Genomic DNA, 288358 nt, shown 5'->3' on the forward strand with positions numbered 1-288358 from the left:
ACTGCAATTACTCACTAATAGAATTAATTTGCCTCATATGGCAAATCTGAGGAAATGTCTATAGTATGCATGATTTTATGCTGTAAAGGTTGTCGGAACAAAAATTGTGGTTTTAACAGGTTTCGATCAGGACATTTTTGCATCTGTATTTTGGCCCAATTTATTATAGATTTGTTATAAGAGCTGAAGTTGAACTAACACATTTTTAAAAAATGAAATAAATAACCATTGCCAAAATGCTGTTAAATTCAAAATGAAAAAGCCAAAAATATATCCAGTGATGCCAGAGATATCAGCTTTTTTGTTTATGGGTTTCATCATCGCCTACATTGCCTACAATGCAATTTGAGCACCAACAGTCTGATCAGGGATTCAGAGTTTTGCCATAAATGACGAATGTGGGTTTAAACTGCAATATCACGCCATGATGAGAAGCGTCTGTTGAGATGATTTCCTTTTTATACCTGTATTTTTTGTTATATATATATATATATAAATGAAAAAAAATTAAAACTATATATATTTAGCAAAAACAAAATATACATATCATGTTGCAAACAAGTACACATCATAATACAGAAGAGCTGATAATAATGTAGAGAAAAGTGTTTTTTTTTATTTATTTTTTTTAAAGAGAGACAAATACCTTTTGAAATAAGTTGAAAATTATAAAATAAAAATAGAAAATCTCAAATGGTATTATTACTAAAGACATTGGAAAAAAAACAACATTTGCCATCAGGGGGTTTATCACCATGTTTTGCCTGCAATTGTAAATTGTAGCCACCGTTGGTCATCAAATGTTACAATATCAACAAATCTTAATCACTGCAACATTAAAATATGAATTGCAGAATTCTTATTTCGTTATTTAACTACGGTGGAGTATTGTTTACTTGTTTTTAATCCACTTAACAGGGCAGATTTTTGTTTCAGAATAGACATGTACATTATCCTCAGTTCATTATAATTGTTTTTACCTAATGCACTAATCTCATTAAAAGAATCTGTATAAATATCCTGTTGCTGTGTGTCTCTTTTGATTCTGTCCATATTGGTTTGTGACCAGAGAGGATCAACAATCAATACAAGTTCAGACCGATCAGCTTGTCAGCTCAGTGAACAAATCTCACGTTTCCTGTGTTGTTGCAAGATTACAAAAATATTCCACAGCCCTTCATTTCTTTAATTATTTTAACCTTATTTTAGTCATGCATCCAACACAATAACTTGACTCTGTGTGTGTGTGTGTGTGTGTGTGTGTGATATCACAGGATGTGTGATTGGTGAACATGAAATTGCTCCATCATAAGGCCAAGTTCAGTCATCTGTGTGATGCAAACTGACATTCAATTAACAGGCAATTCCGGCCAGTTGCCTTCCACCTCTCCACCCCCCCGTCTGCCTCCAGTAACCCCCGGTAACGGGGACTGACCCCTATGCCTCTGACGGGTTAAAAACATTTATTTATTTATTTAACAGGGACAGTGCATGGCTCTCAGCGTACCACAATTAGCTACGAGCTAAATTTCATCTGTAGTCCCTGGGCAGGAACAAATAACATCAATCTAACACAAACAAACAAGCCTTTCAAACAGCAACAACAAAGTTTCACACTCTTAGAATACACAATAGAACAGAACAACAGCAAGAGTAAAGTCACAGTATTAAGACACAACACGAAACAATGTTAAAATACAACACTAAAGAGATTGCAAAATAGTGAGCTAATGGCGCTGGAGGCAGTATTAAAATGACCAAAATTGCAAAAAAAAAAAGACACAAAATGACAGAAAAATAAATAAATTACTTAAAAAAGACACAAAATTACAAAAAAAAGACACAAAATGACAGAAAAAACTAAATTACTTTAAAAAAAGACACAAAATTACTAAAAAAAGACACAAAATGACAGAAAAAAACTAAATTGCTTTAAAAAGACACAAAATGACCAAAAAAGACACAAAATTACTAAAACAAACTAAATTACTTTAAAAAAGACACAAAATGACAGAAAAAAACTAAATTACTTTAAAAAAAGACACAAAATTACAAAAAAAGACACAAAATTACTAAAAAAAGACACAAAATGACAGAAAAAAAACTAAATTACTTTAAAAAGACACAAAATGACCAAAAAGACACAAAATTACTAAAAAAAAGACACAAAATGACAGAAAAAAAACTAAATTACTTAAAAAAAAACACAAAATGACCAAAAAAGACACAAAATTACAAAAAAAAGACACAAAATGACCAAAAAAGACACAAAATTACTAAAAAAAGACACAAAATGACAGAAAAAAACTAAATTACTTTAAAAAAGACACAAAAAGACACAAAATTACAAAAAAAGACACAAAATGACAGAAAAAAACTAAATTACTTAAAAAAGACACAACATTACAGAAAAAAAACGAAATTACTTAAAAAAGACACAAAATGACAAAAAAAGACACAAATTGACAGAAAACCCCCCAGAAATTACTTAAAAAAGACACAAAAAAGACACAAAATTACAACAAAACCCCACAAAATTACTTTAAAAAGACACAAAATGACCCAAAAAAAAAGACAAAAAAAAAAACCCATCATAAATGTGTTCTATGTGGTTCACTTGGTCTGTGATATATCCCCCATAACTTTCCTTTATGGATAACTAGGTCTGGGTTCTTGTGACTTATAGTTGGTGGGTGCATGATTGAGTGGATTTAAGCCATGATTTTATTTTAGATTTAAAACCAACGAATGTGCTGATGTCTCTGATCTCATTTGGTACTAAGTTCCAATAATTAGTGGCTCTTATAGAAAAAGCTGATCTGCCAAATTTAGTGCATGTGCTTCTTAACATGAAGACAAAAAAACAAGTTGAATCTATCAGATGTCCCTGTACATTGATGGCTCCTTGCTGCAGGTTGCCTGAGGGCAGATATAGAACTATAGGTTTGTAAGTAGTTAAACAATCTGAGTGTTTATAATTAGAGCATCTGCCTTTACATAACCAGCCACCAACCAGAGAGCTGGAGTTCCTGTAATGGAAAACTCGAACCGCTGGCATGGGTCCCAATGATATCTACATGGAGAATCAGGCCAGAGCTGAGCTCGAAAAAAAAACAAGACAAAAAATAAGAAAGCTTCACCGGGCTAATCTGGGCATGCTGAGAAATCACAGAGTGAATTCTGATGCATCATTAGTTTTCTAAAGACACTTACCGTGTGTGTGTATTCCCATCCCTCATTCTGTCAGAGGCAAAGAGGGAAAAAAGAGACTAGAGGGACATGTTGTCGACTGAATTACATTTAGGAGGAAGATTACAGTGTAAATGCACCGTTGGATTGGAGATGCTAGACCCCAAGTTAAATAGGCCTTTATTTCAGAGAAACCAGATATACAGGTGCATCTCAATAAATTAGAATATCATAGAATAGTTTATTTATGTCAGTAAATCAATTCAAAAAGTGGAAATCACACATTATATCGATCCATTACACACAGAATGAAACATTATTCTAAACATTATTAGAATCCTAATTATTTCAATCTTTTAGACTTTATTCTCGTAATTAATTAAATCTTTTCAACTTTATTTTTGTAATTGATTAAATATTTACGACTTTATGCTTGTAAATAATTAAATATTTTCGACTTTATTCTTGTAATTAACTCAATATTTTGGACTTTTCGTAAAAAAATATTTATTTTATAACTTTAATAAAAAAAAATGTATTCACATAAGGTAGGCATAAAGTTACCAATGGTGGCAAAAAAAGACATTGGCACAAAATTGCTTCTACTGTGTATCTTTAGTTGCATTACCAAACAAACATGCCATCACACTGTACAATAACAAATAATAGTCTGGTTCATTACATACTGTCTATGCACTTTATGTGTTTTTTATGCACACTGTTCATTGCACCTTATTTGTTTCATAGCACCAATATTTTTATTTTTATACTGTATATTCATATTTATTCTGCACTGGAATTCTATTCTACTCCTTAATACATACTCCTTCTTTAGACACTTTATTTTTATTGTATTTTTATTGTATTTTTTTATTTTATTGCTTGAAGTATGCCTAGGTTGTTCTTTTTATTTAATTATTTTATTTATTTAATTGTCATTATCTCTGTGTGTAATGCTGCTGCTACACTGTAATTTCCCAGCTTGGGATAAATAAAGTCTGTCTGTCTGTCTGTCTATCTATCTATCTATCTATCTATCTATCTATCTATCTATCTATCTATCTATCTATCTATCTATCTATCTATCTAATTTACTGTCATTTTACAGTAAAAAGTTTTACAGTGTAGTGTTGGGACACTAACTGGTTAAAAAATGAGAATAAAAACAGGTCCATAGAGAGCCACTTTTTGTCTGGAACATTCTTACTGAACACATGTTGGTGAATGACTTTGTTGCTAGGATGCCCATCACTCCATGTTGCACTTATAGCCGTCAGTCCCTGCCAATATATCCACATCAATGTTTAATGAAGCTTTTGATTGTTTTCTGCACTTGGCAACAATTCCCACAGGGCAAGAGGTGAGAAAGGAAAACGTCCGACCTTATCTTTCACTCAGCTGTTTGATCAAAATCACCAAGATGAAGGCAACGCTGGATGCATCACAGTAACAGATTGCAAAAGTTCCACATAAAGTTGATTGTATTTCTGCTTGATTGCTTCTTTGAGGCTTTTATCGTGACAATGTCTTGATGTAATTTATTTTGGGCCATATTAAGGACAATGACGGTGCGTAAAACAAGGTCACAAGGATTTGATACACTTGAAATGATAAAACATGACTCAGGGATAATGGAAGGAGAGCAAAATGAAACAGAATGAGGTGGTTGATAGATCTCCAGGGAGGAATAGCACACTCTGCAGCGACGCCAATGAAACTCTACCGGACTCATGCATCAGACAAACTGTAAATGAAGACATTTCAATGCCCTCTGTCACTTCCTTTTATCTCGTTCAGTTTTCTCCAGTGACGGAGCAATCTCCCTCTGCAACATCTTTCCGTTTCTTTGTATCTTTTCATCTCATCGCCTTCTTATCTACCCAGGCTCGACTTCGAAATATCAACTTTTCTCAGTTTTATCTCACTATCTTTTCATCCTCCCAACTCATATCTGCACCTTTCCCCCCAATTCTTTGCAGTGATTTATCTGCCTCTACCTCCATCGTCATCTTTCATCTTTTAACTCTCATTAACACAATCACGCTCTCACTGATGTGCACTGCCCCACATTTGTCCTTAACCTGTGGAAATTTATGCGGAAATTACTTAAAAAAGACACAAAAAAGAAACAAAATTACAAAAAAACCCACAAAATTACTTTAAAAAGACACAAAATGACCAAAAAAGACACAAAATTACTAAAAAAAGACACAAAATGACAGAAAAAAAACTAAATTACTTAAAAAAGACACAAAATGACAAAAAAGACACAAATTGACAGAAAACCCCCCAGAAATTACTTAAAAAAGACACAAAAAAGACACAAAATTACAACAAAACCCCACAAAATTACTTTAAAAAGACACAAAATGACCCAAAAAAAAAGACTAAAAAAAACCCCCCATCATAAATGTGTTCTATGTGGTTCACTTGGTCTGTGATATATCCCCCATAACTTTCCTTTATGGATAACTAGGTCTGGGTTCTTATGACTTATAGTTGCTCGACTTCGAAAATATCAACTTTTCTCAGTTTTATCTCACTATCTTTTCATTCTCCCAACTCATATCTGCACCTTTTCCCCCCAATTCTTTGCAGTGATTTATCTGCCTCTACCTCCATCGCCATCTTTCATCTTTTAACTCTCATTAACACAATCACGCTCTCACTGATGTGCACTGCCCCACATTTGTCCTTAACCTGTGGAAATTTATGCGGCATGCATCGTCCCACTGCATTACAGGATGAAAATGTTGGTAATATTAGCCTCCTATCTACGCATGCCAATCGCCTCTGGGTGTTCCTTGCTTTATAATAACCCCCGCATTGATTCACAGCTCACGACACGTGCTGTGTATTAAAGGCAGCTCACAAGGAGGCCTCAAAGGCAGCATTTTGTTCCCTGAACAGTTGCCCATTTCTGTTATTAAGATTATTTATCACATTAATAAAGTGAACAAAACAAGAATGCAAGTATTGACTGCTTGTACTTCCCATTCACCAAAACCTTTATGAAGGTGGATGCTAACATCAGCATGCTAACATGCTAATGGTTAGAAGGTAAATTAGTTTCGCAGGTATTTAATCATAAACCAAAGTATTGAATGAACAAACAGTTCAACCTGCTGGTGAAAAATCCAGGATCACAAAAGGATATCATTTTTAGGACAGAATGTGAAAAGTGAAGCCAGAAGTGCCTAAAACCTGCATTCTTTGTAATGGCCAGCAGGGTGCGACTCCTGTGTCCAATTTTCATGTCGAGTTCGAGGCTAGCATAGGGAATTTTTCATGGAAGCGCATTGAAGTAAACAATCAAAATGTAATAATATTACAGGTGAAACATGTAAATAAGGAATGAAAACGATGAGAAAAAGAAGAAAGTAATTAGATACAAATGAAAGACAAGTACCCGTATATACGTAGGTATTATTATTATTATTATTATTATTATTATTATTATTATTATTATTATTATTATTAGGGAAATCTATACAGAGAAAGGACATAGGTTGACAAAGTCAAAATTCTCATTTAGACCAGGATACTTAATTTTGTATAAAATTAACTTAATAAAATATCCAACGACAGTCTAGTCATTCTTGGAATTTAAATGCTACATATCTTTATCACAACATGCCGCGGCTCCTAAATGCAGCAACAACATCCAAATATATTGTCATAACAATAGTTTTACATGATGTGAAGGTAAAGCTATTGTGTAATGAAACATTATGGGTTTGTTTCTCCCGGTGTATCTTTTCTATTTCACACTACATTTGCATTTGGTCTCGCCGATTTAACTGCTCTGCATTAGGAAACCTGCGGGAGACTTAAATCTACCACAAAGAAGATCTTAAATTCTAACTGTGTTTTGGGAAAGCCAACAAGCATTACTGCCGGAATTGAATGCTGTTAAATAGGACTTTGGACAGAGCATAAGCACCTCTGTGAAATGTTAGCTTTTTATCGCTATACTTCCTCTGTTTCTTACCTCTCTGTGCATTTCTCTTCATACTATTTTATTCTATGCTTTCATTTCATTAAATCCCCATTTTACAGAGAATATACAACCAATCAAATTCTGACACAATCCTCAAACCCCTGACAAACTTTACTTTTGCTTTTTTGTCATTCTGTCACTCTGCCACTGTCACCTACATAATCGCTGCCTATTATTCTCGGCTGTGGCCGCTCTGGAATCATAATTAGGCTGCATTGATCGGGGGACGCTGTAAACAGATTGACGAAAACCAGCTTTGACAACTCCAATCCAGCCAGCTATCATCATTTGGGTCCACACGGACAATAAACCTCATCAGAGATCCCACTGAATCTGTTCTTGATAGGAGTGGCTCGCTACGGGTGTAATTAAGCTCCTAATATGATTAAATCTTTCACTTTTGAAACCCTGTATCCACTGACTGTCCCCACCCACCGGCACAGCCACGGAGACTGGGTACAGTGCTGCCAGGGGCATTGTGGGAATGTTCATTAGTCTTTCTAATTGGCTGTTGATAGAATATCTGGATCAGATATGAATGTTAGGAGGTTACCTGCCAGGAGAAACACGAGGCCTCATATTTAATTCCATTAATAATAATGAAGACATTGTTTTATCGTCACTGGAGTCATTAAATAGACAATAAATCAGTTTTTGATTGTGTTTGTATAGCCAAGAATCACATATCACAGATTTGCCTCAAAGGGCTTTACAGACTGAACAGGGTACGACACCCTCGGTACTTTGACTCTTGCAGTGGACAAGGAGAAACTCCTCAAAAAACATTAAAAAAGAAGATATCGCAGGGAGAGCAACAGAGGAGGGATCCCCCTCCCAGGGCGGACAGACATGCAGATGTCGTTGTACAGAACAGATCAACATATTAGAATAGAGTAGATAGAGTGTGAGGGGGAGAGAGACACAGAGAAGAACAGGATGAGCAATGAAAACAATAATAGCGCTAATCCAACAGTCAAGTTTTAGCCTGGGTATACCCATACTGCCTTGCACGCTCAAATTTCATTTCGAACCTCCATCCAGTCTGGAAACCAGGGCCGTTTCTTAGCCCTGTTTTAGGGATCCAATCACAATACGGGGAGGGACGGTAAGACGGTGACTACTTGACAGATGGAAGCTTGTAGTTTTGTAGTTTTCTTATGGATCCAACATGGCTGCAGCAGACGCGAAACTCTCTTTCGATCTTTAGAGCGAGAAAAAGGATGTTTTAGTCTTGCTTCCGACAGGATTTGGTCAAAGCCTAATCTACCAACTAGCCCGGCTACTAGCGCCGCTACTAGCCCCGCTACTAGCCCCGCTACTAGCGCTGCTACTAGCTTTCTTGCAGAAAGCGAGAACTGGAGAAGCAAAGCAGCAAGCAACACTCTCTCACAGACACACACACACACACACCAACACTGCCGGTAGACTGTGAGCTGAAACTACAGAGCAACCAGAGCCAGAACATGCTGCACACAACCGAGCATTTTAGTCTCAAAGTAGAGATGCTAGAGGGCTAGCCCGGCTATGTAAACATCCATTTCTGTCCATTCTGTCTGTGATATATCCCCCATAACTTTCCTTTATGGATAACTAGGTCTGGGTTCTCATGGCTTAATCTTGGGAGATTCAAAGTGTCACTAATTGCCACTTGTGGCCACTGATCAACAAAAGTTAAGCAAAGTTCGCAAAGTCTTGGTTGGATGTTCCTTAAAGGCGCCAGCTGGGACTATTTGGCATCTAACAGCTTTTATAGGGCGTTTATAGGGATCAAGTGGCCGTTTCAGAGGCATAGCATGGCAGATAGTTCAGATACAGAGTGGCACACTGCAGCAGTCTCTGTGGATCGCAGTCTTTGAATCTCCTTCCTCTCTGTCTGTGGAAATGTGTGTTGCTCTGCATTATGTGTTGGGCACAATGGTCCATTTGTCATCTGTGTGTGGAAGCAGAAGGCGTTGCTGTATGACTGAAGATGCACGCCGAGATGGAACATTGCTTGAGACTGCAGCAATGGGACATATGGATACAGTCATTTATCACTTGCACACACAGACACATGCAAGTCAAGCCTGAGAAGAAATTAAGATTATTTTTGTGCTCATACACTTTTATCTGTGCTTCCAGTCGTTAAAGAGATGACACTGAGGATGAACATTATGTCACTTTATGTGCTGGTCTGATACTGGCATGACGGCATTTCTGGTCACACATTTCCAGGGTCTTTGCCAGGAGCCATCGCTCGTTTCATTTTCCAAAACTCCACGAGTTCTTTCACTGATCAGGCCCTTCTCTGTTGGGAAATACCATGGCAACGGCGCTGGCAAGAGCTGACCTAGGCCATCGCAACAAACACATATGCACAAGGCACCAACACACACTGCTGCTGCTGCAAGAGTTCCCCACCAGAGTTGGGCAATTGACATATCCCCCATGGCCTCGGGGCCTCACTAGTCAGAACTGAGCAGTAATCAAAGCAGACACACAGGTCGAACTTTATTATAAAGCACTCGATAGCTGCTGCAGGAACACCCGCCGGTCCTCCAAAATACAGTGTACAGGAAGGAGCTGCAAAATCAAAAACAGCTTTTCAGGCAGCAGATACATTGTGGCTTCCCTTGGGCCTGGAAGCTTTTCACGGTCGAGTCAAAGATGGTATTGTTTCCTTTGGATATTAAGTTGAAGTTTCAGGACTTTTGTGCTGCCGGTGCGGAGGACTGAAACCAATGACCTGACGGAGGACTTTTGAATTCTCTCAGGTAGGATTCACCTAATTCCTCCAGCTCGATCTTTTAAAACTCTCTGTCATCAAGTGAGTTGTTAAGTTGAATTTGGCCACTAATCGCAGGGTTAACAAAGCCGGTTTTAGTTCAATAAACTTCTGCAGACCTTTAAAGTAAACACATTAATCAATATGAACTCATGAATTGGTTGAAACTTTGTCGTTGAGAGAGACAAAACTTTTCTGCTGCTGAAAGGCAAAATAAATATTGGCATATTAAAAGTCTCCACTGTCGTAAAAACAGCAGGGTTTACTTTGAATCGAAATGGATGACATCCTCAAAGGGAATCTGCGATGTGTTTGGTATTATTGGTGTGCTTTTGAAGCAGACTCACCTAGACAACTATTTGAAAGTACATTTTTGATCATTTCGCTGTGCTGTGCCCCATTGAAGTTGATTATTTTTTACACAGTGTGGAACCAACTCACTGCACAGCAGGAGAGAATTTTTCTAATCAATGCTGATTATAGTAAACATCACAGTCACCTTTTCAAATGTATCAGGCTTTCCAATAAACTGCACTATATTTATTTCTATTTTCAATCATCTGTGTTTCAATCATTGCATATATACTGTTTGCCAATGTTTCTTTTCATCAACATCATCAAAGGCTAGAAAGCATAAATGATGCTTCTGTTAAATGATGCAAAGGCTTTTCATCATGAGGAAATGCAATTGAACATGAATATACATTTGCATACTTTGAAACAAACACTGAGCACAATAAATCGGGCAGAAAAAAAAACGCTCATAAAATTAAGTACAGTAGGCCTTTTTAAATCAGTCTAACATGGTTGATGATTAAGTATGCAGAAGAGTAATACAGTGAAAGAGCTCAGCGGGACCCCGCTGTTGCACAGCTCCTCTGTGTGTGTGTGTGAAAATAAACAGTAAAATTTCCTTGAGTAATTCTTTTAGGGAGTTCTTTTTGGGAATGTATCAGCAAACGGTTCAAGCAACGGCATGAAGTGATTTAGACAATTTCTGGGTCAATCAATATTTGTAATAATGAACAACTTCCTCCCAATGAACTCTATGACCATATGATATGGTCCAGACATGAGGAATTATCCCACGGGCAATGAATAGCTTAACTTGACTCAGCAGTCACACTTACATTACTAGATTTCACTTGTGTGTGAACAGAACAGACATTTGTACAATTCCCTCTTTCACATAGTGGAATTTTCATTCAGCTTTTTCCTTTCTTTGGATATTATGGTGACTCACCATGAACTTGACTGTGGTAGACTGGAGTGAAAAGGTGAGGTAGGGGCTATGTCAGTAATGATTAAGATGCAGAACGCAGCGTTCTCAAAGATGACCTGGATTGCACCACCTGCCTGTTCATATCAGGCTAATGGTGCTTGTTTTGTGCTACGTCTTTGGCTTGAGTCTGCATCCCCTCATAGATCACATCCAATCAAATAATAGCCTTTACTGTGTGTAGTGATAAATATCTGGCAAAGTTAATGAAACCATGGCGGGCCTCTGGGAACAGACATGTAAAAGGCCCCACCACATTGCATCTCTTTGTAGTCATTATGATCTTATTGTGGTCTTTTTTTTGTGGTCTTTTTTTTTTACTCTTTCCAGTCATTCTTTTCATTCTTTTCTTTTTCATCTTTTTGGGGTCTCTTTGACATTTGTAGTGTCTTTTTTGGTCTTTTTGTGTCTCTTTGTAGTTATTTGTGGGGGTTTCTCTCTCTCTCTCTCTCTCTCTCTCTCTCTCTCTCTCTCTCTCTCTCTCTTTGCGGTTTTTAGGCATTTCTCCATGTGTCTCTTGATATTTTGCAGGTTGAAGTCAAAGCAGCCTGACATCTTGGGCCTCTGGGCTTTTGCCTGCTAGGCCCATTCTGTAATGCACCCATGAATAAAAGGGCTGTAAAGTGCCATAAAATTGCCCTAACATCAGTATATTGTAATTTGAGTAGTATTTCCTCTTCTTCTTCACAACAGCAACAAGAAAAGTGTTCAGTATTGCCCATATAGAATTGGTATAACACATCTGCAATAACTGTTGTATTCTCCCTCTATCTACAGCTTTTCAGCGTCCACACATCGTCCTCAATCTGTCGAGTCAACAACCAAACTCAGTGTGAAAGGCTCAGCCGGACAGGAACAGAGACTTGAATTTGCCACCATTACAAGCCGTGAGGACTGAGTGACTTACTGACCCCACTGGTCTGTAGTGGTCCCAACCATGGGGAAGACTGGGCAGAGTACAGTGGACTTAAACTCCCCAATGGAGGTCAAACAAGCAGTTCCCTTTGAGGAACTGGATGCTGTGGCGCCCCCTGGAGATAAAAATAATAAGGAAACAGAAGTGCCACCAGACAGGGGAAGCTGGAAGGGAAAGTTTGATTTCCTGCTGTCATGTGTGGGATACGCTATCGGCCTGGGAAATGTCTGGAGGTTCCCTTATCTGTGTGGCAAGAATGGTGGAGGTAAGTGTGAACGTTAGACTGACAGAACCAAAAGCATTCATATGGAAGTCCTAAATGATGTTTTGACCCATTACTCTTTGACAGGAAGCCATTCTCCAGCAACATGACCTCACATAGCTACCTATTAAACAACCCAGAACCACTTCCCCCTTTGTCTGCACTCAATACAACCCTCTGTAGCAGGATATATAACTTTTGTCTTCAAAATCACAAGCTAACAGCATATTTGCAGTTTTCACCAACATGTTAACGAAGAAGTGTGAAAGTAAATGGTCAAACTTACTACGACTCTGTCTTCACTGGCAATGGTTTAATTAGGTGTTTAGTCAAAGTTGCAACACCCTGCATGAGGACACTACACTAACCAACTACAACCAGCTAACACCATGCTAAGCTAACTAGCAAGCTGCTCAACCCACCAAGCAACAGCCAAATAAGCCTAAACTACCTCACAAGTGGTAACTAGCATGACTATTGAGCCACCAAATTAACCAAGAAATCTGTTAAACTGCATACCACATAATGAAACAATCTTCTACAGATCCAACAGCCTGTTATGCTTGTGTGCAGCCATCTAGCCTATGCTGTTTAATCCATCTTTGCAGACAGTCGTACTTTTCTTCTAAACTAACCACTGGAACTTTGTTTTTTAGCCTCTGGGGGGGAAGGGCTTGACCTGAGAATGGAGTTAGGCACAGAGCATCATACTTTGAAGTGAATTTGACATTGTGGCCTAACGATGGAATCACAACTGCAACCTGATATTACAAAATTACTCGAAATTACTTTCACACTTTACGTAGAACAGCGGATCGTTCTAAAAGTAGCACACACGTCATTATACATACAAAAAGTTGTTTAATTTTGTTTTTAAACGGGACATGAACCCCGTTCTCCTGGGTGAAAGTTTGTTCAACAGGGGTTTGTAAATCAGGAGATAAGCAATTTTGACTCTCACAACTCAAAACAACTTGTTTCTCTCAGAATTTGAGTCATTCAGTCCAATAATATTTGGAAAGTCTATAAGATGTGTACGATGAAATCATTTAATCTCCATTCAAGTTAGCTGAACTCTAAATTTAATAAGAAGTCTCTTTTCTTATTTATACTGAAGAGCTATAGAAGAGTCAGGTATTTTATAGACAGAAGCCAAACCTTTTTGGCTTCGCGTTCATAGGAATGAACAGGAACCCACCTCCAACACTGTATCCAGTTCTTTGTATACATCCATGCTCCACACAGACTGTTAACCTGCCTGCAACTAAAGCCCTTTGATGTGTTAATCCCAATGGCAATCTTCAAATCAAAATCAAATAGTCTTTATTGTCATTATATAGTTCACTATACAACAAAATTGAAAGTGCCACTGCATAAGGTTTTTCATCCTGCTAGTTCTGCATTTAAGGCTTCTGTACCTCCAATGGTAATCTTGTCCCGTTGCCTACACTGCAAAAAAAAGAAAAGTTGGGTGAACTCAAAATTTCAAGGCAACAAACTTCGATACAATTTTAAGTTGGACAATTAAACTAAATATTTTAAGTTTTGTTTTTGAGTTTGCTCAACTCTGAATTCAGATTTTTTAATTTATAATTTTACATTGTAATAACATTTAATCCTTACTTCTGCTAACTTCTGCAATGTGCTGAAGTGGCACGATTGTAACGCCGCTATGAAATGTCAGCTAATGTTGCGACCACAATTTTGAGTTAGCATTGATACGCTAATGGCTACTCTTGTAGCTGTAACAAGCAGCATCAGTTAGCCGCTAGCATCAGTTAGCCGCTAGCTTTCGCTAATGACCGAATTTCACCGCTTTCCCACATTTCACAACAAAGAAATAAGAGTTAGCAGAACTATTGTCCCTTGTTGTGAACCCCAACTTAAAGATATAAGTAACAACAACTCACAAACTTGTTTTTGAGCAGACAACTGGCTTCCTTTGTTGTGCTAACTTACATTATTGCCCTAAATGTCAATAATTTATATTTCCAAGTTTTACCAACTTAAATCACTGTTTTAGGTAAAAAATACAAGTTGGCTTTTTTTTGCAGTGTACAGATTCTGCATGCAGATTGAGATTAGAGTTCAGCTAACATGGTGCTGCGGTTGTGATGGTTGTCAGCTCATGCATGCCCTTATGGGTGGGAATCATGGCCCTTTCTGAAGCCTCTCTCCCCTCCCCCGTGACTCACCCAGATGCCCTTTTGATAACCACTGCCATGGTAAAAATTCACTGTGAAATTGTGCACTGGGCCCTGATTTCCATCTCCAACTGCTGCCATGCTGTAGTAAACTCTGCAGTTACGATACATATCTGAACGTCCTATAAATATTCCCCCTCTAGCCCTTTGACAATGTGTGGTTCTTGGAAATACTTTATTGCTTCCCACAGTGTCTTCTTTCCCTCTTGCCTCTTCAACTCCCAAATCCAGAAGCTTTTCATGTCATGGTGATAAATTTAATCTCCCACCTTCACCTTCTTTTTTCTTCTTTTCTTCTTAACTTGAATGATTATTCAATTATTCAATAAAACTAACGGATGAACATGTTTCATTGATTATTTAAATTAAGTTACCCTTTAGGAATACACTTTATAAGCAGAAGCAACCAATTCACTTTACAGAAACTTTTTTAATCAGCTGTAAAACTTTCTTTCTGGGCAAGTATATTCTCTGGAAGATGTGTGGCTCCTGCATACAAATTGTACAATATTTTGAACAAGACCAGTGTCTTCTAGCATTTCTCATAAAATGCTAATAAAATAATAATGAAGTAGATCCTCCAGCCATGATTTAACAATTAGAGAAAAGGGATATGTCACTCTTACCACAATATTACAGCAATATTTCATTTCTTTTTCAGTCTGTTGAAGGAAAAGAAACTTAATTTGATCAAAATTGAATATTCAGGTTTCACACAGTCACTTAATAATAATAACTTAAATTTATATAGCACCTTTCAAGAAACCCAAGGAGGCTTTACAATACAATAGGCATGATGTAACAAGTCGGCACTTTATTATGATGTTATCAATCAATCAATCAATCAAACTTTATTTATATAGCGCTTTTTATACATATAAATACAACTCAAAGTGCTTTACAAAAGCCATCAGCCCGTCCAAACATATAAAACACCAACAAACAGTATGACAGAGGTAAACAGGACAGGAAGACAGAGTGTTATGAATGTCATTAGTGTGTTAAAATGGATTATGAGTATGAATGACATGTTTATCATAGTATTTATTTATTGTACTTATCTGAAGTCTTTCTAATTACCATGTTTGTTATCTTACTGAACATGTTTTGTTTGTCTACGATCTGTCAGGAGCCTTTCTGATCCCGTACTTTATGACCCTGGTGTTTGCTGGGATTCCTCTCTTCTTCCTGGAAACGTCTCTGGGACAGTTCACCTCAGTGGGAGGTCTGGGAGTGTGGAAGCTCATCCCTATGATGAAAGGTTAGATGTTTGTCGTTTTTTTATCATTTAAGGTGACACACCACGGGAACAAAACATTGTTTTTTTCATGCATCGGTCAATTCATGCAACGAACATGTGTCAGTGATTTTATATATGCGTATGGCGTTTCTTTGACTGTGTTTCATTAGATGTTTATTGGGTCTTATTATGTTATCGTTGTGTACCTTGTCTTGTGTGTCCTGCTGCAAAACAAAACAAATCTCCCTTCAAGGGACTAATAAAGTGATTCTGATTCTGATTCTGAATTCTGAGATACAGAATTCAAAAATTTTGAAACGTGCTACCTCCAATGTTCAGGAATTTTGCACATATTTAATAGCATAATGGCTAATTTGCATATTTAAACATTTCATTTCAGAAAACTGCTGACTAAACCTTTCACAGAAAGACATTTAAAAACTACCTTGAATGAAACTCTCCATTTGACTTTTTGCTCAATATTTTCACTCGGCTTCCAGCTCTTTCTCTGTGCCATTACAAGGTTACAAGCTAGTGTTTAGTTCTGTTAACAAGTTTTTTCATTTAAGACTCTTCTGCAGACAGTTCTTGGTGGTAGCAATTATGCCACTGCCTCCGAGCTCAAAGAGCTGGAGTGGAGCATATTATCTCCTGCCAGCACAGACAGCAGCAGTGATAGCGAATGTGCTGCTGTGCCAACTGATACTCAAAGCCAAGGGCAAGTAAACATTAGAAATAGCAAAGCAACAATGATGAGGGTGAAGATTATAACTCACACACTGAGAGAATCTGCTCAAGCAGAAATCTGCTCTTGAGTTCTTTGTGGCACCTCTTACATATTGTATTACAATTTACTTTGCAGACTGACCCTAAAAAAAAACATTGTAATGTGAAATGCTGATGTCTGTGCCTCCTTCTTCTCCAGGTGTCGGTTTAGCTGCAGTGGTTCTGTCCTTCTGGCTCAACATCTACTATATTATCATCATTGCCTGGGCACTCTACTACCTATTCAACTCCTTTGGTTCGGTATGTTGTATAATCGATCAAATACCTTGTGTTGGTATTATTATTATTATTCTGATAATTGAATTATAGCTGATAAATACAGCCGATAATACAAAGCATCATCACACTCTGATACAGAATAAGGTGGTGTGTATCTTTTAAAGTTGCCATCTGCCAATAAACAGAATGAAATCAAATCAATAAAAATTACTTTATTTATCCCCGAGGGGAATTCAGTTAGTCTGGTAGAATCTCTGGAAGAATGAGACAGTCTGAAGGCTGTAGGAGAGAAGGATCTTTTTTTTATCTTTCCGTCCTGCAACAGAGAGAGAGGAGCCGTCCACTGCTGTTTTTTTGGTCCATAAAGGTTTTGTGTAGCGGATTATCTGGGCATGATCTGCAGCATAAAACAACACACTACCACCACTGATAAAACATCTGCAGCTACAGATGTCCAGAGATCTGAGCTTCCTTAAGAAAAAGAGGCGGCTCCGCCCCTTTTTGTAGAGAGCGTCTGTGTTTAGGGACCAGTCCAACTTATTATCCAGGTATACACCTAGATACTTATAACTTGGCACCACCTCCATGTCCACCCAATAGGTATTCACTGGCTGAAGGGGGGCTTGAACCTGCGGAAATCTCTGATCATTTCCTTAGTCTTTGAGGTGTTCAGTAGGAGATAGTTCTTGTGACTCCAGTCACTGAAGGCTTTTATCAGATCCCTATATTCAGATTCCTGTCCATTCCTGATACACGCCACAATAGCAGTGTCGTCGGAGTACTTCTGGATGTGGCAGGACTCAGAGTTGTATTTGAAGTCTGCTGTGTACAGTGTGAACAGGAGTGGAGCCAGAACAGTGCCTTGTGGAGCCCCTGTGCTGCTCATTAATGTCCCAGAAACACCGTTCCCCAACCTGACATATTGTGGTCTTCCTGTCATTTTCTTTAATGCGTCATTTCAAAATTTCACTTCAAAATTTGTTTAAACTTTAATGGAAACACGGCTAGTAGTGATGATTTGGATCAGAGCTATGGATTAACAAATCATCTTTTTTTGCTCACTACATCTTCAGGTGTGCATAAACTACAAACAGCTTAGTAACAGCTTTTTAAAAAACACAAAAAATTACATTATTGGTTACCTTATCAATATCAGCCACAAGAAGCAGGTAATTATTGGTAATTGTATTGGCTAAAAATGAAAAAATCCATATCGCTTTCATATTCCTTACTTCCTCAGCATTGTTTCAAAAGTTAGACACATACTATAGAATTTAGCAGCTTAAGAGCTAAACATTTCCCTTAAGAGTTGATGGAGACTACAAAGCTAAAAGGAGAATTAATACTATACTCACATTAATCGGGACACAAACACAACAAAGGCTTACTCCCTAATGTACTGTACATACTAATTAGGTGATAATATGTCAGTGTTGTGTTTATAGTTTGTTTCTGCTGCCCCCACGTGGCCAAACAACCAGTTATTGCAGGTTAAATATCAAATTATGAAAGTATTTTAAAAATGTGGATGTTGGCATAATCTAAATTAAGTGTTGATACCTGATTATTGAAGCTTTCATCACCTCCACTATGGCTGTCTTTCTCTGTCTCGGCTTTTCCTCACTCTTTGCTTTTGTATTCTTCTGCTGCTCATAGACGCCGGGTGGATTTAAAGACTTTGCAGGCATTGTGCGTGAAGCCCTTTTGGTGGGAAAAATTGAGTATTGCAAAGCAGGGATCAAAAAATATATATTTAATGTTTTTATCTGAAGGCCAGAAAAACGTTGCGTGGATCATTAAAAAATGAGACTGTGGAGGAGACATGTGATAGAAGTGTCTGTCTTTTTGTCTGTGAAGAAAAGCAGATATTTTTCATTATATTCATGCATTTGTTTTGTGTGCAGGAGCTGCCTTGGCAAAGCTGTGATAACCCCTGGAACACAGACAAGTGCTTCTGCAACTACAGTCTGACAGACACCACCAACCTGACCAGTGCTGTCACAGAGTTCTGGGAGTAAGATGCCCTGGACGACAATATGTTGCAGCTATTTCTGGAAGCTATTTGTGCTTATCTGTGTCTGACTTGTGTTCCTGTAGGCGCAACATGCACCAGATGTCCAGTGGTCTGGAGGAGCCAGGAGAGCTTCGCTGGCCCTTGGTGGGCACTCTGGCGTTGGCCTGGATCCTTGTCTATTTCTCAATCTGGAAAGGAGTGGAGTGGACAGGGAAGGTCAGACTCAGTGCTTCTCTTCTCTCCCTTTCCACTTTAAATCTTTAAACTCACAGGCCTCTCTCTGACCGCACATTGCTTCTGCTACATCACCCAGTCTGCTTTATCTGAGCTGCTTTCTCTCCATTTTTGCATATTCTAAGTTTTTAATCATGCAAACAGGACGGGACACAGAGCTGCCCGGGAGGCAGAACTGATGTTGCCGTTGACTGAGTTTATTCTTGATTGGTGGAGCTGATTAAAGAGAAAAAAAGATTAAGAGAAATCATGAACACAAAGTATGAGACAAGGAATAAATAGTCCAGACTGATCTCAACGACTATTGAACAGATTTCCATTAAACTTTTTTATATTTTGGGCCCAGGTCCAGAGCCGGCCCAAGGCATAAGCAAACTAAGTGACTGCTTAGGGCCCCGTGGCCACTAGGGGGCCCCCAAGAGCAATTCAAAACAATATTTTTTATTTTATTTATAAATGCCAAGATAAAGGTATGTTATCTTGGTAATGGATTGCTTATCAAAGAGATTTGTGTAGCTGTTAATAGCAAATTAGCTAGTTGTTTTTGCATCCGGCTACTATATATAGTTTGCTGCACATTGCAGTTGCAGTTTTTTGAAGCCAAAAAAAATAAACCAGATGAAACTTTTACTAAAATATATATAATATAGGTTTTTTAAAATATATTTTACCATTTGGAACGATGTGAAAATCAACCCTAGCTCGCTCTTCTCGTTGAATGTGCTACATTTTGAGATTAAAAACCATATTATGTGACACCCTGGACTTCATTTATTCATTGGTATTATTGCATTGGGCCACCCCCATTAATGTGTAAAGACATATCAGGCTGACAATAGGATCATGTAAACACTGAGGGTGCAGCCAAACAACAAAATGTCATAATAAACTGCTTTTATAAATGTTTTGGGGGAGAACATGATTGAAATGTCTCCCCAAAAAAAGAAAAAATCTGATGAATTGCCGTAAAATTTGGTACATAACTTCATTGAATTGTCAATAAATTTGACGAGTTTTAACTTTTCCATCTAGTGCCATCATCAGTTAAAAATGTAAATTCGGTCTTTAGACCAAACACAAGCCCAACTAATGGCATTCCCATCAGCCTTGTTTCTTTGATGATAGTTATTAGATGTTTATCTGTCAATCCTTTGGTCCATTATCCAATTTGTCTACTGGGCCATCACAAAAACAAGAGTAATTAGCTTTTAGTAGGTGTGTTTTGACATTTAGGTCTCTCTTTGGGCCAGAAAATGCAATCCGGTTTAACAAGATTGACAATGACAGTAATTATTGCTCATAGTTCACAGCTCACTTGAATATTATTCATCATTGCTGAAGCTATTGATTGGTCCTACGAGTAGAATAAAAAGGATTTCTCCACTAATCCAAAAGAATAAATCAATTTAAATATCTTCCTCTTGTCTGATTTACTGTGTTTAGACGTATTAATTGGCTCCAAAGAGTCAAACTATAACATACAATATATTTAAATATTTTTTTATTGGTTGATAGAGCTATGTCCTTCTACTTATTTATTCTTCTCAGATGCTGACAGGCTGTTTATTCCTGCTGTCATTCTGCTACCCACACCCCATCTTTCTCTCAATATTTCACAAATAGACACAGCTCCAAAAATGTAATATTTAATCCCAAACTGCTGGATGATTTAGAGGTGATAGCAAAAAAAGAGTTAGAAAAAGGGGGAAAAGCACTCTTTTTGCTGCCTGGGATTTTTAAATTACAGCAAGTCTAAGCGATGCATGTGAACAGAAACACATTTACACATTCACTGCCAGTGGATAATTGGATTTTAATGTGTGGCATCTGAGAGCAGTGAGAAAAATGAATTCCCCCAAGGCCCCCCGGTCTTGATGGACATTACCAATTAAGCATAATGATTATGCTACAGAGCTGCGGGCCACATCCTAAAGGCTTCGGCAAGGTCTTCTGGCAAAGAGAAGCAATGGAAATATTCTAGTAGATGAGGATGTTTTCACTCTGTGGGTTTTTTTTGCATCTCTTGTTGACTTTGAATTATTTAAGAAAAATGACTTTGCAATTGTGATTACCTTGAAAACAAAAGACGAAGCCCAGAATAGAAACATACCGCTAAGGTAATTTGAATACCTAAAAATATGTTTCTTTCTCTTTCTCTTAGGTGGTGTATTTCTCAGCCACCTACCCCTACGTCATGCTGTTCATCCTGTTCTTCCGTGGGGTCACTCTGCCCGGAGCCATAGATGGGATCCTCTTCTACATCACCCCAGATTTTAAAAAGCTCATGCGGTCTGAGGTAGGTCATGTTCAAACAGACACACTGCAAATAAAGAAAAGATGGGTGAACTCAAAATTTCAAGGCAACAAACTTCGATAACATTTTAAGTTGGACAATTAAAAGAAATATTTTAAGTTTTGTTTTTGAGGTGGGTACATACGATCTTAAAAATAAAGGACCTTGGGGACATAGGATCTTGGAAATAAAGTGGCCTGCACAGCAAAAAAAGAAAAGCTGGGTGAACTCAAAATTTCAAGGCAACAAACTTCGATAAACTTTTAAGTTGGACAATTAAAAGAAATATTTTAAGTTTTGTTTTTGAGTTTGCTCAACTCTGAATTCAGATTTTTGTCAACTCAACTGTAAGTTGTACTAACTTATAATTTTACATTGTAATAACTTTTAATCCTTACTTCTGCTAACTTGTGCTGAATTGGCACGATTGTAACGCCGCTATGAAATGTCAATTTTGAGTTAGCATTGATACGCTAATGGCTACTCTTGTAGCTGTAACAAGCATTATTATTGATGCACTAATTATTATTGCACTATACCTTGATTGTTTGCTTTTTACTCTTCCTGTAAGTCGCTTTGAATAAAAGCGTCTGCTAAATGACTAAATGTAAATGTAAATGTAAGCAGCGCCGCTAGCGTCGGTTAGCCGCTAGCATCGGTTAGCCGCTAGCTTTCGCTTATGACCGAATTTCACCACTTTCCCACATTTCACAACAAAGAAATAAGAGTTAGCAGAACTATTGTCCCTTGTTGTGAACCCCAACTTAAAGATATAAGTAACAACAACTTACAAACTTGTTTTTGAGCATACAACTAGCTTCCTTATATTATTGCCGTAAATGTCAATAATTTATATTTCCAAGTTTTACCAACTTAAATCACTGTTTTAGGCCAAAAAATACAAGTTGGCTTTTTTTGCAGTGCATGAACGTGTCCGTGTGTCTGACAGGTGTGGCTGGATGCAGCAACTCAGATCTTCTTCTCCTACGGACTGGGCCTGGGCTCGCTCATCGCACTGGGCAGCTACAACACTTACAACAACGATGTTTACAAGTAGGAACATGCAGCCACAAGCTTTTTACCTGCTGTTGTTTTCTGTCATCCCAACTGTTAATTTGATCCCAAACTGAAGACTTATCTTTTTAACTTCGCTTTTACCTGAACCATTTTTAGAGATTTTTCTGCTCATGCATCTTAGTGTTAAAACATCTTCTCTTTTATTTATTTATTTGCTACTATTTATTAGTCTATTTCTATATATATATATTATCATGCTCTAGTTCTTAATTATTTATTTATTCTTTTATCTTTTTTATATAGCTTTTTATTTTGTTATATTTTATATATATACACACTACTGGTCAAAAGTTTTAGAACACCCCAATTTTTCCAGTTTTTTATTGAAATTCAAGCAGTTCAAGTCAAATGAACAGCTTGAAAGGGTACAAAGGTAAGTGGTGAACTGCCAGAGGTAAATAAAAAAAGGTAAGCTTAACCAAAACTGGAAAATAATGTACATTTCAGAATTATACAAGTAGGCCTTTTGCAGGGAACAAGAAATGGGTTAACAATATTTTTGTCCTATTTTGTCCATTTTTGAATTCTTTTCATGTCTTTGTAAGTCATTTTGTGTCTTTTTTTGGTCATTTTGTGTCTTTTTTTAGTCATTTTTTGTCTTTTGGTTTTCTTTTTTTGTCATTTTGTGTCTTTTTTTGGTCATTTTGTGTTTTTTTTTAGTCCTTTAGTCTAACATAAAATGTGATTTTGAATCTTTTTTTTACTTTCAAAACACTATCATGCTCAATAAAGAATTTTAAATGTTGCAAATGTGCATTAATTTCAGAGTACACTGAGACATTAAACTGCATCATCTTCATTTTCACCATCAAGTTGGTGTGTTCTAAAACTTTTGACCAGTAGTGTATATATATATATATATATATATATATATATATATACTTTCCATTGTCATTATTGACTTTTACTTTTTATTTTTTATTTTATATATATATATATATATATATATATATATCTTTTTATCTTATTTTATTTTATTTTATCTTACTTTATCCTTTATCTAATTTATTTCTAACCTGCCTCCAGTGTTTCCTCACTGCTCCATGTTGAGATGGAGCTTCCTCAGTTCCTCAGTTTGTGTTTTGTTTTTAATAGGATGGAGGGATGAAGGTGGGTGGGGTGGAGGGTGTTTGTTTCTATGTTTCGTTATCTTTTTATTATCATTATTTTCTCCTTTCTTTTTTATGTAAAGCGCTTTGTGTTGCATCTCTCTTGTATGAAAAGTGCTATACAAATAAAGTCTGATTGAAGTCTGATTGATTTCTCTTTAGGGACTCCATCATCGTGTGCTGCATCAACTCCTGCACCAGCATGTTTGCTGGCTTTGTCATCTTCTCCATTGTGGGCTTCATGTCTCATATCACTAAGAAACCTGTCCAGGAATTAGCAGCATCAGGTACAGACCTTTATTGACTTGTTTGGCAATGCAACACAGCACAATACTTTTTAAAATTGTTGCCTTGGTGCTTCCAAAAGAGATAGTTTTTGTTTCTGTACAGGAAACTGAAGTCGTTCTCTATGTTTGGTTCAAAGCCACATGACATAAACAGTCATTTTTCCTTGCAGAACACATTTGCTGGTCTACCAATGCCTCAATCAGTTCGATAATTTGTGTTATTGTCTAACTTGGTGTTTTGTTTTTTTTTAAGTTAATTTTGATTCACCAGTCACACAAACTGAGGCGTTGGTGCTGTAGACCAGTAGTTCTCAACCTTTTTGAGTCGCGACCCCCAATTTAACATGCATGTTGTCCGCGACCCCCGCTCACTGAACAGAATCTAAAATGTTCAGATCACCCAAAAAAAAAAAAAAAGACCAAAAAAAGGAAACAAAATGACCACAAAAGACACAAAATGACCAGAAAAGACACAAAATGACCAAAAAAAAGACACAAAATGACCCCCCCCCCCCAAAAAAAAAGGAAACAAAATGACCAAAAAAGACACAAAATGACAAAAAAACCCACAAAATGACCAAAAAAAAAGATATTAAATAACCAAAAAGACTAAAACACATTAACACATAAACACTTTAACACAGTGAAGACAGAGCTGACTTCCAAAATGATTTGGCGACCCCCAGAAATCATCTCGCGACCCCAATTGGGGTCCCGACCCCAAGGTTGAGAATAGCTGCTGTAGACCAGTAACTCCTGTGTTCTGGGAAGTAAAATGACTGTTTTTGTCAATGTAGTCTGGTGGTTTTGAAGAGAGATGGCATAAGTTCTCCATCAGAAAGGGCTGTCTGAAGATAATAAAAAAAAAAGAGTAAATTAATCACAATACAATGTTATATTGATTCTTTGGACAACGATAGAATATTATTACGATTTATCATATGCCAATACAACACAATCAGTTACATTTACATCTTCTCATACAAAGCAACTAAAATATGATTTGACAATTTTATTACTGAGCTCTTCCAGATAATTAACCTGCAGTTAGAACTTCACTGCACATTTCCTTGAACTTACTGTAGTTGGCAAATCTGGAAATTTGCTTATTAACCCAGTGCAACTGAAATTCAAAAGGAAAATATATAGCATGATGCTGTTTGTGTTCTCTTTTCTATGTAAATATGTCCATGCTTATGAATTCCTGTAGGCTAATGTCACAATGTAGAGCATTTGTAATTTAAAAGTTGTGTTTTCTGTGTGACATTTAGGCCCAGGTTTGGCGTTTTTAGCTTATCCTCAGGCTGTCACCCAGCTGCCCATGTCCTCTCTGTGGGCCATCCTCTTCTTCTCCATGCTCATGATGCTGGGCCTGGACAGTCAGGTACAAACAATACTCACTAAACAGAGGCTTTTATTTATAAGATTTAAATTTTTTCTCATCCATGTCTCTTAATACTGTCATGTATTAGTTCTGCACAGTGGAAGGCTTCATCACAGCTCTGATGGATGAATATCCCCTGACACTGAGGAAGAGGAAGAAGGTCTTCATCCTCATTGTCTGCTTCATCTCCTTCATCATCGGCTTCTCCAACATCACGCAGGTACAGCTGTCTCTGCGTTGATTCTCTCGTGTAAAAAAATGTTTTTGGTTCCATTTTAAATCACAGCAGTTAACTTGTCCTGCAGATTGCATGACTAAGTAGCTATTATAAGAAGATGGTTGTCTGAGTTGTAAAAACAAATACACATACACCTGAACATTTGCACATTTGTCTGACACCAGGGAAAAGAGCCCCCTCCTGCATTATACACAATGACAAAACGATCTCACAACAACCTGCGGTGTATTCATCATGCATATTTTATTCAATAAAGAGAAGGGTATTAGTATTCAGCCTCCAAAGTAGTTATGTGTGTCTCTGTGTGGTGAAATCTCCCAGGGTGGTCTGTACGTGTTCAAGATGTTTGATTACTACTCCGCCAGTGGCATGTGTCTGCTCTTCCTCGTCTTCTTCGAAACCGTTTCCATATCCTGGTTTTATGGTAGGAAATCTCATTTTATTCTCTCTGTGCTTAAACCAAACCCTGAAGAGTAAAATCAAATGTAACCAGAGCTGGAATAAGCTGGGCCGGAGCTCGATAGAAAGGACGACACTGTGCCAAGTCACTGAATGAATCAAGCATGTCGATTTCCTATGTACTCTGTAGCAGTCCAACAGGAAATTACATCTATCTGCTCCACTTTCTGTGATAAGCCCTTCTGTCCAATCAGATTTCCTTCTCTTTCACCCTATAAGGCTTTGTTCTTGTACTTATTATCTCCATATTAATGCACACTCCTCTTCTTTGTCCGTGTCTCTTCATGCCACAGGAGCTGAAAGGTTTTATATGAACATTGAGGACATGATCGGCTATAGGCCAAGTGGCTGGTGGAAGCTCTGTTGGAAGTTCTTCACTCCGCTGATCTGCCTGGTAGGCAGGGAATGATTATTGATTTAACGTCCATAATGTGCATTTTTCTAGGTCGAACTCTTGCATGTCCTTCCTTCTCCCTCTCGGAGATCTATCGAGCTGCAGCAGGAGCCAATAGGCAGATAATTGATGGCATTGCTGAATCTGTTTCCTCTGCCATGTGGTGATTTGTTCTTCAACCTGTGGACTGTCAGGCCCCCAGGGAAATCACGGCAATGTCTTTATCTTCACTACTGTGGTGATAAAGGAAGTGTAATATTAAGGGATGCTATATAAATGGGAAAGGGTATTCTGCCAGAATTAATAAGTACAGCTTAGATACATAGATTAAAACACAGCTATATTTAATTGAAAAGTGTTCAGCCAGTTGGCCCACCATTTCTGTCTAGATAATATAATAATAATAATTAGAATATGGATTCCCATTTTGTGCTTTATAGAGCTAGGAAAAATAGGACCCTAGAAACATTGGAAACCTAGGACCCTGGGACAGATAATTGGGAATACAGTAGGAACACAGGATCTTGGGGATATAGGACCTTCGGAAAATAGGTATTGGGAACATAGGACCTTGGAACAAAGCACCCTAGGAACATAGGGCCTTTGGAACATAGAACACTGTGGATATATGATCTGTGTACATCGACAACTGGGAATATGGTTGGAACATAGGACCCTGGGGACAGAGGTTCTTGGAAATATAAGGCCATGGGAACATAGTACCTTGGAAATTTAGGTCAAAGGATATTGGGGACACAGGACCTTGGGTACATAAGATATTGGGTACATACGATCTTAAAAATATAGGACCTTGGGAACATAGGATCTTGGAAATATAGGACCTTGGAAATATGGAACCCTGGGAAGATATAGGACCTTGGGGACATAGGATCATGGAAATATAGGAACTTGGGAACATAGGACCTTGGAAATAAAGTGGCCTGGGAACATAGTAACTTGGAAATATAGGACCCTGGGGGGAACATAGGATCTTGGAAATATAGGATCTTAGGAACATAGTATCTTGGAAATATAGGACCTTGGAAATATGGAACCCTGGGAAGACATAGGACCTTGGAAATACAGGACCCTGGGGGGAACATAGGATATTGGAATCATAGGACCAAGGTAACAAAGGATATTGGGGACATAGGACCTAGGGAACATAGGATATTGGAATTATAGGACCTAGGTAACAAAGGATATTGGGGACATAGGATCTTGGAAATATAGGACCTTGGGAACATAGGATATTAAGGATATAGGACCTTGGAAATATGGAACCCTGGGAAGATATAGGACCTTGGGGACATAGGATCATGGAAATATACGTACTTGGGAACATAGGATCTTGGAAATAAAGTGGCCTGGGAACATAGTAACTTGGAAATATAGGACCCTAGGAACATAGGATATTGGAATTATAGGACCTAGGTAACAAAGGATATTGGGGACATAGGACCTTGGGAACATAGGATATTGGAATTATAGGACCTAGGTAACAAAGGATATTGGGGACATAGGATCTTGGAAATATAGGACCTTGGGAACATAGGATATTAGGGATATAGGACCTTGGAAATATGGAACCCTGGGAAGACATAGGACCTTGGGGACATAGGATCATGGAATTATAGGACCTAGGTAACAAAAGATATTGGGGACATATGATCTTGGAAATATAGGACCTTGGGAACATCGGATATTGGGGATATAGGAATGCACCACTGTGCGTAAGTTCTTGCATAACTGTCAGTTGCATAACTGTAGGCTCTCGTTTAGAAACCTGTTGTATTGAATGTGATACAGGTGCATAAAAAAGTATAATAATCTGGGCTTGTTGCATAACAAGTCAATTTAGATAACATTTTAACAAGATGTTTGCTGATCTTGAGATTACACGGACTAAATAACATCATTGTATATTGTAGGGGGTGTTTACCTTCAGTGCCATCGAGATGACCCCTCTGACGTTGGGGAAGTACGTGTACCCGCTGTGGGGCCAAGTGATTGGCTGGTTCATGTCTTTGTCTTCGATGGTACTGATCCCGGGCTACGTCATCTACATGTTCTGCGTCACCAAGGGCAGCATTAAACAGGTACCGACCTCTGACATGTCTTTCTAAGATTAATGTCTATTCTCTGCAGTTAAAGACTTATGTAGGATACTAGAGAGTACAGCTGATAGTTGAGAGACACAGTGTATATAGGCAGGAAGTATTTTGACTGCAGGAGGGAGCAGAAAAAGTGTTGGCTTTAGACAAACATCATTATCCTGTTTAGATCAGAAGGTATGTTTTGAAGGTGAGTGTGTTAGCTAGTGTTTTGTGTCCTGCAAAATGTAGTTTTTGTTGCTAAAAAGCCTATTTTTCCACTTCTCACTCTACTTATTTGAACATTTTCGTCCTCCTAACTAGCATTAAATGCAAATGTGACGCTGATGTAACTGTTTTTACTTGACCAGCGTTGGCGGAAGATGACAACCTCCCGGGAGGAAGAAAAGTCATCGGGGCATGAAGAATTTACACGCACAGGGAGCGTGGGCGAAGCTCCTGTCTAGCCAGGATTGTTCAGGTCTAAATAATTCCCCTGTCTGCCAGGACTTACTCTAGTCGACACTGACATTTGACAATTGGACAGATGGAGCCTTGTACAGCATTCCACTATGGTGTTTTTCTTCATCTTAAAATGTGCCAAAAAATCTGGCAAATAAAGGAAGAAGATGAGAAGGCACGTTTGATAAATATAGATAGATTTCCTTTCACAGTGATCTCTGACCACAAATGCTATAGATCAGCATTGAACCTGTGTAAATATACCGTATATATACCATTAATATATGACTGTAAATCTTCATCCTACTTGAATGTTTTCTCTGCTACTTAACAGAATCACTGTCTTTGTCTGTAAGCTTACCACAAATGTCTTGAATGTTGTTGTACAGAGGTATTAAAACATCTGGTAAAACTTGATATTCTAGGTGTGAAACTGTAATGCATCAAAGACTATTTGCTTGTTAAAGAACCAACCAGCCACTGTGACTTTTTTTCTCCAGCAATAAATATGTGGGCCATCAATATAAATTTGTTGTCTTTGCTTATCAAGACAGACCAAAATCAGAAAAAAAAGAACACATTTCTACCTGTAATATTATTGTGATTAAAGGTTGACAGTTTCTCAAGTTTTAGGCGGTATAATCTCAAGAATTAAGATAAAATATTTTGTTTTTTGTATTTTAAAAGAGTTGTTTCATGCTATAAATGGCTTTGATTGGTCAGTTTGGTGAATATGCCATAATAAACCGCACCTGATAGCCCCAGCATTGGTTAAAGGTTGTCCTGACTCTTAGTACCTTAACATGGATGGTGAAATACTGAATACAGACATTTATCACCATGCCAACAGGCGCCACAGGAATGAGTTCTTCAGCCAGGAAGTAAGTTAGCATTTTAGCACCCTGGGGTCTAACCCATGCTGAAATAAGGTCTGTGGTTAACACAAGCTGAAGAGATGTTCACGTTTTGTTGTATGACATAAAATACATATGTACATAATGTGACTTTTGGAGGTTTTACCTGTCCTTAAAAAGACAGTTTCTAACAAGTGACTAAATGAGACTACAGTGGTTGTTGAGGACATATAACACATCGAGCCGGACACTGACAGGAACTCTCTCACTAGTCCACCTCATAGCCTCTAGTCGTGTTTTTTCAGTGCTCTTGCAAACTCATATAGATTGTAGATTATTTTAATAAACATTTAATTAGGCTACAGTTTCGCTAGCTTGTCAAAATGGCTGGTTAGCTTGTCGGACATCACCTATGACACTAAAGTCATGCAACTGTGGTATAGTTTGCTATAACATAATGTTAGATTTTTACTTCTGTTGCCTGCATTAACGCTTCAGACATCATAAAAGTGGTGTTCATTTGTGAAGATTATGACAAGAACAAAGCGCATCAGCAACAGAAACGTGTATTTGCCACAGAGCTTATTTTCTGCAATGATCCTTAATCCAATGCAAAAATCCCATTGGTGAATTCTCAATAGACCCCATGGTGATGCTTCTTCCAAGTTGGCCTACAAAAATAAATTGTTTCGTTTGCTCTCTGTAGGTGCAGGAGTAAAGCCCAGGATGTGAAAAAAAATAATCCCTTAGACCCGCAATTACTTTTTGGCCACTTGGTGGCAGCAGAAACTAGCTGCAAACATTATTTTTTAAAGTTTCCGATTTACGCATCCAGCAGACAGAATGTAAAGTGGTTTTGAGTTTGTTTTGTTTTGTTTTTGACACTGGTAACCAAACTTCAACTTGTTGAATCAAAATGTACCATATGTACAACTTTCTGGTATAAAATTCCGAGGTAGCTGATAAAACTGGGTTTATGATGCGCTGTGTGGTTAAATGGCATTTAAAAACGAACATGTCCAAGTAAAAATAAACTGACATATTGTGGCTTGACATTTTTGATAAATAAACCTATTACATCCAAGAACCAAAGCAAACCATTGTGGTAAATAGACTTAAATCATCTTTAATAGCATGTTGATATACTGCAAAGACAGGTAGAGAGGGATTCAAAGCCAACTGAGGGAGGTGATGGTTCATTTGTTACACTCAGTTTTCCACCTGTCTTACCATAAATATGTCCACTTGTTGTATTTTTTTCTAACTAGTATGAGCAAACACAGTGTTGAAGAGCCAGACAAGATCCACATGTCATTCATGAAGCGGTGCACTGGTATGGCAGAGCCCTTTTTTCAGTAGTTAGCCACTACTGCGCTTCCATATCATATGCTGCACTCCCAAAAATGCTACATTGGTTTCCTTTCAAACCTAAAATATGATTTTCAGTGTGCCTCGTATTCATGTTTATTGCACACACAAGATGTCTATCTCCTGAAATGTGTTAACACATTGTCAAGTAGGGAAAACTCTGCAACTCTAAAGAAAGGGTTGTGAAAGACAGGGGAACAAAAATGGCCACTGTTTGGCAAAATAGAGGCTTCAATTTTGCTGTTGTAAATCCATTTTCTGTTTGAAGGGATGCTTGCTGTCATTCTTTTCTTTTTTTCTTTTAAAGATTCGACCACAAAGAAAAAAAAAATGTTGTTTTCATCTCCCACTAGTGTGCTCACAGCAAAGTCAGTCATGCACAAAATATTCAAAACTTTTAGCAGTTCAATAGGCCTCAAATCTGATGGCATGCATGAGAAAATAATCATATTCATATCTGAATGTTGATTGAAACAAATAAATAAGCATCCATCGATGTAAAATCCATCATATCGAAACTTTTGCTGTTATTTGCATGACGTAACCTTCAAAAGATTGGTTAAAAAATATTAAAATTTTCATAGTCGTTCATGTTGAAATTCTCCTCTTTGTGTTGTGAAATAATCACAAAAGCAATTACAGGGATGCACGGGGAGAGAGGTCGGATTTGTTTATGGGGAAGGGTGCTACTGTGAGGTCACTCACACACACACACACACACACACACACACGCACACATCATTACTGCCTGACTGTTTTTTCCGCAACCTCTGTCTTTCCGCTGGGTGAAATCATGAGTGGAAAAGGACAGAAAGATGAGATAGAGACCTCCCCGCAGTGGCTCTGTGATTATAAATCAACAAATCAGACAGATGGAGGTCAGACGGGAGCAGAGTTGACTGAACATCCATTCTGCAGTACCTGGTGGCGTTTATGTTTAAAAGATGGACACACTCAGGCTGGGGCAGTCGCTGACCTATTTCAGAATGAAGGACGTGTGACAGGGCAATAGCATTTGGAAGGGGCTAAAGGTAGCTCGCTTGTCCTTTCCAACACTGCTTCAATGTGGTATTTACAATCTAGGCTGGGGTGAAAGAGAAAGAGATCAGATAATGCATTCCTTTTGTCCCGTTCTTATTTAAAGCAGGCTAGCCAACAGCACAAACAATACCATTAATGCCAGCATTTGCAATAAAAGCTGTGTGTGTGTGTGCCCCGGTAGTTTTTTTTTTTGCCTTTTTGAAAATGTCAGACTAAAAGGTTAGGAGGGAAAAGGAAACAGTCACAAGGAGCCGAAACAAAAACCCGGGAGTTGTACTGACATGAAGAGACAGTGTTTGTGTATTTTTTGTGAGAGTCCTGCATTTTTCCACCGACTGAAAAAACACACAAAGGTGGAATACGCTTTACACGAATCAAAATAAAAACACAGATCTTGACATTTAACAGTTGTAGCAGAAGCATCTTCATGGAAATTCGTGGGGATTTTCCTGAAAAAGAAGAAGTGTTTCACAAACAACAGATGACAGCACAGTGTACATATATTACATGTGATTGTAGTTTTAGAAAAGTCCGAGAGCAGTTTCAGCAGCTTTTCAAAATGTGAAAAAAAAAAAAAAAAGTTTCTTCCATCAGCAGGTAACATGTGGCAAGGATTCCTGGGAAGCTATATTAAATATGAAGAGTAAAAGACAAACAAGAATCAACAGGACCATCCTGGGCTGACTTTTTGGTTTTGGCAGCAATCCGTGTGATTGGCTGCCTTTGTTTCCTCTCGTACTTCACTGTAAGATGATCTATGCAGAGTGACAATTGAGTGAGAGTGTTTTCTGATGATAGAGAGCCACAACACAACAGAGGAGCGGATGACAAACGCAGCTTATCGGAGGATGTTGTTTTTTTTGTCTTTTTTTTTATCCAGGGGAGCAGAGAAGAAGAGAGAAGGCTCTCCATCACATAAATAAATCAGCAGCGGCGCAAACGGGGGAGATAAGTTTTTTTTTATTATGAAATATCAGTTTTTGTTATTCATTTTTTTGTGCTCCTTGAGGGAGAAGCGTGAAAGGACTATTTTCTCAAAGCAAAGGAGGGTTTTTTTTTTCTTTTCTTCTAGCCCTAGCGTTTAGTCAAGTGCAAAGAAGTCAGTGTTAAGTGGAGGCTATGTATTTTGGCACACGTTTTCAGTAAGTGTCAACTATGCACGCACGCGCACATACAGCACAGTAGGCATGAGGTTCGGGATGATCAAAGCGAAACAGAAGCAGGAAGGTCCTCGGAGTCGTGTCCATCCATCACAGTCCATTTCTGTCGTTGTTGGTGGCGAATACCAGAACTAGAAGGAATCCATCCAGAAACTGAATATCTGTGTTTTCTCTAGCAAGAGTTAAAACTGACAAAAAGTTATAGAAATTTGTTAAAACTACATAATATTTCAAAATACATGTGGAATCAAGTAAAACTTTATATATGCACTTTATTTCTCCTTTTCTCTTTTAAAATTTTTCTTTTCGTTTATTTTTTTCCTTAAATATATGCATATAAGTGAGATTTCATTTTTTCATTATAGCTCTTTCATCTGTATGTATATATGTACATTATGTACTTTTAAATAGTAGTAGTGTGTGGACGTGTGTTTTGGGGGGGAAGAATACTAATTCATTTATTTACACCATGCTCCGAGAGCCACTTGGGGTCCGGTGTAGACTGAGGCGGGGGTCGGGGGGTATATACTGGTGTGGGTGGTTGTAAGGCGGAGGTGGGGGAGGCAGCGGGGGCTGGTGGCCGTCATTGCCGTGGGAGGAGTCCGGCGAGCGGACCGGGGTGGACATGGCCGACTGGCTGAGCTGGTGGTGGCTGTGGTGGTGATGCTGGTAGTGGTGGTGTGTGGGCGTTTGGCTGAGGAAGGCCTCCACGCGTCCGTGGCCGCTGTTGTCCAGCATGATGACCTTGACGATCTGCTGACACTGGATCAGCGTCTCGGGCCTCAGATCGGCCATGCTGACAGCCGGCTGTGGGTGCTGCTGGAGGTGGAGGTGGTGGGCGGGGGTGCTTGCCGCTGACTGCAGCTGCGGGTGCTGAGGTGGAGGCGCCGGCCCGTGGGTTAGCCCCTGCTGGGGCCCCTGCTGGAAAAGCAGCTCCCCCCGGTGGTTAAGAAGGGCCACGCTCTCGGGACTCCGAGCCGTGCTGCTGCTGAGCTGGTACGTCTGAAGCCTGTTGTGAATTGACACCTAGTTTAGAAAACAGCCAAGAGAACAGCATCAAATGTTATAAAACTGGTTCCTCCTCTACAATCCGTCAAGCCCTCTTTTTGTTTTTTTTTGGGGGGGGGGTGGGTGGTGGTGAACGCACAGCACACACACACACAGGGCATGCGTGGGGGCTCAGGTGTTGGGGGTCGGTGGAGGTGTAATTCATTGTGACTACTGCACACTCCCCTCCCTCCACCCCCACAGTGGGTAGTGGGAACAGTGTAGATTGGATGCTGGGAACACCGGTGTGTGACCAGGAGGAGGACAGTGGTGGGGAATGGGGGAAAGAAATTTGGTGCGACGCTACAGAAAAGGGGCCCGGTGGTTCCAAAGGGGACACTGAGGGCCCCTGTGTCTCCCTTCCAAACCACTGTGTGGCGCTATGGTGACAGCGGACACGAGGAGACTTGTGGGGTCGGGGTAACCAGAACATAGACGGAGGTCATACGAAGAAGAGGGAGAGGTGGAAGGAGAGGAGGTGAGCAGACTGACAACCACAGACGTCCACAGGCAACACTCATCAGAATGCAAACCTCCATATGTCACATTTATTTCAACTCCCTGTTTTCTGCAGACTCTTTTCTTCTGTCAAACTTTCTGCAGACGCTTTCCTTCCCTCAAAGTTTACTTTCTGCTATCTGCCTTCCTTTATCGTACCTTTCCTTGAATTCTTTTTATGTTGCCTATTTTAGGAAACGTATCACGTTTGCACTGCGCTTCTCAGAAAGCATATGCCAAAACAAAAATATAGAGTATCATAAAAATTCATGGAGTGAGCACAAGCCGAAATGCATACAATGTGTAGTGGACAAGAGTAAGGCGAACCACAGCACATCAGAGATGTTATTTTTTATATCTGTACAAGTTAACGGCATCATTTTTTTCACACAGATACTCTCCATTGACTTTGTATTGAAATAAGGAGCCTCCTTGTCAATTCCGTCTGTTAGGAAACAACAGAATAAAAGCTGCTATGTGCTGAAATGCACTACTGACGTGGTAAAGAGCCCAGAACTATGGTTTTTTTTATAAATCTGACAAACTGAAAAACTGAACTTTTAAGAGGACAAAAGTGGATACAGACATATACGGGCTTGAGACATCAGCAGCTACAATGGGGAAAACTGTGTCATCCTGAAATTTAGTAGTTAACTTAAGACCATTACTAAGTCATATATAAAAGTCATTTCTGTAAGTTTAGCTAAAGAATTTAACATGATGTAACTTGTGTTGTAGTAGAATGTGGATCATTAAAAGCTATGCTGGTGGCTTAGCTAACTAACTTATAGGTAACATACAGTCTAGCTTGCTAACATATAGCTAACATTAGCTTATTAACATATAGCTAACATTAGCTTATTAACATATAGCTAACATTAGCTATTAACACAAAGCTAGCATTAGCTTACTAACATGCTGCGTTCGATTGCACTCGGAACTCGGAAAAATCCGACCTCCGAGTCGGAAAAGTGCAATAGAACGGCCCTTGAACTCGGGATTCCGACTCGGGAATTCGGGAAGGTTTCAAGCAGCCCAAGTAGGTCGGAAGTAGTGGAAAACGTCAAAGCAAAATGAGGTAAACAGTCACTTTATCTTCAACATTTAGTCTGTTATGTGTCGTTTAATTTAGCATTTGTGTTACTAAAAGTGTAGGATTACTTTGTAGTGGTATTTGCACTCCCACTCTGTTAATTAAATAGTTTGTGTGAGCGTAGTAGGGACGAAAAAGCACAGTAAAAGTGTAAAAAATATTATAGTTTTTCCCCTATTTAAACTACATTAGTCTAGAAGGTGTAATACTGCACTTCTTTTTATTATATCCAGGAAATGTATAAGATTTAATTATATTTTTGTCACTTAAGTATTTGCAGACCACAATTCCACCCAGAGAGGACACAACCATTTAACTGGATGTTGTACCAGGTAGCTGATGTACTGATGAATAATTTTTAAATGCTTGAAAGACATCCAAACAAACATTAATTTGCTGTAGACGGCCATGTTTTCCAAGGTTGAGCAATGAAACGCTTTTACCTCGGAAGTCGGAATTTCCAACTCGGATCTTTCCGAGTTCCGAGTGCAATCGAACGCAGCATTAGCTATCATTTAGCTTGTGAACAGACAACTTGTTGTTTCTGGTAGACATAGGGTGCTAACATAATCACATTATATGTTTAAATCTGATAGTTTTGGCTAGAAACAGACATTTTGTTAGCTTGAATTTTGTGGCACCGCTCACAATATAATATGTTGGCAAGTATCCAGTATTGCGAATGAAGAGGACATTAAAATGGAGAGAAAACCTAAAAGTAAATTCTTCAAATGGCTTGTTTAAGTCAAGTCTCAAGTAAAAAAGCATGTTTTTCCGGTCTATGATTGCAATTAGGAATAGCAAATTGGCTAAAATCACACCATTATCTTGTAATGGAAACTAGGTATTTGACATTTAGTTGCATGTTGGTTAATGAATCAAAGCATTTAAGTGTCATATCAGTCAATGACAACATTTGAGGACTCAAGTCCAAGTCCAAAGTCTACTGCTCTGCTCTGTAAGTCTGCTGACTCCATACTTTAGTTCCTCAGATTGCTGTAAATTTCTTAATAAAGATCTTAGCTTTAAATTAACTTTTGACCTAATGTGAGTGTGTCAATCAGAATATAGTTTCCCCACCAAAACTCTTCAAGATGGAAACTGTGTGAATAAGGTCAATGGTAATTCACCTGCAGTATAATAGACCTTTTAATGTGAAGATAGGTAAGAAAGGGTTTACAGCCGCGTTCTCCCATTCTCTTACAGGAGCCGATATAACTCTTATGTGAAGGAACTCCATTAACATTTGCTCCTTTTCAATCTGCCAACCACTATTTCTCCTTGACGACTTGGCACATATACTTAAGAGAACAGTATCAATGAGCTCTGGAGCACTTTAGATAAAGAATGAGGGATTTCACTGACTTTCTGGTGTCTTTCAAAACTTTGATTTCAAAGTAGAAATAATGTATTTTTTTCCACTGATGACCAAAAGAATTTAAGTGCTGGTTATAAAATGTCCTTGACTGTAAAAGGTTAGTGTTAAATTGAGTGATTTGGTTGTTTGGTTGTCAAAATCCAGCAAAATTTCACATACATTATTATGGAGGACAAAAAATTACCCAAATATAAATAAAATGAAAAGAAAAGAAATAAATGTAAACATATATACAAAAATAAATACATATACATATATAAGCAAAACAAATAAATGATGAAATATGATAATGATGAAAAAGTACAACAAAATAAACAAATTCATAAATAAAGAATATGTTAAGAATAAATAAATGAATAAATGTTGAAATAAACATGGAAATAAATTGATGATTGCACAAACAAATTAAACTGTAAAATATGATTTGAACAATATGTATATGCAATTTACACCCTTGAATGTCTTAGAACTCTAAAACCACAATGGCTTTGTTTGTTTGCATGCATGCTGATATTTCACTGTTACTCCCTAAATGAAAATATCTGGAATTTATTACAGGTCACTGAAACAGAATGTTCCATTTGGTTGTTTTGGATTAAACCTCAGTATGCTGATATTATTCAGGCTTTGGGAGCATTCTTTGGACATATATATTATATGGGGCTTTCAAAATATGTGTTTAAATAGTGGCTTTTACTGCAGTTTGTGACACATGGCTGCACTCAGCTCTCTGTTTTACAAAAAAACAGCTAGCCAGTAGTTTGCAAGGGAGGGGGAGAGATATATACCTTAAAAGAAATGCCCACATTTACAAAGGAGAACACAGCTACTTAAAAAATATATATGAAGACTTGGATATTAACAGGTTTTTGGATATGTGCAAATACCACAATATTTTCAAGAAGGTGGTCAAAGGGAAAAAAAGTCAGTAGACAAAAACAGTGAAAGACAAATTTTGATCTAAAGAAGAAAAATGGCAAAAAGTCTCTAGCTGTTCCATTTTTCCGTATTTCAATGTAATAAACAACAGCTTACATAAATTATTTTGTATACACATCTGCGTGAATATTGCAGTGCAATAATATTCATTTTTATCAGCCATATAAACAGCTTATTCAGAATAAAGGCAAAATTCTGAATATTTCTTGTATGTAACTATAGCTTCAGACTCTGCAGCACCTTAGGCTTGGTTCACACTCTAGGTTTTTCACTGAAAATAAACGTAGGAGACTAGACAAAAAGACAGATTTAACCGTTTTTTAATATCTTAGTCTTATGAACACACAAACCAGACGATTCATCAAAAGACAGGATCGTATACTTGCTGTTTATACAAACAATCTCAGGGAGGTGATACCAGAGACTCAAAAAACTTGATCAAATGTGATTTCAGTTAAAAACAAATACGGAAACGGTCTGTTTATCCAATAAGAACCCAGACCCAGTTATCCTTAAAGGATGTGTTCTATAAGTGGACCACATAGAACCCATTTCTGATGCTTAAAAAAAAAAAAAATACGACCCTTAAATGTCAAAGATCTGTGATGTGACTGATACGTTACAATGGGCGTTTATGGTATTTATGATTATGATATTTCTTATTTTAAAACTAGACACATTTTCTGCTTTTAATGCAATATAGGACACCCTAGTAATGGATTAGAATTGTTAAATGGGTTTAAATATAGCCTCGTAACAAAAAATAAGCTTTTTAAAGCTACTTTTTCACATTTCTATTTCCAGTTACAGCCATATTTTGGAGAAGTCACATAACCATCACACCAAGGTGTTGAGTATGTGTCGCTTAGGGATTTAATGAGTTAAGGTGAAGCATAAAGCTGAATATGGGAGATTCTAGAAGATTTAAAGTGGTTGATACACTGGTGTCACCATGGGTTCTTATGGGTTATGTAAGCCGGTTGCACCAAAAAAAAACCAGACAAGAAACCCCAGCTGAGAAGACAGAATCAGCATGGCTGCACGGGACTAGTGCAAGCTAATGCTACAAGCTAACGCTAAAGTGACAGCACCCACACAAAATCTTGGAGGCTCCCATCCACTCTGTAATATTAATCTGGTGTCTGTAATCCCCTCACACTACAGGATCACCTGGGCAGATAATTGATTCAGACCAGCTTTGAATCAGAAACACCCGGCCGAGTGTCTGGACTGGAATCTTGTGATAATAAAAGCATTATGCGGTCATCACGATATTCAAGCCTGGAGTAGAAGCAGGATTCTCTGTGTGACCCTCCCGCTTTCTAAGATAAATGTGTTTGGACAGCTAACGGCTCCCCACCAGCCACTGACATTTACCACGGGGCTACATGGTCGAGGGGAAGACGGCTGGCGAAGGTAGCTCAGACAACCATGAAGACCGGCCCGATCATAGCGGCCTATTATTAAACCCAAAGGCTGCTGAGAGCGAGAGAGAGCCCTTGTATGAATTAAATGAGCAGATATTCCATTGCACAATAAAGAAACTCAATTTGTTTTAAATGTCTTTTGTGCAGCAATGAATGCATGTTTGCTCTGCTGCAATTATTGTAATTCTACAGACATTTATGGCTTTGAAAATTAAACAGCTCGGAAGCCTTTCAGCGCGATGTATATGTAATTACTTTCCCTCTAACCGGCACCTGAGTAAAGATTTACAGCCGAACATAACACAAGTGAGCCGTGTGGAATTTAACAGCCACTGAGTGTCAAATTGACCCTGTGTATTTGGCTTTTCACTCCAGCCCCTCAACTCCAAAGCCACAGAAATGACTAGGAAAAGGTCATCTGCTACCACTGGGATGGTAATTGCAAAGCCCGATGGGTAATGTAGTTCAGCTTGCTCTGCTGCTCGCACGAAATGTTCGCACGAGAAGATTCCCCTGGAGATCTGGCAGAGAGGTGGGGAGGTGACGTCTCCGGGTCAAATGAGCGTTAAATTTATCCGCCCGCATGTTACTCTGTTAATTAAGGTCTCGGTGCTGCATGTGAGCACACACACACACACACACACACACACACACACACACACACACACACACACACAGTGTATGCATTCCACACGTGTCCTCAGCTACTTTTAGCAGTGGCTGCTTTCTCTTTTTTTCTTGAAAGGCCCTGAAGGAGTCGCAATCTCTGCCTGAGCTTGTGAAACTAATTACCACCTATTCCTTTTAAGGCGTACATATAATATTTAAGCATCTAGATCTGATGCGTTTCCTGACTGCTATAATTTTATTAATTTCTCCAAACCGACTGTCTTTAATTTTTGCACTTTTATCTAATATTTAGTATGGTTGGGTTACCTCACATGCCCGCTGCTGCACTTCACCCAGCAGCACTCGTTCACTCATCCACTCTTCACCCGCTCCTGCTTGACGCCTCTAGCCCTGAAGATACTGTTTGACTATACCTGGGGTTTCATCCTATCTTATCCTGCCTTCATAATGACACGCTGCACTGACTTACCTGTAATTTGGGACATGGCCCTGTCACTAAGCACTTACCTGTACTGCATTGTGTCCACTTCTCTCATCTATCTCCTGGTTTCCTGGACAGAAGAAAAAAATAGAGGGCAAAGGGACAAAAGTGGCAGCAAAATATCCATGTTAAACAGTATTTTTTTTTAAATCTTTGACTGCATCTTTCAATGATTTTCTGAGCAGGAAACAGACTTTAAAACACTCTACTTATTTCAAGATAAGGACAATTTATCTCATTAATTTAAGGCTTTACGTTCAGACTGCAGGCAGGTTCAGATCTATCACTTTGCACTGATATTTGCAAGTGATCGGATCAAATTTGCACATCCAGATATTGCAAATCTACCAGCATGGCCAAATCAATGACGTAGGTGTCAGTAACTACTATGCTGTCACTGGCTCCGAATGACATCACCAGAGCAAGATGGCAGCGCCTGTATCCAGGATATTTTGGCTTCACATGCGGAGAATCGTTGTCCACTCATTATACAGTCTATAGTTGTGTATCCATCAATTAATTCCTATTCACATTTTGAAGATTCGCATGAGAAAAGCTCGATGGAAACACCAAAATTTGATAAAACTTTTGAAAATGCACATACAAGTTTTTATGTTTGCATGAGGTGGTTTTTGTCATTTTTGAAAATGAGTTGAGAACCTTTCAGTCACATGACTGATCAGCTGTTTCTGCTTTACTGGTCAAGACGAGCTGACATGAAAGAACAATTATGAGTTGCCCAATTGAATCCAATTCCTGAAGACTTCTCTCCATTTTCTGTCGTGGGTTGTCCAATTAGCAACCTCTTTTTTGTTGTTGTCTCTCTCGCGTAATCTCTATTTTTTCTACTGTTTACTGGCGGATTAGCCTACAGCAACACATTACACTGCCATCTTCTGATCAAAGTACATTTATGCAGCTTTGTTTATTTGCTCTAAGTCGGTTGATGAAAATGTCAATAATTTGCAGTTTCTTTAATGCAACATTTCAAAATTCAGCTTAAAAAATTTGCTTCGATTTTTATGGAAATATAGCTTTTGCACTTCACGTTTTACAGAAAATTAAGCCAGAAAGCGGGCTGGTGAACAGGGGCTCACAACCTACTGCTGGCAAACTACTTCATAGGTTAGCTAGCTAGCTAACTAGCCAGCCTTCTGGCTACTTTTCCAAGAAAAGTAGTCTGTTGGTGTTAGTGGCAGGCTATGGAATCCACTCGGGACAGTAGGTAGACAATCACTGTGCATCAAGGAGTGGTGCCATCTGCAAAGGACTAGTGGGAACATTTTGTGATGAAAGGTAGCTTGCCAATTTTGTAATACCTCTGGAGACATTTGTCAAACTCACATCCAATTTGAGTGGCTTCTGGACTGAGACACATTTGTAGAAATCTGATTGGAATCCCATTTCAAACCCCTCCAAAGTGGGTATGATGCAGTTGGCAAAAAAACTGCATTTTGAGGGATTTTCTTCATCCATACATTCTTAAAATCAAATCAATACTATTTGGATTTGCCAAAAAATGTATTTGGGGCTGGCAGTCTGAACAAAGCCTTTGTATAAAAAGTATAAAATGTCTCTTTTTCCAATTCATCGATTCATAAAAACAGCAGTGGTTCAACTTTGTTTCAGCCATGAGTGAATTAATGCAATTGAGGACAAGGGCTCTGCAGTGGGTCTTAAAATTAAAAAGCGAAGGTGCACACACACACTCACACACACCTGATGGGGAGCCCTGTTTGCCACGCAGCTCTAGCTGTGTGCCGTTGTTCTTTACTGCGTGTGTCTTGGCTCCCTGCTGCTTCTCCAGCTCCCCTGCAGAGACAAAAATGATCATCATATAATCACCACGACAGAGATCGAAATAGATAGACTAGAGTCAGAGTTACAATATTAACCAGTATAATTCTACTTTATTTCAAATGCTGAACACACACACACTGTTGTTGCCTTCCCCTCCCACTCTCTCTTCTAATCTCAAAGCACAACTCACCATCTCTCTAATTACACTTCACACTTGATGGTAATTGCATGTCATTTCCAATCATGATGACTAAATGTTGTTTTGCTCCAACACTGCACTGCATGCTAATTCTGAACTGCAGAACTGCCAGGTGCGACCTTAAGGGTACAGTACACAATGTCCTCTAATTCACTTTGGTGCAAGTGTGACAAAAATGTGACAAAGTAAACAGGAAATGTGCTGTTTTCTACTTCATCTCCCAGAAAAGGGGGTCAGATAAAGCTATAAATAGAAAGTGCAACATTTTATTTACCCAATGATTTATTTAAAGTTTCCTGGAAATAAGGATGTAACTGTACCTATAATTAGAACATTAAATTGTTTTTTTGTTTTTATTCAATTTTATATATACTTTTACGCACTTACACAAATCTGTAGTTGTTTTGTTTTATCGTGGTCACTCTTAGTTTAGTTAATTTTTATACATAAATAAAGTAAGTTTATGAGGTATATATATACTATAGAAAAGGTGTAGGCTACACCTACCCTTTTTTACATGAATAAGTCTGTAAAATGCAGTTTAAATACACCGAAACACCCAAAATGAAAGAATCAAAATAAAATATATGCATTTATTTTATCAGAAAAGTCCCAAACAAAACTTAATATACACTCTAGGGTTCAGACCTCAGACCTAATATTTATTGATTGTCACCTTTTTTTTATTTAGTTAGTTGTTTTTTTTTTTTGCATTTGCTCAAATCCTTTTTGTAAACATGCAAACACTCTAATTTGGAATAATTTCTTGATGCAGTCTTTTAAGTTCATACATTAATTATGCAGTTTTAAAGTTCACTAAATCTCTAAATTTGAACGCATGTATAAATAATATGTTTGTGATAATCAGCTCTGTTTATGATTCTTATAGCTCTTATAGTTCTGTAACTGATGCTGATATATCGACTGCAGAGAAGGGAACAGAAACACTGAACACTGTCCTTGGAATAGGAGGTTGGTTTAACACGAGTGTAGGACTGAATTAAAAATGAAGAGGGAAAGCCCAGCATAAGTGAGCCTGCCGCAGGCATGTTTGTTAATGAGCCAACAATACAAAACTTAAAGGAGGGAGGATGTTATCGTGTTTTTCTGTGCAAGCGCCAGCAATTATTCTTGATCCAAATCCAAAAAAAGTGTGAAATAACTGAAAACATGTCTTGTATTTTAGATTCCTCAAAGTAACCACCCTTTGCTTACTAGAATATAAGACATGTTTTCAGTTATTTCACACTTTTTTGTTAAGTACATAATTCCACATGTGTTCATTAGTAGTTTTGATGAATTAACAACGGCTCGTTGGTCTAGGGGTATGATTCTCGCTTAGGGTGCGAGAGGTCCCGGGTTCAAATCCCGGACGAGCCCAAAGCTTGTCCTGTGCTTTCTGTGTAAGACAACGGAAGGATAGAACTGAAAGTTGGCCACAGAAGTACTGCCAAAATCATGTGTTGTGACAGAAAGTGAGCCATGTTCTAGATTTCGGCAAGTCAACTATGTGTTTCACTTATTGTAAGTCACTTTGGACAAAAGCGCCTGCTAAATGACATGTAATGTAATGTCAATAGTCATGAAAATAAAGGAAACACATTGAATGAGAAGGTGTGTCCAAACTTTTGGCCTGTACTGTAGATAAGTTGCATATTATGTCTGAGCATCGTCTTTTTTGTGTGCTGGTTTGTGCACAGCAGCTGACTATCTTTGCTCCCCTCGACTGAGAGGAATAACTTCCGTCTGACAACCATTGCCCGTCTCCATATGTTGTTGCTGCTCTCCCCGGGCTGCCGGCCCTGCCTCTCTGTGAAGGCTAATGCAGTTGCGTCAAATCCCAGCAGGGATGTTCTCTTTGATGCCCACTGGCAGGAGCCGGGCTCTGGATACTCTGGTTCTCCATGTGGGTCTAAGTATGTGCATGCCTTATTGTCTGGAGAATTTCATATGCACGCAGACCCAAACAACTGAGATGCCTGGCAGCCTTCAGGAACACTGGCCTCTTTTCACCTCCAATTTACTGCCCTCATGCAGTCTGTTTGAGCTGCAGTGCACCAAAGGAAACAAATCGCAAAAGTCATCCTACACCTACACAAGTTAGCAATAATACAAAACAAAGGATGGCTTCTGACTCATGTGTACTATCTGTGGACCTATTGATTCCCACATAGAGCATCTAAGAATCCACTGTAGTCTCCCACTTTCCAAGATGTGAGATTATTGATTCGGTCCAAAATGTGATGCTGGTTGCATTTCCACAGGAGGGATACACACAAACATTTCACTTGATGGACACAGGCCAACACATGCACAACCACAAGACTCAAATAGAGAACGAGGATGCTTCTGTTTTGATAAACCCTGATGCTCAAAGCAGCTCCAACTGACAATTATTTCCACATTCTGTTGGCTTCCTTTACGCCATATATACCCATCATTTCCCCACTGTATTTGTCAGCCTCCAGTCTTTCATTGTCTCATCAAGGGAAAAACCCATATACACACAGACACTTACACTCGATCCGTATCTGCTCCATCTCCGACACCTCCGCGATTGATTCCTTCAGGTCTTCTACAAACTTGAGCAGCTCCTCAGCACTTTGGGCACAGAAGTTTAGTACCTGCTTCTTGTCTGAGCCAAAAGGTGAGAGGATGGTGATGCCATGAGGGTAGTCTGGGGAGCACAGAGGACAATTAGTTGTTGAGAGTAACAAGATTGTAATGCTACTGTTGTGAAAATGGCATCAAAATGCCTTGAAATGTAGATTTGTAAACTCATTCTGTTGTACTTTTGGATATATTTTTTATGAAAACAATCAACTTCTCCAGGACCAAACAGCGGCAACCTCAAGAACCTGCATTCTTCATAATGGCCAGCAGGGGGCGGCTCTATTGGTTGCAAAAAGAAGTCCAATTGTGGAGACAATAACCCTACTTCTCACTTGATTTATTACCGCAGTTAACATTTTTCCTAATGAGTTTATGGTCTCAATCTGTAGTTTCAAGTCTTTTGTTTTATCAAATGGGTATATTTAAGAGCATGGCAACCTTGTGACAGGTCCCTTGTCCTTTAAATAGCCGTGAACTTGTTTTTGGTTGTTTCCAATGGTTTCGTTTTAACATTTTAATATTTTGGTTGCCAAAAAAGGTCTTTTTCAGCATTTTGTTGTACTAAAAGACACTCTCAGAGAGTTCGCTGTTGATTTTGAACCACTGCTGCACCTTGCTAACCAAACTAGCTAGCTACCACTAGCATTAGTTGGTAACTTAGCATCCTCCTCCCCAGCTCCACCCTACTGTGCCTCTTCTGTAACCCCATTGTCCCTTCTGATTCCTAAAAACCAAGATGGCAACGGCCAAAATGTCAAATTTGAGGCTTCAAAACCATTAAAACCACAAACAAATGGATGACATCATGATGACTACAACCTGGGTTAGAAATTTACTTATTTGTCCACCTGCCACTGTGGTTGGTGGATTCCAAAAATCCATCCGCCACTCAATAGATAACAATTGTTCATTTTGGCTGATGAGTAACGCAAATCTAGCAGCCACTTGTTTATTTTACCAGCATTTTATTATAATTTTCAACCCTGACAGCGTCCACTTCTTGTACAGTCTATGGGACTGACCAAGTCAAGGATGATGAATTTCTGCCATCATAAATGTAAAAAAAAATTAAGCCCTAATGGCAATTGAAGAACTTTAATATTTAGTCTACACTGTAAAAAATGTTTGTAGAAATAACAGTAAAACACTGTCAATTTGCATCAGAAATAGGTCGTAAAATTAAACACTGTACATCACCGTAGCAGATACTTTTAATTACTGTCAATCAAAGAATAGTAAAAAACTTTAAATTCTACCGCCATAAACTGTAGAAAACACACAGTTTTGCTGTAAAAATATACATTTTTCATGTAAAGTTAATGGAGAAATACCACGATGACACAATTATCCTAAAAGTAATGGGATTATTCAGTATAAATTACAGTTTTTGCTGATATTTACATTTACGCTCACTGTATTTTTTACGTTGATGTTCTGGCAACCACAGCTGCCGGTATTTTGCCGTAAATTAAACAGATTTTTTTTACAGTGTATTTCATATTCCCCGCCATTTCTACTTGGGGGTACTTTTCCCTTTTGTGTAACTGTCCAAAACATTGAGTGTCTGCAGTGAAGAAATCGTGACTTACATTCATTTTCAAACAGGTGAAACTGCATGCCAAGCAGGCCCATAGCTTTGCAGAAAGTGTAGGCCGCTGAGCTCTTCTTCTTTGGACAAAGCTTCAAGATCTGCAGACATTGAGAAATATCAGTGATAGTAACAATGTTGAATGACAGAGAAAGCCCAATAAATGGCTTTGTTCAGTGTTCTTTCTGAACTTCTGAAACATTTTTGATTGTCACAAAGATTTCCATATCACAGAGCAATCACAAAGAAAGCTCAGAAAGAACAAATGATTAGATAATTTAAAATATATTCGAAGAGCAGATCGAGTCAACATTAATGTATACAACAATCTTCAAAGTGATTGTGCTCTATAAAAAAAACACCTTGGCAAGTTTATATCAGGATGTATTAGCGATGTTGTGGAGCTTTTTCATTGAATGACCTTCCAGATAGAGAAAGATGAGGCAGATCTGTTTTGCGGCGCGACTTTGGGGCATAATTTACCAGGCAAGCCGTATTAAACCAATACATCACATTGGCACTTTAAACACTTCTTGACATGTTCGAGCTGCTCGAACAGGGGCCAAATTCAAAGAAAAGTCCCCATTACTTTAATTCCACAGTAAAATCTTTCAAAGACGATTTTTTGCCCCGCATTCAAAGCTGTCAGGAGGAAAGGTCTCTCTGGAATATATATCATGCTGCTATGTTTTGGTGCCAAATGAACACAAATCTGCTGTGATGTTGGAAGATGATTTCTTTCACCTCCTCCATCAGTATCAGCCTTTTAACCTCATCCTTCTGCAGCTACCAATTACTTTTATGGTATGGTAGAAAAAACTAGTTGGGGGATCGCCATGCTGCTTCTTCTTTTGCTGTGTTTTTTTGGAGTGAGATCAACATTTGACATAATTATGAGAGTAGTTAAACACTTTGGATGGCTAACCCCTATGTGGCGCCTAATGAGCGCATTAATTATGCCCAACATTAAACCTTTGATAATTCTCCAATCTGCACGACTTTGGACCGAATGAACAACTTCTCTGTGCTGTGATAAACAACTTTATTACTGGCCCTTAAAGCTGCTCTGTAGGGTACAGATCTTTGCTCATGAGTGCACTGCAAAGCTGCATTTGCTTCTATCTATTATTAAAAGAAACGGCCCGAGTTATGAAACAACATAAAGGAAGAGAGGGAGCCCGCAGACGAAGTAGGTGATGGTGCATTGCAGCTGTCACAACAAAATAAGCAGCTTTAAAGATAGAATGGGTGCTGCAAAAAAAACAACCATTTCTGGATGGTTTAAAAGACATTGTAAACTACATATATATGACAAGTATGATTTATTACGCCGAATCTCTACTTTTTGTATACTAACCACAATGAGATCATTGAAGAGGAAGACTTCTCTCTGATGTGCCGCCTGTTTTTGGGCCTTGTTGACATCTGTCACCTCAAAGAGTCGACTACAGCACACCAGTCTTCTATGAGGGACAGACAGAACCTGCAGAGAAAGACAACTCAGTTAAAGGAGAGCTTCAATCATGCAGATGAGGTGACAGAGAGGCTTTAAAGTCATTCGAGGCCAACTGAAGAGACAGAGGATGAAGAAGAGACTTTCCCCTCAGACAAACCCAAAGAGTGCTGAAATTTAACAGGGAGACTTAAATACAAATGACTTTTGGCTCGACTTCTACACATTATTCTTGGAGGTTGAACGCGGAGACTGAAGCATCAGGAAAAGACCCATTAAAACAGTTTGCTGAGACAAATTAGTGACATTAACACTGACCTTAGTGTCCTAAAAACACTAATTAGAGTAACGGATAAGACTGTGTGTTGTTTCAAGGTTATCCAAATCTTCCCTCTGTTTTCCCTTGAGGAGCTCATCAACATAAATGCATGTTTACATTTTAGGGTTTGCTTTTCTGTGCTTAAATTTGGGGTGGTCTTTGCAGTTTACTTGCACTGAAGTTTCCAACCGGTTTCTCACCATTAACTTCAGATTTCAAATATTTGGCCAGGGCCCCTCACAGTCTCATATAGATGAACAAGGCAGCATTTAGCACCCGTATGAGACACACTGGGCTTTCCATTAACTCTTATCTGGGGCAATATCAGACATTTAGAGCAACGGATGAAATACAAAGAGCACAAAAGTCCACTTAGGGTGGCTGGGTCAAACAAATCCAAGACTTTGACCCAGGAGAATGTTGTCCATGTTCCATGTGAAACCAAAAGTTAATGTGGTTATTTTAATCTACCTGTAAATTAGCTTCTGTGCCGAGTTACGTTATGTTCTACATCATGTTCGATGTCACCTACGTCACTTACGTAACGATGTCAAGTACAGAAGAAGTTGCTTTATATTTGTCCGAACCTTAACCAGTAATTTTATTGCCTTAACCCAACTGTTTCCTAGCTCTGTCTCCACTGTGTTAAAGTGTTCATGTGTTAATGTGTTTTAGTCTTTTTGGTCATTTTGTGTCTTTTTTGGTCAATTTGAGTCCTTTTTTGCTTAATTTTATGCACTATTTTAGTCATTTTGTGTCTTTTTTGATCATGTTGTGTCATATTGTGGTCAATTTGATTCTTTTTTGGGTAATTTTGTGTCTTTTCTGACAAATCCCAAAGTATCAAGTTGTTACTTTCCAAGGAGTCTCTGGCTTGAAGCTGACTGTTACACACTCAGGAGGTCAGAATGGACCTTTAAACTGATAGCAAAGGACTTAGATTAAAAGTATCAATAAAATATAAAGTGAGTGGGGGTCGCGGACAACATGCATGTTAAATTGTGGGTTGCGACTCAAAAAGGTTGAGAACTACTGCTCTAAAAGAGCCTCAGGTTTGGACGTGCAAGGCTGCCTCTAATAAGTAAGTGACCTAGTATAAAGAGCGACAAAGTCCACATACGGAGGATTTTGAGGAGGATGGATGCGTCAAGAGGACATTCACCCAGGAGACCAACAAACAATCTAACAAAACATTATTATTTCGACTTCTACCACAATCCTTTCTTAAATTAAGCAAGCAGTTGTATGAGAATTCACAACATTAACCCTGTGTTCAAGTCTATCTGATGAACCTGCACAATGAAGAATAATGTTAAAGGGATAACCAGTATGTAAAAAGTGACCTGGAGGTCCTCATCAAGCATGCTGTGCTGGGTCTGTTGCAAATTTCTCCAATAAAACTTTGGATTCAAACTATATTTTTAGCCACATGCATCTTGCTGTTTACCTACTGGTTCTGACACCAGACCAAATCGGATTAGCAAAGGTGGTAAAGCTACACTTGGAGGTCTATTTCGTAAAGGTTGTTCTCTTTTTATAAAAATGCTGCAGTTGTGCTGCTTTGCTACAGGCCTGGCTTCTCCTCTTGGACTTAAGTGCTTTTCCCCGTTTAAGCAGATTACACTACAAAAATGGCAGCGACTGATCTAATCATGTTCTCGCCTCTTCACACTCTTGTCTCCCTGACTTGTCTCCATGTTGGATAACTGCAAGAACCCCAAACAGCAGCACAGTGACTGTCAGTCGATGTGGAGTTGATCCCCCCTCTTCATGATAAAATAGAAATATTCACGGCCTCTTTTCAGTTTTTCTGTCTGTGCATTTCCAATTTTGATTCCCTCTGCTCCCTGTGGACTATTTGCAATGCAGCGAGTACACACACAGCCTCTTTCTCTCTTTCTCTCTTTCTCGCTCTCATCACTGCAGGGTCCACAGACTCCCGCCCAGCTGGCCACAGCCGGCCTGCTTTCTCATTACACTAATGTCAGGAACATGTAAAGACATCATTAGCTTAAAATGCCTCTTGCGTGTTCCTGTTTGGATTATTAAGAAACAGTTTGACGAGAAAAGAGGTTAAATATGGCTTCAAATGTTATCCATATATAATATTTCGGGACATTTTATGTGTTTGAGGAGGAAAAACGTGACGTAAAAGCTACTTCATCTTACTCAAAGTTAACCCTTTGATGCACAACATGGGTAAAAAATGACCCGCATTCATTTCCCATGTTATTTATTGCTTGCTCTTTCTATCTTTTGATATCAACTTATTTCATGATTGAATATTGTAAATATTTTTTACATATCTTGTTTTTGATAACAACAGATCATTATTTTCATTTTGCTTCTCATAATTTATGGAGAAAAAAAGTTTTTGTATTATTACACAGCTAACTACTTGGCTAAGTAGCTTGCTAAGCTAACTACTTAGCCAAGAAGTTAGCTAAATCGTTAGCTTAGCAAGCTACTTAGCTAAATACTTAGCCAAGAAGTTAGCTTAACAAGCTACTGAGCTAAAAAAAGGATATGGCTCATTTTTCCACCCATGTTGTGTATTAGAAGACTAGTGACAGAAAAAGGGATTTTATTAAAAAATGTATAGAGGAAAACATAAAAATTAGGATGTATGATGATCAAAAACAAACTAATTGAGGAAAACCTGGAATACTGAATGATGAATTATTGCAAAGATATAGAACATTAGACCCATGTTGTGCATCAAAGGGTTAACTCTTATTATCAGAAAATCTTTATCTTGTGGGCTACTCCCGCTGAGCATCATATGTTTTAAATCCACTATAAAGGGATTCCTCTGACACCTGCTGCAATAGTATGTCTAAGGAAGAAACTTTATCTAAGTCTTCTTAAGGCAGACAGCTTGGACGGGCAGGAATAGTCACTTCCTGTCACAACAATCCATCATTGTTTTGGCTATGACAACACTCCCTCTGTCATCCTATGGCTACTCATCCATCACTGAGAGACACTTAAAGGGACAAGCCAAAAAAAGAAAAAAGACAGCAGGAATCCTTTCAATGTCACAGTTCCAATGTCACTTTGAAAGTTAGGAAGCAGGAAATAAGGGAGATTAAATTCGAAACTAATTAAAAGTAAATTCATCCAAACAGTGGTTTGTACTTTAGTCTCATCTTCCTGTCCGCCGATAAAGACTAAGATACATAGATTATAGTTAACCAATGCTATTATGTTTGCGTTTAGCACAGTAGGATGAAAAGAGAGGATCAAGACACACAACATTCAATGCGTTTTTCTTTATTTTCATGACTGTTTACATTGTAGATTCTCACTGAAGGCATCAAAACTATGAATGAACACATATGGAATTATGTACTTAACAAAAAAAGTGTGAAATAACTGAAAACATGTCTTGTATTTTAGATTCCTCAAAGTAACCACCCTTTGCTTATATATAATAATATAATATAAGACATGTTTTCAGTTATTTCACACTTTTTTGTTAAGTACATAATTCCACATGTGTTCATTAATAGTTTTGGTGAATTTACAATGTCAATAGTCATGAAAATAAAGGAAACACATTGAATGAGAAGGTGTGTCCAAACTTTTGGCCTGTACTGTATAATAATTTTGAAATATTTTTTTCCAAACTGGCTGTTTAATGTGAATACAACAGTGTAAAATAAAATTTCCAGACTCTAAGGAAAATAAATCAGCAACTTTTATTTATACTTCATGATTAAAGAATTGAAAGGCCTTGGTGCACTGACAAGATTAAAAAATAATTCCCTAAACTGTTTTTGACAACAACAGATCATTATTTTCATTTTGCTTCTCATAATTTATGGAGAAAAAAAGTTTTTGTATTATTACACAGCTAACTACTTGGCTAAGTGGCTTGCTAAGCTAACTACTTAGCCAAGAAGTTAGCTAAGTACTTAGCTTAACAAGCTACTTAGCTAAATACTTAGCCAAGAAGTTAGCTTAACAAGCTACTGAGCTAAAAAATGGATATGGCTCATTTTCCACCCATGTTGTGTATTAGAAGACTAGTGACAGAAAAAGGGATACTGTATTATAATTTTGAAATATTTTTTTCCAAACTGGCTGTTTAATGTGAATACAACAGTGTAAAATAAAATTTCCAGACTCTAAGGAAAATAAATCAGCAACTTTTATTTATACTTCATGATTAAAGAATTGAAAGGCCTTGGTGCACTGACAAGATTAAAAAATAATTCCCTAAACTGTTGAATCATTACAAAAAAGCCTTTCAGTGTTTTATGAGTGGGCACACACAGCACATTCCCACATGAATCTGTGTAATCAGTCAATTATGAAGCTAAATACATGTGCTTCTGGGTCTGTCTCAAAGTCATAAAACTTCCCATAGAAATATTCACACTGTGAATTAAAACAATGGCCACAAGTCGATGTTTCACCTCTGACTCTAAACTAAAGCAGTAGTTCTCAACCTTTTTGAGTCGCGACCCCCAATTTAACATGCATGTTGTCCGCGACCCCCGCTCACTGAATAGAATCTCACACGCACAGTTCAGATCACCCAAAAAAGAAACAAAATGACCAAAAAAGACACAAATTGACCAAAAAAGACACAAAATGACCAGAAAAGACACAAAATGACCAAAAAAGACACAAAATGACCCAAAAAAGAAACAAAATGACCCAAAAAAGAAACAAAATTACCAAAAAAAAAGACACCAAAATGATCAAAAAAAGACACAAAATGGCCTAAAAAGACACAAAATTACCAGAAAAGACACAAAATGACTAAAAAAACCCCACAAAATGACCAAAAAAAGACATTAAGTGACCAAAAAGACTAAAACACATTAACACATGAACACTTTAACACAGTGGAGACAGAGCTGACTTCCAAAATGATTTGGCGACCCCCAGAAATCATCTCGCGACCCCAATTGGGGTCCCGACCCCAAGGTTGAGAATAGCTGAACTAAAGGACATCCCAGTGTTGGGTCCAACCACTTACATTGTGCTGCTCATGTGCACTGACTTTTAACCTTTAACAGTTAAAAGAAGACTCTAATGATGGCGGTGGTTAATGACGTATCCAGCAGGAGTAATGACCTGAGGTAATGATCGTGCTGCTGATGAGACATTTAATGGCTAATAAATGTGCTCCGCTAACACGACTAAGGCTAGGTGATAGTGATAAGGCCTTGAATAATGACGGAGTGACTTGGCATGGACTCAGCAAAGAGTGTGTGTGTGTGAAATCGTTCATGTTTTTGTGCGATTAATCCTGCTTTCTGCTGTTCTAGCAAGCCAAAAAGGTTATAAAAGCTCCTGTGAAAAAAAATCTAGATTAAATGAGTTGTACAAATGTGTAATGGAAATGATGACTGTGTGTTTTATATCCACATTAAACAACTGCTGATCTTTCTATGGCGTGTGATAATGAAAACAGTTATTGAATCATCAGCTCAATGCCATCTGGGAAGGTTACTACTGACTGTGTGTACAATTTGTCTATGTTTGCGAGGACATATTTAAATTTTAGGCTTTGAGATTAAAGATGAGAATCAAGACGAGAATAAAGATGAGATATATAGACGCTTTTGGGATACAAGTCCTTACGTATTTTTTAGACCTGGTTTCAGAGTAAAAGCTGCTTTAATCAGAGAGAAATAGGATGGTGACCACGTTTTATAACTCTGCCTTAAACATTAGTTCAGACATTAATAGGCTCTATTTTCAAAAAAAGACTGCATTGTATAATGCAATAATATTGCAACAAGCTTCAGGACAGCACTATACTGTGTTTTAGTCTACTGTAGAAATCAATGAAATGCAGGATTTTACTGTAATTCAGTATGTGGTTTTATCACAGTACCATCCTGTAAAGTAAATAACAGTAGAGGAACTGTAAAATTAACAGCAGAATGCTGGCAACCCTGCTGCCAGTATTTTACTGTTAATTTACAAGACAATTGTTTACAGTGTACCCAAAACAATTGGAATAAGCTCACAACACATTCTCAAATGAATTGGTCTCATGCATACGAAAAATGGGGACAAAATGGGGTGAATGTCCTCATAAGTATAGAGAACACAAGTGTGTCTTACTGTTTTCATGCCCACAATGGACTGCTCAACCTTGGAGACGTAGGTGACGTGGTCTTCGTTGGAGCGTAACTCCCTCAGCTGTATTCTCTCATAGATCCCCACCACCATGTCTCTGGGGATGTCTGCTCCATCATCCACACCTAAAATGTAAAATAGGCAGATTACACCCATGTACACTGTAAAAAAGAATCTGTTTAATTTACGGTAAAATACCGGCAGCTTCAGTTGCCAGAACTTCACCGTAAAAAATACAGTGAGTAGCAAAAACGTCATTTAGACTGAGTAGTCCCTTTATTTTTAGGGTAATTGTGTCATTCATTCACACATCATGGTATTTCTCCATATATTTTGCATGAAAATGTTATATTTTTACAGCAAAACTGTGTTTCCTACAGTTTATGACAGAAAAAAGTAAAAGTTTTGTGCTATTCTTTGATTTACGGTAATTAAAAGTGTCTAATACGGTAATATACAATTTTTAATTTTATGCCCTATTTCTGATGAATTTGACAGAGTTTTACTGTTATTTATACAAACATTTTTTACAGTGTATACACACATCACGAGGTGGTTGCTTTTAATTTTACCAGACATGACTCGTCCATCAGAAGGAATATGGAGTGACGGCTGTTCTAACAGTGATAGAGGAGCCAGACTGTGTCTACTAGCAGGGTGTGTATCCATGCTACAGGAGAAGATAAACTCGTTACACAAACCATAGCTGTGTACATATTGTCCTTTTTGCCTCAGTGTTTGACTTGCAAAGAGTGGAATTGAATAATCAGTGCAAAAGAGGTCTCTTTCTCTCCTCATCTGTCCTTCTTTGACTTTCTGTCTCTCACTGTCTCCATTAAGCAGTGACAGAAGGCAGTGTGAGAGGAGGTTAATTGGCAAGTGAAAGGTTAACACCCATAGAAGATTTTCTGTCTGGAACACAGTGCGGTTCAAGGCCGTGGCATTTTCGACGCAGGTAGAGCTGCATGTCATTAGGCTGAAAGGTTGCCCTCGAGATGCTCCCTATTATATCCGCACAGCTGTACGGCTCTGTGTGGTACATTGAGTTTTCAATGGGGCAGGATGTGTTCGGAGAAAATGAAGCCACAACAAGTGATGGCGGTGACAGTGAGGCACCCTGGGACACCGCTGAGACATCGCTACACATTACGGAGTCAGAGAGAGTGGAGGAGATGTCCGGGGGGAAATGTGTGTAAAGTGTCAGATAAATAAGTTACTGTTTTTTTTTGCTGAATGTCTCTTTATTTAACATTTTCTGTCACTTTCCTTACACCCCACATGACTTCACTGCTTTCTGTTTCTTAGTACGTTCAGATACAGTATCTCAACTAGTGACGTGACATTTTGTGAAGGGATTCATGGTACTGGGTAAATCTCAATGACTTTGACCTGCTGGCAGTGCTAAAGTTTTCAATCATTTGAAATATTTCAACATGTACCACATGGATTGGTACATTTCTTTACAGGCATTCATGGTCCATAGAGCTGCTAGCATGGCTGTAGATTTGTTTTACCCATGTTTTCACCTTTGATTGGGCTTTGCCTCTTCTCTTATCCTTCTGTTTTCATCATCTAAAGCAGTAGTTCTCAACCTTTTTGAGTCGCGACCCCCAATTTAACATGCATGTTGTCCGCGACCCCGCTCACTGAACAGCATCTCACACGCACAGTCCAGATCACCCAAAAAAAGAAACAAAATGACCAAAAAAAGGAAACTAAATGACCAAAAAAGACACAAAATGACCAAGAAGACACTAAATGACCAAAAAAAGACTCAAAATGACCCAAAAAAGACACAAAATGACCCAAAAAAGACACATAATGACCCAAAAAAGAAAAAAAATTACCAAAAAAGACACAAAATGACTAAAAAAAGACACAAAATGACAAAAAAAAGGAAACAAAATGACCAAAAAAGACACAAATTGACCAGAAAATGATAAAAAAGACACATAATGACAAAAAACACACAAAATGACCCAAAAAAGAAAAAAAATGACCAAAAAAGACACAAAATGACAAAGAAAGGCACAAAATGACCAAAAAAAGGAAACAAAATGACCAAAAAAGACACATAATGACAAAAAACACACAAAATGACCACAAAAAAAGACATTAAGTGACCAAAAAGACTAAAACACATTAACACATTAACACTTTAACACAGTGGAGTCAGAGCTGACTTCCAAAATGATTTGGCGACCCCAAGAAATCATCTCGCGACCCCAATTGGGGTCCCGACCCCAAGGTAGAGAATAGCTGATCTAAAGTATACCGTTCTTTGCACAGAAGCTGGATTATCGGAATACTACAAGATCACACGAAATATTCCCCTTGGCAGGCTTCAAGTAATACGTTTTTTGATCGATCAGCGTGAGGGCAGCTACGACGATGATTTAGGTTCGTTCATTCGTCCAAAACGACAATGGCGGCTCCAAAAGAGTTTGATGAGTAGATGCTGCAATAGCACCAGTGATATTAGAGCTGGAGAGTCGTCCATAGTGGGAGCCATATGGTGGTTGGTCTGAAGTTAGCCTGTGATAAATGGTTATAGACAGATGGTTCGTCCAATCACCTGTTAAGTATTTTTAGAAAGTACCTGCCCTTTTCCAAACAGTTTCCAATGGCTGCTTGTCAGATGGTTCTGTGTAACAGACCATCTGGTGTGATGGGTTATAAAGCTGGCTTGTCACAAAGCCTATTGATGAACAGTAACCCACCATAAGGACCAAAAAAAAAAAAGAAGTGAACTGAACTCTGTGAAAATCTGATCCGCCTCTCTATCCCATAACTGAGACTTTACAATATCCATTTTTTCACTGCGCTGACACAAAGGATTAATTTATGGTGAAAGCTGGTTTATATTATGTTGCCCCATTGCGGAATAGCTTTGACACTGACAGTCTGTTTTAATTGAGATAATGAATGCTCTATGGTTCTTCATTACTATTGGTTTCTGGTGCATAATTGCATTTCACCTCAGCCAATTAGTTGATTGAGCTATTCTTCTGTCAGTGTGTACGAGAGACGTGAGTGAGAAGAAAAGAGACGCGAGAAACAGAGAGAATATAAACAAGGAAAGGCAGATGAATAAACAGACAAAATTATATTCTGACTGAGACAAAACAAGATAAGAGAATGGATAGAGAGACAGAGAAAACATAGTAAACTGAGCAGAAGACAAATAGAGAGGCCAAGAGAGAGTGGCATATTTTAATTTGCATAAGATGCCGAAATTGATTTTCCAACTTAATTTAATTGTGGGGAACAGTCTGGATGAATCTATTAAAGTTGTTCTGCATCGACCTCAGAGTTCCCTGATTGATTGCGCAGAGGGAGAGCGAAACTACGACGATCCCGTCTCGTCCTCAACGCTCCGTGAATGAGCATCTGTCTGCATGCCGGAGACAAGAATTACAGGTGCTTTCTGTCCGTGTCGCTATGAGTTGTGAAAGCATAAAGTAAGGCAGGCAGGGATAAAATGCAACCTTATTTTTATTACCCGAATTTATGCAGGGCGCCTCGATTTAATACAGATCCAAACACTGTTGGACACAGACTCGCTTTTACTGATTTATCCTTCTTTTTTTGGAGGATTATAGAGTATTACTCATTTCACATCACATTTTATCACGTCTATATTGTAGCAAGATTAAAACTATTGGGGAAATAGTCACAAAATAAGTTCTATGACTTCTGGAAGAGCACCTCTGCACCATCAGTTATAAATTAGCACTTTTTGGCATCTAGCGCCACAAAATAAATTTAAAGCCATATGCTATAATTATGGGATTTTTCTTGGGTCTTTCAGTTTCCTCATGCTGACTTATTTCAGTTTTTAGTGGTATCCAGTTGGCATGAATCAGCACACCAGCAGTGAGGGGAAAAAATAGCACATTTGCCACGTTTTGTTAAGCGCTAATTAGCAAATGTTAGCATGCTAAACATGTGAGCATGCTAGCATTGTATTGTGAGCACGGTAGCATGTCTGTAGACTCCTTTTCTTGTCAAAACTCTTAGCTTTACACCTTCTTATCCTTCTTTGGTTCTTGCCTGTCCTGCCCTGTTACTGTTCCTGGAAGATTAAATGATTTTTCTTGTCCCTTCATAGAGGAGTTCAGGGTCAGGGTTGGCTACGACATAACACCATAAGAGCTGGGACGGATTTAGTTTTGTGCTTCAACACACCTCAGTGAGACAGATACTTTCTGAGTCCACAAAGTAAGAGAATGATCTTAGCAGAATTACCTCCAAACCAACCAGATTAAACTCCTCAGAAAACCTTCTGAGGTGACACACATGCACATACAAACCTAAAACATACCCTACATCAGTAGTTCTCAACCTTTTTGAGTCGTGACCCCCAATTTAACATCCATGTTGTCCGCGACCCCCGCTCACTGAACAGAATCTCACACGCACAGTTCAAATCACCCAAAAAAGAAACAAAATGACCAAAAAAAGGAAACATAATGACCAAAAAAGACACAAAATGACCAAAAAAAGACACAAAATGACCAAAAAAGACACAAAATGACCAAAAAAAGGAAACAAAATGACCAAAAAAGACACAAATTGACCACAAAATGATCAAAAAAAGACACAAAATGAGCAAAAAAGACAAAATGACAAAAAAACAAAACACAAAATGACCAAAAAAAGACATTAAGTGACCAAAAAGACTAAAACACATTAACACATGAACACTTTATCACAGTGGAGATAGAGCTGACTTCCAAAATGATTTGGTGACCCCCAGAAATCATCTCGCGACCCCAATTGGGGTCGGGACCCCAAGGTTGAGAACAGCTGCCCTACATTACTTTATTAGCTTATTAATGCCATTTTACCACCCTCAATGTGCCACACAGATGCAATAAAATGCTGTGTCACATACCTCGTAGGTTGCGTATGAAGTCCTCCAACATCATCTTGCGGTCCGGTTTGATGTTTGGACTGTACATGTCCGTGTTGAGCAGAATGATGGCGAAGGCCAGGATGAAGATGGTGTCCGGGTTGTGAAACTGTTGCACCACATCGGGGTTACACATGCAGTAGCGTTGACTGCAGAGAAAGAAGACAGTAAAAAGTCAGAGGGAGAAAAAGAATAGAGGTGAAGGGTAAAGGAGGTGGAAGAGAGAGGATGAATGTGTGTTGTAATAGATGTGGGTCGTGACGGAGGACACAAACATGGAGGAATGACAGAAAAGGAGAAACCGAAAGATAGGATGGTAAAAAGAATGGGCGAGGCCAGTTCGAGGGAACGGTAAGTACAGAGAGAGAGATGAAATACAAAAATAAAAGGGACAGGAATAAGAGGACAAATAGGAAGGGGTAACAGATGGGAGAAAAGAAACAGAAAATGCATTATCCTTTGACACTAAACACATCCTTCAACACACTACATGCCAATAAATGCCTTGGCATAACCTGAGCATGAGTGTTGCACAGGAATAAGAGTTATGGCTTTAATTTTGCTTGTGGTTTCTCCTGGAGCTGTTTGCTGCCTCTTAGCAAAAATGAAGTGGGTGAGTCTTTCTATATAAACACATTTGGCCCACTGGATAAGAGGTTACATGTATCATGCTTTACCCAAGATAATGTGAAACCAAGCGGCAACCTCCAGGTCTGAAAAATTAAACCAATACAGAAATGTCTTAGACTGTATTCTTTTTAATGGCCAGCAGGGGGCGACTCCACTAGATGCAAAAAGAATATGGGCTGAAATTTGTGCCACCAGAAACTGAATTTGAATTATTTATATTTGAATTTGAATTGCTTAACTTGAATAATTGCAATAAAAAATTAATATGTTAATAAAAAATAAACATATAACTGGTGATTTCCAGGTCGCATCTCCTATCTACTGTGGATAAAATTTGTTTCATAAGTGAATTTGAGTTCATGAAGTTCATGAACAATTTAATTTTTGCTGTAGTGAATTTGAATCCAGACATTATATTTTTATGCTTTCTTTTAATTTATAGGTGCCTGTGATGTAATGTTTTTTTTTTTTTTTTTTTACAGTATTCTTGGTCTTGAATGTTTATTTACAGTAAATTATTTTTAAAAAAAAAGATATATATATATATATAAACTGTAGAAAGCCTGGCAGCAAAAGATTGCCAAATATTTACTGTCATATTAAAGTAAAGAAAACCTTTAGTTATTCTACAGATATATACATTTTAAGTACAGATATTAAGTGTATATTATCTTTATTTTTAGAGAAATTAACTGTTTAATAACTTAGAGTTGTATGCTGTTATTTCATGGTAAGTGTTTGGTAAGTTTTGCTGCCAGACTTTTTTTTACTGTTGTTTTTTATTTACAGTGTAGATTATAAAGCAGGGTGTACTTTTTACCACCCCAACTCCACCCTATCGAAATATGGTCACTTCTGGCTCCAAAAAACAAAATGGAGAGAGCTAAAATGTCTCTCAAACCAGTCTACGAGTCAATAAGACACACACACGCCCTTCTTTTTCTATGTGAGTCCACTGAGCCATATTTAAACATCCTCTAACATTTATGGGCCTGGTTGCTGGATTTATGCAGGTTGTTATTGTGCCGGAGAGAAGAAATATGTAGTTTGAAATATGAAATCCCCTTACCGAGGCACTTTTCTGCAAAAGAACGCGTCAGAGGCCATACTCAGTTTGATGTAAGTCCCAAAAAACACCTCTAAATGTAAGAGGTGGAGAATGGAAATGCCTCCGTGCCATGTGGTTATGGAAACCATGAATCTAACAGATTTGTAGACACCTACTTTGGGTGTTGCGTGTGTGTGTGTGTGTGTGTGTGTGTGTGTGTGTGTGTGTGTGTTTAAGAAAGAAGTACCCAGAGGAGAGAGATATCTCTTTCTCTGGCTCTGTGAAGTGTGTGGACACTTCCTGGTTGGGGGATGAATAATACAATACTACAACAGCTACTGTGTGTGAATAATCAGCAGTATACAGAATGATAAGGTGTGTGTGTGTGTGTGTGTGTGTGTGTGCACCCTGTGGGCTCTGTGTTGGTGTATATACTGTAATTGTTACTTTAATCAGTCATCATTTCCACGTTGGGGCTGTAGCAGCGTTTTGCAGACCCACTGAGCCGCATGATTGGAATCTAATGTCTCTGTGGGATTGAGTAAAGACACACACGCTGGTATGCATACAGTAGGTTCATACCTTGGCGCACACACACTGTTTTCTATGTGCTTTCTAACACTGCTTGCAGGATTATCAAAAGGGAAAATCAAAGCTTGTTTTTGCCTATTTTATAACTCAATAAGGGTGTAACTATTGTCCCTAAGAGATCACTAAACCAAGACCTCCAACTGTCCAACCAACAGCCAGATAGAAGAAGCTCTGAGGTGATTGAAATGTTAAAATGCTCGTTTGAGTTGCCTTATTACAGCGCACTCAAAGCATTTAAGCTTTTACAAGCAGCACAGAATGATTTGGTATTATTTCTCTCGGGCAACATACAAGCCGCCCTTCCTTATTGGTGGAGGTGGAGGTTGTTGGGGCAACTCGTAAGACTGCAGACATTACAGGGCTGAGGACAAAAATCCATTCATCTACTATGCATTTCCTTGTTAAAAAAAAGAAATATTGCTTATTTTATTTAATCATAACTGTCCTAAAGAAAGATGTAAGAAATGGTCATCAATCAGGGATAATCCAGTAAAAGAGAGTGTTCTTTGGAGTCAAAATAACACAATATTTATTGAGTTTAGTAGTTTGTTTTTCAAATTGGAAATTTGATTTTCCTTCCAATTATAACAATAAAAATAACGGGTTGGTGCATTAAAAAGCAGCAAGTTAATGTGGCTATTTTCCTTTTTTTTTTAATACTTGCAATATTATGAAAAGCTTGATAAGCAATTTAACCATTATTTGCTAGAAATATATCTATATTCTTTTTATATATATAAAGAAAATAACATTTATATTCATTGTGGATTTTTTATTTAAGAGCTTCTGATTTCATTGTGTGCTTTAAGCAGCAGTGTTTTCATGTGTTTGTGGCTTCCTAATACAGTATTTGTTTTAGCTTGGTCAACACAGGGCTTCTTATTCACATCTCAGCATCTGAAAACTGTGACTCAACAGCAACCAGCAGTTTAACTCTTGTCTTTAAATCCTAATGGACTGTAGCTGCATGCAGAGAAAACCTCTATTTCGGCTGCTTTCTGTCTGTGTGCTCTTACCCTGCACAGACAGTCACGGTAAAATGACAAACCAAAAAAAAAGGAGGGTAAAACAGCACATTATGCTACTCAGCGAGTGGATTTGGCATCATTCAAATTTGGCATGTGCTGCTGTCTTCCAAACCAATTTCGCTTTTGTTACAGATTGCTAAAGATGTTGTAATCCAAGAGTCATCATGTACTCAGTGAGGATGGATTTTGGTGCAAGATTATACAAGTTGCATGATCTTTATCTCTAATAACCATAATAGAAAATGCAGCAATTGTGTGTGTGACTGCAGGGTGAGTAAATAAGGATGTCTGGATACTACGCTGTGATGCAGACATGAAAATATAAACTGAATTTATCTGCAGCATTGGGAGCGGGCTCATATTTGCTCATTCATTAGCACACTGACGCAGCAGATACTGAGGCTGCTGGCTGCTTTTCACTTTTCCCCTCTTTTTTTTTTCACCGCTGCTTCAAATCCCCTTCTCTTACTTTGGAGATTTCTCTCTTTCTGTGTGTGTGTGTGTGTGTGTGTGTGTGTGTGTGTGTGTGTGTGTGTGTGTTTGGAGGCATATCAAAGCCCAGGAGCAGGGGAGGCAGGCACAGAGAGGCAGTGGCGGTTACGCAACGCTGGTTATTTATAAACCTTCCTCCCTCTCTCCCTTTCTCCCCTTCCTTCCTTCCCTTTCCCAGTTTGTGTCTCCTCACCCCCATCATCCTCCCCCCTCTCTTTCTCCTGATAACACACAGAGCCAGCCTGATGTCCAAACATTACCCGTGCCAGCCTCTCTGCCCACTGACTATGACAATGCCACCGTTTTTCTCCTCATTGGGCACCTCGACAACTGTGACAGGTGGTTGTTACTCCAGAGGGGCTACGGCAAACAGTTAGCATTAACACACAGAGCCACAGCTGCACGGCAAATTGTTTCCCTGTCACAAATTGTGGCAAGAAATTACACACTCGCTGGCGATTCACATAAGGGGGCTGCTGCATTGTCAACATTTTATTGTGGCTGAGCAGAAAGGAAAGTGGGCAGAAAGGCAGTGTGCCTCGACTGGTGAGATCATACATGTGTTATCGAGATTCATGCATATTTATGGTCACATATTGAGTCACATGTTCAGTCCATGATGCATTAGAAATAGTTGAGTTTATGTTTCCATGTGCCTCTCCTTGCGTGCCTGCTTGTCGATTTTGTCTGATTAAATCTAGTCATACACGCTTGTTTTCATGTTCCCTCTTTGTCTTTATGTCCGGCAGAGCTGTTCAGCGCTCCTTGAATAAAAAGCCCGAGCTCACGTCTCACGAATCACAAATTCGCTGTACCTTTCAGCACTGCTTCAAAACTTGATGTCGGCATATTTCATGATCAAAAAAACCTGTGAATCGCATCTTAAAGCACGGCAAGACAAGTATGGCCCAGAGGTAACACTTGAGTGACAGTATTTCATTTCCCTTTTTTTACATCTGCTCAAATATCAACACACCCAGATTTACATTACAGTGGAAAGTAAGTGACACCAGTAGGACAAATGAGGGCTGTTTTGCATAACCCATGAGATGATAAATATTCATATGCGACTCCTTTAAAGCAACTGTTCGCTCTCTGCACTGCAATGTTTGTGAATATTAATCAATTTGTCACACGTGGTCTTATTTCTGGTCCTTGCATGTCCAACCTATGCATATATATAAAGCATGGGTCTCAAACTCGCGGCCGGCGGGCCAATTGCGGCCCTCGTCACGATATTTTGTGGCCCCCACCTTGATATGAAAGTTTAATGTGAGTTTTATATGAATGACACTTTACTGTGTTGTGTGTGGAAGGTCCCTTTTATTACTTTTTTTGGGTAATTTTGTCTTTTTTAAATAATTTTGTCTTTTTTAATAATTTTGTTTCTTTTTTGGTAATTGTGTGTCTTTTTTAAATAATTTTGTCTTTTTTAATAATTTTGTTTCTTTTTTGGTAATTGTGTGTCTTTTTTAAATAATTTTGTGACTTTTTTTAGTAATTTATTTTTTTTCTGTCATTTTGTGTCTTTTTGGTCATTTTGTGTATTTTTTGGGTCATTTTGTGTCTTTTTAACATAATTTTTTTAACGTAATGTAGTGTTTTTACAGTCATTTTGTCTTTTTTTTTAATTTTGTGTCTTTTTTTGTCATTTTGATACTGCCTCCAGCGGCCCCCAGGTAATTTGAGTTTGAGATCCCTGATATAAAGGCAATGCAATGCACACTGCTGCAGAAATTCCAAATCTGGATAATCAGGAAAGAGTTAAGAGAACTGTTAGTGCTGAATCAAATAAATAAAAGGGAATGGGGATATTTTTGTCAGCCGTTTTTAGAGGATAAGGGTATTTGAACGTGTACTTGTGATGACAAATGGGTAATGGATAATCACCACTACCCAAGCTACATACATTATCCTCCAAAAATGGTAGCCCTGCCTAAGAATGCTCCCCAATTTCCATTCCCCATACGAGTGAGAATACTGCAAGATAAAGTGAGACTCTCACAGCAGCTACCACTTTTATAATTACCTGAAGGCCTCGATAAGCCGTTCCACCTTCTGGGCTTCTCCCTGGACACGAATGTGGGCCTGAAACTTTCTCAGTGCTTCGTCCAGCTCCATGCCTGAGAAGTCCATCTCATCCACCACACAACTGTGGAGCACAGCGAGGAAGAAGAGTGAGAGCAGTGTCAAGGAAAAAAGGGAAATATTTTAAAATTTATGGCAATATATCAAGAAGATGGTAGGGGCTGCCTCTCCGCTGGTGGCCTGAGTGGATCTGGGGATGTACACTTCAGATAACAGTCCACTCATCTGCTTCCCAGTCTCAGCACCACTCTGCTTACTGCAGGTATTAGCCACGCACGGACACCAGGGATAAGACCGGCCCTGGCTATCTCCTCTGTGCCACCGCTGCCAAGACACACACTCACAAATGCACACGTACACGCATACAATCCCTCGGAGCAGAAAATCCTCCTATTACCTGACAACCCCAGCTTAATGACTTTAATTAAAAAAGCAAAATATCCTGTCCAATGAGTTCAGGGGGATAAATACAACGTGGGCAATTTGGAGGTGAAATGAGGTTTTGAAGTGAAAGGTGACTTTGGAAACGAGTTGGGAGGTTTTAAAGTTTTCCTCGCTTTGATGTGAGGTGTTCTGTCAAGGTACAAAGTGGAATGATAATCGAACTATGAAATTAAAGTCTATTTTTTTTTTTTTTTTTGCAGCCGGATCGGCTTTCCTGTGGTACTCCAAACTTATCCACACTAGTTTAAAAAAAAAATATTTTGCCCATTGATGGTTATCAGTGGTGTAATGTAACTAAGTACATTTACTCAAGTTCTGTACTTTTACAATTTTGAGGTACTTGTACTTTACTTAAGTATTTCCATTTTATGTAACTTTATATTTTTACTCCACTACATTTTGAGGCAAATATTGTACTTTTTACTCCACTACAGTTAGCTGACAGTTTAAGTTACTTTACAGGTCGAGATTTAACACAAAAAACATGATAAAATTAAAGTTAGACAAAATATTAGAGCTCATAACAGTATATTAAGTAGTTAAAATGAGCCCTACCTTGAGAAAATAAGAACATTGCTTACATAAATGCATCAATAATAATAATCCAATAATATATTTAGAATGTATAAAACAATGAGGCCATTCTGCATAACGAGTACTTTTACTTTTGATACTTTTAGTACATTTTGATGCTGATACTTTTGTACTTTTACTTAAGTAAGTTTTGAATGCAGGACTTTTACTTGTAGTGGATTCATTTTACAGTATGGTAGTAGTACTTTTACTTAAGTAAGAGATCTGAATACTTTTTCCACCACTAATGGTTATGGACAGCATGTTGAAAAGAAAGGTGTCGCTGTTGATCTCAAGATACAGCATGTTGTGGTGTCAAGATGCTGCCTTCTGCTTCCGATTTTCGTTTTTCAGTCTGTTGTACTGCAAGAAATCACTGGGGTACATGCACGCACGCATTCACACAAACACACACACCACATCAAGATGGATTACTGTGAACAAAGCGAGTTAATGAGGTGAGTACTTGACTGTGACACATGCTGCTCCAGCAGAAAAGAGTCAGATAGCTGAGTGTACAGTACTGCTGACGCACAGTGTATCACAACATGACATCACAGGGAAAAACCTGCCCACACCAAGAATACCATGAACTGTTCCTATTACACATAATACTGCTAGCATTCCAAGAACTACACCTACAATATCTGTCCTACTCTAATAAAACTACAATTACTACTTGTCATACATCTAATTTTACAACGACCATCTCCTTCAACTACTACTACTGTACTACTATGTCTACAGCTATACTACTACTACAACAGCTACATCAACAAATATTACTATCACTACTACATGTCCTATGTATAAAATATTACTCTTATTACCACTGCTTCACTAGAAATACTACTGTGGCTATAGCTCTTACTGTACCAACTAGGATGATGTGAATTACCACAGTCACCACTACTACTGCTACATATCTCCTGATACTACTATTACAACAGCTACTGATCATTTTTGAACAATGTCGTTTTTTTTACTACTACTTTATGTACTCCAACAGCTACTAACATGATTCCTGTGTGAATTACATCTACTACTACTAATACTTTCACTAGTTCTACTACTTGACCTATGTCTCGTAGTATATCTACTACTTCTATACTTTCTTGACTTGGACTACAAGACACCTCTAAATAAGTGTGCAAACAATTGGTATGGGGTTTTCGGGCTGAACGTGGGGGAATAGTTTAAGCTGACCGGAAACGCTAATTTTGAGGCTGAATGCCCAACTGAAGAGCTCGGTACGTGAAACGTTGTTGGATACGTGAATATGCTGCTTAATAACTGAAAATTCAAATCATGCTTGTTAGGTGTAGTTAATACCTCCTATTAAAATGTTTGTTAATGTGTAACTGTTAACTGAATTATGCTAAGAATATATTTTGGCATATTAAACACCAAAGTTTAATTTTTTTATGCAAATATATAATTAATATGCTGTTTGCTATTGTGATAATTGATCGTTTGAAATTATGCTATTTATAATACTGTGCTGTACTAACATTTGATTATATTCTGTCATATGCAGATTGTTTTTCTTTTGGGTTTTTGGACTTTGATTGAGGCAGCGATCTCCTAGTCATCTCTGCAGCATCCAGGCGTCTCCAACCTTCCCACCAGGACGCCGATCAACAAAGATTCAGATAAGTGCTCAAGGCTCAAAGCTGACAAACACATCACCTGGTATTAAAAAAATACCGATAAACTATTGGGTTGGGATTTATTTGTTAAGCCTGTGGTCAAAATATACTTCCATTTGCGTGTTTGGCGTTCTAAGAACATTAGATGCACTTTTCTTCTTCTAGATTAACATACTGATAAACATACTACTACTACTAATAGTTCTGACTAACACTTCTGCTTGTGCTATATCTATTATTACTATCACTCCAGTCACTGCTACTACTACAAGTACTTCCATCTTGATTGATGCCTATGACTACTTCTGTAGTGGGCGTTGTGCTTCTACTACTACCATGAATATTGCTAGTACCCCATATTTTACTGTTACAGTAACCATAAATTATATAATACTTTTTAACAGCCCCCCCCCTCCTCCTTTTTAGCATGATTGTACACATTTTTGTGTTTTTAATGTTTGTTTGTTTCTTAGTGTTTTTTATATGAGCCTGTCAAAAACGAATTTCTGTCACTCGTGACAGACAATAAAGATCTATCTGTCTATCTATCTATCTATCTATCTATCTATCTATCTATCTATCTATCTATCTATCTATCTATCTATCTATCTATCTATCTATCTATCTATCTATCTAAAATACAATTAACCATCCTGGCACTTTGATAATAACTTGGAGAGTTAAAGTGCGTATTATTTTCAACCGGTGATTGTATTTAGGGACCATTTTCAACACAATGCTTAGAAAGGTAAAGCTTATAGTATCCAGTGACTCTGACTTGATCCTCCTCTTGATCAACTCTCGACTGCCGAGCCTCTCTCATCGCCCTCTTCATGACTCACTTCCTCGCTCCACCACCTCTCTCTCCCCTCTTCCCCGGCTGTCACTCCTTGTTTATGTAACGTCAGACGAGATGCTCTCTAGCCTAAGTACATCAGCCCTCTCCTTCCCCCTCCCATCTCCTTCTCATACACACTCAAACATAATAACGCATGGCCGAACACACATGAGCATTTACACAGATATACTGCTGCCATGCATACACTTCGTTCATCTGTATACAGTACCTGGCAGGGGAATAGACACACCTGTCTGCATAGCGAGGCTTAAATAGCATGTACAAAGCTGCAATGGCAGGTACACACACGCACATACACAATGCAAATACAAAGAAATAACAGGCCAGATGGAACCATATTTTGTGCACCAAATGAGTAGATGACAGGCTGAAAACAGATCTAATTTTTCCTGCTAAACAAGTACACCACATTATCAGTAAATGAGTCCTTGGGGTGCCACATTTCTTGGAACCCAAATCTATAACCACAATTTAGCTTAATTGACTTTAGACGTTTTAACTATTGTTGTTTATGCTTGAAGAAATTTGAAGAGAATGAGGCACCATTAGCTTTATAAAGGGAGGAGGGAGATTCAGGACTACAGGAGTCAACACAAACAAAATACAAATAGGCCTATAGACACAAGGCTTGGGCAGTATCACTATATTCTGGTATACCACAGTGTTTAAAAATACTGATGGTATGATTTTAAATTCCGGCAAAAATAAAGACACTGTTCTTTGATGGTGAAATGCTGTATCGAGATGAGGTATTGTTATGTACAGCATGCGCCACCAGAGATCAGTCTCTAGCGGAACTGGCATCATTTTATTCCACTACACTTAAGATAAAACCATTCCGACTACGATATAAACCTTGATGCAATATCAGCAGCGGCTGCTGCATTGATCCTATCCACTAGCTCATTACCTAGCTGCTAGCCGACCCATTTCTGCAGCTGCAGTATGCTCACCTGACTGGGAGCCATTTGAGCCAGCAGCTAACTAGCGAATGAATAGCTACTTAGCTAGCTTGCTGATTTTACTGTTCTTTCATGCTATACTGGTTACAGAAACGAACCAAACAGAGTTTTCAGTCATCTGGCAGTAGTGTAGGATAAATCCGTAGATAAATCTACACTGAAAATATATGTAACAAGAGCATGACCTGCAACAAGGTAAAATATCAGTTTTATGGGAAAGGAAAACTTCTTGGACAAGTCAGCATAGCATATCGGAAGTGGATGCTCTGGTTGATACGATAACATTAGAATAGGAACTCAATCTCCCAAGTGTACTCTTATATCAAGTGTTTGTCATAACAGGAAAGTACAGGACATTAAAATCTTAGTTACAAAGAAACAATGACGCACAAACATTGAGAGGTGAAAAAGCAAGACAAGGCGTTGCCTTGCTCAGTGTTGTTCTGATTTTTGGATGTGCCTGTCATCTGTTTTTGATATCTGCCAATTAAATCCCGCACAAGGCTGTGATTCGAATCTACCTGTCTCAAGTGTTTTTCTTTAAAGATTTTCTACAACATAAGTGGCGAGCTAGCCAGGAGGCTATTATGCAAAGTATGATTTCCTTTGCTGTAACAAGAGTGTGTGGATGAAGCTGCTGTTTATTGCTTAAGTGGTAGACTAGTAAGCTAGCTAGCTTGCTAATTCCACCATGCTTTTCATGCTACACTGGACCAGACTATGTTATCTACTGTCCACGCTGCAGTGACATCCAGCTGGTTAAATATCTGTAAATTTAACCCCAACGAGACTTGTCTAATTAGACTAATTGCATGTTAGACACAAAGCATTGTGACTTGTCACACATGCTGCAACTTCTGTCCCCAGCAGCTCTGTTTTTACATCTTTTTCCAACACAAATAACACAAATACCACCACATAACCATGGTGAGATGTCAGAGGTATGCTGGTATGAAAAAAAAAATGCCACCCAGGCCTTATAGACTCACATGCATTCACACCCTTCCTATATACAAGCACAAACAGAACTCACATGCTTTCACACACTGGCTGGCTCACACACACACACACACACACATCCAAGGCTCAGTAAATCAACATGAGTGATTTTCACATTAGGCTGCTATCCCTCACCTACTCTCCTGTGACTACACTTTATCGAAAGTGCACTCACACACACTTTGCACTCTCCTATCATGTTCCTCTTCAACATCACTTCCATTCAGAGCATGGCTGTATGACTGCCCTGCAGGAAAATAAGGAAAAATACACATCTATATATCCCAGTGTCACCTGTGCTGAAGTATATCTGCGATGTGAATTCTCGTTTGAAGCCTTAAAAGCATAATCCTGTAAATACAATGAATTTGGAGCCATGATGGCGTCCATTTAAAAAAAATATGGATATTAGATGAGGGCACCCTGGGGTGAACTACTTGGCAGAGTGCAGGGTCAGACATACACGACGCAGCAGAGGCTTAAAGTGTGTTCTTTGATAACTTTGACAAAGGGACGATAAAAGAAAGATCTGCAGTGTCTCCTCTGGCTGATATGCAAATTTGGGGGTAATTGGTGAATAGAAGAACGTAATAGAATTTAAAAAAAAGACAATTATTGAGATAAAGTAAGAAAATTGTTGAAAGATGTAAAGGAGAAAGTAAAAAAAAAGACATCTGCAGCTTCAAAGCAGATAACGCCAATCAGGTTAATGACCTGGAATTAAAGTTACAGGGTGAAGTGAGTCATGTGTGGGGCAGCGTCTTCACATTCATCTGATGAGTAATACAATAAGGATGCATCTCGCAACACATTGGATTTATATGTTTTTTTTTCTGCCCTTTTATTTTTATTCTGCGGTAAAGAACTGACTGTACTGCATGATGGCACCACATGAAATTAAGGAAGGTATTAAGGGGAACTTAAACATTTATATATAAAGTCAGTTCTCGTATTATGAGGAGTACTAACCCAGCCTGCGGAAATAATTGTATACTGTGTTCATGTGGCTCTGGAGGAGCATTTTATTTTTAGGTCTGAGAGAAAAGAAATCAGAATGAAGGTTATCTGAGCTTGGGCTTGATGGTCCTAGAAGAAAAGGTATTGGTCACAATAGACTAGAGCTGCAACAATTATTCGATTAATCGAACAATATTCAATTATTAAATTAATCGTCAACTATTTTGACAATCGAAAAATTGGTTTGAGCAGTTTTTTAAAGACAATAATTCCAAATTCTCTGATTTCAGCTTCTTCAATGTGAATATTTCTGGTTTCTTTGTTCCTTTATGACAATAAACTGAATATCTCTTTGGTTTGTGGACAAAACAAGAGATTTGAGGACGTCATCTTGTGGTTTGGGAAACACTGATTGATATTTTTCAACATTTTATTGACCAAACAACTACTCCATTAATCGTTTAAATAATCGACAGATTAATCGATAATGAAAATATTCGTGAGTTGCAGCCCTACAATAGACTTTAGGGGTCTGGTTTGTTTGTGGTGGTAGGAAAACACCCAAACTGTGAAAGCTAGAATCTTGGTTCACTTATAAGTGCAATAGAGTTCGGTTCACTGTTTTCAGGTTTTTCCTCATCTGTGCCCTCTGCATCTCTGCACCATCATTGCAGCCGGGGAAAGACTTAATCGATACTTTCTCCCTATGTTAAAGGCCTAATCCTCAGTCGGTGTTGTGCTCTTAAAATCTATATTGTTGGCCGATTCCACATAGTTGGCTTTTCAACTGAAATGAATGTAGATATGTTTGGTGCTTTTCCTGAATCAAGGTTTGTTGTCCCTTTTAAAGGTCCCATATTGTAATAAGTGTGATTTCTATTTCCTTTTTTATTTAAAAAGTAGGTCTAGCTGCTGTATAAATACTATGACATCATTTTAAATGCACATATTTAGAAACTGTGCCCTTTAAATTTCTGTATGGTTGTGATGTCATAACTATATTAAATATATTGCGGTATTATAAACGTTTGAGAAAGAAAGTAAATACAAATCCACAAATGACACATAAAACCTCCTTACATGCTTGAAACACACAGGCACAAACATGCACACACACACACACACACACACACACACACACACACACACACATAGCACCTCATCACATATACTTCAGGAAATCTCTCCTTATGCTCCATATAGAGAATATGATTTGATCCACACCGGTGGTTTAGATCTAATATAAAGATGGCACTAGCAAAAACCACAGGTAAAAATACCAAGACTAGGAGCTAAATTTTCTTTTTTCTACGGACATGATTTATGAAATCTCAAAAACAATATTTACATTATCAGATGAACGCTGAATTGCTCTTTGTTTCTCACTTCCTGTCTGATAGAATAACGCCAATTCAACAGCAACACAGTTTTGATATCGATGTGATGAAAGAAGCTGGAAAAACAAAAAGGGCAGGAAGGGTTTTTATTTTATTTTTGTCTTATCAGCTTGTTATCCTCCTCCTACAATTCTGTCTTGTGAGTCAACCTAGATTTTCAATTTGAAGAGTCATACAAGGGCTTATTTGTCGGGTCAAGACACTTCAATTTCAGCTGGTTTTCAGTTTGTTTACAAAGATGAAAAACATAATCAAATGTCAACGTCTGCAAAAATAATAGCTCTGACATAAGTGTATTCTCAAGTTGTAATTTAGGTTTCAGAGAATCATCTCAACCCCCAGATAGAGTTGAAAAATGTATAAAAACCTACGCATAATTGGCTCAGATATCAACATGACTGACAACCACTATATAAAGCTCAGGATTTTCCTTGTGCTAAATCCTCTATCAAATCCAGTCCTGTAGCTGACCCTGACCCCTGATCTCACAGAAAATGGAAGGATTAGTAGGGAGAATCACCTTCTGAGGAGCGGTAAATGATCCTTAAACGGTGTTAGGGAATAATGTGTGCTACTCACTCTAGGACGTCTCTGTTGAAAGGTTTCTTGCTGTTTCCGAGGAACTCTCCTATCATCTGTCGGCTCAGGCCCTTCCTCTGGAGCAGGAAGTGAGCCACGCCGATGGGTGTATCTGGGATGAAGCCTCGAGAGATGAGGAACTGAAGGCCCTTGTCAGGGTTTCTGAAACAAAAGAGAATAAAGGGTGAGTGCAAGGGAATAGCCAGTGAGTTATTAGTTTATTATTAAGATCCCCATTAGCTGCAGCAAATCCACAGCTATTCTTCCTGGGGTCCAACAGTATCAAATATACAGTTGAAAACACAAAACATAATAAAAAATAAAAATAAAACAAAACAAAAATTATTCACATATTAAGTAAAGTGTAACACATTTTCATGCATTCATTCCTAATCTTAGTGTAATTCTCTATATTTGGTATCTGACGAAATGACTTATGATGCAGCATAGCTTCTTTTAAATGCATGAAAATGTGTTACACTTTACTTAACGCCAACAATGAAACATCATGATTAGCTATGCTGCATTATAGATGCCTCTATATGAACCTCACTTTACTTAAAGCATACATTGATCATTTATTTATAGTTATGGCATCCTATGAGTCCTTATAACAATTGATTGTTGAGGTGTGTGTATAGAGGGGTATGAGTAGTTGTAATGTATTATAAGCCTCATCAGTCAGCCTGTAGTTTATAACCAGTCAAGAGCACTCATAAGACACTTGGATTTATAAGTCATTATAAGCTATATTTATAACTGTTGATATAGTGCATCATGAAGCTTTATATGTGTTTATGAGTGCAGTCATAATGCATTATGATTGATTATAATGAGCATTATAATTCACTATGAATGCGCTCATAATGCACTATAGATGTAGTCTTCATAGAAAGTGTTACCAATCCATATTACACACATTTCCACATATATGTATGCATCATTACAAAATCTACTAACACATAATACATATGTTGTATATACACATTCGTTCTACAGCATATACATTATAATAACAAATATCATATATCTATAGAAATATACTACATACATATAAATATACCATGTTTTCTTATTTTGATAAATACTGTTTTATTAAAATTTTGAATTGCTTTATGTTAGTGGTGAGTTTGATATTTTTAATATTTAAGTTAGCAGTGTTTTAAAACTGCACGGATGCAGTTTTATGTCCTAAACCCTGGTGGTAGTAGTGAGACTGTGACTGATGATTTGCTCTGTAACATACTTAACCACACTTAGCAGCAATAATCCACACCGGCACAAGAGAGCTACATCCCTTATTAGTTTATTATTTATTTCTTATGGTGGTGAGAACACTCTGGACATTTCATAATAAATAATAATAAGAAATGATACATTGCAGTAATGAGGGTCTTGGTCTAAAAAACTATCTGTTGAGTGCTTACTGTGCACACCTGCACAGTGCTGCTGAACAGACTGCTAAAAGTGATAAAACAAACTCATCTGTATTCATTCCCATGCTGAATTACAACATTCATTAACAACTACTAAACACCATGACATGCCGCTTAATTCAGAGGAAACTGCCAGACTCATAATGGCTGAGCTGGGATGCAGCTTTAAATCCCTGCTTATGTGCACACAGGCGTTCACGGGTAGACTGGTGGAATGTAAAGGTTTGATGAACTGACATGCAGGGCAGTTTTTGTTCAGAGATTCAGAGACTAATATGTCTCTTATTGCTAATATAATGACCTGGTAATACCAGTCCTGCTTCCATCATCCTTGCATCCGCCGCTATTAAGGCCTTAGCAGGCCAATGCAATGTTAACCCTATAAAGCCAAGTGTATCATATTTGATACATACGTTTTTGAGACCTCTAAATCATCAGTGTGATATTTTTTCCCTGAAAAACCTGATGAATACATGAATTGATGATTAAAAAAAACTGAGCAACAAATTTCACAAAAATACCAGATGTAACAAAGATGATTTGCTGGTTCCACTGGTGGATCTGTCATTGCTGTGTGAAAACTTCATATCAGCAGATGTATGATGTTGTTTTATATGGAAAAAAAATATTTTGTATGTTTGAGGAAAATGTTAAAAGGAAAGTCAAAGTTTTATTTGGTTAAAAATATTAGGTTTTATGTGATTATGTTAGTTCAAGAAAAGCAAATTGTGAGCAACAAATTGCACAAAAAGACCTGATATATCAAATATGATCCAAATTAAATTCATATATGAAAATTTATATTGAATTTAAAAAAATGTAAGCCGGTTCAACAAACACTCCAGTTTTGAAAATTTAGAATTTTCTGGCAGTTATTTCACGGTTCAGGCTTTATAGGGTTAAAACGTGGATGCATCTCTGCACCATCATTGCAGCCGGGGAAAGACTTAAGCAATACTTTCTCCCTATGTTAAAGGCCTAATCCTCAGTCTGTGTTGTGCTCTTAAAATCTATATTGTTGGCCGATTCCACACAGTTGGCTTTTCAACTGAAATGAATGTAGATTTGTTTGGTGCTTTTCCTGAATCAAGGTTTGTTGTCCCTTTTAAAGGTCCCATATTGTAATAAGTGTGATTTCTATTTCCGTTTTGATTAAATAGTAGGTCTAGCTGCTGTATAAATACTATGACATTATTTAAATGCACATATTTAGAAACTGTGCCCTTTAAATGAGCCCTCGTGACTTCTGTATGGTTGTGATGTCATAACTATATTAAATATATTGCGGTATTATAAACGTTTGAGAAAGACATGCAGGGCAGTTTTTGTTCAGAGATACAGAGACTAATATGTCTCTTATTGCTAGTATAATGACCTGGTAATACCAGTCCTGCTTCCATCATCCTTGCATCCACCGCTATTAAGGCCTTAGCAGGCCAATGCAATGTTAAAACGTGTGAAAATATATTTTTCAAAGCATGAAAATAAATAATTGTTCATGGATTTATCATAAAACACAATTTAATACATTTTTACATTAGGTTCATACTGTTTTATGTTAATGCTTAATGGTTAATTAGAATAAAAACACTAAAGGCTTTCAGAATTCATCCACCCGAGGGTTAAGATGAGCTTTAGTCAAAGTTTTGTTTGGATTTTTCATTAATTTATGACACATTCTTTACTTTAATGGATGCCAAGTCGCCTGAAGCTGATTTAATCAACACCAAAATTAATATAATATTTTGGCTGGAAGATTGTATATCAAACCAGAAAATGTGACATGTTTTGAAAACTGTTAACAGTAACGTTGGCAGCATACTGACTTACATACTTAGTGTGTACTGCACACTGCCCACTAGATTAATGAATGTTCACACTGGGGTATATTCAAGCAATATATCTCTGCATCCAGTCTGTTCTCATTCACTATTTGTAGTTATACCTACAAAAACGTATGAAGTTTAATCGTGAGCCAGGAGGCACAGCTTTTTATTTACTTTTTAATTATTACTATTGACGTTTGTGTTATGGCAGCGACCTCTTGTGGCCATAATTTTAAATCTCTTCTTAAAACCCACCTCTTCTCGTTGGCTTTTAACACCACGTAGAGTGTTGATTTTATGTTTATTTTATGTTTATTTTATGATTTTATGATTTTTTTGTTTTTATTGTATTCATGCATATTTTATTTTGTGCGGGCAGTACATTTTACATTTTATTTTATTTATTTTTATCCCATTTTTAATTTATTTTATCTCATAGCATCTTACTGATCTATTGTTTACTACATCTCTTTGTATTGTGTTATGTATTTATTGTTTGTGCAGCACTTTGGAAACCTTGTGTTTGCTAAAATTGTGCTATATAAATAAAGGGGATTGGATTGGATTGGATAGTAATAGTAATAGGAGGAAGTGAGACAACATAATTTGACAAAAACAGTCCTTTTAGGGCAGGTGTTGGTGGAACCAAAGGTCAACGTTGGCACAATACCTGCATACTGGGTGCCATAAATCCTCAGTTACTGTAAAAACACAGTGTGTGAGATGCTTATATTCATGTTAGTTGTTTGCATACTAAATTTTAAGCCATATTTACTAGTAATAGTATGTTAGAATACAAATTTGAACCCAGCCCATGTAACTTTTGTAAGAAGAAATAACTGTCTTTCTCTCTGAACCCCAGACAGTTTCAGGGCGTTTTTTTTTTTTTTGTTGTTGCTCTTTTTCCATTTTACTCACTGTGACCTTGTTATTCACTGGAGCAATTTAGTGTCACTGAGGAGCAGTGAATTACATGACTACAGTGAGTAAAATCTAATAAAGGGCAAAAAAAAAACGCCCTGAAACTGTCGCAGAATTGAATGTTTTCAACAGGACCTAGTTATTCTTAACAGTTTATTTTTGACAACGTTTTTAACAGGACATGTAGAATAAAGTGAATTTGAAGAAACATCATGATTTTAAACTTCATTTTGGGTACTTTTACTAATGGAAATGCTCTTAACCGATGATGTGTTCAAGGACCATCGGAAAGGTCAAACTTTGACGATAATGCCTGTTTTTACAGTTACGACAAACTTTACTTTTGCCGATTTTTTTCAGATATAATTTTTTTTTTAATCATATGCAACAAAAGAGGTTGGGGTTTTGCTGCTTCAACTATGGAAGCTACACTACCGGTCAAAAGTTTTAGAACACCCCAATTTTTCCAGTTTTTTATTAAAAATTCAAGCAGTTCAAGTCAAATGAACAGCTTGAAAGGGTACAAAGGTAAGTGGTGAACTGCCAGAGGTAAATAAGAAAAGGTAAGTTAACCAAAACTAAAAAATAATGTACATTTCAGAATTATACAAGTAGGCCTTTTTTCAGGGAACAAGAAGTGGGTTAACAACTTAACTCTATGGAGTCTTGGGCTATTTTGTCAATTTTTTTAAATTATTTTCATGTCTTTGTAAGTCATTTTGTGTCTTTTAGTGTCTTTTTTTGTCATTTAGTGTCTTTTTTTAGTCATTTTGTGTCTTTTTGGTCATTTTGTGTCTTTTTTAGTCCTTTAGTCCAACATAAAATGTGATTTTGAATCTTTTTTTTAAACTTTCAAAACACTATCATGCTCAATCAAGAATTTTAAATGTTGCAAATGTGCATTCATTTCAGAGTACACTGAGACATTAAACTGCATCATTTTCAATTAAATTCTGGAAAAGTTGGTCTGTTCTAAATCTTTTGACCAGTAGTGTACCTTTACATGATATTTCAACATTAACAAATTGTCACATTAGCTGCAGTTTAGCAGAAGTACCTCTGCATAGAGGGGCAGATGCTTGGTAAAACATACTAAACCATTGGCAGGACTGTCTATATACAGACATAAACTCACATGAGACTGCATGTGTCTATGTGTGAGTAGTGAATATCTATTTGGCTGGATAATGAGGTGTACTTGCACGCTCTTGCCTTCAGAAAATTGTCAAAACATCTCATTGGCTGCCATGAATCACTGTTTTTGAAAGTCGTCTCCTGTCCCGCGATCAGTCGTCTTGCTGATAGTTTTCAGCTGACTGCATGGCAGAAGTTACTTATGTATGAACAAGGGAGTAATATCAGAACTATTTATAACCCTATTAGACACAGAGGATAGTTGCTCTAGGGAGGCAACCACATTATTGCTACAGCTCCCCCCTCTCAAGTCTCTATACAGTGTTTAAAGCACAGCTTTTACATAACAGAGCAGTGTGTGTGTGTGTGTGTGCCACAACTAATGGGTTTATAAAGCGAGGGCGGGACAGAGGGGAGGGGAGAGGGGATAAAGGGCAGGATAGAACGAGGAGGCTGGAAGAGGACCAGACAGAGCAGATGTGCGGGAATGGGAAAGTGAGGACAGAGAGGGGGGACGACGAGTGCAGGCTGGAGCGCCTGAAAGCATCTGCTGTGACAGCCTCAGCACACTCTCTGCTGCTGGCTCGCCCTCTCAGCTGAAGGTGATGTCTCGCCAAACGAATTTGGCAGATATCAGTCATTTGATGTTTGTCCAACAACAGATGGATCGCACATGGTGATTATTATTCGTAATCAGGAGTGAATGTGAGGGGATGAAGATAGGGAAAGGAGAGGGAGGAAATGATGCACGAGATGCAAGATGGATTGATTCACATGATGAATGGTGCAGAACGAGACTGTCCTCATCAGACGATCACAAGCTTGGGCTGTTTGTTCAAATGCTGTAAATAAGCCTGTTTACAGCTTCAATGACATGGAACTTTTTGGATCGTGCAGATGATTGACTCTTCTTTGGAGCAAAGGACTGTGATGTCGGTACACAGTGTGCACTCTCTTTCTAGGAGACAGGACTGCTTACAGTCAATGTTGGTTTAACCAAGTAGTTTAGGGGTGTTTTCACACCCCAGGGCCCCATGTTTCAACGCTGCGGACTAGGGGTGTGCCATATCGTATCGTTCACGATAATATCGGTATATTTTTTTTACGGTAAAAAAAAATGCATATCATGATATTGGCAACATTCCTACTTCTTGGTGTAGTGGCGTAAGGTTAATATTAGCTAACAATTAAAGTTGTTTTAATCACAAAAAGCTACTTACTCTCTGTCGCTAAACACATGCAGCTTTCAAAAATAAGAGCACGGTGTGTTAACAGAATCCACCACAGAACTTACAAGAAGTCTGTCAAAATAAGATGCCTTAAATAAAACATACAAGAACCTTTATTCTCCTTTACAAAATGTCATTAAAATATGCCCCCGAAACCCCTAAATGGTTATTTTTTATTATTTGCTCATACTCAAGAGTCAAGAGTAAACATTTTTGTATTTGGCAACTGTTGAGATTTGCACTTCACACTACATTTTAGATTTTTATTTATTTATACAGACTAAAAAAAACATTTTCTATATCTATAAGTATATAAGTATTTTGTAATATCGGGAAGAATAGTCGTTATCGCAAAAATAGCCTGAAATATCGTGATATTCTTTTAGGGCCATATTGCCCAGCCCTACTGCGTACGCAGACAAACATTGCGTACGCTGTTTTTCCCGCACATGCCACATGTATGAAAAGTGAACTTGCCGTGAGAATGTGTGGACCGCTCCGCAACCTGTGGTGGCACCGCAAACTTTTGTTTGGCGGAAACTACTGTCTTTTATGCTCTATTTAAACGTGTTTCATGTCTAAACTCAAACTACACACAACTGGCTTTGTGTTTACAGATCATAGCTCTCGGAAAATGGAGGGGAAATGCCATTTTCCACCATCAATAACCCGTACTAAATATGAGGGGATAGATGTTTTTTTATTATTTGTTATTTATATTTTTTTTATCTATTATCATATTTTAGACTTCACCTGCGTACTGCTGCTTACTTGTGCAATGATAGTATGTTGAAGTCTATATGTTTTGATGTTAACATTGTATATTTTCTTAAGTCTATATATTCTGCTATTTCCACTATTTTTATATATACCAAATTTCCCTCCAGGGATAGATAAGATAGGATAGATAGATAGATAGAGAGATAGAGAGATAGAGAGATAGATAGATAGATAGATAGGATAGATAGATAGATAGATAGGATAGATAGATAGGATAAAGTACTTGTGATTCTGATTATGGAGCACATACATTTTTCACAGTTAACCTGCCTTAATTACTGTGTCAAAGTGCCGATGGCCGACTGTTTCCCCTTTGGTTTAACATGGAGATGTTAACGCTGCAGGTGCACAGCGGTCCATGACCACAGATCCCTCTCCCCGGAGAAAAAACATGATTTGGAAATCCTCTCAGAATAAGTCAGGTGTGATGCATATTTGATCCCGTATGTGATGTTTAATTGGGACAACAAGTTACCTGTGGCTTATTAACTGATGCGTAAAAATAAGTTTGGCACGCAGTACGCACTGGCTGCTCTAACGGCTCTGATGTGGATGGTGGAGTTTAGAAGGAGTGTGTGTTGACGGATACTTCTGCCATGGTGCAGATCTCTGATCCGGCTGGTTAACAGACACAGTGACACCTTGTTGCTGATCCCAGAGCTGAGGCAACAAAAAGCAAATTTTTCCTGCCTCCACCTGGAGATCACCACGTCCACCTCGTGCACAGTGGCAGAAAGTTGATTTGCAATTGTTTTGTCGATAATCAGTGGGCATGTAGGCGATTTATCAACATGGTCTCACAGGAATCCGTGAAATAGCCACGGATTTGCTTAACTCAAAATCTGTGGAATAGCCACGGAATCACTCAAATTTCCGTGAAACTGACACGGATTTCGCTACAATGCAAGTTAATGACATATCTCGTGGCTATTCCAACATACAAAGTGATTATGTACATTCACTGAGTGAATATTTAGAAAATAAAACATATATTTCTCGCTAGAAATGTGATCAAAATCCATTTTTATGCAGAAACTAAGTCAAAATATTGATTTTTTCACTTAAAATTAGAGAACTGTCGGCCATGTTTTTTGTTCTGACCGCCGGAACCTTAAAAGTCACGTGACTTGGAACAAACCAATAGGAAAAAATATCCATGGTATACAATGCAAGTCATTAACTTGCATTGTAGCGAAATCCGTGTCAGTTTCACGGAAATTTGAGTGATTCCGTGGCTATTCCACGGATTTTGAGTTAAGCAAATCCGTGGCTATTTCACGGATTCCTGTGAGACCAGGTTCCAATTTATAGTAATTTGCATGTCATCTGCGTATTCATTTTGGTGGCTCGTGCATGTGCGCTCAGTTCCAGCTGGTTGGGATGTATCAAGGAAAGGTGCTGAACCTGGCGTAAGCACAGTTTGATACATGTGGAGGTGAGTTTGTGTACTCACTTTTCTAGTTTTGGGAACTCTCTGTGTTTTTTGGCCCAGATGTCAGTCAAACATCGGACCAGCAGAAGTCCAAGTTAATCCTCTCCCAGTCATGTTGCATCAGTTACTCTGTGTACACCTCACAAAATGCCTGCATAGGTAGTCCACAATCCACTGCGTTTTGGTTAATTTCCTGTAACTGGATTTGATTACATTCACAGTGCAATCAAACCACACTAGGGTTTATTTGGAAACAGTTTTGGACCAGTTCTTTAGGTCCACACAAGAATACAATTGGAGTGTTTACAAGTGACTAAACTAAACTAAAGTTCGATTCACAGACTCAACTTTGTGTGGTGAAAGTGCCCCAAGTCTTTTGTGAAGGGTGAATCTCATTTGTCGATTTTGTGTCTTCTTGCTTTTCAATCCACCACCTTGTGACCCAGAAATGGATTTCTTGGTGTGTCCTTGTCACTTGTCTTTGCCAGGTCCTTTTGGCGACCATAACAGCTGTGACAAAGAAGTTTAAAACACTTCTGTTCACAACTTGAGTCTTGAGTCAAACATGCCAGGTGGACTAAAGGTTATAACACAACACTGATATAGCAGCTTTAGAATTTGTATTAGTGAATATAAAATTTTGTCAAAATAATAAGCAAATGAATCCAATAGAACTGCAAACAGAGACACCAGTGACATGTAAAAGAGATGTGATAATGGACAGATGATGTAGCGGTGCAACTCGTCATATTTCGCTTTAAAATGAAGACGTTTCCTTTTGTTAAAAGACTGTATCAGTCCGCTTCCTCAACTCTTTCTTTTTTTATCAACTTTTTATTCGTTTTTTCTTAGTAACATACATATAAGTGCCAGGGGGCACAAGAACATACAACATAACATAAACATAAACATAACATAACAAGGGGAGGATTGTGCATTAAGTAAAACAGCAGAGTCGACATAAGCACATCATACATAAAAATATAAAGATGCTGCTTGAAAATAGCGAGGTAATTAAAAATAAAATCTTAATAGAGTGTTTGATCTTATCTTTACGATCTATATGAAATCAGGTCTTACAGTTAACACATAGCTGAGCCATTTTGACCAGTTCTCTTCAAAAATATCAGTTTGGTTTCTTAGTTTAAATGTAATTCTCTCCATAACATATATATTGTAAATTACATCAATCCAATCATTTGTTGTCGGTTTGTTTTTCCTGAGCCATTTCCTGGTCAGAGCCTTTTCCCCCCACTAACAACACTCTCAAAAGGTATCCTCAACTCTTTCTTAAACAAGAAGACAGAAGGTGAGGAAAGGAATCGAGGATGCACCAAGTGGGAAATGGGAAAGTCATGTCGAGGTGGCAGTTTAGAAAACACTCATGAATTGTTTTTGTAAAGGTCATAACTAGAGGACAAATTACCTTTTTTTTTGTCATGTACGTACGAGGAACTGTGGTTGGAGCCGGTGATTCGGACAGAAAAGTGGGATTTTTTACAAGGATGAAGTGTGAAAAGAGAACAGAGTGCAACTGGAAGACACACATACACACAAACCATGGGAGTGAAAGCAAGAGACAGTGCCAGACAGGACCCAGATGTCTTGCTAAAATGACAACTCCCAAACACACTGCTCCATGCCCAGACATCTTTCTTCCTCACACACACATTTCCTGCCTCTCTCCTTGTTCCACCGATACATTCTTGGACTCTCAACCCCGTCATAAATACATACTAACCGCACCACCTCCATATCCACTTTTATTGTCCGTCTATTTTAGATCTATTTCAGATGTGCACAGTACCTCAGAGGTGTGTTTTATTGCCTTTGCAAGTGCTTAGCTGTCAGCACTGCATGTTGCCTATTCCTCCAGATGCACACATTTCTGTTTCATTACTAACCAGTGATAGATTGATGGCTGGTGAGCGCCCCTGTGCATTTTTCTGAGTGGTAACACGATTGTGTGGTGCGACGGTAAATGCTCCACAACCCTGAATCATCACAGTGAGGTGGTTCGGCTGCTGCAAAGTGCTGCTCTTGTCCATCAAGTATGCTTTTGCTGAAAATGCCAGAAAAGAATGATACAGCTGCTTTTCTTTTCTTGGTTTAGCTATTTTTGTTGTTGTTTTTAGCATTGGTTTGCGACCTTATCAAATGTATGCCAAGAGAACTGATTTTAAACAGAATGACTGTTGATTACAATCACAAACAATCACTCAATTATCTAAAAGTGGATATAATATTCTCACACAATTGATCTGTCAATGTTTACGTCAGTTGGCTCAACTTTGCATTTGTACTGCTACTATATAGAGTGGTAGGAGCTGCACATTTAGATATTTTCTCCATCTATTTTAATTACTATTTCAATTGCAAATCCATCAAATTTCAACAATTTATCCTTTATTTTAAGTAAATTATCAACTGTGAAAGGTTAATTTGTGTGTCAAAAAAGATGGGTTAAATGCAGAGGTTGAATTTCCCTGTTGTGGGACTATTTACTACGCAATGTTTGACCTGTGCTTTTTATTATTTTATCTATTTTCTTATCCTGCTGTATCTTATTTTATCTTATTTATATTTTCATTTCTATTTCCCTGTTTTAATTTCCTGTTTTTACTGTTTTAAATTGTGTCTTGCTGTTTTAATGTGTATGTAAATCACTTTGAATTACCTTGTGTTGAATTGTGCTATACAAATAAACTTGCCCTGCCTTGCCTTGCCTAATAAGGGAATTCTGAATCTGAATCTGTCATCTGGTTTTAAACAGGTCAAAGTAAAGCTAATGATGTTTAGATTTATCAATAATTTTGCCCACTAGCACCCTCAATCGCAAAATATATTACTGAAATCTTACAGCTAACTCAGCATATGTTTTTTAAATCATATTCTATGTTTTTATAAAATCAGTACTACTATACAATAGGGATAGGTACTGCAAGGCTTTATTAAAGGCGTAGTATAAACTCCAGCATTACAGTTTTTTTTTTGTTGGTACTTTGAATGTTTTGGTGTAATTTATTATCAATGCTGCAGCATCTCTGCTCTTTTGGACTGAGCTCCTCAAACTACGCTCATAACTGTAAGTGCAATAAAACCTCCTCAAAAAACAAACTATCGCTTATTCAACGCTGCTATGTTTTACACAAGCTTAGTTTGCCATGCATCTTTTATTTTAATGTATTTGAGCATGAAATGTATTTATTTGCCACATTAGATTGGTCCCCTAGGAAATTAAAATCAAAGGTATTGCAATACAAATGTAAATTTTGGGTCAGAAGCTAAAAATGTATTTTTAACTTTTTTTTTTTTTTTACTTTTTTTTTTTTTTACACATATATAATGAATGTTTTGGTGTATGCCATATTGTGTGGTCATGAATATTGAGTTGAAAATGTTTATTTATTAAAATAATTTTCAAAAAGCAACTATTCAGTAATGAAAAATAACCAATAAGAGTTTTGTTAAAGAACCAAACTAATTAAAGAGTATTTGTAAGAGCACTTGTATCAATAAAATCCTCACCATAGCCTCCTGCTCTACAGTCTTCCCATGCACCACCTGCAAAACAACTGCAGGAGAGAATTTAGAAATGCTTTCTCTGTTCACCATCTGGATTTCTGAGTTTGTAATTATGTGCTGGGTCATTTAGCACTGAGGGCAGAATGTTAATACAGGCACGGTTTGTGTATGCACAAACAAACAAGCACAAGCCCACCGTGTCTTCTGCAGAGCTCTCTCTCTCCTCCTGGCGTCAGGTTATGCCTCTCGAGGAGTTGGGTGGGCTTTGCTGATGTGCTGTGTTAATTAGCCTTCCCTGACATATGTATTCTCTCTCTCTCTCTCTCTCTCTCTCTTGCAGTCTATCTTCTCTTCTCTTCTAACTTCACCTACACATCTCTTACGCCACCTTTTATTTAATTCATAAAGCTCAGACGATGCTCCATTTTTCATGCAGGATGTGATACTAGGTTTTTTTTGTTGGTACTTTGAATGTTTTGGTGTAATTTATTATCAATGCTGCAGCATCTCTGCTCTTTGTGTCGGGACTGAGCTCCTCAAACTACGCTCATAACTGTAAGTGCAATAAAACCTCCTCAAGTGAAAAAAAACAAACTATCGCTTATCCAACGCTGCTATGTTTTACACAAGCTTAGTTTGCCATGCATCTTTGGCAAATTCTTGTAAACATAGCTGCTGGCGGAGGAAGGACAGGATAAATGATGGATACTGACTGCGTTCTTCATTCTTTTCTAGACTCTTCCGATTCCTGATTGGTCAGTAAAATGCAGGATGAATATTCAGTTATGGGGTTGCAAATTATTTGTGCATTCTAATAATTTACTCATTCTTTTATTTGAATGTATTTGAGCATGAAATGTATGTATTTGCCACATTAGATTGATATCCCCTAGGAAATGAAAATCAAAGGTATTGTCTATCTTCTCTCCTCTTCTAACTTCACCTACACATCTCTTACGCCACCTTTTATTTAATTCATAAAGCTCCGACGATGCTCCATTTTTCATGCAGGATGTGATTCCACTGTGAGCTGCTCTGATGTCAAAGCTTTCAGGACACATCTACTATATCTAACCCAGTAGTATAAAATGGGAAAGCCATGCATACAAAAAGAGAAATGTCATTAATGTCACACCTCGGCACATCCTCCCTCTCTCTCTGTTGAAGGTTTGGCATCAGCTCCCTTGTGTGATGCCAGTGTCCTTGACACACTCTCTCCTCACATAATGGAGTCATTGTTATTCCACACACACTCAAGGTGGAAACTTTATCAAGTGGTCTCTCTCAACCTTTCCTCCCCTCTACCTTTTTTTGTGTCTCTTTCAGTTCCTCTCTCTTGCTTTTGCACTCTATTTCCATCCCTCGCTGATGTATCTTTTTTTCGATCCTTTCTCTTTCTTGGTGCACACATGCATCCACAACTTCTGCTCTCTTTAATTTACTTTCTCCCCTACCTTTCTTCCTGCCCCCTGCTAGGGCGGTGCATACACCACCTGCTGCAAGACAAACACACACTCACACTTTGCCAAACTGTGTGCATATGTGTGAGATTTTTCAGTCCGCATGATCAAGCAATATCCAAGTTTTAGCCCAAAGCAAACAGCCCTGTTTAAGATGCAAAGGATACAACAGCGCAGGTATTAGAGGGAGGATATGAACTGGTGGAACTAATAAGCCTCAAGCTCGATTGCCCTCTCTCTCTATTTTTTTTTTTTTTTGGCTCGCCCTTCCTCATTCTGTCTCTCTCTTCCCCTGTAGCCAATTTATTAAAAGTCAGCTTATCTTTCAAGGTGTTTGATCAGGGGAATGAGAAGAGGGGATTGCAAATAGATAGAAAAGGCTGTGAAACTTGTCATGGGTTGAAAACTGGGGGCTTTCATTAAACAGTAATTATGTACAGTTCTCACTTCCCCTCTAAAGATATGCCATCAAAATAAACTGTTCAGTGTTTCAAATCAAATCTGAACAAACAGATACATGCTGCAGCCGATCCCACTCTGCCACTACAGCTGTCGGTCTGAGTGACACTATCAGAGTGGACATGTCTGAAAGAGTAATTGTGTGCAGGGAGTGGTAAACAAAGAGTCTGACCATGTGACGTGTTTTTATTCTTACTGGCAGGGGTTTTGTAGGTAGACTTGCTAAGTAGACTGAGACTGCTAAAAGTTTCATGAAAATGGCACAGTCCATTATGTCCTCTGCACATGTAAAGTAACATGGGAAGAAACAGACAGTCTAATATAAAAATCATATTTGGAAAGAAAGGTGAACAGATTAATGCTTCATGTCATATCTTGGATTATCTACGCTAATGTTTTCAGCTGAGATTTAGCAATTTTAATAGTTCAGTTTGTTTTTTTGTTTTTAGTTGTAATTTTTCCAACATTTGACTACGACTAAGCATCATCCTCCGATTTAAAAGTGAAGCCAATGTAGCATCTTAAACCTGCATTCTTTCTAACAACCAGCAGGGGGTGACTCCTTTGGTTGTTAAAAAGAATTCTAATTGTAGAGAAGTCTACGAGAAAATAATTCTCACTTGATTTATTACCTTCCTAAACAGTTTATGCCAGTTTCAAGTCTTGTTCAACACAACATGATGTTCATTTAGTAAACTATGGATCCATTTGGAGTAGAAAATGACAATGTGATTGACAGGTCGCTACAGTATTTTGAGTTTGTTAACGTTAATTGTAACATATTGGTCACCTAAAAATGTCTTGCTCAGCGTTCGGTTGCACTAAGACACTCCTCCTCCTCTCCACACTGTAAAAAATGTTTGTAGAAATAACAGTAAAACACTGTCAATTTGCATCAGAAATAGGTCATAAAATTAAACATTGTACATCACCGTAGCAGATACTTTTAATTACTGTCAATCAAAGAATAGTTAAAAACTTTAAATTCTACCGCCATAAACTGTAGAAAACACACAGTTTTGCTGTAAAAATATACATTTTTCATGTAAAGTTAATGGAGAAATACCACGATGACACAATTATCCTAAAAGCAACGGGATTATTCAGTATAAATTACAGTTTTTGCTGATATTTACATTTACATACGCTCACTGTATTTTTTACGATGATGTTCTGGCAACCACAGCTGCTGGTATTTTGCCGTACATTAAACAGATTTTTTTTTACAGTGCAGCTATGACCTCTCGTCCAAATATGGTCACTTCAGGCTCCAAATAACCAAGATGGTGACAGCCAAAATACCCAATTTGATGCTTAAACAAACCAATGATGTCACGGTGACTACATCCACTAAATTCTGACCTAAGCTTGAACTTTCAGTTGCTGAATCAGAACTATCCTTTTAGTGGTGTTTCTGTATTTTGACATTGATGTTAATGTGCATCTCTAACATCTCTAATGCTTCATGCTCTGCAGGAGCTTTTCCAAACAGATAGTTGATATCTGATGTTATCTAATTTCAGATATAATTACATTAAATGTACCTTTATTGCAATCTCTATATAACCCACCTCCCTCCCTGCCAAAAGCTGAATAACTCTCTTTTAGGCCATAATTTATTTCTTTAATTTTTATATTTTGTTCACTTCCCCTGGTGATTATTCCCCCTCCAGTAACTGCTCGTTCCTGCTCCTCTTGTTTTCAGTGTCACGCTCCAGCATTGAGTCAAAGTTAATCGGCTTTATTGTGCACTTTTATTGCGCTGCAGAGCTTGGCAGTGAGCAAAAAAGATAATGTGTGTTTATGAGCTCCAATCTTCTAAATTTGTATGAGATGGCTTAATTGGGGCAATATCTTAACAAAATCTTGTAGTGGTTTCGCACCCAAGGGAACACTGTGTATTTTCCGTCAAAGCAGGCTATTTTGGAAAGCAAGGAGAGCTTCTACAGAAATGGTTGAGGTGGCAGGGACAAAAGAAACTTGGATTGAAATGTTAACAAATTTTTCATTCCAGTTCCCAAGGTGCCGGTTCACACAGCGCTGAAGGAACTTTTAATTACATTCACGACTCGCAGCAGAATGACTAATGAGAATTTTAGGCTTTGTGGATCGTTGCCATTATTTTCTTGGATTCACCTCTCATGTATTCCAACTAATTGTTACCCAGCAACTCCATCAGTGGTTGAGCTCAACTTGTAATATATGTGAGTGAGCCTAGTGCCTTTATTTGAAGGCTGCATGTGGGGTGTTTAGGTCCTTAAGGGCACGCTCAGGGTGAAAAGCTAATAGAGCATATGGTAAATCTCCTCATTTAAAGATTCCTTCCAAGTTTGCTGTTGGCTGCTTTGCACATTGTCAGGAGTCATGTGGTTACAAAGATTTCTAAAAGGAGAGTGTAAATTAAAAACGACTGTTTTGCTGGGGCAAACAACCTAAAATGTTTCTAATCTCCCACATTAGATTTTACTGTGCCTTTAAAACTTGAAATAAATGTTAGAGACTGGTCTCCCCTCAAAAATGACTTAATTATTTAATGCATCATCTTTCTTCGTAACATCACGTTTACATACATTTATTTAGCATTTAAACTGTGTTTTATAACCTACCAGGATGTTTTTTGCTATTAACCTAGAGAGGTGGTTTTGTAGCCTAAATTCAACAAAACTGGAGCCTTTTTATATACAACGTCGAATCATACATGTTTGTATAATGAGCTGTGCAAACAGCTCATAAGGGTCATTTTGACCAACGCCCATATCTGTCGTTATGGCTGGTATTTAGGTTGGAGATCTTGTTGAAAGTTGTCATAAATTGACCATATGAATTATGTAATATGTAAAAAAGAAAATGTGTTTTTAGCACTCTGAATATGTAATTGATTTTTGAAAATTCTGATAAATAGCTAGAGATTATAATTCACCAAGTGTTACAATTTTTCTCCAAAATTGAGCGTGTTTGGCACCCATCTCATGGATTCAGTGTTTCTCTCAACAAATCATCACAACAGATTCAGTCAGTGCTGGCCCCCTGCACTGCCGTCACCATGGCAACACCTTTTCCTCCTATCTCTCGCTGCCATGTAACCACCTTGCACCTGTCTGGAGCGCGTCCTGGGAAGTTCTTATCTGGTTTTGACTTTGTCACTCTTCACTAGGCAGCGGGGGAGAACTGAATTCACAATGACTGAAAAGCTGCAACCAGCAAACATAAACAAGCTTTTCAAGCCAGACGTGTTTTTTCTTCTGCTGACAATTTGTGAAGCCACAGAGGAAAATGCAGTGGGAGTTGGGTCGTCAGATACAAGAGTCACATGTATCTGTATTGGTTCTTGCCACTTAAGTTGAACTTTTGAATGGCATGTCATACCTGACAAAAATGTTTGATAAATCACAGAAAACTTAGAAACTTAGAAACCATAACTTTAAGTATAGCAGGTCTGTCAGAGTTTGTTTTTTTCTACATTTTAAACGAGTGATACTTTGTTCTTTTTTCTCGCTCTACACAGAAACAAATCTGTATGGAGAGGATTAAACAATACGTTTGCCTACTCTAACATAAGCTTTAATTGTTAGCAAGCTAACTAGCTTACTCCGTACATTAGAAACAGAGCATTACTTACGTAGCCAAGGACCACATCAAAAGTTAACTAGTTAGCTAGCTTAGCTAGTCGTGGACATGTTATGTTTATAAAAAAAAGGAGCCCTGTTAACATCTATAGTATGCCCATTCTGTAGCATTCCCCAATATCAAAATAAAAGGTAACTTAGCAACTCTGTTCTGTTGTTTAATTGAATTTGCTGAAGTTACACTCCTGCAACCACAGCCAAAAAGGTTAGCCAAAATAACGTTAGCGCTAACTTTTTCAAAAGCTTCCTAAAAGCCTGTTTTATGAACAATGTCGGAAGCTAAATATACTAACTGTACATAATATGTAGTCGTCAAGTATACGTGTTTAAGAGCCCCTTTCAAGATTTCTGTTTAAAAATGAGTCAAACAACATTAAATGAAACATTAAAAAGTCATCTTTTAAACCGACTCATGGAGTCAATGAACCAATGCTAGCTTAAGTAACCAACTAGTTAAGGCTTTACCGACTCATTGAGCCAATGCTAGCTTAAGTAACCAACTAGTTAAGGCTTTGCCGACTCATTGAGCCAATGCTAGCTTAAGTAACCAACTAGTTAAGGCTTTGCCGACTCATTGAGCCAATGCTAGCTTAAGTAACCAACTAGTTAAGGCTTTGTCGACTCATTGAGCCAATGCTAGCTTAAGTAACCAACCAGTTAAGGCTTTGCCGACTCATTGAACCAATGCTATCTTAAGTAACCAACTAGTTAAGGCTTTGCCGACTCATTGAGCCAATGCTAGCTTGAGTAACCAACTAGTTAAGGCTTTGTCGACTCAATGAACCAATGCTAGCTTAAGTAACCAACTAGTTAAGGCTTTGCCGACTCATTGAACCAATGCTATCTTAAGTAACCAACTAGTTAAGGCTTTGCCGACTCATTGAGCCAATGCTAGCTTGAGTAACCAACTAGTTAAGGCTTTGCTGACTCATTGAGCCAATGCTAGCTTAAGTAACCAACAAGTTAAGGCCTTACATCTAGTTAGTAAAAGTTGATCTGCCAGCAACACTTGACAGATATCAAAAGAGAAGCTCGTATTTGTCTAAAATCAGGTCTTATTTTTTTTTTAACATTACAAATGAAGTGTAAATAGTAAATCTGCACCCTTTGTCATTATAAACTATATATAGCATGTGTGCTGGTTAGACTGAAAAGCTTGACAGGCATAGCAACAGTATCTACTGTGTGTGGGGCTTAGCAAACTGTCATTTCCATCATGTCTGAGAATGTCTGTAACTACTACATTTCCTTCATTTCTTTCCTCTTACAAATCAATCTTCACACAGCTCTCTGTCTCAATAATTCATCCTCTCTCTTTTTGTCGCTGTCTGATTTGTCTTTCTGAAAGAAAGTAGACACCTCAGATCTAGCTTGGGAGTTGGGCATCATTCTGTTTGTTCTTTCAGCACTTTGGGGATCTGTGAGGAAAAATGCTTTTCTTTGCTCTTTTGAGTCCAGAGGGCCCCATCAAACTTCAGGTATACTTGGAGGTGGGGTGGAGGTACAGACAGTTTCATAAATCTCACTGTACTTACATTATTCTATTGTTTACACTAAATCCACAGTCCCCTTTTTAACCTTGTCAAGAATTAGTATACTAAATTTTTATTATTATTATTATGTATTTATTTTATAATTTTCTCTTATATGTGTATCTTCATTTATTTGTTTTTGTTTTTTCTATTTGTTTTGTTTTTGTATTTTTTGACGATAACTTTGGTGTTTTCATTTATTTTGTACTTGCCTAGTCTATGGATGTACTGGATAAACTGACGTGTGCTCTGACAGCTGAAATAATTATGCATCCAAGGAAAATCCAATAAAAATAATTTTTGAAAGGATTATTATACTATTTTTTAATTTATGTCTGCAGAAGCAGATTTTAATTTTAATATTTTAATAAATTTGACACCTTACAAGACACAATCACATTGCTTGAAGCTGATTGACTGGCATGGCTCGTCATTTAGATAGTGTGATGCTGAAATGTCAACTTATCAACAAATGACATGAATTTCCCGGACTGGATTTTATATCTGATTATATGTGTGTATGAATAGATACTTTTGAAACCATGATACTTTCCCTTACTTTTTGGAAAAAAAGGAAGAAGTACAGTTAAGTCAGTAAAAAAAGACCAAAGCTTAAAAAAAATAAAATTAAAAAATGCTTCTGTCATGTCCAAATCTCTTTGAGATCATTCATTCTGGGCTTCATTGCAGTTATTCATTTGCTAATCAGTCAGCAATGATTCACAAGTAATACCACTAAAGGCCCTGCTTTAAAATTTAATCAGAATCATCAGAAGAATCAAAGTGCAGTGGCTACTCACACATTGAAGAGATTGAGGCCGATGCGGTAGAGTCGTTTTCGCATGACGTCAGTGGACAGCGTGGGTGATTTACAGCTGGCGGGGTTCTCACAGTGGTAGCGTGGCAGGCTGAGGATCATAGCCTGCAGGGCCTCCTTGGACGAGGCTTCGGATGTGGAGCGTGCCTCTGTGGACGTGCTGCTGCTGCTCATCTGCTCTGAGCTGTTATCTGCCGTCTCCGAGCTGCACCGCTTGACCTCCAGCGGCTCTACCATGGGCGAGCTCCCGAGCAGTTGTTGAGGGATGTGAGGAAGCTCTGTTGGCGGTGGCACCACCACCACAATCTCCTCTGGGCTTTGAGGAGCAGCCATCTTATCCAGAGGAGTTAGGGGAGGTTGTTCCTCCTCCTCCGCCAGCTCTTCTTCACTCGGAGGAGGAGCGGGGAATTCATCATCCTGCTCCTCGTCTTCTTCGTAGTACTGTGATTGTGGCGGTGGTGGGGGCTCTTGTGGCGGAGGTGGGGGATCTTTGGGTTCGGCTGGGAGCTCTACGGGGGGAGGAGGGGGTTCTTGTGAGAGGCCAGGGGCAACAACAGGGGCTGGAGTAGAGTTTGTTGTTGTGGAAGTAGATGTGACAGTGGTAGGGACTCCTTCTTGTTGGACGCAGCTGCCGAGGGTGACGGTGGACGATTCCATGACTGAAGACGAAACGCGGAAGTTCTGGCTGTCGAACTGCACCGTCACGTCCCGGAACGCCATCATCAGCTTGCTCGCACTTCTCGACAGGTCACTTGGATCCACCGGGCCTTGATGAATGGCCGACTCTCCCACACTACCTCCTTCTCCTCCACCTCCTGCTCCTGCCGCTGCACTGAAGGAGTCAGCACTGAACTGATAGGTGCCGCCTTCTTGCAGCGAGCACATGGTCTTCAGGCTCCAGTTGCTGAGTGCATCATCTATAGACTTTGCCAGTGACTGGACCTGTTCAGTGAATGAGTCTTCCAGGTCGGTCAGGGAGCCACCAACCGTGGCAGGCAGAGATGGTGAGCGCACCAATGGGATGCCTGTCAAGTTGCAGCCTTCTGCCAGGGCCCGTTCAGCAGAGAAACCCTCCGTGTTTTGCACACGGACCTTGCGCAGGGAGATGCGTCGCGGCAGACGACTCTCCAGTAGCGAATTGCGGATCTTCTCGAAGTTCTTGCTGAGCTGGTACTGGCGAAAGGCAGTCTGGATCTTGCAGGCAGCACGGCGAGAGATAAGGTGGCCGCCGTATTTGTGCTCTAACATTTCGATCTAGAAAGAAGAAGAAGAGAGAAGGATAAGGGGGAATAATGAATTGCTGGATTTTTTGTTGTATTTTTTACAACACAGGTTATAGGCTGCTATGTCTGTCAGGACAATCTGCAATTAAGGTTTCACATTGATTAGAAATTGCACAACAACAACAAGATACACTGTTATAGGTAAGACAAAATATTGCCATGGACTTCCACAAACCCCTGTATCACGTACGCTTTGTGAAAAGGTCACTACCCGTGTTTCAACATTTTTCATATTCTCCTGCCTGTCACTGTGGTGCATGGAAGATGAATATGGTATATGAGTTGAATAGCAGAGTGGAAAAACAGGTGGAGTGTGGGTGTGAAATGAATGAGCTGGACATTAAGAGGATAATATTGGTGGGGAAATAAACATAAAATGAAAACCCCAGAAGATAAAAAGGGTTGTAAAGTCCAATTTTGGGAAGCAGCAGGGGAAAAAAAATCCAAATATTAAAGTCTGTATTCGAATAATAATATCCTTGCGTGGTTTAGTTATTCTATTCTGCAAGGTGGCCTTGTAATGTGTGTACTGAAACTACATGGTTGGTCAAAGCCACAGCTCCAAAGAGAGAACACAGTAAAGGCTGACTCATGGCATTTGGACAAACGTTCATTTCCTCAGCAAATAGAACTCATAATCTCTCCGAATTCCATAGAGACGCAACTTTAAATTGTCTGAAACTGAACAAGCCATTAATCTTGCCTGTGAAAAATTGCTCAAATGCTGCGGGAAATAGATAGAGATGTAATATAGCCCTCCTCATCTGGCAGCAGCTCAAACACTAGATGAGACCTCTTTGAGTTTCCCAGAACAATCAGGGTGTGGGTATCTTTGGAAGTGCCCACAAAGCGCTCTTATCTCCTCCAGTCACTCTGAAATCCTTTTCATTCAGACTAAATCAATGAATATAACTCTGTTTCTGTTCTAACTGTATCAAGGGCAAGAGTGTGGAGGGGAGGGGGGATTCAGCTTTGAAAGAATAGCAGTGTCACCTTCTGTCATTTTACAAATGTACACGTTCTAAATATGCGGGGGAAAAAAGTGCACATTAAAAATAGCTTGGCATTATATTGTAGGAAATAGAAATCCTTGCTGCTCCCTCCTTTTGTACAAGGGTGATGTGGTACATGAGGATTAATGTGGCCCAAGTAAAATATCCCTCCTGTAAATTCCAATGCAATTGAGCGAATGGTCACCGTGGCCACGAAGGATCAAAATGTGACTTTCAGCTGCTAATCTCTTTTCGCTTTAGTCCTGGACAAAGTCACCCAACTACCTCCTGATAGGCTGTAATGCCTCGAGGGTTTGCAATTTGTGATAAGTGGTTAGTTCAACAAGATGCAGCCTCTGCCGTTGTCACTGGAGGAACGGAATCACATACAAAGCTCTTTAGAAAAGTGGAATGACACTGAAAATCCATCTTATCTACTCCATTTACATTTCACTGCAGAGCCTCTGCAAGCAAAGTGAGACGTACTGAGAATATTAAGGTGGTTTCTGAATAGGACGTTGGTTTGGAGCTCTACTGTATCTGCTGATGGCTACTTCTCATTTGCCGTCAGCTCTTGCAGACTGGTCGAACTCTGAATATTCATCACTTTTTAATCTGGATTGTTCTGTGACTGCGCTGTGAGCACTCTTGAAATGACAAGGTTAGCCTTATCGCCACAACCGAGCTCCAAAATAGACCTTGTGTAGGTTTTTTTTTTTAAGACAGGCACTGAGGTAATATGATTGACCTCATTACTCAGAAAGGTGTACCTCATCAAAACAAATTCTGCAAAGAGTTCCACTGCAGAGGTGCCCTTGGTAGTGAGAAAGGGCCGTCAGTGTGGCTGCGTTTGATTAAATGTGGCAGTCGAGCTTGTTTGTTTTGCCTTCTGCGTAAGCAGGGTCGGGGATGATGAATAAAGCATTTGGGTCACGTTGCTTTCTTTATCAGAGTGTATCTGATACACTTTGCCATTCAGATTACAGCCACCAGGACGAGCTGGGACATGATGGACAGAGGAAGGAGGGAGGCATGTAGAGGGATACGGCAGTGAGAAAAGCGGACAGGATTTAATGTCAATCTTACAAGGATTCTGTTGGGACTAGACATGTGCCAATATACTGGTTAAATAACCGTGGTGAAACATTCTGATGGTAGAAGTTCTCATACAAAATAACGGCACTACAGGGCATCTTTGCAAACATGTTATTACCATAGATTGTGTAAAGTTAGGAGGTGAACAGCTGCTGTGAAGATAAATGTTGGTGGCTCTGGCATTGCCTGACTCCTACTAACTCACAGCTCATTGAAAAATGACATGGAGCATGGATAGAGTAGAGGTTGGCCGAATGCAACATCTTGCCACCAGCAACCAGTGTAATTTTATTTGGCCCACGAGGCTATACCAAATTATTATATTATTATTGTACTATAAAAGCTGACCTGCCGGTATTATACGGCACATTTACCGCTAATAATCCCACAATGCCCTGCTGTTGTTTTGGCGCGTCAATCAGGACAGGACCCAGAAACGTGCTCCTCTGTGACAGTCGTCATAGCAACCTCAAGCTAGAGCTGTCTCCGAGCTACCCCTTCCCAAAAATGGCGAAAAGAAAGGCAGAATTTATTAACCTGTTGAAAAAGTTTATTTTGATATTTAAATCAGAAGGATGCAAATAGAAAAGAGGCATACGATTTTTATTAAATTTTTATTTAATAAATTAATGACATTGATGTGTTTTTTATTTGAAATTTGATTTTGTTTGTCTGCACTATTTAGTTATATATTGTATGTTTATAAGCGTTGCTGGTTCCATATTTAATGTTAAAGCAAAACATGTTTGGTATATATTAAAAGGTTTATTTGTTCAATGTTGGCCCGCAAGTTTTACATTTTGCCCATTGTGTATTTGAGTTTGACACCCCTGCATAGCTGCATCCACTACACTATTTTCCAGTAGTGTAGTGGATGCAAAGCTACTAGATTAAATTTTACCAACCAACCAAAAAGAGCTTTTGTATCAGCATCTACGGAGTTAAATTGTGGAATAAGTTAAGTGTGGAAGTACAGAAAAGCCAAAACATAAGACAGTTTAAAATCAAATATAAAGACATCATCTTTACAAAGTACAGAAACTTAGAAAAGCCTCTGTAACATGGACATATGTAGACTGTAATTTTGTAATATACATGGTAATTGTATTTATGTTTGTAATATTTATATATATATAGTAATTTATAATATACATGTATAGGTATTCACAATGTAATATAAATTGTTTATAGTATATGTATATATATAATTATTTGTAATATTTGTATGTGACGGTATGTGGGGTAGGACTAGATACGTTTTTTTACTTCTTCCTACCGCCTTTCGAGCTTGCAGAAAGTGTCTGTTTCTTTTCAATTTTTTTGCTTTTTGTTTTGTTTTTTATTTATTCATCTATTAATATTTAAACTTGTTTTTTTATTGCCTGCATGTTCGAAATAAAGACAATCAATCAATCAATCAATCAAAAAATTCTGAGCTTTGGTATCAGAGTTCTGGCCTCTACCAGAAAGTTTTACTCAACACTAAAAGGTCACCCATTCCATCAAAAAACAATGGCCGTCTTGCATATCAGAAACCAACCTTACTTGGCACTATTTTGTTTCTTGAAAAAGCCAGAAAATACAATCACACCCCGGTTGCCTGAAATATGTATTCTGTAATCTGAACCTGCAGGAACTCCGACACCAGAAATCGGCAAGTAAGCTAATAGCTTTGCATCTACTGCACTACTGGCAAGTATTTCATACAACTGAATGTCCAAAATCCCAAACTATCCCTTTGATTATGCACACCTTTAAGCCAAAATATATATTTTAAATGGGTTAGTTGTACAACCCCCCCCCTGTTGGATTGGTGTGCCATCAAATCCAAAGTTTCAGTAATTGAAGACTTGGAATGAGATTCAACAATCAGCTACCTTTCTTCAGAATCACATACTGCACCTGTAATCAGTGGCGGTTCTACACAGGGGCCTCCAGGGGCCACTGCCCCTGTAAAAAAGCACTCGGCCCCTGCTGTGGCCCCTGTGTCAAATTAATAATAAAATGAACAATTCATAACGATGAACGACGGAACAATTCTTACCTATTTCTTGTTCAAACAATATCTCATTGTACACAAAATGAACCCAGAATGTGTACCCAAAATAGTTTAATTGTGCAATAAAAGCTTGTGTGTATATATATATAAGATCATTCTCACTGTACTGCACTTTCAAAATAAAAAAATTGTGCACAAAAATGAGAAATGTCATTGTCGTACAAAAATAATTGTTATAGTTGGTAAGTCTCATTGTTTTAATCAATGTATTTGCATCTTCCAAATCTATTTAAGATTACTTGAGATTTTTAAATAAGCTAAAATAAATATTTTGAATGTTTAAATATCATCTTTGCCGTTTTTTAATGTGCTCCTCTGATTAAACACTGGCCCCTGTTTGGCCCCCACAGTAAAATTAATCTAGAACCGCCCCTGCCTGTAATAGTGACTGATATTCATGGCTACAATAATCGCGGCATTAAAATGTGATTTTTGCACATCAGTAGTTGGGACTATACGGAGAACTACATGTAGAGAAAAGACAGGATAAATACACGGCAGAGAAGATGTATGATCGGAGCACTGACAAAACAAGAAAATAAGTGGCTCGGGGTATTGAGGGGAAGGTAAGATATAGAAAGAGGTGGCGAGACAGATGACCGCGCCAAGAGTGGCACTAGTGAAAATCCCCCCCATTAGCCGACTGTCAGTTCTACCTCTGATCACTTCACTAAGCGCTGATGGAGAGAGATTATTCCGGAGATGCAGTGGTTTGAGAGAACGGGGATGGCACTGCTCTGTTCCACCAGGGGCTCTAAATCGATTTTGACAGGCAGATCAGCACCATGCTGACCTCATGTTCCCCTTTGAACGACGGGGAAAAAAGGTGGAAAACAAACCAGTGCAGAGTGGTACGACACTGCAAGATAGCACTGAGAGAAAAGGTGTCATTCTTATACAAAGGATGGATGGAGGTGACAAAAATATTTAAGATCAAGGACATAGAAAGGAGCAAAGATCTTTAATACCTCTAAAGTAATATAGGTTTTAGAAAATAGGAGCATAGGAATATAAATATGGGCTGTAATGTGGGTTGGAGGAGCAAAGGCAGATTTTTGGGCATCAGATAGTGATGGTGGCTGTCTTGGCTAGAAATATTGGACTTTCTCTGAAATATTAATACCCACAGGCTCTGGAAAGGGAATGTGTTTTAGTCTGAAAATGTTTGTGCTTTAAATGGAAATGTGTCTGAAAACAAAAGGTCAACACAACACATAGTACAACACACAGTGTGTGTTTTTATAGTACATAGACAGATTTGGCTATTAAGAGTCATGTGGCATGATTATTGTCCCTCTTCTTGTTTTGGAGCATTATGAAAGATTATAAACTCTCCTAAAAATGATCTGGCATAGCATGTCTGCTGTAAAAACCTTCCTTTTTAGCAACGTTGAAACAGAACAACAAACACATTTTCTCACACATCTGTGACATTAACTCAAATTATCAAGAGAACCCCATTAACGCACGAAATTTGTTTTGTTTTTTTGTTTTTTTTTGGCAGCATTAAGTTTGACCCCATTCAGTAAATGTAGGACAGTTTACTACCAATGGAGAGGAATTTCTCAACATTTTTGAAAATATTATTTTTTGCTTTTTACACCAAGAGTTAGATGAGAAGATTGATACTACTGTCATTTATTTATTTAGCATTTAGCATTTTGTTAATTGCCCATTTAAATGATATATACAAACATAAGTATAAAGAAAAAAAGGAGGGAAAGGAGCCTTCACTTTTCCAAACCATAGCTCCCACCACTTTCACAAATATTACAGGCAACACTTAAGCTAAGCTAACCATCTCCTGGCTGTCGCTTCATATTTAGCTTAGTGGTATTGATTTTTATCCTACTTTTGGCAAGACAGCTAATAAGCATTGTTTCAAAATGTCCTTTAAAAGACAAATCAATACCACAGGAACATGACAGTGTTTCTGTTCTGTTGAAATTATACACTGTACGCCCTCAGCTGCATTAGCCATTTAAAAACTCACTCTGACATGTATTTGCATGACAGCAACAATTTTAGATAAGCTACAACTACCAAAAATTCCCAAGTCTCTTAAATGTGCAGGAAAAGAGAGATGTGCATAAGTGAAACAGCAGATTATCAGATCCTGCAGAAATAAGGGGCAAATGCAAAGCCACAATTATTAGCCCTCATGCTCATGCACACTGTCTTACAGCACAGAAACATCTGCATGATTAATGAGATGATTATATAACACCAAAACTGGGACACAAGTAATGCTGACTGTATTACAAAATGAGGATGACAATAAAAGACTTGATGTCATCAGAGGATGGTGGTTAAGCTGAGGCATCCTTGACCAAAGTCAGTTGCTGAAACACGTCAGCAGCTCTGATGCAGAAAAAAGCAGCGAATGGAAAACAAAGATTACTTTGACCCTCTCTGACAAAAAAACAAAAACCAGAGTCTCATTAGTAGCAACCTATTGAACAATGTCATCACATTTTTGCATCAGCAGATTTTAAAACAAGCTACTAAACACACTGAACTGGCCCTGGTTTGATATTTCTTGCATGTCACTTGCATATTTAAGTGTAATTATGTGTATAAGCCATTAAATGTAACTTTCCACTGTTAAATGTTTCACTTTATGGAGATAAATGCCTTTTGTCATTTGTCATGGACACCTCAATTACTCAAGCGGAGATTAGCAGCAATTAAGGAGCAGCAGCAGTCGTTAAAAGTCAGCTCTCATCACCTATCACTTTATCAACTCGTAAAACAAAAGCCTTTGCAGTCAGCAAAGACTGAACCTGCTTTACTTACTTTCCCAACATCTCTCTGTTTGATGGACAACTTATAAGTAAATTTGCTAGTGCTATACAAACCAAGGCTTTGGCTGCGAAAGCTTAAATAGACTCCGAGCAAATAAAATGCACATAGCAAATGAGTCAGAGAAACACTTAAAAAAAAAAAGGAATTTCAGAGGAATTGAGTGTATCTATTGTAAGATCATGTTTAGTTTTGTCACTTTAACTATCTAGTTCAGTAGTTCTCAACCTTTTTGAGTCGCGACCCCCAATTTAACATGCATGTTGTCCGTGACCCCCACTCACTGAACACAATCTCACACGCACAGTTCAGATCACCCAAAAAATAAACAAAATGACCAAAAAAAGGAAACAAAATGACCAAAAAAGACACAAATTGACCACAAAATGATAAAAAAAGACACAAAATAACCAAAAAAGACACAAATTGACCACAAAATGATAAAAAAAAAGACACAAAATGACCTAAATAGACCCAAAATGACCAAAAAAAAGACACAAAATGACCAAAAAAAGACATTAAGTGACCAAAAAGACTAAAACACTTTAACACAGTGGAGACAGAGCTGACTTCCAAAATGATTTGGCGACCCCCAGAAATCATCTCGCGACCCCAATTGGGGTCCCGACCCCAAGGTTGAGAATAGCTGATCTAGTTGATGTTAAGAGTAACAAGTATTGAACTGTGGTAGTGTGTTTATGGAGTGCTAATTTTGCCGTGTTTGACCTTTGCAGAGTATTAACAAGCTCCCTCTCACTTTTCTTCCTTATCTTTTCCTTCTGATGCTACAAGCTGTAGTCTAGTTAGTCAGATTACTGGTGGAATTAATAGCTAGCACGTTTATTGTTTTATAAATTTGGGTGAATTTGACCACTGGACCATTGTTTATTTTCCCAACTCAGCCAATGTACCCACTGTACGTTAGTTAGCTAACTAGCTAGCTAGCCACAGATGCATTGACCACATTATACAGCATACATAGCAAGCAACTTGTTACTTGGAAACTCAGCGAGCTAACTCTGATTCGGCTAACAAGCAGCTAACTTTTGCGAATGTAAGGGGCCTTTTCTCAGCCTTGTTTCTATGTAGTTGAACGATCGCTTAGTCTGCTTAGTTCTGTAATTCACCTAAAGTCTCTCTTCTTTTTACTCGTCTCTGCATGTTTATGAAGCACATTCATACAGGGTATGCACATTTTTTTTGCTCAAGTTATTGTTTTCAATTCAAACCAAATTCACATGAAATATGGACTGGGATTTTTGTCTGAACTTTGATATATTTAGCAGTTTTAGTACACAATTGTTGCACTTCTAGATCAGAAAACATACAGATATAGCCAACTATCAAATTGTCCTTTTTATAAAATTCATCGATATGATGATATAAGGAGGAGTGACATCTCAAATCAGAGATTAAACAAACTCTTGAATGTTCACTTACAGAGACAAAGAATGATATTAATATGAATTGCACCTTTTGTTCTAGCTCCCCAGAGACTGTTCATTCAATTGTGCTGCGCTTTTGTGGGACTATTTTTGAATAACTTCCTGATTAACATTTAATACAATTTTGGACACTTATATATTATATAATAATAGGTCATATTTGAATAGTAACTACCCCAGCTATTTTCTTTTCTTTTGTAAACAATGAAATATGTGCTTTATTCCTGGTTATTGTATCGGGCAAGGATGTACACTTGTACACTTACTTAAAAAAAAAAGGAGGAAGAAGAAAATTTACAAATGCAAATTATTGTAATGTGCAAAACTGCCCATGGCATAAAAATAACTTGAGGCATAATTAAAAGACTCTAAATTTAAACCAGTTTGAAAAACAAAACAAAAGGTTGAACTCGAGGTTCAGCGCTCAGGAGTTTACGCTCAAATACTTCGTCATGAGATTCCTCCCCTGCAATCAAGGTATTGCCCTGCAGATCCAATTACCCTGACATTGATCTGCAGATGCATCAACCCCCTGCACCCCCAGCCATACAGACAGGAGATCAATCTAGCTGATCGCGTATCTCCAGCATTGTTGACAGGGAGATAGAGGGAGACTTTGAGATGTGAGATTAAAAGAGTGAGAATGGAGGTGAGAGGAAAGTACGAGTTCAGAGCTGAGGTTAAAAGAACCTTTAGTATTGTACAGGGAAGTGATGCGTGAGAGAATAAAGTAAAAACTGGGTAGAAATACAGCTGAATAAAGCTTGCATCTCACTGAAGTACATCCAGTGGCTTGGAAGATGGATTCTAGTAAACATCCTCCATAATGCTCCACTAGCTCATCTTGTAATTTTGTATGTTATCTTCTCTCCAACTGAGTTTAAACAAATATTGACGCAGACAAACACAATCCAAATGGCACTGGCAGTGTCACCTGTGAATGGATTTATCTTCACAGTCTGTGGATGGTGCCCTGAGGCTGAGAAACACTTAACACCAGGGCTACTATGTTTACCTATTGATCTGGATTGTTGATGAAGTGTGGCTGGTGGTGCCACACCACCATTACAGTGACAGTAATGGAAGTCAAGACTTCAGGGAGGGAGGTCAGAAACATTTGTGGCTCATTAGGAAACCAATTAATAAACATGAACACTGTAAAATTGTCCGAAAAACATGCAAGATGTGCAATTGTTATGTCTAGGGCTGTAATTAAGGAATATTTCCATTAGTCTGGCAATAACTGTTTATTCAATTAATTGTCAGAAAATAGGGTAAAATTACCAACGCAAATGTCCACAGCTGTTTAAACATCATGGTTTGTCCAACCGACTAGAGTTTATCAGCCTATCTTAGACCATCATTATCTATCACTATGGGCATGTATTCTGTCTGATATGTTTTTTTTTTTTTTTACAGAATATATGATGCAAATAACAACACTTGGGGGTGACTAAGAAATGAGGTTGGCTACTCATTTTTTATTCTATTATTTAAATGGTCAGCAATTCACTGCTACAGAACATACAGTACTGATGTTTATTTCGCTATTTATTTTAGTTTTATTTAGTCTTTATTTTCTCAGTTTTCATTTCTAGAATTGGTTGAAATTGTGATACAGTGTATGTGTAATATATATAATGTTAAATATTCTTTCCTAGAGTTATTTATTTAAGAAGCAGCCTTCTGAGTACCTTTACATAGTCATAGTGCAAAATCTGCCAACAGCAATTTCAGTAATGAGCAAATTTTTCCCCTTTAAAATTGGCATCTATCTCTAACTTTCATATCTGTCGTGCTCTACTACCAACAACCTGTAATCTTAAGGTAATTATTTTGAATGTTATAAAAACAGAGAAATTATCCAATCCGTCCAGTCGAGAATGAAATGCAAAACCTTTGCATTTCTGACTGAAAAAATTTAAGAAAAGTCATAAAAATTTAAGCAGCGGAGGCTCCTACATTTCCCATAATGCAACAAAACAGCATTCCATTAGATGCTTTCTCTATCCTAACTGCCAACATCCTTTCAAAGCCCACACCTCCAGTTTTAAATGCAAATAGTCTGCTAAAAATGTCAGGTCTAAAGCCCAAACATAGCCCTGATGACATCATTATGGCAAAACTACAGATATTTCTTCTAACTCTGTAAATCTCCCTTTCATAGACACAGAAGACATTACACAAATGTTTTCTCAGGCTGTGTAGTAGTGGATGACACAGGAGTGGGTTTTTACTCCTGTCCTGAAACAAAATTCAAAAATCCTGTATCGCAAAAAACATAAAAAACACAAAAAACACATCGGCCAGAGGTCCCACATTGGCCATGGGGAAGCTGCTTGGTCCCTGTTACTAACAGGAGTCTGTTTCTTTATATTTTCCCATCCCAGTCCTGTGAAAAATACTAAAATTGACTCCCAAAGGAATTCAATGGCCCACGGAAAATGTCAGCCTCTACTGTGTGGTCCTCTTTGTGGCGAGTTAACTGAATCTCTACTGCAAAATCGATAAACTAGTAATCAATTTATAAGAGTGAGCTGTAATGAAGTTGAAGAAAACTGATCAGGAGCACACAGGGAGCCCCACAAGTTAGTCCCAAACTCTGCTGCCTTACCTGGTTGAAGATCCATGGACTGAAGAATGTTGGTTAGATGGATGATAATGGAAACGGATGGCGAATGTTTGATGGTTCTTGAAATGGAGATGATTATGTAATGATTTCCAAGCCCCCTGATGAACGGCATGATAAGAACACAAACATGAGAACATGGAAATGCATGTTTAAACACAGTCACAGTTCATAGACACATCGGTTTCAGACAAAATCGGTTTCACTGGCTGTAATAAGATGAGAACAGATAACAGTCGCATGCTTTTGTTCTCCATGGAAATGGGAGCTTTTCATCATCCAGAGGATCTCATAAAGCAGCAGAGGAAAGACAAATTAAAAGGCTTTTCATTCATGCAGATACAAACGCAACTTGTTTGCACATTGTCTTTATTTTACCCTGATGTGTGCATGTGTATGTATGCATTGTTTGCAAGATAATACAGTGTATAAAACCCTATAAAAGATTTCAGTAAATGACAACACAGCAGGGACAAATTATGTAGTACTTTCAGGAAACACACATTTACAATCCGAATTTGGTGACAGACGAAACCGTGTGAAGATGTTGATGGAATGACATGGCAATGATGGTTTATGATAATGAAGAAAAGGAAGCTCATTATTAGTTGATCCACTTTGGAAAAGTCTAGGAGTGCCAATCAGGGATCAATACGACAAAAAACAAAAACCTCATCAAACACCAGCTTCTCCCCCAAACCAGAAGTCCTCCTCCGCAGACAGAAACATTACAAACATGTCAGACCACAAGACGCACAAAACACACAAGCCAAGTTACTGTACCTGCTCACCCAACAACACACCACCCATCCCCAACACAACCCTACCTGCTTATTTTTGAGGTCAAGCGAGAGCTCATAGTCGGAAGTGGCGGAGTGCGAGCCGGCCCCGTTGCGCTGCACCCTCAAGGGCGAGGCCGTGTGGTGCAGGCTGGCTCTCCTCCCTGCCCCACCTCCTTTTGCTCCTCCCCCTTCCTCCTCCTCTTCTTCTTCCTGTGCAGCCTCGACGTCACGCCGCTCGGCCTGTGCCGCCTCCTCCTCTCCGTCTTGCTTTCTCTTTGCCTCCACAACTTCTTCCAACGTTTCCTTCTCTTGCTCCACCACAATCTGCTCCTCTCTGCAAGGTGACGGGGCTTCTGGGACGTCCTGTGCCGCCGCCTCCTCGCTCGGAGCCTCGACTTGTTGGGGCTGAGGCTTTGGCTGAGGCTCAGGCTGAGGTTCGGGCTCCGGCGCAGACACAGGCTCGGGTTTGGGTTCAGGTTCTGGCTGAGGTTTGGTTTCGGGTTGGGGCTGAGTCTGAGTCTGTGGTTGGGGCTCCGGCTGGGGCTCTGGCTGTGATGGTTGAGTCTGTGGCTCTTGCTGCTGTTGCTCGGGCTGTGGTTGTGGTTGTGGTTGTGACTCGACCTCACTCTGCAGCTCCCCCTCTCCTCCCTTCCCTTCCTTCCCAATAGACGAGTCTGGAGAAAGGTCATCGCTGCAGAAAGGAGGAGAAAACGCAGAGTGAGGTTGCTGCTGCATCCGTGGTGAGCTCTGACCTCTTCTCCAGGCTGCCTGGGTTAGTGGTATGAAGTTGACCCTTTTTTTTTTTTTTTTAAGCATGATCTCTCTCACTCTGCTACCAACTGTGTGCAGGGCCAGTTCATCTGTCTACCTGCTCTGTTCTGTCTGCTTCTCTTGTCTGTCTAGACACTGACAGACAATGAAACAAGGTAAAAATGTACAGCACAGAACAGCTGACAAAACCACAGTGTACAAGAGTGACAAAAAAGATCAAGAGCGATTATTTATTTCAGCAAAAAAATCTTCAGAAGAGAAAATGTGAAAAAACAAGAAGGTTGACAGCCAGTAGTGACACACACCCAACACACACACACACAAACATGGGGACAGTCATGCAGCTAATACAAATGTCTCAACGCCTTTCAGACTGTATGTGTGCTCGTGTATGTGTTAGTGTGGGAGGTGGCTTTTCATGGTGTAATAAAACAAGAACGTGCAACACAGAGGGGAGGTGGGAATCTGTGCGCTGTGTTGTGGTTTGATCTGTTTCTGAAGACCCTCTTCTTTTTATACGCCCCCTTTCTTCTGTGTTGCAGTTTCCGTGTGGAAAAAGATGGGTCAGCCACTTCTGTCTGTCTTTCAATGTCTTTTCTCCCAGTGAATCGTGATAGCACTGACTTTAATCTTTCCTACTGGTCTCTGACAACACTTGCTTGTTGTTTCTATGCAGATGATGTTGTACATGCATTAAATATAAGTCTGGCTGTGCAATAGAGGCTCTTTTTTGTATTCTGGCATGCCTCATTTTCTTGTTAAATTACCTAAGATATGAAAAAAAAGCATAGTATGATTTCGATAAGGCAAATCTCCTGTGAAAGCTGGAGTCAGACAGCGAAGCTACAATATATGAGAACTGTTTAGCATGTCAGGATGCTGATGGTTGATAATTAGAAATAATCACAAAGCACATTTGAGGCTAATGGGAATGTGATTAGTTTGTCAGGTATTGAAATTCTGAGCTGATGATGGTGCTATGAAGTTAAGGGATTGCCAAAGTCATACTGACAAGGTCGTTTATGTTGGCAATCCATTTTGGTTGGATACAGAACTCAGCACTTTTTTAGTAGAGCCTGACAAATATATCAGTTGACAGATAATATTGACTGATATTGGCCTATCAAAGGCATATATGTATTGGCCTATAAACTATCCAATATCTGCAAATATAAGAAACTTTTTTACACAACATATAATATAGAAAATGTTGCGTCTCATTATTTAGAAATGGTGTTCGCTATCTTTTTCTTTAAATTGTTAACAGTTTATTTAGCTTTATTCCTATCATCTTTATTTTCATTTATAGAATTGGCTGATGATGTCATGCATGCTTGTATGATGTATAACAATGTTAAACATTATTCAATAAAGTTTTATGTTTGAGGAAGTGGTGAAAAACCAGTGGACATTCCACATAAAAGGGTCTATTTTCAGCTCAAAAGATTACTATATCGACTACTGTATCAGTTATCAATTAATTTTCCCTCTCTAAAATCAGTATCTGCATTGGTCTCAAAAAAACCATATCGGTCAGGCTCAACTTTTAAGGGTACTGACTGTTAACGTCAGATGATGAGCTGTCTGGTGTCCTAAAATTTACATTTCCATCCAACAAAGCCCACATTTTTCTCTTATTTCATTTCACATATTTCTAGTCAAAGCATGTCCCATGTGAAACCAACACTGACTTATTTTGCTAACTCAAATCTTTTCTTAAACCTAACCAAGTAGTTTTTGTGGTAGAATTCTGGGATTAATTATATTAATTAACCATATTCTGACCCTTGCATGACGTCCAGAATTAATATAATGAATCCCAAATTCTACCACAGTTTTGTTTGCATTCACAACATTAACCATGTCCTTAAAACCGCAACCGCAATCCAGGAGAAAATTAGCCTGGCATCAACTTATTCACAAGTTGGGGCAGTGCTTGGTCTGTGTCTTTCTCAAATTACATGGAAACGGTACACTAAAATGTGTTTCTGAAACCATTTGAGGCAAGAAAAAGACAACACAGTAACAGAATATTGAGTCATATTTGATCAGTGCTGCCTGATTTATAGTATGATCTGAGTTTTGTGTGTTGTACTCATCCAAACATAGCCGCTGATTGACCCAACCTGGACCGTAGCCAGTTAAATTTAGTCTGAATGGTAGTGTGACCAGACAGAGCAAATACAAATGAGCTTGTGAGATTCATCTGGTTTACAGGTTAGAAGAAACTGAGTTTCCCTCGAAACGTAATTGAGAATCCACTTTTGTTGCATGGAAATGTAATTTTTTAGAGATAGGGTTGTTGTGTTGGACCGACTGGACGACATTGCCATTACTGGAGTCATTCTGCTAGAATAAAATGCTGCAATATGCACAAACTTTCAGACAAGTATCCTCTTAAGCATTGTCACCTTCTACAGACATTTCATAAGGGCAACGCTAAGTATCAGGTTTTCCTGACGTATCCTTTTGAATCGGAGCCAGGTTTACACACTAGTTGACAGTGTGATAACAGCTAGGCATGTTATTACCCAGATTAAGATAAGACTTTTTCCCCCTGCTGTTGGATACGGTGATAAGACCGGAGTCATTGAGCATAAAATCAGGACACTCAGGCTGCCATATGCAGAGTGCTGCAGAAAAATATCAGCATGATTCTCCCCAGAGGGAGAGGAGGATTCAGAGAAACGACAAACTTTCAGTCTAAACAGAAATCTGGGTTTTTGTAGAAGTTGCAGAGACAAGTGAAGAGTTGGGAAGAAATGTAACCTCTACATAGCCACCTAATGTATTTGTATATTTGTGGCAAGCTGTCTTATATAAATGTGTGTATTAATAATAATGTGCATCAGTCTATACTGTGTATCTTATTTCCCGTTCTGGTCCAGAGTGTGTCTTGTGCGCATGCAGCCTCAAATCTTAAAAAAAGACTCAAACAGATTTGTGTGCAGCAAAATCCCTTCTGCTTCCTTTTCCTGCACAGGAGGCTCACTTCTCATTTTCATCACACATGGCAGCACATAAGCTTGAGGAGAAAGTATCTTTAGCGGGGATATGGCTGGATCTGCAACTTCTAAAATAGAGCTTGTATGAGTAATGAATAATGAATAGAGAAATAAAGTCTGCTGCTCCGACACTCAGCTTGCAGGTGAGCTTTTTTTTTCTTTCTTCCCCCCTCATGCCAAAAAATAGACCTGCCTGGAAAAACAGACGACTTCTTTGAGGAGGGGAGTCGTTTTGTTGCTCACAATGTTTCCGCTCATTGTTGTGAATCTAAATGTTCCAATTTGCATTTTTCCAGGAGCACTTGTACTGGTGAGAGCTAATCTGACAACCAATGGGCTACGTGCGGCTGGATTTAAGTCAAATACTGATAAGGGAAGCAAAAAAAAAAAGAAGAAAAAGTTACACACACACTGTGGATAAGGTGTTCAAAGGGGATAATTTGTGGAGAGAAAAAAAATCAGCATTTAAAATGACTGATAACATAATATATGCATGTGTGTATGTTTATGTAAAGTTAATGTAAACAACTTCGACGGTTTCACTTTCCTCCAACCTCTAAGTCTGTCACTCCCTCGCCGCCTATCAACTTTTCTCATCCTCATTCCTTTCATCCATTTTGTCAAGCTTCCTGTCATCCTCTCTGTCCAACGGTCCCTCTAATACACACACACACACACACTCACACAGCCTTCCTGCCACTCTGTCCTCCACCAGGTAAGGAGATTGAGCGGTTCCAGGTGTCATGGTGACTGACAGGGTAGAGCCGAGCCCTGCATGCTGCCTCTCTCTCTCTCCTCTCATCTTCCCATACGTCAGTGTTGAAGACGGATGAGAGCAGCAGCCTCCATGCGTTTCATCCAGAATATAATTATGGAGCCTGCTGATGTCTCCTGCTCTCTCTAACTGGCTGGTAATGTAGTCTGATGTGGCTTCAGGTGTGCTGTGTGTTTGTTTTTTTTAAGTGTATGTCCTGGGCAATAGCTTACAATACAACATTGATTTGGATGCATGAGAGTATCGGCTTTATTCTGCTTCTGGCTGCATGCAATTTCCATATGTGCAGACTTGGCAACTGCGTGTCATTTTGCAGCAATGCAGGCATATAGAGAGTCCTATATTTATGCTGAATGTGTGAATATAGTGTTTTCTCCCATTCAGTTTTTAATCTGCTTTCTATGTGTGCTTGCATAAGCACAGTTCCTTTGTTCAGTGGCAGAAGAAATATTATTTGATTCAATAAAAGCACAAATACTACAATGTAAAAATATGGACGGTATAAAAGAGGGCATAGCCACCATGTTGCACCCATTGGCTACTACTACTAATACTACAGTTTGTAAGTTGAGTTTGGCATTTTGGCTGTCGCCGTTTTGATTTATGGAGCCAACCTTGACAAAGACTGGATCTGAGGGAGAACCTGAGAATTCTGTGCACACCCACTTGTACCTGCAACCTTATGGCACATTGCTCTAAGCTAAGCAGTGCAAAGTCACTTTCATAATTTGATTAAAAATAAATAAATAAGTAAGCAGCTATTTAAATGCACATGCTGTCATATCCTGACTGATGGGTAACCAGGGTAGTGAACTGTCAATCACAAAGTAGCCCCACCCAGTGCTTTATCCTCTATTTTACTCTAAATGGCACCATCATTTACAAAGTGAACATCATGCTGTATTAAAAGACTTGAAGCTAGTGATTGAGACCATAAACTCATCAGGAAAAGAATTACTGAGGTAATAAATCAAGTGAGAATTTGGGTCATTTTCTCATAAACTTCTACACAATATGACTTGTTTTTGCAACCAGTACACTGAAAAAAGAAAATAGTTGAACCAACTTAATTGAACTGCTTCATTTGGCATCACCTAAATGAATTAAGTTCTTTCAAATTAATTTAATAAGTTAGATTAACACAACTGATTTTAAATTAATTTGAAAGAACTTAATTCATTTAGGTGTTACCAAATGAAACAATTCAATTAAGTTGGTTCTTTTTTCAGTGTAGAGTCTCCCCCAGCTGGCCAATAGAAATAATACAGGTTTTAGGCACTTCTGTAATTGGTCAGACTGAGTCATAAACGACTGAGCATATTCCTCAAAATGTCTAACTATTCCTTTTAAATATAGGGGCGAATAATAAAAAGAATCACGGTTTACGTTTAGAAGAGCCCATATATAGAAAAGAAAATGGTAACACTTTACAATAACCAACTAAGTGATGTTTATAGATGGTTTATAAACAATTATTAACCATTTACAAAGTGCTATACATATTTAATAAATGTTTTCAACCAATTTCTCAAAGGTATATGAATCATTTAAAAATCATTAACATACTTAATATGCTGTTAAAAATGTTAAAATGAGTGCAACTAAAACTATTAATAAACTATTAATTATAATTTTTAATGGTAAAGTAACTATAAACTTACATTAATATACCATCTATTTGTCATTTATAAATTATTTAGTTAGCTAAACATTAATAAATTATGTATTTACCATTCTAAAAGGCCTATATACGGTTTATAAATGATGATTAAACATTAATAAACTATCTGTTTACCATTTATAAATGAGGGTTATTGTAAAGTGTTACCAAGAAAATATTACAACCCTAACTTCTTGTTAAGAAAGGTGATTTAATGTATTCAGTAGTAAAAAAAAAAAGAAAAAAAAGCTGGTTAAAGAGACAGATGTGTCCAGTTTCACTGTTTCGCAGTGAATCACACAATGTATTCAACAACCTGTGAGTGGCTCCACTGGGAGCGATGCTAAAATACTGATAATATTGAGCCCCAGTGCTGCTGACTACAGCCACCCAGCATCTGTTGCACTGTGTGTAGGGGCGATGGCATCTGACAGGAAGACCACCATCTTTATGCAGGAGGTCCACTGATTATGTCTTCTTCAGTGTGAACCCGGTCGCTGCGGGCTGCTTCGACTTTCATTAACCTTGATCGCACAGCTTTTGCTGAGTCATCACCGTGGAGGTGTGCAGGAGCAGAGATGAGATATCGGGCCGTGTGACTAGTGGGGTTCAAAGGGTCTTTCCTCTGGTGGACTGCAGCCAAAGAGTTGCTGAAGAGGGCATTATGTGAGGAAAACTACATCAGCAGAAGTCATAGCAAATGAGATCCCTGAAGAAGCTGCTCGCTGATACGATTTCTTCCTCAAGGAAGTAGTTTTCTTTCAATCTTTGACAAGGATTCTATGTTTTTCCCGCGTATAAGAATGATTTATTTGTCGGCAACAAACTTTTTTTCTATTTTCTGCCTCCGAAAAATGCATCTTTCAAACTAAGCAGGAATCATTTGCCTTGTCTTCCTTTTCCCGCTTCCTATATTTCCTGCTATATATATGTATTTTCATACTGCTCACAGAGAATTAATCAGTTCATCAGGCATAACACAAGGGCAGACTAGAGAGCAGAAGCTTCTGCATAAATAAGCATATTCCTTTCTTCTGATGCATGCAGAGGGTAATATATGGGGTAAAAGTGCTGAATACATCACCCAGGTGTATTTGAAATTCATCAGTTTCTCCAAAGCAGGAAAAACATGACGTAGTGCCACGTGCACAGCAGAGAATTCAGTTTGTGACCGAGTTTTAACGTTCAAAGTTTCAAAGTACAACTAAGTTTCATAATGCTGCATTATTTCCCCTTAACAAGGAACAAATCTAAGTCTGAGGGGAAAAGTGGAAAGTAAAAGAAAAACAGCCACAAAAAAACACAGATACAACAGCACTTTTACAATTTCTCTTTGTACTGCAAATCATTTTCATTGCGGTTCATTTATGAAGCTCTCAGCCGAGGAGAAAAAAACTATTAAAATGCAAACTGTCTGCTTTAAATTAGCATCAAAAAGACTGGTTCTCTCTAATCACAAGGTCAAGTGAGTCATTTTTCTTCACTGCTGGCGATCATAAAGACTACATAACCTAATTTCCTCTTTTTCTTTATTAATCTATGTCCTTACCCCTCATTAACCTCCCTGTGAACACATATTTACAGCAGTTCAGCATTGGACACTCCAGTGACTTTCACTTGTTGTTTGTCACTTTTATAATATAACACGTTGGTATGAGTGGTCCGGGTTGCAGTGGGAGAAGTGTGTGTGTGTGTGTGTGTGTGTGTGTGGGCAGTAAGGAGAGCTGTCTACTGGGAGATGTGGTATGACTGTGTGGATATGAGTGTTGCACTCAGAATGAGGGGATGAGGGAGAGTGTGAGGGTGACACAGGTACAGAGACAAAGCTCTGCATGAGTGAAAGCATGACCACAGAACAGACCGAGATACGGGATGCTAAAGGGAATATCCACACATTTTACTCATAGGAGTGATATATTTTTGGCTGTATAATGTCCCATGTTGCTCGAGAGCAGTAGTTCTCAACCTTTTTGAGTCGCGACCCCCAATTTAACATGCATGTTGTCCGCGACCCCCGCTCACTGAACAGTATCTCACACGCACAGTTCAGATCACCCAAAAAAAGAAACAAAATGACCAAAAAAGACTCAAAATGACCAGAAAAGACACAAAATGACCAAGAAGAAACTAAATGACCAAAAAAAGACACAAAATGACCAAAAAAAGACACAAAATGACCAAAAAAGACACAAAATAACCCAAAAAAGACACAAAATGATCGAAAAAAGACACAAAATGACCAAAAAAAGACACAAAATTACCGAAAAAAGATACAAAATGACCAACAAAAGACACAAAATTACCAAAAAAATACACAAATTGACCAGAAAATGATCAAAAAAAGACACAAAATTGACCAAAAAGACTGAAACACATTAACACATGAACACTTTAACACAGTGGAAACAGAGCTGACTTCCAAAATGATTTGGCGACCCCCAGAAATCATCTCGCGACCCCAATTAGAGTCCCGACCCCAAGGTTGAGAATAGCTGCTCTAGAGCAACTTTGTAAAGTCCTATAGAAAGAATATAACCATGTTCATCAGTTTAGGATTTGAGAAATAAGGCATAACAGGTCTAATGGAAGATCCCTGCTGCATTATGGGAATTGTAGGAGCTACCATTTTTGAAGCTTGTCCCAAAAAGTCAGGATATCGTGAACTCTTCTTCATCAACAAATTTGAAATTTGTTACACTCTAATCCAAATGACATTTCCATACTTTTACGATACCACATGTAAAAAAAAAAAATCACAAGATCTCTGTTAATTATGCTTCCGATAGAATCAAAAGTACAGAAGCTGTTAAAAAAAGAAGCAAAAAAAGATAATGATCTATAATTAAATTTTCAACACAAAGCTGCACATGTTTGTATGAGTTTATTGTTCTTTTCTGCACAAGCTCTGTCTTACTTTAAAATTCTTTTTACCGTGGTAAAATACATGTTTTTTGTTTTGTACTAGTGGAGAGAGTGTCCTAGTTTTTGTACTTTCTATCAAAGTTTACAGTTATGGTCGTGTGACAACCTTACATAACATGTTACGATGCTAGTGTGTTTTCGCTCTCTGTCCAGACAAGTCCTCTCCTTGCTGGAAGTTCCAGGCTTCTTTTACGGCCTCTACATATTGTGCAGCGATTGGCTTGTAGAGTTGTAACATACCAAATCTAGTTTGCCTGGCATACTTTTTATTCTCAGGTTGTAGTAAAGTAAACAGACAGTGGAGGAATGAGAAAACGCCTCTCTAGTGACAAATCTTGCATGTATACAACTCAGTTTAGTCAAGGTCAGACATTTTAGAGGACAGAAACATAAGGAAAAGACATTTTTGATTGGAAGGTAAGCTACTTCAGAGTAAGACTACGAGACAAATAGTCGGTTTAGTATTTCCTGAGCAGGCATTTGCTAATTAGCACTAAACCAGTACAGCTTTAAATGTCATAAATCAAATATTTCTAGGTCAGGAAGAATCAGGGGATCTGTAGTCCATAGGTTTCATCCTTTGAGCACCATGAATGTCATTATAATTTCATGGCAATTTAATAGCAATACAAGAGGACAGACCTTTGAGAGAGAATACAGGCCTTAAATATAAAATACATGAAGCCGTTTCTCTCTGGAATCAGTTACATCCATCTGGGCCTCCTTTCAACAACAGAGCATATATCTTGTCCCTGTTTTCCACGATCAAGGTCAAACAGAAACATACATCCGCTACCCACACACATCTGCAGCAGCCTCGCTCCCATATGATCCAACATCTTGTTTCAAAGCAAACAATGAGGCCCACAAAAGGGAGCTAAGGAAGCATTTCACATGCTTTCTGCATATTGTATAATCTCCAGAGAGCCGGCAGCACGTTCTTGGCCACGTTGACTGAAGAAGCTTTTGTGTAGAATGGCCAACAGATATAGCCATGGCATGTATAAATCATGAGATAGACACTGAATGAGTCACATGGTTAACTGTATCTCTACTTTTCTTTTCTTTCCCCGAGGACAGGAAGTCGAAGCCTCTGCACTTGTGCGTGACTTAAAGCATGCTGGGGGAAAGGTCATTGAGAGAAAAATCATAAAATAGTGATCAGATAAAAATTTAGATGGCAAAGTAGTATTTTAATAGTTAAAAAACATGCATGCAGTAACTATGCTACTATACTAAACATGGCTAATTCTAACCTGTGATATTCACCTTGAGCAGACATGCAGTGATGCATGCTAGGTGGCATCCGCTTTCTGCTTTCTGCTCGCCTCATGTGATCAATCCTGCAGTGATGGATTGGTTATGGAGATGCCAATCAATACTGCGCTCACTTGGGCGGGACGACACAGCTCATAAATAGCACTATTTAGCAAAGAAAGAGGCAAAGAGAAGAGAAGAAACCTGGCATAAAAGCGAGGCAGTTTGTAATCCTATATTTTTTATACGTAATCCATACGTTCTGAGCACTGGGAGTTGACTGAAGAGGACTACGATCAATGTGTGCCTCTGAGAATCTCTTGTTAAAATCTCATACAGGCTCTTTTATAGAGGGCCAGAGATCGGTGTCATAGGGTGAGCACGTGAGACAGCAAAACAACACACGACGCACTCAAGTCCCTTGCCTCCTGCTGTAAAAGGGTAGGCTTTTAGTTATCGTGTTGAATTTTAAGACTGAACGAAGATAGACGCCCTAAAGGATTTAAGAACAAACTGCTTACACATACAGTACGCAAGCATATACACACAGACCCTTATAACCACAGGCGCTCCCATGCAATGTCAATGAAACATCTTTCCAGCAACAACAGAGCACAGGGTATAAAAACAGGTTGGGCTTCTGAAATATGCAAGACAGGATTTCAAATTGAATCTCTTCAAAAGCCGATGCCCCGGGATGTAGATAAAATGGAGGGAGAGATAGAAAGAAAAAAGAGGGAGACGGCAGCAGTGGATATTACATCGTAGATTTATGGTTGACACAAGGCAAGTATACAGATATATACACGACCCAAGAGTCATGGGCAGGACTTCAAGGATGGAAAATGACAAGCATTCACAACATCATTCAATGTCACAGAATGTCATTTAGAAATCTGGTCGGATATCATCCCTATCTGCAAAAAAAAATGTTTTTTATACTATTTTTTGGAGACATTCCCGATTGAAGAAGTTTGGAGATGGAGCGCATTTAAGCCCTGTCCCCACTGTAGGGAAAACAATCCACTCATTGACTTTGTATTGAATGAATGAGCCTTCTTGACAATCCCATCTATTAACAAACAACAGAAAAATGTCTAAAAGCTGCTGTGTGCTGAAATGAGCTACCAACAGGCTAAAGAACCCGGAGCTTAGTTTTTACAATCGGATGAATGAAAAAAACTGAACTTATAAGAGGACAAAAGTGGATACAGACGTATATAGACGGAAGACATCAGTAGTTAAAATGAGGAAATCTGTGCCATCCTGAAACTGAGTGGAATATGGATAATTCTGAAGTTTTAAGTGCCTTAGCTTGCTAACAGTAAAACTTCTCCTTTCTGGTATGGTGTGTGCTGCTCTGTCTTTATGAGATTTAGAGGGACAAAGCCATTGTTTTGTAAGTCAAAAGTCAGTCTTAAGTCCCAAATAATTTTACACCAAATTGAATGCCATTTAAAATTCCCAAACAGACAGCTAAAAATAAATAAATATGGTAAATCACATGCAGTAGTAGTTGTGTTAATGACATAATTCCTTATCATTCTATTCGTCAGTAGGTTGACCTCACAATGTCATGAACAGTGTCCAGAAGCCTACTTTAGATTGTCCTTTGTCTTACCTCACGCTTATTTCCCTTCTTCTTATTCACATCTTGTTACACATAAGAATCACAATGCTATTTTTATACCTCATGGCAAAAGCAGATTTTCATGGGCGCCTAACAGAGAGGCAGAAAGAAAAGGTTGTAACAACAATGCCTGAAGAAAGGATTCGGCTGCTGCTTCCCCTTCGTTGTGAGTGGAACAAACAATCGAGCCATCCCCCAACCTGATGATTTCACAAGTTAATTGCCTATTATGTGGTCCGTCAGGGGGAAATATCTGAGTTTTTTTCCTTATTTGGCTCACTTTATCTTTCACATATCTGAAAATATCCTCAGGCGGTTTCCCATTGCACAAATCTCCTGTTTAAATTTGACTCTTTTAAGCAACACAGTTCAATACTTCAAGGATCAAATGACAGAGATTCCATGATGCTTAATCACAGGAGCTTGGAAGTACTGGAAATGGTTTAGAAATATCGTCTTCTTCTACAAAGGTTAACAAACAAAACTACTGGGCACACAGGGTACGAGACTATTGATTCAGCCGCTCCCCAGTAACTTATTGCAGTCATCACGTTATTGGCTCAAAAGGAGGAGGAACTAATAAACTGTAATTATTAAGGACACTTCTTAGTGGGTCTGAAGAGAAAGAGATACTGAAAAATACAACATCATGAGTGTCAGATGAGTCAGCTAGTACAGCATTTTATTCATTGTAATTCACTGCAGAGTGGTTATGATCAAAGTGCAGGTTGTCACCCCACTTAAATGTTGGCTGCGTGCTCAGGAATGTTGGAATGGAGACGTGAAAGTAAAACAAAAGAGTTGGGAAAAGTCGCTGTGAAACCACGGGATAATTGTAAATTTGTGATCTCTTAGGATAGAGTTAGATAGGAAAAAAGGCATTACGTTTTTCAGAGCTTAAAGAATGGATATACATGGCTACCATGTTGTAGTGCACATGCACAATAGCAAACAACCACAAGGATTGTTATGAGGAAGAGAAGGAGCAGGAAAGCAACCAGACCGAATGTTATGAGGAAGAGAAGAGGCAGGAAAACAACCACGCAGATTGTTATGAGGAAGAGAAGGAGCAGGAAAACAACCATGCAGAATGTTATGAGGAAAAGAAGCAGCAGGAAAACAACCACACAGATTGTTATGAGGAAGAGAAGAAGCAGGAAAACAACCACACGGATTGTTATGAGGAAGAGAAGAAGCAGGAAAACATCCACGTAGATTGTTATGAGGAAGAGAAGAAGCAGGAAAACAACCACGCAGAATGTTATGAGGAAGAGAAGAAGCAGGAAAACAACCACGCAGAATGTTATGAGGAAGAGAAGGAGCAGGAAAACAGCCATGCAGATAGTTATGAGGAAGAGAAGGAGCAGGAAAACAACCACACCGATTGTTATGAGGAAGAGAAGAAGCAGGAAAACAACCACACGGATTGTTATGAGGAAGAGAAGAAGCAGGAAAACAACCATGCAGATTGTTATGAGGAAGAGAAGGAGCAGGAAAACAGCCACACCATTTGTTATGAGGAAGAGAAGGAGCAGGAAAACAACCACACCGATTGTTATGAGGAAGAAAAGAAGCAGGAAAACAACCACGCAGATTGTTATGAGGAAGAGAAGAAGCAGGAAAACAACCACGCAGATTGTTATGAGGAAGAAAAGAAGCAGGAAAACAACCACGCAGATTGTTATGAGGAAGAGAAGAAGCAGGAAAACAGCCACACAGATTGTTATGAGGAAGAGAAGGAGCAGGAAAACAACCACGCCATTTGTTATGAGGAAGAGAAGGAGCAGGAAAACAACCACGCCATTTGTTATGAGGAAGAGAAGGAGCAGTGTTGCAATGTTTGTTTCCTTCTGATTATGGTAAATCAAGTCTGAATGTAAATTCCCACAAAATCCCTGAATAACTATTTAAATTGTCCGTGTCCGGTTCACTGTTTGTTTCCAGTTAGGCCATTTCTGTCACAAGTGAGACCAAACTCCCTCTGCAACATTAAAGCTTTTGACAAAGATTGAACTCTGAACTCTTGTGAGTTCTTACTCACGCACTTATTAAATAAGAGAAAAGCCACCCACGGCACCAACAATGATCTGCAGCCTCCCGGGAGCTACTTTATGTCATGTGGGCGAGTGTGATGCACTGATAGATATTACACTTTCAAATGTAATGACATTACTCTTGGAATTAGCAAGTTTATTCTGATGAAGGTATTTACTGTATGAAAGCCAGTGAGCCCGGTTCAGTTGGCCGTTTACTGAACTCCATGCCAGAACAGTGATTTGTCAACATTTACTTAGGCATGAACACATCACGAATTATAATCCTGTGATTTATCTTGTTTTTTTATAAAATGGGTCATTCTGCATAATGAGGCTACTTTACTTTTGATATGTTAAGTATATGTGATGCTAATATGGGTAGGATTTTGAATGCACATTTTTTTTTACTTGTGACAGAGTATTTTTACAGTGTGGTTTAACTTATTTAACTTAAGTAAAATATCTGATTACTTCTTTTGCGGCTTTTGTTTACTTCTGTGTGAAATTGAAGACCTTGTTTGTTTAAAAAAAGAAATGATAGAATTTTAATATGGTAGACCCGCCAATATTATCATTGTATACTGTGCCATGTGAGAATAGAAAGTGACATGGCAGTGACGGAAAACACCACTATCAACGAATAAACAGCGAACAAAGAGGAAGAAGACAGGTGGAGATGAATTGGACACATTACTTGGCCTGTTTGACAGGAAAGAATGAAACACCCATATACTGATTCTACAAATGGCAGAGGGAGTTGTTAGACCGTCCAGGGGAATCAGAAGCAGCTGCTGAAGGAATGAGTGCTCAAATTTACGTTGGGAGCTGAAAGTTGCTTAAGAATATCCATGGATTCACTGTGATATTTCAGAGCGGGACAGTGAGAGGATGAAGTCGTTTTGGCAGCAGAAAAGACGGAAATACAAATGGAACAGAAAGACTCACAGAAATGTCAAGGGAAAATGATAATGAAACTGCTCACGGCGGTGGTGGCGACAGCCGAAACATTAACACCGAACAAGATGCCACGGGTGAGAAATTCCCAGAGTTTTGATGAATGACTTTTCTGTATGCAGGATTATCAATACAGTCCTGAAACTGATTGTCTAAGAGATTATAACCGAAACAAACAGAGGAGAGACAAGTGGAGGGAATGGAAATAACTTCAGAATGATTGAGACAGAAGTGTGGAAGGCAGGCTGAGATATGGAAATGGAAGATTGACAGTAGGATATGGAGGGATTCTAGCACCTCTGAAGAGACAACCAGTGAAAAATTCTGTAAATGTAAGACACAAGCAAGGAACAAATGTACAATTTGTCATGAAGCTAAGCTCCTGACTAAAGTTATGATCCAACTTTTTCTAAGGAAACCAAAACAATGAGTTGAAAGATGCTCCATAGCTGAGGGGTGCTGCAAAGTTGTGCGGTTATTCTCTGTGGGTTTGACACTGTAAGCACTTCCTTTTTTTCCTTTTAGTAATTTGACACATAAAAATACCTATTATTGCAGTCAACAAGGGCGAGAATCTTATATGCATTGTAATTCTTTTGATTGTGAAAGTGGACACCTCTAAGTACGTCAGTTCACACCTAGTGTTAGAATGTGTCTCCACTTGTGTCTTGAGTGACCACTTGTGATTGGATCTCACTTCCAGGCTCTATATGGAAACAAAGATGTTGATCATTTTCGTTTGCAAAGACCAAATGCATTATTAATCTGGCAGGAGAAAGCTGTTGTAATATCCTACACATTCATACATTCCGGTATGAACCTAAAAATTACAAGGTTATTGTCAACCTAGAATTCAAGGGACCTCTACACCGGCACCGTCTTTGCAGAGCTCCGGAACAAAAACACTGACACATCACCAATAATATGATGATAATAGTATCCAAAACACAAGATTCACTCTTAGTGATTTCTGAGAAATACATTCAAAAAGTTTAAAAATGCAAAAAATTGCCGAAATACACAGAGCAACCTACTAGACTGTAGACCCCCATTGTGGAAAAGTTCCGCCACACCTCAAATAACACAGGCTGAGTCTATTCCTTGGCGTGTTCCAGGCAAACCAAATCACCAAAGATGTTTGATGCACTCATATTATATCTCTATTCAAATATGATGCTGTGGGGAAAGCCAGCATATGAGTGCATTGTACAGCTTACACAGTGAATGACAGTAGGCAGTCCTTTAGTGTGGCCTAGGAAACATTTGCGTACACTGCTAAGCAATGTTTTGCCAGACCACCTCCAATGTGGTCTTAGCAATCAGATTTCAATGCATTTTTGGTGCATTCACACCGTCATGAGAAGTGCCCACTTGTGATTGAATACCCAATATGCATGTTAATGCCAGATTTGAACAGGGCCTCGGTTTGATAGATTATTGTCTTGTTTATTACTGCACAGTCAACCAAAAAAAGATTACATCCATTGGGCTGTTGATGGTGGCTGCTGACAAGACATTTCTCATGCAGTACTATCAAAATCATATAGGTATAGCTTGATGACTTGCTTTTTCGCTTTGTTTACGGATATAGACAATAAATTTGAGTTTGAGATGTTTATGATATATATTGAATCACAGTCCTTCATGAAACAATTGCTCTGCGGTGATATTCATAGTAAAATCGGATATTGTTCAAGGCATTTATACTGCACTCAGCAGTATTGTGACATGATATAAAAATAGTGCCAATATAACAAAAATGGAAAACATCAATCCACTTCCTTACACTGCAATTCACCTTCAGCCACCTTAAAAGCCTGCTGATCAGCTCACACACACGCACACACACACACACACACACACACTTCTGTCAGTAAAGGAGGTGTATTATACATAAGACCGTCAGCTCTCCAGTACATACAGAATGATCTGTTTGATCCATGTTTTAAGAAGAGATAACGGGACAAGACAGCACATTTGGCATCTGATAAAACACACTGTAAGCTCTTCAGAGTGTTACACTAGAGTGGGCCTTGACGCCTGTAAACACACACACACATACACAGACTCAGCTCAGCATAACCAGATACCTAATGCAGCCAAACACAACTGGGGCTCGGGGCTAGTCAGACAATAATACAGAGGAACCAGGGGACAAACATGCACACATACAGTATCTGATTAAAACACTATGAATGGTTTACTGTATGACCACAGGACAGTCTCTACTCACAAATCCATAACAAAGCAATATCATATGATACATCATCTTAGCACACAATGGACAGTAGGGTTGGGCTAACATCGTCCATCGCGGTGGCTGACTGTCATCGACCACAGAGCGAAGCATCGTGATATAATAGCCCCATCCACACCTACACCTGTTTGCGGTGGCATTTATTAGGTGGTTAAAAAAGTAACAATTCTGATTTATTGAATGGTGCACAGATTGATTTTACAAATGCAACAGAAGGTGCACGCTTGGGCTGTCACATAAACGGATCAAGTAGGGGAGAATAATTCAAACTGTTTCAAATGTTAGAGAACGCTCTTATTTTTTACAGTCTACGCTAATTTCTGTCGAAAGAATGAATAAGATGATTATGATTGTTAATGGTGGATATAGTCCCTATCGTGGTTTTGTGTCCAAATGATTAGATCTGTTTGGATTACATCTTGATGTTTCACTGCGGACATCATTATATGCCAATTTGGTAGACAATGCCCAACCCTAATTTTGCAACACCTAAACTGTTCTGAATGAGAAGTTGTTAATTAGAAAGTAACACTCCAATCAATTGCATGACTGCTGAAAAACAGGTCAGTAATCTTCCAACCATCCATCCTCTGTGTTATCCCACTTTTCAAAGCAACATGCCATTGAAAAACAATATTTTACAGAGGACATTTCATATTAATGAGCCACCATTTAACCTGTTGAACTATGTATTTTATTTATCAAGTCCTAAACAAGTCATAATCCGCTCTTCACCAAATGTAATGCCATTTTAACAACAATAATAATAATATATCGATTTTACTATATAAAAAAAGTGCTTAGTAGTTGGTTCTCTCCTGCAACTTGATTGGTTCAAAGTGAATCTGGGAAATAATAATTTGTCAACTTTCTGTGAATGAATAGCTTTAACATCAGTTGGTTCAAGAAATTAAAGGAAATTAATAGATTTGTTGCATACTTTTGAAAAATAAAATTCAAATTAATTTTGGCCTTGGAGGAAAAGTATAAAGTATTTTCAAGCCAAAAGGCTAAAGTCCAAGTCAAGTCACAAGTTAATGGTGTTATAGTCCAATTCCAGTTGTTAGTCATATTTATTTTTTTAATTAAAGTCTTAAGTCATCCAATGTGTGTTTTGAACTCTAAGTCATGTCACATCCACACTCCATTATGCCCTCTAACCATTTTCCTGTGCTATAACCACCACAGCACTACTTCCTGCTTTAGTACACAGGTCATTTTAAACAACAAACAACTAATGCTGTCGATTTCTCAGGAGAAGACAGTCTGCAGATTATGTGCACAGACTTACAGTGTGAATCTATTCATTTCCCTTCCTGCAGGGTTTATTTGTCACCACCGCTACAAAAGAAAAAAAATCGTGAGAGGAGGTTGTTTATTGCGACGACGGAGCGGTGGCAGAAGAAGCATGGTCTGGCATCGGGCTCACTATTCACCCGTTGGCACGCTCTCCATTATCTGTCACTGTTCTCACACTCACATGCACACACTCATATACTCCAAATCAGTCTCCCCTCATCGGTGAAATTGCTTTCAAGGGAAGGGTATAAAAAAAAATAAAAATAATGTTTCACTGTGTTCTTTCTTCAGCAAAAAAAAAAAGTTAGTGGCCAGGGTTGTGCTTCCATTGACTCTCCACTAGAAAGTGGTGAGATGCTATCCCATCACCGAGCCGATAAGAGCGGGAGAAAATTCAATTACATCTCAGTGAAATGTGAAAGGTTTTTCTTCCAGAGTGAGAGCCCGTCCACGCCTGTGTGGACCTTCACGTTTAATCTTTTCTCTGACATTGGTCCTGTTTGGAGGTGAGTAACCAGTCTGGTTGGCAATGTCAAAGCCAGTCTATATCAAAGTGGGCTTAGTGGGCTACTGTAGCAGCAAACTAATGGTGCGTTTTATGGTTACCAAATGGGCTGAAAGAGTGGAATCAAAAAGAGAAGGACACGTGGTCTGCAATAATAAGTCTGACTTTACCAACAATGTCCTTTACATTGTAAGGTCAAGACCAAGTTCTGCGAAGAGAAGCAACATTAACTTTTTGCGAGTCACTGACACAGGTTTCATCTTCTTTCTTTCTGCTCAAGGTTTCTGAGGGCAACTTCATCTCGAAGGTTTCTGCATGGTTCTGTTCAACATAAAAGCGCTTTTTTTTGTTGTTGTTGCAGACTGGCACCGCTGGGTCTGTTTTAACAAGTAACTTGTTTTGACCACCCATCACCTCTTCAAAACAAGGCTTGAACTGACAGGGAATGACACAGCCTGACATACACACTGCAAAGATGACTCACACACACACACACACACACACACACACACACACACACATACACACACATTGAAGTCATGGTAACGGCTGCACACTGGGCACAAAAGCATGACAGAGTAAAAAAAGGGATGCTCTCTGAAACATTTCCTTTCATCAGCACCCAGTCGTCTGAAGGGAGGTCATTCATTTTGGCGAAATGAGGTAACAGAAAACACATTTTTGGGGAGAATTATCTTTCTAACATAAGTGCTTATAAATATATTTTCCTTATTTCTTATACGGACTGAACAGAAAAAAATCCAAGGGAAAAACATTTTCAGAGGGGTCCCTTGACCTCTGATATCCGAACGAAATGTAAAAAGTCTCCTTTTTACTGACATGCCCACTTTATGCTCATCTCATGCAGTTTTTCTCATGCAAATGTGTTATTTTGGCATATTGTATTTGAATATTTCTGCATATCGGGGTCCCTAAAGCAGTCTTAATTGCATTGAATTGCATGAATTGGGCATGACTGGAAAGTTGAGACTCTTGTGGATTTCAAACTCGCTGTATAAAAATGAGCTGTTGTGACCTCTAGGATAATCACAGCTTCATGAAACTTTACAACCACAAATACAAACTAGAGACTTAGGACATTCAGAGGATTTATGGCTTTCATAGCTATATTGACAATAAGGGGGTTTCCTGAAAAGAAGTGCTCATCATCCAATTGCCAAAAGATTTAATTATTTTTGTTTCTATGGGGTATTTAGATCTTGGTGTCTTAATAAGTTATTTTGGAGGGATTTTTGACCACTTTTATCACTTGGTAAAATATTTTCAAAAATGGTCACATTTACCATTAAATCTGTTTAATTAAATTGTATCAACCTAAAAATTGCTGCAACAACTTGTGACACAATGTCCATGGGAATAGCCTTCATATACTTCCCTCATAATGTTGTAAATCCTTTTAGACTTTCACAATTTATTTATATTAATTCATATTTTGTTGTACGACTAGAAACACTTGACACAGTAGTGAGCTGCACAAATTAATCTTAAGGTTTCCCACTTTCAGATGATGTGCACCACTTATTTGTGGCATCTACTGTTGACCTTTTATTTACCCCTGAACATCCCGTCCCCAAGCCCCACCTGAATAAAAAATGGAGGGCGGAATTGAAAGGGGTTTAGAAAGACGGTATGTCTTTTTTTACAACATGGATACATGTCTCTACATCATTAAGACTCTCTCTCCAATCTAAACCTCAACCATGCTCCTTCCCTTCTCCCTTCACTCCCCCTCGCTCGCCTCCTTGTCGTGCCCGTCTCTCATTAAAGCGAGCGAGGCGACAGCAGCGTCAGGTCGCCTTGTCAGCAGTTTTTCGTTTCCTCCTACACCTCCTCCTCTCTACTCATTTCCTTGTTGATCTACCGTCGTGAGGCTGTCGGTGAGCTGTCAGGACAAGGACTCTACCCGGTGATGTACGCTGAACCTGACAGTGGCACCCACGCCCGGGACACCTAATGTCCCTTCACAGGGAACAGTAGGGAACAACCTGTACCTGTTAGATCGCAACCTGGTTCAGTGTGTGCGTGACTGGGCGGTGAGGCAGACTATATGTAAATCTCTCACTCTCTCAAGCTCCTGCAGTTCTTTATTTATATGCTGTACTTGCTTGCAGCGTGGATTAATTTAAACACACAGAGATGATCTGGCACCAACAGGAAACACAGATGTACAATATGGCACCTAGCTGTGCAAAGCCAATACACAATCATGGTTGTGTTTAAGTGCAGCTCTGAGATTCAGCCATCAAAGATTTGACACACCAGCTGGAAATCTGTCTGCAAGCCTCTATATTTCGACATATGCAACTCCAGATTTTTTACAGCGTTTTAAAGTGGAGGAAGCACACCTTGCTGGAGATACTCAAGGAAATAACATTTTTTTATGAAATACTGCACTGGACTCCTAAGTAAGGATGTTCAAATAAAGTTTGTTTGGCTCAGATACTTAAATATGATTGAAAAGTTTAACTGTGAGAATACAACTAATGAAATTTATGTGAAGCAATCAGCCAGAGAGACACTCAAAAAAAATCTGTAATTTTAATCCAGGTAACGGTCCGTTTTATTTAGTCACCTTTCGATGGTATCTTATCCCCTTTGTGTATGCCGTAGTGTTGGGGCTGTCTGCCACAAGCTATTATAAATTGCATTTGTATCTACTTTTATGCATTTATGTAGCTTTTTTTAATTTTTACTATATCTGGAAGGATTTTAGTCATTGGTCGCCTGGATTTAAAGTTATAAGAGAAACAAGTTGAGCAAACGTTGGCATCAGATGTCTAACGAACAGTGAAGGAAAACAGATTTTTAAGATGAAACTGCTTTATTCAGTGCTTTTACTGGTTTTAACCACCAGGTTAATTTGTTTTGGAGGAGAAGAGGCCTCTGCAACTAATATGGCTCCTGCTAAAAAATTTCCTGAATGATGAACTCATAAAGAATTCTAACTAAGCTGACTGCAGGTGACATAGGCTGCAGCTCGACCATTGAAATTACACCTGATTTGAATGTTATCAGACAATTGAATAGGTGTCATCAGTGGTTATAAGCCCAGTAGCTGAGTCTGGGGCAGGCCCAGGAGATCGTGGTTCATGTCCCATGTCAAAAAGTTATGTTATTAGAAGTAAGGTCAGTTATCGTCTATGTATCGCAATTTTTCCTGTTACTTGCAGGGCTTCGAATCCCCCTTGTTACACATTCACTTTTGGCATTTACATGCACTAATTTTACTTTTTAAACCATTTTCACACTTTTTTCTCATAAATCCGCTACTTTTTTCGCACAGATTTGCCACTTTAAATCTCTTAAATCTGCGACATTTTTTCTTGTAGATTTGCCACTTTAATCTAGTAAATTTGCAACTTTTTTCTCGAAATATTACCTGAAGTTACCAAATATAGTTCTTTGCCTGATAAAGGGTTACTTAAGTTATTTTGGAGGGATTTTTGACCACTTTTATCACTTGGTGAAATGATTTCAAAAATGGTCACATTTAGCATTAAATCTATTTAACTAAATTGTATCAACCTAAAAATTGCTGCAACAACTTGTGACTGACATCCTTAAAACACTTAACCAAGAAGTTTTTTTGCCTGAACCTTTAAGAAGTGGTTTGTGGCTAATCGTGAGGAAACTGCGTCATTTTAACTAATCGCTTTGTTTCCAGCGAGCGGTCATTGATCGGGCTGATAACAACCTGCCAGTAGATGGAGCAGGACTCTGCTTGGGTTGATTACCGCTGATAATTCCTATTCAATCGTCTGATAACATTTGACAGGTGTGAGATTACATTTTTGTGCGTTTAAAAGTTATCCAGTGCATCACTGCCTGCTTATTATTGTTTGTGTGGGAGAAGACATAATTTTCTCCAGTGATTCAGACTCAGCATTTGAAATTTCAGCACATTCAGGGGGGATGAGAGCACTTACCACCTCCGCTCACCAATTAACTGATTGGAAATCCTAACCCCCCACCCCACCCCGCCAAAAAAGATAACAGCACTCCAGCATAACGTGTGCATAATTTCCATTTAAAAGGTCAGTCTGAGCCTCACGTTTTCCATCTCTTTGTACCTTTACCGTTTCCTGCTGTGCACTGCGGAATGAAGCAGATTGTTCGTTCTACCCTCCATTTGAACCCACGGGAGATTTCCAGCTCACACTCCGCCCTCTCCGCTACCTCTGGGGCTCATGGGTAGTGCAGCTGAGGGCACCAGATGCCTACTTTTTCATGCATTTAGTGTGCTTTAACACATTGGCACTGGCTGCCATGATGTGGACTATGTGGGTGAAAGTGATGGTCACTGGACTCAAATTTGAAAACAGCAGTCATTGACTTATTTTCAGTGACTAGGTTGTAGGACGGAGAACGAAAATACGGGCTGACGGCCAAAACCAGAAAGGTCAGGACAAAATGTGCAGCCAGCATGTGGACAGACAGATGTCTCTTACTGCCAGGACTTCTGTTTCTCATTAGCACCCCCTGCTGTCCAGAGGGGAGTCACTTTGTCCATTTGTGGAGCTGCAGGCAATCTCCACAGAGGGACAGCTCCACACAAAGAACTGAAACGCAAACACACTCATCCCAAGACATTAGGCTGTTTCTTTCTTGGCTCACACTCTCTCCTGCATACACAAACACTCACCTACACACACAGGGGACATTTTATCGCAGCACGGTCAGGCAGGAGTTGAGCTATTGACTGGCCTGCAGAGTGGGACTATGGGTATTCTGGGACCCCTGAGATGATGGAGACTAATAAGATGGCAGACCATTAAAGACAGCCGGAGAAAGGAACAATGGAGGGGAAAGGGAAAGCATTAATACTACCTTGGCACATTGTGTGCATGTGTGCTTGCAGGTGCGTGTGTGTGTGTGAGGGAATGAGTGAGATAGCAAGAAAGAGTGATGCTTATTGTAGGTCAACGAGCCTATATATTATACACTGTGCTCGAAATCTTTATTATCTGGAAATCACAGGAGCTGGTTGTAGCCAGAACATTCATCTGAGCCGTTGGCAAATCAAAAGATCTGTATTCAGGCTGGGAACAAAAAGAGACGCCATCAGAAAAGAACTTCTCTCGTAATGATCACCTAATTTTTCCCTGAAAAATGGGAAACATTATCGAAAAATGTGCATTTATTGTTCTATTTCTTGCAGTGACTCTGCTAGCACATAATGGTTATGGCTGCATAGTAAACCGTCTTGCAGCATATTTCAATGGGTGTTATGGCAGTAGCTGTGCCTCCAGGGACAAGTTCCCAGAAAAGACTGAAACCATTGTTTAACATGGTGCAGGAAGGGATAAAAATGAGCGGAAAGTCCAAAAAAGAGTCAGAAAAACTGCATGCATTAGAGATTTCAATTTCATTTTTTTCACCGCCTGCCTCCGAACAAAATCAAAACCATCATGCTGTATTTATGATTTTTTTCATTACTTCCTGCGGCATATTTTTATTAACTCAGCAGCTGTGCCTCCAGGGACAAGCAAGTCAGTTAAATGACCGAAATCATTGTTTAACATGGTGCAATGTTGGTTATAAATGATCACAGATCAGAAACTGAGTCAGAAAAACTGCATATGTTAGTCAATTCATGTATTTTTCCATTTCCTGTCTCAGTAGAAAACCTAAATTATTGCTCAAATACCAATCTCTGTTACATAACCCATAGTTTCTGAAGAGCCAATGTGAAGCTCAATATGGTGGCTTCAGTCGTCGCCATTTTGGCAGTGTCTGACTCCGCCCACCTCCCCATCTAACCCAATGGGTGGAGCAGAGGCTGCCACACCCCTAATTATGCATTTTAAGCTTTAACTTAACTTAAACAGGTGAGTTATTTAAGTTGTTAACATGTTGTTAACATGTTTGTTTCTGCTTGAAAGTTGGGCATTTCATAGGGCTGTATGGGGATTAACTCACTTTTGGAGCCAGCCCCAAGTGGCCATTTGAGAAACAAATCCACGTAATTTTTCAGCCCCGAGGTTACACTTATGCTGACTTTAAAAGTAATCATAGCTGCCATATTACCAACATCTATTAGAATAACAAATAGTATTTAGTCTTTTTAATAAGTAAATACCAAAATATCTTGACTTAAGTCCCTGATATGATTAAAGCTTCAAGAACATTGGATCCTACATTTCCCCATATGTAACAATTATTTATTTATTTTTGTATTCACTCCTTGCCACGAAAAAAAACAAAAATATTTTAAATTCCAACATTTACATTATTATTACTATTTTTATTTCCCCCCCCAATATTCTATATTACTTGACTGACTGAGATAGTATCATTTGAATACATGGTATCGGAAACTATTAAAGTATTTCTACTTTTGATATCTTGTGGTCAAGATAACCCTGATGATTATGACATCATTAGGGATTATTTTCTTGATTTGACAAAGCTCCTTCAGAGCCGCAAAAGACATTAAACAACTGTCTTCACAGGCTGAGTTCAACTCACTTAAACATGTAAAATCGGCAGAGTGCCCCTTTAAAAATCGCATTATACCACATTACTATCAACAGCCACCATTCTGCCTTTAAAAGCAGTTTGTGTGTGTCAGAGAAGATCTAAGTACCGGGGCTCTGACATTTATACAGAGGCTGAAAGTTAAAAGACTGCTGAATCTGAGACACACTCAAGAGATGCTGCAGCAAAGTCATCAAAATGTTGTGCTTTTATTAAATCTCCTCTGTAATAAAACCCTCCGCTTGCTTCACAATGCTGAGATAAGCTGCAGACCGGAGAGCGAGGAGGAGGAGAAGCTCTCAGATCTGAACATTTGACGCTCACCACCGTACCAGTGTTCTGCTAAAGAGAGGGCTGACGTGACACAAGTGTGCAGGAATACGGCAGATCGACGTATAAAGTAGGCGGTCGTCTTCATGCGTGCCAAATCAAAGTCTACATGCATTGCGAACGGTGAATGACGTCTATGATCATGCGACTGAGCATGAGCAGATTCGGTATCACAGTTTTGTGGTAAGTGACTTGCATAAAGCACGCCTTAGGGTGAAAATAAATTAGTCGGTGCATCACTTTAATTAGAAATTACTCCAAGCACTCGCACTCTGTAAAAGCTCCTTTCATTCATTCACAATGCTGCCGAGTGCTGATTTCAATTTTCGGGTGAATTTAGGCTACTCAAACCCCAAAGGATGTGTTTAAAGAGGAATAAGCTAGAACAAAAAAACCAACAGCTGAATGGACGGACCCCTGAGGAGAATGACACATGAGTGCTCCTCTGATTGGCTAAGAGACAAACCCTTGGAGCCAATAGGAGGATGACAACAGAAATAAACAGGGAAATAAAACACGAGGCTTACTGGTTTTCACAATAACGGAGCACAGAAACAAATTCATACATGTGCACGACACTCAGACACGCCTAACGCCGAACAGACAGCCGTGTCTTCCCGCTGCGCCCTCTGTTCCCATGACAACAGAACAGCAAGCCGACAAGGTCACTTTCTCCAGCTGAGGCAGCATGCAACAGAGAGAGAGACAGGCAGAGGGAGATGAGGACAAATATTAAATTATGGGGTGAAGAGGTGAGGGGGAATTTGGCGAACTGTGATTGAGGATACCACACGTGTGAAATTTAATTTGGCGAGGCACAGGTGAGACTAATGCTGGGTGTCTGCCGGAGTGAGGACAAAAGCAGACGTGATCTTGCACTTTAAGTTTGTCTGTACAGTGTGTGTGTGTGTGTGTGTGTGTGTGTGTGTGTGTTCTTGTACTTCCTACATAGTGAGGACCAGAACACGCTTTTAACCAACAGAGTGAGGACATTTTGGCCGGTCCTCACTTCTTTTAAAGGCTTTTTTGAGATTTAAGACTTTATTTTAAGGGTTAAAGGTTACATGATAATGATAATTAACTGAAACGGTATTGTGTGGTTACAAAACTAACTAAAATCATAGTGAAAATGTCCTTCATTTTCATCTTTGTCAACTTTTTTCATACATAATGAAGATGGATAAGACAAAGGAAATAAAGGCAAAATTTACTGTGACCTCTTTTAATCTCCCACCCAACAAATACCCCATTACTAAAAACGAAAACTAACACTAAAACTAATAAAAACTAAACTAAAACTAGCAAACTCACTCCAAAAATTCATTAAAACTAACTGAATAAAATAAAACTAATGAAAAATCCAAAACTATTATCACCTTGCAAGGGAATTCACTGTTCCAATGAGGGTCCTCACAAAGATAGAAGTACAAGAATGTGTGTGTGTGTGTGTGTGTGTGTGTGTGTGTGTGTGTGTGTGTGTGATCCCGAATGACTAAAAAAAGCTCCAGGCCACACTTTCCCAACATGCCCCTGAACGTCCTCCAACAGGACGGATCAATCATTCTATCAGTTCCTGCGTGCGTCTCAATGCATCATGGTTCCTGTAGTCCCCTCCCCTCCCCCAACAGACAGAACCTCTATTTGTCTCCATTGCTCTACCAGAGTGACGGAGCATTTCCAGCTGTGTCCTTATTCATCCCACGTCACCTCAGCATTTGGCAGACAGCATGACTCCACTAATTAGTGCAGTTTATTAATAATTCTAGTGATTAATTAGAGAAAAAGGTGTCTTGGCGAGAAGACACAGCTGTCTCCCCGTGCCACGACCAGAGGTGAATTAATTTCCTGCAGAAACATCATTCTCACCACTGGGATCCCTCAAGGTGTCGACTTCTTCTTAAATACTTGTGGCGTCAACATTTTATTCATGTATACGCAATGTGTAATTATTTTATTATGATTATGAGACAGTGGGCCCCTGGTCACAGAGAAGACACACAGACTTTGACAGGCAGGTTTTGGTCTTTTTTTTTGTCTGTGGTTGTTAAGCCCTTTTTTGGAATTTTGCATCTCTTTGTAGTTGTTTCGGGTCTCTTTGTAGTCATTTTAGGTCTTGGTAGGTATTGCAACCTGTCTTTGTAGTTTTGGATCTCTTTGTAGTTGTTTTGCGTTTCTTTGTAGTTATTTTTAGTATCTTTGCAGTTGTTGTGTGTCTCTTTGTAGTGGTTTTGAGTCTTTGTAGTGGTTTTGAGTTTCTTTTTTGATGTTTTGAGCCTCGTTTTAGTCATTTTGGGTCTCTGTAGGTATTGCGAGTCTCTTTGTAGTTGTTTTTGGTCTCTTTGTAGTTATTTTGAGTATCTTTGTAGTTTTTTTGGGTCCCTTTGTAGTTGTTTTGAGTTCCTTTTTTAGTTGTTTTCAGTCTTATTTTAGTCATTTTGGGTCTCACTATGGTTGTTTTGAGTATCGTTGTAGTTTTGGGTCTCTTTGTAGTTGTTTTGAGTTTATTTATATTTGTTTTGAATCTCTTTGTAGTTGTTTTGGGTCTCTTTTTAGTCATTTTGGATCTCTTTGTAGTTTTCGGTCTCCTTGTAGTCATTTGAGTGCCTTTGTTGTTGTTCCAAGTCTCTTTGTGGTCATTTTGAGTCTCTTTGCAGCTGTTTCTTTGTGATGCTTTGAGTCTCTGCCTCGTTGGAACGTGTCTCTTTGAGTGACATTTTGTAGATGAAGTCCAGGGAGGCCCTTGACACTTTTGGCTCCTTGGCCTGCGCTCGTTGGGCCAGTCCAGTAATCTGTCCATGGGTATATGATCAAGGACGTTTTTAAGGTGCAGATAAAACTCATGACACAAGTCTCCTAAATCAAATCTGGCAATGACCCAAATGTGTTGTCCTTCCTTTTATATTCCTCTACAGTCATAAGCTTCACCAGGTGTAGTGTGTAATCCTGCTTTTCCTCTGCTTTAGCATTCTTTATAGCTTATAATAAAAGATAAGGTTGTAAACTTTAATTACACTGAAGGTTAAAAAGTGCAGATCGCCACTAATTTACAAGTCTAAATTTACCCACAAATCCTGCTTTTAAACTTTAAGATGAATGGTTTTACAATCAATTCCTCCCTCCAAAATTACATTTAATTTGATTGTCATGTGTTCATTAAGATTATCTGACCAAAAAAAAAAAAAAAGGTTGAGGAAGCTCATGAACCTGATAACTAATTTCCTCTCCGACAATCATTATGGAAGATTGTGTGAGCTAATTAGCATAGCATACCTCATTAAGGTGTATGTGTGTGCCAGCCATTTGTCAGGAACACAGCAGGAGGACTAATTTAAAAGAGGTTTTAGATGGTGAGCAAGATGTCAGTCTTTCTGGTTCGGAGAAAGCAGTCGGTCTGGCAGCTGAATCGCCGTCAGGCTCGAGTATCATGCCAAAAATATATGCTGTCACCTGCCAACGGCTGACTGGTGAGTTTATATTTAACTCTGTGACAAAAAGAGTCTTTACTGTCCTATCAGTGCCATCATTATGTGGATGACTCAGCCATGGAGGGAACCGTTATTACTTGAACGATTTACACAACAGACTTTTTGTTTTTGTGTCAGTCTTTCTGCTAAAAAGTTCAACTCAGCTAAATTTAAACAGTAGGCATGAGGACTCAGCACAGTTGTTTTTATGCAAATTGTGACACATTGCGATACATATTGTACTCACTTGAGACAGAAAAGTCTTTGCACGGCAATATCCTTTGTGTCTGGGATGCCATTCTAGAAATGTGCTATTGTTTTAAGGTGTATGCTGTGTTTTTATTTTGTGTATTTGCTGCTATATGTGAAGCAACTTACATAAGCAACTCAGAATCATTTAAATTCAGCAGGATGCAGATTCTCTACGAGGGGAGCTGTTCTGTAATTGTTGTACATCTGGCAACTTGCTCAGATTCTCTCTCTTCTCTATACTGTTGTGTTTATTCCCCTGCCGCAACTTCCACCAGCTCATAATACTCATTCTATTGTCTATTTTTTTCCTCCCATGCCTCAAACTCTAATGTCACTGCAGATCCAGCCTCTCCCTGCTGCCCTGCAGTCATTCAATCACTTTGCCTTCCCCGCCCACTTGCCCACCTGTTCCCCATTTCCCTAAATTAGCCGCGCAGCATATATACTTGACCATCTTACTTCAGACCTTGCAAGATTGTCTGGTTTGCAAATTCATCTAGCTTTTGAGCCTTTGTTTCTCCCTCCTGACCCAGGGATTGATACTTTCTGCCTCACCCCTACATAGATAAGTTTGCCTGTATTGACTCACTAACTGTTTTTTTACCCTTGTCTGAATTTTGACCTTGAAATCACCTTGGGTTGGAGGCATTGGCATACACAGTCACACCATTATTTTGGACCTTTTTTGGACACTATGGGCGTTTTCACACTTGAAAGTCCGTACCAAGGTCCGAACCAAGGCCCGTGTTCTGTTCCATTGTATACATTTGGTCCTGTTGGTTTTGGTTTCACACTGCAAAAGGAATAACGGACTTTACAAGACAATTCTACTGGACACGTCATCTCCCTGTGGACTTCCGCGGCTCATTTTGTTTTGGTTCACGCTGCGTTGATAGGCCGGCCGGCATCTGACCTCAGTGTTACTTCCTTAATGTGTTTACACAAAATGAATCCAGCAAGACACCTTTTACCTGTGGTCATACTTTTGCTGGTCTTTTGCTACCAGCAGCACCAGCTTAATGAGCAATATGTGAGAGTGCTTTCTATTCACAAGATGAGCCTCCTCATCATGAGAAAACTGTATCGCCGTCGACAGGAGATGAGGAGAAAACGGCTCGCAATCCTGACAGTTATGGCAAAGTCTTTTCCTGTACCTTAATTCGAGAGCAGAAGAAGAAAAAAACGTCCTGTCATTGATATGAAGGTCCGAACTATTAAAAAAAGTTGTTTTCACACTGCAAAAGGTTCGGACCTTGGTTGGTTTGGTCCGGACTGAGACCACCTCTTTTGGTCGGACCAAACTTTGGTCCTTTGGTCCGGTCCGCGGCACCTTTCACACCTGGAATTTAGGTTCGGATCAAACTGAAAAGTCCTAAAGTCCGGAACAAACGAGATAGGTGTGAAAGCGCCCTATGTTGACTAAAACCACACTAGATAAAACATGTCGTCGAAAGGTAGCAAAATATTTTACATTTACATTTACATTTAGTCATTTAACAGACGCTTTTATCCAAAGCAACTTACAGGGGGAAAAAGGGAAACAATCAAGGTATATTTTATTGGAAATATAGAGGGATAGTACAAAATAAATATTATTTTCCTGTATCAAACTATGTAACTATAGCTCTGCTACTCATTTGCATTAAACTGCATTTACCAAAAAAGAGTTACTCTACTTAAATCTTAGCATCGCTGATATTTTATATTCAATCCTTATGGCAGTAATGTGCCCTTTGTCTGGGACATTTCTGCTGTGTCATGCTCTATTAGAGCTAGATATTGCACCAGGGACCTTGTAAGTTTTAAGTGACAACTTTAACCAACCCTAGCCAACAATTTATTGGCTACTTTACTGGACAAGATAGCTGAGAGAGCAGCTGCACTCTTACACTGTCCGTTGTTGTTGTTGATAGAACAACACTGCACTTGTCACCATTTGCAAAGATTTCTGAAGTGGGAGTTCATGTGCAACCGTTATCATTGTAACACTTGAGGAATTATTTGGATGGGATCCCAAACACTAGAGTAAACTTCACACAGTGGCGTCAAACTGTGAACATAAATTAGTGCATCAGAAGTGTTATCAAGTGCAAGCAGATAACTGTTTATCGCAATGTTTTCCTCGTCCTAGTATACACAGTCTGCAAACTCTGGCAGTCAAACTTAGAGGTTTCATGAACGAGTGTGTATGAATGAGCATTTATATGTGAATCTTTTAGATTGAAATACTATACCATTGTACTCTTGTTCACCCTAAAGACTAAAGAGGCAAAAGTGGACTCTTAACGCACAAAAAACTTGCAGCAGTGGTTCTAAAAGTAACAATCCTACCTGCGGCTGGTCCACCAGACATCTTCCTGAGTATCATTATTTATAGCTCTTCTGCTGTGCCATTCTCCATGCTAGAATATTCTAATAATGCTTCCCATCCATTTATTAGGTTTCTGGGGCCCTGTGTGTTGACCACAGCAGTTCTCAGTTTTGCTGCAAAGCACAAAGTTACACCATAGGTCCCCGCTGGAACTGTAAAAGTAACGACAAAACTCCTGCATGCAATTTTAGCTCACTGCAGCAGAAGGTGGCTCACACTGCTAATTGAAAGGCTGTGGCTATCCCGCACAATCAGCCCCTTCCAGGAGTGATTATAAATCTGACTTGGTGACCCTGAATACAAATCCCCCATAGACCCAAAACCCTCTGGTGCCTCCTTAAAGCCAGGCAAGAGTGACCAGACTGTCAGGGTGAGTTTCCAAGCTCCGCAGGGTCCTCATTATATGTGACAGTGAAATCCTCAATTCTCTTTTTAGTTCACAACTTCCAACTTCCTCCTCATTTAAATGATCCCGCATACACCGAGTTATTACCTGCGTGTTTCCTGCTTCCTAAGTGATTGGATAAAGCTCTCCAGGTGCAGACAGATACAAACCAAGAGCTTCAAATTAGTACAATGAGTTCTTGTAGAAGCTCCCGCCGGTGCCCTTTTCCGAGCTGACCCCTCTGACTCAGCAGCTTGAATTACTCTCAGCAGAAAGAGCGGTGCAAATGAAATATCAATGATTGCACTTTGTCTGTCAGGTTCACTGTGTGAAAGAAGGTTTCATTACATCCTGAAGTGGAGGCAGTGCAATGAGTTGTCCTTTTTATATGTTAATCAGGCCTTGTTTGGTGGCGAGTGGATCCCCTCAGTCATGCAAAATAATAGAAAGTCCTCAAACCCATACGAATACATACAGGTAGGTGGTTGGTTCCTACTCTCTAACATGACCTACTCCACTGTTTCTGGAATCAGCGCAGCTACCAGTGACACGTCCTTGTACCTAAACATAACGTTGCAGTTTTAAACACATGGTTAACAGTGTGAAATGGTTATAGTTTGATTAGTTTTAAGCAACAAAACTACTAAAATAGATCATGGTTTGGTTAAAATACACAAATTGCTGTAAGAAAACAGCCAAATTGTGAAAGTAACATACTGTTTTCCATCAAAAAGGTATTATACTGTAGAAAACAATGCATTCTGGGCAATATTTGTAGGTAGCTTGTCGTTTCCCATAAAACATAAGTCTCTTCTTGTCCACATTTTAATGGCTGTATTTTACTCACTAACTCATTCAGTATATGGTTTATTAAAATGACTGAGGTTACAGTGAAGACAGCGCTTAATTCATAGTAATTGGCTATCAGACAGTAATATGCTCTATTTACAAAAAATGACTGCATTGTATACTGCAACAATATTTCAACTAGCTTCAGCTCTATACTGTGTTTTAGTCTACTGTAAAAATCAATGAAATGCAGGATTTTACTGTAATTCAGTATGTGGTTTTATCACAGTAAGATACTGTACAGTAAATAACGTGTTACAGGACTTGACTTTTGGTTTCACACAGAAGAAGAACAGAGTTCTCCTTGATCAAAGTCCTGTATTTGTTTGATCCACCTGTCCACCTCGGCCTCCTCCTTACGTAGAATTTGTCTCTTTTTACTTCTTCCCTATTGGCTTCCATCATAATTGCTACAGTCAATAGAGAGAGCCATCTTACAATTAACATTATGTTGTCGTTTTTGGCAGCAGATATAGTCTTTTCCCTATATCAGGTTACTAATCATAGAAAAAAGACACTCATTATAACTCCAGAACTTGCCTGAGAATCATCATGTTTTAAAAGTTTTGCCTGTTCATTCTGGCATAATTTTAACTGTGCCAATTTGCCAAGATATAAACAAATATAGGCTCACTTTTTGCTAGTTAGCTAGCTAGCTCTCCATCTCCACAAATACTGTCCACTTTCCAACCATCAAAATATTTTTGTAGTGGTGGGGAGGGGAGGGAAACAGCCCTGCCACTAGCGAAGAGCCCGCTTTTTGGCTATAATTTCCTGTAAAAGCTAGCTACGTAGCAAATGGCTGGCTAGTTAGCTAGTTTGCTAAGTTCCCCATGCTTTCACTGGTAACAGAAAATGAACCGGACAAAGCTGAACAAGCAAAGCAATGTGCCTCTCTAAGCTGTGTGGATAAATCATCAAGTTGTTGAATTGTACTAATTTAGCAGATGCTAGTTAGCTAGCTAGCTAGCCTGTAAATCTCAGGGCTCTGCAGAAACACACAGCATGTTAGACTACACAGTGTGTCATAAAAAAAATAATAAAATGACTTCTATCATCAGAAGCTTCTTTTTTTTTTTACACAAATATCATATACTACAGTGAAATGTCAGGAAATTATAATCGATGGTAAAAATTGACACTGCCAAAGCCTGGCATTATGGGAACTGTAGTTCCACAACATAGAGAAACTTTCAGCATTATTATCCACCAAATAGATGTGAGACGAATAAAAATAGTCTTAGAATGTCCCATCAAAATGGTACTTATATTCCTGTAACACTGATATGCTCCCTTATCCATTCATTTACAGATATGTGGGGGGAAAAATTCAGAGGGTTTAAGTCACGTGACTCTTATGGATTTCCATGCTGATCTGGTTTTGTGCACAGTGTTTTGTGTTTTCCTGTCGTCTGTAAATTATGTAACATATGCTGTGTGTACCGCAGTGACACACTAGCACACACACACACACACACGTACATTAACATACACGCACATAGATAGACAGGGAGCTATGTTCTGATCACTGCCAAGCCAAAGCATGCAACATGATAAGAACTTTTTTTTTTCACATGAACACAGATGCATTACATGTGTCAACAAGGAGGCTCACCAGTTTCCAGCATGGGAAAGACCCTACAGTACACACATCAATGCATTATGGTAGTTTTTTTACATTGCAGAGTTACACTTTTTTGTTACATGGTAATATTCATACATGACTCTTTCAAACTTAACGTGACCACAGTGGAGAGACAAGCCCGAATGAAGTGAACATGAGTGACGATGGATGCAATGAGGTGTGGGTGCTATGTGGAGTTATGTCGCTGTGATGTGATGTGATGTGGTGATGCCACGTGAGTAAATGATCAACAAATCACTGACAACAATGCGGAAATACATAAATCAACAGAATACAGCTTTCGAAAAGGAGATAAGACGCAACAAGAACAACAACAAAAAAAAGACAAAACCACAAGCTGCTTTCTGTCTCGGCCCCAGAGAGTCCTGCTTTGAAGTGGTTTGCTTCAGATATTGACCGGGGGGTGGGTGTGGGGGGGTGTTTTGAGGAGTTGGAGGGGTTGACAAGTTAGCAAAGACCTTCTGTTGTGCACTTCTGTTTGTACCTTTAGCTAATGGTCCCTAAGCACAAAGCAATCACAAAACACAACAGCACCAAACGGCTTCTATCAAGCAAAAGTTCAAGCTGCTGAACTACGATCGATTCTTGTCTTCCCCCTCCAGCTTTGATTTTTATAAAAGTCACTCCTGCTCCGTTCTAGCCTCTAGAATGTTATGTATTTAACAGACACTGTAAGAGACTTGGGTTTTGAGTCAGTCAACGTCTGAGAATGTATCTGATAAATGGCTTTATACGGCCTTTTTTTTTTTTTCTGCCGCTCTTTAAACACCGCTCTCTTCCCTCCCACATGTCTCTGTCCTTCAGTCTATCCATGTGGCTGATTTAATGCAGCACGAGCCTCTGAAGTGTAAAGAGTGATTTTGTTTGCTGGTCTGCAGCCTTCTGCCACTTATTATGTCCAGCACCGTGGGGGGACTATGATTTTCCATCAATGCTTATCTGCTATTTTCTGCCAAGCCCGTACAATGCAGCATAACTGTCCAGGAAAAACAAACCATTTTCGAGCAGATGCCTTAATTGCTACTGATGCCAGATGAGTGCCATTATTTTCAGTCAAACTCTGGTAGCACTTTGTTGAATAAAAACAGCAGGCAAAACAAAAAAAATTGTGCTGTCGATTCAGCTTGAAAGGAGCGCGATAATACCTTGTCAAAGGTGATAATTATTTATTTTTGTACTTGCTTATCCAATTCTATATTTTCTCCAGACTGCCCATTCAATCAACACTAAATTAATAATTATCATACCCCCTCAAAGCTGTCGTACAAAAGGTAAATGTATTACAGCAGCTAATTATAAGTTAGACTAGATTTCTTTCCCCCAGGATACAGGGTGCAAATTATTGCATCAAACCAACACCAGAGCTTTTTAAATTAGCTGACTTTAAAAACTTTTTATTGAAATAAAACAGACTTTTTTGAATTCATATGCAAGTGTTGGATTTCCAGCAATTGGTGCCAATCTGACATAAAAAGATAACAGCATAATCGTCGTGCTTTGTTTGCTAAACGCAATGTAATATTGTTCCAAATATTCAATTTGCAGCTCAAACGAGGGCTTGACCCTTTTCCAGAAAACAGGATATTGATGATCCTGATATCCTGATACAATGGAAATAACAAATCTGGCGTGTCTCAGCTCCACTCAGACGACAATCGCAGCCTCAACCGGACCCAAAACCCAAGCTGATGCAACTGAATCTCCCTATTAGAGGCTCATTGTGATCATCGAGGGGCAGAAAATCAAATCGAGGAAACCTGAAGCATTTACAACCACTTCAACTTAGAAAACACTGCTGGGGTAGTTGTGTTGCCTAAGGTAGCTACTGCAGCACTGCTACTAACAGGATGCATGATAAGTGGCTGCAATTAAAAGTTACAGAACATAAAAATAAAAAGATTGTTCAAAGTAAATAAATTAAGTGTGCAGATGTTTCGCGGATGCAGTGGTCTTACCTGGGGACACAGGCGGTAGAGGTCTCCCCCTCAGGGGCCTCGGGGGCGGGGCAGCAGAACTGGTGAAGCACTGTTTGGTTGCTGTGTGGAGAAAGAATAATAATCATCAGCACAAATTTATACTCCACAGTCAGCATTTAACCTTTCCGACTCTGCTTCGTGGCTGTTTGACCCATTGTTTGTCCTTTGACTTCATCTTATTGAGCAAGAAAACACAGTTTCATGCTGCTTCTTTTGAGTGCCAATTTGCCAAGATATAAACAAATATAGGCTAAAAAAGTGTTGTAGGCCAAAACACAACTCACTTTTTGCTAGTTAGCTAGTTAGCTCTCCATCTCCACAAATACTGTCCACTTTCCAACCATCAAAATATTTTTGTCATGGTGGGGAGGGGAGGGAAACAGCCCTGCCACTAGCGAAGAGCCCGCTTTTTGGCTAATTTCCTGTAAAAGCTAGCTACGTAGCAAATGGCTGGCTAGTTAGCTAGTTTGCTAAGTTCCCCATGCTTTCACTGGTAACAGAAAATGAACCGGACAAAGCTGAACAAGCAAAGCAATGTGCCTCTCTAAGCTGTGTGGATAAATCATCAAGTTGCTGAATTGTACTCATTTAGCAGCTTTAGAAGCTTCTTTTTTTTTTACACAAATATCATATACTACGGTGAAATGTCAGGAAGTTATAATCGATGGTAAAAATTGACACTGCCAAAGCCTGGCATTATGGAAACTGTAGTTCCACAACATAGATACATACACCAAATAGATGTGAGACAAATAAAAATAGTCTTAGAATGTCCCATCAAAATGGTACTTATATTCCTGTAACACTGATATGCTCCCTTATCCATTCATATACAGATATGTGGGGGAAAAAATTCAGAGGGTTTAAGTCATGTGACTCTGTGGGTCAAACAATGGGTTTGACCCATTGTTTTTCCTTTGACTTCATCTTATTGACCAAGAAAAAACAGTTTCTGCTGCTTCTTTTGAGTCCATGTGTACACAATGTTGCTGCAGTCAGTGTTTATTTATAGAGAGACTTTTAGGATTACCCTTGTGGCATAAAACTACTGGCCCAGTGTCGGTTGAGTTGGCAATGAGAAGACAATGGTTGCCTGGATTTGAGCCACTGACAGCTTTGTTGCCGGATTCACAGACTCACACTGGACCTCAGCACAGCCGGATGTATTTTAGCAATCTGGCCAAAGTTGGACCAACAGAGTTCAGATGTTGGCAAGAGTCATTGTCGGATTTGATCAACAAATGTAAAAACCTCCGGGCTCTGTAGGATATGAATACAAATCATTATACAAGAAAGATGGTTTTCATTAGTTTTTATTGAGGCAAGATATTGATGCTTATATTTGTTATTTAATTCTAATACTAATAAGTATTCTAATACCACCTCTGGCGAGAGCTGCTCAATTGTGGCCAATATTATAGATGATAATTTTTTTGTCAATATTGGCTTTCCAATTATTTAACACAATTACTCACTAACTTTGGAAACATGCATTTATTGAACTTTTAAAAGAAAACTTTACAGTGGATTTTCTTGAACCTTAAACATGTAATAAATACATAAATAAATGAATAAAATGTATTCATAATTCAACTAAAAAAACAATAATGTTTTTTTAAAAGAGATAAATAAATGAAATAACAAAGATAATATATATAAAAAGTAATTATATATATATATATATATATATATATATATATATGAATAAAATAAATATGAATAAATAAATTAAATAAATTAGACAAAATTTGTTGTCATGCACTGCCAAAACATACTGAAAAATATATTTAACATATTCCAGGCTGAAAAAATAGGGAGTCTGTGCAGTTAAAAATTGTTTGTTGAATCCAATTTGGAGCATAAAAGAGTGAGAGAGTAAGAATATAAAAAGGGTCGTGTTTGAGGGCAAATGTGTTTTAATGTGAAGGTAACTTTGTTTATTTAAAAGAAAACACCACAGGTCACCTTTAACTAGATAATATCAATGACTGAAGTGCAGCGTGTTTGTAGTGTTTGTAAAGCAGAGTGCAAACAGTGTCGTATTCTGACAGATACAAAAATAAAGGTTACACATGAAGTGAAAGGCCACATTTAATGTGAATTGCTTTGGTTTTGATTTATGTTTATCTGTGATTTTCAGTTGATCTGAAATTTTTATCAAGAGAGAAGTTGAAGTGGAGAGTGGGAGGGTTTGAGTGTTTCATCACCATGGAGAGAGACAGACCCAAAGATAGACAAAGACACACAAGGATACACAAGGTTTCATGGTTTCAGCACCACGGACAGAGACAGAGACAAAAACTTGGTTGTGGTTCCAAAAAATGTTTACTTATGGCAGATTTTTCCCTTGAATTAAGTTGAGAAACCCAAAACAAAGTTACATTTTGTTACTATTTGAAGTGTTAGAAAAAAACCTGACTATGAGCCCCAAAATATTATGTTTTATATGATAAATGACAATGCAAAACAGCAAATATTTACATTTAAGGAGCTGGAACGAGATATGATTTGGCATTTTTGCTTGGTCAATGACTTAAGTCTCTGAACAGCAGTTTCAGGGAGTTTTTTTTTTTGTTCCTGTCATGTTTTAGTCACTGCGGCCTCATTTTTCTCTGCAATATAGAAGCCCTGCACCTCTATGAAAACAGCATAATCATGGCTCGATGCAGGAAGAACATGAAAATGTCTTTCGTTCAGTATAACACAGCTAAATGTGTTAAAATTGGGAAAACTATTTGGGGGGAACTATTAACAGCCTTTCTTGTCCTCTCCTCTTGGCTCTGTGTAACCAGCCAGCAAGTTGGTCACAGTTTGAATTTTTGTCATGTGACTGAAGTTATTTAGGGCTTAATTGTGCCGGGGAGTGCATAATTTGATGATTTTACAATATGTGGTTAGAGCAAACTATTGATATTTAGATTCATTTTAATGTAGTATTGAAAGGTGAAATAACACTATTTTAAAATGTGATACTTTTCCTGACGGAGCATTCATCACACATTATTTTTATCAAGAGAACAAATCTTTCAAACCCACAGGCAGGTTGTGGGGTTCACAATGAATCAAGACATATATATACTAGTCCATTAGTTGACCAGTTCTTTCCTCCCTTATAGCAAAAAGGTATTCAATATTTTACTCAAAAGTTTTGTCCTTCAACTCACAACAGAATCGAGGTTATGTTTCATGAAGAATGACAAGTTTTAGCACTTAAAAAGAAGCGGGTGGTTTGAGCATTTCGACTTTCCTTTCCAGTTGCAGTAACTATGATGAAACATTATATCCAGATTTTATGAAAAACTAATGGTGATGTTTTAAAACCATGTCTTCACATTTTGGCAGGAGGAAACAGGAACGCGGCCGCTTCAAAGCGTCTTTAAAGACGTTCTCCTATTCTGCCGGAACGCGCTGTAGATAGAGTTGCAAAGTGAGGGCGATACTCAAATGTAGCAAGAAAAGAGCAAGGATATCAAATTTTAATGTGCATGTGAGAAAGCCATGAGAGCACTCGCTTCCCTCCCTTCATCAGTGTGTCCTCCCTTTCAACCTGGACGCTGCTTCACATTCTTGATTTTCCGCCTTCATCCATCTCATCCTTGAGTATCGTCCCTTCCCCCCGCTCTTCTTCTCTCCTTCTGCCCCTTTTACACTGATTCTCCATCACTCTCTACGACTCCCCATCCCCCCTGTTTCAGGTCCTACAGGCACGGTGTGTTGTGCAGCGAGCTATTTGCTCAATTACTCTTGCTGTCAGAAGATGTAGCCAGTAAAAAGAGCAGCCGCTTTCCATACGGCGTGTCCTTATCCCCGGACACGGGACACGGAGAAGGACGGAGAGAGGAGAGAGGTGAGACATAAAGATGAGAAAGAAAGAAAGGCCTTTATTCCCAGCAGCAATCCCTTATCGCCCCTCTGTTGCCTTTTAATCTTCTGCCCTGTAGGCCAGTAGTTCTCAACCTTTTTGAGTCGCGACCCCCAATTTAACATGCATGTTGTCCACGACCCCCACTCACTGAACACAATCTCACACGCACAGTTCAGATCATACAAAAAAGGAAACTAAATGACCAAAAAAGACACAAATTGACCACAAAATGATCAAAAAAGACACAAAATGACCAAAAAAGACACAAAATGACCAAAAAAGTCACAAATGGACCACAAAATGATAAAAAAAGACACAAAAGGCCCAAAAAGACACAAAATAACCACAAAATGACCAAAAAAGAAACAAAATGACCAAAAAAGTCACATATGGACCACAAAATGATCAAAAAAGACACAAAATTACCAAAAAAGACACAAAATAACCACAAAATTACCAAAAAAGAAACCAAATGACCAAAAAAGTCACAAATGGACCACAAAATGATCAAAAAAAGACACAAAAAAAGACACAAAATGACCAAAAAAAAAAGACACAAAATGACCAAAAAGACTAAAACACATTAACACATGAACACTTTAACACAGTGGAGACAGAGCTGACTTCCAAAATGATTTGGCGACCCCCAGAAATCATCTCGCGACCCCAATTGGGGTCCCGACCCCAAGGTTGAGAATAGCTGCTGTAGGCGATCTCCCCGCCCTCATCTCTTCCTGCTCCCCCTCCCGTCTGTCCCTTGAGAGAGGACAGAGAAAACAAGGAGACCTGCATGTCTTCTTATATACCTCCTTCAAGAGCGTGACTGCTGGTTCACCTCAGGAACACTTAAACCTGTTCTTTCTGCTGTGAGATGCAATAGTTTATCACAGGATTCACAAGGTCCTTTGAAAAACTTGAAGTTCGACTCTAAATGTTGATCCTAGAGGTGTCTTTTTGCACGGCTTCCTAAAAAGACTGAGACAGGAAACAGAGACAGCGAGCTTGAAAGGGAGGTTGGGGGGTATTTGAAAGCAACAATAGCAGACAGTACAAGGAGGGTATGACAGCAAATTAATTCCCATTGTTAATGGCTCCTCTAATTGTGTTCGCCTAAACGACCATGACACCGCTGTGGCCGTTTTTAATAGGTCGAGAACACAGGCGCTCTCTGCGGGGACACAGATTAGTGCGAGCGTTGGAAACAGCAGACAGAGCCACTTGTTCATGCAGATAAAGGGTGTTTATTCCGTCGGACAAAGTGTAAAAACATCTCGGTTAATAGACTAATCAATTATGTTGCAATAATGCAACTGTTTATTTACCTGCTGAAAATTTACAGCAAATGCACAGACACCTAATAAAGTCCCTGGAATGAGCAGGAGAGAGAGAATAGTACAATGGAGCTCTCTTTGTCAAATAACCAAAAGAATGTGATTTGTTTTGTGACACTGTTAGCGAAAAGAACAATTCTGCTGAACTGGAAACAAAAAAATCCTCCAGTTTATCAAACTTTAATGAATGATATAATGAAACATTTGCAGTTAGAAAAAATAAAATTCACCCTGAGAGGTAAGATAGATACCTTTTACACAATATGGCAGCCATTTATGGATTATTATACTAAATATAACCCATTGAAAAATTAAGAAATGTAAATTTTGGAAAACCTGACATCCTCCGAGTTGTATTATAATATTTAAATCTATTTTATTTGAAAACCTTATTTTTGTTTTGATATTTGATTTGACTACACCTAGGTTTTTTTTTTGTTTGTTTTGTTTTGTTTTGTTTTTGTTTTTTTTGTGGGTTTTTTTATTTTTTATTTTATTGCTTTTATTTTTCTACTATCATTCTGCTCTTTCGTGTTGATTTTAAGCATGAATGAACATGTACATTCTTTATTTTTGTATGTGAACGAAAGAAAAAAAAAACAATAAAGAAAAGTTTGAAAATAGTAAAACATTTTGAGAAATATGCTGATTCACATTGTTGCCAAGAGGTGCATGAGAAGATCAATACTAAGGTCTTATATGGACGCTTAATAACGGTATTAAGCCAGAAGATTAGATTAGCATAAAGTCTGGAAACAGGGCAAACAACATAATGCAGCAACCAGCTTCTCTAAAGCTCACTAATTAACATATTATGTATCTTTGTTTTATCTGCATAAAAAAAGTGTAGAATTAATACTTCAGGGGTTTATGTCTGGGAGTCGGGTCTATTTATTGGCCAACACAATAACTTCTCTGATTATGTGATGAGGAAGTTTTCTTTTTCTCAAGTCTTTACACCAAGCTAGCATGGATGTATAAAGTCGTGGAAAAAATGTATTAGACCCTTGTTTTCTTCAATTTCTTGTTCATAATAATGCCTAGTACAACTAAAGGTACATTTGTTATTTTTGTTGTTATCATAACAAAAATGTTGTTATCGGCGCTAATAGCCGCTAGCGACGCTAATAGCCCCGCTACCATAACGCCGGTGATCTCAGCGGAGCCGCCGAGAGACCTTTCGCCTTTCAACTTTCGCTCTAAACTATTTAAAACACCATCTACAGCTAAAGAGAGTTTCGCGTCTGCTGCAGACATGTTGGATCCGGAAAACTACAAGCTTCCAAGTGCCGAGTAGTACGCGTCATCGTCTTGCCGTCCCTCCCCGCTCTGTGATTGGATCCCTAAAACAGGGCTAAGAATCCTTCCTGGTTTCCAGACTGGATGGAGGTTCGAAATTAAATTTGAGCGCGCAAGGCAGTCTTGGTATACCCAGGCTAGTATATGTATGTAATTTACAAGGAATTGAAGAAAACAAGGAAGTCTACTTATTTCTTCCATGGCTGTATAAATAAAACTAAATATGGTACTGCAGACAGAAATTGTGGGAAAAACACAACATATTCAGCAGGCAGCACAATGTTGAAGTAAACCCGAAAGATAAAATCTGTTGCTCCAATTCTCAGTCTGGACTGACTGATCTTGGGGTCTGGTAGGTTAACAGGCTGCTACCAAGTGCCCAGGAAGAGCGATGGGTCTTAGTGGTGAAATGGTGGAATTACAATTTCCAGGTCCGTCACATGATGTCATTGGTCCAAGAACGACTTTTCCCATAGACTTGCATTGAGAAAGACACATCTGTAAATCAGCAGGTTTTTTTTTAGGACCAGTAACATTTGGAAAGTCTCTAAAAGCCCTGAGATTAAATCATTTTATTAACATTTAACTTCTAAACCACATGTAGCCATTGTCACATGTTCTACAGTCCCGATAGAGGCGGAAGAGCTACAGGTGATCCGGGTATTTTCTTTGCATGGGAGTTGGAGCTTTTTTATCTACATAGTCGCCCATAAAGTTGGAATAAAATATTTTTTTCCTCTTTCAATGGAAAGATTGTGACAATGTGATTTATTATTGACAGATAAAGTGTATATCCTCTCAATCTCTTCAAACATATTGCAATGAAAATGAAACCAAAAGAGGATTGTGTCTGAAAATAAAATTATTCCAACTTTATGGCCCACATCAAACACCGTATCCAGTTATCTTATACATCCATGGCTGCTCCATGTACCTTGATATGTAGCACAAATATAGTATTGATCTTCCCATTTAGCTCTCAAGTAAGCAAATGAGCGTAGTTGATTACATTTGATTATTTTGGACCAGTGTTTCTCGTAGTTGTAGTAACTTTGTGAGCATTTCTCCTTCTGAAATTTGACCTTTCAAAACAAAGGATTTCTAATACCATATATGTACGACTAATGTTTTGATGAGTACAAAATGGACAGAACTTATTCTACTTTAGTGATATAACATTTATCATTTACCGCTTTTATCTAAACCTTAACACCTCACACCTGTTATTTAAATTGTACACCTCTTAAAACGAACCTGGTCTCACAGAAATCCGTGAAATAGCCACGGATTTTGCTTAACTCAAAATCCGTGGAATAGCCACGGAATCACTCAAATTCCCGTGAAACTGACACGGATTTCGCTACAATGCAAGTTAATGACAGTCATAACCCGTGGCTATTCCATGGATATTTGTTCCTATTGGTTTGTTCCAAGTCACGTGACTTTCAAGGTCCCAGCGGTCAGAACAAAAAACATGGTGGACAGTTGAAAGGCGAAAAATTAATATTTTGACTTAGTTTCTGCATAAAAATGGATTTTGATCACATTTCTAGCGAGAAATATATGTTTTATTTTCTAAATATTCACTCAGTGAATGTACAAAATCACTTTGTATGTTGGAATAGCCACGGGATATGACTGTCATTAACTTGCATTGTAGCGAAATCCGTGTCAGTTTCACGGAAATTTGAGTGATTCCGTGGCTAATCCACGGATTTCTGTGAGACCATGTTGCTTAAAACCTACATGTCATTCTTTAAAGATGATCCTAACACCAGTCATGCACCAGCTTCCCTCTGCAGTGTGCATCCCATTCGGTCATGCTTCTGATTCTGTGTGCAGAATGATTGATGCAGCATGTAGGAATAATGACGGCGTAATCTCAGGCGCTCCAAACGTGCTGAGTCGACAACTCAAAAAAGCCGAGCTCATTTGAATTTAATCAATGGATATTATTGCCGAGGAAGTGAGGCGTGCAGCTGGGTTAGCCGAGACACTTGTAGACAGACATATCAATAAAAAAAGCATGGTCACATGTGAATCACTGATATTTGAGAAAAACACCTCACAGGAAAGTAATACGGGATAGAAAGAGCATGAACTCTTTTTTTTTTTAATCTTTTAAAGCTCCCTTCTTTTGATTCATCCTAACCATCCATCTCTTTCTGCTTTGATCTCCGGCTCATCACAATTTTCCCTCCATTATTTCTTGCCCTCTCTCTGCTCACTTTTACTATCACCTCCATCTTTCCACTCAAAACAGCTTGCGAGCGTTTTATAACAGTTTTTTGGTTTATGAGGGGACATTTTTAAAAGGCACAGCTGCATAACGGAGATAGCACGAACATGACCCCGACCGCATAAAAGTCAACTATGGTGTCATATATCAGGAATCTGTTCGTGTTGGAGTTGAACTGATATTAGAAGACTCACAGCTATCATTTCCTACACTGTAAAACTTTTTACTGTAAAATTACAGTAAATTACTGGCAGCAGTTTCGCCAGTAAGTTACTGTAAAATTTACAGTACCTCTACTGTATTCTAGAAATACAGGTCCGTTTACTGCCAAACTGTCTCGTAACGCAGAAAAAAAAATAGCATGACATTTAAATGTTTAACTCTAAATTATGTTACAACTAATCCATTTAAACTCTATATTAGGATTGCTGGAAAAACAACACACTGTGATTATTTCAGCCCAGACAAAAAATAAATAAAATAAAACTTGTCTTCTTTTCGAAAATAATGACTTTATTTTCCTGACATGCTCAGCTGAAAACAGTAAATTCCTGAAAAAAAATATATAATTTTGATCGTTGGAATGCCTGAGTAATCATGATAACTCCCACAATGCATTGTTTTCACAGCAATATACTGTACAATCATAATACAGCAAGTTACTGTTAGAATTTGACTGTAAATTTACAGCAAAGTCTTACAGTGTAATTAACACAGTGACAATGATCCACCCATTTCCATGTTCAGGATTCATATTTCTTCTACCAACCCTTGCCTCCAGTTTAAAGTGCACACACGCCTCAAAGTGTTTGATCAATGCGGGCTCTGAAGATTAAACTGAACTCGCATGACCTGCTTTCTGATCTTCCACACCACTGACTCAGTTCCCCTCGTGGCCTAAGCTCGCTAATACCACCTATAAAAAATCTATAAGCTTTTATAAGCTCTTCCACACACTAGGTCTGTTTGAAGGAGAGTGTAATCTGCACACCATGGTTTCATTGTATTTTGTTTTAACTTCTCGTGTCTAATGTGTTTGTCGATGCGCTCCTCCTTGTGTTGAATTCAGCTTTGCTGTGTCAATAGCTCTCCGGCTGATTCAACTCGGCTGAAGGCGGAAAAAGATCTGTGCACACTGAAGTGATACAATTTGAAGCTCGGGACAGAGAGAGAGAGAGAGAGAGGGGGGAATCAAAGCTCGCAATAATTGACGGATTAGTTTTCACAGACCATTTCCTTGGCAGTCAGGGAAAAAAATAGCTGTGAACATGTTCGCTCATTGAAATAACATAACATGCAGTATTAGAGTCTGCCCCTGAAGGCTGAACATGGTAAATACAAATACAGTTGACCTTGGAGGAGGCAAACATATTAACAGAAGTGGTGCAGCTGAGGTGTTTTGCATGGCTGCTTGCTTTTAAAGTGATTTTTGTGTTTGTTCCCATTATTTTATTTATGTTTGTTTTGATGGGGCATTAATGCATTTTAGAGTCAAGGTCAAACCAGGAGTGTACTACAGAGAAAGAAAACAATTACATATAGAGCCTTTTACAGTTTGTAAATGATGATGACGCATATGAACGCAGTCTTGCAGTGGAAGTGCTGCAGAGTGCAATAGCTACCAAAGCTACCAATGATACCTAAACAAAACCCATCAACTCTGCTGGTTCTGCACCTTGTGACCTCCTGGCCAAATATCATTAAGGATCGGATACAATAAACAATCATTGTGTGTCATCAATTTTGGGATATTTTGGCAAATACATGGGTTCACACGGACCTGTTGAAATAAAAAATGTTATAGCCGAAAACTGAACAACCAGACATTTACGCTACGTTCGGACTGCAGGCAAAAGTGGCCCAGATTTTTATCAAATCAGACTTGGGCTTCTGTTATATGTGGTCCCAAAACGGATGCAGGTCAGATGTAATGTTCCAGATTTTTACATCACTCTTGAACAAAAATCGTCACACTTCTGCACTAGCTGGGGCTAAATCAGTCGGAAGCTTACGATCCCACCACTCCTGGCTTCGACTCCTCATCCACACACACACCTCCTTACAGACATAGCAGCGATTGCTCAAGAGAAAGCTATTGTTAAAAATGTTGCTGTCTTTCTCCTCATCATTCTTCTTTTATCATGTGCTCACAACTTGAGCATGAGACCATAAACGATGACTTCAGCAGCCTTCGTGTTTACTTCCGTACACAGTATGATGCATGATGCATCTTTTTTATTGTTCTTCTGCGTATGACCCCAACCCGAACAAAAAAGTTGAGCATCAAGACCTGCGATGTGGGTGTAGCCTTTGATGCTACTAACAGTATTAAGTCAAAGATTAATGCTTCCTAACTAATTTTTTGAGGTCTTTAAATCCTCCTTAAAAACACACTTTTTCTCCCCTCCCTGGCTTTTAATCAAGTTTAAGTGGACATCTTGCAAAAACAAAAATTTTATTTGAATTTTTAATTTATTTTATTATATTTTTATTTATTTTATTCTTTTGTTGCACTGTGTTTATGTATTTTAGTATTTTAGTTTTTACCGTATTTCCTGCAACTGTGATATCTGTACAGCACTTTGGTCAACCCCGGTTGTTTTAAATGTGCTTTATAAATAAAGTTTGACTTGACTTGACTAATTTGAATAGCTGGGGATAAACTATTGCCAACATGCCTGCAAATATTTTTGCTAACCATCAGCCGTAACAGGGTCTATGATATAATATAATAGTAAAGTGGGTTAAAATAAACCCATTTTAATAAAAATGGCTTTTAAACCATACAACTCTGCCAGTTCTGTGTACTTATTCCACCTCGTAAAAGGTAAAAAGAGAACATCAAGATCATCACAATCCTTGGAATTAATTTAGGTCGGCTCGTATATTATACGCCTTTCACAAGTCAATTCAACTCGTGGCGGTATGACTGGAAGCACTTTGATCATGTTAAATCAGAAAAAAAGCCCCTCCAAATGTTTTTGTAATACTTCACTTCCATTTGGCAAATTGGCAGTCAATGTAAGTGCCAGTTTATCACTATGTTTTACAGGCTAGAAGTGTGTTAGGCTCTCAGAGAGAAATACATTCATGGTGCTGCGTCTATATCTTCTTGAGGTTAAAATGATGTAATAAACATGATGCGCGGTGGATTATAAGGCGGAAAATATATCCTTGAACTGAATCAGATGTCTCTTGTCTGAGCACTGCACCAAACACACACACACACAGATACACTCCTCAATATTTGGTCCTGAAAGCCGACCATATCAATTCCTTTACAAACACGCACAGTGAATTAAAAAAAGCTTCCTTGAAAGGTTTGCGTCAGCAGCACAGACTCTTGGGCCGTCCCAAGCGGCTTAGCTCGCCTTCTGCAGGCGAAACCAGAGATGGACGAGAGAGTGAGACCAGTTTTCCCGAGAGAAAGCTAACAAAAGAGGGAGAATCTTTTTTTTTTTAGTCCTTGTATTGGATCCCTTAAAAGAACTCCTGACGGTGCCAGTGTCAGGAAAAGCTGCAACATTTGAGCTATATTCACACTTTCTGTGTCTCATTGTGGCCTGCTTGACTCCCCTGCAGCACTTGATGGTAAATATATAAAAAAATTTCACCATTAAGCTCCGTATTTATGCTGCGTCATGTCTGTCAGAGCAAGACAAGCCTCCACCTCTTGAGATGGTGGCAACTTAGAAAGCTGGTGACAACTTCAGAGGAGGAAATGTGATGGGGAGTCATGTTTGTTAACGCATCTGACACGTTTGAAGATTGTGACTGAATATTTTTTCCATTGCGCGTCACCAATTTTGAGATATTTAGTCAATTACAACACAAGTTCAGTGGAAGGGAAAATTATACACTAAAATATCAACGATAAATGTCAGGTTTTGATGTCCCCCCCTTAAAAATCAAAGAAGAAGAAGAAAAAAATCTTTTGAGGCTTTCAACATTTTACACTCTTCTTCAACTCAACTCCCAACTGTTGGTCCCCCTTTAATAAAACTTAAAAGAGACGACTTTGACGGAGCAGAGAGGGAGAGAGCTGAGCCCGGGGGGAGAACCGGAGTGAACCACTTCCTGCCGCTCGCTTGTCGGAGAGAGCTCCGTCAGCTGAAGGGGTTCAAAAATGATGCTTATCTGAATTTACTTTTTCTGGACAAGTTTGTGTTAGAAACTAAAATATACTGTTCTTTAAACAAGTTTGGAAAGAATTTTAGATATCTGGGTTTTTAGTCTGTGCACAGTTGGCAGATATAGAGAAATAGCCAGGGAAGGAAAGTAAATAAAGAGTTGTAAACTAGCTACTGCCACTAAAATTATTCGAATAATGATTTTAAATGTAACTAACATAGATGCACTGGAGTTATTTGGTTCAGCAAAGGTAGCAAACTAATCTGATTTTAGCTAATTTTGCATTTGCATTAGTTATCATGTAAGTCATCTTGTGACCTTATTTGGACAAGAGGGTGGAGCTTAGTTATCAGCTAGCACTAGCATTGGTTGGCTAGCTTGGTTAGTAAGGTAAAAAAAAAAGAATTAACTGTACAACCGAATGCTCAATAAGACATTTTTAAGCTACTAAAATGTAATTATCTGAATTTACTTTTACTGGACAAGTTTGTGTTAGAAACTAAAATATACTGTTCTTTAAACAAGTTTGGAAAGAATTTTAGATATCTGGGTTTTTAGTCTGTGCACAGTTGGCAGATATAGAGAAATAGCCAGGGAAGGAAAGTAAACTCTGAAAAAAAACTGAAATAAAGAGTTGTAAGCTAGCTACTCCCACTAAAATTATTCGAATAATGATTTTAAATGTAACTAACATAGATGCACTGGAGTTATTTGGTTCAGCAAAGGTAGCAAACTAATAAGTACATCTGATTTTAGCTAATTTTGCATTAGTTATCATGTAAGTCATCTTGTGACCTTATTTGGACAAGAGGGTGGAGCTTAGTTATCAGCTAGCACTAGCATTGGTTGGCTAGCTTGGTTAGTAAGGTAAAAAAAAAGAATTAACTGTACAACCGAACGCTCAATAAGACATTTTTAAGCTACCAAAATGTAAGACACTGTGTTAGCAACTTGTCACAAGGTAGCCACGGCCTAAAGCATGCTCTGCTTTATTCTATATTTTACTCTTAATGGGAGCATAATTTACTAAATGAACATCATGCTGTATTGAACAAGACAGTAGTGATTGAGACCATAAACTCATTAGGAAAATGTTTGCTGAGGTAACAAATCAAGTGAGAAAAAGGGTCATTTTCTTGTTGACATCTATACAATCTAACTTCTTTTTGCAACCAGTGGAGTCGCCCCCTGCTGGCCGTTAGAAAGAGTGCAGGCTTAAGGGACTTCCACATTGTGTTAGTTGCAATATTTCTTTTTGCCAATATGTAGCACCAAAGATTAAGGCTGTTATTCGGCTGAGAGGGTTCAAGACTGAAACTGAGCTATATTTATTTCTACTTTATTTGTCCAAATTGTATGCATCATTATATCACGTCTATGGGTTTCTAGGAAGGTCACATATTGTACAAACTGCCAAAGAGTGAGGCAGTAGCTAAGTTTCCTCTAGCCTAGAAAGGAAGAGTTAGCTTGTTAACATCAACTAAGCTGACTAGGCTTACTCCTGCCAACATAATTACCATTATTTGTAACTCATATGCAGATGCAAAGTTAATATGCAAGTATGCAAATATTTGTTTAACTACTCAAGGTGTTTGTCTATGTTTTTCAGCAGGAATTACAGAAAAATATCTATCCTGATTTTCATGAAACTTGGTGGAAGGGTGTAGAGTTAACCAAGGAAGAACAAGTCAAAATGTGGATCTTTTTTGTTAACCCTTTGATGCACAACATGGGTCTAAAGTGACCCGACTGAGTTTTTAATTTTCTATATCTTTGCAATAAATGAATTTCATTATTCAGTATTCCAGGTTTTCTTCAATCAACTTGTTTTTGATCATCGTACATCCTAATTTTTTGTTTTCATTTCTTACTTTTGAATAAAAACCCTTTTTGTATCACTACGCTTCTAATGCACAACATGGGTCAAAAATTTTAATTATGGGGTGTTGTGTGTATAATTTTAAGAATTTAATCAATTTTGGAATGAGGCTGAAACATAAAAAAATGTTGAAAAAGTGAAGTGCTGTGAATACCTTCCAAATACACTGTATGTGTGACAAAATGATACATAAACATGTTAATAGTATATTAAATATATGAGGGCGGAAAGTAACTATTTGAAAGAAATTATTATTATTATAGTATTAGGTAATTTAATTTTAATCAAACCCATGTGTGTATTAATCAATCAATCAATCAATCAAATTTTTATTCAAGACTCAGGGTCCATAGGAGACAGATATTAAAAACAGGAACAATACAAATAAATAAATAACACAGCAGACAAAAATATGACAGAAACCAAAAAATACAAAAAGATGATCTATTAGAAGGGTTGTCCATATGTTGTGCATCAAAAAGTTAACATGGTGAGACAGGGCATGGCCTTTGGAAGTGCAGAAGTATGCACTCTTCTAGTTAACTAAGATTTTCATGTGAGTAAGCAGAAATATGGTGCTGTAAAAGGTTGCCACCATGATATAAAACTCCACCAAAGGACAAATGTCAGCTTGTAGCAGAACAAACAGAGAGAAAAAAAAATAGCTGTTACTAATTTTCCCATGAAAGCAGCAGTTTTTCCTACTGTTGTCTCTCCAGCTGGTGTCTCCACTATTGAGCAGTTTTAGCAGCTCATATCGAGCATCAACACTACACTGTGTTGCTGCAGGGCCATCTGCTGAAGACTTGGCAGTGGGTCAAATTTCACAGATATTGCCCATGCTTCACGCTGATGCTTGACAGCTATCAAACTGACATGGTTGTCATATATCAGCCAGGGCTCGGGCTGATGAGGAAAATCCCATCAACCAGATCGGCAACAGTGGCCATACATTTTGTGCTGAAGTAGGCTGAATTGCTTTCATTTAGGAGGGTGGCACAGAGCTTGAGTTTGTGAATGATGATGCTGGTGTGCTGCACAAGGAAGGAAGTAGAACAAAGAGGAAGAGAAGGCATGTAGGCATGCAGGCGGTGGGGGAGGCATGACAAAAGAAAGCTAATTTTTCTCCACATCATCCACGTAAGATAACTTCTTTACTCCAGTTCCCACACATATGACTCATTCTGACCTCATGTTATATCATTTGCTCTAAATTGAAACCAATGACATCACTGGTGGAGTCATCAGCTCCTCCCCCTGGCACTGCGTACCTGATGATGTAATCCTGGCATCTAGGGGGTTGACTGACAGGGCGTTGGTGATATAACCACAGTGGAGGGGAAGGGCAAGGAGCTTTAATGGTCATCTGAATGTGAAGAAAATCTAGTATGCGGCAAACATGAATGTCACGAGTTACACACCGACGAGGCATTCACATCCAGGTTAGTTATTTCTACCTGTGGCCTCCAGGAAAAGATTAAAATCTCTATTTAACCAAGCATTTAATACGAAGTAACGCCTCATCTTTTTAATATTATGCAACAAAACCTGCAGGGAAGCACACATAAGCAAGCATCCACAATTCAAAAGTGACACAATGAACAATGCAAATGAATGATCAACTACGCAGGGAAATTAGTAGCTAAATAGATGCATCCCCAGTTTTTTTTTTCTCGTGCACAGTACAATAAATCATGGCTGAGCCTTGGTTGAGGTTTTGTGTGATGTGTTGAGAAGACCAGGAAAGCCGATTGGACATGCCGTGCCTGTTCCGATCAGCTCTGCAAAGCCTCGCAGCCTTAGGTGGATGGCTTTGAACATTACTCTGGGTCGTAAAGTTAACCATACCTGACATTTCCCTAGGCTAGTGTGGGCCTATGCATGGGTGTGTGTGTTTGTTTCAGTGTACAGTGCAAGAGCGGGCATGGAGATTATGTTGGATGGAGAGCAATGGCAGACAAATGAACTCCAATTTACTGAATATGGGGAGTTTTGAAGCAAATCGCTTTGCTGCATCGCTTCTGGAGATCGCCGGAGCTGATTACGATCTACGATTACGATCTACGATTACCTACTCGTTATTTTTAGGCTTGTAAAGCGGTTGCATTGACACCATTTTAAACACATTGTTAATGTTGTGACGCGGAATTACTTGGTTAGGTTTAGGCAACAAAATGAATAGGGGTAGAACAATCCATCGAGCTCTTTTATATCAAATCAAATCAAATAGTCTTTATTGTCATTATATAGTTCACTATACAACGAAATTGAAAGTGCCACTGCATAAGGTGCATAGTTATGACAATCATAACACAAAACAACATGAGTAAAAACATTTTAAAAAATACCGAGCTAAACAAGGACAAAAACAAGAACAAGGACATGTGATGTAATAAATAAGTATAAAAATAAATAAATGGCTACTTAAAATGCTATAATTAGATTAGGTAAATTGAGTGTTTTGCACATATTAATTGTATTGCACATGTTCGTTTTATTGCACCTTTTAATTAATTTATCCTGTGTGGGTGTTGAGAGTTCTGACAGCCCAGGGAAAGAAGCTGTTTTTCATCCTACTAGTTCTGCATTTAAGATAAGATTTATGTATCAATCCAATATCATCAATGCAAAGAGGAAATATCAATACATATCATTGTCATTAAGATATGCTTGTTCTTGATATTAAGCTCCATTTCTTGCTCTTTAATAATACTTTTTTTTTAAAAACAACGCAGCATTCAAATATCAATTTGGATGTCCATGACAAAATATTCAGGTCAGGCTGTTTTTATCAATAAAGACTGAAAAACGGCCACCATTTATTGTCATAATTATATACAGTACCAGTCCAAGGTTTGGACAAACCTTCTCATTCAATGGTTTTTCATTATTTAATTAAATTTTCTACGTTGTATATTAATACAGAAGACATCAAAACTGTGATGGAACGCATTTTATATTTTAGATAATAGCCACATTTTGCTTTGATGCTCTCAAACACATTAAGGAGGCAAGGAATTCCACAAATTAACTCTTGAAAAGGTGCACCTGTTAATTTAAAACCATTCCAGGTGACTAACTCATGAATGTGACTGAGAGAATAACAAAAGTGTGCAAAGCTGTCATGAAAACATTTGTATGTGTGCGACTGTGCGTGTGTTTGGGTATGTATGCATATGTGGGTTATTATGTGGGTTAATTATATTTATGTTTTTGTAATACAAGACATGTTTAGACAAGGATGTTAACTTGTCATATTTAAGGAGAGTTTATAAGTGGGAGTTTATAAGTTTTACTTCTTCTCACTCCTTTTCGAATATGTATTCTGTCATGTTAAATGTTTTGTCTGACTCTTTTTTTTATTTATTATTATTTGTTTTCATATTCGAAATAAACTTAAATCAAATCAAATCAAAAAACGGTGAAGAATCTAAAATATACAACATATTCTGGTTTGTTTAACACCTTTTTTACTACACAATTCCATATGTGTTCTTTCATAATTTTGATGTCTTCAGTATTAATCTGCAATGTTGACAATAATAAAAATGTAAAAAATAAAGAATAACCATTGAATGAGATGGTGTGTCCAAACTTTTGACTGGTGTTGAAAATAAAATACTAGACATTTAAATCACAGCTACATATATTTCCCTCAAACTGTTCAGCCCCCAACATGAGCCTTACTTTAACTGCTCGCCAAACCCTTGTTGGACACACACAGATGCACACTGGTGCACATGGTGCAAAACAATTAGGATTGTCTGCAGAGGGATTTTCAGGGCTAAGCTCTCAGGAGGTGAAATCTCTGCGACAGATGGGTGGACATTTTTCCATAACTGCACACTGTTCCTTCTTTTCCCAGAGCTGCTGAGGTCATTAGCTCGCTGACCGGCGTGGTCGTAACACAGCGTTATGTGACTGTGAGGAATCCCACCACGTCAGTAGGACAAACACTGTGTATAGTGACACATTTTTAAATGATGCATCATTTCCCTATAAGTGTTGTTCTACGGTCAAAACATCTGTTTCACTGCAGCACCACATACGTTAGCAGCTGCTAACTGCCAGCTAATAGCACATTTTGTGCTGAAAGATTAAACGGGTTGTAATGCATTGCAGTGCCAATAAAAGAGTGTGAAATAAGTGGTGTATTATCAAGTGCTACACTTATCACATTTACAAGCTTTTTTTCTTACTTTCACAATGAAAAACGATGCCGTTATTAAACCGCATTGTTGGTAAGCAGCTGCTAAAATGTCTGGCTCCCTAAAATATAATGTCAGTCTATTATGTAAAATACAAGAGATTCATTTTTATAACAAACGGAAGAATATCATCGTTAAACATGACATAATTTAAACATTTTTTAGTAAATATAATAAAACTGTAAAGATGCAGAGTTAAAAACGGGGTTGATAGTCAGGATATCTTTATCAAATTGTCTGCTTATGAGATGAACACTGATATCATTCCTATTTTAAACATAAGATAATTTAAATCAACCAATAGTTCTTGGACACCACATGAGAAATAAGTTCTGAATGTCATCGTTAAACATAAGACAATTTAAACATTTTTTTAGTAAATATAATAAAACTGTAAAGCTGCAGAGTTAAAAACGGGGTTGATAGTCAGGATATGTTTATCAAATTGTCTGCTTATGAGATGAACACTGATATCATTCCTATTTGCAACCACAATTCTGAAATATGTAGATTGCATAGCAATGACCCGCACTGATTGCTCATTACGCCCACTCTTCATTTGCATGAAGAAGACATGAAATGCATAAATAAGACGTGTGAATAATTTACCTCCGACCATGACGGGGGCGAGTCACTCTGCAGCCAGTGTAACATGATTAACAGCAGAGCCGCTATGTGGGCGTGCAATATTTACATATAAAAGATGGTGTCAGCTGTGGCATCCGGACGTGTCAAGGACGCAAGGATGACACATCTGTCTTTCAGTGAGTCGGCATTGTGCCCAAGAGACAGCGGACTGCCAGTTGGAAGCCATGTTTGGAAAAAAAAAGAGCCAAAATTTTGTCATTTTGATTGAATTAGAGAGGCAGAGGACAGTGGAAAGAAGCTGTTTGCATTTTTGCCAAGTTATGAGAAAAATTGGGACAACATTTGGACACTTCAGCCCTGTGGGCCTTCTCAGTATGTTTTGTCCAAACCTTATTTTTAATCTGTCTAATTATGTCTGTCATTCTGCTTTTCTATCTACATTATGTACATGTTGCCCATAATCATCTTCTCCTCTAGTTTGGGAAGCATAGCGGACAAATGTATATGATCAATCAAAAGCTGCTGGCCAGAACTGACACACATAATTAGTAAATAGATCCTCAGAAATCCACTTTTATATCGTTGTATTTTTACATCAAGACTTGAAAAAAAAAACAAATCCTGTGCTTTTGTGTTAATTGTTCATTTATCTCTTGATGTATGCCAAATATACAAAAAAAATCAGTATCAGATGACAAAATCATGGTTTTTCTCTTCCTGTAAAACCAATTAAAACTGTTTGATAACTCATCCTGCTCTTAGCGGTGTTTACAAAAATGCATCCAATCAAATGAGACTTTGAGCAACTAGCTAGCCACACTGGTCGTATAAAACCACTGTTAACTTTTTTACTTTGCCAATTTTCAACCGGCTCTGTGTCGCTGCTGCAATACATGCAGACTTAAGCCCTTTACATACTCCACAAGAACAGAGAAATGTGTTCTTGAAAAAAGTTATTTCTGGCCAGGACACTTTATACTTCACAAGAAACTCTGCAGAACTCCTCCCACTGCAGCACACGTCTCATTCAAATTCAAATTCATGACCAATCAACCAATAGTTCTTGGACACCACATGAGAAATAAGTTCTGCCCAGATGATGTGTCAAGAACAGAGAAATTTCTTCTCTCTGCCAGGGCTGCATGAACAGAATTCTGCCCAACAACTATTGTGTGATTGGTCAGAAATTTGAATTTGAATTTCACATGCGGAGTTCTGCAGTGGAGTTTCTCGTGAAGTATGAAATGTCCTGGTCACAAATAACTTTGTTCTTCTGCTTGCCACCTGGAGAAAACGGACAAATTTCTCTTTTCTTGCGAAGTATGTATTATCCCTGTATCCTTGTATGAATTAGCCTTCAGGCTCCGTGTTGCCGGTGGAATGGAGGCAGTGCAGTGACGCAGAGCTGGTTTTCCCTTTCATTTCTCCCTCAACAACAGGTGAGGAAAATGTGTGTTGGGCCATAACCATAACAGTCCTCTGCATATTGCGCTAAACTCCTATAAGCCCAGCCGCCTTCTAGCATTCCAATCAGATGCGAAGGATTTGATTTGTGGCCCCTCTTGTAACTACACCGCCGAAATATACTGGGAAATACGTCCCAGTACAGAAGCTAAAGACCTTCTATCCTTCCGTTTCATGGGGACTTTAAAAAGAGATAGTGTTTGCTTGGGTTCCCACATCCAGTTTATTGTAAATTTACACCGTTTGCAAGGATACTAAGTAGAGCAAACTTATTTATTCATACTTGGCACACTATAATCTACTTTAGTAACGGTGATAGGTTCACTAAATTGGATCAAACCAACACCTCAGGCCAACAGAAGTGTCCAGTAAGCCAAAGCTGAAGTAAGTTATACCCTTCATTACCATACATCCACTCCATAAATGAAAAAGACAGAAAATGATCCGATATATCCTCTTACAACAGCTGTTCTCTTGTCCTTTTAACACCCAAACACAATCTTTAACACACACGAGCACACACACACACACACACACGGCTGGATTACAGACAACTGGGACTGTTTTTCGCCTTGCTCAACTTGTGCATGAAAACAGCTAATATTCTACCAGGGAGTCAGGAATCACCCGGCAGCTACATCCTCTGAGAAATGAAGCAATTTAAAAGCACTACGCACCAAATGTGATATTCATGATTTGGATTCCAGCAGCAGCCGAGCCAAGCCACCCTGTCATAACCGAGCAGACGTGATTCCCATTCAGACCGAGGGGAGGAGGGAGCTGAAGTAAAGAGCAGGGGTTTGCAGGAGAGGAGGTTCCAGCTCTCCAGTAATGGGGAGGACAGAGAGGAAGAACGTGTCCTTTCTTTCTCATTAAATCCTTCATCTCTCAGTCCCTCTCACTGTTGTCTTTGAGAGACAAACATGCAGAAAAGAAGTGGTTTTACTTGTCTTCCAGGCTCCAGAGACAAGAAAATTATTCATCTTAAAGGATCAGTTCACCCAAATCAAAAAAACAATATATCTTTTGACATTGTTTTGCTATTCAGGTCCACAGCTTTATTGTTTTAGTTCACTCTTATGGTATCTGTTAACCTTGTTTTGCAGCAGCCGGCAGCTGTTTTCAGCTAAAAGCTTCTTATAAATCCACTGTAACCCAAACCACCAGGATAGCAGAGCATTTATTAGTTAAGAAGCCAGATATTTCCTTTGGGAGTTCAGAGATGTCAACCAAACAAAATCTTGGTTGACGAAGATTCTTTAATCAATAGATTGGTGGATTCGGGAGCATTTTTTACGTTTTTTTCCTGAGGCTACCATGGTATTTACACTATGCTACACATGCCATGGTGTCTGTTCTATGCTGAGTTTTGGTGTTTTTTTGGTGTTTGGTGAGAGTTAAAAAATGCCAAACATTTGGCTGTGCTTGCCAGTGTCAGAGCCAGTCAGACGTCCAATCACAGTGGAAGAGGTGTGGGACAAATAGCACAAAAACTGTCACATCCCACAAACGCAAGTGCTGAACAACTACAATGGAGGAGAAACCAATACTGCTAACTAGGCCACTTGTCCTCCCAATGTGCTTCATGCAACATTTTGAACTTCATGGATATTCCATATCATAGTTGGATACTTTATTTTATCCCCTTTGGGAAATTCAGGCATCCAGTAGCAGCAACAACATAAATTGTACATATAATTGACAGATAATACAGTAGAGAAACAATACAAAATCCCAGCAACCAGCTGAGCTGCACCTCAGCTGGATAGAGAGCAAATCAGAGCTAATATAAAATATCAAACTTATTTTTATCTGGTAGCCACCAAAACGATTTCAAATGAATGCTAGCATAACAACTTTAGATAGTGATATTTCAGCCCCAAGTCCAAAAGAGATCAATTATTACAATTTTAACATCTGGTTAAATTACCCAACTTGTAGTAAAGGAAGAAAGAAATGCTTGTATTTTGACAATGCTTTTTTAAATTCACTGTGGGGAAAATGTGGTCAAGCTGGCTGCACAACTATGTAAGCTTTTTAAAGTCCAACCTTTCTTTTTTAAAGGTTAGCATGGCTGAAGTTTAGCCTTGTGCTTGATACACATTGCTACTGGGAGAAGTGACCCATGATTCACTGAGATCAGAGATAGCTTGGCTTAAAGATAATGATATAGGACCCGGAGTTCGAGGCTAGAGCAGCTCTATGGGGTTAGCTTAGCTGGTGCAAAGCTGCAGATCATTGATCTGAGAGCATCAGAACAAGGAGAGACTGCAGCATCCAGCAGGCTCACAGCAGGGCCACTCAGTAATGTATGCTGGGATGTATGTGCGTGTATGCTGGCGCTCCCCATCTCTATCTGTACATCCCAGCATGCGAGATGGCATACATTCTGCGCTCCAGCTGGTGCGAGGCCAGTAGGAGGGAAACGAGGGCATGGCGGGCGCAGAGGGAGTCGCGGCCAATGCGGAAAAACATGCGGGCTGCCAGGTGGCGTGTGGCATGTTCGGGTTTGTGTGCATTAGTGTTTTGTGTGTAAGAGCGGGAGCTTAAAATATCTGTGAGAGAGAGTGTGTGGGAGGCAGGAGAGCAGCAGAGAAGCACCTGGAGCTATATGAGAACCCTGGGATTTCTACCTTAGGCAACGGGATTGCTGCCTATCAGACACGCACGCGCCCCGATGCACACAAACGCACCATCTCGCCCACGCTGATTGTTGCTCTTGACTCCCAACCTTCACACTCTCCAACGGCAACCCCCAAAGCGTTGACAGGAAACCAAAGGACAAGGTGGACTGAACGTTTCAGCCCAGTCAGGAGATGGGTTAAGTCAGTAGTTCTCAACCTTTTTGAGACGCGACCCCCCAATTTAACATGCATGTTGTCCGTGACCCCCGCTCACTGAATACAGTCTCACACGCACAGTTCAGATCACCCAAGAAAGAAACAAAATGACCAAAAAAAGGAAACAAAATGACCAAAAAAAGACTCAAATTGACCACAAAATGATCAAAAAAGACACAAAATGATCAAAAAAGACACAAAATGACCAAAAAAGACACAAAATGACCTAAAAAGGACACAAAATGACCAAAAAAAGACACAAATTGACCACAAAATGATAAAAAAAAGACACAAAATGATAAAAAAAGACACAAAATGACCAAAAAAAAGACACAAAATGACCAAAAAAAGACACAAATTGACCACAAAATTATCAAAAAAGACACAAAATGACCAGAAAAGACACAAAATGACCAAAAAAAGGAAACAAAATGACCAAAAAAAAAACACAAATTGACCACAAAATGACCAAAAAAAGGAAACAAAATGACCAAAAAAGACACAAAATGATCAAAAAAAGACACAAAATGACCAAAAAAAGGAAACAAATTGACCAAAAAAGACACAAATTGACCAGAAAATGATCAAAAAAGACACAAAATGATCAAAAAAGACACAACATGACCAGAAAAGACACAAAATGACCAAAAAAGACACAAATTGACCACAAAATGATTAAAAAAAAGACACAAAATGACCTAAAAAGACACAAAATGACCAAAAAAAGACACAAAATGACCAAAAAAAAGACATTAAGTGACCAGAAAAGACTAAAACACTTGGGGACCAATTGGGGTCCCGACCCCAAGGTTGAGAATAGCTGGGTTAAGTGATGGAGAGGATCAAGGATGGGGCTGAATACTGATCCGGACTGCAGAGGTGGCTACTGTAGCATAAGAAACAGGAATAAGGACGTGGAGATGGGAAAATACACAGTGAGTTGAGATAAAGGGGAGAAAAGACAAGGACAGTCAAGGAGGGAAAAGGAATAATTAGGTAGTTGGACAACGGTATCATTTGTAGGCTGGGAGCAAGGAGTCAAAGAGGAACAATGGAGGCTGAGGGAGGAGGAGGTGCGGTTGACAGAGAGGGGAGGAAGACAGCCAGGATTGCTGAAGGCTTCCCTCACATCACACAAACCCCTTAAGAATCTTCCTCAGACTGAGTAACACAATTGCAACGCGTCAGACTCTCCGTCTGAGAAGTTTGAGCTCACACCAGAGCAGAAGTCTGCGAGGGATGGAAACAACTTTTCAACCACATCCACTGTTCCGAAGCTGAAGGCGGTCTGGATTTGCATTCTTCAAATTATGCCTCGTGGAAGAGATGAGGGAATGCACGGTGTGAGTGAGCGAGCATTTAATTTTTCAGTTGAAGCTTTGCAAATGGATTTTCGGCTTCCTTTCAATCAAGCGAAAACACAGATGAGCTGGGGATATGGTGGGGAAGTTGGAAATCAAGTACATCCCGGTATTCAGGGATTGTTTGTTTACTTAGTGGCTTACTTGCTACCTTACTTCACTAATTAACAAAAGAATCTGTCCATGGTGGTTTTTTTATGGCCCCATTATATTTTCAGCTCCTGCAAGGGTTAGCAGTGTGTGACCTAGTCTTCTCAAATAAATGATGTGGGAACAAAGCCTTTCAAACCTTGAACAGAATAAGTAAAAGTACTTATTATGCAGAATGGACCCACTCAGATTGTTTTATACACTGAAAAAAGAACCAACTTAATTGAATTGTTTCATTTGGTAACACCTAAATGAATTAAGTTCTTTCAAATTAATTTAAAATCAGTTGTGTTAATCCAATTTATTAAATTAATTTGAAAGAACTTCATTCATTTAGGTGTTACCAAATGAAACAAGTCAATTAAGTTGGTTCAGCTATTTTCTTTTTTCAGTGTATATTCCAAATTTGTTTTTGTATTATTATTATTGAAGCATTTATGTAAGCAGTGTTTTAATTTCGTAAAGATAGGGCTCATTTAACAACTAAATATACTGTTGTGGGGTTTAATTAAAAAAGGTCTTATCACTTTAAATTGATCATATATTTTAAAAAAGTAACAAGAAATGAAAAGAAACATAACTTAGGCTGTCAGCTAAATGTAGTGGAGTAAAAAGTCTAATATTTGCCTCAAAATGTAGTGAAGTGATGTTTCAGTTACCTTTCATGAACTTAAAAAACTACAACTGAAAAGGGTCAGTTGTTACACAAAAATCTGCAGTGTGCAGTTGTAGCTACTCATCACAAGGTTAAGGAGAGACTGGTTACCTTAAAACATACCCTGGTTTATCATCTATTTTACTCTAAATGGGACCATCATTTTTTTTTTAAAACATCATGTTGTATTAAAGAAGACTTGAAATGAGTGATTGAGACCATAAACTCATTAAGAAAATGTTTACTGAGGTAATAAATCAAGTGAGTAGGGCAAGTAGTAGGGTCATTTTCTCATAGTCTTCTGTATGATCTGACTTCTTTTTGCAACCAGTGTAGTCGCCCCCTGCTGGTCATTAGCAAGAATGCATATTTAAGGCACATGGACCCAAATGTTAACTAAAAGTGGCCCCGGATAACGTACAATACCATATTTAACTACCGCTAGCAGCTATGTTAGCTTAGCACAAAGACTGGAAATGGGGGGAAATAGCTAGCCTGGCTCTTTCCACAGGCACCAAAATATATTAACTAATTTGTTCAAACTGATCCAAAAACAAAGTGCAAAAACTGTCTTGAATTTTTTCTTGGTTATTGTACAGATTTAGTTAAGTTAGCTGGCTGGCAACAGTAGCTATATATTTACTGTAACACATACAATACAAACATTTTCGAGAATGTTGCACTTTTCCTTTAAGGTGTGACAGGCTGTGTCACTACTTCCCCCAAAATCTGTCAGAAAAGGGAGACACCTGTAGCATGCAGCTAACTTTACAGACGTCAGTTCAGAGTACCCAGAAGGGGGAACGCCACGGTTAAATATACAAACAAATATACATAACCCTCATTAGTAAATGTGTGACATGTCCCTGTCATCCTCCCGCTAATAGAAACATATTACTCCTCCTGCGGCATGACAGCTCAGCGATACACCATCTTGTCTGACCAGGATCAATGTACTAAATGGAAATTACAATGCTGCTTCACGTCTCCTGCTTCTCATGTGTCACTGCTTTTACATTAAGCAAATAAGATAATGTACAGTACGCTCTCTCTCAAGTTCTCTTCATCTCTCTCATTGTTCATCATTCTGCAGAACTGTCAGGGGGCCATGCTTGGTAAATCACCAATGGAGCCGCTTATTGAATCCCCCTCTGACATTTATTCTGTACAACTCATATCTCATCTATTTGTTTGTCCACGTCTGTGTGAATCCATGTTAATAATAATAAATAATAATATATTTTATTTGTAATGCACTTTACATTACAGGAAATCTCAAAGTGCTACAGGTTAAAAGCATAACAGTCTAATTATAAAAAGGGAAAAAAAAAAAAAAAACAGCTAAAAACAGAAAACATACATACATAATCTAAAAACCATCTAGATGGGAGGAACCAAAGGTTAAACAAAAGGTGAAAAGGTGAAACAAAATGACCAAAAAAAGACACAAAATGACCAAAAAAGACACAAAATGACCAAAAAAAGACACAAACTGACAAAAGAAGATATAAAATGACCAAAAAAAGACACAAAATGACCAAAAGAAGACACAAATTGACCAAAAAAGACACAAAATGACTAAAAAAAGACACAAAATAACTAAAAAAAAGGAAACAAAATTACCAAAAAAAAGACACAAAATGACCCCGACATTTATTCTGTACAACTCATATCTCATGTGTTTGTTTGTCCACGTCTGTGTGAATCCATGTTAATAATAATAAATAATAATACATTTTATTTGTAATGCACTGTACATTACAGGAAATCTCAAAGTGCTACAGGTTAAAAGCATAACAGTCTAATTATAAAAAGGAAAAAAAACAAAAAAAAAACAGCTAAAAACAGAAAACATACATACATAAAGCAGTTGTGTTTTACTTCTAGTATCCATGTTAATGTATACTATTCCTGACCCGCGCTCTTTAGGAATTATGTCTTAATGGCACGATAAATCAATCTGGATTAACAGAAACAATGCAAATGCAGCCGAGTGGAACAGATGGGGCTCAGCATGCTGCGTTGTGTAGTGCATGTGTGTGTGTGTGTGTGTGTGTGTGTGTGTATGTGTGTGTATGTGTGTGTCTTCATGTGACCTTGATAGTGGCGATCTCAGCACCATGGACAGCTCTGAAGCACATAGAGTGTGTGTAAAAAGATTTCATGTTTTAAATTTAATCAAATGGGATTTAATGTTTTTTTTTATTTTTACATTTTATCGAAAACGCTGTACACTGTAAAAAAATAATCTGTTAAATTTACGGTAAATTACCGGCAGCTGTGGTTGCCAGAACTTCGGCGTAAAAAAATACAGTGAGTGAGTTTTCTACTGTAAATTTAAATATCAGCCAAAACTAATTTAGACTGAATATTCTCGTTATTTTTAAGGTAATTGTGTCATTCATTCACACATCATAGCAAATCTCCATTAACTTTACATGAAAATGTTATATTTTTACAGCAAAACTGTGCGTTTCCTACAGTTCATGACAGTAAATGTAAAAATTGTGCTATTCCTTGATTTGCGGTAATTAAAAGTGCCTACTACGGTGATACACAATTTTTAATTTTACGCATCATTCCTGATGCAATTTGACAGTGTTTTACTGTCATTTCTACAAACATTTTTTACAGTGTATGATGCTTTCCCTGCAGAAGGCCTGTGAGGGTAAATGAATGCAGCTACTGGAGAAAAAACTTGTTCCAGTCTGCAATAAAATTGACAAAAAGATTTGTTTTCCAGCAAGACAGTGACACCATGCATATAGCCAAAGCTACACATGAGTAGCTTCAAAACAACAATCTTAATGTTCTGGAATTACTAAATCAAATCAGTGAGTCCAGGTCCAGTGTGGAGAAGGTGCAAATGAGTATAAAAAAACAGTTAAAATATGGCTTATTTTAGAACTATTTTTATTCAATATCAAGACTTCCAAGGACAGTGAATACTTTTTAGAAGAGCTGCATACACATGTATTTTATGTTTTATTTTATTACATTTTTATTTCCTTTTTAAAAGACCTGTCTTTTAACACTTTTATGTGAGTGTATATATGGATGATATAGGTTTTGTATGTGTGAATGTGCATTGTGATGTTGTGTGATGCAGTAACTTGCAGCCCAAGACCAATTTCCCTGCAAGAAAATAAAGTATATCTTATTTTATATGTGGTTGGAAATCAAAATTCAATCCAATCCAATTCATCACAATAATACACCTCCAAGCTTATCCTTTTTACCCAATGCTGCCACTTTTTACTAACAGTTGTGCATTGCACACAACAAGAAAGAGTCATGGTGAAGAGAAATTACAGGCCAAAGCGTGGCTTCGTTTTAGCAAGAAAGATGACAACAGTGCTGCTATGTCAGTAAAATTATATGCAGAAACATTGGGCTTAAAATCCAGAAATGTACTTGACATTCATGGCAAATGAGTGCTACTGCTCCCATTGTTTGGTTCTAAAATTTTCTTACTTGATTAAATACCATACAAATATTCTTTCATTCGAATTCGTGTTCAAACTCATCGTAATAATGTGGTTGTGTTGATGCTGAAAACGTGTGTATGTCTACTTTTTCCCACACAGAAAATTGACCAGGAATTAACAAAGGAATCGATAAAGAATCGAGCCGATAAGCAGAACCGATAATGGCATTCAATAGACTCTTATCAGTTCCCATTCCTGCACACTTACTAACTACAGCTAATCCTAACTGATAATGTTTATACTGTGATGTGAAACACAACCTGGATCCTTCTTTACATGTTAACATCACAAAAATATAAAGTGACAAAGGGTCCAGATACTGGAAAGATACTGGCTACATATATTCTCTTTACCACTGCCCAAAAATTCCTGAAGTGTCGCAACTGACAATTGTTTTCAGTATCGTTTGCTTTCTCAACTAACGTATCGTAACCATTTGGTCTGTATATTTCAAGTTAGGGGTGGGCGATATGGCCCTAAAAGAATATCACGATATTTCAAGCTATTTTTGCGATAACGATTATTCTTCATGATATTACGAAATACTTAAAAAGATATAGAAAATGTGCTTGTTATTTAGTCTGTAATTAAATAAAAATCTAAAATGTAGTGTGAAATGCACATCTCAACAGTTGCCAAATACAAAAATGTTTACTCTTGACTCTTGAGTATGAGCAAATAATAAAAATAACCATTTAGGGGTTCCGGGGGCATATTTTAATGAAATTTTGTAAAGGAGAATAAAGGTTCTTGTATGTTTTATTTAAGGCGTCTTATTTTGACAGTCTTCTTGTAAGTTCTGTGGTGGATTCTGTTAACACACTGTGCTCTTATTTTGAAAGCTGCATGTGTTTAGCGACAGAGTAAGTAGCTTTTTGTGATTAAAACAACTTTAATTGTTAGCTAAAATTAACCTTACGCCACTACATCAAGAAGTAGGAATGTTGCCAATATCATGATATGCATTTTTTTTAACCCTAAAAAAAAATACCGATATTATTGTGAACGATACGATATGGCACACCCCTATTTCAAGTTCATGTCTTCAAATAGCTTGCCAGAAAGTCAGTTGGTTTAATATGACATAATATGGAAAAAAGAAGCAAATCCTCACTACTGAGGCTGAATTACAGTATTTTAATTGCACCAACTCCGTATGAAACGTTAAATATGACAGTGACTCACAGCACATCACCAACGAAGAAGATTCAAACTTATCAAGGCTTATTAGAAACTCTCAGGAGGCTGCGAGGTGATTTATAAGCAACAGCTAATGTCTTTCTGTCTTTGATTATATCCCCCCTCTGGATATGTTCCTCCCAGTGTGACATCCTCCAGCTCGTGTCTTAATGAGGAACAAGCTGCAGTCTGTACAATCAAACCTCCATCGTAGGTGTTTCTTCTCTTCTTTCTTTTCTTTAAAAAAAAACAAATGTGACGGTGTGAAAGTGCTGACATTTGTCTCAAAGTCTGTGATGTGCCTTCGGGATTTGGCGCTTGGCTTGTTTTAAAATGTGTGTTTACAATGTCACCAACGCTCTCCCGGAACCTGTGAAATCTCTACCTCAGCCGAGCCCAAAAACAGATGCATTTCATTGCAAATTCAAAGTGTGAAAGAGAGACTACTAAAATGTTTAAGCATGATTTAACCAAACTTCCGTCCCACCAAGTAGTGACAGTCCACCTTGGTGCAGAATAACCACATAGGCCCTTTAAAATCAATACTCATTAAGCATTCAATTGATTTACCAGAGTGAATAATGTGAAAATACAGCAGGAGCTTGAATTACCTGTCAGAAAATTAAGCCTCAGCTTGTCAAGGGGGATGTGAAGTTAATCAAAGGCAAATCCAGCACAGGCCTCGTACAGCGTCTGGGACACGATTCTACACTATACTTCATAAAATCTTAACTGTATTGCTTCACTTGAAAATGTTTCTCCTAAAATTACAGCTGACACCCTTTACGTGGGTGATAACAGGCTGTGGCATCATATCTGATGGCCCCTGAGGGCATCACAGAGGCTATATTTAGAGAAGAAAATGTGCACTGCAAATACATCCATCTTATTAAGGTCACTGCATGTAATATTGAGATTTAAAGTGTGTTTACAATGGGGTCACATTGTGTCACCTGTTTGACATGTGGTTAATATTTAAATAAAAGGGAAACGAACAAATTAAACCTGATTTGCATGCCTTACAAGAATATTTTTGTTTGTTTTTATGAGGGAAATCTAATTCGCAGAGTCCTCATAATTCACAGTAAATCCCTCGTTAAGATGGAGATTGTTTTTGCAGTGCACACAGCGTGAAAGCTACTTACTCCGCTTTCCTTGCCAGTCCAACTGAGCGGCAGAGAGAGGTGGGAGTCTGCGGAACCAGAGACTTGCAGCAGGGGCTCCTCTTGTCCTCCTCGGCGGAGTCCGGGCTGGCTTGGCTCGCTTTGGGCGACTGCGGCGAGGTGGGGACGAGCTGCAGCTGCTGCGGGTGGTGGTGGGTGGAGGGTGCAGGAGGGGTCGGATGCTGCTGAGGCTGGGCGGACAGACCGGGGATCTGCTGCTGCTGCTGCTGCTGCTGCTGCGGTGGTGGAGGCTGCTGCTGCTGCGCCTGCTGGCCGAGGTGAGCCGCAGCTTTGGTGCTCCCCGGGTGCTGATGGAGGTTGGCCGGCGCCTGGGGACTGGCGCTGCGGTGAGTCGGGGGGTGGTGGTGGTGGTGTTGGTGGTGGTGATGTGGAGCCGGCTGCTGGACGTAGTGGTGGGGGTCCCGCAACTGTCGGTTCTCGCCGATCAGGTCCTCCACCTTGCGCTCGAGTTCGTCGATGCGCTGGCGCTGCGTCTGGATCAGGCTTTGCTGGTTCTGCACGATAGTGGTGAGCTCCTTCAGGTAAAGAACGGCTTTCATGGGATTATCCAGCAGGCTCTCCATCACTGACTGTAAATGTGGCCGTGTGCCCGGCTGCGGTCACTTCTTCTTCAGCTGGTTCTGGAGCTGCAAAACCGTCGATGGGCCTCTGAACAGAAACAGAAACCGGGATGCTCTGGCGGCCGTCTGACGCCTCTATGCTCTGCTGGGGCTAGGTAGTCTCTCTCTCTCTCTCTCTCTCTCTCTCTCTCTCTCTCTCTCTCTCTCTCTCTCTCTCTCTCTCTCTCTCTCTCCCCTCCCTCCCTCTCAATCTCTCTCTCTGAAATGGTGCTGATGCAAGCGGGGGATCAGCATCAGCATCACCGGAGTGTGGAGGAGGCGGGGCCGTAGTGGACCGGTGACGTCAACACGCAGGGGAAACAGAGAAGCTGTCATCATGCACGTTTTCACACGTAAATCTAACTTTTTTTTTTTTGTTTGCATCTCATAGCCCCAACATGTGTTTTGGGACGTCTCTTCCCCTGCAAGCTGGGTCCCGCTTCACAGACTAATTCTTAGTCAAATGAATGCCTTAAGACTTTTATTTATTTTTGCTTTTAAAATGACTCTGTTAATCCTACCATCATGTTTAACCCTTTGGAGTTTGGGCTATCTTGTTTGTTTTTGATTTATTTTCAATCTGCCTGTATAAAACCACTTAAAAATCTTTACCATGACGTGTTGGTATCATTGTTTTCAGCACAACCTCACCTATATGACCTGATTATTATTTTCATTTTCATTTTACTGGATCAACATTTTGAACCCAAAAAACCCAAAACAAAAACATACTAAAAACACACACAAAACCCCAAACAAAAAATACACATAAAAAACACAAAAAAACACACATAAAAACATATAAAAAAAATACAAAAAACACAAAAACACACAAAAAATACATAAAAACACACACACAAAACACACATAAAAACACAAAGAAATTACACAAAGTAGTAAACACAAAATATTGCATTAAAAATGCTGAATGCATACTGCAAAATTAGAAAAATCTCTGCAAAAAAAAAGTAAAATCTTGTCACTACACTTGGTAGAGGTGTTTTTTTGTGTGTTTTTTTTTACATTTGCTGAAAAAGGGTTGATGCATTAAATTGGACATGGACACTTCTGAAAAAGCCAAAACTTTAGAGAGATTTAGAAGAGGTACTGAGCTAAGTTTAAGGCAAAAAAAACTTCCTGATGAGGTGTTATAAGTATAGTTTAAAAAGTAAAAAAAGTTACGTATAGGCCAGAAGTGAAGTAGTTACAAGTTACGTAGTTACATAAAAACATTATTTACAAAATGCGAGGAACGGAAGTTCAGTGATGTTTAAAACACATTTTGGTTTCACATGCAACAAAAACCTCGTTCTCCTGGGTGAAAGTCGACCCAATTAGTGGAACTTCTGTGTTTTATACTCCACATCATCGTCATTCATGATAATTACGGCCACTAGAGGGCGGTGGAGGGCAGCCTAAAACGTAAATATATGCCGTATTTTGCTGCCTATATGGGGTCGTTTTTGAGGGGAGACCAGTCTTGTGTGTATGAAAACGTACTGATGAATAGGTGGCACCTTGTGTGTCAGCCTCAGCCACAAATGTATGAGTGTGTGTGTGAATGGGTGAAAGCTGAACTGTAGTGTTTAAGCACTCTATGACTAGAAAAAGCGCTATACAATTGTTTGCTGCATTTGTCTCTGTCCCCTTCCCCCTGATAGTTTCTGCTACTTTAAATATTTACCATGGCTCCTAATTTAATCTAACTTTTCTATTTCATCAACTAAAACTGCATAGGATGAATTTGCTGCTTTAGTCTGGGGTCCCCTAGGAACGCAATACATTATTGTTGTTCTTTTAAATTACTAATTAAAACAGAAACGGAAAACAATAAGATGAAATAATTAGGGACATAATAATTGACATAGTAATTAAATTTAGAATGATAAAACACAACTGCTGTCTGAGGTTTGACTGGGTGGAGGTACGGTGGCCCTGAAAGCTCAACACACAGCAAATAGAAAAAGCACAAGCAAATTAATAAACTTCCCCAATTTGACACATGTGCATAATTTAGGAAACAAATCCTGCAAAAACAGAAAACACTACGAAATATAGAAATGCTGCAAGTCATTTGAAACACTCAGTGCAATCAATGGTTTACTGTTAAGTTTTTTAACATTCTAATTGCAGACAGATACAGACATCATTTCAGATATTTACTGTTGATCTAGCTAGGCAAGAATCCTTGGCTTTCTTTTTTACCCTTTTATTTGTCTTTTTTTTATCTCTAACTCTGTTTTGGATTGAGCTTTTTTTACTATTTTATTCTATTTTATTTTATTGTTTTACTGTTTTTAGTATTTTATTGTTTTCATTGTTTTTATGTATACCTATTTGTGTGTGATTTATTCTATTTTAATAACTGTACAGCACTTTGGTCAACTGAGGTTGTTTTTAAATGTGCTCTATAAATAAACTTTGACTTGACTTGATCTGTTTATCAAATTGGAATTGGCTGTTTTATACAAATGTTTGACTATTTGTTTTGGATTTTTTCATATAAACTGACAATTTGTAGACCATTAGCTTCAGTGACGATTTTGACCACATTAACATAGTCTGGCCGAAAACATTTTTTACACTTTTCAAAGGATGGGGACCGAGCAATCTGCCCAGGAGATTTAATTTGGCGGGTCTGGGTCAGCAGATCAGGGACAACCAATCAATGTCAGAAGATCCACTTGTGTGAGCTACAACTGCCTTGGGTCAGCTTGGACAGGGCTGGGATGTAGGTGGCTTGCAGCTTTGTCCATAAGCTTTACAGCACTCCTTCACTGCAGATTTTTGTCAACTCAACTGTAAGTTGTACTAACTTATAATTTTACATTGTAATAACTTTTAATCCTTACTTCTGCTAACTTCTGCAATGTGCTGAATTGGCACGATTGTAATGCCGCTATGAAATGTCAATTTTAGGTTAGCATTGATACGCTATTGGCTACTCTTGTAGCTGTAACAAGCAGCGCTGCTAGCATCAGTTAGCCGCTAGCATCAGTTAGCCACTAGCATCAGTTAGCCACTAGCATCAGTTAGCCGCTAGCATCAGTTAGCCGATTTCGCTAATGAATTTCACCGCTTTCCCGCATTTCCCAACAAAGAAATAAGAGTTATCAGAACTATTGTCCCTTGTTGTGAACCCCAACTTAAAGATATAAGTAACAACAACTCACAAACTTGTTTTTGAACAGACAACTGGCTTCCTTTGTTGTGCTAACTTACATTATTGTCCTAAATGTCAATAATTTATATTTCCAAGTTTTACCAACTTAAATCACTGTTTTAGGTCAAAAAATACAAGTTGGCTTTTTTGCAGTGTTGAGCCAAGCCGTGCCAAAGACTTAGTGCTTGCTGAAATCTTTCTGTTTTCTTAATTTGCAGTGTGTTGGGCTCTCAGATCCACCATACTGAAGCCTGTCCACAACAGGGTTTCGTTCTCATTTCTCATCCACCTCAAGCACAAGCCTAATCACAGTAAAAGTAGGGGAATATATACTTATTCAATGTGGTCTTTTACAAAATTCGGTATAAATTTGTAACTGGTGTTGTAGATGGGATTCCAGCATGTGAATTAATCAAGCTTGAGCTGGGGATGTGCCTGTTCTCCATGTGAATGTGTGATGTGATTAGTTTCGCTCGTGGTGCTCTTTTTGTCACACAGCAGTCTTTGTGTGTTGGATGGTAGCACTTTTTTTTTTTTTGGATGTAGCCCTGCAGGGATGGGAAAGAATAGTGTGGTGGAGAATGTAATAGCTTCCTCCTAATGCTGCTCACTTAGCAGCACAGTCAGAAAATTATTTGATGAAATGTGGATTTTTTTTTTTTTTTTTGAAAGGGTAGTTTCCTTTTTAGCATATTCACTTTTACAGATTCCGTTGGAATGCAAACAAATCATAAAGTTTTGGGTGGGAATTATACTTTACTCCTGCTATGATGAGATGGCTGTTTGAATTTTTTGCAAATTGGATCAGGTTGCCTTTCAGTCTGTGCCTCGGTATCTCTGACTTTACCAAAAGGGAAATAAAAAACAAGTCAACCAGACAGATAGCATGCAAGCAGAGCAAGGAAAGGAAATGGGTTTTAGGTTTGCAGAGATGATCCCCCCTGATACACACTGAAGTGATATCTCACTGAAAGTGTGCTCGGCTCTTCTGGTTGCTGTAGTTTGATGCTTTCCAGATTTGCACTTTTATTCAGTTGTTGCAAATGTGCAGGAATTTATACCTTTTAGTTTGTGGTTGACAGAAAGCTGACAAATTCCCTTAAAAGGAAACCATTCATCACTTTTTGTTAAAATCTTAATTACCAGTGGTTTTGAAAGCCATAGGGTGCCTGCATTCAGAACGAGTGCATTACTGTTCATTGGTGTCAAAGTCTAATGAGGCGACGGGAAGTCTGCCAAATGCATCCAGAACAGGAGTGTCATAAACAATATGAGAACAGGGAAAAAGCTGAAATGGATTTTTATATATAATGTTAAAAGTTTCATAAAACTTTAAGATAGCTCAGAGGACATATAAATATCGTATGACCTTGAGACAGTGAAGTATTGGGACCACAGTGGCGAGCTAGTGTGGGTGCAGCCGGGTCCCTCCTTCCATACGGCTGCTTTACAAGCTGCATGAAGTGAAAAATGGCTTGCGCACCCAACCAGTGGCTGGAAGGAGACAGAAACGAGTTTTGCAGTGAGATTGTAAAAAATGAAAATGATGCCAAGCAGTGACTCTGGTGTTGGGTGACATCTGCAAGGTCCGGCTTTTCTTATAATGTACCTTCTGCTGGAGGAGGTGCAAATCACCTTTAACACCAATTACCTTCCGGAGGGGTCTGAGGCCTGAGAGGGTCACACATCCTTGATCTGAAACGACAAGGACGGGGCACAGAGTGTGATACGAATAATCAAGTTTTTCACCTCAGTTACCATGCATCTGCAAGATGAGAAAACTTCCTTTAAATAAGACTTACAGGATGCTAGAGGCTGTACGTGGGCCATGGATAGATTACCAAACAGGCCCAGGGGCCAAAAAAGTCATCAGGCTCGCTTCACCGAAAAAAGTCGCTCAAATAGACACATACCAAAAAGAAGAGAGACTCAAAATGACCACAAGGAAACATGAAACTTCTACAAAGAGATACAAAACAGCTACAAAAGCAACCTGGTCTCACAGAAATCCGTGAAATAGCCACGGATTTCGCTTAACTCAAAATCCGTGGAATAGCCACGGAATCGCTCAAATTTCCGTGAAACTGACACGGATTTCGCTACAATGCAAGTTAATGACAGTCATATCCCGTGGCTATTGGTTTGTTCCAAGTCACGTGACTTTCAAGGTCCCGGCGGTCAGAACAAAAAACATGGCGGACAGTTCTCTCATTTTTAGTGAAAAAATCAATATTTTGACTTAGTTTCTGCATAAAAATGGATTTTGATCACATTTGTAGCGAGAAATATATGTTATATTTTCTAAATCTTCACTCAGTGAATGTACATAATCACTTTGTATGTTGGAATAGCCACGGGATATGACTGTCATTAACTTGCATTGTAGCAAAATCCGTGTCAGTTTCACGGAAATTTGAGCCAATCCGTGGCTATTCCACGGATTTTGAGTTAAGCAAAATCCGTGGCTATTTCACAGATTTCTGTGAGATCATGTTGTACAAAAGATACATAAGAGCTGAGAAGAGACACAAAGGGACAATGAAAATAGGCGAAACAACCACAAAGAGACACAAAATGAAAAGAGAAAGACACTAAACACCTATCAGTGCTGTGTGTCTTGCTCCTGAGTCTTGTGCATGTCTTTGTCAAGGGTTATATTGTCTCATAATCTGCCCATGACTTGGGCACTCTAGTCATGTTTCCACTAACAAATTTATATGTGCATTTTTGAAGATTTGCATGAGAAAAGCTTGATGGAAACACCAAAATTCAATAAAACTTCAATAAAAAATCTGCACAGAAGTTTTTACGCTCAGTTGAGGTGTTTTTTTCTTTTTCGAAGAATAATTAATTCGCTTTTAACTCAAATGACTGATTATTTGACCCAAAATAACAATATAATTTTCACAATTTAATTAAACGTCTCTTTATTTTCTCTTGTTTTGGCCAAAGTTGTTCACTGAGCAACCTCTTTTTGGTTGTTGTTGTTGTTGTTGTTTTTTCCCGCCTCTCATCATCTTTACTTCCTCTATCTGTTTTTTCTCTTGCACAGTAATTTCTTTAAGTCCCTAATTCACATATTCTTCAATGCAACATTTCAAAATTTCACTTCAAATTTGCTTAAACTTTAATGGAAACATGGCAAGTGTTGCCTTTAGCTAAAAGCTAATGTAAGCAGAGAATGCTAACTTTGGGATTTTAATATTTGCCATGTTCATCATCGTAGTTTTGTGTGTTTGCATACTAGCATTGCTAATTAGCACCAAATACAAGGTACAGCTGAGGCTGAAGGGGATGTTATTAGTTCTGCAAGTTGTTATTGTACATATAGAGCAAAAATGACCATTCATGGTGCTGACCGATAGTCTAATCCAGCTATTCTCAACCTTGGGGTCGGGACCCCAATTGGGGTCGCGAGATGATTTCTGGGGGTCGCCAAATCATTTTGGAAGTCAGCTCTGTCTCCACTGTGTTAAAGTGTTCATGTGTTTTAGTCTTTTTGGTCATTTAATGTCTTTTTTTGGTCATTTTGTGTCTTTTTTGGTCATTTTGTGTCTTTTTTTTGGTCATTTTGTTTCTTTTTTGGGTTATTTTGTGTCTTTTTTTGGTAATTTTGTGTCTTTTTTGGTCTATTTGTGTCTTTTTTGGTAATTTTGTGTCTTTTTTGGGTAATTTTGTGTCTTTTCTGGTCATTTTGTGTCTTTTTTTGCTCATTTTGTGTCTTTTTTGATCATTTTGTGGTCAATTTGTGTCTTTTTTGGTCATTTTGTTTCCTTTTTTTGGTCATTTTGTTTCTTTTTTTGGGTGATCTGAACTGTGTGTGTGAGATTCTGTTCAGTGAGCGGGGGTCGCGGACAACATGCATGTTAAATTGGGGGTTGCAACTTAAAAAGGTTGAGAACTACTGGTCTAATCAATGCAAAGATTTCAACCTTGGGATGTTGCTGGAGCAAAAGTCAGGGAATCAAAGTTATCAACGTTTTTTGTATTCTCTGGGCACCATGAATGTCTGTACGCAATTTCTTCCAAATCCAATCAATAATTGTTGAAATGTTTTTGTCAGGACCAGAGTGATGCAGCAACCAACAGATGCCCCTAACATGTTCCTAAAATCACTCAAACTTTAGCTAAAAAAATTCCATTTAAGACCTTTAAAACCTTAGTGAAACACCTTCTGTTGACACTCCTCACTCCTGAAAAAGAAGTTTGAAAGTTGGCTGGCATTGTCAAAGTTTTGCCCTGTCTTCGGATCCTCCTCCAGAACTTTTAATTTCAAAGCTGTGTTATATCAATATAGGCTTACTCCCCAGAGTCCTGTTGTGTCTCGGGTTTGTTGTTAAGTTGAAAGTAGACCAGCTGTATTCTCTCTCATTATTCAGCCCTGTTTGATGCAGAATCTAACACACACACACACACACACACACACACACACATACACACACACACACACACACACACACATAGAGACTGCACGATTGTGAACCCAAAGCAACATTCAGAGAAACAGAAAGTTGCCTTTCAAAACAAAGAGTGTCTGGAACAAACAAGGACTCTTGTCTTTGTTTTGAATAGCCATGGCACTCAACACCTACATACATATTTGAAAAGTTTCCATTTGAAGTGATAGCTCTTACTCATTCTATCACTGCAGCATTTAGAATGATTTCTTGCTTTTCCCCTATCTTCAGACATGGCAATAAAAGAAAACGGCTCCATTCTTTAGCTCTTTTTGGGGCAGCGCTTCTCATTAATGTTGATGAATGGCTTGTTGCATGCACCAGACTTGACTCAGAATGTAAGAGATTTTACACCCTAAGATGACTCATTGGTTATGGATGTTTTATGTGTCATCACCATCCCTTTGGCATGAAAAGTTTGGTGGGGGGGAAACACAGTGAAAAGAGAAAGATTTATTAAAAATGAAGACGTCCTTGCTCATGAATGATGCCGAACAAGTTCATGTAGTAGTAAAAAAAAAAAAAAAAGATGGAGTGGGGAAAGTTAAAGGAATTTAACATTTTCCCAAGGACTTTGGAGCATTAATGACATTAAGAAATGCGATAAGAGCAGATGACACGATAAAGCAATTAATGTCAGGTAGAGATTAATTACTTGAAACGCTACACTTCATTAGTGACACTCTGCGGCGGTGCCAGTCGAGACGAGCAAGTCAGCCACTCATTGACACCATGAGCATCTGGTAAGAACAGCACTTTAAATGATTCACCCGAGTGGCAACAAGGGTTGTTTACTATTTACATGACATGCAGCTGTTTAAAAAATGTTGTTTTTTAATTCGAACATGAATTGAAGGTCATCTTTTAATATAAACTAGACTCATATACGAGTCAAACAGCTCTGTGAGGCTATACTTTGGAACAGCAGTGTTAAATATATATTTTACACACTATTATGTTTGCTGATGTTTCAGCAGGTACAATGATTACCATGTTCACCATTTTGATTGAGTGTGTTCGCATGCTAATGTATGCTAATTAGCGCAAAGTACAGATGAGGCTGGTTGCAATAATCTTTTGCAAATATTAAGTAAAAGTGGATTACCAATGCTATTGTATTTACGCTGAGAGAGACATGAATATCAAATTTCATGGCAGTCCATCGAAGTGTTGTGCATGATTACGCTAAATCGATCACATTCAATTAACATGTTTTCGACGTTATTTCAAAGTCTGTTACCCTGTTAAATCGTGTTTCCTTCCTCTTCAGAATCAGAGCAGAATCAGAATAATTTTATAGCCAAGAAGGTTTTCACATACAAGGAACTGCTGTGGTGTATTGGTGCCTAAGAACAAACAAAAATAATGTTACCCTAATGCCCCGCCCTGCTTTCTGGCTACTGTTGAGGATAAGGTTTTATTAAAAATTAGCTATGAGTAACACATCTCGACAAGGAAACAGCAGATATATAGCTTGTTGCTATTAGAGCTGGCAATTCAGACAACCCAGTTACCAGTGTTCCAGTTTAACAAGTGACCCTGTTAACTGGCGACTCTCAGCCGAACGACAGCTGCTGAAAATACAAACAGAGCACAAAGCGTCCTTGTAAAAGCCTTCAGTTTTACTTTAATCAACTTTAATCCTTTATCAGGTGAAGAATCATATTTGGTAACTTCAGTGGATATCAAAATGGCTCCCCATGTCTCTCTGTGAGGTCGTAGAACCACATGGATTTGTACGAGGAGAACCTGGCTATGACGGCATATTTACTAGATTAAAGTACCAAATCTACAAGAAAAAAAATGTGCAGATTTAAGAGATTTAAAGTGGCAAATCTACTCAAAAAAGTTCCAGATTTACGAGACAAAAGTGGGGAAAAAACAACTTTTTTCTCGCAGATTCATCACTTTAAATCTCATAAATCTGCACATTTTTTCTGGTAGATTTCACACCTTAATCTCGTAAACTTTTTTTCTCAAAATATCACCCCCCTCTCCCGGGTCTGTATTTTTTTGTACACATTCTGGCTGTATGTAATATCCTCCAATATTCTCTAGGGTCGAAATTTGGAATTTATCATTGTCTCTGCACCATAATCTCCTCCTAGCTGTTTTCTTTAATGTACTTTATTACCTGTGTCTTTTTATCTACTGCTGATTTTAACATGTCTGATTTTTCTCTTAGTCTTTTGTTTATTGTGTTTCTGGTTTCTGTAGCACTTTGAGATTTTTTCATGAAAAGTGCTTTACAAATAAAATGTATTATTATTATTATTGTTATTATTATTATTATTATTATTATTATTATTATTATTATTATTATTATTATTATTAAAATTTCAGAGGTTGTGGAGATATTTCATTGCATGAAATACAAAAATGAAGTGAAAGACATTACCAAAATGTTCACAATGTATTATGAGGGGAAAAAGCAATTGTAACAAATTTCAGCAGTTACTATTACTATAAATCATCAGGACACCATGAACATCTGTCCAAATTTTTATTTCTATTTGCTCAATGTTTAGTTTGAATCCAATAAGAGTGAGAGAAGCCTCCACCGAATGTTTGAACTACTGCACACACATTTTATGAAGTATACTGCTGGGGTGAGTCAAGGTAAAAGTCATTATTCTTTATTGATTTTTCTCAGTATCTCTACACCGAGAAGGAGATGGAGATAAAACAGAAGCAGGCGAGTAACAGGAGTGTTAAGCTTTGATACCAGTGAGATGTGGGTTATGCACCTAAATATGTCTCTAATACAGGTGCATTTAGTTTAGTCAACATTTAGTTACAACTACAATTAATTTAATGCAGCTTTGGACAGGATAGCTTACATGAGGTATCTGTTTGTGCAAACCTGTACCTCCATGGCTGCACTTTTGCATTGGTGGTTAATTCCAACATCATTATTAATAATTTATTGAGACAGGCTGTTCACACAGTTGCTCCAGGGAGACCTGAGGCGACTGGATGGGCTGAACAAGTTTCACTCTGTGTTTTAAATCCAGTGGCAACTCCAAGATTCACCAGAAATCACCACGAGGGTACGCTTCTAAAATATCCCATGTCAGTGTGAAAATAGCTCCCACTATGTTATTCCAAAGTGGAAAAATAGTTTAGATTGGTTCCCGGAGCTCTTTATTCACAATACGCTGTTAAATTAAATTCAAGTGAGCCGTATTCTTGTTAAGTTGAATAACGGATCGACTCAATATTTGTTTGTAGCCCTTTTGAAAGCTTCCACCTGATTAAAGCAAGGAGAATCTTTAATGGCTGCATCTTGTTGACCCCTGGCCAGCTTTGGTGTCCAAAACCAATATCCATCAGCCCCCTTTGTCCTCCCCATTGGCTCAGAGGAGATCAATAATGAGAAGGGAGCGAGGCCACGGGCACCTATTGTAGATTAACTTAAACCATTAGAGGTGACGGGTGGTGTGGATGGTGCAGTGCAGGATTAACATGCACATATATTAGGCATTTTCTGTCTAACTTTTCCCATGATGAGGAAATAAAATGAGGGTCTTGATAGAGAATTTTAAAAGTTAGACTCGTTTAATGTCAATGTATTGTGTGTATTGTGTGTGTGGGGGGGGGGGGGGGTGAAGTATCACACTGTTTAAATGGATCATTTGGATTTTTTTTTGTGTGGGTAATACACTGACTGGATAAAAACCCTTATACAACCCCGCTTCAATAAATGCTTCTAACACCTAAAAAAAAATCTACCTCATTGGGAAGCGTTGGGCTTTTACCACCTTTGAAATTGTATACACCTATGAATGAGTCTCAAAGAATGCTGAGCAATTTAAAGAGTCCATTAAAAGGTGTGTGAATACTTAATGTTGCAACTGAGAAAATCAAAGTCTGCCAGTATTCTGCTGCTCACCCTGATATCGACTCGCTTTCCTCTGTAATTTCCAAATTCCTCTCAGCATAGTCCAGCGAGGTGAATATACTATTAAAGGGGAACAAAGACAGACCAAAGCCTGTCACAGGTTTCGGGGGGACATGGGGGGGTGAGGCCTGGCCTGCTGTGAACCTTTGCTGAGGCTGATGAAACAGCCCTGAAACAGCTTTTAGAGAAAGACGCACAAACACACATGTGTCAAAAGAGCTTTTCACTGGGATCCACTTAACATGTCACCTCTTACAACTCATAAAGTGTTTGAACTCAGTCAAAACTCATTTTGGCGTGAACTTAAAGCAGCACTAATGAATGTTTTTATGTTCAGAATGAGTGAAAGACGTCAGTTTCATTGAGCGTTTTAGTGCCTTTCAGCTAATTGTTTTGGTTTTACATACGTTAACTGTTCAACCACTGCTGTTTTTAGCCAGAAACACACTGTGTACGCGGCCTCCCCAGCGCTAAACATCATTCAGACAACGTTAGAAGCTAGCTCGTGAACATAGCAGAGCATTTAGCAGGGGTTGCAGGGTCAGGAGTTGGTGGAGACCAAAAACGGAGCATAAAGGAGACTAAATATGGATTACCTTCCTATATGGAAAGGAAAAATGCCTTACAAAAACGTGTCATCTCTTCAGCACTCTGTTGGGGGTAACGTTATATTGCAGTCAGCTATTATTTAAAACTTTAAAACTGTCCTCAGTCTGTTGTCTTTTTATGATGTTTATGCTAAAATTATGCTAAAACTTAAAGTGGCACTTCTTTACTTCTTTGGTCATTTTGTGTCTTTTCTTAGTCATTTTGTGTCTTTTTTGGTCATTTTGTGTCTTTTTTTGGTCATTTTGTGTCTTTTTGGGTCATTTTGTTTCCTTTTTTGGTAATTTTGTGTCTTTTTAGTCATTTTGTGTGTTTTTGTGGTCATTTTGTTTGTTTTTGCAGACAACATGCATGTTAAATTTGGGGTCGTGACTCAAATAGGTTGAGAACTACTGCTCTATCTAAAGGAAAAATCCCATTGGCTTTTTGTCAAGGATACCAGAGTGATGCTAATTTTTGAGTCTTACTTACAAAAATGTGTCATCTCTTCAGCACTCTATTGGGGGTGATGTAATATTGCAGTCAGCTATATTATTTAAAACTTTTAAACTGTCCTCAGTCTGTTGTCTTTTTACGATTTTTACACTAAGTTTATGCCAAACTGCATTCACATTTTGTAAACATAACCTTAAACCATTATGGATATTTAAATATCAGGTGTACATCACTGCCTACGACAGATTCGTTGATACAGAAAGCTCAGTTAGAATAAAAAATGTAATGAGTCTGCCTCATTAGATGACTTGCAGTTTCAGTTCAAGTGTGGCGAAGTTAACCCTCAACCTCTTAGTTGGGTCAAATGGATTAGCAATGAATAACAAATGTGTGTCTTCATCATTTTTTTCCAGTCATTTCCATTTGCTGCATGTGGATGTTTCATTGAGGTTGAAAAGAGATTCACCTCTCACTCCGAACCCAATTAACACCTTTTGACTGAGGGGAGCATATTGCATATTGTGTGTGTGTGTGTGTGTGTGTGTGTGTGTGTGTGTGTTTCTTTTGGTTAAAACCCTTGAATCCACCAGTCTAATGCTTATTTTAAAGCTCCTTTTCTGTGTCATTACCTCCAAATATAGACTAACATTTAGAAAAGAAACAGGATTTGCCTCAAGCTGCTTATATTTGTGGCATCATCACAGAAAGCTGTAAACACAGACAGCAGTTTGTGCGCCACAAGCCCAGAGGTCACAGAAATGGGCTCGTTACAGGAAGGTCGCCGGATTACAGCCCCAAACCAACAGGGGGGTATGAAAGTGGAGAAATAAATGAATACATTTCTCCCCTGCCTTCTTCAAATGTGTTTGAAGCGGTTATTCCTGCGCCAGGAGCTGTGGGAAACCCAAAACATTCCACTTCACACGCTCTCTTTAAACTACAAAAGTAAGAAAAGGCCATTTTAGATGGTTCTTTTTTATTGATAAGGCTATAACCCTGAGCTTAATATGAAATATGTAATATTTTAAAGGTTTTAAAGGGATGGTTGAGTCTCAATCACGCCCTCAGCCCTTATCGATGGGGAACTCCGTTGACAAAAACAACAATTTTATATCATAGAAAAACAAAAGTTGCTGGTCTACTGCAGCCAATTATTTGTTTATGTTTTCTGTGACTTTGGTGTGTTAAAGGGTTAGTCAAATTCACCAAAGTCACACAACAACTACAAACAAACTAATTGATAGAGGCAGTGGTAAACCAACAGCTCTGTGTTCTGCAAAGTAAAAGTGCTGTTTTTGTCAAAGGAGTCTGGTGGCTTTGATGAGAGCACAGATGGATATAATGTCGTAAGTTTCCACCCCACATAAAGTCAAAAAGGGCTGTCTGATGGTAAAGTAAAGCAATAGAAACATTCTGAAAACATTCTAAATATAATGTACACTTAGATATATATATATAAAAACATTTTTAGGTGGTTAAAATAGGCTTTGCTGCTGTTGTGGGTTACAGACTGACTTTGGATAAGTATCTCACACACTTCAAAAAAATCCCAACTAAAACTTTAACAATACTTTAGAAAGGCATATTACAAGGACTGCTTGTTTATGACATATGCATGAAGATAATTGATGAACAATGTTCTAAAATACAAAGGCCGCGTTCAGACTGCAGGCGAATCTGATTCAAATCAGATTCCTACTCAAATCTGATTTTTAGGGCTGACAGTCCACACTGTTTTTAGCAAGTGTCCAAATCGGATATGGCTCTGTTCAGACTTGGCCACATTATGGACTGATCTGACAGGTTGCTATAGTAACGGCGTCAGAGCGTCTGACGTCGTCACGGTGTAGAGTGACGTCACGGACAGTCAAAACCGATCTGAGTGTTTGGAGGTCCAGACTGAGACGCATCTGTCCAAATGCGATCTGAAACTACTTCCCGAAGGTGGTTTTGATCCGGTTTGCAAAAATCGGATTTCATGTGATTTGTGACTGTTCAGACTTCAAAAGAGCCATCCAGTTCCAATCTGGATGGGCTAAAAATCAGATTTTGGCTGGCAGTCTGAACGAGGCCTAAAGGAATTCTCACTCATACTCATTTGGAAACGTCATGGTGACAGCAGGCTCTCGCCAATCACCTGATTGTCCACCTGGCTGCACACCTGGTCCTCATTCCCTCGTTATCCCAAGTTTGCATATACCTGCCCACTTCCTGTTCCTACAGCATTCATGTTGCTCACTTGTTAAGGCCATGTCTACCTACCTCTAGCCTCACTCTTTCATTAACGCAATTTAACCTGAGTGTGGTTGTGTGTCTGCTCTTTTTAGCTGTTTGTCTAATTCAGTCTGCCTCCAAGTTGGCGACTATTGGCCTGTGAAAGTGTTTAATTCAACCTGCTCTGCTTGAGTTTCTGTGTTTGGTTCCTGTTGCCAAATTCCTGAACTGTGTGAGGATATTGATAATGGGGGGGTCTATTTGCAGGTGAAATGAACAACAAAATGACTTGTCAATTACAGGTTAAAAAAACTTTTGTGTACCATGTTTGTGCCTTTCTGAATTCGGCTCAGCATCACTTCAGATTCTGCCACATATTTCTCGCTGAAGGACATTTTGACAAGAAACGTGACAATATTAGCCGCTGCACAACATGAGCCTGGAGCCCCCAGTCACAGGACAGCCCGTCTAATCACCAGGTCCACCCTCTGTTACTGTCAAACATATTCCAATACTGTCAACCCCCAGTCCCTGCAGCAATAAATACACTGCTTGTGCTGTATGTTGAAGATTAATAACATCAATCACACTTCCTCATTACATTGTAATAACTTTTAATCCTTACTTCTGCTAACTTCTGCAATGTGCTGAATTTGCACGATTGTAACGCCGCTATGAAATGTCAGCTAATGTTGCTACCACAATTTTGAGCTACCATTGATACGCTAATGGCTACTCTTGTAGCTGTAACAAGCAGCGCCGCTAGCATCAGTTAGCCGCTAGCTTTCGCTAATGACCGAATTTCACCGCTTTCCCGCATTTCTCAACAAAGAAATAAGAGTTATCAGAACTATTGTCCCTTGTTGTGAACCCCAACTTAAAGATATAAGTAACAACAACTCACAAACTTGTTTTTGAGCAGACAACTGGCTTCCTTTGTTGTGCTAACTTACATTTTTGCCCTTAATGTCAATCATTTATATTTCCAAGTTTTACCAACTTAAATCACTGTTTTAGGCCAAAAAATACAAGTTGGCTTTTTTGCAACAACAATTAACAACAAAATGACTTGTCAATTACAGGTTTGAAAAACTTTTGTGTACCATGTTTGTGCCTTTCTGAATTTGGCTCAGTATCACTTCAGATTCTGCCACATATTTCTTGCTGAAGGACATTTTGACAAGAAACGTGACAATATTAGCCGCTGCACAACATGAGCCTGGAGGCCCCAGTCACAGGACAGCCCGTCTAATCACCAGGTCCACCCTCTGTTACTGTCAAACATATTCCAATACTGTCAACCCCCAGTCCCTGCAGCAATAAATACACTGCTCGTGCTGTATGTTGAAGATTAATAACATCAATCACACTTCCTCATCAGGCCACATACACGCTGCTACACACTGTAATCTGCTTCAGTGTTTTCTTCTTTGTAGACAAACACACATTTTTCTTTTCCTTTGGGTTATTCCATGAGTGAAATGAACTGGTGCTGGTTGCAGCCCTCGCAGTAATTATTTATTGTCAGGCTCCACTTGTTCCATCTTACAACTTGTGGAAATTATGGTTTGTTGTCTCCTCCAAGACAGAAGAGTCACAGTTTTTAAACATGAAGGAATAGAGAGAGTTTTGTTTGGTCGAGTCAGTTTTATTCATTTAGCTCAAAATAATGGATCAGAGTCGACATAAAGCAGCTTCCACGATCTGTTTTGCTCTCAAACAAGCAGTAATTGACTCAAGTTTCTTCCCTTATTTTTCGGAATATTACATTTTTTTCCTCGAGAAAATAAAATGTGACATGCATCTCCTCAAGGTTTTCTACAAAAAGAAAACTTTGCTTCTAATATGAACAACTGTCATTCTTACATTACAAGTTACCAGAAAAATAAACTCTCTTGAGGCTAAAAATCAAGGGAATTGTGTATGCAAGTTAGATAATGAAAATCAGAATTACTTCTGCTTTCTTCCTACAAACATTTTATAGTCATTCAATTCTGGTTTTGCCACTAAAAGATAAAATGTGACACATTTCCTCATTGCTTTCTACAAAAAGAAAATATATAAATCCACAATTTTCTCAAGTGTTCACTTCTATTATGAACAACAGTTGTCCATTATTCTTAAATTAAAAGCTACCAAATAACTGAATTTGCTTTCTTTTCAGATGCTTTAGTTAAAAAAAATTATAAAATCAAGAAAATTGTCCATGTAAGGCAGAGAATGAAAATCAGAATTACTTCAGCTTTCCCTGTACAAACATTTTCTAGTCATAGTATAAAGGTTTGACATGCAATTCTTCAAAATCTTCTAGAAAAAGAAAATATACTCATTTATGTGAATTGCTCGCTTCTAATAAGAGTTGTTAGTAATTTTAAATTAAAGTTACCAGATAAATGAACTCACCTTCTTTTCAGAGGCTTCAATTTTGCTGTGAAAAATCTAGAAAATTGCAATTCTATAGCAATATATTACTACTACATTTCTTAACTTTCCCTTTTTTTTAAAAAAGTTGTCTCCATCAGTAACATTATACACATTTCACTTATTCTGCTTGTCAAAATGTCGCCCTATATCATTCACTTACTTATGGTTTTATTTATTTATTTATTCACTTGTGGTTAGGTCGGGTATTTTACCAGTTGTTTCATCAGTTTGGTTGACATGTTCACCAATACATTGATTATATATATATATATATATATATATATATATATATATATATATATATATATATATATATATATAATCTATGCATATGCATTTTGGAGTGCTAGATGACAGTTTTGTGTCACATTTTTAAGACCAAAACCTTTAAGATATAAAAAAAATCCCCAAAAGCTAGAAAGTGACAATGAAAAACTAAAAGCTGAAAACAATTCATTACAGTATTCTTTGTATTTGACTGATTTCCCATAGCTCAACAGACTAAATAATATTTTAATAATAATATTTAGAGCTGTACTCCTCTGATTGTGTACTGCCACCAAGTGGCCCTGACAGTGAATCACAGTGTGTTGAGTCCCATAATGCCCATGAACAATACTCTCCGTGTTGGTTTGAGTTTTGGCTCGTCACGCCACACTTGAATGTGTTTGTCATCCGAACGAGTTTGCTGGAAGTCTCCGGCGTCGTGACCTTTTTACATTTCACAGTCACCATGTGGTGTTGACACGAATGGATCGCACATCTGGAACATTTGTTCCATGTGAAGGTCGCTCTCATCAGAGCCTATTTATAGAGTGTGTATCGAGCCCTGGCTTGCTGTTCACTATCAGCCTGCTAAACTTGACTGCAAGAGCTCGTATGTCAGCTTTTTATCTACACACACACACACACACACACACACACACACACACACATACAGTGGAGGTTGATGATGGGACAGACAAAGAAAAGGATGTGACTTTTCATCATCCAGATTTCACAAAATCATCACATTTTAAAAAGACTTTGCTGTATGTAAGAAATGTCAATCATCCGTCTATAACCAGCCCATAAAAATATACAATACACCAGGGGTGTCAAACTCTGGCCCGCGGGCCAAATTTGGCCTGCAGTGTAATTTTATTTGGCCCGCGAGCCAATATCAAATTATTATATTATTATTGTACTATAAAAGCTGACCCGCCGGTATTATACGGCACATGTACCGCTAATACTACATTTATTATTGTTATTTTATTTTTAAATGTATTAACCTGTTGAAAAACTTTATTTTGATATTTAAATCAGAAGGATGCAAATAGAAAAGAGGCATACGATTTTAATTTATTTTTTATTTTATAAATTAATGACATTGATGTGTTTTTTATTTGAAATTTGATTTTGCATGTCTGCACTATTTTGTTATATATTGTATGTTTATAAGCGTTGCTGGTTCCATATTTAATGTTAAAGCAAAACATGTTTGGTATATATTAAAAGGTTTATTTGTTCAAAGTTGGCCCGCGATTTCATTCAAGTTTTACATTTTGGCCCATTGTGTATTTGAGTTTGACACCCCTGCAATACACCAACTGAAGCTATTGCTGGTGATGCTGTCATATTTCAAATAACAATGGCTGGGCGACAACAGCCAGGCAACACACACTGACAGAAGAAGCACACGTATGCATGCAATGTGTAGGATAACAATGGCAGGCGGTTTTGCTTTCCAAGGCTGGGAGTTACGGAGGACAATATCATGGATAAAAATACTCTAACGAGGTCTTTCAGAGTCAAAGATCCAAGTCACGTCCATTGTGGTCTATATCTATCATCGAACAACTGAATAATTCTAAATTTAACTTATCAAGCTGGACTGAAGGATTAGTTCTATTCAGTGGTGGAAAAAGTATTCAGATCCCTTAGTAAAAGTACTAATACCACACTGTGAAATTACTCCACTACAAGTAAAAGTCCAGCGTTCAAAACTCACTGAAGTAAAAGTACAAAAGTATCAGCATCAAAATGTACTTTAAGTATCAAAAGTAAAAGTACTCATTATGCAGAATGGACCCACTCAGATTGTTTCATATATTCTAAAAATATTGTTGGATTATTATTATTTTTGATGCATTTATGTACGGACCACTTTAATTATCCAAAGGTAGGGCTCATTTTTACTACTTAATATACTCTTATGATGTTCAATTTAAAACATGTTAACATGTTAGCAAACATTTCATATTAATTATGTTTTATGTTAAATCTTGAACTGAAAAGTCACTAAAACTGGCAGCTAAATATAGTGGAGTAAAAAGTACAATATTTGCCTCAAAATGCAGTGAAGTAGAAGTATAAAGTAACATAAAATGGAAATACTCAAGTAAAGTACAAATATCTCAAAATTGTACTTAAGTACAGTACTTGAGTAATTGTACTTAGTTACATTCCACCACTGGTTCTATTTAACTTTGAAAGTAAATAATCTCTTTTTTTCACCATTCTTTCTGCAATGATTAAAGTATAATACTTCTGCTATTATCAGATTGGAGATCAAATTTCTGTGTCTGCAAGATCTATTTAAACATTTTGAAGTTGAATTTGGCTAGGTAACACCTGTTGCGCCCCCCCGGCTCCCCCTGCCTTGACTTATCATCTTCTTTTTTTAATCCACCCTGAGTTAAGCCGCTTTCCATCCTCTTAACGTGCCGCACATAAACCGACGGCTGCCAGTGAAATGAAACATGATAAAGTCAAGTACGGATATGGAACATCAAAGACTGAACTTAATTCATATGCGCTTTTATTGTCTTAAGATATCATAATAAAACAAAAACGTTGTTGGTAATAATAAAAAAAAAAGCTCTCTATTCCTTCTACACTTTTCTTTAAGTGCTTTGAGTCATTGCACAGAAAATGGCCATGTAGCAAACAGAGGTACAGCTCATGTACTAGGGGTTAGACATGCTTATGACCTTAATTCCTACAGTTTTCAAGTCACTTAGCCGTCAGATAATTAAATAATTCTGTCTAGACAACTTCCTTTTCCATGCTCTTCGTTGACCAGCTTCATCGTCTGCAGGACTCCTCACAGAGAGTCTCACTTGTCTCCGCTGCCTGTGTCGAACATCTTCTTGCGGCCCTCCATGCCCGACATGGCCTCCACGTTCTTACGCCAGTCGCCCACTTCAGAAGTGAGCACCTGGAACGAAAAATCTGAATTAAAACACATCCTCTCCCAAAAGACCACGCCTCAGGCTAAATGTTTGGTAGTCTACACTGCAAGAAAAAAAAAATCAAAACTTTCAAGGCAACAAACTTCGATAAAATTTTAAGTTGGACGATTAAACTAAATATTTTAAGTTTTGTTTTTGAGTCTCCTCAACTCTGAATTCAGATTTTTGTCAACTCAACTGTAAGTTGTACTTTAAATTGTAATAACTTTTAATCCTTACTTCTGCTATCTTCTGCAATGTGCTGAATTGGCACGATTGTAACGCCGCTATGAAATGTCAGCTAATGTTGCAACCACAATTTTGAGTTAGCATTGATACGCTAATGGCTACTCTTGTAGCTGTAACAAGCAGCGCCGCTAGCATCAGTTAGCCGCGAGCATCAGTTAGCCGCTAGCTTTCGCTAATGAATTTCACCACTTTCCCGCATTTCACAACAAAGAAATAAGAGTTATCAGAACTATTGTCCCTTGTTGTGAACCCCAACTTAAAGATATAAGTAACAACAACTCACCAACTTGTTTTTGAGCAGACAACTGGCTTCATTTGTTGTGCTAACTTACATTATTGCCCTAAATGTCAATAATTTATATTTCCAAGTTTTACCAACTTAAATCACTGTTTTAGGCCAAAAAATACAAGTTGGCTTTTTTGCAGTGAAGAAACCCGTACCTTGTCCGTCTTGACGTCTTCCTTCTTCACAGACTTGAGGTTGGCTCTGAGGTCCATGGAGCCCTTGTGTTTGGAGCCCAGGAGAGCTCGCATCATCTCATCTGCCGACACCCTCACCTTCCTCAGGGCAGGCTTTTTGAACTTGCCCCCAAGGTCCTGTATCTTCAGCTTCAGCTCATGGATCTGAAAGATGTGACAGAATATAAGAAAGATTTGATCAAATATAGCCTCAAGCACAGTGGTGGAATGTAACAACGTACATTTACTCAAGTTCTGTACCTAAATACAATTTTGAGGAAATACTTAAGTATTTCATGTATTCATGTAGTATTTTATGTAACTTTATACTTCTTCTCCACTACATTTTGAGAAAAATGTTGTACTTTTTATCCCACTACATTTAGCTGCCAGCTTTAGTTACTTTTCAGGTCAAGATTTACCATAAAAACATGGTAAATTTAAAGTGATTAAACATTATTTTAATTAGTAAGTAGTTTAAGTAGGTAAAATGAGCCCTACCTTGAGAAAACACAATATATATATATATATTAATAAATAATATAATAAACAGGAAATTCTAAATAAAAAAGACAGTTTGCAGAATCAAACCATTAAATTATAGCCATATGGATTAAATGTTTAGGAATAATTAGTATAATTAAAATAATGTTAACAATTTGATACCAATTTGACTGGGGCCAAGTACGTTTTGAATGCACTTTGACTTTTACTTGTAGTGGAGTAATTTCACAGTGTGGTATTAGTACTTTAACTTAAGTAAGAGATCTGAGTACTTTTCCACCACTACTCAAGCGGTAGTTCCAGAGTTCAAGCTAACTAAAAAAGTTTTCAGCATTTTTTCGTCTGTAAAGACAACAAGTAATGGCTGCAGTACTTAATCTGGTCTCGGTCTTGAGTCTAGTCCTGAGACCTCTTTTTTTAAGTCTTGCACGTGTCTTGTGCCTTGTTGGACATGGAGTTGTCTTGGTCTCGGGCAAAATTTTGACCTTTAATTGTATCGCCCCCTTCTGGCTGATTGGGGTCGTATTTCTTGGCCGGCATTTGCACACAACTTCCAATTATTGTTTAAAATTTAATGTGTCTATAATGTACTAATCTCACCGGAATTTGCAAAAAACCTTCCAGAAGAAGATTAATAATGATTTTTTAAAAGCCCTTCATAGGCTTGAATCAGTAAATATAAAAAACAAGCAGACAAAAGAAAAATCTGATGAAATTTTTGCTCATAAATTGAACTATGAGTTAATAGACTTACATCTTTATTGTGTTTGCCCACTTTGTATTCACAGTCATATCTCTCCTCGTCCACAACATCAATTTTTGAATGGAGCTGCTTGCATAAATTCTGCGAGGGAAAGGAGAGTTTAAAACATATTACTCAAACATGCTCATATATTTTCTGCTGCTGTAAAAAGCTGTTCTTCCTTGTGGTTTATGAGCCTTACTTGTAGTTCATCCAGTGATAGTCCAGACATTTGCAAAGGGGGCAACTTGTCTCCTAGGTAGCGCACTTTCTCCTCCTCCCTCTCCTGTCTCTCCCTCTCCAAATCCTCACAGGCTCTTGTGAGGAGGAGCATCTGATTGGGAAAAAACGGATACCAATCTTCTTTGTACATATATAATATCTTATATAATATCTTATATAATATATGGCAGTGATTCCCAACCAGGGACACTTCTGCATTTCTCACCTTGAGGGACAGCTTACGAGAAGCCGTAATCTTCGACTTCGGCTGTGGAAATAGATATTTTTCAATATTATTTTACAACAAATGTGTTCTTTATGCACACTGTTCATTGCACCTTATTTGTTTCACAGCATTTCATTCATTTATACTGCATATTCATATTTATTCTGCACTGGAATTCTACTCCTTAATACATACTCCTTCTTTAGACACTTTATTTTTATTTTTACATTACATTTTATTGTATTTTTATATTTTATTGCTTGAAGTATGCCTAGTTTGTTTTTTTTATTTAATTGTGTTGTTATTGTCTCTTTGTGTAATGCTGCTGCTACACTGTAATTTCCCAGCTTGGGATAAATAAAGTCTATCTATCTATCTATCTATCTATCTATCTATCTATCTATCTATCTATCTATCTATCTATCTATCTATCTATCTATCTATCTATCTATCTATCTATCTATCTATCTATCTATCTATCTATCTATCTATCTATCTATCTATCTATCTATCTATCTAAATTAGACACTTATTTGTCATTGATCATTCATCAAACATAATTATTGGAATTATTCAGGTGTGTAAAGAGTCACATGGACAAAAATTACAATTACACCTTGAAATATAGCATAATAAATGTAGTTTTTAAGGACTCTTATTTTGGAGATTCCTGCCTTCTCATACAGCTCACCAGTGATACATGACAGAGTCCATCAACTGTTCCATATACAGTCAAATATGTACTGAAAGACCTGTGAGCGCCACCACTTACTGCAGCCGCATGTGTAAAGATAATGCTTTATTATTAGGATGAAGTCAAGGGTAAAGCTCTCAGTGATGCTGATAACTACTCCTGGCAGATAACGACTGCCAGGTCTTTGACATGTGCATCAGGACACTGTGTCCCCTCTCCATGCATGGAGGATTAACACTGGGATATAGCTGGCTCACCTTATCTCTGAGATTCATCGCTCCGAGTCTGTCGGGCTCCTGAAACCCAAAAACGGAGACAAATGAGGGCGATGATGCCTCAGGCAATTATTACATGAACATAAAAACTGTTTCATTGATTTACATAGTGAATGCAGCAGTCAATTTTACAAATATGAACCATGGAAGTGGCATTTAGGGATAGAGGATTAATTTTCTTACCTCTCTTTACTATAATCACACAAACAAACAACACACGAGAGACACAGAAGTGTGTATTAATACAGTTTAGCGGTAATGTGTCACCACAGTGACTCACAATGTAATTGTACCCATCAAGAAGCCAAATAGCAAACAATCCTCAACATCCCTTGACAGGACGATTAAAGCAAGGACAATTTTTTCCAATATATTCATCATTATCCCAGGGTTTTTTCTTCAGTATGACTACCTACACATCAATACTTAAAAAAAAAAAATTTCTCAATCTGACAGAACAATGACAGCAGTATTCAAAAGTAAATTTGGCAAATCAAATATTCTCATTAGGCTGAAATATTCCACAAATATCTGGTAATAAATGTTGTCAATACACTTCATAAGTAAAGGATTAAGCACTGTAAATCTGGTAAACCTACTATCTATAATAACAGTTATACTGGAAATACATCAGACCAGAACAAAAAAATTAACAAGCAATTAAACAAAATGTAAGAAATATCTGAAAGCCTTAAATATTGTCATAAAGCAATGGCTGTTTTATGGCTGACAATTTTTTCCAATATATTCATCATCATATCAGGGTTTTTTCTTCAGTATGACTACCTACACATCAATACTTAAAAAAAATAATCTCTCAATCTACCAGAACAATGACAGCAGTATTCAAAAGTAGATTTGGCAAATCAAATATTCTCATTAGGCTGAAATATTCCACAAATATCTGGTAATAAATGTTGTAAATACACTTGATAAGTAAAGGATTAAGCACTGTAAAACTGGTAAACCTACTGTCTATAATAACAGTTATACTGGAAATACATCAGACCAGAACAAAAAACATAACAAGCAATTTAACAAAATGCAAGAAATATCTGAAAGCCTTAAATATTGTCATAAAGCAATGGCTGTTTTACCTGTGAATGGGTGTCTACAAAGATGTAGAAAGTCAAACACTGGCTGCTGGAGACAATGGGCAGCTTTTTATGGGAGCTGTGTGGCGCATGGACAGCAGATATAACGTCGGGCCCCAAGAATGTGCTGGCACGGGACCAAGCATGAAATATCACCTCCCCTGACTCTGAGGCAACACAAGGGGAGGGTAATAATAAAGCATGAGCATTACCTTAATGGTATTATCTCCTATTGTGTGCAATAATCTTTTTGTTCCCCCTCGGATCCATTGGAAAAATACATCAGTGCATATATATACGACACATTATTACTGACGTTTTATTTCCTTTCCTAACAAGATTTGGTGAATATGTAGCTGGAGTCAGAAGCTGCTTAGCTTAGCTTAGCTTAGCTTAGCTTAGCATAATGACTGGAAGTAAGTGGAAACAGCAAGCTTGGCTTTGTCCAAATTACAAAATCCACTTACCAGCACATTTTTCAAAGCAAATTAATAGTATAAAAACCAAAGTGAAAAAACTTTAATTTTATGGGAGGGTAGCTGGATAGTCACTGGCTAACTGGCTGCTCTCTTAATATTAATTGTAACACAAGAATAGTATCTTATTCAACTTTAGCAAAAAAGAAAAAAAAAGGGATTAACTATAAACTGTAACAAAAAAATAATAACAATAATTTAATTACATTTGTGAGTATGAAGACAAAGCAACAAATTCTAACTAATGTAAAGCTGAATTAGCTTGTTGCTAACTGTAGGTATAAATGAACATTAGCGCACTTTTTCTGCCCCCTGGTGGTAAAGTAAATGTTTAAAACAATATTTAGTTGGAAAGGCAAGAGGTTAGACTTTACTTTTACACAATTAATTTAACGTAAAACATTGCATGATTATTTATATTTAGTTAAAGTGAAATTTTGTTCGAATGTTAGCCTATAAATGGCTACAGTTTGGCTAAGTGGAATGATTTATTATTAACCTCTTAGCAAGAAAACAAATTAACTGTATACTCTACAGTGAAATTAACTTGTAATCTTATCAATGGCATTTATGAGGTAGGGTAAAATGAATAATGAGACAAAACTGAGTCAAGAAACTCTAGTTAATGTTAAGCTAGGCTACTCGCTAGCTTTATTTGAACATTAGCATCAGCTTTTGCTGTCTGTTGTGAAGACAAAGAGGAAGCAAATGTTTGGATAATATTTGGTTAGAAAATTCTGAAGTTAGACTTTAATGTTACACCATTAAAATAACCAAAAACATTACATCAAGAACCTAGCTAATGTAAATTCTTAATTAGCTGGCTACTTGCAAGCTTAAAGTATTGCCAAATCATTTATATTAGTAGTTTATTAGTTTATATTAAAGTCAAATTTGATAGAATGTTAGCAAAAATTGTCCAAATATTGGCACAGTTCTGCTAAGTGTAATGTGAGAAAGGTATCTTCTTATCTAACTCTTGGCAAGAAAGTGAGTAAAACTTAAACTGTACTGTAAACTGAACATATAATCTAAGTAATCATGAGGTAGGGTAAGAAGAATAAAGAGGCCAATAATTAAGTAACAATGTATTTGATGGGTAGACATAGCAAAGGCACACAATGATATTCTAAAAATAGGTTGGGCCTCGTCCCCGTTGTCGGCAACTATCAGATTTAAAGAAACAATTCACTCAAATTATTTTTCTTTCTTTTTTTCTGGGTATTTAGTCACACAAGTCATCCAGTAGCTACAAAGGTTAATCGCAGGTTGTACATATCTTCATTGTGGCCACACAGAGGCTGTTAGCGCCTGTCACTACCTCTGATTTATCCATGCACAAGTGTAGAGTGACATTATCAAGGTTAAATAACAGGAATTAGCTCCTGTGACATTTGATCTGCTCTAATCACAGTTATTATGATAATAATACTGCTTGGTTTAATTATGTAGCGTCCCAAAATAACACGAGGTTGTTCCAGTTTTGCCACATTGGCAGAGAAGTTCATCATCAGAGGAGGAGTAGGTGGAATAGCAGGTTTGAAAAGCTGCTACAGTGAAGATATATAATTTATTGTCTCGCATTAAGAAGATAGCAAACACAGATGGAAAACGATGAGACACAGATGAATTCTATCCAGATCTGCTTATCACACCTATTGTTAGCTCGCTGCAGTGACAGATGTTCTGCAAATGTTCTGGTAGTGACTAATAGACAGAAATAAATTTAAACAAATGTCCTCAAGGGAAAGACATGCAGAAAGCTCAAGATTATGTATCAAAGATTATGCCTGTGATTCCAGCTGAAGTGGTGTGTTGTATTTGACAATGCAGTGGTTCCACAGTCCTCAGTTTGTTTAATAGTTCAAATAAGTGATAATAAATATGAACCTCTGACTCAAGTCTTTAGAATTATTGTATTCATTGTGAAAATATATGCTTTTTACACTCTACTTTCTCTATTTTATCCACTTCCAAGTATTCAATAAAACAATCTTACAAAACTAAAAGAACAGATTTCATGCAGAACCTATTTCAAGCAAAGAGATACCACAGGTGACTGAGAAGAAATGACAATTTTAACATACTGTAAAGATGACAAATGACAAAACCCTGTTAAGAAATCTGTTGAATTGCAAGAAATATCTTAAAAGCATAGCCTACAGCATGGAAAAAGTCTACAGCACAATAATTACAAGGTGGAAATGTTTAAAAGCTGCAAAATAGTCATTCCATCACCCTCAGTTGTCCTGTCTAGCAAATATGAGCATGCTAAACTAAGATGGTGAAGATTGTAAATGTTAAACCTGCTACCATGTACAAGGGCTTAAAAATGAAGCCGTTGTGGAAGTGCAAAAAACAACAGTTCCTCAAATGGCCACTGGGGGCTGGCTCCAAACATGAGTGAATCGCCATAGACCCCCGTGTTAAAATGTTCAACCTTACAGCAGAAATAAACATGGAAGGGGATGAATTTTTTTTACTAATAAATATATTAATGCTTAAAGTTACACATAATTAAGAGTGTGGACACTTTAAGTGACACCACTTTAAGTGGGAACTGTAGCAGGGGGCGTGTTTTAGCTCCACCCATGTTCCACCTCTTTGCCCAATTATGGATTAACCAGAAGTGATGAGACACCAACACTCAGTACGTTTACATGACACTGGAAAAAAAACAAATTATTGCCTTTATCTGAGGATAACTGGACAACTGAAGTGCATGTAAACATGTTAGTCTGACTAATGTTGGAATTCTCCAACTCCGATTAGGATACCCAGATATTGTGATTGGAATAGGATTTTTGCTGGCATGTACGACAAGACAACGCATGTGCGCATGCTCCGTATGCTCCAAGCCCCAAGTTGGCATATGACCCCAGAACAAAAACATCCGAGAAAACCGGTCACATTAGCCAGTCACATTAGCCGGTCGCAGTAGCCCGAGTCATTAGCTGGTCACATTAGCCGGTTGCAGTAGCTGGTTGCAGTAGCCGAAGTCATTAGCCGGTTGCATTAGCCGGTTGCATTAGCCAGTTGCAGTAGCTGGTTGCAGTAGCTGGTTGCAGTAGCCGAAGTCATTAGCTGGTTGCAGTAGCCGAAGTCATTAGCCGGTTGTCGGTTGCATTAGCCGGTTGCATTAGCCAGTTGCAGTAGCTGGTTGCAGTAGCTGGTTGCAGTAGCCGAAGTCATTAGCTGGTTGCAGTAGCCGAAGTCATTAGCCGGTTGCAGTAGCCGGTTGCAGTAGCTGGTTGCAGTAGCCGGTTGCAGTAGCCGAAGTCATTAGCTGGTCGCATTAGCCAGTTGCAGTAGTTGGTTGCAGTAGCCGAAGTCATTAGCTGGTCGCATTAGCCGGTTGCAGTAGCTGGTTGCAGTAGCTGGTTGCAGTAGCCGAAGTCATTAGCAGGTTGCAGTAGCCGAAGTCATTAGCCGGTTGCAGTAGCCGGTTGCAGTAGCTGGTTGCAGTAGCCGGTTGCAGTAGCCGAAGTCATTAGCTGGTCGCATTAGCCAGTTGCAGTAGTTGGTTGCAGTAGCCGAAGTCATTAGCTGGTCGCATTAGCCGGTTGGAGTAGCTGGTTGCAGTAGCCGAAGTCATTAGCCGGTTGCAGTAGCCGAAGTCATTAGCCGGTTGCAGTAGCCAGTTGCAGTAGTTGGTTGCAGTAGCCGAAGTCATTAGCTGGTCGCATTAGCCGGTTGCAGTAGCTGGTTGCAGTAGCCGGTTGCAGTAGCAAGTAGTAGTTATTCAATTTTCTCAGTCACATGTAAACTGGGACAAGGACAGAAGTCCGATGAGACGCCAAAATCAATTTTTAAGCATAGCTCGATTATCTGTGTGTGTAAATACTGACTGAGCTTAATCTTCACTGCACTACATCCATATTATATAAGGGCTATGGTTTCTATGTGATGACACCACACAGTATTATGAAATTATAGCCTTCATTTTTTCATTTATAGGCCTTTGTCCACTCTAAGACCTCCTCTCTTCAGTTGACTTTGCCTCTGTGTGTTTTTGTATTTACATCTGCTGTCAACAGTTCCTTGGCCTGACTTGATCAAGATTTCAGAGCATGAGCACCACTAATCTCATCCTGAGCTCTGAAACTTCTTACAAATCTCTTAACCCCTGAGCATCGAGTTTCTCTTCTTTCCACTGGCTTATACTGGAATAAAGCTGATGCAAGTGCTAAGGTGTTTTGGTAAACAGAGCATCAGCTACAAGGACATCCGCAGAAGAGTCACATGGAGCGGGGAAGAGTCCATGTTGAACCTTTGCTCTCAGTGAGTTGTGAGGGCTTCTCAGAGATTACGAAAAAATTTGTCTGGAGGAATAACATGTTCTGACTTAGCAAGGAGATTTTTTTTGTGTACGATTTGAATCTTCTTGCATTTGTCACCTTGAAAATATATTTTTTCTTTATGCCTTTCCCCCCCATACAAATATCTAACATAAATATTAAATGTAAAACATGATAATATGTATATAATGTATAATAAGAATAATAATAGAATTACTTGTCACTAATATCCAAAACAAATATGTAATAATTATGCATATATATTTGGAATAAAAACCTGCAAAAATGTCAATTTTTTTCTTTTTTTTCTTTTCTTTTTTTCTTCTTTCTTACTAAGACAAATTACAAAAATTAACTTGATTGACAAAATTCATAAAAGAAAATTAAAAAAGAAAAAAATATCTTATCAAAACAACCCAAATTGACTGACATCCGCTGGCTTGCGCACAAAAATAAATTAATAATAATAATAATAAATGAACATGTCATTTTTTTATCTTTTATGCACCAGGCTCAAAATATACAGGAGAAAAATATTTTAGACTAATATATTAATAATAATAACATTAATATTATTATTTGTATTATTATTGTTATTATTATTATTATTATTAATAATAATAATAATTGTAATATAGTCCATTTATATAGTGCTTTTCTAGACATTTAAAGATGTTTAACAGAAAATCTATTTAAAAAAAATAAAAATAAAATGAACTTAAAATCATCAAATTTAACAAATGCATGAAAAAAAACACCAAAAATATATTTTTCTCAATTAATCACAAGTGTATAATATATTCATGAATTTAATCTTAATATTTTTCCAGGGTTCTCTATAAGATATATAATCTCTTTGACATATGCCATCAAAGTTGCTGTTAATTAGCGCTACAGTGTCAGAGACCATCCGCTGTTGTTTCCTGCCACTTATACCTCAGAGGAGCTGCAGAGACAATGCCTCAGCGAGCAATGAGAGGCAATAAAAGAATGAAGACGGGGGGGACAACAAATGTTCTGTCATCATTTTTTTCCCCCTGTGATCCTCAGCAGGTGGGAGAGCTATTTCTGCTGCAACCCAACTCCCTCCTGTCTCCATACAGACACAAAAAGAAAAACACAGAGAGGTATCAGGGAAGTGCTTGTAATGCACTTTTGATTGTCATATTCATAAATAGGTGGGTGACAGCTCAATGTGTCGCCTCGTCGTTCTCCTTATGTGGTCGTAAATCTGAACTCATTTTGAACCTTTTGGGGTTGAAAGAAAGAAGGCTGCCTTATTCTCCGAGGCGTCCTGTCCACTCGTGGTCTTTAGAGGATTCCAGTCCGTCCTCAACTGCTCTTTGGAGCCTTGTTTGTTTTTTCAGTTGTTTGATATGTAATCCATCCCAACCCATTGTCACGACCCGGCCAGCTCGGCCATGAGGTGATTAGATGTCCACTTTGAGCTCCGCGGTATCATCTGAAACCTCTGTGTATTGTCCGTAACATGACCCAAACAATGTTAAAGACTGTTATATAAAGATACAGTGGGTACAGTACACTAAACGTACAATGCTTTAGGAACACTGAGACTTTCATTCTCAATTTCATATGCTCAGTGATGGAAAGTACATTGACTTTTAAGTAACTTACTTATCGTCTTCAATTTAATGTATTTATCGGTAACGCTTCATAATAAGGTCCTTAATAACCATTAATTAACAAGTAATAAGGCATTGTTCTCGCTTTAGATCCGGTAGTTGCAAAAAGCATAGTTAACTTATAGTTAACTTATAATAGATGAGCAATAAAGTATATTTTAATATCAATAAGCAAACAAAAAAAGATTAATAAAGGCATGGCAAAGACATAATGGGTGGGTCATGGGTGTTTTTAATGCCATTATTAACACTTATATAAGCTTATAAACACACAATAATGTTAATAAGCATCTTGTAAGGACTTACAAGGGCCTTATTACTTGTTAATTAATGGTTATTACAAGGACCTTAATATAAAGCGTTACCTATTTATCTATCTATTGTTCATACAAACCATGACCACAGCATACAAAAATGTTTCTTATTTGCCACAATGTAACGTGCACATGGCTACATACAGTTAACTCTATTAACCTTACACATTATAGTGGATGATTGCCTGCTTTATTTACGCCAACGCTAGTTTTTCTTAAGCACTTATATATGTTGTTTAATTCACCAAAATTTTGAAAACAAATCCTGCAAAACCACCAACAGTTAATATTCCAGCAATCCCTGAGACAAACATTTAGATTCATTTGATTTCTTCCCTTCAATGAGTTTGATATACCATTATGTTTTTTGTTATTAGCCAATGAATTGAGTTGGGGTTCAAAACAAGGGACAATAGTTCTGCTAACTCTTATTTCTTTGTTTGGAAATGCGGGAAAGTGGTGAAATTCATTAGCGAAAGCGGCTAACTGATGCTAGTGGCTAACTGATGCTAGCAGCTAACTGATGCTAGTGGCTAACTGATGCTAGTGGCTAACTGATGCTAGTGGCTAACTGATGCTAGTGGCTAACTGATGCTAGCGGCTAACTGACGCTAGCGGCGCTGCTTGTTACAGCTACAAGAGTAGCCATTAGCGTATCAATGCTAACCCAAAATTGACATTTCATAGCGGCGTTACAATCGTGCCAATTCAGCAAATTGCAGAAGTTAGCAGAAGTAAGGATTAAAAGTTATTACAATGTAAAATTATAAGTTAGTACAACTTACAGTTGAGTTGACAAAAATCTGAATTCAGAGTTGAGCAGACTCAAAAACAAAACTTAAAATATTTAGTTTAATTGTAAAATTTTATCGAAGTTTGTTGCCTTGAAATTTTGAGTTCACCCAACTTTTCTTTTTCTACAGTGTGAATGCCCCACTGCTGTTTCAAAATATAGTTTTATTCTTACATCTAATAAATAATCTTTTCTTAATAATCAGAACATTATGGTATTAATATCTAACAAGCTGCAGGTGTTTGGTTTTTTTCTCCACGAGTCCAGATCTCTGCAGCCGTGCCCTCCTCGTCACACTCTCTGGATCTTGCACAGATCTCCATGGTAACCGGCTGTTTGGACAGGGGGCACAGAGAGCAGCTGACACACGGCTGCAGCCAAGTGGCCTGCCATGACATCCCTCCGCCCGCTGCTCTAACCTTCACGCTGCCGCCCAAGATTCTGGACCGGGGGCAGCGGGTGTCCTGAGCAGCCAACATTTCTCAGCTACCGTGCACTTTCATCAGCCTTTATATCCAGACGGTCTTCATATTGTGCAAGCACCTAAAATGAGATGTGTTTGCATCCTTAACCCTATAAAGCCAAGTGTATCATATTTGATTCATAAGTTTTTGAGACCTCTACATCATCAGTGTGATATTTTTTTTCCTGAAAAACCTGATGAATACATGAATTGATGATTAAAAAAACTGAGAGACAAATTTCACAAAAATACCAGATGTAACAAAAATGATTTGCAGGTTCCACTGGTGGATCCGTCATTGCTGCGTGAAAACTTCATATCAGCAGATGTATGATGTTGTTTTATATGGAAAAAAAATATTTTGTTTGTTTGAGGAAAATGTTAAAAGGAAAGTCAAAGTTTTATTTGGTTAAAAATATTAGGTTTTATGTGATTATGTGAGTTCAAGAAAAGCAAATTGTGAGCAACAAATTGCACAAAAAGACCTGATGTATCAAATATGATCCAAATTAAATTCATATATGAAAATTGATATTGAATTGAAAAAAATGTTAGCCGGTTCAACAAGCACTCCAGTTTAGAAAATTTTGAATTTTCTGGCAATTATTTCACGGTTCAGGCTTTATAGGGTTAAAGATTCTAAAGTTGCTTTTGCTGTTTTTGGAATTGTTATATTTTTAAATGTGTTTGTTGCATGTTTTTGTGAGTAGTGTGTTAACAAGAGAGTATTTATTTATTCATTTATTCATTTATTTATGGTATAATGTTTGTTTTGTTTTATTGTTTTATTAAAGGATCCCCATTAGCTTGTGCCGTGGCAGTTCGCTAGTCTTCCTGGGGTCAAAACATTCCAACAAGTAATACTCAACAGTCCTACAACAACTTTAACAGTAAAAATACATTCCAAAATACATTAGAAAAGTGCAGCACAAAAGTTCATTACAAAATGCAGCACAAATTTAAAAGACAGCTTGTAGAATCAAACCATTGAATTATAGCCATTTGGATTAAATATTTAGGAATAATTGGTAAAAATGCATTTGATCAGAAAACAAATAAAATACAAAAAACAAAAAACAAACAAAAAAAACAATACAGCTTTAACCAGTATCATTGATTGTAATCCTGGACATCATGAATCCAGGCAAACATCGCTTCTATAAAGAGTAGCGTCCTTTCAACCAAAATAAACGAGAAAAAACTGTGTAAAAGTGTAAATTTGGTGCATTAAAATGTCTAAAAGCTAAATCTGTTATAGTTTTTGTTAAATTGTGTACTTTTCAAATATATTTCCAATAATTTTCAAACCCATAGATATGTGCATGTCTGCCATTTAATTGACTTTTTATCCATTTTTGATTCAAAATTTTTGCAAAACGCTTTTGGGATCTTTCTCCTTTTTATTCATATATTCTAACTGCATTAAGGATTGTAGTCATCAGACATTTTAATCTTAAATTATCAGAGAAAAAAATCTGAGCTTTAGCTGCAGCTGTAAACCAAACACCAATGAAGAAACACTTATTTTTTATGTTAAAACTGCTTTATTCAGTGATTTTGCTGGTTTCAATAGCCAGGTCCATTTGTTTTGAAAAGGAGAAGACTTGGTGGATAATTCAGCTGCAAAAACTTCCTGAATGTCTGTCCAAACAGCACAGCAGAAACATTAATTTCAACATAAAACTGCATAATAAGTTATTTAGGCAGTTTTAATCACTGGATCTGTTTCCTTTGGAGAGAAGAAGAAGTCTATGGAGAGTTTGGCTCCCAGTTAAAACCTCCTAAATAATGAACAAATAGGTGCTACAGGCTGCACCTGGACCTTATTGAAGACCTTATTTATTTTATTAGAAGACCCCTAGTGGGAAAAATGGAATATTGTGTGTTTCAGTGTCTTTTGTGGCATTTTGTAAATTTATTTTGTAGTAGCCTTCCTAATTTAACTTGTAAGATAAGATTCTGAGAGGGAAATTTCCAGTGTTACAGCAGCAAAAAATGTACAGCAAAAATAGAAAGAAGCATCATTACAATAACAAGTGATATTAACAAGAAATATCAAAGTATTAACAATTTAAGAAGAAGAAGAAATATTAAAAAAGTTAAAAAGATATATATACAATCATGCATTTTTTTTTTATATCTTTGTATACGCTTTTAGTTTTCTACTCTCCTGCACAAGCTTTTCTTTACTTTCAATTAATATAAAGCTGATAATGTTGGAAAACCTGTCTTTGTATATAGGTAAATGTTATTGTGTGCATATTATGTCTTTCAGAGGAATTGTATTTGCTTTAATGTGCAAAGAAAATTAAAATAAATGCTGCAATCAAAGACATTTTTCCTTTGAGAGACGATAAAAACAGCCTTGAACCCTGAGGCTTCTGCTTCAGAATGCACAAGAGGGCTGGTGTGGGGGCGGACAATTCTATTTAAAAACAATGCGGCTGGGTTTTAATAGGCCTGCTCTATTATGTCACAGAAACAAATACACTCAAATAGCCTTGTAGACATCGGTCTAATTATGTCCTCAACCTAATCCCAAATTTACCATCTAAATCCCAGAGTCAATAAGCACTTGTAATGAGAATTCCTTTCCTTTTTTTCTGTATCTTGCTGCTTATTTATACTTTTGGGTGTTAGTGCCTTGGTTCTAGAAGTTTGTTCTAAAGATTCCTGTGGTTCCCGAGCCGAAGGAACTGTTGAAGATATGTGGACCTCATAAACAATGACGGTTCCAACTTCTCACACACAAAGACACATCTGGACAGAAAACAACTGGCAGCCAGGATAAAAAGCTACTAAAAAAAGGCCTCCACCCACACGTGAATGTAGAAGAGGAAAAAAAGCAATACTGACTCTGTCCACTAGAGCAGCTATTCTCAACCTTGGGGTCGTGAGATGATTTCTGGGGGTCGCCAAATCATTTTGGAAGTCAGCTGTGGCTCCACTGTGTTAAAGTGTTCATGTGTTAATGTGTTTTAGTCTTTTTGGTCACTTAATGTCTTTTTTTTGGTCATTTTGTGTGTGTTCTTTTAGTAATTTTGTATCTTTTTGGTCATTTTGTGTCTTTTTTTGGTCATTGTGTCTTTTTTTTTTTATCATTTTGTGTCTTTTTTTTAAATCATTTTGTGGTCAATTTGTGTCTTTTTTTGGTAATTTTGTTTCCTTTTTTGGTCATTTTGTGTCTTTTTTTGGTCATTTTGTGTCTTTTTTGGTCATTTTGTGTCTTTTTTTTGGTCATTTTGTGTCTTTTTGGTCATTTTGTTTCTTTTTTGGTCATTGTGTCTTTTTTTTTATCATTTTGTGTCTTTTTTTTTAAATCATTTTGTGGTCAATTTGTGTCTTTTTTTGGTAATTTTGTTTCCTTTTTTGGTTAATTTGTGTCTTTTTTTGGTCATTTTGTGTCTTTTTTGGTCATTTTGTGTCTTTTTTGGTCATTTTGTGTCTTTCTTGGTCATTTTGTGCTTCATTATTTGTACAAAATGTGTTGTATCAACTGAGTTTGTATGATCTGAACTGTGAGATTCTGTTCAGTGAGTGGGGGTCGCGGACAACATACATGTTAAATTGGGGGTCGCGACTCAAAAAGGTTGAGAACTACTGCACTAGAGGGGAGCAGAGGTTTATTTGACACCACCAAAAATCAGAATAAAAAAGAAAATAATGTAATATTTCAAGGCAGAATGTGAATGTGCTGCTGAATTTTGTAGAATAGAAAAAGAAAAGATAATGTGTGGATTAAAATCTAATAATAAAGTGACTTGAGTGCAGAGTTAGGGTGTGGTACTCTGACTGACAGCTGCAGCAGCGTCTCAATCAATCATCTTAATTAATTCTTTCAGTCAGTGCAGACAAACGTCCAGCAGGGGGCGGCAGCGCTTCACATCACACAGCTCAGCGGGAAGCCGAGGCCAGACAGCAGCCAGTGTAAAGCCAGCAGGGATACAAACAGCCCTGTGACGCAGGACTTTCAAAATAAAAGCCATGCTAATAAATGGTTCCATTACAGTTCATTGAAAATAGGTTGAAAGGGAAATATATGAAAGGATCCTAACAAAGCACATTTTAATTGAGGGGCTGTGATTGTTAAAAGGTGTGTTGCATCTCTCTCAGCTCTCATTTTTCTTATTTTGTGTCTCCTCGTCTCCTCCGTCCTCCTGCCCTGTGACCTGGTAAAACATCGCAGGAGAAGCTGCAGCTGGCAGTTATTGTCTATCAATTATTATCTGAATCCTTTGGCCTATAAATCAGGAAATAGTGAGTAAAGTCTATCTCACTCTCTCAAGCTGACTCCTCTATATGCCTTTTTTCTTGGTCCAAAACCCAAAGACAACCAGTTTAGTATGACCACTTTTTTTCATGAAAAATGACTATTGATTAATCAATTAATTGTAAAAAATGATTGAATGTCGACTGTCATTATTTTTATTTTCATAGTACTTTTCATACATTTGTAGTGCTTCACACAATAAAATATGTAAAGGCTGTTATATACACATGCTTGTGTGCGTGCATGCATGCATTAAAGTAATAACAGGCTGCATTAACAGTCATGAACACTGTTCTGCTGGTCTGACAGAGATAATTTAATAGAGCCTGAGGCTGTAACGAAAAAATAGACGGATCATAAATTTGTGCCACACCTAATGTGAACTTTTCTCTCTCTCTCTGTCTGTCTTGCTTGTCTACTCACAGCGAAGTGGGAGGGACTAAGACATGAGGACAGGAGGCAAGGAAATGAATCAAGGATGTACAGACTGAGAAAGGTCACCCTAATACTTTATTACATAAGTGACAGTGATTGTATCCATTCCTTTGTTTTGGTTTGTTTAACCATTGTCTAAACCAGGAGCCAGTGACAAATTGGGGACTCGTCAGTTCAGGTCATGACAGGAAAAACATTTGTGTGAATTTGTTCTAATTTGGCAGTTTGATTTTTGTAATTAATTACTTAATCAGGGTTTTTAAAGCTTGTGTCAGTATTGTGCTCAGTGGTAATGAGATTTGGTGTGTTTTAAAAAACTTTTAGGCCTTTAGTTTAACCTTTGTCTGGAGTCTCTTCCCCCTAGTATGTCCAGGACAAGTAAAATTACATAAATATGGCTAGTAAATATAGCTATAGTGTCTAATTGAATTCTCTTCAATAACTTGGATGAAGGGCAACAAGTCCCCTACTTCAAAGGTCAGTTGTTTTGATACAGCAAGAGTATAAGAAAATAATTCAGAAAAGAATAAATGTTTTGTAAAACATTTCCAAATGTAAATTGTATTTAGTCTATTTTTAATTGATGTTTACACGAAGTACTGTTATCAAAAAAAGTTTTGAGCATTTTTGTGTTTATTGTTAATTTTAAATATCTTTTAAATTGTAGTAGTATTTTATTTTGTCCAGTATGGACACTTTTTCTGAACACAGCCTCAGACAATATCTACATGAATTTGTATTTTTATGAGACAAACCTTACAGCCCAAGTACAAACAAAGGTGTTCAATCCAACAGTGGGAAGGTTTACTGCTTAAATGACAAAAGTGATGCAAATCTGCTGCAGTTTAAAAATGAACCAGGAAATAAATAATACGTACAGCTACATCTTGCAACAGGAAGCCAATTTATATTCTACAATATATCTAGCTGTATTGTTTTGTGACCAGAAGTGCAAAAAGCCACAGTGCAATGTTAACTACATTTCCACTGTGAGACGTTGGTGTCTCACAGCAAGAGGCTCGTAGGTTTGATTTCGAGGTTTGCATGTTTTACCCAGGTCCTCCAGGTCACTGCAAAAAAGCCAACTTGTGTTTTTTTGGCCCAAAACAGTGATTTAAGTTGGTAAAACTTGGAAATATAAATGATTGACATTTAGGGCAATAATATAAGTTAGCACAACAAAGGAAGCCAGTTGTCTGCTCAAAAACAAGTTTGTGAGTTGTTGTTACTTATATCTTTAAGTTGGGGTTCACAACAAGGGACAATAGTTCTGATAACTCTTATTTCTTTGTTGTGAAATGCGGGAAAGCGGTGAAATTCGGTCATTAGCGAAAGCTAGCGGCTAACTGATGCTAGCGGCTAACTGATGCTAGCGGTGCTGCTTGTTACAGCTACAAGAGTAGCCATTAGAGTATCAATGCTAGCTCAAAATTGTAGTAGCAACATTAGCTGACATTTCATAGCGGCGTTACAATCGCGCAAATTCAGCACATTGCAGAAGTTAGCTAGCCTGGGTATACCCAGACTGCCTTGCGCGCTCAAATTTAATTTCGAACCTCCATCCAGTCTGGAAACCACGGCAGTTTCCTAGCCCTGTTTTAGGGATCCAATCACAGAGCGGGGAGGGACGGTGAGACGATAACGTGTACTACTCGGCACTTGGAAGCTTGTAGTTTTCCGGATCCAACATGGCTGCTGCAGACGCGAAACTCTCTTTAGCTGTAGATGGTGTTTTAAATAGTTTAGAGCGAAAGTTGAAAGGCGAAAGGTCTCTCGGCGGCTCCGCTGTCCCCCGGCTCGTAGCCAGATCACCGGTAGCGGGGCTATTAGCGCCAAGAGACCCGCAGCAGCTTGTTTGTTGCCCATAAAATCAGTGGATGTGTGTGGCTGAATGACATGAGGGGGAATAAAGCGTGAAAATAAATAATCTTGCAGAAAGCGAGAACTGGAGAAGCAACGCAGCAAACAACACTCTCTCACAGACACACACACAACAACCATCCATCTCTGTTGCTCTACTACGTCATCTGGTATAACTGATCTGATTGGCTAAGAGCTACCTACAGACGCTTTGATAGACATTCTAAGCGTCCAATAAACGGCTCCGGAGGATCGTAAACCACACCTCCTCTACGGAGAAATGAACGGCTGGTGTCCAGACCAAATCTCATTGGAGATTTGGTCTGGTGTTAGCCAGGCTAGAAGTTAGCAGAAGTAAGGATTAAAAGTTATTACAATGTAAAATTATAAGTTGGTACAACTTACAGTTGAGTTGAGAAAAATCTGGATTCAGAGTTGAGCAAACTCAAAAACAAAACTTAAAATATTTAGTTTAATTTTTAAATTAAAGTTTGTTGCCTTGAAATTTTTGAGTTCACCCATCTTCTCTTTTTTGCAGTGCTTTCTCACACAAGACATGCAGCTGAATGAATGGCTGACACTATTACCAAGGTCCCATTGTTATCATTTTCCATCTGATCCGTTTCCTTCCTCACCTGCCTGCTTTACCTATTGACACACCTGTTCCCGTTTCCTTCTCTTGCCCTGCCAGGCCCTGACGGTCACCCTCTGATAAGATCCAGCTCCACAAGTTCAGTTATGGATGCAAAGCTGTTTCCTGGCAGCCTGTTAGCATCTCACTGGACCTGTGGCCTTTTGGACTCTTGATGCTTATAAACTGTTCAAAATAAATCAATAAAATCACCATCCTGTTGGAGCTGTCTGGATTCCCATCTGGCACAGGACACACCACGATAATGTTCTAATGTTTAAGTATTTTAACTAAATGTTGCCACAAAAATATTTGTATTACGTTTTAAAGTGTGTTTTTCTGTAAAAAAATATATATATATTTATATATATATATATATATATATGTATATATATATATATATATATATATATGTGTGTGTGTGTGTATATATGTGTGTGTGTGTGTATATATATATATAGATATATATATATATATACACACACACACACGCATATATATATATATATATACATATATATATATACATATATATATATTAGAACTTTACATAACACTCTGAAGGAAAAATTTTTTATGTTCAAAAAGGATTAACAATAATTCAATATTTTTTTACAGAATAACACACTTTAAAACGTTATACAAATATTTTTGTCGTAACATTTTGTTAAAATACTATATATATATACTATATATATATATATATATATCAATAAATTAGAATATCATAGAAAAGTTTATTTATGTCAGTAATTCAATTCAAAAAGTGGAAATAACACATTATATAGATCCATTACACACCGAATGAAACATTCCATGTCTTAATTTATTCAATTTCTTCCAAATATAATGATTTATGGCTTACATTTAATAATGACCTAAAATTCAGTGTCTCAAAAAAATTTTTTTTAATTTTTTTCTTTTTTGGAAGTGGCAACTTTTTACATTCGGCAATGTGATTTTTATTTGTTGTATTTTTTTTATTTTTTTTACGAAGAATTCACTGTAATTTAACATTAAAGACCAATTATGGGTCATGGATGATTATATTAATTTACAGATTTTTTATGATTAATATTTGTAATAAAAGTAATTAACTTTTTTATACAAGAATCTCTGGGAACATTTAAAAAATATTTCCTTCATAATGTTATGTAATGTTCTAACAAAAAATATAAAAAAATAATTTTCAATGTTACCAGGGTTGTTGGGGTTTTTTTTACACTTTAATATGATGCTAAATATTTGTCAACTTTTGCTGCAATTTTTTTTTTTTTTTTTTTTTTTTACAATTTCTTAAAAAAGGTTTACAATAAATTTAAAGTTTTATTGTAAAAAATAAAAAACAACAGAAATGTCCTTTCATTCTGCATTCATCAATATGATTCGTATTTGTTGTATTTTTTTTTATATAGACTTCACTGTAATTTAACATTAAAGTTATGTCCCATTATTTAAAAACAATTTACAAATTTCAACTTGTTTTTTTAAATTTTGAGTTGAAATCCTTTCTTCTTCTTTTAAAAAAAAAATCCTTCAGAATGTTATGTAATGTTCTAACAAAACATATATAAAAAAAACATTTTAAAATGTTACCAGGGTTGTTGTTTGTTTTTTTACACTAATATGATGCTAAATATTTGTCAACTTTTGCTGCAAATTTTTTTTTATTTTTTTAGATCCTTCAGAATGTTATGTAATGTTCTAAAACACACTAAATTCATTATAACTTTTTCTAACATTATAACATTTGAACAATGTGAACATTGTCCCCACTTTAAGGAGAAAGCCAAAAACAAACAAACAAAAAAAAACATGACTAAAACATCCCATGTTCGTATTCTATGAATGTTTTATGAACTAAAAACTTCTCCCTGGGAAGTCAGTTAATTAGTGGGAGTGGCTGAATAGCAGAAGCTTTCCAGTTCTGCTGGTTCTTTGGTTTATTTTTATCTTGCCAATAGCCAAGAGCCAAGGGTTGAGATTAGATTTAGTTTGTGTCTTGTCTTCGTTATCAGCGATGTGACTCCACTGTTGTGTTTATCTTGGCTGTTGGATCATCATGCAGCTAGATTTTGTAAGTATGCGTATTCTACTGCATGTTGGCCTGTTTAGTAAGGGAGTTTGTTCGGCCTCCTTCTGAGGAGTTATTTTACCAATTTATAATACATATGGTTTAACAGTATGGATTTAAAGCACCAGATAAAAAAAACTTTAGATTGGGAAGGAAGTATAGCACCAAGACTAGGAAAGCGAGTGTGCTTTTTTGTTTTTTATTGTGTCACAGTCGGATAAATCTGCTTTCCAGTTTCAGTTTCTCTCTTAATTTGCACCTGCTGCACAGAGGCTAAAGACTGGAGGACTGCGTGACATGAAGTGCAGAAGATGCTTATTTTAGAGCAGAGGTTTGTAACTTTTTTTCAGTTTGTGTTTCCTGCAGGGGCGCTCAGCTCCCGAAATGTAAGTTTCAGAAAAGATAGTTGAATTTTACATGATTTTAAACCAAAAAAAGGAGTAATTTTGTAAATGATATCTAAAAATGTAATCCAATGATTCAAGTGAAGCCAGTAGTTGAGAAGTGACTTGTTTACGTCATCAATTTGAACTTGGCAGCTCAGCTATGAAGTAAATAGATGTTGACATTGAGGTCTGTGGTATCTCTTGAAACCACTGTGTAATGTATTTAATATCACCAAAACAATGTTCACGACTACACTGGGTGCTATATAATAAACTTATTCATTCTTCCTTCTCACATACACAAAAAATACCTCTCACAGCGAGAGGTATGTGAGAGGCATTTTTCTGAATTTTAAAGGTATCTTTTTTAACTTGAGTTATTTTTTGTGAATGTGAGAGGTATTTTGTGTGTGTGAGAGGTATTTTTGTGTGTGTGAAAGGTATTTTTTTTTAAATTGCGAGGTAAAATTGTATATGTGAGAGGTTTTTTTTTATTTGAGAGGTATATTTGGGGATTTGAGAAGTAGTTTTTGGAATTTTAGAAGTATTTTTGTGAATGTGAGAGGTATCTTGTGTGTGTGTGTGTGTGTGTGTGTGTGTGAGAGGTATTTTTTTGAATTTGAGAGGTAAAATTGTATATGTGAGAGGTATTTCTTTGAATTTGAGAGGTATTTTTGTGAATGTGAGAGGTAAAATTGTGTATGTTAGAGGTATTTTTTGTAAATGTGAGGTATTTTTTGTGAATGTGAAAGGTAAAATTGTACTTTTTTGAATGTGAGAGGTATTTTCTGTGTATGTGAGGGGTAAAATTGTGTATGTGAGGTCTTTTTTGTGTATGTGGGAAGTAAAATTGTCAATGTGAGAGGTATCTTTTTGTGTATATGAGAGGTAAAATTGTATATGTGAGAGGTATTTTTTTGTGTGTGAGAGGTATTTTTGTGAATGTGAGAGGTATTTTTGTGAATGTGAGAGGTATTTTTGTGAATGTGAGAGGTATTTTTTGTAAATGTGAGAGGTATTTTTTGTGTGTGTGAGAGGTATTTTTTTGAATTTGAGAGGCATTTTTTTTAAATTTGAGAGGTATTTCTGTGAATGTGAGAGGTATTTTTTTGTGTATGTGGGAGGGAAGCATGAATTCTGGCCTATATGGCCCCTCATATCTTTACCCACACACTCTGTCCTGAGATAACCTTCTCTCTGTCAGGCAGAAACAGGAACTGTCATAACTAGTTTTTGCAAACAGTCCTATATATACATATATATATATATACATATATATATATATATATATATATATATATATATATATATATATACATATATACATATATATAAATTTAGAAGTAAATGTTTGACGGGTAGTTGCATTTAAATTCTTAGCAAGCGTCATGTGTTATTCTCAGATGCAAAAAGTAGTAGAGAAGAAGTAGAAAGTAAAGGAATATGGCCGACAGTTGTATTTACGTACATGTTGACCTGCTCAACCAGTATTGACATAAAATAAAAATGCCCATTACAAAAAATACAGATGTGCAGGACCAAGTGCTGCAACAACTCTGTGGTGCAGGAGGTGGTTTGAAAAAGGGTCAATGACTAACAAGCACAAACACTGCTGCATACATGGTTTATTTGTTTTATAAACCAGTTGCTCCATAATTCCTGACAATGACTGCCATACCTGAGTAAAGGTCATCCTTAATTATCTCGTTATTTGGTGACATCAAAGCTTGTTATCTTTAGATATCCAGTTGGATGTACCATGATCCTGAGATAATGACATTATCAAATAAAAAGCCTGACAGTAAAAGTGACGGTTGTACATAGAAACACCATTAAACAATTGAACAACACCCATTTCAACTTCCATTTTATTATTTGTACACTGCAAATGATTTGTTTCTTACCAAGATAAAAAAAAAAACCTTAGATTTTGAAGTGTTCGATAATTGATCTTGTTTTAAGAGTTAATTTCTTATTTTAAGCGTTCAACATGCTTATTTCTAGATTAAACAATCTTAATTCAAGAAATCTGGTCAAGTGAAATTATCTGTCCATGCAGCAAGATAATTTCCCGCAGATTTAGTGTTTTTATCTTGTTTTTAGACACCTCTTTTTTGCAGTGTAATGAATTAATGTTGGGGAAAAAACAAGAAAAAAATTAAATAACACAGTAAATGTCTGTTGAATTAAATTACCTTTTTAATTAATTTTTAATTTAAAAGTGTATATTTGTAGCTTGTGCATATATTTAGGTCCCTCACAAGCCTTAAAAATCATCACCCTGTTAAAATAATCGCCAAACTCATTTTTTTTTAAAATTTTGCAGGAAACACAAAAAACTTCACCAAAAGTGTAACATATGACATTTATTGATCATTTCACTCAAAAATTATTTAACAAAGGATGGCTATTGGCAAAGTAATAACACTGTGTGTAAATTATGTAACTTAAGAGAAATAAATGACTTTAATTCAATTTTTGAGCATGCCTTTGTGACTTAAGCAAGATATGGTAACACTTTATTTTGAAGGTGTCTACATAAGAGTGACACAAGCCTGTCAGAAACATGATATGACAAGTATCATGAGCATTAATGTTACTTCAAAGTGTCATTAATGTTCATGACACATCCCATGTCATGTTTATGACACGCTGATGTCACTCTTATGTAGACACCTTAGAGTAAAGTGTTACCAATATTAGTGTCAACAATAAAACACTGATAAACTAAACTGATAACTACGGAAACCCTGAACGGCCATGCATTCATATATTTAAAGATAATTAACTCGTTATCACGAGAAAACGGAGAGAAAAAAATATATGAATGCATGGCCGTTTAGGGCTTCCATAGTAACTAAATAATCTCCCTCTAGCTCTTCTTTGCTGGGTTCGTATCTGATGCCTATGAATGTGGCAAATTGTAAAAGAAGTGATGATCTTAAAGGGGTAAAATCACATGATCTGATAATAATAATAATAATAATAATAATAATCTGATCTGATCAACTGAGGATGTAGGCCAGGGGTGTCAAACTCTGGCCCGCGGGCCAAATTTGGCCCCCAGTGTAATTTTATTTGGCCCGCGAGGCAACACCAAATTATTATATTATTATTGTAAATTAATGACATTGATGTGTTTTTTATTTTTGAATTTGATTTTGCATGTCTGCACTATTTAGTTATATATTGTATGTTTATAAGCGTTGCTGGTTCCATATTTAATGTTAAAGCAAAACATGTTTGGTATATATTAAAAGGTTTATTTGTTCAATGTTGGCCCGCGATTTTATTCAAGTTTTAAATTTTGGCCCATTGTGTATTTGAGTTTGACACCCCTGATGTAGGCGATTTTACCATAGGCAGTGGTGGAATGTAACTAAGTACATTTACTCAAGTACTGTACTTAAGTAAAATTCTGAGGTACTTGTACTTTACTTGAGTATTTCCATTTTATGTAACTTTATACTTCTACTCCACTACATTTAGAGGCAAATGTTATACTTTTTACTCCACTACATATAGCCAGCAGCTTTAGTTACTTTTCAGATCGGGATTTAACATGAAAAACATGATCGGTTTAAAGTTTAAAGTGACATTTTCTAAATTAGACCTCATAAAAGCATATTAAATAGTTAAAATGAGCCCTACCTTGAGAAAATAAAATGCTGCTTATATAAATGCATCAATAATAATTATCAAATCATATATTGAGAATATATTTAACAATCTGAGTGGGGTCATTCTGCAAAACGAGTACTTTTACTTTTGATACTTTACAAAAGTACATTTTGATGCTGATACTTTTGTACTTTTACTGAAGTAAGTTTTGAATGCAGGACTTTTACTTGTAGTGGAGTAATTTCACAGTGTGGTATTAGTACTTTTACTTAAGTAAGGAATCTGAATACTTCTTCCACCACTGACCATAGGTGGCCTACGTCATGAGGAGATGATTTAGGCAAAAAAAATAAAACAATTTTGACAAAAAAAATGACTTTTGGCGATTATTTTAACAGTGTGACGAAATGAATTGTTTCCAACTAGTTTCAGCATTTATGCTTTTACTTTGAAGGTCGACTTCCGTTCTCCTCCTTGCCACTTCTGTTGAACCTGACGCCCCTCCAGCAGCACAAGAAGCACTTTGTCTCGGCGGAGGGGGGTGTTGACAGGAGAAAGAGGGGGAGGAGGAGGGAGAGTGAATTGGACTGGCCCGGTTCACTCGCCCCGCAGACCCTGCAGCAGGACCAGCACAGCGGAGGCCCGAGGAGGGGACCGGAGGGCAGGAGAAAAGAGGAGCAACGTGGACTGGAACCGGAGACACCTTTTCTTTTTTTGTGTGGATTGTGGATAGAGAGGGACACCGGGCGGGGAGGGGGGCCCGCATGATTCCTCACAGTCCGCCTGTAATGATGGTGGTGATGCACCGAGAGCCGAGCGACGGATTCCTGCAGAGCCCGACACACTGCACCACAGCCCCGCCACCGAGCTGCTGCAGGGCTCCCCGCTCCTCCTGCTGCTCTCCATCAGGGAGAAAACCCGGATTTCCACCCCGAGGCTCGACCCAAACAACCGGGTAACAGTCCTTACCTCCACAAGCTCCCATTCATACTCGATGAGACGGAGAGAGCAGCTTTGAAGCGTTTTTTTTTCTTCTCCTTGCTTTTTTTTTTTGCTGCACCGGTTTTGATGTGCACGCACATGTTGTTTTGAGCCGTGCAACTGCAGACTGAAGAGCGGGGAAAGATGTTTTTGCGATGCTACCGGTGCAAGCTGTCGGTGTGGGCCGCTCTGTGCGTGCTGGTGCTCTGCTGGTTCTACATTTTCCCCGTCTACAGGCTCCCCCGCGATAAAGACATAGTGGAAGAGGTGCTGAGGCAGGGGGAGGCATGGCAGAGGAACCAGACGGGCATCGATTTATACAGGTTCGTCTCAGGTCTCTCAGCTCTCAGATTTCTGTCTGGTGCTTTCAAGCAGTTTCCTAAAGCAGGGGCTCAAAGGCTCCAAAATAATGTTAGGAAATTACAAAAAATGTGCAGAGATTTCACTTTTTATTCATGATTTTTTCCACAGCTGTTGGGGTCTTGGCACTCTATGACCTCCTTTGTCTGTATATGGAGTCCCTGAAGATGCTCATAATGTCATTATTGTAATGGATACCCATTGTGAAGTCATTTATATCAGTCTCGCATAACAATTATAACAATCTTGCAGAAATAACACCTGTAATTCCACACAAAAACACATTATTAAAGGGTTGGAAATAGATAGATAGATAGATAGATAGATAGATATACTTTATTTATCCCAAGCTGGGAAATAACAGTGTAGCAGCAGCATTACACACATAGACAATGACAATTAAATAAAAAGAACAATCTAGGCATACTTCAAGCAATAAAATATAAAATACAATAAAAATACAATAAAATATAAAGTGTCTAAAGAAGGAGTATGTATTAAGGAGTAGAATAGAATTCCAGTGAAGAATAAATATGAATATACAGTATAAAAATGTTGGTGCTATGGAACAAATAAGGTGCAATGAACAGTGTGCATAAAGAAATATCAAATAAGAAATAGCAAAACTGTGCAAGATACCCAACTTCAACATTCTTTTGTTGGGTTTTTTATTTCGAGTGACAAGTTTTTAAGAGGAAATCACATCAACAGGGTGCGGCAATCACTTTTTGGCAACCTTGTTTAAACCATATTCAGTTGAGAATATGCAGACAATTCTCAGAGGCCCATTAGGATAATGAGAGGAGGTGACAACTGCAGAGGGCCTCCAGGGAGGATGTGGTGCTCACTCTAGAGCAGGGGTCTCAAACTCGCGGCCCGCGGGCCAATTGCGGCCCTCCTGACAATATTTTGTGGCCCCCACCTTGATATGAAAGTTTAATGTGAGTTTTATATGAATGGCACTTTACCATGTTGTGTGTGGAAGGTCCCTTTAATTCCTTTTTTTTGGTAATTTTGTCTTTTTTTGGTAATTCTGTGTACTTTTTGGTCATTTTGTGTCTTTTTAGTAATTTTGTGTCTTTTTTTTAAAGTAATTTTTTGTCTTTTTTTGTAATTTTGTGTCTTTTTTAAGTAATTTATTTTTTTTTCTGTCATTTTGTGTCTTTTTTTGGTCATTTTGATACTGCCTCCAGTGGCCCCCAGGTAATTTGAGTTTGAGACCCCTGCTCTAGAGCTTTTAAGACCTCTGTTTGGCTTGGTTTTGTCCAGTTATTTGGATCTAACAGTTGGGAGATTGTGGCCAATATTGGACTGTGATATCTTGAAACTCCAGGCTGAATTATAACCTGAAATCTGTGATTATTTCCTGCCCCTGACCTCACACACTGGGTCTTTGTCCTGTCATACTAACCCACATCTCACCCTGCCTGTCAAATAATCAAGCAATTATTACAGTCTTCGAACCAGGACGCCAGCTGTCCTGTTGAATCCAATTTGTGTCAGATTGTCCAGAGATCACCAGAGACCACACTTATTGTTATTCTCCACGTCCTCCCTGCACAGGAAGTTGCTGACAGAGTGCTGCGAGCCGCGCAGGATGTTTGCTGTGACCAAGGAGAACTCACCGATGGGCAAGGTCCTGTGGTACGACGGGGAGTTTTACCACTCACACACCGTCAACAATGACACGTACCCACTCTTTGTACAGGTATGTTCACAGCAAAACCAGTCAGAGACTAAAAGATGAGGGGTTTTCCCCATCTTTGCTGCATGATGCATGACTTTGAAACAGCTGTGTTCTTGTAAGTAAGACCAGATGTTAGGGGAACAGTGCTGCCCTACAAAGCCTAACTGCAGTAACTACATTTTTGGGGCGAAATTGAGTTAGAATTAAAAATGAACTCCTTGATATCTGTTTTATCTTGTCACAAAGTTTTAGATTTCAATTTTGCTTTATTTCAGATAAATAATTATGTAAAAACCACAAAATCCAACTCAAAACCAAGCAGTAATTGCACTTACCACTGTCTGCTTTGGATATATATATTAATTTAAACATAAAAATAATATAAATCATTAGTTTATTTGATGGAAATTATTATCTAGATCAGCTATTCTCAACCTTGGGGTCGCGAGATGATTTCTGGGGGTCGCCAAATCATTTTGGAAATCAGCTCTGTCTCCACTGTGTTAAAGTGTTCATGTGTTAATGTATTTTAGTCTTTTTGGTCCCTTAATGTCTTTTTTTTTTGTCATATTGTGTCTTTTTTTGATCATTTTGTTTCCTTTTTTTAGTCATTTTCTGTCTTTTTGGTAATTTTGTTTCTTTTTCTGGTCATTTTGTGTCTTTTCTGGTAGTTTTGTTTCCTTTTTTGGTCATTTTGTTTCTTTTTTGGGTGATCTGAACTGTGCGTGTGAGATTGTGTTCAGTGAGCGGGGGTCGCGGACAACATGCATGTTAAATTGGGGGTCACGACTCAAAAAGGTTGAGAACTACTGATCTAGATAGTGATCAAGTAAAAAAAGTGAGATAAAATGTTATTAAGACTAAAATATAACATAACTTTATAATATTAAGTCTATTATACGCAAATCTTTGAATAGAGTTGTTAAACACTTTTAAATACACTTATGACAAAATCAATTTTGAAAATGTTAATTCACTGAAAATAAAATATAAAACCTGAAAGAAGACAACGACATTATAGTTACTGCACTCTGTTTATCATTACTATTAGAACCTTTTTTTTTTTACAGAAAAACCAGAGTGCAGTAACTACATTTTTGCGGTCAAAGGTCAAATAAATCATCATGATTTTTTCGCATAAAAATTACATCGTCAATACACGTAGAAGTGTCATATCACTTATCTACATGTAACCCATTTGGCTGGCCAGTTAAAACACGAAAAAAACTTTAAAGCAGTTTTTTTTCAATTTTACCCTTTGTGTAGTTACTGCAGTTAGACTTTGTAGGGCAGAGTGGTGGAGCAGACGTGCATCCTCTGAAGCAGAGAGGATTTCTGCTGTAGTGTTCTTCCTGGTAGAGCAGCAAGGAAGCGTCAAGCAATAGTGAAAGTTACAGAGTAAGGTGTGACTGTTTCACTTCTGCATCAGTGCTTTGTGGTGGAAGATGTCTGGGACAGATAAAATTAACTTCTGTTGGCCTCAAACAAATGTTTTTTAGGCGCTGGGGGAATCAGTGTGTGTCAGATTAGTGTGAGAAGTCACGGTTCGATTACATTTTCGGTTTAAAACTTTTTTGTCAGCACTGAAGGCCAGTGTTAGCCCTTCATCAGGCGAAGAACTATATTTGGTAACTTCCGTGGGTATCAAGATGGGGCTGAGAAAAAAGTTGCAAATTTACTAGATTAAAGTGGCAAATCTACAAGAAAAAAAGTCCCAGATTTACGAGATTTAAAGTGGTGAATCTGCGAGAAAAGTTGCTTTTTTCCCACTTCTTTCTCATGAATCTGTGACTTTTTTCCACGCAGATTTGCTACTATAAATCTCTTAAATCTGCAACTTTTTTCTTGTAGATATGCCACTTTAATCTAGTAAATTTGCAACTTTTTTCTCAAAATAGGGAAAGATGTTCATTTCATTTTCTCCAAGTCTGAGGGGATGTCTTTAAATATCTTGTTTTGTCAGTCTAAAACACCAAGATATTACATTTAATATGATACAAAGCAGTATCTCTGAATTTGAGAGGCTGGAAACAGCATTTTCTGCCATTTTTCCGTAAAAAAAAAAATAATTCTGCAACAGTTTGAATTTTGATCATTTTAAAAGCAACAGTGCAACAGATTTGCTGCTCCCAGCTTTCTCAAATATAAAGATTTGCTTCTTTTCTCTGTCTTATGTGATTGTAAGCTTAAGCTTTTTGGATTTTGGACAGCTTGTTGGTAATGGTGTAAAGAAAATATTGATACACTTGATATATTTGAAATGACTGATCTTTGATTTCAGTTTTACATGCAAAACTGTGCTATCCTGTTGGTACATATCACACACTATTTACTAAATTACATTTCCAAATTGTTGTATAAAAATACAGGCTCATAGGACAGGCTCACTGAAAATTAGAATTTCCTCAAACACTTGATTTCCTGCATTCATTTTATGCTGAAAATGTCTTTATTTATGTAAATTAAAACCCTTAATTCAGGCACCAGTGACACTTAATACATTGGGATATAATGCAGTGAGGCTGTGTCTGTAATGCTTTCAAATATTGATATAGATCAACTTTCCTCCTTGAATCTTATCTCTGCTAAGTCAACACACATGTAGGAATCATTTACTCTTCCAACCCTGTCTATTGTTTGGGAAAGTGGCCTCTTTATGTGCATATGATACCTGTTCAAGTCAAAGACATCAGAGATATGCATCTCTCACCTCATGTCTCACAGGGACAGGATGTGTTACAGTTGGAAAGGTGCAGCTGAGGACAAAATGGAATGAAAAAAGTGTTGTTTTTTTTTCCTGCGCTGTGTTTATCACTCATGAGGATATGTTATTTTTCCACTTCAGTCTAATCTAAGATTGAGATGTACAAACTGGAGGAGGAGGAGGATGTGATTTAAGTGTCTCCCTCCCAAGTTATTTCCCCTTTTCCCGTCCATGTAGAGAATTCTGCAGAAATCGGACATGGAGTGAGCATTTGTGCCTCTGTGCATGTGTATCTGTATAAGATAAGGGCTATTTTTACATGGCTTCATGCCTGTGTGTGGGTGCGCATGTGGATGAGGGTGTTTGTGCCTGGAAACAGGACAGAATGAGAACCTCTGGTGTGAGTGCTGTTGCCGTGGTTTTTGTATCCAGGGGCAATACATCTCCCTAATAATGAAGATTGGATCCCTATTACTGATGCAACAGATTTGCAGTTTAATATCCTGGTTGGTAAATGCGATGAATATGTGACGCTAATTTGCAGGCGTGAGCTGAGCATGTTCATTCATCAGGGATGGGGGGAGGCAGCGCCAATTAATAAAGAATTAAATGAGAATGTGGTCTAGCTGAACCACAGTGTGTTAATGTGGAGCAGTGGAGTTTCATGTAAAAGGTTTTTCACTCACTGTGGTTACCACAATTGATTTAATGGTTTACATGTAAAGACTCATAGCAGACATAATCCTATCATGTCGGATGTTACAGGAAACATGAGAAATGCAAGTTCTGCTTGCATAAAAATGGGAATGGTTTGACTTAGGGGTGGGCAATATGGCCCTAAAAGAATATCACGATATTTCAGGCTATTTTTGCGATAACAATATTCTTGACGATATAACGAAATACTTAAAAAGTCTGTATGAATAAATAAAAATCTAAAAATAATAAAAAAATGTATGCGAAAATAATAAAAATAACCATTTAGGGGTTCCGGGGGCATTTTTTAATGACATTTTGTAAAGGAAAATAAAGGTTCTTGCATGTTTTATTTAAGGCATCTTATTTTGACAGTCTTCTTGTAAGTTCTGTGGTGGATTCTGTTAACACACTGTGCTCTTATTTTGAAAGCTGCATGTGTTTAGTGACAGAGAGTAAGTAGCTTTTTGTGATTAAAACAACTTTAATTGTTAGCTAATATTAACCTTACGCCACTACATCAAGAAAAGGGAATGTTGCCAATATCATGATATGCATTTTTTTTAACCATGAAAGAAATATACCGATATTATCGTGAACGATACGATATGGCACACCCCTAGTTTGACTTAGATTCTATGTAGGGCGCCACAGGAATGAGTCCTTAAACCCGGAAGAAGTTAGCATTTTAGCACCCTCAAACTCAATGAGGATTTTGAATGGGTTTGTAGTTAGATGCCTGAAATAAGGTCTCTGGTTAACACAAGCTGAAAAGATTTTCGCATTTTGTTGTACGACATAAAATACCCTAGTAAAAAAGGCGGTTGCTAACAAGTGGCTAAATGAGACTGCAGTGGTTGCCGGGGAAATTAAACGTCATCACACTGGACAGGAAGTCTCTCGTAATTCCACCATAAAAGCCTTTAGTTGTGTTTTTCAGTGCTCTTGCAAACTCTTGTAGATTATAAATCATGTTAATAAACAATTTATGAGGCTATGGTTTTGCTAACTTGTCAACCTGCTGGTTAGCTTGTCAGAGACAGTCTGAAGCTAACAGTAGTGACAGTGGTGTAATTCGCTTTAGCATAGCATTAGCTTTTTTACTGCTGTTGGCTGCATTTTGCTCTTCGACCATCATTAAAGTGGTGTTAATTTGGGAAGATTATCCTGCTGAACAACACATGTAAGCATCAGAAACGTGCGTTTGCCACAGAGTTTATTTTCTGCAATGATCTAAAATCAAATGCAAAAATCCCATAGACCAGGGGTGTCAAACTCAAATACACAATGGGCCAAAATTTAAAACTTGAATAAAATCGCGGGCCAACATTGAACAAATAAACCTTTTCATATATACCAAATATGTTTTGCTTTAACATTAAATATGGAACCAGCAACGCTTATAAACATACAATATATAACTAAATAGTGCAGACATGCAAAATCAAATTTCAAATAAAAAACACATCAATGTCATTAATTTATTAAATAAAAATTAAATAAAAATCGTATGCCTCTTTTCTATTTGAATCCTTCTGATTTAAATATCAAAATAAACTTTTTCAACAGTTTAATAAATTCTGCCTTTCTTTTCGCCATTTTTGGGAAGGGGTAGCTGGGAGACAGCTCTAGCTTGAGGTTGCTATGACGACTGTCACAGAGGAGCGTTTCTGGGTCCTGTCCTGATTGACGCGCCAAAACATTAGCAGGGCACTGTGGGATTTGTAGTATTAGCTGTAAATGCGCCGTATAATACCGGCGGGTCAGCTTTTATAGTACAATAATAATATAATAATTTGGTATTGCCTCGCGGGCCAAATAAAATTACACTGCGGGCCAAATTTGGCCCGCGGGCCAGAGTTTGACACCCCTGCCATAGACGAATTCTCAATGGTGATGCTACTTCTGGGTTGGCCTACAAAAATAGATCACTTCATTTACTCTCTATACTATAATAGTTTTTATAAAATAAGATGAAAAAAATAGCAATTTATCACTTTACGTACAGTATAGCTATATATTGAACCCCTGTATCACGATACGTAATGTATGGCCAGATTTTTTTTTTTTTAACCAATAAACACGCCTACTGCTGGGACGAAATAAGCAATTTGATTAAGATTTAAGATTTATACTTTATTTATTCCCATAGGAAAATTCAAAACCTCTGCATGTAACCCATCCTTTGCACACATGAACTCTTTTTTCCGCTGTTATATTACATTTTAGTAAAAAAAACAACCAAAAGAACATTTAATTTATTGATAAAGTAATCAACACATTATATGCCAATGAAAATTGTTGCCCTAATCCATATCACACACATGTATTGTATTTAAAGAGTAAAATAAGTGTTTTTGAGATTCCTGCCACCTCCACATTTTAGATTAGAGTAGATAAATTAGATTTTTTTCCCATTCAAAAACCTCTTCAGCAATGTGTCTTCCCAGAAGCAATGTCCTTGTTTATTAATCTACATTATTACATTGCTGGTAGAATCTCAAATCCTCAGCGAATGAATCTGATAAAAAGGATTATAAGGCGTTATTATTATTGTGATTTGGGTGTGTAGAACCTGATAATGTAATAAATTCCCGATAATGTAATAAAAATCTGCACTTGAGTCCATTGAAAATGTAATAAAACCTGATAATGTAATAACTTCCTGATAATGTAATAAAGTGCATTTCCCAATAATGTAATACACTTTTTTTTTACCAATAATGTAATAAAGTATAACATTAATGGGAGGTTATTACATTATCAGGTTAGCCTTCATTTTGCAAGTCCTGATAATGTAATAATTCTCCAATATTGTAATAATTTAACAGCAGACCACCCATTACTTGGGTTCAAGTGGTGATACTGTGTATCAACTCTAGCTCAAGAGCTCTAGCGCCACCAACAGGTCAAAGTTGAATGTTTATTCACTTTTGACCCGTTCATCCGTTTTCCACAAACGAGGTATCCATGACACACGAATGCATTCAACAGCTTCTTGAAATCTAAAGATGCTTGGTGTTTTACTTTATTACATTATTGGTAAAAAAGTGTATCACATTATTGGGAAATGCACTTTATTACATTATCGGGAAGTTATTACATTATCAGGTTTTATTACATTTTCAAAGCACTCAAGTGCAGATTTTTATTACATTATCTGGGTTATTACATTATCTGGAATTTATTACATTTTCAGAGGACTCAAGTCCAGATTTTTATTACATTATCGGGGTTATTACATTATCAGGTTTTATTACATTTTCAATGGACTCAAGTGCAGATTTTTATTACATTAATAGGGTTATTAAATTATCAGGAATTTATTACATTATCAGGTTCTACAGGGTGAACTGGCCCTTTAAAACGCATGATAAAAAGTTATTTTATTTCATGCAGGACATCACTTTCCTTCTCTTGTTCACACACATGTTGAGTGATGTTAGCTTATCTTTGCTCTGTGTGAGGTCTCTTTGTGGTGCGTCCATCACTGCTGCATGTTGCTGGTGGTTATTTTTATCTGCCACAGACACCAGAGCATCACCCGCCCAAGGTTATGCTGCTGCTGCTGCTGCTGCTGCTGCTGCTGCTGCTGCTGCTGCTGCTGCTGTGTACAACTTTGTACTTGTGAGAGTCCCCATGTAACACTTGCATAACCTATTTATAACAGCGCCATTGCACTTCCCCTTCGAGCTTTTATGCTATTGTGGCCAGTCGTACGTATGTTTCCGAGAAGGAAGGTACCTGATAGACAAGTCTGCACGCACGGCAAGAATCCTTGGCTTTCTTTTGACTTTTATTTTTACCCTTTTATTTGTCTTGGGATTGAGTTTTTATTACTATTTTATTATTTTATTGTTTTACTATTTTTAGTATTTTATTGTTTCATTGTTTGTTCATTGTCAACTGAGGTTGTTTTTAAATGTGCTCTATAAATAAACTTTGACTTGACTTGACTTGACTTGACACACACACACACACACACACACACACACACACACACACAGAGTGGTGGGAGAAGTATTCAGATCTCTTACTTAAGTAAAAGTACTAATACCACACTGTGAAATTACTCCACTACAAGTAAAAGTCCTGCATTCAAAACTTACTGAAATGAAAGTAAAAAATGATCAGCATCAAAATGTACTTAAAGTATCAAAAGTAAAAGTACACGTTATGCAGAATGGACCCACTCAGAGTGTTTTATATATATCAAGTATATTATTGGATTAATATTATGATGTATTTATGTAAGCAGCACAAGCAATCAAATGTAATTTGATCAAGTTAGGGATCGTTTTCACTATTTAATATACTGTTACAAGGTTTAATTAAAAAACAACAAGTCAAATCACTTTAAATGTATTTTTTTATGTTAAATCTCGACCTGTAAAGTAACTACAGCTGTCAGCTAAATGTAGTGGAGTAAAAAGTACAATATTTGCCTCTAAAATGTAGTGGAGTAGAAGTATAAAGTTACATAAAATGGAAATACTCAAGTAAAGTACAAGTAAGTCAAAATTGTACTTAAGTAGAGTACTTGAGTAAATGTACTTTGTTACTTTCCGCCACTGCACACACACACATAAATATATTCTCTGTCTTCTCAACGACCAGTGCTGTGATTGCAGGTTTGAACACAGACAACCAGCCACGCTGCTAAGCTGGCAGCAGCTACAGTATTTGGGCATCTGCCAGGGAATGTGCCAATTAGGGCTTTGACAGTTAATTGCTGGTTAGTTTCAAGGGCTCAAACAGAGCATCCATACATACTGTTCACTGGGCCCGACAAAAGATTCATCTTCTTTTCTTTTCAGCATCTTTTAAAGCTGTACACTATGAACAAGATGCTGTTGTTTAGTCGGAAATGTCATGCACACTGAGGATCCGCATTTCTCTCCTGACCAACAAGCCAAAACAGGAAATCCCACCTGAAACTCCAACAGTAACTTGTTTCCACTCCTTTTCTCTGTTTCACATCATGGTACCTTGATTATTTGGGCTTAACTTAGAGTTTAAATTTGTTGGTTGGACAAAACAAGAGCTATGAAGGGTTATTGGTTCAGCAACTTATCAGCTGTGAAATGTAACAAGTACATTTTTAGGCACTTTTTTGTATTTATTTAATTTTTTATATTTTTTTTATATATGATAGGGCTGGGCGATATGGCCCTAAAAGAATATCACGATATTTCAGGCTATTTTTGCGATGACAATATTACGAAATACTTAAAAAGATATAGAAAATATGATTTTTTTGTTTGTATAAATAAATAAAAATCTAAAATGTAGTGTGAAGTGCAAATTTCAACAGTTGCCACATACAAAAAAAATTCTCTTGACTCATGAGTATGAGCAAATAATAAAAATAACCATTTAGGGGTTTCGGGGGCATATTTTAATGACATTTTGTAAAGGAGAATAAAAGGTTCTTGTATTTTTTATTTAAGGCATTTTATTTTGACGGTCTTCTTGTAAGATCTGTGGTGGATTCTGTTAACACACCATGCTCTTATTTTGAAAGCTGCATGTGTTTAGCGACAGAGAGTAAGTAGCTTTTTGTGATTAAAACAACTTTAATTGTTAATATTAACCTTACGCCACTATATCAAGAAGTAGGAATGTTGCCAATATCATGATATGCATTTTTTTAAAGCTATTTTCAATATCCACTTAGCTAAACCTGGCCATCAGATCGGATTACTCTTTTTTTTTTTTCTTCCGATATCCGACTGACTTTGGTCAATATCTGCTCAATAACGATAATTCATATCGGATCAGCGCATCCTTAATAAATACATGAAGTAAATATATATATTTATATATATAATATATATATAGTATATATATGTTTGGAAGAGACTGATTAGTAAAGTTTTGAGAAGATATACACTTTATCTGTCAATAATAAATCACATTGTCACAATCATTGCATGGAAAGAGGTAAAAAAAAATAGTTTATTTCAACTTTATAAGCAAACGTGTATTTATTTACATATATGATGTATTTCCCATTATGTGTAACTTTATACTTCTATCTACTGCACTATATTTTAGAGGCAAATATTGTGCTTTTTACTGCACTACAATGGCTGCCAACTTTAGTTACTTTTCAGGTCGAGATTTAACATGAAAAACATGTAATAAATTAGACATTGTTATAAATTAAACTGCATAACACTATATTAAGTTATTAAAATTACCCCTACCTTGAGGCCATTAAAATGCTTCTGACATAAATGCATCCATTGTAATACTCAAATAATGTGTATAAAAAGCTCAGTTGGGGGTTCCTGCACAAATACTTTTACTTTTGATGCTGATACTTTTGTACTTTTACTTCAATAAGTTTTAAATGCAGGACTTTTACTTGTAGTGGAGTAATTTCACAGTGTGGTATTAGTACTTTTACTGAAGTAAAGGATCTAAATACTTCTTCCGCCACTGCAGTTCATGAACTAAAACATTAATTTTGTCCAAATGAACCAAATTCTGCCAAGATATTACTCCATTTATAACCTCCAGGAAACAGCTGTAGCTTGTGCGGCTGAGATAAGTGCCCCCCTCTCAAACATTCAGCCCAACTTGCTGGTCCCCTCCTCAGCTTGATGTGCTGTTAGTGGGTATTGTCCTCTGACTCAGCCCCCTGTCATGGTCTAAAAGAGACCCCGAGGCAAGGAGAGGAGCGTGTGCGTTTTTGTGTATGTGTTTTGTGCACTCCGAGGGGAATAATGAGCACAATTGTTTCCGCCGTCTCGCTTAATCCATGCCCCTGACTTCAATGAAGCCAAGGCAAAGAGAAAGGACATTTTTGGCCCTGGTTTCATGGAGCGTGGTATTTCAGTGTTCTCTGTAGCAGCTTTAATGCCAACCTATACAAGGCTTTAATTTAGATGATGATAGGGCATGATTCCCACCGCAGGGGGTTACTCACCCACACTGCAGAAAAAGCCAACTTGTATTTTTTGGCCTAAAACAGTGATTTAAGTTGGTAAAACTTGGAAATATAAATTATTGACATTTACGGCAATAATGTAAGTTAGCACAACAAAGGAAGGCAAGGCAAGGCAAGTTTATTTATATAGCACAATTCGGACACCGGGACATTCAAAGTGCTTTACAGGGGCAAAATTAAAATACATAAAACACATTAGAAGACATTTAAAAGCGAATAAAAAAAAAAAAAGAAGCCAGTTGTCTGCTCAAAAACAAGTTGGTGAGTTGTTGTTACTTATATCTTTAAGTTGGGGTTCACAACAAGGGACAATAGTTCTGATAACTCTTATTTCTTTGTTGTGAAATGTGGGAAAGCGGTGAAATTCGGTCATTAGCGAAAGCTAGCGGCTAACCGATGCTAGCAGCTGCTAGCGGCGCTGCTTGTTACAGCTACAAGAGTAGCCATTAGCTTATCAATGCTAACTCAACATTGTGGTCGCAACATGAGCTGACATTTCATAGCGGCGTTACAATCGTGCCAATTCAGCACATTGCAGAAGTTAGCAGAAGTAAGGATTAAAAGTTATTACAATGTTAAATTATAAGTAAGTACAATTTACAGTTGAGTTGACAAAAATCTGAATTCAGAGTTGAGCAAACTCAAAAACAAAACTTGAAATATTTCTTTTAATTGTCCAACTTAAAATTTTATCGAAGTTTGTTGCCTTGAAATTTTGAGTTCACCCAACTTTTCTTTTTTTGCAGCTCTGCAGTTGTCAGGGTGTATGTGAAGAGATTGAGGAGTAGCTCAACTAATGACACAAAATATAAATTGATTTGAAAATGTATTTATCCACATATTGAGCTTTAACACCATTTTTGTATATTCCATATGCATTTACCTCTGTGGTTCACTCCAGCTTCACTCCTACATGCAAGGATCAGAACATAAACCATCCAAATGACTAAATTAATATTTCCATAATGAAGTTCAGCTGCTGGTTTTTCAACATTGCAAAAAAAATGTATGTAAAATAGTAAAATAGGCAGTTTTATTTTGATTATATTGTCAGATACGAGCAGATACTGTGCCTTTTTAGTATTCATTATATATTTTTCATTATTACAGAACTGTTAGCAGTCACTTTCGTACACTTTTTATCAAAAAAGATGGCAGCATCCTCAACAATGCTGACTGGAAAGAGAAAAAGGCAGCGTTACTTCATGCAATTCTGCAATGAATTTAAAGAAAAAACACAATAATTTTTTTTTTTTCAATAAAGATATCGTCCTATACCTCTAGGGTTGCAAAGGGGTGGAAAATTCCCCGTAAATTTCCAGAAACATTCCATGGGAAGTTAAGCTAAGTTAAAAATATTGTAAAATAAATGCAACTTTTATATCATTTATAACGGAACAATGCCAACTCAAACAAGCATGTTTGACAAGTGGTGTTGAAGGTTCTTCAGTGCATCTGACAGGCTGCATAATGTTGGTAACTGCTGCAGGGATGAAGCACAAACAAGGACATAGACAAGGGTACAGATTGAATTACAGATTTTATTATGTTACGTCAAAGGGCAGGAGGAGACATAACAATTTTAAGATGGCATGTTTATTCTCATCTTAGACATTTATTTTCTATGAGTAATAGTTGTTTTGTTGAGTGTTTTGTGTTTATGTGGAAAGGGGTTTTTGATTGGCAGTACGTGTATCCTTTTCAAATCAAATCAAATCAACTTTATTTTTAGAGCCCTTTAAGACAGCGTTACCTGATACAAAGTGCTGTACATGACAGGACAGACCAACAATAAAAACAATAAAAACAAAGAACAAGCAAAAACAACTAAAACAAAGCGAGTCTCATGCTGGGTAAAACAAAAAACAGTAAATAAAAGTGGGTTTTAAAATTAATCTCAACTTTAAAATGAATCTTAATTTTAAAATGAATCTTAATTTTAAAAAACCACAAAGAACAAATAAAAACAAAAAATGGTAACACTTTACAATAACCATCTAAGTGATGTTTATAGATGGTTTATAAACCAATTATTATTAACCATTTACAAAATCCAATGCATATTTAATCTTTAAATGTTTTCAAGCAATTTCTTAAAGGCATAAGAATCATTTTGGAATCATTTACATACACAATATGGTGTTAAAAATGTTATAATGAGTGTAAAGCTATTAATAAAGTCATCTATTTGGCATTTATAAATTATAGTTCAACAGTATTACATTTTCTATTCACCATTCTAAATGGCCTATATACGGTTTATAAATGATGATTAAACATTAATAAACTATCTGTTTACCATTTATAAATGGTCTATTTACCATCTATAAATGATGGTTATTGTAAAGTGTTACCCAAAAAATAAAACAGAGCAAAGGCTCATGTTGAGTTAAAAGCCAGTGAATAAAAATGGGTTTTAAGATTCCTTTTAAAAGCGGACAGTGAGGAGGCCTGCCTGATGTGCAAAGGTAAATTGTTCCAAAGGCTTTTTTCTTTGCTCATTTGTCTGCTTTTTAATAACTAATTGCACCATGTTTCATGACATAGCCTCTGCTCTTGAAGCAGGAAACAAGCTGATCTATAAGCTGCATGACCTCCACTTGCTTTTGTCCACTTCCTCGCTCCATATCTCCACGCTGGTTCGTCTGTCAGCACACCAGACAGTGAAGGGGAAATTAGCAGTAGGCCAAGGTCCTGTGCTGTGCTGTGCTGAACACAGGGTGACTCATGCACCTGCCTTAATTTTGGGCTCTAGAGAAAATGAATATTTGTTTGTGTGTAGGTGGCTTTTATGTCGGCGCTAACAGAACTGCATGTCTCTCTCCTTCTGCCCAGGACAACCCTCTGCATCTGCCCCTGAAGAAGTGTGCGGTGGTTGGAAACGGCGGCATCCTCCACCACAGCAAATGTGGACGGGACATCGACCAGGCCGACTTCGTCATGCGGTGAGAATGCAAGGCGCTCGTCGTCGTATATGACCGCTTCATTACATTACATTACATTTACATTTAGTCATTTAGCAGACGCTTTTATCCAAAGCGACTTACAGGAAGAGTAAAAGCAAACAATCAAGGTATAGTGCAATAAGAGCTATTAGTGCTAGTGACAATTCTTTGAGGAGTAGACTTATCATGTGGTCTAGGAGAGAAGATGCTCTCTGAAGGTCTTCAGGAGTTTTTTAAAGGTAGAGAGGGACGCCCCTGCTCTGGTAGGAACTGGTAGTGTGTTCCACCAGCGGGGAACAAGAAGTGCAAAGAGTCTGGATTGCCTTGGACCAACGGGGGGCAGAGCCAGGCGCCGTTCATTGGAAGAGCGCAGCGGTCGTGAGGTAGCATATGTCTGAATCAGGGCGTTCAGGTAGGTAGGAGCAGTACCGGAGACAACTTTGTAGGACATTACATTACATTACATGTCATTTAGATGACGCTTTTGTCCAAAGCGACTTACAATAAGTGCATTCAACCTGATGGTACTAGACGTAGACCACAGGAATCAAGTAAGTACATAACTTTAAGAGCCAACTGTCATTGCTATGTTAAAGAAGAAAAGAAGAGAAAAGAAAAAGAGTTTTTTTTTTTTTAAATATATATATCTGTTAGGTGACCATGACTTAACCGAGGTATTGTTGGAAGACATAGGTCTTCAGCCTGCGGCGGAAGATATACAGGTTGTCTGAGGTCCTGATGTCGGTGGGGAGCTCGTTCCACCATTTGGGAGCCAAGACAGAGAAAAGTCTGGAAGTGGTTTTGAGACGAGTTGACCCACGCAAGGTGGGAGTCGCCAGCTGTTTGGCTGATGCAGAGCGTAGAGGACGGGCAGGGGTGTAGAGTTTGACAAGGTCCTGGATGTAAGTAGGACATGAACCGTTAGCAGCAGAGTACGCCAGAGCTAGAGTCTTGAAGCGTATCCGCGCAGCCACTGGTAGCTTCACTGCTCCTCCAAATGTAAATCGGCCGAGCCCGAGAGAGACGCCAAACACCATCAGCCAGCAGTGATAATGAGAGCTGGTGTCAGCCGTAGCCAAGAGAGACAGACAGAAAAATGGGCCACGGAGAGGGCAGGAGAGAGAAAAGAGGTTAGGCGTGAGTAAGCGAAACAGGAACAGACTAAGAGGAGATGAGCAGGAAGGCATAAAGCAGAATAAAACCATCTGGCGGGGCAAAATAAAAGGAGAGCTGGATAAAAACAAAATGTGAGGAGATGGGAGGCTTTGGTGGAATCGCACCACGGGAATCATTTACATATTTTGAAAAGGACATAAAGGTGTTTTTCCATTTGAAACGAGTGAATCAAAGAGATGCATTTGTATTGGTTGTGATTGAAGGAGAAACCACCTCTAATCCTCAATGGGAACGTGACGACTGCTGCAGAGTGTTGGAGCAGAACGGGTTGAAGGGAGAGCTAATGTGCTGTTAAATTTAGACCGTGAACGTAAAGGGGGAGGAAAAATGCCATGATGTTTGAATTGCAACTCAAACAGGCTCTTTGGGAGCACCAGGAAAGAGATGCAAATGGAAAAAACAGCCATTTCAACACAAAATTTGCAGTCGTGCAAACAGAATTTGAATTTGAAAACACTACCTAAGAACAGTCAGGAAGCATCTGATGAATACATGTCTAAAAACAGCAAAAATACAGTTTCACGTTATGGTAAACAAAATTCCAGCAAGCTTCATTTGCATTCAACAGCTTGCAAGCTGCTACTGCATGCTCTTTTATATCACTTTATTGCCTTCGTAAGCTGTGTAGACACTGTGCATTTTTATAAGTTTTAATACGCCCTAATTATGCATTTCCAGAGCTGTTAGCAGTCGCTTTTGTACAAGGACAGAAGAGCGTTACTTTGTGCAGTTCTGCTATGAATTTAACAGAATAATATTGAGTCGCAGAAGGCTGGAAGATGAAGATGCCACAAAAAACAACATTTCTGAATTATATGTGATTGTCTGAAAACCAGATAGTTAATCTTGTTGAAATACCCTCATAATGCATGTTAAATAGCAACCATATCTGGCAGATGGGTTACTTGTGCATAACCCTTGTACTTCGAAAACAAAAATTTGTCATTCAAAAATATACACAGCTGCTAGTGAATCAAAATACAGGGCTTCAGACTGACAATTTAGTGGCATTTTGTAACCAGTGTTGCCCACTTAGCCAACTAGCGACTATTTTTCAAAAAAGTGACTAGCGACAAATCTAGCAACTTTTTCTGGTGTTACTTGAGACTTTTGGAGACTCTTTCTTACTCTTCTTAACGAGCCGCGGGGGCTGACGGCGACTCGCTAAGAAGAGAACGAGTCTAAACGGCACAGTCCTCCTGCAGGAGTCTCTCCCAGCTGCAGTCACAGAGCCGGGAGGGGATGCTAACCCCTTAGCGTCCAGTCTGCAAATAGCTCATGCGGGAAGTCGCCCTTGGCTGGTTTACAGTCAGTGTCTCTTTTGTGTCACTTTTGCCAGTCCAAAGGCCAGATAAAGGAGAAGTGTTGAAATTGTGAAAGAAGACAGTGCACTTACAGTTCTAAACATATTTAGGGTGTTTTGACTCACTTTTTGTCTTTCCCACAACGGTATTCCTCTCTCCTACAGTGTCCATTATAAGAACATGCATATGGTAAATTATGCAAATTAGGTGATGACATCATTTAGGCAAGGCAAGGCAAGGCAAGTTTATTTATATAGCACAATTCGGACACAGGGCCATTCAAAGTGCTTTACAGGGGCAAGATTAAAATACATAAAACACATTAGAAGACATTTAACAGCGAATAAAATTAAAAAAAAGTGAATGAATAAAACATTTAAAAGCGAATGAATAAAAATGACTGATGGTTAAAATGGAAACAGAAAAGTCTTCAGACTTGATTTAAAAGAGCTGAGAGTTGCAGCAGACCTCAAGTTCTCTGGGAGTTTGTTCCAGAGATTTGGTGCATAAAAACTAAACAACTTAATTTAGCGACTTTTAGCTACTTTCCTTACTTTGGAGTTGGCAACACTGTTTGCAACAATCTTCGAAAAGGATGCAACTACATTTTATAGGTGAAAATTTTCCTATAGAGTTTTATAGGTCCGATGTGCAAATAAGCCCTTGCTATTTTGGCGCCGAGGTGTTTTTTCAGACACTGAAACTTAAAAAAAGACTTAAAATATGTCCTCAAATGTGAGTTCAACTGAAAAAGAGACCCCGTCTGCCCTCCGAGACGCATCACACTCTCCATCATCATTACAGCACCGTTACCAGATTACCAGTACATCAGAGGAGCTGGTGCTATGGAAGACGATCGGTACCAGGCCTCCACTCCATTACTACCCACTGATGTAATAATGTTACTGTAATGTAATAACATATTCTCCCCCACTGTGTGCAAACATCTAAGCACCTCTTTAGGACAAAGTATGATGAGTGTCTCCTCCTGTGACAAAGCTGGCTCCTTAAATGTGTTTAGCATGTACAGATAGCTCTACGGATTAAAGAAAAATATGTTTTCAATAAATGCAGCGAGTCCCAACCAAGGTTATAATAGTTTTGGATTTTTCATTAGTTTTAGTTTTAATTTCGTTGTCAATTTTTGTTTTCAAATTCAGTTAGTTTTAGTTAGTTTTCAGAGTGAGTTCATTAGTTTTAATTAGTTTTTATTTTTGGGAAAATGCTTAGTTTTAGTTTAGTTTTTATTAGTTTTAGTGTTAGTTTTAGTTTTTTTGTAATGGGGTATTTGTTGGGTGCCAGATTCAATAAGGTCACAATAAATGTTTCCTTTGTTTCCTTTGTCTGATCCATCTCAGCCCCAATAAGTTTATTAAGTCATAAAACCAGATGGATTAAATAGATTTAATATCAACCAAAAGAATTACGTATGAAAAAAGTTGACAAAGACGAAAACTAAGGACATTTTCACTATAATTTCAGTTAGTTTTAGTTAGTTTTGTAACCACAAAATACAGTTTCAGTTAGTTATCGTTTTTTTAAAAACTCTCGTTTTTATTTTTATTTCAGTTAACGAAAATGTTTTTTCAATTCTAGTTTTTGTTATTTCGTTAGTTTTCGTTAACTATAATAACCTTGGTCCCAACCCATCTGGCCACACACACATTTATATTGTGGTTAAATAGTTGGGTCTAAAACGGACTGCTTGAATTAGATACCAGGGAGTTGACGTAAACATTAATCTTTGCCTGGTGGAGATAAAGTTCTTGCTATCATGTATACTGATTTCTGCCAAACTGTGACACAGCAGTTTGAGGCCCCTTTAAGCCATTAATCAGCTTGAAGGAGCTGCAATAGAGCTGCATTTGGAAATAATTTCAATTATTTTGACTGATAATTTGACACAATATTTGAGGGAATTGTCATTTTTCCATTATTATTCACATTTTCATTGAAAAAAATGTTAAAATAATGGGAATAAATGGGATTTTTTGTGAGGATCTTTACTAAAAAATGATTTTTTTTCTTAAATCTGTAGAATATAATTTTTTGGGATCGCAATACTTAATTCAGAATGCTATTTTGACACATTAGCCAAGAGCCATTGTTGCCCAAAAAAAAGAAATAATGTCAGAATGGAGCCACAAACCTTATTCTGAGCCTTAAATTGAGGATAAAACAGTCTACTTCGTCTTAGTTACCCTACCAACATTACTAATAGGTCTTAATGAGCATTTATCAATATGATTTTTGTCAGAATGCAGCGAGGACCCAAGTGCAAATAAGAAGCCGGACACTGAAGAAATATCTCAGGAGATTTGAAAATGAGACAAAACTAGACTTGAAGTCGATAAAAATGTAGAGGCTGCTTTAGGCTAACACCAATGATGAATGAAAATATCTAAAGCAAACCATTTTATTTTGCATTTCCTGGTCCTCTTTGAAAAAGTTTAATTTATCTGCACATTATTTAATTTTTGCAATGTTTAATCCCCAGTGAAACTTTCAATTTCAAATGTGTTTAATATTTAAATTTATATTTATCATAGGTTAATTATTTATAGGTTGAGTTTAATTTTAATCTATCTATCTATCTATCTATCTATCTATCTATCTATCTATCTATCTATCTATCTATCTATCTATCTATCTATCTATCTATCTATCTATCTATCTATCTATCTATCTATCTATCTATCTATCTATCTATCTATCTATCTATCTATCTATATGTCTTCGCCTTAACAAGCATTCAACATCCTGTTATTAACCCTTTATCAGGCAAAGAACTATATTTGGTAACTTCAGGTAATATTTTGAGAAAAAAGTTGCAAATTTACTAGATTAAAGTGGCAAATCTACAAGAAAAAAGTTGCAGATTTACGAGAAAAAAGTGGGAAAAAAGCAACTTTTTTCTCCCAGATTCACCACTTTAACCCTTAATAGGACACTGAAATACTTGCAAATTTCAACCCTAGAGAATATTGGAGGTTATAACACACTAAAAAGTGGCAAATCTACGAGAAAAAAATGTGCAGATTTATGAGATTTAAAGTGGTGAATCTGTGAGAAAAAAGCTGTTTTTTTCCCACTTTTTTCTCGTAAATCCGCGACTTTATTCGTGCAGATTTGCCACTTTAAATCTCTTAAATCTGACACTTTTTTTCTTGTAGATTTGCCACTTTAATCTAGTAAATTTGCAACTTTTTTTGCTAAATATTACCTGAAGTTACCAAATATAGTGCTTTGCCTGATAAAGGGTTAATTAAAATTAAATTAAATAAAAATATCAATTAATTGTGCAACATTCATAGTGGTTCAGGCGCTCACATTTAACAGACAGCTGAACCTGAACCAAAGTGTGAGCTTATCAAAGTTTCTAAGCAAAGCATGTCTGATAAACGGTGTGGGAGGAAACACCTCTGTGTCCTTGCTGTAGTATTCCCCAGCATTCAAAAAAACACAACAAAGAATCCTTTTCAGCTGTCCTTCATTTCCTCCATCTGCTGATCGTTAACAGCTCTGATGTGATAAACCAGACATGAGGCTTGCAGGGCGTAATTATTCCACAATTATGGTCATTTACTCCACTAAACACATTATTTCATCTAAATTTAGTGCTGTAATGTCATTGTCCTCTTGAAATTAGCATTATTACATGGGATGAGCTGAGTTTGTTTGTTGGTGATGGAGAGGAAAGGTACATAAATGTCTCATATATCTCGATAATATTGGTATATTTTTTTTATGGTTAAAAAAAATGCATATCATGATATTAGCAACATTCCTACTTCTTGATGTAGTGGTGTAAGGTTAACATTAGCTAACAATTAAAGTTGTTTTAATCACAAAAAGCTACTTACTCTCTGTCGCTAAACACATGCAGCTTTCAAAATAAGAGCATGGTGTGTTAACAGAATCCACCACAGAACTTACAAGAAGACTGTCAAAATAAGATACCTTAAATAAAACATACAAGAACCTTTATTCTTCTTTACAAAATGTCATTAAAATATGCCCCCGAAACCCCTAAATGGTTATTTTTTAATATTTGCTCATACTCAAGAGTCGAGAGTAAACATTTTTGTATTTGGCAACTGTTGAGATTATATACCATATACTTTAATGCCTGATACAATAATAATAATAATAATAATAATAATAATAATAATAATAACTTTATTTATATAGCACCTTTCAAAAGCAAGTTACAAGGTGCTGTACAACAGAAATAAAACATATCAAATACAATTTACTGACAACAACAAAATAAAACAACAAGAAGAAATTACATTAAAAAAAACTAAATCACCAATCACAACAAGGTAATCAATGGTCTGATAATTTTTTCCATGACTGTATACTAGTCTTGCTTCTCTATGGACTTAGCCACCTAGCGACTTTTTTTCAAAAAAGTGACTAGCAATAAATCTAGCAACTTTTTCTGGTGTTACTTGAGACTTTTGGAGACTCTTTCTATAACTCTTCTTAACGAGCCGAATCTTGACGGCGGCTGGCTAAGAAGAGAACGAGTCTAAACGGCACAGTCCTCCTGCAGGAGTCTCTCCTAGCTGCAGTCACAGAGCCGGGAGGGGATGTTAACCCCTTAGCGTCAGGTCTGCAAATAGCGCATGCAGGAAGTCGCCCTTGGCTGGTTTACACTCTTTTGTGTCACTTTTGCCAGTCCAAAGGCCAGATAAAGGAGAAGTGTTGAAATTGTGAAATAAGACAGTGCACTTGCAGCTCTAAACATATTTAGGGTGTTTTTACTCACTTTTTGTCTTTCCCACAACATTATTCCTCTCTCCTACAGTGTCCATTATAAGAACATGCATATGGTAAATTATGCAAATTAGGTGATGACATCATTTAGGCAAGGCCAGGCAAGGCAAGTTTATTTATAAAGCACAATTCGGACACAGGGCCATTCAAAGTGCTTTACAGGGGCAAGATTAAAATACATAAAACACATTAGAAGACATTTAAAAGAAAAAAAAAGTGAATGAATAAAACATTTAAAAGCGAATGAATAAAAATTACAGGTTAAAATGGAAACAGAAAAGTCTTCAGACTTGATTTAAAAGAGCTGAGAGTTGCAGCAGACCTCAAGTTCTCTGGGAGTTTGTTGCAGAGATTTGGTGCATAAAAACTAAACAACTTAATTTAGCGACTCTAACAATTAAAGTTGTTTTAATCACAAAAAGCTACTTACTCTCTGTCGCTAAACACATGCAGCTTTCAAAATAAGAGCACGGTGTGTTAACAGAATCCACCACAGAACTTACAAGAAGACTGTCAAAATAAGATACCTTAAATAAAACATACAAGAACCTTTATTCTTCTTTACAAAATGTCATTAAAATATGCCCCTGAAACCCCTAAATGGTTATTTTTTAATATTTGCTCATACTCAAGAGTCGAGAGTAAACATTTTTGTATTTGGCAACTGTTGAGATTATATACCATATACTTTAATGCCTGATACAATAATAATAATAATAATAATAATAATAATAACTTTATTTATATAGCACCTTTCAAAAGCAAGTTACAAGGTGCTGTACAACAGAAATAAAACATATCAAATACAATTTACTGACAACAACAAAATAAAACAACAAGAAGAAATTACATTAAAAAAAACTAAATCACCAATCACAACAAGGTAATCAATGGTCTGATAATTTTTTCCATGACTGTATACTAGTCTTGCTTCTCTATGGAAACAGCACAATCACAACTAGAAGTAGAGAGAACTCCCCAAAAAAATGTTCTGCTGTATATCACAGTTATAATCATAAACAGAAGAAAACACAACGCAAATTTCTTTGATAATTTCACAAAAAATGGATGAAAATGAAATAATGAAACCTGCATAATTTTTCCAAGCGTGTACAAGTGGTCGAGGGTTGACAACACTACATATTGGATTGTTTACTTTGACAGCCTGCTTTGTTCTCTGCTCTGTTTCCTGTGTAAACAGCTCTCACTTCAGTTTTTACTGAATTTGTCATGTGATTGTTGATCTAAGTTGAGTCATTCATGGCTTCCCGTACGAGCCTGATTAAATGTTACTGTACAGGATGTGGTTAGAGTAAACATTAGCAGTTAAACAGGAATGAAATGTGGAATAAAGTGATTTTAATGAATTGTTACTGTTTTAAGATTAGTTTTCCTTAGTGGAAGTGTTTGTCACACAGGATTCATTCAAGGACTGAGATGTGAAAATCCGGAATTAAATAGCAGTTTCTGGCTATATGATAAACAGAGATTGAAAGTGTTTTTTTATTGTTTGTTTTTTTAAGAAAAGAAGCCATTCGGACCTGTCAGTGGGTTATTTTATTTAGAGGGTTAATATAACTATTTGTTAATTAAATACAGGGTGTTCTCTAGTTGATTAGATTTAAAATACAGCAGCTCGTAACCCTGTCATTTCACTTTTAATGTCTCTTCTTGCCTTCAGTGTAATCATTGGCCTCTTTTCAAGTAGTTAAAGATGTTTGACATGTTGTTTCCTACACACACACACACACACACACACACACACACACAAAAATATGTGGGCAGGGCACATTGCGTCTCTTCCCGCTCTTATAATCAGATCAGATGAGGGGTTTAGGACTCCGGCAGATCCTTTAATTGTTTGTATTGTAAGTGCTTGAAAAACATTGTATGAATCATTTTCCTTGGCAACACTTTCAGGACATTGTGTACGTGAGAGTGCGTGAGAAATGTTAATTGTAGCGTGTTTGTTTTGTTCATTTAGGTGCAACCTTCCACCGCTTTCAAAGGAATATGTGGAGGATGTGGGAACCAAAACTCACCTGGTTACAGCCAACCCCAGCATCATAGAGAAAAGGTACTCACAATGAATTCTGTTCTCACATTAAACATGCATTACTTGTGTAAAGATGTTGATAACTGGCAGAGCGGAGGGCATAAATGTACAGAGTAAGTTTCATTTGTTTGCATATAGGGATGTGGCAAGATACAAGTTTAATATGGATCAGGGTCACAATAAGTTCTGCCCTACAAAGCCTGACTGCAGTAACTACATTTTTGGTTGAAATTGAGTTATAACAAAAAAATAAACTCCTTGATTTCTGTTTTAAGCTTTAGATTTAAATTTTGCTTTATTTCATAGAAATAATGACATAAAAATTGCAGTAACTACAAAATCCAACTCAAAACCAAAGCAGAGTGCAGTAATTGTACTTATCACGGTCTTCTTTGGAGATATATATATATATATATATCTCCAAAGAAGACTATGATAATATATCTGCCTTATCTCGAACCATTTCTTTTGTGTTTCGGCGGCCAAAGAACCGGTCGTTTTGCACGTGATGACCCAGACCTGCTAGGATGTTTATTGGTTTTATCAGTTTGGCTAACGCTGTCTGAGCCGACACTCAGTGCGTTAACATGATACTTGAAAAAAACGAATTATTGCCTTTATCTGATTATAACTGGACAACTGAAGTGCATGTAAACGTGTTAGTCCGACAAATGTCGGAGTTCTCCAACGCATTAGCCGGTCACATTAGCCGGTCAGTAGCGACGGCACAAGGTGTCAACAGAAAGGGCGCCATATTAACCCGCTGAAATGATGCATATCGCCACCCAGTGTTGAGGAGGAGGATGCGTTCCCGTCAGTTATTCGATTTTTCTTAGTTGCATGTAAACTGGGACAAGGACAGAAGTCCGATTAGACGCCAAAATAGATTTTTAAGCTTAGCTCGATTAAACTAAACTAACTGTGGTGCTGAGACAAGAACAGGTCTTTAACAAAGTCAATTTTCTTCTGATTTGCCTGTCTGAAAAAATGCCATTTCTTTGTCCAATCAACTTGGGTAACTCTGGGACAAAAGACTTGGTCACAATCTCACTTTCACTTCTCACATTGGGTTCAATAGACATTTTGTGTCTTTTTTTGGTCATCTTGTGTCTCTTTAGGTCATTTTGTGTCTTTTTTTTAATCATTTTGTGGTCAATTTGTTTCCTTTTTTTGGTCATTTTGTTTCCTTTTTTTGGTCATTTTGTGTCTTTTTTTGATCATTTTGTTTCCTTTTTTTGGTCATTTTGTGTCTTTTTTTGATCATTTTGTTTCCTTTTTTTGGTCATTTTGTTTCTTTTTTGGGTGATCTGAACTGTGCGTGTGAGATTGCGTTCAGTGAGCGGGGGTCATGGACAACATGCATGTTAAATTGGGGGTCGCGACTCAAAAAGGTTGAGAACTACTGCCCTGAAGGGTCATGGATGTAACAAACCCACGTGACACAGATAGAAGAAGTGACTCATCAGTGAACCATCTCACTTCTAAACTGTCTCTGGTGTCACTCTGCAGGCCACGAGGCCAGCAGATCCGTTTAGTGCCACGTGTTGTTCTTGTGTTGTTATCTCCCACTGCAGTACAGCTGACTCTGGGCCACAATGCAGGTTAAGTCTATATGTGTTAAAGAATAACTCCTGTATTTCTTAAGTCTAGGCTAAATTAAATAATGAAATTGTTTGTACTATTAGACATCATGGTAGAGCCTGATTTCAAAAATACATAAATTATAAAAAAGGAGAACAGACCCTTATATCGCCTTCAACAGGAGCCTTCATTTAAGATTTTGAGGCAATAAAAAATGTGTTTCTTAACTAAATGTAAGGTAAAGTGACTGTTTTATCACTGTGGTGATTTGAAGAGATGTCCTGTGAGGTTTAGGGTTCCTACCGGAATGACCCATTGTGTTTCTGTAGTGTCTCAATTTGACAACACAGGAAACTTATTTCCTTTCTAGACCGGCAGAAAGGAAAAGGGGTCAGCCAGCTGGCAGATGATTCAAACCAGGATAAAGTTGAGTCAGTCATCAGGACACGATGACTCAACAGTTAGATTTAACTCCCGCTCTTTCTCCTCATCCCTCTTGTCTCTCAGATTCCAGAACCTCCTGTGGTCGAGAAAAGCGTTTGTGGACAGTATGAAGGTCTACGGCTCCAGCTACATCTACATGCCGGCGTTCTCCATGAAGCCTGGCACCGACCCGTCGCTGCGGGCGTACTACGCCCTGGCGGACTCCTCCTCCAACCTCACCATGCTCTTTGCCAACCCTGAATTCCTGCGCACGGTGGGGAAGTTCTGGAAGGGCCGCGGCGTGCACGCCAAACGCCTCTCCACGGGGCTCTTCCTGGTCAGCCTGGCCCTGGGGCTGTGCGAGGAAGTGACGGCCTACGGCTTCTGGCCGTTTTCCGTCGGCCTGGACGAGAAGCCGGTCAGCCACCACTACTACGACAACATCCTGCCCTATAAATGGTTCCACGCCATGCCCGAGGAGTTCGTCAAGCTTTGGCATCTGCACAAAAGCGGCGCGCTGCGCATGAGAGTGGGACACTGCCCCCCGCAGGAAGGAGGGAGCTAGAGCTTCCCGATGAGTGAAGCGCCAGTGGTCAGTTGAAGTTCAGTTAAGCTACAGGAAACAGATGAAGGGTTGTGAAGCAGCAGGAAGTTGTCTTCTTGACAAATTAAAGGTGCGCACATTTCCTCTGAGGAACCTCGGCACTGCATCTGTGTCCATACGCTCTCCTGCTGCCCCCCTTCCCCCTTAGCTAATCCCTAATTATCATGAGAATGTCCTCCACCCAGACCAGCAGCATCAGGGACACACAAACATTCCCAAATCTTGCCATATCTGCTCCTTCTGTGTCTGAAATCGCGTGTGTGTGTGCATGAATGTTTGTGGGAAGCCTCAGCTGGGACTAATAAGGGTGAACATGTGTAGAGTTGGATGGGTGGGGGATGTTTTTCCCTTTTTTTTTTTTTTTGACTACTGTATCTGACTGACATATGGGGCAGCTAGACCAAACCCCCCTCTGGGCCTTTGTCAAACAGAGACAGAAGGAGAGGAGGACCAGGGGGAATAATAAAACGCACTGAAAGACTGGCAGAATGCGAGGAACAAGGGAGAGATAATGGTATCCTGGTACCTCGTAGCTTGAATAGGAGCGAAATTTAATAGAGGAAAAAAAAAAAGACTGGCAGGGGGGAGACAGAGTGAAAGCTGGCTGGTATGCGTATGAAAGGATTTTTTTCTCTCTCTATGCTTTTCTTCAACGGAGCGCTTGATTGGCATTCTGTGGTGCCAAATAGAGCTTTAGTTCAAAGCAGGAGCCATTAGAAATGGAGTCTTAAGTACTATATCCCCCCAGAATGTTTAGCCGAGTTGCATTTGAACCCTTCACTGAAAAGGGAAAAAAAATGGGTGTCCACATATTGTTTTTGTTTGCCCATTGTGAATTTCAGGATTAATGTGAATTCCTTTTTAAGTTCATCAGGGGCCATGAAGAGAAGGGAGAAAGTGGAAGACATTTGGTGCAAAGAAAAAGGATCATACACATTGGTACCTCACCTCAAAGTGGACATCATCACTGACTATTTGGTACGATTCACTCCCAGACTCCTTTATTTAGATTTCAAACTAAAGAAAGCCCCATTTCCTTAGAGGCGCAGTTACCAAGTCATCTCTTGGTATCTGTTCTATACTTGCCAAGTGCCGAGCCAGGGGAACAGTGGTCTCTTTGATACCCACTCTCACACTGTCCTTGTGCTCTCAAATGGCGAGACACTGATATAAAGAGATGTAGGGACAGAAAAAGACTTGAGGACTCATTGTCACAAAGTGGCAATAAATGGCTTTTTTTGTTTTGTTCAGACGCTGGACACTGTGTAGGATTACTTGTGATTTATTATCATTTTACATCAGAGTACAGGAAGAACTGAGCCTCTGTCCTGTGCTTCTTTTATAATTGTGATTTGTTTTGTGACATTTTTTTTTGTGCACAAGGGAAAAAACTTGCGGTAACACTTTTAATGATGCCCATGTCTATAACGATGTAATATGGTGCACCTTTATTTTGAAATTCCCACTTGATATTATTCATCTAAAGATGAGATTTCTGTTTATTTAAATGTCTGCAAGAGTTCAGATAATTAAGTTGTCCAATTATATTGTGGTTGCTTTTTATGACTTGATCTAAAGTTACTGATTGTGATAAATTGGCAAATGATATTGCTTGCAGGCAGTCAAATAAAATAAAAATCATATCATCACAAATTTTGTCAATTCAGCAAATATCTTATCATTGTCCAAATAATCAATATAATACTCAATGTCAATTATAATCTATTTATAGCACTATATAAAAGTTATAAGGACTCATATTTAAAGGTCTATGAAGGATAAGTTATTACTCATAATTAATTAATTGCTTGCAGGCAGTCAAATCAAATACAAATCATATCATCACAAATTTTGTCAATTCAGCAAATATCTTATCATTGTCCAAAGAATCAATATAATACTCAATGTGATAATAATTTCAATTATAATCTATTTATAGCACTATATAAAAGTTATAAGGACTCATATTTAGTCTATGAAGGATAAGTTATTACTCATAATTACTTGTAAGAACATATTAAAGTATTGTATCATGATTTAAAGGTAGATAACATAATACTTTGAAATTGCTGGTCACCCACTGGCATTGTTTTCATAAACCAATATCTATAATGCATTAAACACTAATGCAGTGACTACAATGTATAATGAAAAATGTGAAATGTATTACTACTACGAGAATTATAACACACTATGATCCTTGCAGAAAAACTCTTTAAGTGACCAGCAATTATGAATTATGATGATACTTTTAAGTCATTACTAAATGCTTTATAATGTGTTATTATTAAAAAGTATAATGAATATTTAGGATTGCTTAGAACTATACTGATACAGTGCTATAAGCAGATTCTTACACATTACAGTATAATTGATTATTATGATTGATTTAATTAATAAAACGCTTTTAAAAAAATACTCAAAGTCGCTTGATAAGTATATTTATAATGTGTTATAGATATGGGGTGTCATAAAAAGTGCTACCCAATTCGCTCATGTATTAGCCAACACGCCAGACACGACAGTTGTTGTTTTTATTATTATTTCTGTTGTACTTGCAGGCCTTGCAGATGGAAAACTTGATTTGAAATTGTCTTTCTTTTTAAAAAAAAAAAGTTAATTTAAGAGATAAATGTGACCGTGCCATATTGTCAATGCCGCAACAAAAGGATGACTCTGCATGGAAAAGTGCATGGAGGGTACCGCAATCCTTGAAAAAGACTCCTCGGAGTCAAGGTACAGAACATGTTGATAGTTTTGTGCTTTTTTTTTTTTTTTTTTTGCTCCGTGTCTGTTAAACTGAATGAGGTCCAGTGCCTTTAATTGAGATGTTTTAAGGCAAAAAAGGATCATTCAAACGAGGGATATTTCTAACGCTGACCGTGCTCTTAAATGTGCTTTTCTTGGCTCTGCGGATCAATCAGTATGTGATGGTGACTCCTGATGTTGTGTAAAATTAATCTAAAGAGAGCTGCATGCTGCTGGACCAAGTTAATGAAGTAAAAGTTCAAAGTCCAAATGCACACGTGGCTCTCGGAGACTTGATGAACATTTCGTTTTACTTATTGTGATGTTTCTTATTTGCACCTTTTTATTTTTTGTTCTCTCCTGCCCAGTATTGTGAATGACTGAGATGTGACTTTAGTGTGAATTTTAAGTAAGCATGATGATTTTTAAATGTGTATGTGCTTTTGGTACACAAGATTTTTTATCTATTTCCATTACGTTCCGATTTGTGCCCTCATTCCATCCTATCTGAGCGATAAAAGAAGCTGAGATTTCTTATCAAAAGGGAGATGAATCTGTCATGTAAATATTGGTCTGTTAGTGTAATGGCCAATTAGTTTTAGATCTCCAAGTTTTCGTTAAAAAGGACATTTTTTAAAAAGCTACTTCTAGTCCAAATAAACTGCAGTTGTTCCCAAACAGAATACATCTGAATCTTTGCCGCTGTGCTCGTCCTGCTGCAACCTGCGCCACTTACATTCGCATACTGTGTGCATCTCGTGAGTCGATATTTAGAACACTGAAGTGACGTCATGCATTTTTAACAGTTTTCCTTATTGTTGTAGCGTGGAAGAACATGTCGAGGAAACGCCATCGCCGTTCAGAGGCAGTGTATCGTCGATTATTTTTATACATTCCGATCACAAGTTTAATATCAAGTGGTTGAATATGCCAAGATGTGCTCTAGGGCTACACAAACATGCTTGTGTTTTATTACATATTGTCAGTATACATTTTCAGAAAATATAGATGAATAGTGCAACATTTGGGGAATTGTTTGATTTCTTGGAGAGTTGAGCTGTTTTCTCATATGAGTTATTAGTCAGATAAAGGGGACACGCCGGACAAAAGCACCAATTTTTTTCCACATACTCTCTATCACCATAGGTTTCAATTTTTGGTAGGAGCCACTTCATCAAGATTGCGGTTCGGAGATGGCACCCATATAAAGTCTATGAGAAATGCTATATCTTCCAAGCCACTTGGAAGGTCAATCTTGGTGTCAAAATATACATTTTCTGGGTCAAGAAATCATTTAAAGCTATTGAGAATATCACTAGATGACTATTTGATCAAATAGATATGATCATTTTCACTCAGACTGAAAGGTCTTCAAGTGCTGCAGCAAGGAACGCTTTCATCTCATGTCAGATCTTGATCAACACATTATTTACAGTGAGTCATCTAGTGATATTCTCAATAGCTTTAAATTATTCCTTGACCCAGAAAATGTAGATTTTGACATCAAGATTGACCTTCTAAGTGGCTTGGACGATATATTGGTTCTCATAGACTTTATATGGGTGCCATCTCCGATCCGCAATCTTGATGAAGTGGCTCCTACCAAAAATTGAAACCTATAGTGATAGAGAGTATGTGGAAAAATTTTAGTGCTTTTTTCCGGCGTGTCCCCTTTCTTCTCAAATCTGGTCCTAAGCCGCCTAACTATATGGACAACGTCTACAGAAAGAGGTCTGGATGTTGACCAGAGTCGCCCTTTCACACATGGTGCTATGCCATTTTTCCAGCGTCCCAATAGTCTGAATCATTTCCCATTGGGCTGAAATACTCCCAAGTCCAGTTGAAAGTTATCCCCAAAATAAATACCCATTGCTCCGAAGGGCCACCTCAACAAATGTACACACTCCCTAGAGTTTTCTGCTCTTAATATATTCATTTTTTTCAATGTACAAATGAAATTATCATCATAACCCAAACCACGATCTTTCCTTAACCCATTGACGCCTAAAACGCCTATAAAACCTCTGGGCGATTTTAAAATAAGCCCCTAAAACCTGAAGGTTTTCTGGAAATTCAATGCCAACGCTTCTACTAAATAATAGATTTTTCAGCCTCTGTAGCAGATAGAAATGAAATTCAAAAAGTATTTGAGAGCTTATACAAATACTACAAAACAACGTATCTGCTTTCCAGGCTTCAATGGGTTAAGCCTAACCAAGTGGCTTCTGTAACCTAACTAGACCTCTACCAAAGCATCAACAACTCAAGTGTGTATTTTTGAAACTTTGTACCAATGGGTTTATGTTTTCGGAATAACCAGCATTTGGACTAATGGGATTTTAGTCCAGGAAGGTAGTAAATATTTCGGACTATTTGGCTGTCGGAACAACGGGTAGTCCCCACACAGGTGTAACAAACAACAGGAGATTTTCCATTTTAGACACGTTCGTACTTACTCCATTGGGTTTGGGCGAGTGTTGGTGCCTAAGTAGAACGTAGAGGAGGCAATGACATGAAATACAAAGTCAAATCAGAGTGTTTCGTTAATGTTGCCACCTTGTAAAGTGTCTTTTCGTAAATTAAAAGTTTAGACTTTAGGCCAATAGAAGTTCCCGAACTCGTCTCTCAAGTTGGACAATACTTTTGGCATCTTTGTTGTTCTTCAACCTCGGATATTTGTATTGTTCCGGTTTCGCACCTGCCACATGAAAGAAGCGTCATCCCTTGCTTGGTTTTAGTTCTCCGCACACTGACCTCATAGACTTTGTACTTGGTAGCTGGCAGGGTAATGTCCTGTTTAATGTCCGGTCCAATGGATTCAGACATTTGCGTTCTCGCGTACAGTTTTTCCGGGTAATGTCTAGATAAGTTCAGGTTTGCTGTGCATGTGTGAAAGGAGCTTTGGATGAGAAGATTGATAAACACTCTTTAATGTCTGTATGGTAAATGTACAAAACTGGAAATAATCAACCTTACCGGTACTGTGAATAAGCTCGCATTTAGCATACAGATATGAAATTCTTAATGTCCAACTATTTCTTTAAAGCTGTCAGTGTTAAGATTAGGTCTGTGGAAAAAAAAAAAGCGGAACAAGACAGAACGAAATAGAGCATGGCACTTACACAAAGACAGTATTGTGTCTTTTCTTGGACACATTTATCAGCTACAGTCTGTGTGGCTTCAGGGTGACCAATTGGTTAGAGTCTGGTCATGGAAAGGTCACATGTCTGAACCCCGTTGCACCATATTATCAGCTGCAGTGTCCCGAGGCAAGACACTCATCTCTTGCGTAATTATCAAAGTGAAACCTGCCACTGTGTTTGTGCCAAAACAATTAGTTCTGTAGCCTTCTTTTACCTCATAATTTATTTATTTTTGGGTGGAAAAAACCAACAAGTTGTTTGTGCTGATGTCTTTAATGCAGGTTTAACACAGCAGAGTCTCAGATGTAGACATGTAATCCAAGTTTTTCTGTCATGTCTTCACCTACAGAGTGTGAGAACATGCAAATGACAACGTTGATATAAAATGGGTGAAATAGTAAATGCAGATACATGTTGCCATTTGTTTTAATCTACTAAATATCTAGGCCTCTATGTGGAGGATGTTTTTCTGATTTATTCTGAAGTTTTTGTCAAAAAATAAGACAACCCAGGTGAATATTGGTGCAGTCTTTGTAGCTTTTTAGCCCATTTATCTCTGTTTATTTGGGTATAATAGGAGGGGAAAGGGGACATTGTTGTCTTTTTAGAATCTACCACAGGGGGCGCCAAAGTCACGAATTTTTCAATTCTACGCATATTGTCTTCACTCCCCCCTTAAAATTAACTTTTGTTTATCAATTAGTGTTTTAACTTGAATTCTTGAAAAAGACGTTCTCACATGCCTCTACGTAATATACGTATAAGCAGAAATATTCTGATAATGGCGGAAACTTGTTTCGAAAGTACTAAGCATAAGATAAATTAAACTTGAGTAATATTGCATAAGTTGTGTGAGAGTTTGACATTTTTGCTGATGTTATAACTTTTAACCAATACTTAAATTCCTGAAGGATTTACGACATTTTCGGATTGAGCCTGAAGGTTTTTGTCGAGAATTCAAGGGAACACACATCGAGTTAAAATAGTTAACGATTGAGTATATTTTAAGTTGCACTTCATATTAATAATTGAAGCAATTTAAGTTGTGGTGACGCCATAAATTAGATTAAAACAAATACAAATAATGATCTGTAAAGACTGTTTGACTCATTTTGATCAGTACCAATCCAGAGGGCTCAACTTTCTTACATATTTAAATATTTGATGTATTGACAAGCTTGGTTATTTGAAACAACAGATGTAAATGTGCTTTATTTGCCTTGACTGACTGAATTTGTTACATAAAAAAAACATAAAAAAACAAACTTCTTGAAGGCATTGCTGTTTGCGCCAACCCGACTGTCACCTCCTCTGCTCATTCATGCCATCTGATGTGAACAACCCTGCCTGAGCATGTTAAAATAAACCAGAACCGCAGTTTGAAAATGGACTAAACCGACTGTATGTGCCACCTGGATTAAGCTGTGAAGGATGAATAACAACAAAAAAAAAACAAATGGAGAGGAAAAAAAGCAAATCCATATTCAAGGCAAACACTGGTATCCAATAAAAGAAGGAAAACTAAAAATGCTTGCAGCTGTGTGGTTTCCTTTCACATGTTGGGGCCAGATATTATATAAACACAGGGTTCTGTAGATTTCCAGGTGATAAGTCTTGTTTTATAGCAGCTTGAAAAGAAAATCGAATGAAGTTCTCATGAATATAAGCTCAACCTCTTTTACAGGAAATCTGCCTTTTTTTCTTGGCTATTCATCCCATTCCTATGCTTTCCCTTTGTGTGGGTGCACAGGAATCTTTCCGCCCACATAGTTTGTTTAGTGGTTATGAATATTTCTGCTCCCGGGGAATGGCCTCAGTGAAAGCCTCTGCTTGCCACAGCCCTGTCTGCATGGCCTGTTTTCTAGGCCATGAATTTTTAAAGTTGTGTCAGCGGAAGCTGCACAGCTGTCTCCCAGGCCCACGGTCCCCGCCGGACCGCTTGGCTTCACACAGCTGTTTTCATGATCAAGGCCCCAATTTGTCTATCTGGTGTAGTGAGATAGCTAGGAGGATTGAGCACATTAAGGATGATAGATATTTAATTATTGAGGTTTGAATTAAATGGATGTGAGTGAACACGAGTGTGTGTATGTTTGTGGGTTTCTGCATGCAGTCAGTCCATGTAAATAAAGGGACCGTTCCACCTTTAGGGAAATCTATATATATATAATAGTAATATATTTTTATTTATCCCAGGATTAGACAAGTGCAAGTCTTGAACTGGCTATGCAGTTTGACAGTAGAATGAATAATAACTCATTTAACCCTTTATCAGGCAAAGAACTATATTTGGTAACTTCAGGTAATATTACAAGAAAAAAGTTGCAAATTTACTAGATTAAAGTGGCAAATCTACTAGAAAAAGAGTCGCAGATTTAAGAGATTTACAGCAACTTTTTTCTCCCAGATTCACCACTTTAAATATCATAAATCTACGCATTTTTTTTCTCGTAGATTTGCCGCTTTAATCTCGTAAACTTTTTTCTCAAAATATTATTTTCATGTTTTTTTTGCACATTCTGGCAGTATGTAATATCATCCAATATTCTCTAGGGTTGAAATTTGCAAGTATTTCAATGAGTGCCCTATTAAGGGTTAAAGTAGTGAATCTAATAGCTTTTTTCCCACTTTTTTCTCGTAAATCTGCAACTTGTTTCGCACAGATTTGCCACTTGAAATCTCTTAAATCTGTGACTTTTTTCTTGTAGATTTGCCACTTTAATCTAGCAAATTTGCAACATTTTTCTCGAAATATTACCTGAAGTTACCAAATATAGTTCTTTGCCTGATAAAGGGTTAAAATGACTAACTAAATTACATGGCATAAACAGATTTAAAGGATGTTAGCGTGTTGTCTGTCACCACTTTAGTACAGCCTGAAATATATCAACAAATATTGGATGGATTGTCATGAAACTTTGTTTATCGCTTCATGTTCCTCAGAGGATGAACCCAAATTACTTTGGTGAATGACTTCTGGGATCATGAGGTGGTTGTCATTTTTGCTTTGTATTGCAATGTTTTCAAAACCATCTGATTATATTTGATATAGACAATCATGTTCCCCTTGAGATGAATTGTAATAACTTTTAATATTTCATCTTGCACCATCATCAGGACAAATTAAATTTTTTATGTCCAAATAACAACAAAACTAATTACATCCCCATCAGTCTCAGCTGTAATTTGTGTCATCGTACAGTTAATATTAAAGCTTGTTGGTGTTGGCACTTAGCACAAAGCATCACAGAGCTGCTAGCATAACTGTAGCCAATATGGAAGTTTCTTAAACCTGCATTCTCTCTACTGGCCAGCAGGGGGCGACTCAACTGGTTGCAAAAAGAAGTCCTTTTTTGGGTGTTTTTCATGTTTTCATCTTCAATTGTAACATTTTAGTTGCTTAAAAAATGTCTAGTGTAGTATTCAGTTGTACTAAAAGACACTGTAAGGTGGCTTTTCATTTTTCACCAGAAAGTACAATTCATTTTAAGCATGTTTATGTGTTCATGTTCCTGGTTTAAGCACCCAGGAAGAGCGCCCAGTTTAAAGCCAATTTGACATAGTGACCAAACAGCAGAATTACAGCTTCTGGTTTACGGTACATGATGCCATTAGGCAGAAAAATACTTTTTTTCTATAGACTTACATCAGGAAAGAGAGGTCTTTACACCAGCTGATACATTTTTTAGAACCTCACAACCCTCGAGAAAAGATTTGTCTCATTCAGAATTTGGTAACACTTTACAATAACCATCAATTATAAATGTTAAAGAGATAGTTTATTAATGTTTAATCATCATTTATAAACCATATATAGGCCATTTAGAATGGTAAATACATAATTTATTAATGTTTAACTAACTAAATAATTTATAAATGGCAAATAGATGGTATATTAATGTAAGATTATAGTTAATTTTCCATTAACAAACAATTACATTATAATTAATAGTTTATTAATGGTTTTAGTTGCACTCATTTTAACATTTTTAACACCATATTAAGTATGTTAATGATTTTGAAATGATTCATAAACCTAACAAGAGAGATTGGTTGAAAACCTTTAAAGATTAAATATGTATAGCACTTTGTAAATGGTTAATAATTGGTTTATAAACCATCTATAAACACTGCTTAGTTGGTTATTGTAAAGTGTTACCCAGAATTTGATTCAATCTGTATTAAAGCTATATTTATGCACAGAAATTGACCTTTTTTTAATTTATATGCCACCAAGCAACTTCCATAGGAATGACCTGGGACCCACCTCCACCTCCAGTCCTCTTAATTCAACATCCATGTTCAAAACGACAGTCCACAAATCAATGGTTGATGTCACGATGGCCACTTTTCAAATTCAAATGTAGTTTGACAAGATGGTTAAAGGTAGAAGTAGCTCAATTACTGAATTAGTTCATCTGACCCGTTGTTTATTTTATTTTTGCATGTTCAAGACTTCATGTTCAAGACTTCAGAAGTATGCTTATCTTTTATGGATGTTTTTTTTAATTTGCTACACATGGTTTGTTTATTTCAAACTATAAAGTAACTCTAGATGAAAACTTTAATCTTCTAAAGAATTTAGAGACCTTGCAAATTGTGAAAATACGAGCTTCATGACAACAACAGCTATGCCTAATTTTCTGTATGGTTTTTTCTCACTTATTTTTAAACGCAAGCCAAGAAGTGTAGCGGTCTGAGCTTCATGCCTCACATTATCTCCACTTGCCAAGTCTATGTCTTATGTCTATTTCTGGCACTAAGGCAGCATACCCATAGAAAGTAGCAAATGTTCAAACTTGAGTGGGATTAAGAAACTGTCTGTCTCGCTCGCACGCACATCATCTCTGCACTGTTAAAGCTTATAATAGCAACTCTGGACATGGATGAGTGTTTTTGCCTTTTCCACAGCATGAAACCAGTTTTAGTTACTCAACACGTTGGACAGTTCACCTCAAGACTATACTAATTCATATCACATAAACCTGAACATATATATATATATATATATATATATATATACACACTACTGGTCAAAAGTTTTAGAACAGAATTTAATTGAAAATTATGCAGTTTAATGCCTCAGTGTACTCTGAAATTAATGCACATTTGCAACATTTAAAATTCTTTATTGAGCATGATTCAAAATCACATTTTATGTTGAACTAAAGGACTAAAAAAGACACAAAATGACAAAAAAAAGACACAAAATTACTTACAAAGACATGAAAAGAATTCAAAAATGGACAAAATAGCCCAAGACTCCATATAGTTTCTTGTTCCCTGAAAAAAGGCCTACTTGCATAATTCTGAAATGTACATTATCTTTCAGTTTTGGTTAAGCTTACCTTTTTTTATTTACCTCTGGCAGTTCACCACTTACCTTCGTACCCTTTCAAGCTGTTCATTTGACTTGAACTGCTTGAATTTCAATAAAAAATTGAAAAATTGGGGTGTTTTAAAACTTTTGACCGGTAGTGTATATATAGGTTCTGTGTGCAGGGTGATGCTTACATTTAATGATCTAGAACGATATGGTGCTAACGTTCAATTACAGTGAAATCTAAAATAGCTGTTTGTATCACAACTTTGTGAATCTCATTGATTTCAGTTCTGATTTTTCTTTGTTAATTCTTGTCACAGATGGAACAAAAATAGGTCTCCAGTCTATAGGAGTCATGCTCTACTATTAGTGGTGACTGGACAGTGAACAGACTCTAAACACTATTTTCGACAGCCAGATCACCTCCTTTAAGTCTATAATGAAAGACTGTCTGGCTACTGCCTTGTTTTTATTTGCTAACCATAGCATCACTGGTGCTCTAACTGCCTGATCCCACTCATCTATATATGCATCTGGCATCCTAATAAGCTGCAGGATCCATTTAGGCTTTTATAAGCAAGTCAACTGAGGCACTTATGTATACAGTCAATAAGAGTTCAGGCTTTTTTAATCTTTGCTAGTGTATTTAAGACCGTTAGCCTTTAGTGTGGTTTAATTGTTATTTAAATTCCAGATGATGAACATAAATGTGAAGAATCTCTTTTCACTCCAGTTATCAAGATGATTTTGTTTTCTGGGTTTTATTTCTTCATGGTTGTTTCTTGATGGTTTCATGTTTAGTATAAGGAGTTTTTTTGTTTTCTGTTTGTTGTGTTTTTCCTCCTTTTCCCATCTGCACACCTGCTCTGTATCAACTCAATTAGTCCTGTCCAGCTCCCTGAGTTTTTGGCCAATCAGCTAAAAGTTTAATCCTCGATTTTGTTCTTTCTTGTCTGCATGAACTGTGACTAAAACATATTTAAGTTCCTTTATAGTTCCCTGATGCAACTTCATAAACATCCATAGGGCTGGGTCTCATTAAAAAATTATTAGTCCTGTGACAATACTCTTTAAAGTGATGCTGATCCCAATAGAGTACTAAATTTAATACATTTCAGCCTTTCCTTAAGTAAACAACAACTGCGGCGTGTCCTCTTGAACCTGCTGTCAAAAAAAAACATTGGTCTTACAGACAAAGCAGCAGTCTGTCCAGTTTTCAGCATGCTTTAGAGCAGTAGTTCTCAACCTTTTTGAGTCGCGACCCCCAATTTAACTTGCATGTTGTCCGCGACCCCCACTCACTGAACAGAATCTCACACGCACAGTTCAGGTCACCCAAAAAAGAAACAAAATGACCAAAAGAAGGAAACAAAATGACCAAAAAAGACACAAATTGACCACAAAATGATCAAAAAAGACACAAAATGACCAAAAAAGACACAAAATGACCAAAAAAGACACAAATTGACCAGAAAAGATACAAAATGACCAAAAAAGACACAAAATGCCCCAAAAAAACACAAAATGACCAAAAAATGAAACAAAATGACCAAAAAAAGACACAAAATGACTAAAAAAAAGACACAAAATGACCAAAAAAAGGAAACAAAATGACCAAAAACCGACCCCAAGGTCGAGAATAGCTGCTTTAGAGAGGATGCTTTATCATGATATGAAATAATTCTTCTGCATTTAAAACCATTTATTTTTATACAATGCCGCAAGCAACATCTAGGTCTAAAGTGAAGCCAATACGGAGGTACCTTGAACCTGCATTCTCTCTAATGGCCAGCAGGGGGTGACTCCACTGGTTGCAAAAATAAGTCAACTGTTGTCTTGTTCAGTTGTACCAAAACACTGTTAGGAGTTGAGAGTCCTTTTTTGCAACCAAGCTATCCCATAACTTAGCTCATCCCTCTTGTCCAAATATGGTCTTTTCTGGCTCTACAAAAAACAAGATGTCGACAACCAAAATGGCAAACTTGAGGCTTAAAAAAGGTTGTCCATTAACCAATTATTCACACCACCGTGGCTTTGTCTTCTTCTTATGTAAAGTTTACGACCTACAAACATTTCTAACTTGTACTAAACACAAAGTACAGCTGTAACTGAATGTATATTTGGTACCAAAGTATTGGACACATTTCAATCTAATGATCGGGCTGGATGAAAACTTAAAGTTTAAGGTACCAAAGCAATTAAAACTCATCCTGAAGGGGAATGAATAGAATTCATACCAGATTTCATGGCAATCCCTAGAGTAACGTCGCGAGAAAGCCCAGAAATCATCAACATTCATTAAAAGTTAAGATACACGAAATGGACTTCAAACTAAACTAATCCAGTAAGAGCTGTTTTATACACTCTAAAATCACCAGATCAGTACATTATATAGCCTAATATGAAATGGGCCATTTAGTGCCTGGATCAGATGCTGCGGCGATATTAAGTATCAGCAGCTCAGCACAGGCCGGGGCAGCCTGAAGGGCGTCTCTGGCATTGATACCAATCAATAGTGTAATGCTACATTCTGGTGGCCACTCATGTTGTGCTTAATGGTATTGTGTTGCAGGCACCCATAGACGCACAAGTCTCTTCCAGCATCCAACTGCCCCTGACTAAATGTGGCCATTAAGACAGTTTGGAAGTGAGCCCATGAGTTTCTCCTTCTCTAGTCAGAGAAAATCTGGCCATCCAGCAGTGGTGTGTCTCTAACATTCTTACTCTAACTAAGGCTACGTTTACATGATGACGGTCTGAACAGAAGACGCAAAAGTGGCGTTGCGTCTTCACTTTTTATTCCGCATTTAGACGAGCGTTTTCGGGAGGAAATCTGCGTGCATACGGTGACGCAAAAGTGTGTAGAATTGGATTGTATGCAGCCAGGCGGCATCACTTAAAGTGATAAGAGCATCTTTGGGCATGTGGAAGTTTTCACACCACGCATTTTCATCAGCTACTCCTTCCACAAAGTTCTCCACCATTCACTAGATCTCCCAGGTCTAGTCCAAAGCCGTCTGGCTCCTCCCACCAATCGGTCCATCCAAAATGTGATGGAGGTAATTCCAGATCCTTCTCTGTTCACTAATACTATCTGTACATATCCTGTACATTTGGTGGAAAGACTCCTGTAAGTTTATTAGAGCTGCCAGAGCAGCTTGAAGGTCCCACGCATGGAAATAATCCCACATGTTTGTTTATTTTCCTGTACTGGAGCATGTTTGTGACGTAAACGCGTACGTGACGTGAGCAGATCTGAGCAGATTTTTATGTCTTGTCAGTGTAGACGACACGCTACGGCGGAGCCGATTCAACTTTTCCACTTTGGAGGGTGGTTTCAGATTTTTGCGTTTTTAAGCCCCAAAAATGCCGTCACCGTCTAAACGAAAGGCACTTCCTATAAAATATTTTGTCGTTTTTACCCGCGAGCGTCCTCGTGTAAACGGGGCCTAACAGAGGTTTTTATTATGTGGATGTGATACATGTGACCTGTGCTGTAACATTAGCAGATGCATGACCAGGACAAGGTATGTATGCTTTCATGGTGTTTATGCAATTAAGAACAACATCTCAGCAGCCATACTGATGGTGTATCGATCAGGTCCAAGTCATCCAAGTTCATAAATATAAATGTACTACTGCATACATCCATTCTCTATTTATACTGAATTCATTCATGGGCACATACAAAAACTGAGAATGGCTTTCCTCCCCCCAGTCTTCCTTCCTGCCTCTGGAATACAAGCGATGTTTTCAGAAGATAAGAGCGTCGGCGTTGGAGAAAAACAAATGACAGCAGTGTTACTGCTGTGCCACCTCAATGTTCTCTGTTATAAACCAATCTCACAAGTAAACCAGCTCTGTCAACATCCGCAATCAAGCTGCCAAGAGCAGATCTTGTGCCTTTTGAAAATGTAGATGTCTCAAATGATAATAGCTCTTCATTTTGACTCTTGATATAATTTTCTAAGGTAGTCACTTGAGCGTTCCAGCAAACAAACAAAATACATTTTTCTGTAGCATAGCGGCTCAGCTGATGGCTGCAGCTTGCTATTCAAACCGGCAGCGTGACAAATGCTGCTGCAAAGTGACACAACATACCAATTCAACTATCACTCAACACATTTTGTACAACCGTGATAAGGCTTGAAAGACGATTTCACAGTGCGTTTATATAAGCATATTTATAAAATGCACATGTATGAAAATGTGCAGTCAGTAACAGCTTATAGCAAAAGAAAGGCAGATAAATTGTTTCTTTTTAATGACTTTTCTGTCTTTCCATATTTCATGCTCGTTCATCTATATTTAATTTTCTCTGTTGATATGGGGCAGTACTCGCGGCCTCTTTATGCACACACATGTATCCTCGCACACATGCACGCTGGCCTTGCCTGCAAACTCTGGCATCCTGTAAATGCACCAGGGAGGCAGAGGGGGACACACAAACCCAAGGAGAGGCCTTTGGGACAGGCAAAGGCAAACATGTTTCCCCACCGGTGCCCAATGTCAGCTCTCATTACATCCAGCAGAAGGCCCACTGGGCCAATTAGGGTACGGGGCTGCACTCCTAAAAGCTATGAGATTGGCCCGTCACTGGTAACCTCCTCCCTAATGTTGACACTATGGAGGAATAATAAGGGAGGCTTGTGGGAGGTCAGCACTGCACAGGAATGTTTCAATTAGTGAATAGAGAGTACTGAAACATGCCTCTAGAGCTGTTATGTTAGATTTATCCATGTGCACTATCACTGTGCTTATATTTTCATATTTTACCTCGAGCAGAGGCTCAGAGGAAGCAGCAGTCGATGTGTATTTGAAAGAGAGGGAGGACGAAAGTGAGAGCTTGTATTTCTAAGGGCTGCCCATAGTGACAGCTGTGACAAACTACATACAGTTGCACGAAAAAGTAAGTTAACCCTTTGAAATGACCTAGTTTTCTGAATTAATTTGTCATAAAATGTGATCTGATCTGCATCTAAGTCCCAAGTATAGACAAACAAAATGTGCGTAACCTTATACCACACAAACAATTATAATATTTTATGTTTTTATACAATGCATCCATTAAACATTCATAGTGGTGGTGGAAAAAGTAAGTGCACCCTTGATTTAATAACTGGTCGATCCTCCTTTGGCAGCAATAACCTCATGTGAACAGCTCTCTGGAGGTCATTCTACAGCATCTCTATTGGATTGAGGTCTGGGCTCTGACCAAAAGGTGGATTTTCGTTATTGAAGCCATTCTGTAGTAGATTTACTTTAATGTTTAAGGTCATTGTCCTGCTGCATCACCCAACATCTACTGATCTTCAGCTGGCAGACAGCCACTCTGACATTAACCTGTAGGATTCCTTGATAGAATTGGGAATTCATTTTGATAGTAAGTGGTCCAGGCCCTGAGGCAGCAAAGCAGCCACAAATCCTAATGCTCCCTCCATCAAACTTCACTGTTGGGATGATGTTCTCATATTGGAATGCAGGGGCCTTTTTACACCTTACGTAGTGCTGTGTGTTCTTCATGAACCTCATTATCCGCTCACACAGCTTTTCCTATCACCGCTATGCAGATGACCCTCAGCTCTATCTGTCATTTCCTCCTGATGACCCCTCGGTGTCTGCAAGGGTCTCTGATTGCCTCTCAGACATCAACACATGGATGAAGGCAAATCATCTCCAGCTGAACCTTTCAAAAGGTCCTCCCAGCTAAACCTACAATACACCATGACAGCAACATTAAAAATGACTCCCTGTGTCTTGCCCCCAACAGGGTGGTGAGAAACTTAGGGGTTATGATTGATGACCAACTCACCTTTTCAGGTCATGTCGCCTCAGTTGCCCAGTCATGCCACTTTGCACTTCACAGAATCAGAAAAATCAGACTTTACCTAACTCAACATGCCACTCAACTCTTGACACAAGCTGTCGTATCAAATTCAAATCTGTAATGCTGCGTACAAAGTTGTCTCCAGGACTACACCTAACTACCTGAACGCCCTGATTCAGGCATTCGCTACCTCTTGGTGCTTCTTGTTCCCCGTTGGTGGAACACACTACTAGTTCCTACCAGAGCAGGGATGTCCCTCTCTACCTTTAAAAACCTCCTGAAGACCTTCAGCTCTTCAGAAAGCATCTTCTCTCCTAGCACCACACAACAATTCTACTCCTTTAAAAATTGTCGCACGGCTCTTATCGCACTATACCTTTGGGATTGTTTCCCTTTTTTCGTAAGTCGCTTTGGATAAAAGCATCTGCTAAATGACTAAATGTAAAAGAACAATTCAGCCTTAGTTTTTTGGACTGATGAAACATTTTCCCAGAAGTGTTGTTGAGTGTCAAAATCTCAAACTCTCAAACCTCGGGCATGCAGTCATATTTCTTTGGAAAGCAGCATCTTCCTCTATGATGCCCTGCCAGGGACATCACACCTGTTCAATCTTGTGTGTGTGGTAGTCTCATGAATAGAGGTGTTAATCAGTTCCAGTAAATCCTTCAAGTCTTTACTTGTTACTCTTGAGTTCTTGCTTACCTCACTGTGCATTCTGCATACACTTCTAGGGAGAGTAGCCACACTAAATCATCCCAAGTCTTAGAAGTTACTTTGTAACATCTTACAGTCTAATGCAAGTCAACAATTCTTGATCGCAGGTCTTCGGAGAGATGTCTTTTTTGCGAGGTATGGTTCACATGAGCAGATGCTTCTTGTGAATAGCAAACTCAAAAAGTGTGTTTTTTGCAGGTCAAAGTATCTCTACAACTCACTCATATCACATTTCATTGTTAGGACTCCAAGTTTGTTAATTCCTGACTCAAATTAGCTCTTAATGGAGTCATTAGCTAAAGGGTTCACTTACTTTTTCTACCAGCATTATGAATGTTTCATGGATATATTTAAAAAAAACCAACATGAAATATTATAATTGTTTGTGTGGTATTAGGTTAAGCAAGTTGTGTTTGTCTATAATCAGGACTTAGATGCAGATCAGATCACGTTTTATGACAAATTAATGCAGAAAACTAGGTAATTTAAAAGGGTTCACATACTTTCTCTGTGTATTATAGATTGGTCCATGCTGGGATCTGTTGGAAGGCAAACAATGACTCACTTCAGTGTCCTTTCTTTCCCGGTGTTTATTTAATTACTGATGGGTCACGGTCTAATGTCTTCTGTATCTCCGCATGACAAATGAGGGTTTTTTGGTGAAACACAGTGTTGTTTCTGCTAAAACAAAAAATAGGGAGAAAGAAAAGGGAGAAAGAAAAGAGTTATCGTCTGTCATTCTCGGCCGTCCTGCTCTCTCCCTGGTGGCTTGCCATTTTTCCCTCCATCCAATCCATAATGTATCACATAGCCAACAGGGGGGAAAGCAGAAAGCCTCTGGGATGGTTTCCAAAGAATGGAGGGTAATTTGGAAATGGCCCATGTGGTGCATTTGAATTGACTGGAAAGAGATGAGATAAAGGGGCTGCGGTACGACTCTGGCCATTTACGAAAGGAGTTTTGTAGATTGTGATTTTGTTTTATTTTGTCAAACGAAGAGGAGGCTAATCAGAGAACCTACACTAATAGAAAATACACATATTAATTAGTTAAACTTGCTTCAATCTATTTGTATTCTATGATGTGATGAACTAGTGACAAACTTTAACATCTCTTAAAATATCACTGTATTGGTTTTACAACACACAACTTTAATATTTTGGTTAACTCTCACCACTCTCGTTGTTTTAGCAGTATTACGTGGAAATCTGCAAAAATACGTCAACATAATGGGGCTAAAAGGGGAGTCCATAATGGGCTTATATTCTTCCGGTGGAAAGAAACTCAAACACAACAAAGCATTTTGAAAAAAGAGTTCATGCACTTGATTGGATATGGAAACTAATAAATACATCATTAATTCGCATTATGTCTTTCGCCGCATTACAAAACTTTTCAGAGGTGAAAATGACTGGACAGTTTCCACTTTTATTGCTACTTTAGCAAGGAAGAGAGGGCTGGCAAGACAGGGAGATGAGTCACACAGGGTGAGGAGCTGCAGAAGACAAAGTGGCAGCTGGGAGGTTGTCTCAGGACCCCATCAAGCCGTCCTGCTCTTTCTGGACCAATGAGACTCCCGACTCGTCAGGAACAGGACTCTCTGTATCTGAGTAAAGTGCCTGGCTTGCGGCCAGCAGTGGGCAGACGCTGGACGTAAAGAATAAGAATTGCTAATTCGATTGAGGTAATGACCTTCCTTGGAGCAAACCAAAAAATCAATATGGTTAAAAGCATTGGTAATTGGAAGGAAGATGTAAAAAAATGTAGCCCCTGACTTAGAAATCTAGCCATCCATCTGAGATCTTTACTGGCAAATCAATGTGCAGCACTCTAAATCACAGATGGAGGAAGAAAGACAACTGTTAGAGGAAGGTTATCTTTCATTAGCCCAGGCGGGTCGTCTTTCCTCCAATATTAAAGATCCCAAGGAATCAAAATATATCACATATGTCCCAACAATTACAAAGACATGTTTTGTAGGTATTTTTAATTAGATTTGTCATCATCTTTGAAAAAAAAGTACATGACTCAGTGCAATCAGAGGCAGATTCTATATTTTTGGTCAATGTTTGCTTTGGATCTTGCCTCAAACATGCATGGCCTTTCTCCAAAAACAACTTAATTGTCATCATCTTCTTCACCCATTATCCCAGTTGATCCTTAAGTAAAAGTTGGTTGATGCAATTATTGATGCATTAAACTAAAACACAGGCAATTTGCACAGGCAACAACATACAGCTGATTATTTCCCATAGGAAAAGTGCTCAGTCTCGTCTCTGAGATCAGTGTGAGCTTCTCATATTAGCATCATTCTGTGCTCATTTATTTCTGAATTACTTCTCCTAAGGGACCCTTAGGAGCAAGAAATAAGCTAACAAGAGACAAGACATCATTAAGACAAAGGGGGTTGAGTTGAGAAAACCATTTGAGCAATACTTAAGAAGTGGGATAAACTCAGGAGATCTCATAGTTGTATATGCCCCTGATCTTAATTATGTCTCAATTAAATTCTCCTTCAAAATAGCCGAGACATAATTGAGATCAGGGGCATATACAACTATGAGATCTCCTGAGTTTATCCCACTTCTCAAGTATTGCTCAAGAAGTAATTCAGAAACAAACGATCACAGAATGATACAAATATGAGAAGCTCAAACTGATCTCAGAGAGGAGATTGAGCAACACATGAGCAACTCATTTTTCCTATGGTTTGAATCCTGCATCAACAAGAACAAGAAAATATGGGTACAAAAACACATTTATTGCTCAAATTGGTCATTTAGTGTTAATTTCCAGGAAGAAAAATGGACCAGAAGCTTAAATTTACTTAAAGTTGAAGTAAAATATATTATTAAGTCTTTCCCGCATACATGGCACATTTGGAAAATAGTTTAAACATTATTTGATGGGAAAAACAAAATTCTTTATTTAAGTATCCCAGTTTTTACATTGATGGCTCAGGTAAATGAACCAGTATGTACCATTTCCAATTATATATTTTTTTACCTTACACCATCCTGCACATTACAGGCTAATTTTGATGCAAAACAAAAAGTATTTTTTCAAGAATGTGGCATGATTTGTTTTCATATGAACAACCCTGTATCACATCTTGTGACTCTGAAGTTTCCATGATATGACGTTTTATAGACCTTTTATCTAGTGGAATCCCCATTTGCATATACGTAAGCCAGACTTTGCCCTTTGCCTTCACCTGTACACTTCCTAAAGTCAAATTTACATTCCCACAAGAGGAAGAAAGAACATCCTCTTAGCCTCCTGACAATAATTTATATTTTCTCAAGCCAATAAGGAAGACTAAATCCTTCTATTTTCTTAATCTGGTGAAAGTGACAGGCTCAGTGAGTTTGGGGCTCCTGAAACATTAGAGCCGGCTACCCTGCTGCTATTTTGTATCTCCAGAGCTCAACAATAACCACTAGAGAGCAAAGTCACTTAATCATAATTAGAATGACCCTCTTCTGAACTATGCTTGTCAGCCTGGGTGGCCTACACACTATACATCACAATGTATTTCCATGGACAATTCATATGATATCTTAAGAAAACTTATTTTGGTAATATGACAGCTTTATTTGACGTTATTAAATGGTTGCATGGTCGCTCTTTTAAACACAGTGGTAATGTAAATTGGAACTGCTTGGTTAAGTTTAGGCACCAAAATTAGTTGGTTAAGCTCAGAAAAAAGATCATAGCTTGGGTTAAAATCACTTCTTCCTTAGCTCCCTACTTAAGGTGGTGTAAGTGATGTAGAATGTGACATATTTCCGCACAAAAGTTAATTTACAAGTTCACTCAAAACAATAATAAAGTTGACTTTTTGTTCTACAGAGAGGCCCATCTGTCCCTCATGGCCTCCCCTAAAAACACTTGTTTGGTCTTTACTGTGTTTTTCTAAAAAGATTTGGACACTGTGAAAAATGATCAAATTCATAATTCAGGTTGTAGATTTACTAAAAACCAAAAGTTTATCAGTTTGAACATACTTTCTTTGTACAGATTTCAATTGAATATATGTCCAAAAGGATAACCAAATTATCACATTCTGTTTTATTACAATCAACATCCCAGCAACTTTTTTTGTAATTGAGGTTTTACTGCAGCACTAGAGATCACAGCCTGCATTCATGTGTTAGGCCCCTTGTTCCTGTTTATATTATAGAGCTGACATTTGTAGTTTTCAAAACTTGTGGTTGCTGAAGTTTGCATAGTGACCTCTGAGCTTGAAACATATTGTGAACAAAGCTCCTAATGCTTATTGTAGTCCTTTCATTTGACTTTTTATCTGATATTTCTCTCACTGCTGCTGTTGAAAAAGCATATTGATATGCTGTATGCAAAAGCTTGAACCAAAGGAGGCTAGACTCATGGTTGTCTACGAATTATAGCATATTACTTTTTGTCCGTGTAAGTACAAACAGCCTGAAAACATCCTTTGTTCAACAGCCTTGATTGATTTATCCATCAAAACCATATTTTTACAAGCCTCTTTCCTCCCCCTCTTTAATTTACTGCTGTTGATGCTATCTTAAGTATTGACGGGATATTTTGTCTCCCAAACCAGCAGCCGTGACTCATAATGTTGGAGCTGCAGGGCATGCGGAGAGAGTTTGGGGAATAATGGTGAGTGGGTGGAAAGACGAGTAGGTGGGCAAGCAGGCGGGGGGTCCGTGTCTGCCTGTGCTGAAGAGCTTTGTTCATAATTTATTTGTTTCTCCCCCCCCCCCCCCCCCCCCCCTCTCTCTTTCTCTTTCTCTCTCTCTTTCTCTTTCTCTCTCTCTCTCTCTCTCTCCCTCTCTCTCCCTCTCCCCCTCTCTCTTTCTCTTTCTCTCTCTCTCTCTCTCTCTCTCTCTCCCTCTTTCTCCACCCTCCTATTTCTTGTCATCCTCTGTGGGAGTGGGAGTGATGGGAATAAGTGCATGCGTTCATTCGTGTGTTTGTGTATGTGTGTGTGTGTGTGTGTGTGTGCAGAGGTTGTGGTCTTGTGAACGCCAGCCAGGTCTGTTCCAGGATATTTATAGCTCTCATTAGACACATCCCGCTAGAGCCAGGGTCACAGCGGAGTGAGGTGAACACTGAGAGACTACACCAGCGTAAAACACACACACACACACACACACACACACACACAGAGAAAGGTGCTTGTCTGTAGCCGCCACAGAGAGAGGAACAGAATGTACAATAGGACACATTTACCCACAATTCCTATTCCAGGAATTAGACGCTTCCTCCCAAAAACCCATATTTTAAGCACATTTCGGGCTTGTCAACAGATGCAAATAAACGCACTGTCTGAGCCCGTCATCTGTTCAAACTGTCTGGTTGAGAAATCCCAGCATGCATTTGGTGCAGCAGGTGGCCAGTGGGTGTAGGGAGTGAGGCAGGCATGCTACAGCAAGAGAAAAGAAAAAAAAAGACATGGAGGAGTACAAATACACACCCACACGTGAGGTGGTGGAGTAAATCACACACAAAGGTTGCTGATGATGTCGCTCCGCTTCGACACTGAAAGACGGAGATATTTCCTGTGCTGATTATTCTGTTGGCATGGCAACAGGTTCCAGGCCTTTTTTTTATTGGATGCATGTTGGATCTGGCACAATAAACTGTAATAAATAAGTAAATAACACTAGATCAGGTCTGTTCAGAGGGATTATAGAGACAAGACTGGCAATTATTTTCTCTTTTTATCAAGCATTTAGTCTATGAAATGCTCATCAATAGTTCCTAAAACAGTAGAGGATGCTTTCATAATGCTTGTTTGTTGTTTTCCAACCAATAATACAAAATCTTAATATATTCAATTTATGATTACATAACAGAAAGAAAATGAGAAAATCCTCATGATTGAGAAGCCGGAACGAGCGTATGGTTGCTTGTAAAATGATTCAATCGTTTTCAAAGAGCAGATAATAATAATAAAAAAAAGATTAGAGACAAAAGAAAATATCCAGTATATGCTCATTTTTAGATTTGTTTCATATTTTCACGCAAGATAATGATGATCTTTATTGAAACCTGCAGCAAAATAGGAGTGAAAGTCCTGTCTTCTTTAAATAATATGCTATATTTATGGTCTCTGACGTCAGGAGGCATATGTCCATTCATTTAATTAACCATGGCAGAAATGCAAAGACTAGGGGATAAAGTCTTTCTTTAGACTGTAAATCTGCAAATCCAATTTTCAATATGACAAACGGTAAACAACCTCCATAAAAAAAACTCTGCTCGAATGCCTTGCAAATGCATAAAACCTTCAGAATTTAAAAACACTTGTATTATATGATAAAAAACATGAATTGTTGTATACTAAAAAAAAAAACAGCAGGCGTGTAATCAAAATATTCTGTGAATAAGAACATAATATTAGAGAAGAGCTAGAGAAGGGAAATAAAGGTAATTTATCATGCTAACATCAGAATGCTAACATGTTCTCAGTGATAATGCTAAAATGCTAGAGATTACCAGTGTTTAGCACGTTTTAACATTTGCATTATTTTAGTTTCCTTAAGCATGCTAAAATTGCCAATTTGTGCTAATGGGATCAGTATTTGTAACTGATTAATTGAGAAAAAGTAGAAGAAGAAGAAGTGAAAGCACACTTTGAGAGTTAATATTCTAGGACAAAACCCGCTGTGGTAGTGACCTGTCAATCATTAAGTAACCACATCCCAAAGCATGCCCTGGTTTATGATCTATTTTACTGTCATTGGGACCATAATTCACCAAATCAACAACATTGTGTATTTAAGAAGACTTTAAACTAACAATTGAGACCATAAAGCACACTGCAAAAAAGCCAACTTGTATTTTTTGGCCTAAAACAGTGATTTAATTTGGTAAAACTTGGAAATATAAATTACTGACATTTAGGGCAATAATGTAAGTTATTATTGCAGTAACAACAAAGGATGCCAGTTGTCTGCTCAAAAACAAGTTTGTGAGTTGTTGTTACTTATATCTTTAAGTTGGGGTTCACAACAAGGGACAATAGTTCTGCTAACTCTTATTTCTTTGTTGTGAAATTCGGTCATTAGCGAAAGCTAGCGGCCAACTGATGCTAGCGGCTAACTGATGCTAGCGGCGCTGCTTGTTACAGCTACAAGAGTAGCCATTAGCGTATCAATGCTAACTCAAAATTGTGGTCACAACATTAGCTGACATTTCATAGCGGCGTTACAATTGTGCCAGAGAAATTCAAATCAAAAATTAAAATATTTAGTTTAATTGTCCAACTTAAAATGTTATCAGAGTTTGTTGCCTTGAAATTTTGAGTTCACCCAACTTTTCTTTTTTTGCAGTGCAGCATAAGAATGTTTACTTTTTACTATATTTCTATTGCCTCACGTACAAACAGGCTTCTTTTTTCAACCTGCGGAGTCGCCCCCTGCTGGCCATTAGAAAGAATGCAGTTTTAAGGCATTTCGGCATTGGGATAACTGCTCAGGCCCAGAGGTTGCCACTTTGTTGTACTCTGTGTTGTTGACTATTGAACAATGATGACATATGACCATGAGTCACTCATCAGGATAGAGAAGTCCTTTCTAAGGCAAGCATGGATGATTTAAACACCATCTGTGATGCCTGGATCTTCTCTGCTGGCCGTCCTGCTGGCCAGTTTGTAGGTGTTGGACGCTGAACAGGACAGTCTCTGTGCCTGCATCAGTTTCCGTATCAGGAGATGAGGAGTCTTACTGGATCCTCGAGTGCCGGAGGGCACCCTTCAAAGGGATGACTCTTCTTCTGTGTGCTGATCTGGCAGTCATATTATGCTGTATGATAAATAATGCACAAGTTGAAGGAGCTGACTGGATTGCATTTTACTGGAGTTGTACCTAGTAAGATTTAACGTAATTAAATTATGTTAAAGGTTTGTTCCTCTGAACAAAACCTGAAAAGCATCTCGACTTGTAACATTTCAGGTGGAACTGTTTTATGTCACCACTTACTTTGGCCTTTCAAATGTTTATCCAGTCTGTTTATTATTAGTCCGGTTGACAGCCCATAGAGCCCCATTGTAAACCCATAAATGGTGAGTACACCAAAGTTTTATGATGGAAATATAAAGTATGGGTTCCCAGCATGCAGAAACTGACGGATGCTAATTTGCATATGTTGGGCAATTTGTGTAATTGAGCTAATTAGCATAAATTAGCATAAGCTCCTATATTGGTCATTTTGTGGAGCTGCTTGGCCGAATGATACAATGTTAGCATGTTTTTGGGGGTTACTTGGGATGCTGAATCCATTTCTGACATTTAAACATTTGAAATGGGCATTTAAAACAATTTGCTGATTTAAATTAATTTCCAAATTAATTTTGATGTAATTTACGTAACTATACATTGCACTTTCAAGAGAGTTAAAGTACTTCGGTGTAAATGTTGAGACACTATATTTGTTCAAATATATTTGTCTTTATATGTAATTTTTTGCTGCAAACCAGTGTCATGGACCTTTGATAGTTACTTCTGTAATCTACGCCATTTGTACCCGGAACACTGCTCCACATACTGAGAGTAGAGCGTGCTAGCCAGCCAGTTAAAAATTTTGACTAGCACGTCTCTTAAAGGAGTGAGGTCTATGGGAGTGAGGTTTATAAACGTTCCACAAGCACAGCTATGCTAGCTGGTATACAGTATGTTAAGGGGTGCCCAGAATGGGAACGATATCTAAAAAAATAAACAATATTGCCACTCCAAGTGTTACAATTATTGCGGAATTCAGAAAAAACTTGAAGATCCAAATTATTCCTGAACATTGAACATTTTTATCCTCCAAAAATCTGTCTAAATCGCCCCAAAAAACTCAGCAAAATCATCTTAATGAGAGTAAAAACGTGACCAAACCAGGTTTAAATAGTGATTTGGAATCTTGAACATGTCAGATATGGACTCAGCATCTCCAATAACCGCTAAAAACATGCTAACATTGTCCATTTTGGCCAAGCAGCTCCTATAATATGACCAATAAATGCGATCATGCTAATTTATGCTAATTAGCTTAATTGCACAAATTGCCCAACATATGCAAATTAGCATCCAGCAGTTTCTGCATGCTGGGGACCCATACTATATATTTCTATCATAAAACTTTGGTGTACTCAACATTTCCGGGTTCACCTTTTTGTCAGTTGGACTTTATGTACTTAAAATAACTAAAATATGGGGACTGGTGCCAAACAGACACTGCCTGGGAATTAAACATGAAGTTGTTATTGTACATCTGAACTTCAGTCACAGCCATTTCAATGCGTTTCCAGTTAATAAGCAGGGATGTTTGAATTCTTCTTCTGCCTAATGCAGAAACAAGCAGGTGTGTGCATTAAGCCAAGCCAACTATAACTCTGTTTTTATGTAATTCCATTAGAAGTGCTTTTGCTGGAATGGAAAACCCACCACAAATCACTCAGTCAGTTGCCATGACCAGAGATGAAAAATGCTGGTCCAGACTTCCAGGCTACCATATCCTATAAATCATTCATTGTGATATTCAGATGACCTTTCTAGCCTATAGATAAACAGGACAGCTGTAGGCTACCTGAAACGAGTGTCCTCTGGAAAAGAAAGTGAGATTTGCAGGAGCATGATGGCGTCATATCGACAGAAAACAACAAACTCGACATAATGCATAAAGCTGCTTGTAAATTTAAACACTGGGACATCGGATTTATTGTGTGGCATTTTTACTGTGCAGGCCCGCGGTTACATTTGCATCTATGTCAAGAATGTTGCAAAGTGTCCGGTTGGATTTAGGGCGTCAACAGCCAGCCCCATATCTTGGCCACACACATGCAAAGTCACATCAAATGATAAAAAATGAATGCTTGATAAAGCTGCTGGTGGCTTGCGTGTGCAGTGAGTGATGTGTTTTAAGGGTGTGCAGTTGGACGACTTAGCTAAGCGTCCTCTCTCTCTCTCTCTCTCTCTCTCTCTCTCTCTCTCTCTCTCTCTTTCTCTCTCTCTCTCTCTCTTACTCTCTCTCTCCACAGAGCCACTGCACTGCGGAGGAAACTTGAACTGTACCCAGCTCCCGTGACTATCACTCACACACAGCTCTGCCCAGCACACAAACCAGCCCATGCAAACGCACACACACACACACACACACACACACACACACACACACACACACACACACATTCACAGACTTACTTGCGTCCTACAAAAACTGTGCCAAAAAGCACCCTGTCTGAGCTCACCCCATTAAACTTGCATAACAGAAAGAAGAAGATTCATTTAAGATACCTTTGACATCACTTCTGAAAAATAAAACCAGAGCTGCATAGATGATACAAGTCATGGCATGTTTTTATGTTTTTAGGCATTTCTAAATTCCCCAGGCTAAATCAGCTGTCTTATTTTCAAATCTCTGTTAACATGTTCTTATCTGCAAACAAATAAAAGGGATCTTGTTAAAGGGAAAGGATTAGTTTCCTCAAATGTCTCTACTTTCCTGTTGGATATCCTAATCGGTCTGGTTTATTTCCCTGTAGATTTATTTCTAATCCAAAAAGGAACAAAGTTTTAGAGTTTTGACTCACTTTCAAACAGAGGGATCATTCAAACCAATGAGAGCAGAGAAACCCAACACCAAATGAAATTATTTGTGGCAGGTTTAACTTTGCATACTTCCATAAAATAGTATCGTTTCTTATCTCAAGCAGGTGTAAGCCTGGAGGAGATTATGTGTTTGGTCACATTTGTGTGTGGTTGGATCTATCTTTTAGGCATCTGTTTTGATGATTGCTATCAGGCGGCAACCTCCTGGTCTGAGCAGTGAAGCAAATGTGAAGTGCCTTAAGCCTGCAATCTTTCAAAAAGTCCAGCAGGGGTCGGTTGCAAAAGAAGTCCGGTCAATTTTCACTACAAAGATCTCACTTGATTTGTTATCTCATTAAAAATGCTCGTGGCAAGATTATGGTTTCAATCGCTAGTTTCAAGTCTTCATCAATACTACATGATGCTAATAGTACAAATAATAGTCCCATTTAGAAGAAAATTGATGATAAAGCAGGTATGATTTGGGGCGTGGTTACTTTGTGATTAACAGGTCGCTAACACAGTGGGGGTGCAATGCAATTTCCTCTGTTCTCAGGCTGATACACTCATGGACCCACCCCCCAGTCGAAATATGGTCTCTTTTTGTTTCAAAATACAATGACTTTGTCCATGACGCCAAACTCGATGCTTGAAATGGGCAGACCAAAAACCAATGGGTGACATCACGGTGATTAGTCATCAACAACTGCTTCTGTTTGAAATCTTATTTCCTGCCTGGGGCGTTAAAGACAAATTTGTCTTTATGATGTTATTCATCTATCAAACATTACAAGCCACATTTTGGCTGAAACTGACTGACCACAATATTAGAAATCGTTCTCATTTTCAACTAAAAACATCTGTAGATTCATTCCGAACCCAATATTTTCAGTTACTGTTAAGCTGTCTTTTCTAACGCCTTACTAGGAAATGTATTAACCCAAATCTAGATCAGTGGCTTTGTCGCCTAATTTCTGTGAAATTCCAGCCTTTTTTTAACAACCACAAACCGTACGTGGATGTATAATGACGTGCGTTATGGGTCGTTTTTACCAAAGGGTCGTACGTGTCATTATGGGTTGTTTAATCAGGTGCACTTATTACAATCAGATTTGACTACGTGATCAGTGGCAGGCACACATTTTGGCAATACTGCTGTGAGTCATACTGCATTAACAGTTTGTGGTTGTCACAAAATTCCATGGCACACCTGGCCTTTTCTCACGGCATACCATTTGGGAACCACTGCAATATACTATACAAAAAACTTTTCATACAGTTGAACTATTTTTAAAAAACTGGATGCGTTAGTGTGTGTGGCAGTCAGTTTATTTAACAATGGCCATGCACAGGACAACTGTTACAGATATAGCTAATTTGCATATATGCTCCCTGGATAGGAAAATTACATTTTAATTAAATCATATTTCCTGTACTATCAAAGCGCTATCTACACATTGCACTTTTTATTCTCCCTGACAAATGAATCCCACCATGGCGATCCGCCTGTTATTCTGTACAGGAGATAGATGGAATAACCTTTACACCAGAGAGGGCCTCTTACATTGATAACCCAACTGACAAATTAATGCAAACAGCGTGCAGGTGCATCGCTGTGCAGCTGAGTTTTATAACTTTCACTTCCAGCCACGTTATATAAACCCACTTCCCTGCAAGCAAGTAATAGGACATTAAGTGTAGTACACCACAAAAAGACTTTGAGACAAATGAAATCAGTGAGTGATGAGGAAGTTAAAGCATTGTGAAAGTTTGAAATGAAGATTTTGTGGAAAATATTGCTGCATGAAGAGGGTTTTTTTTTCTCCTGTGGTTAATGTTTATTCTCTGGAAATTCTAAGTAACTTAATCATATTCATCTAGCCAAGACCTTGAGTTTCATTCATTATATTTGATATAGTTTTGAAAGCCATCTCTTATACCTCAAGCAATTAAATGTATTTTTATTGAAAAATAATCTACTGGTTAAGATTAAAATCCCATCATAACGCAACCTCTTAGAATATCACTGCTGATCTACACCCAACAACATCAGTCCTCATTTTCTCACCACCACGAATAATTAACACATAATCCAGAGAAACAAGTTCCCCTGGATGTATTATTCAGTATGTTTAGCGTTCCTTATGCAACACTGTTTAGTGAAATCTGGATCTTCAAACCCAAGACGAGGAGCAAAAAAACAAAAACAGATGTGAAAGTAAGGCATGGTAGAAAACTACAGATTTGTTTTAACCCATTGAAGCCTGGAAAGCGGATACGTCGTTTTGTAGTATTTGTATAAGCTCTCAAATACTTTTTGAATTTAATTTCTATCTGCTACAGAGGCTGAAAAATCTATTTTTTAGTAGAAGCGTTGACACTTCTGTTGAATTTCCAGAAAAACTTCAGGTTTTAGGGGCTTATTTTAAAATCGCCCAGATGTTTTACAGGAAGTTTTAGACGTCAATGGGTTAAGTGACCACAAAAATGCTTTTCTCAAAGAGGAAGCAGTTACAAGCATGGTAAGAAAAGTGAAGTAGCTGAGCCATTTGGTTCAGTTTGGAGTTAGGAAGAGTGAGGAAGAAAGACAATGTCTGTGTTGTCTAGACTGAAAGATGAAGTGTGATGTACTGAGAAATAACACAAAGCTACACAAGCCAATGTCCAGTCCAGAAATGGGAGCGAGAGCAGGCAGTGTGTGTTTGGTTGGGAGTGCTCAGAGATATATACTCTGAGCCTCTTTAAACCCCCATGGGAGATATTCATCTTTTGGCTCTTTGCCCTCCACTGAGCACAGGGTCAGCCTCAGAACAGCAATGATAAGTATTCAGCATCGTGCTCAAGATAACATCAGCAGTTATCTGCTTTTAAATCCTTTTCCCGTACAGCAACCATAACCTAGCATCCCTAACAAATGCTTAAGAGGCTACAATACTCCATATATATAAAGAGTTTGGAGAATGGTGTCTCTTTAATCACCTTTCCTAAATAAAAGAACAATGTAAGGAGTAGATTCAATCATGTGTTGGTTTGCTCTAGCATGAGCTCCAAACGTTAGCATCCTGGGCTAACTAGCTTACTACCCTCAGTAAAGCTAACTGTTTCCAAAGGCAAGGGTCATATCATTAGCTAACTGTATTATTATATGAAACTAGAAAATGTCCTCTGAAAGGGCCACGGGGGCAACTGCCGGTGTGTGTACACTATGATGAGATTCTTCAAATATATATATATATATATATATATATATATACATATATATGTATATAAATATATATATATATATATATATATATATATATATATATATATATATATATATGTATATATACTACATGCAACAACCTATTTAACCATTTTAACATGCTAAAATATCTTTTCTCCAATGTGCAATATCTGTAAAATGCAAAGTACTTTCAGGAGAACAAACAAATCCAAAAATATTTGTTAATAATAAATACAAAAAAAGCAGAAATGTATGTGTATTGAATGTATTCATATGTCTTATTTTTTATTTTCTTTATTCTGTTCTATTCTGAATATTTCGAATGTGAGTGAGAAGACTAATTTTCCTACGTTTCTATGTATAAATTATTTCTGTAGAGTGAGCAGTTTCCAAATTTAATTTTTGACACATTTTTTCTCTCCCTCCCATAGCTATGATGTCATCCACTGTAGCCTCTCCATAAGGTAACATTGGGGGTATTTTTTTGCCGTGGTTTTGCTGAATAATTTGAAAACCACTTGTCATGGCCAAGCCGATCGATTTGATACCTTTTAAGTGTATGTGCGACCAAAAAAAACCACAGAAGAAACGGAAGAATTGGATCTAAGATTAAGCCCAGTGAAAAGTCTAAAGTGTGCTTTTTCAAGCAAACTCAATAAAACTTTTATGATGTTTGAAGTGTTAATGCAGCCGACAAGTAAAAATCTAATGTTATGCTTTAGCATTCTACACCACGTTGCATGACATTAACATCACTACCGTTAGCTTCAGACGCTCTCCAACAAGCTAACCGGCATTTTTTGGCAAGTTACCAGTACTCTAGCCTAATAAATTGTTTATTAACATAATCTACAATCTACAAGAGTTTGCAAGAGCTCTGAAAAACACGACTAGAGGCTGTGAGGCGGACTAGTGAGAGAGTTCCAGTCCATATCCTGCATGATGACATTTAATTTCCCACTGTAGTCTCATTTAGTCAACCGCCTTTTTAAGGACACATACAAACTTCAAAATCCACAAGTGGAGGGTATTTACTATACTATACTACATATTTTATGTCGTACAACAAAACGTTAACATTATTTAAATAAATTAAAGTCAAAATTAAATTAAATTAAAGTAAGCTTCATCAATTAAATGTATGCACGTTATCCATTTTTCAGAATACATGCACTGTATATGACCTATATTCATATATTTTCGACTGCTTAGGAAGTGAGTTGGAAATTACATAAATACATGGCCAAAATGATCATATCTATTTGATCAAATAATCATCTAGGGATATTCTCAAGAGCTTTAAATGATTCCTTGACCCAGAAAATGTATTTTTTGACACCAAGATTGACCATTTAAGTGGCTTGGAAGATATACTGGTTCTCATAGACTTTATATGGGTGCCATATCCGTTCTGGAATCTTGATGAAGTGGCTCCTACCAAAAATTGAAACCTATGGTGATAGAGAGCATGTGGAAAAAATTTGGTGCTTTTGTCCGGCGTGTCCTCTTTTTTTCGCTAAGCCGCCTGACTACCTCTCTTCGGCTTGTGTTAACCACAGACTTTGTTTCAGGCATCTTACCAAAAAAACCTTCAAAATCACTGGGTTTGAGAGGTAAAATATTGACTGACATGCTGGTTTCAGAACTCATTCCTGTAACGCCCTGGTGCTGCCCCATTCTGCTGCTCTTACAGCAAAGTCGTGAAATCAAAACTGCTTGGAGGGGGTGTAAAATAACATCCAAATCAATGCACGTTTCACATTACAATCCATATACACATACACACAATGTGTTTCCTGAAGATGTTATTTGTTTAAAGACACTCAGAACCTTCAAGAGACCATGAGGGAAACAGAAGTCCACAAGAGAGTATCTGTACTTAAAACACAATGAGCTCTCTGTCAACCACATGCTGCCCTCTGGTGGTACAGAAAAATATCTGCTCAGTGTGTACAAAATCCATTTTATGTTGGAGTCTGCCATCTAGTGGAACAGAAAGGTATAACTTCCCAAGAGATTCTGACAACTGCTGCAAATGTCACACATACCTTAATATGATTTTATTGAAGTTCCCACTTAACCATGTAGAGATTTATTTATTTATTTATTTATTGTTGTTTGCACTTAAAAAAACATACAATTGTTAGGAAATAACAGTACAAGAAACAGTAAAAGAAAATGCAGGAAAGATCAAAAAGCCCAAAGGGCTTATACGCGACCCTCCCTCTTAAACCTATAAGTAACTATACTTTACTTAAATTACATAGCTAGATGAAAATAAAAAAATACAAACAAAATTTAAACAAAACAAATACAAAGGTGTAGAACATCTGTAGGGATTTTTTGAGCTTGGTCTTAAAAGTATTTAAAGAGAAACATGATTCTGTTAGATGTTTTATGTCATTCCACAGCACTGCACCTTGATAAACAAATGATAATTTGGCATTTTGAGGTCCTACAGAAAGGAATATGTAAATCATTCTTTCTTCTTGTAAGATGTGCATGATAATGAGAATTAAACTCAAAGTAACTATGGAAAAAGTTAGGTAAAGATGTTGTTTTCCCCCCCTGATTTTATATTTTCCTAATAGCATCATTTTCAGTTGCACTGTAGTAGTTTAGTGTATTTTCACAAGATGATTGGTGTCCACAAACAAATCAAGCCTGTTTTTATTGACATATTGGTGATATGGTTGCAGTCACATTCATCTTCAGGTTAAAATACATGTAAAGCAAACAACTCCCTCCACCATTTCAGCTTCTATCCAGGATGCAAGATAACTGTGTTTATCATTTGTAAAGGTCAGTGCGTTTATTGAAGCACTTATCACTTTATTGGCCATGACAGTAAAAAAAGCTTTTCACACAGTTTGCGTGGACAAGGACAGGTAAACATGAGGACATATCTCTGCTATCTGTTCGCTTTAGAATGAGGACTGTGGGTTAAAGCATTCGATGATAAAGTTGCAGACATATGGGCCTTTTATTGGCTCTTTTTTTTATGTTTTTCTCTATTTATTTCTTTATTTCTTATTTCTATATTTTTTATTTTAGTATAACAAAATTAAGTAGCAATCCTGAAGGTGCATTCACACTAACCCTAACCCTGTCAAACTGTAATTAAAAGTTGAGAATATAAAATCTTTAGACAATATATACAATAAAAGGTCTTATTTGCTGTGACCTATAAAACGAGTAAGATAGCGGAGCAATAAGCTGACATAAATGTCTTTCTGGATATTGCATGTGTTGTAGTGGCCCATACAAGTAATACAGTTGGGCATAAATACTTATAAGGAATAATAGAGAGGTGCAGTTGGAATGGAAACATCTGTGCAGTGTTATACATTTATACAAGGGTGCATCTGGAATGTAAACATCTGTACAGTGTTATATGCTCATACAAAGGGTGCAATTGGAATGTAAACACACATATGCATATATACATATCACAAAATCTGTTGCTTGTCAATTGAGACAAAAAGTGAGGTATGTGGCTGTTTGAAACGGGTAATTAAAAATTAAAAAAAATAGTTAAAAGTACTTTTTCATCAGAAGAAACAAAAATCAATGTCATTTTTATATTTTATATGTAGGTCTTTCCAATATACATTTTTTTTAAAAAGGTTTTAAAATGTTTGTTTTTTTTTTTTTTATGAAAAATGAGTGAATTATCCTCATTGAACCATGATCTGTGAGAGGTAAAGAACACCATTGCACTAAATATTGTTTGAAATACTTAGTTAGTAATGGAGTTATGAATTAAATATAAAGGATGTTTATTAGAATTTTTAGTTTCTGACACTTCTGGATAATTAAACATGCCCAGAGTCAAATTGACCAATTTACATTATTAATAACAGTTTTTCAAACTAATCTGGGGTCCCTATCTGGAATTGATAGGTAGAGATGAGCACCATAACATTTGATATTCCATGAAATGTCCAATCCTTGTTCTCTGTACATTATATACTTGTTTAAACTACACTAGTGGGTGCACATGATAACTAATGTTGTGGCATCACAATTGGAATATGCATGGCTTTTTTCAAATTTGTACATTGTTTACAAATTTGCAATGTATATCCAACCTGCTATTTAAAAAGGTTGAAGCATAAACATAAACATTGAATTTGAAAATAGAACATTTTTAATTAAAACTATTTAATTACTTCAAAATGTCATACCTTTATTGTGTATTTTGCTTCCAAATATTTTTTTGAATTTTGATTTCTTAATGTATATAATTTATTCGTTCAGATTTTTGCATTTAACCCATAAAAACCCAGACCCAGTAATCCTTAAAGGAAAATTATGGAGGATATACCACAGACCAAGTTGATCCCATAGAACACATTTATGATGTTTTGAAGAAAAAAAAATACTACCCCTAAATGTCAAAGATCTGTAATGTGACATAAACAATACATTGGGCGTTTATGGTATTTATGTTTATATTTCTTATTTTAAAATAAAAAAACAGAATTTTTTTGCCTTTTTTCTGCATCTCCACAATTATATAAAAATGTGGCATTAATAGTGATGTTTATAAATACAAATAACTATTTGCCTTTTTGTTTGCATTTCCATAACACATATCAAAATTGTGACTTTAGTTTGTTTAGTTCCCTATTAACGGTTTAGAATTGTTAAATGGGTTTAAACTTAGCCTCGTAACAAAAAATAAGCTTTTTGAAATTAGCTGCTTTTTCACATTTCTGTTTCCAGTCACAGCCACATTTTGTCACTAACTAAAATCCAACTTACTCATCTCACAAGAAAAAATGTTGTGTTTGGTATTATTTTGAAAGACGCCAAATGTGATTTGATTGTAAACAACCTGATTATCCTGGCAAAATTCTTCATCCAAACATCCAGATGGAGAAAAACAAAACCACTTTTTAATGTTTTTTAAAAGACTCTTTTGGACAATCACCTCAGTGCCTTAAAACTAATGACACACAAACTTGCACTGTCTCTCCTTGCAGCATATGAAGATCTTAATATATTCATAGACCCCTAATTGTGTGATGTATTGACCTGTTTACCTCTTCTTTTTTTTTTATTTAAGCTTTTGTTTTATTTTTATTTTTTCTCTTCTCTATATTATTTTATACATATTATTTATTATGTGCCCTGCTGAGAGATGTTACTTGTTGTTAATATGCCATGACATTTTTTACATGATTCTTTGTCAATAAAAAGATTTTTTTTTTTTTTAAACAAACATTTTGTCACTTCTTGAAGTCACATGACCACCACACCGGGGTGTGGTGTACATAGGTTGTGTATATGTCGCTTAGGGATTTAATGAGTTATGGTCAAGCATAAAGCTGAATATGGGTGATTCTAGAATATTTAAAGTGTTGGTTACACTGTTGTCAACATGGGTTAATGTATATATTTTTTTTGTTCAGATTTTTGCACTTAAGGTCTTTTTGTTGAAGTTTCAGTCAGGGTTTCGTATGTCTCATTCCACACCAGCAGGTGGCAGCACTGCAGTGCAGCATTCCCCGTTAGTTATGAAAGCATATAGGAAACGCAAAGGATTGTGGGTGTTTTCTGTGATAAAAGTCAACGTTGCTCCGCCGTTTTAACGGACTTTTGACTGGAAGTAACTCCGAGTGACACGTGTTTTTTTGAGCTCCGAATATTTACCAAATAACTGCTTCAATTTCCAGATTTTGACTTTCACAGAAGAACATTTGTTTGTAAAGACTCTCCTTTCCGGTTTTTACTTTTTTTTTT

General features: G+C 37.9%; 4 protein-coding genes, 1 long non-coding RNA gene and 1 other non-coding gene across 8 annotated transcripts; 4 read left to right on the top strand and 2 right to left on the bottom strand.

Annotated features, from left to right (window-relative positions):
• The first annotated feature begins 9805 nt into the window (after window positions 1–9805).
• Window positions 9806–29320, top strand: slc6a1l (solute carrier family 6 member 1, like). The gene is made up of 15 exons (XM_059325429.1): window positions 9806–9942; window positions 12010–12413; window positions 15744–15875; window positions 16780–16880; window positions 18764–18873; window positions 18957–19089; window positions 21269–21403; window positions 22350–22453; window positions 23749–23873; window positions 25145–25257; window positions 25346–25477; window positions 25817–25919; window positions 26248–26348; window positions 28280–28447; window positions 28813–29320. Exons 2-15 carry the CDS (start codon window positions 12170–12172, stop codon window positions 28906–28908), a joined length of 1797 nt encoding a protein of 598 aa, XP_059181412.1. The 5' UTR covers window positions 9806–9942; window positions 12010–12169; the 3' UTR covers window positions 28909–29320.
• Window positions 29321–30867: 1547 nt separating this feature from the next.
• Window positions 30868–176821, bottom strand: iqsec3a (IQ motif and Sec7 domain ArfGEF 3a). 3 transcript variants are annotated; one of them, XM_059325529.1, is made up of 14 exons: window positions 176032–176821; window positions 144189–144269; window positions 107414–108059; window positions 94265–95535; window positions 74105–74266; window positions 65627–65749; window positions 59791–59957; window positions 54879–55018; window positions 48377–48502; window positions 47021–47120; window positions 45337–45495; window positions 42539–42631; window positions 40846–40889; window positions 30868–34352 (listed from the first exon to the last, which is right to left on the bottom strand). In XM_059325529.1, the coding sequence occupies exons 1-14, from the start codon at window positions 176631–176633 to the stop codon at window positions 33789–33791; spliced, it is 4278 nt and encodes a 1425-aa protein (XP_059181512.1). In that variant the 5' UTR covers window positions 176634–176821; the 3' UTR covers window positions 30868–33788. The 3 variants fall into 3 exon arrangements, with proteins under 3 accessions (XP_059181512.1, XP_059181513.1, XP_059181514.1); XM_059325530.1 differs by lacking the exon at window positions 107414–108059 and having other exon boundaries at window positions 176032–176064; XM_059325531.1 differs by lacking the exons at window positions 144189–144269; window positions 176032–176821 and having other exon boundaries at window positions 34135–34335; window positions 107414–107546.
• Window positions 44127–44198, top strand: trnap-agg (transfer RNA proline (anticodon AGG)). The gene has a single exon. It is a non-coding gene; the product is annotated as a tRNA-Pro (tRNA).
• On the top strand, window positions 75920–210090 carry LOC131960358 (uncharacterized). Its single transcript, XR_009389648.1, has 2 exons — window positions 75920–76086; window positions 209814–210090. It is a non-coding gene; the product is annotated as an uncharacterized LOC131960358 (long non-coding RNA).
• On the bottom strand, window positions 196940–200455 carry LOC131960357 (troponin I, slow skeletal muscle-like). The gene is made up of 6 exons (XM_059325532.1): window positions 200438–200455; window positions 199487–199528; window positions 199241–199372; window positions 199051–199140; window positions 197775–197957; window positions 196940–197071 (listed from the first exon to the last, which is right to left on the bottom strand). Exons 1-6 carry the CDS (start codon window positions 200453–200455, stop codon window positions 196970–196972), a joined length of 567 nt encoding a protein of 188 aa, XP_059181515.1. The 3' UTR covers window positions 196940–196969.
• A 13286-nt stretch (window positions 210091–223376) lies between the features above and the next one.
• st8sia1 (ST8 alpha-N-acetyl-neuraminide alpha-2,8-sialyltransferase 1) lies at window positions 223377–253665 on the top strand. The gene is made up of 5 exons (XM_059326067.1): window positions 223377–224117; window positions 225718–225862; window positions 239032–239141; window positions 248388–248480; window positions 250548–253665. Exons 1-5 carry the CDS (start codon window positions 223939–223941, stop codon window positions 251026–251028), a joined length of 1008 nt encoding a protein of 335 aa, XP_059182050.1. The 5' UTR covers window positions 223377–223938; the 3' UTR covers window positions 251029–253665.
• The last annotated feature ends 34693 nt before the right edge of the window (window positions 253666–288358 follow it).

The sequence above is a fragment of the Centropristis striata genome, chromosome 22 (genome assembly GCF_030273125.1).
Source record: "Centropristis striata isolate RG_2023a ecotype Rhode Island chromosome 22, C.striata_1.0, whole genome shotgun sequence".
NCBI classification, from domain to species: domain Eukaryota; kingdom Metazoa; phylum Chordata; class Actinopteri; order Perciformes; family Serranidae; genus Centropristis; species Centropristis striata.

What these genes read in the sequence shown, in the direction of transcription:
- LOC131960357 (XM_059325532.1), bottom strand. An exon ending in TGGGCAAACACAATAAAGAT is followed by an intron (nt 197,958 to 199,050) that starts GTAAGTCTATTA and finishes CACATCTTTCAG; the next exon opens with ATCCATGAGCTGAAGCTGAA. An exon ending in AAGACGTCAAGACGGACAAG is followed by an intron (nt 197,072 to 197,774) that starts GTACGGGTTTCT and finishes TTTTCGTTCCAG; the next exon opens with GTGCTCACTTCTGAAGTGGG.
- slc6a1l (XM_059325429.1), top strand. Translation starts at nt 12,170, where the DNA reads ATGGGGAAGACTGGGCAGAGTACAGTGGACTTAAACTCCCCAATGGAG. An exon ending in GAGTGGAGTGGACAGGGAAG is followed by an intron (nt 19,090 to 21,268) that starts GTCAGACTCAGT and finishes TCTTTCTCTTAG; the next exon opens with GTGGTGTATTTCTCAGCCAC. An exon ending in AAAAGCTCATGCGGTCTGAG is followed by an intron (nt 21,404 to 22,349) that starts GTAGGTCATGTT and finishes TGTGTCTGACAG; the next exon opens with GTGTGGCTGGATGCAGCAAC.
- iqsec3a (XM_059325529.1), bottom strand. Translation starts at nt 176,633, where the DNA reads ATGGAGAGCCTGCTGGATAATCCCATGAAAGCCGTTCTTTACCTGAAG. An exon ending in CTTCATACGCAACCTACGAG is followed by an intron (nt 55,019 to 59,790) that starts GTATGTGACACA and finishes TTTACATTTTAG; the next exon opens with GTGTGGATGATGGAGCAGAC. An exon ending in TCACCTGTTTGAAAATGAAT is followed by an intron (nt 45,496 to 47,020) that starts GTAAGTCACGAT and finishes TGTGCTCCCCAG; the next exon opens with ACTACCCTCATGGCATCACC.
- st8sia1 (XM_059326067.1), top strand. Translation starts at nt 223,939, where the DNA reads ATGTTTTTGCGATGCTACCGGTGCAAGCTGTCGGTGTGGGCCGCTCTG. An exon ending in ACGGGCATCGATTTATACAG is followed by an intron (nt 224,118 to 225,717) that starts GTTCGTCTCAGG and finishes CTCCCTGCACAG; the next exon opens with GAAGTTGCTGACAGAGTGCT. An exon ending in CGTACCCACTCTTTGTACAG is followed by an intron (nt 225,863 to 239,031) that starts GTATGTTCACAG and finishes CCTTCTGCCCAG; the next exon opens with GACAACCCTCTGCATCTGCC.